Source organism: Diprion similis, chromosome 1, assembly GCF_021155765.1.
Source record: "Diprion similis isolate iyDipSimi1 chromosome 1, iyDipSimi1.1, whole genome shotgun sequence".
Classification (NCBI taxonomy): Eukaryota; Metazoa; Arthropoda; class Insecta; order Hymenoptera; family Diprionidae; genus Diprion; species Diprion similis.
The window spans coordinates 8,881,132-9,125,666 of record NC_060105.1 but is presented as its reverse complement, the minus strand read 5'-3'; the positions used below and the strand labels follow the sequence as shown (position 1 = coordinate 9,125,666).

The following is a 244,535-nucleotide window of genomic DNA, read 5'->3' as shown; positions in this document are numbered from 1 at the left end:
GAAAACCATAATTGACAAAAAGCGAAGTTGTAATGGACGGTTTGTCGGACGGTGGGCACAGCTGATTACCAGCCGCCGTAAGACTTTAGTGGCGAATTGCACGAGCCGCAGGTAAGAAACGCTCGTTTCGAACTACCTGCTTTCAGATCTTCTCGTGCCGGTGCAGCACTTAAACTTAAGGGTAAACGGACAGCCGTAAGAAACGGAGACTAATTGTAAGTGCGGATGTAGTCGCGAGGCATAGACGAGCGCCAATTATGCCAGTCTACGCTGAGTAAACGTTATTACTAATCACCTGAAGCAAACAACTTAATTAATTTCCTTGCGTTGAAAATTAATTCCTCCGCAAGTATAGTGCCGGCTTCTTGCAGATGCAAATTTCCCACCGTCGGCAGATGGTGATGAACTTCAATTTCAGGTACGCAGCTATGATAGTGACGTTTAACGTTCGACTCTAGATGTTGACGTATCATTAGGCATTATAATAAATAAACAGCGCGATGTATTTTTATTCAATACAATATTTCGGATCAATTAGTACAGATTTTTCTGCAGAGTTGCAGAATTTTTACCCTACGCAAGAATTTTCTTAAGAAAAACGTTTGACGACGAAGGTTTTAACTTGATTAAAGTCTTTGGACAGGATGACAAGTATATTCTTGCAATTTTTAAATCTCAACCGTTGCGCGTTTTCCAGATGGGCAAAATTTCGATAAATCCATACGGTTTTTTTTTTCGTTAGAAGTGACAAAACGTTAAGATATATCACATTTGCACAAGCCATATTTTACCAAAATCTATACACCGTTGTTAACACTAAAGTGACGGAAAGCAAAAATGGTAAAATACTGATTGAATGGTTGTTACGGAAGAATATTGAAATACGTGAATTTTAAATTGATAAAAAAATTCAGTGTGTAGTTACTAGAGAATTCTAGTAAAATGTTTATTGTTACAACAATGGTAATATTCCTGTAATTATGTCAACAAGTCACAATCCAAGTAACTATTTACCTACTGTCACCATAATCTGCGATCCTAAATTTTCTAGTGATCGTGACTCACCATCTATTTTACTAGTCAACTAACAATCAGAAAACTCATTTTTATTTCTCAGTCAAAAACTGTATTTTTTTCGGTTATAATAAAACATGAAAATACATTCGAAAATTGTATACCAATCAAAACCAGAAATTTCTCTCAACGTAAGATATTATTCTACAGTTTTTATCGTAATACCAAGAACGTACAAACTATCCGTTGAATATGGAGGAATCACAGCTTCTTTTACCGGTGAATGAATTCCCTAGAAATTGGCTGAAATTAATTTTTTTCCCCCCAAGCTTCATAGTATCTTCAATTTTCGTTCAACCCGAGTCAGTGGCACAAAAAAAGGGGGAAAAAAAAGGAAAAAAAAAAAAAATAATCAAGGCGATCTCCCGGCGAACCGATTCGGATAAAATTCAAGTCACGCCGTACGGCACGCAACTGAGCATTCTCTCGCGTGCTTGGATTCGTGTTTTGTATGCGGATGACGGCGTGGCTCTAGCGCGCTTTGACTGAACTGATGAAGCTAGTTTTTGAATGAGGTTCGATCACCCGACGCGGTTGCAGATCGAATCGAATCAGTATTTCGAGCCGAAGGGTGGACACCGCGGCAATTCGAGGGAATAATTGCAATCAGGCTTTGCAAAACGAGGGTAAACACTTCCTGTGAATCCTGATTACTTCATTGTTTACACGCTGAAAGCTAAGCTTGCGAATCCATCTCCGATTTCGTATCACTTGAGGCGGTTTGGTCACCGATTTTCTACCGTGAAAACTATCCGAGTTTGCTTCTCGACTTGCGGAAAATTTGCAACATTGCACCGACGGTCTTGTTATTGCATTGAAATAAGCGACGAGCCGTTACCACCTCGAAAACTTTGTTTGTGAAAATTGAGCTTTTGGCAGCACGATAACGGAAGTAAAATTACACTCTGATGAGGAGGGAAGCAGATAAATTGTGAATCGTTCTGTGCGCAAATTTCATTCCCTTCATATTGCGACCACCCGATGGCAAGCTCGATTAATTTCAACCTATTAAAGAAATATGAATTATAGGGTCTCCTGTGCTTAAGAGAAAGCAACGACATGGCAGACGGAAATAAATCTGAATTCTCGACATCTGTTTATCAGTCAATCATTTTCAAAGTAGGTTTAAAGTCATTTGTAACGTTTAGTCACAGTGATAAGGGGTTTATCTAATATCCAGCTCACCGAATTATGCGGCTCCAAATTTGTTAATTCAATATTTGCGAATGATTATATTGCCTCGAGCGAATTCCTGTACGAAAATTAACCGCAGCAATGATGAGGTAAGTTTTCTACATTCCTTTGCCCAATTACAATAAACTTAGTTTATTAAAATTAGTTTAATGTTGGGTTATCAGATATTCTGGCAAGAAAATTAGGTGAATAAATACTTCGTATAAAATTTGTGTTCAAATATCTTCGCCTCTTCTCTGATACGGCGAAGCCACATTTTTTTCCGCGTGAAACGAGAGCACATTTTTCAGGCAAGTCACAGTAGCTCCGGCTTAGCAGTGAGCTTAGAACTCGTGGATAACGAGATTTGTCGAGCGTTAGAGTCTGTTGAACTTCAGAGACAATTGGAAGTCGAAATTTGTTCAACCCAAATCTCCATAAGTACTTCTGCAAAGAGAAGCCATATTATCATTGTGCAGCCTGAAACAATAAACGAAGCGTCTCGAAGTAATTATAACACCGTAATTAACCGAAGGCAATTAACAACTCGGTTCATGTTCGGTAGATAATGCCGTTGCAGCTTCTCAAAGCATATTCAAACCGGATCTTTCGCTTCGTCTCGACTTCTCTGGCATACGCGTTACACCCTCGAAAAGTAACGCCGCGATGTCACGATATTCGTAGTAATTAGCTTGTAATTAAAATTGTCTTCATGACCTGGAAACGTGGCCCGGAATAAATGAACGCCAACTTTCCCCGGCCGTAATGTGACCCCTAATTTCCTCGACATATTTTTTACCTCTCAGCAACCATTTCAGGAGACTTAATTGTTCGACAAAAATCGATACTGTTTAATGATTTTTATTTTTGCGATAAAGCAACACATTCAGGATTTATCAAATTTTTATAATAGGAAAATATGAAATACTGGAACTAGGAATACAAGCTTGGATGACGATGTTTCGATTCAGAACGTTTCAAAATGGTTGCAAATTTAACGGATACGTTCGATTTCCATGATTGCTCATTTTCTAATCCAATTATGGACGGTATTGAGCTTGCAGTTTATTGCGATGCGAACAAAGTACGAGAAGAAAAGTCTCCGTAAAATAGCTCACGGGATTTAGTTCTACCCTCTTTCGAAACTAATCTTCCCGCTGGTTGGGAGAATTTCCTTCCTCCTTAATTCTTGGCACCCTGCAGGACACTCCGGGTTCCCCAACGCCTTTGACTCTCATCTATTTTCACCCCTTGGTTCGGCACGAAGCACTAAAATTGCGAGGCTGCAGTCAAGTTAAATTGCAATAAGAGGGTGGGATAAAGAATCGTTCTTTCTTCTCCAGGATTCCGGAATCGCTGCAAGTCGATTCCGACGCTCACGTGGTGACAATTATCGAATATCGGTGCCTCGGGCTGTCCGGGGCTCGCCGAGATTTTTCATCGATCATCTCTGCAGCCCTTGATTTTCCAAAATTGATAAATTAATACCCACTTGATACATTATACCTGCCTTGGCGTAACGATTTTTCTCAGCCAAGCCAGCTCAGATGTTCTGGTAATTAATCGTTAGTTACGCGTAATTAGTACCGACACCTAATCTCGCGCGCAACGTATTATAGTTAAAAATTATTTTTGCTTACTTCTTAATTCAGAGATGAAAATATCAGGATCCTATATCTCCGTTCTTAAATCCAAGTTCAGAAAAGTTTCAAACTCTCAAGACCTTTCTTTCGTCAAGTGAGAACTTTGCTCAGATGTGCGGCGCGGATGAAATTCCTAACAACGATCGTTCGAGTGTTATTTCACAACCGCCATTCGGTACTTGACTACTATTTTTCTCAGGATTTTACGCGTCAAATTATTTATTTGACGATCCGAAGAATGATAGGTTTTGGGATTTTTCAATGGCGAAACTAAGCGTAGGCATTAATATGTTCCATAGGAAAATTTATAAGTCATTTTTTCAATATCGTATGACAAACTGTAGACAAAATATCACGATTACCTTGAGAAATTCTTTCAATTTTTTCACAGAAATTTTGGGGACTAAATACCGAGTATAATGTTAAAAAATTGAACGAAACACAAAATCCATCTAAATAAAAAAAAATAAAAGATTTTTAAACACTTTCCTGAAATTATTTTGTACAAAGTCTCAGATCACAGGCTTGTACAAATATATTTCAGGAAGCAATATACGTATAAAAAAATTTTCAGGCAAAACATTTTAGCAGACAAATTTGTCTTAGGACATAAATCATTCAGCATTTATTCGTAACGTCATTTTTCCACACTGTGACAGTTCGAGTATCCAAACGTGGCTGTCAAAGTGAGCCAAGATTTACTTCTGACTGCGATATATTACGTACTTTTTACACGTACGATGCAGATGTATTTTTTTCTTCCCTCATTCCGGGGGAAAAAATTCACCGCGTAAGATATAACGTTGATGTAGTGCGTACATTTATCTCGTATTTCCACGCCATTACCTGACACGATTGATTGCTCTGCTATACTACCGAAAATAAGCATCGATAAGATTCGGAAGAAGATGCGGGGCAGTAAACCAGAACTTAAAACCGACACGTGCATGCGGGAGGCCTGAGATAAACGGAAATATATCGATTTCGATAAAAATTTTCGAGAACACATTCCATTTCTCGCATATTGATCATGTTCTTTTCTGGCGCAGATCAATCACGTATCGAATAAATTGAAGAATTGTACGAAACTGAAACAAAGAATAAACCACGCTGTGAAACTGAATATTCTACAAACGTATAATATTGTTGGTATGATAAATTATTCAGGATGTTTTGTTGAATCGACAATATTTTTCAAACTTGATAAGAATAAAAGATCCAACTACAAGTGATACCCCAACGAAGCTGAAAATAAATGTTAGTTTTTCTTTTGCTCTTTTTTTTTGGTAGTTTTTGTGAGGCTTGTTTCCTGTATTTCTGATACTGACGGTAAAAAGTCTTTGCATGTGTATTTGCATCGGTTAAAAAAATTCTTGTTTTTTATGCAATCTTATTTCGCTTTCCTTATCACAGTGACGGAATGATTCTGAATTAATTTTAAGTAGTACTTGGAAACCAATAATTAACCTCTTTTCAAGTCTGATCCTATTCTTCATTTCTTTTTCTTCGACCTCTTTTCGTGGGTTTTTCCTTGGAGCACTTCGGCTTGTTTTACATCCCTTCATCGAAGCTACGGTTCAGAGAACGTATAACTTGAATTCTTGGCCTTTAGCAGCCTTACAGCTCCTTCTACAACCGAGAAAGAAGTACCCGCTTGGATTTCTCAAGCCAATTAAATATTTAGACCTTTCGACTTCAACTTGGAGCTGAAAGGGAGAAAGGAGGGGTAAAGAGGGAAAAGAATACGAAGGGAAAGAATAACAGACAGTGAAAACAGTTGGTTGAAAAAAATATTGTACCTTCAAGAAGACGTATAATTTGCGAAGAAACATTGCTATTCGTATTCAATTCTTTTCGTATTCTGACGAAAATATCATCACGTTGAGGGAACTTTCTCTGATTCTCATTCACGACGCAAGATAAAACAATTCTTCACAAAGACGAACGAAAGGCGAGACATGCTGCAAGCTTCAAGCTATATCAAAGGGAGTCGCAACTCAGTTTTTTTCATTGTGCTCTCATTTTTTTGTTCCAAGAGACGTTATTTGGAGCTCTGTCGACACGTGTTCACTCAGTTTTCATACCATGAAAATTCAAACCTGAACGTACGTAAGAAATTTCGAATAGTGATAGAGGATATTTGCACAAAAGTCTGTTCTCTACTCTAGTTTTGATGTTTGATTTCGGAAGCAAAGTCTGTAACTAGCTCTTCGAATTGAAAGTTGTGGAAACGATATTTGAGAGATGATCGAGTCCAGTTCTGAGGTGCGATGATAAAATATGAGTAAATTCTCAAAACTATCTATCGGTAAAGCAAGATAATAACAAATTGATATGTACAACAATAACGCAACGCTTATTTTTAATATTAAAAAAAAAGTAATGAAAGCAAGATAAAGTTAAAGAAAGGAATAAACTTAAACGATGCTAGAAAATCCGTGTTCTTTCTTTTCACAATCTATCCATATAAAAACGCAAATCATCGTCTACGACGGGGTAACATTGAATCAATATAAAGAAAATCTGTGTAGTATAGATAAGCATAATGTGTCAAGCGTCTTGAGTGCCAACGCAGGTAGATTATCAATGAAAAATCCGAAGCACGTAGGCAATATCCATAGAGACGATACGCGTCGTTGATCTCGGTGTCTCTTTAGGCTAATACCAGCCGTTGTATCGTTTATAATAATTATGCCGAGTACGAGATAGGCAGCGAGCTAGAGCCGGTCTCTCCGAGTGCAGCAGTAAAGCATAAGTGTGTAACGTGAATTACGAACGTCATGCAGGGACGCGACAAGATTTGAACCCAGGGTGACCCCGCATTCCTAATTTCTGTCCCGGCTACGAGTGTGAGGCGCACAAACTCCACGACGTTATTCCTACTGGTCCATAGAAGCGGACACGTAGCCGTGTAATTCCCTCCGGCTCTTCGGTCGGATCACATGCCTTGGAGTCTATAGGCGCCACCATTACGTGGCCTGGGCTTGGTGCCTGGGCCGCAGGACCCACGACTGTAATGCACCTTCGTACAGACTCGGCACATTAGTGTCGAGGATCGAAATCGGGACGAAAATTGGTCCGCATTAACGGCAGGACGTGACAGGACTTACCACTCGTAGGTACGTACCCTGGTTGATGCTTGCTTTATGCCTGTCAAACCAACCTTCCACGCGTCGATTCGACAAGCCCATTTCTTGGACCTTCGACCCTACCAGCGGCGTGTCGATCAACCTTCGATTTACGAGATCTGTGAGTGAACGATTCTTGAAGGATGAATGAAAGAATTGCGCTCGTGCTTTTGATGTGGTTGGTCAATGATCGGTGGTCAACAGGCGAACCCGATTATCAATTTTCGATGGATTTTGGGGCGCGAGGTTTATAAGCGGAAATTGTGAGAGGTTGAAATATGTCATTTTTGGAACTAGAAGCGAAGTATGGATTTTTGTTTGTTTTTTACCCAACTTTTTGTGCGAATCGGTGAAAATCATTCGTTTCGCTATTCAAGATACACCGATTTTCCCACTCGTGTAGAAATACCCTCGGAACTTGATGAAAAATTATGATTTTCACTGATGATATGAGATTAGAATTAGCAAAGGAGAAATTTGTGTTTTCAGTTCGATGGTTTTTGCCACGACAAGTCCGTAACGAAAATGTGAAACTCAGTAAAAATTCAACGATCGAGTGTATGAGGAGACACGTCGTTAACGGGTCTAAGCCAATGGCAAATATTATTCTAACATGAACAACTATGTTTGTGAATATATAATGAAAACGAATAAAATTTAATTCTAGTATAAATATAGTGAAAAAAAATGATCATTCACCGTTACGGAAGTTGTATAATATGTTAAATGCACGTTTTAAATTCATGTGCTTGTACAGCTGCTTGAAACTTGTACACTCAAAGTATAACGTCTGGTCGTAAATTCGGGAGAACATAGAGCACGTGGTTATAATAAGGTATAATGTTATAAAATATCTTTGATGAAATTTGTGAAATTATTACTGTTTTCAGAAAGTATCCATTTGCTTCGAATGTTACGGTACAACATATCGTGCACTGGGAAGAGTTTCATCTTCCATGTTTCTATTCTTCTCACCTTTTCTAGTCTCTTCGCCATTTCCAGGAAAACCTTTCACGCTCTGAATAAGATCTGCACGTTTGATTCCAACCGCATATATTCTCTGAGGTTTTCAACTCCTCCGACCATTTCCCGGAAAGAAATATTACAGACTTTGTCAGCCGCATTCGACATGAGACAGTGTGCTTCTAAGCCCGACCTCACCTCATTCGTGAGAGATCTCGAAGTAGACCGCGAGCCCTGAGCTCAAGGGTGGAGTAAACTTGATAGAGTACGAAGCCGCTTGCAGTTCGCACACCCTTTGACTCGCGAAGCTTTAGAAAATTACCTGCAATTGCTTCTAGCCCCACACCATGTCTGACCGAGTTTTGCTAGTGCGAGTTTCTAGTTATCAGCTTACAACCTGGAAACGACCGTTGTTGTCATGGCGATTCAGGAGATGGAGAGCCCTCCTGTCCTGCCACGAAAACGCTTCACGATCGAACTTCACGTTGGTGTATATCAACCCCGTTAGCAAACTATAACCGTCTTGGTATACCGACTTATGATTCAATTGATTGAAGGCGGTTTATGAAGGGTATCATTGTGGAGAGTGATTATTATTGGAATCTCAAATATGAGTTTGAGTTGTTTTGGAAGACTCCAAATCAGATGGCGGACGACGACTGCCACGTGGCATTCCTCGTCAGTCATATTTTGACGATAAAGCAGAAATCATGAAAAATTTTTCAATCTTCTTAGCACTTGGCGGTGCAGACATGTGCTTGTAATAAATAATCCGATACACCCCGAGCTTTGCTATTCGTTCTTGGTTCATCGACGTGGCTGTGGTACCTGCACTGGGTTGTGGGCGGCACTCAACTACACATGCGCTAGGACCCAGGGGGAAACGTTACACATAATCTCTTGGATGAGTTAGAGGCGGTGGAAAGGTGAGAAACTTGGCGAGGGACTGAGTTATGGCCTTGGCTCGTGGCTTTTACGTGTGGCCCGCGTCTTCCGTCCTCGGTCCATGCCTACGAGACGATTAGCTTGGCTAAGGAAAACGTGTTCGTTCGTTAGAGTTCGTTAGAATACTGCATCTATGGCCTCTGTGGAGTTCTCTCATATTAGATTGCATCTTGGCTTATCTTCCATTTTCATTTCCCAAACTTCCTCTTGCTCGGTAGCATAGTGCAGTTCGCTTTCTTCGAGATGCAGTGGCTGGAACGATTCCTCGGAACTCGCTTGATAGTTTCCAGCTGGATCCTCAGCTCTTCATAAAAGAAGCCTCTATCGTTCCGCAAGAGAGAATTTTCACCAACAAAGTATATTGAGCATTGATATTTCAACCTCAGGAAACGGCAGAAGCTTTCATTCTGACGGGGTATGGAATCCCCAACAATCAACACTAGAGGAACGATCAACAGAGTCCGTCATTTTTATGAAAAATGGTCGTTTATTTATTTTTGGGGAACAACTGAAAATTCCTTCGCTGTGAAATTAACAATTTCGTTGAACACTATAATAGCGATCGTTTTCTTTCAAGCTTCTTGAAATATTTTCGATACTGTTACTGAACTATGAACAACAATTTCCGATTCTAGAACCGCTGCGCAAATTGAATTATTTTCCTCTAAATTGCATGAGCGGTGGAACTGTGGCTCAATTGGTATCCAACGGAAGACATATAAGCTTGACGGTGAACGTATAAGATCGAATATTGAAGGTGAATATTTCATCCAGGAAAATGGCCATGTGTGGACGTAATGCAATGAGGGACGTTCACTGCAGGCGGAAAGTTGGAGCGAAGGCTAAAGGCAGGAACGCGTCGACGGTCGTCTAGTTCGCTGCTCTCGGTGTATCTAAATCCTTCGACGTTGCTGTTCTGAGGGGAGCCGTCGATTGGCTTGTTGATGAAGTTATTCCGTCCTCCCCCAGGAAGTGACGTCATATCTATCCACTCGTAATACATACAAATAGAACTAGCCAGTTACGCTTCTCCCAGCGTCATTCCGTGTGCGTCGACGTCAATGCTAACCAATCAAAATTGCCACTCCTTTAATTCAGTCGTCGAGTTTCATTCACGTTCAGAAAAAAGTTTGTAGTCTTTATTGGCAAAAATTTCCTGATAAATAGTTATTGCTTTTCAAGATGCTGATTAATGGTCCGTAATTCAGAGAAACGACGGAGGTGTTCAGAAAATCGTCAGTCCTTGTTACTGCCGAGTTCAGGAACTCTTCATAGAATGTTAATAAACTGTAATACTATATTCTACAGAGTTCAGAGCTGCCGGGTACCAGGAATCATTAAATTATGTAGATATAACGTGACTATCTATCAGATATGAAAGTAAACGCAAAATGTCAGTTGAACGACTCAGCTAGTATCGTATTTCGTACTTTGCATACTGCCAGGGATTGTATTAAACAGACAGTAGGGATTGATTTACTGGCGTGAGAATACTTTTCAGCAATATTTTCCTAGAACTAAGGCTATTTGTACTTGATAAATTATTTCTAGCATTGTGCAAGATGGTTTAAAATAGATTTCAATTCCAGGCGTTTCCTACGAGTAACATACTGTATCAAAACGTGTATCTGTTCGACTAAGTTATTCATGAATGCAAAGAATTTTTGCGGTCTTGAATCATCATTGTTTAATCAGCTAGACAAACTCAGGAGATGAGCAAGCATGAAAATATCTAGAACCATATAGAGATTATTGACCTTTCAAGACTGAAGATCAGTTCAAAATCAAGAATAAGAAATAAGATTAAAAAAATTTCGTTACACATCTGAATCACTGACAAAAAGTTTGGCATTTTCAAGTCTACTGCACATTTACATAAGTCCATCAAAAGTTAAAGGAAAGCACCTAAGAAACTGCTTATCAGAAAAGACTTTCTATTGAAAATGCACAGCTAGTATTTATTCGCCATAGCCAGATACTGCATCTGTTCAGCGAGTGAATTATTGTGACTGCATTCATTACCAGCCAGCATGAAGTGTGAGAGATCACAGTTGAGTAACGCGAAAGGTCGGCGATAGTGCAGTACCGCACACTTGCATCCAGAAAGTGCATTTTAATTAAACCGAAAGAGCCGTTGTATATCTATTGTCATTTTACAAGAGGGCGCAGATGAGGAGCAGCGTGACAAGGGGATGCTGGGGGGAGGAGGGGCTGCTTCTTCTGCCTCTGCCTCGGGCGCAACCCATTAGGTACGAAAGCTGAAACGTGCTTTCACAGAAATTCGCGTCATTTCGTTTCGTTGCCAGACACTGGAATCCACGCTATCTCAAGAGGACCGTTCGAGCTGAGTAAGTGCGAATAAAACAGAAATCAGCGAAGAAAGTCAACGCGATTTATGTCGGTTTTCGTGTGTCATAATTGCTTTGTTACCTCGTCGGGAAAACAATGATTATTGAATTTTGGAGTCGACATTGACGTTTATCGGGGAAAATGAAGAATGAATGGTCCTCCCGTTTCATCAACAACGTGTGCTTGTGTAACAGACACCAGCGGGGTATGAAGGGGCCGCTGTGGTAGATGGAAGATCTGCAATTAGCTTGAGAGCAGCTTTCATTTCACCCAGTGAGCCTGGAGAACCTTTGACGAGGCGGATTTACCCTGGGAGGTTTTGGTCGAGGTCCAGGCCACCCATGATCCTCCGGATTAGCATATAAGATCCGAGCGTCCAGCACTGCCGAGTTTCCGTTTAGGTTAACAAGAGCACTTGATGATCCCACTCGATTCTGATCTCGGTTGAAAACCGTGTTCCGCGCGATCTTCGGATCCGTTAGTTGTTCCTTTTTTATTGACACATGGACAAATTGATGATACAGAGATCGTTGAATCAGATCGATAAATCAATACCGATGCTGTAAAATGGAGTTCAGGAAGAATCGATGAAGGTTTGGAGAGGCACTCGTCACTGTGCCTGCAGCGCCGCGACCAATGGAACGTTTTTTCCGATAGATCGATGGGCTATGTATTTATGAGGCTGAATTTGTCAGAGCAATTTACTCCTTGTACTACCTTAGGAGAACTCACAGGTAGAAGGTGCCTCCCAGCTATCTATAAGCTAGGTTGAACAGAAATGCAGACATAACTCAACGCTACGAAATCGACGTAGGAATTGAATCAAGCTCGTAAATCACATAATTCTCGTCGTGTGCCCGGCAATTCCCACAAATTCGAACACTGTACCAATTACTTTATAACCAGACGGTGAGAAAAGGGCACCTATAATTTCAATTAAAACTAGTTTAACCGAAAAATACAACTTTGGTGCAACGAGTACTAAAACAATTTTTGGACCTCACAGTTCTAGCTCGTAAAGCGTTAAATTGTATCAATTGAAAATAAATTGCTGGAGGTGAATCCACAGGCTTAACTTAAAACGGTACTCAACGAAACGACTAATTAGATTAGGATTATAAGGAGAAATTCGGGGGCTCGAAGCATAACCGATTCGCCAGTGAAATCCGCAAACGTTTAATGCAGAATTCAGCCCACCCGACGCGCGACGTGTCGCGTCGCGACGGGCGTACCGGTTTCAATTCTGTCCGAGTCGACGGAAGGAGGCGTCATCTCAGTCATCTTTACACCTCGGGGAATCCGCGTGGGCCGATAATACACGGCCCCATAGCACGGACAAAGTAGAATCGTATCGCCCTCGGCCAAGACACGGCCGAACCCGACGGTATAAAACCTTTTTTACAAGCCCCTTTAATATCTTATCTGGTATCGTACCTCCGCCCAACAATGGTATCTCGTCGAGCTTGCGTACGTATACGCGTATCCCACGTACGTACCCGGAGGCTGCTGTTATTTACTGAGGCAGCTTCTGCTGTCGTCAACTTCAAACCCGGAAGTCTTTATGGCCAGGATACGACCTACGACTTCTAGGTTTGTTTAACAGTTTTAGGTTGGCAAGTCTTAGGATGAACCTCAAAATTATAGATAATTTGTCGTCAGGGTAAGATAAGTCTACCAATTACTGACTCGCTCTCAAGCATTGAGTTTTTTGGTTGTATCGATTTGATCCTTGTTTTTGTTTTACACATAATATGGAGCTTCTGATAGGATAGTTTCCCATAAGTAAAAAGTTGAGGGTTTTTTCGTGAGGGTAGATCTATCTGATAATCAGACGCGATATTTTCAACTGATCTACAGTAAAACTCGACTATGATTCTGCTACGGTTTAAAGAGTTGACACCGTGATGTCGGCATCAAATTTTCTTTCAATTATAAGTGTCGACTGATCAAGTTCACCAGAATATCGTTTATATTACTACATCATTGAAATCAAAATCACAACTTCAACCACTCTCTCCTATTATCTCCTAGCAGGCCAACTCTTCATCATCAGGGATAAAAGTTCCAGGATCCTTATGATCAAGTCGTTCCATTTTCTTGATCGTGAGAGTCCTTGAAACAATATCGAACTTTCTAACCGTTTCTGTAACTTTACACACATGTCACGCTATTTCTCATAACATTCCCTTTCTCCGGTTTTCCATTCAGATTCTCTTCTCACGTATGTGCCTGGTTAAATTACATGTGAATCTTGAAGGCCCTCGTCGTCACGACGAGCCAAGCCCTGGTGCCTCCTGTCTCTTTGACCTTAGTCTTAGCCAGGACGAGGATCTTCCATTGTGTTCAGTGATAGCGGTACCTTGGTCCTCGGTCCGGAGCAGCGTGAAAGTGAATTAAGCCAAGCCGGTGATAAAACACAAAGCGAGAGGGCGACCGATGCAACTCTCGCGATTGAATATGTAAATTGGTTTCTTGTATTAAGACTCCACTCCCTGGACGGTAGGATGCGTACGTGCAGCATACCTGCGCCATGTATATAGCCGCGTTTACACACACGGTTAGAGCACATATGCACCCACCTTCAAAAGTACACGAGCCACTGCAAGCCACGATGTATCGGCAGACAGGAACCACACTGCAGAGCACGAAGCTGTCTCTGCATCCTCCGTATAAAACGGGGATACTATTCTCGTATTATATATGTCTGGACCAAAGTAACCACGTTGCACCGAGATACCGACGGTAGTTGCTGGGGGGGTTGCGCACACCAAGTCACCGAGTGAGACATCAGCTCGTCGACTCTTTGGAAGCGATACTTTCCAGAGCTGCGAGAGCGTCTTCACCGAAATCACAGTTTTTGACGCAAGAAAAAGAAAAAAAAAAACACACGGTAATTGAATCATTGATGAGACCAGCATGAAGAAAATCGAGAAAATTTTAGGATGTGATGAAGTGAATCGAACTGTACCAACTGTTTTAGCATATTCGAGGACTTCATCTGGAATGAATGTGTGACAGAAATTTGCGACCTCATAAAGCGTTGGAACTTTTTCACATTAAAGACAAGAATTGGTGAGAGATTCATTTTTACTGCATGAGAACCCACACGCGAGAAATACACAATGGATTTTAACTCGCGTATCCTTGGCACAGAAAAAATATTTGCACAGGAACAAGGGGGAGTAACGAGTAGGTGTGCCGCGAGCGAATTGTCAGTGTACTCGTAACCTCACGGATCCTACCTCTGTTCTTCCGACACCGGACGGGAATTTTTGGTTTTTTAAAACCATGGCGTGAACTCGCCGAAGCATCAGCCCAAGGCACGGAACGTGCAAAGACTTGCAAAGCTCTCGCCAACTTAACGATACGAACCCTGCAGGCTCACAGCTAAGGGAATTCATCCTGCAGCGTCTACTTTGAAACCTTATCATCCCGTTGTCAGGATATCGCTGAGCTACGATCTCTGCGGTAACAGCAGCGTGAGATTGAAACTATTTTCTCACTTTATGGGCTACCACATGTCAGGAGTCTTGAGGAGCTGTCAAAGTGGGTGGAAATGTCACTAAATCAAATGGCGCACTTTTATATACAGTGTGCGAAGATTTTAATCAATTTACAATGCTTGTAGCCTGTGAATATTCAGTATTCTAAAAATGGTTTTATCATTGCGAACTGCTTCAGATGAGGAGAGATCACGAGTGTTCAGCTTGCTATGGTTATGAGAATCACGACTTCGTTTAGAGCTCCATGTTTCGATTATATACGAAAATTGGATTTTTCAACATTTCAAAATAATGGTCATCATGCCTATTCTGGCTTGGTAATGGTCATAGCAGACGAAGCATCCCCACCGCTTCTCCAGTTTGATATCTGAGAACTGCGAACACAGCAAGCCGAGTGTGCTAGTGTGGCATTAAGAATAAAGAAACAAGAGTATACAAGACGCACATTATACGAAGAGATTAAAGTCTCGGTGGGATAGCCTAGCCGAAAATCGCGGTTAGGCTCGGCTGAATTAATGTTGGCAAACAATTTTCGTATTTGCATACAAACAAGGAGAGTTCGGGTTGGCACGGATGGGGTTGATCAATCAAGCGCCAGGGCAATGGGGTGAAAAAGGGAGGCAGTTTTACAATGGCCAATCACAGTGACGTTTAGGTATGCAAATATCGGAACGTGAATGAAAATGCTAATGGAAGTTAAACCTCGTAAAAGAAACTCTTTCGTCCTTCACTCAGTTCCCCATCTCGCGCTTTCTTTCACTCTCTTCGTGTCTTCTTGGCTTTCTCTGTACACGAGAATCTCCACGGAATTGAGACGAAGTCAAGGTATGACGAAGAGATTTCTAAATTCCTTGATTCTTAAATTCCTACCATAACCCTGGATTCCTTAATACTCGATAAGACCTTTGAAGCTTAAGAGCGCTGCTCGTCTAGCACGAACAGAGTAAATACCTCATGCAGTTACACGGTGAACGGCCATATCAAAGCCACAGTTTAATAATGTATTATTCGCGACAAATGAATATTTTATTCGCTGGATCCACATACCCGAAAAATAGCTAGGATAGTAAAAAGATTTGGCCAGCCTAACGTCAATATTTTACTATCTTCGGGGAATGAACTGACCCGGATTAGGCACTATCCGTCAAAAACGGATGACGGTGATCCTTTGAGTGCAGGGTCTGAAACTTTACACTCGTCGCTACCTCAGTTATCGAGTTATGAAGAAAGAAAACAGGGAACGAGAAGTCCATTGGTTTTTTTCACCTCTTCCCTGAAATGAGCTTACTTAGCATTTACGTATTAGGGCCACCTATCGTATTCAAACACCGGCTACTGCGTCCTTCTTGTTAAATAAAACTCTTGGCATCTCGGTACCTACGCTTACCAATTACCGAAGACAGCGGGTTCGGATTTTTCTTCTCATCGAGAATTAGATGCATCCTTTGAAATAAACCCCGTTGAAGTTGTCGACAATCTCGGTGAGATCATGTTTACGGCGATCGTTAGAGCCGCGATAACACGCGCGTATAACGTTGCTTCATGAAGATCCAGGAGGCGGATGGCTTCCTTCGGGAACCGCTTACGCTGCCGCCGTTCGGCAGATGCTCACAAACGAAATTCTCTTTTATCATTCATCACAAAAACGTAGGTATAGGCCAGCTGCGAAAAGAGGATATCGGGTGACGTGACATTAATCGGGGTAAATTCGAGTCGCTGTACGAAAGCCCGTCTTATAACGATCGATATCCGTTGAGTGGTGATAAATGTTGCGACGAAAAAATATCCGCCGTGATTCTTGCGAGCTTGTGTCATTCAAATCAATGAACATTTTCACTGATTCCTATTTACAACTAGCAAAATAACACTCGATTATGCGTAAGTTATTGGTTAACGCAAATGTGTTCAGCAACAAGGTCTAATTTTAGCCACTGTGTGTATAGATGAGGTGATCGATTATCGTCAGAGCCTTATATTGTGGATGAGACAAATAACCATCGATCTTACTTATTCTCGAAGGATAATAATGCGAAACAGAAAAAAGATATCTGGATAGATCAATCATCTAGTCCACAATCTATGCTCAATACTTCTATCGCGAATAATCGAGACGCTTTTTCACTCCTACTTTTAAAATGATTCCACATCAGGTAAGAGCTCAAAGTGCCGGAACTTTTCTTTCGCAGACATAATTTTGGAGCGGTACCGAGTCACGATGAACCCAATTATAAGACACCTCTCAATTCTCGGCCATGAGAAGAAGTCAGAGAAAAGGACCCTTCCAACATGCGACGTGGATTAAAGACTTGATAAAACGGTGCTTGCGGTATTGAATCGGCGGCCTTATCTTGGACGATAATAAACCACACGAAAGGCACATTGCTTGCTACAGGTCACCAACCCGAAGACGTGTGCGTGGCCCGAGGCGTCGGCAACAAGACCCATTCTTCATCGTTTGGATTAAATTTCATGTGCAATACATACACGTGACAGTAATCACGGACGGGACTTTATACCACCTCCCCGTTCTCGTTTGTCTCGGATAGATCCAGTGCCCCATTCCTCTGCGTCTACGTTGCTTCATGCCGCTACGAGGAGATTAAATTTACGCTGCAACTACACCTCGTACTATACGGATGCATGCAAGTACGTCGAAGCTTACCGTGAAGTTGAATTAATTCTAGTACCCATCAAAGGATGATTAGCCGTCTCCAGTGCTTATCACGTCTTCTATCCGCTACGGGATTATGGCTACGTTCGATGCATTCCACGTCGAATCGTCTCAAATTGCGCACATTCACATAGACTTTAGATGGATGCAAGAAAGATTTACTCGAAACTAGGTTCGACATCTTGGTTCAGACTCATCGGCACCAAAATCTACGGTCTCCTAAATTGAAACGAATTCAAATCCACCCCTTTGAGTTTGAGGAGAGGATTTCTATCCACTGTAATCAAAGACCATTGTTCGTTGCTGTCTCTGAAACGAGAATGATATCTGATCCCCAGATTTGAATGGTATGAAATGTATCCTCATCGGTAACAGATACAAATGAATAGACAATCGTCATCGTCGTCGGTTTAGAACGAGCAAATAAACAGACCACAGATGGGACTCAACGACGGTTGAATCGTTCAAACGCGATGGGTTAGTGCCGATAATCCGAACCACTTGATCGCATTGACGAGTGCTCGTGAGCCTGCAGTGAGCCTGCAGTGAGCTCGTGATCTCGCGAGCTCTTGGCTCTGGGGACGCGGCCGCCGATCGGAACAGCAAACCAATCCCCGTATCTCTCCTCGACCGGTTCACACGCACGTGGATGCGGTCTCTCCTTGGTCCTTCCTGGCCGTAGCTGACTCCTCTCCTCTCTTCTCCCCCATTCAGTTCAATCGGAGAGACGAGCTTCGCACCGATACCAAGTGAGTGAGTGTCGGTCACCGTTCGACCGCGTACCTCTATCTACTGTCACGTCAATTCAACCAACGAGCAATTCGGCCATTGCCGGATGTGAGTTGTGACACCATTTACTCCATCCACCTACCCTCTCCCTCGTTTGTAACACGCATCGCACCTCTTTTCGTTCCGTCGAAGCGTTGAGGTGCCTCGATTACAGTTTTGCTCGGTTTTACCACACACATGCATCCAACCGATCTGATCGGTCAAAAGCAAACTCCTCTGGGACGCTTGAAGAATTGACAATTGATTGCACGCTCTGAGGATCGATCGGTATACTTGATATATCAGTTTCACGATACTGCTACTGTCGTGCTGAATTGACAGTTGTGAATGGAAGGAAAACTAACAGAGTGACGACGTTTCAACATTTTCAACTACTCTCATTCTGGGTGAGTGTATAAAATGACTTTCAACGATGTATGGGAGTTATTACACTGTCTGTTCAGGAAACGGATGTGACGATCTAGATAATCTTGGAGTATGCATTAAACTTCCTCGTCCCGAACGTGTTCCTCTAATTTCTCACTTTACACAATTGCACTCTGTAGAAGTTTCTATAATATAGAGAATAGAGTATACGTGATTACGAGTCACTTTATGGTTATGAACAACTACTCTCTATTTACAAAACTGCTTCTAAAATTCTCTACGACACGTCAACATCCCATTCTCTCCATCTTCTCTACCTACCTTTCACATCGAGGTTTCAAGACATTCTACAGAATAAAAAGTTCCTCACTATTTTTCACCAGACTTGTCACAAGGCTTGACGTTGTTGAGAGGAATTTCAAGCCGGCTGCGAGGCCGGACGTTGTAGGCTCCCGGAGGTGGCTATATAGCACTTGGGGGAACCGGAATGAAGGGAATAGGAGGCGGAGGGACGGCGAAGCGAGAGGAGACCGGAGGGTCTGGATGACCAGAGGACAGTAGCGGAAAGAGAAGGAACCTTAACCAATCTAATTCAGATCGATTCAGTCGAGCTGGAGAGTCAGATGAGGAGGAGGAAGAGGAGCGGCTGGGGGGGGGGGGGGGGGGGGAGTGAGAGAGTAAGGAGGAGACTTGGTTTCGATTCAATTATTCTGTTCATTGCCACCAGGAGTCGCACTGAGGACGTTTATCGGGAGTAATTGTCGAACGAGGGGGAACCGGGTGCTTTCGAAAGCGACTGAATCCTCCGGCGACATCCACGCTCTGCTATCGATCCATCGCGTCGAGGGCTTTTCCTCGATTTCCAAACACCAGACGCCGGTCCATGATTAAATCTTCCTCATTTTTCCGGGCACTTGAAAAGCGCGTTGGCCTATCGACCGCTCAGTGGTGACTCGTTGGTTGTTATTTGGAGCTCACAGCTTCGATCTGGCGGGACGTGTGCTCGGAATATTGAGCCGCAAATGCCATTTGCTCGATTCTCGGTTTCCCGAACTCTATACTCTGAGCTTTTCCCACCCAACCTTCTTTATCCTCGGTCTCGCGGCTTTTCTCCACCCCCTATGTAACACGTGTACAACTTTCCTTCGAATAGACTCAGCTTCAAGGTATGTACGATTGTGCACATAGAGATCAGCGGATACGAATATCCTTACTGCTTTATCGGAATTCAACAATTCTTACCGATTTTTTGATCCAATCATCTGACTTGGAAACCCACTTGAGGGATAATTCCAGGAATTAAATCGAGAAGAATCATTACGTTGAATCGAGTGGATTGGGTGAACAGGTTTGAAAGATGAAAAATGATAAGTGATACGGTATGAAGTGACAGATAACTCAAATGAGAATTCAGATATCTTGCATCCTTAATTCATCCTCGAACATTCAACTCAAGTGTATTGGAATTTTCTGGCGAACAACTTGATGCTGCAAAGGAAAAGCGTCGAAATTAATGGCGATGTATGGTCAAAGGAAATTGCGAATTACATGTCCTTATCATTGACGGTATAATTAAATTGTTCGAAATTTCAAATTCCGATTCCTACAGTCGCAAATTGAAGCTTGAATGAAGTTGAAATGTACCGGCATTTTTCTGCGAATCTCTTTGCGAAGTATTTTCAGTACTGCGAACGAAAGTTCCTGATCCTCATAAATGACAAGCCAGAGTCGAAATAAGAAGAGAAGCAAACTCTCCGGTCGAGAAACTCGTTTATTTTCATCCAACATTCAATCTCTTACGGAAGTTGTAATCCAGCGGGCAGCAGGAGGGCCGACATAAGAGAATTACCAGGCACACATCTGTATCACGAGAAAATCTGTGTCAGATGCGACATTGTCCGCGGGGATAGATAGATTGACGGTGGGCGAAGAATGCGTCCATGAACGTATAATGCGACGTGTCGGGTATATACATGCACAAGATACTTGGCAAAAGAGACGAAGAGAGGATGAAAGACAGAGAGGCTTCGGAGAAGGGGGAGGGGGAGGAGGGATGGGATCGTGTGTACCAGGAGGCAGAAGATTGTGTCGGATTGCGGCGCCCGCAGTTAGGCTGGAGCAACCGTCACGTGGGCTGGCAGATCACATCGCACGTACGAGATAATTGGCGCTAATGTTTGTCGAGAGCCGCAGCATGCAGCTAAGATATTCGCCGGGGGAATCCGGCCGGGAATCTCAGTTGGCATTCCAGCAAACCCACGGCGTGGATCTACCTACCTCGGTGCTTACCTATTTTTCACAAATCACGCCGCACCTGCGAAGCGCATTTCCATTCACACTAAACTCCGCAGTCTGTGCGGATATGCGAATTGCACCGGTATTTGCATGCATATTATTATCTTGCCGAGAGGATACTTGATGCCTTGCGAAATCGAGGGATTTCGGTGAATCCATGTATGGACGATTATCAAATATCGAGATCAATGATTTTGGATTGAAAGAGTTTTAGTGGCATTGATTTTCTTGTTATCGTTTACCTATATCTTGGAATGCAAACCCAAAGTTATACACAATATAAAAAATTTTATTTCTCGATTTATCGACGATCCAGTTTTACACTTTGCAGATATCATTTTTTCAACCCGATTATTTCACGATCAAACGAAATTCGGGGCGAGATTTGACGGTGTGAAATATATATACGAGAGAAGCTTTTACGACACATAAAACCTACGGACTTGTTTACCTTCCTGGGCAGACATTGATTGTAACGATTTTCACTGTTATGCTTGTATAATTTATTCGCCTTGTTTAAGTTAATGATAACGTTGTGATTATCTCTATGGACGGGGTGAAAGCTATCGGCATTGTTCTCGTGATGCCGAAAAACACGCTGAGCTGGGATTTTGAGGGTATGAGGAGCCAGCGTTTCATCAATGTTTCGAAAAGCAGCTCAAGTGCTTTTCTATAACCAACACTCGACCCAAATATGACCTCATCGAACCTTCCACCATGTATGCGTGGGCCCTGAATCACTCTGAAATTCACCCGGATTTCGTGTTCGTAACAATTCACTTCGTGTATAACTGCCATCGATTTACTTGACGATCTGACCTATTTAGTACACACTTGATGCAATTTTATTAGGTAATCAGTACAACGTCTCGTTTTCACGATCCATGGTATAATTTTAGGCATGATTATGTTGCAAAAGAAGAAACGATCGTGGATTTGTTTGTAAAGATTTTGAAGTAACTACAAATAAATTTCAGACTGAATGAGAGAGAGATTTGGAGATGAATGAATCGATTAGTAGTAGATATATTCTCTTAAAAAATCGTTGAGAATTTTTCATGTGGTATTTTGTTGAATTTGAGACTGAAACTTTCTACCTCAAGAAACGTTCAAGCCACTTCAATGACTATGACGTCAATATTGCATGTCCGGATTGACTTCGAGTAATAAGAAGTCATTACAAAATCCTACAGAATTTTCAGAAAATCACTTTCAAATATTCGCCTGCTTAAGTCGGTAAACGAATAAAGAGGATCATGGAAACACAGTACACACTGAGAGAAAATTGAAGGCTTTGCAAAAATTTGCGGTCCGTTTATCGTAAACATCGCGGTAGGGGGGGTCGTTTTTGGGACGACAAAAGGTACGGTTGGATGGAAAGGAGAGGCGGTGATTGTCCGGGTTAACCTAAACAGTCCTGAGCAAACAAGCACGTCAGGTATCAAGTGTGTTACGTTATACCGAAGCCAGTGTACAGATACGGGGATTCGTGAAACGACCGAACGAGAGAACCTGGTAGGGCGCGACCATCGGGTGCAGGTCAAAACCACGAGACCATTAGACCATTAGACCATTAGACCATTAGACCAGCCGCCAATTAGAGAGGGAAGTACCCACTTGTATACCCTCATTCCAACGTTCATTCATTTGTTACTGCGGCGATTTCGCCGCCGCTGCACCGACGCTACAGCCTCACTTTATATAAATATTCTATCGCAGACGAGCTGGCTGGCTATGCAAGGGATCACGAGATCTATTTATTCCCTACAGATGAAGAGCACCGCGGAGACAAGCTCGTCGAAGAAAAATCCATTATGCAATATTATCACTACGTCCGAAGCTTGCACAGCCCGACGTGCTGACGATGCGGTATTTTGCAAACAAGATATTTTATTTTAACATTCTTCCTCTTCGCTTCGGTGTGTCAATTTTCAGAAAATTCTAAAGGTTTTTTCGATGAAATCAAACTTAGACGTATACTTATGGTGGGGCGGATTTTTATTTTGTTCAAATTACGTTTCTCATTACGTTCTCAAATTCAACTTTGCTCATTTTCGATCGAATGATAAGAATAACGCAAGAATAAACGTCACGATCTAGAACGGTAAAATTTTCACAGTATTTCAAGTTTGTTGAGAGTTGTTTTCTGCGGTTCAAAACCCCGCCGATAACTCGGCGGTACTCGGTTAATTAGTTGTTCAGAAAACACGGTACTTTCTCACGTGCTATCTCTTTCGTTTTGCTTTTTTCTTTTCTTTTCTTTTCACATCCTACCTTCTTAATTTTCTTGGAGCAAACTAATTTGTCGATGAATCTAGCCGGTGCAGAGGCGTAGCTAACGACAGGATCGAAGACAGATTACTTTCAGACATACGAGTGTAAGCCATGTATATACGAGGTGTCTATGTACATGGTGTAGGTACATACGTACATATATTAGTACAGCTCTGCCGCATGCCGTGAGAGAAGCGTAGCTCGTAACGTAGGTGTGCAAAGTTGACAGCTGAACGACGCGAGAGCTTTTCAATCCCAGACGTCCTGCAGTCGGTTGAAATCTTCAAGAAATACTCCGCGACGCACCGAACGTGGGAAATCACCGTCACGGACTTATTCAAGTTTGCTTTCTAGACCGAACACTCGGGCCTACCTCACGTCAGACGTGAATTCCACCATGCTCGAGGTGAGTGAGAGAAGGAGAGACTCTCTGTTTAAGAGTATCGTCGTCCTTTTATTCCTTCAAAGGAAAAGGAAGAGACACTGAACAGCATCAGCTTTTTTATATTCAGAAATCATATCCCAAGACGAGGGATCATATTATCCGATAAACGGTAACCAAGATAATGAAAAAATTTAATCAACTTTTTATCTCAACCACCCAGTCACTCTCGCGAGATTCGAAGAACTCGTTTTCTTATGTACGGTTAACCATTACGCTGCATACCGGGTTCCTACAAATTCCACATGACAAACACTCAAAATAGTCTGATTTTTATCCAAAATAAGTAACGAAATATCGTAAAAATCGTTAATTTATTCTTCTTACGGAAATTCAACTTCACTCACTCAAATTAACGACTTTTTTCATCGCGCAGTATCTCCGTATATATATTTTTTTTTTTTCAAAAATATCTAGATCTTTAGAGTTACTCGGTCAATTTTCAGCTAAAAATATTTAATAATTAGTGATTTAGGATTTTTTTTGAGTGAAATGAATCCATTTTCCGGTATTTTGTTGTCTCATAACTTTTTTTTTCATATTCAAAATTTCAGTCTCCTGTTTTTCAATAATGTTTGATACGGTGTCTCCGGCGACCCCGCTTTTCAGCTTTTTTTTAGTTCAACACGGAAAGTTCAAGAATTTGCATAACATGTAAAAAACAATTATCTATAAAAAAAAATAACAAGTAAAAAAAGGGGCCGCTACAGTAGCTTCTGTGACTGAAAGGGCTAAACATCCGAAGTGCTGACGGATATTTTCACAACATTTGTGAAACAACTGGTCCAAAGTTTCCACGAGAATTTTCGCATCGATTTAATCATCGAACCCAATTCGCCTCGCCAAAGAAACTGGACGAATCGCTATCCCGAGGGATTTGCGGTAAAACATCGGTCCCGTTTGCGTCAACATCGGAGATTGAAAAATGCAAAGTGCCCGGTAGGAAATCAACCTATACAGTGTATCACCACCGAGCCCTCTGGCAATGTCTGCCAATGGCACTTGCGTCTGCACAGATATTACGTATGTACCTACATTATAAGCCAGGTTCGGGTAGACTAGACGCTCTCTCAGGTACGTTACATCAGCGTGAGTTATACCTATATGTAGAATTTGGCAGGTGTTGGTGCGTGCATGTAGAACCTGCCCATGTAGCCGTAGAGCAGACTGTTCTCCGTGTCTTGCCGGCGGAGAAATATAGTCGGAAATTCTTCTACCTCTTGGAAAAGTCTCCGAGATTTACGTAAATGTTTTCACTCTCCCCGGTTGTATAGCTATAACAAACGACCCTGCAGTCTGCTCTCAAAATATAACAATATCTTCTCGACTCCTTCGACTGCAACGGTACGCGTATATATACGTTTTGCTATAATTGCACCGAACAACCGCTTCAAAACATCATCAGCCAGCATTTTCTTGTCCAAGAGGATGTCTGATGGTCCTCAGATCAGTTCTCGTGGTTTTATAGTCCGTAGGAGCTTTCACTCTGAAACATATCGCCGTTAAAATTCACTAAAATTGGTGGACTATCATAGAATACATTTTTGTGGTCCATTAGGATATACAAAATCAGATGTCTTGTCTTAGACTGGCGTTAAATTACAGTGTTCATTTCGAAGAGCCAAGTTGGGGTGGGATTCTGGCGAACGACAAACATCGCCACTGAATTCGGAGAACCTGATCACCGATCTCTAAAGCGATGCTATTCCGCCAAAGACACGGGCGCACCTTTCCGTTGGTAGAACACGTGATTCCCATCAAGTGAAATGACACCGTCCGATCCCTCGGGCGCGTTTCAGACATAACAATTTGTACGACGATAACTCCATTACCTCGGTAGGATAATGATAATGAGCCTGGATTATACCGTTAATTAATATCTTCCCTAATGACTGGGGGGCCCGCTGGGCGATGATTATACGCCTCATCATCGAGCTCTCGTAATCAGATTCTACGGCCGCGTGCTGGGACACAAAAACGAGATGAAATGAATGTTAAATTAAAAACTCAGCGCTGGAGCCGATGGACCCGATGACATTTTCATTTTCTGGTCAATACTAGCCGCCGCCACACACCTTTGAAATTTTTCCAATCAGTCCCAGTTCACTCGAAGAAAGCCATGGTGCCTTTTTTCTATCATGCTAAAAGATGCCATTTACTTTCGTAACTTGAAGTATCGTGCATGGTATCAGTTATTCAATTGTGTGGCAGTTTTTTTTTTCAGAATTTGCATTCAACTTTTCCCAGAGTCACTGAAGTTGCCAATCTTTCCCCAAAATTTCGCCATTCGACAAATCCAACGGCTTTCATAATTTCGTCACTGATGGTGATGATCGTTGGTACAATTGATCCGAATTTACTGGATCAAATCACCGTCGTTTACATCGTCGTCTACAAGGGAATATCGCCTATCGTCCCCCGTTTCTCCGCCACCCCTCAACCCCCAGACGAGCTAATTGCTTCCTTTGGTTTTCACGCCGTCTCCACCTACTCGAAATGGGCAGGTTTAACTTCTGTGAAGCTGTTCCAAACTCGTGCTGTTATCTCCGGGCTACCTTCGCCCGTTAAATTAAAGAGCCACGCATTTGCATGTCGCGGTTGGTGGGCGGACGCGTAAGAACGTATATGCCGACGGACAGCGAGACGGACGATTCCGTAAGACCGTAAGACCCCGGAGAAGACGTCGGCCTGACGCATCACTCGGGGCCTCGCAAGGCGCGTAGGTCTTACATCAGTACCTACTCGGTGCAACAACTAAAAGCTCGTCATAGTTTAAACAGGCTGTTAATTACGTTTTTACATTCCTTTTAAATTCCTTCATTTTTTAAACGATACACGAGCATCTCCCCTTTTTATAACTCGTACAATAGCTAGATTGTAATGTCGAGATGTCGTGCGAATGAAACTCGGTTCTACGGTACTTCGTAGCTTAGGAATATAAGTATTTGACGAACGCTTGTAATGCGTGACAATCACAAGTACTGATTTTTGGCAAACTAATATTGTTTTTGATTTTTGGCAAAGTAATATTAGCATAGTTTTCATATTAAAACACCAGACCATCGAGGAAGAGAGAGTTGAAGCTGATAAACCCTTCTTTCCCATCATTTCCACGCGGAATTCCTTACGGTTAAAACAATTTTTTAAAACAAAAACACGAGGCAGTGTTTCCTGTTGTCGGATTCGATTTGGTTACTAAAAAACGTAAAGAAAACAGTTTCTTTCCTGTTTCGCAATTAACGGAGGATGATGATGATGATGATGTCAGAACACGTGAAGAGAGAGCCGATTTGGCAACGGTTGCAGGTATTTAAACACTCACTCGGCGAGGCGTGGGCGTACAATAATATACGAAGACTGATGAATAATTCAAGGGTCGGCGTAGATACAGAGCAGAGTCGAGGGCGCGTCGATGGGGGTCGTCAGCATTTGAGGCTGAAGGTTGATGGCCAGGTTACAGGCCAGATACACCGGTTAAACTTGGGCATTCGGGAGAACCGGTGGCAGCTAGGCAGCTACGCAGCTACTTGGAACTTGGAACTTGGAACTTGGAGGAGAAAAGGGTGCGACGCAACGCAACGCGACGCGAAGCGACGTTCGACGGCTCCAAAAACTTTGAATATTCCGGTCGCGTTCCCCCAGGAATTTCGATTCGAACAATTTACATTAGCCACGTGTCGACGTTCGCCCGAAGCCGCAGGCGTGGGCGGCGATGCCCATGACCATCTCATCCTCGTCTACCACCAGGTATGTAACTGATCCCGCCACCGATGTACCGCCCTGGTTGGCCAATCGATAAAAACCATTTGACCGAGCCCCGGGGTCGATACTGCTCTTTAATACCTTATAACTATATTACCTCCAGCGTATTTTGCACGGGAATATGGAGTTACGGGTTATAAATAGAAAGTCACCTGTGTGTTCGCCCGACCGTTCGAGCTACGTTGCCGAGCATCTACTATCGTTCTCCTTGTTTAAGCTCCGCAAGCTTCTACCTTGGCTATGTTCCTCACTGTCATGAGAACTAGACTCCTGGTCATGATTCAACCCTTACGGATTCGTCCAATTTTTCTCTGGTTATACTTGATCAAATTCGAATTTGAAGTTAGTGAACATTTTTTTATTGGAACTTGTGTCATGCAACGTTTCAATAGGGTCCAGCGATCATTATGAGGCCAAATTATTGACTAGCCTACAAACGTGGTGTTGTTGGTTCGCCACATCAGGAGAAAGTCAACGTTACACTTGATCGGTATTTCCAAAGTGGAGATTAACATCTCGATTTGCATGTTAATCTTGAAGGAAAAGAAAGGAGAATAAAAAAAACATTTGCAACTCCACAAAGATTAGTTTACGACGACCTTTCACAATTCTGTGATGAGGGTTAATGTCATACCTGATACACGGTATTTAGAGTTGGCGTTAATTTTGTATACATCTATTCCCTGAATTGTCTTGAATTCTTTTTCATAAAGTATAAGGGTTGATATCCAAAAATCAAACTGACATAAGTAATGTGAAACGAACGAACGAGTAACGGAAAATCCGTACGTGACAACCCAATGCTGCAGAATTTACCATCCAAAAACGGTAAAGCGTGTGCGACGGATCTTTGCGAAGGGTGTAAAGAAAGGACTCGAATGGAGCATGAAATCGAAACGAACGCCGGGTACCAGCCCGAAGTTTCCATTAATGGTAAATTAATATATCACGTTCTCATATCTTTCCCAAAGTCTGGTCATGAATATAAAGTCGATTCAACATCGCGTCGCACTAGCTGCCATCGGGAGCTTCTGCAGAAGCGCCCGAGCTTGAAGTATAACGTGGTTGCTTTTCCACCGCCGCTTTGGGAAAAAGAGATATGTATATAATATATAACTGTATATATACATATAACTCGTGATAGAGGAGAGGAGAGAAAGGCTTTGGTCTCGTGCGGCATACAAACGGCGCATTCACTTCCCACTGTATCCGAAAGCCCGAATATTCCCACATAGTAATGGTGGATACCTACGTGTTAGTGTAACGAAACACTGACGTGCAGTTCGGATCCCAGAGGTAATGGAGTCTGGTTGGTAAAAGGCGCCAACCTGAGCGATGCCAGTCTCGAGTTTCTCCTTAATCATTCGCCGTGTACACTTTTCCGCGGATATCCTTCACCCCGTTTCGCAGCTTGCAAGATGGTCCCTCCTTCCCAGCAGTGCTCTTCGACTTTATTGCAACCGAAGCCTCACCCACCCCTCCGGTTTTAGATCCTCGAGCTTTCCACCCTCGGTCGATTTTTAGTCCTAAAAAACCGTTTCGAATTAGATCATTTGCAATATGGAGCAATTTCAACGTGGAAGAAAAATAATTGATCACGTCGTGGTTATTGATTATTATTGATAGGCTGGGCGAGCAGCAAATTCAATTTCGAATAGGCGCTGCAGTGGGGCGATATCTACTCAATGAACCCAAAAGTTGCGCAGCCCCTGCAGTGCAGTGCAGTTGGTGTCCGGTATCGAGCTTCGTTTATTTTGAGCTTGATGCTCATTCGTCAAGCTTTCAAAGATAAAAAAAACCGCGTAAATATTGCACCTAAATGTTTACATCAACGAATGACTTGAGCTTTTTATCGCTCCATAGTCCGAGATGGGTTAAGTTATCCAGGAAAGAAAGTTTTGTCATTGGAATGATTTTCCCTATATTATTCTCGGGTTCATTCGCGTTTAAATCGTTGAAACTTTTTTTTTTTTGCAGAAACTAATACCGTAAATTGAGTCGATTTCGAGGCTGTTCGGTAGAAAAAAAACTATCGATTTATACTCTTTACACTGAGATTGGACCGATTGATCTCTTTCCGATGTCTTCGCGTATCCCGGGTGTATGGGGAATTCCATCGTGAAACGCTAAAGGTGCATTATTATCGGGGAAAAGGACCCTTCAAGATAGGCTTTCGCTCAGCTTACCGGGGTTTTATTTTTCGTGTGTTTGAATATAGGGCATCTCCAAAAACCCTAATAATCGATAAGTCCCATTTGATGAAAAGTGTGTGTGCAACATTTTCTTGGCTGATTCATATCGGAAAAAATGAAAAGAAAATCTATATTTCAACTTGAATATCACCCCAGGCAATACCCAACGGTAATATTCCATCAATTTCGGAAATTTCTTAAGTTCTCGTAGTCACGTTCACCACGTTAATTTTGAAACAGTCTTTTTGACTTACCCCCCTCGATTATTTCTGACTTTGACCGAAGCAGCCGGAACAATTCTTTACTCCATTCCTTCTTCCTTCGTAATTCGTGCATACGAATTCTGAAGCAGAACAGTTTCTAATCCACGGTGCAAATATTGCTTGCGAAATTGAAAACGCGGACGGTCGATGCCGCCTGAAAACGGTACGAGTTTCTCATATCCAGAAAATAAACTCTGAAAGGTGGTCATCGAGGCTCAACCCGATACCGTAAATCAACTAAACCGCCATTGACCGTTCGGCAGATAGTGGGTTGGGTCAGGCTATTCAATCTATAAAACCAGTTTCGTTCCATTACGATCACTGTAAAGGGTCACATCTGCGCCACAACTGCAGAGTACAACCCAATAGCGATACGGTCACGTAGCTTACAGGCGTCTCTACATCCATTCCGAAATTGCCGCGGGGGTAAATTCACTCTAAATTTTCCAGAATCGAACTTCCCGCCCATCTGCGAGTGTATCGACGACTACTTCTTTTCACTCTACGAAACGACACGAAGGCTTTCTCTATTGCCAATCTCCGACAAACGAGCCAAGTGCGAGGTATCCATTTTAATGTCGATCCGATATATTTCCAGACACTTGTTACAGCAAAGAAATCTGCTTAGAAATTGGAAAATCTTCATCCAAATATAAAACACTTTTCATCGCTCACACATTCGAATTCTGTCATTTAACTTAAGTGCACTTAACTTGACTTCCTTTCGAGAAGCCTCGTACCAAAAAGCATTGATGCTTTCTTCGTTTTCGTTGTCTATGGGTACTCAGACTTCGAGTGGGTCTTTGCTCTGTGGGTGTTTGGTCTGGTCCATGAACCATCAAAAATACATGACAGTTTGCTCAGTTATCAAAAATCGACTATAGCATCCTCTCAATGTCCGTCTTCTTGTATATTGAGACGGGAATTAGCCACACGATACGACTCTGACCATCCGTAATCTCCTCGAGCACCAAGAACATCCGATCGAGTTATACTCATCTCGGGACTCACGGACTCCTGCGCTGAGTCTAATATGTATAACACACGAGAACTCGATACCATAATCTCGGATTAAAAAGATTAAAAATTCATCCGCAAATCTCAGGATTACGAGGCCAAGAGGCAGCTGCCGTTCGCCCTCCTTAAACCAGAACTTTAAAGTATCCTGCGAAAAGTTGCCTGCTCAGAATGAAAACTCGAGGCTACATACAGACTTCAAATTGTCTGTAAAATGGGAGGACGGATGCAGAGATTTTGTATTGATCTTTAATACAGCGAGGATCTATTGCGATCAGGTGATAATTGCAGCGATTCTTTGAGTGAAATTTCCGGGGATGGTTGTGAAAGAGAAAGAAAAAGTTACGTAATTTCGAGTTTCTTACTTTTGATAACGACGCTGTGGCTTCGGTCGCATTGCGGTGGGCGAAACTTTTAATTGGTCACTTTTTGCCGAGGAGAACTCGGCATGTTCGCACGCTAAAGATCCCGAAACAACGTGACTCGCACATAAAAAGCTTTTTAAAGCTCCGTTTGCCCCAAAGTGTCTTCGGTCCGGAGCCCGTCGGTAACTAACCAACTTCTTACGCAAAATTAAGCTTCCCATCTTTGCTGCTTCTCTTGTCTATCCCTTCTTACCTCACCGTTCGACCTCCATCCAGCAACTTTCCATTCCCTGCACCAACAATGGCTCAGGCCATTAGCGCTTTTTTGATGCGCCAGCTTTCAGCTTGCGCGCTTCGAAGCTCTTACTACCAGCCTTTGCACTATAATATCGAGCTTTGAAAACCCCTCCGACAAACCGAGGACTTCTTACCTGTATTTCATCACTGGTTAAAGCCAACTGACGCCGATGAGTCGAATCCCATCAACGCGTCGTATGCTTTCAGGGAAACACAACGAATCTGGAACCGAAATACAGTCACACAAGTTTCCCAGACATTCATTCCATTTATTTAACAAGCTGTTTCCTAGTCTAGTGTAATCGAGTGTCAATTTCAACGGTCTTTAGTTCAATTCAGAAATTTTTTGCGTAATTATAGTTACGATTATATGATGGAATTGGTGAAAGTTAGAAAGAAAAATTGTTTTTCACGAAGTTTGACTAGAATATTGCCCCAGAAATTGTAATGACTTGAAATTTTATGTACTTTTATTCACTGTTTCAGTATATTTGATTAGTTAGAACTAATTTCAAGGAATTTGAACGATTTCGAACTGATGTCAAGCGGTTCAAACTGACTTCAGGCGATATGTACGTGATTTTAAAGAAATCACACGATTTGATAGCGATTGTAATTTAAATTACTTTGCAATTTCAATAAGTAAATACCTCTCAAGTTTTTCATTACCACAATACAGATCCTGTTTATTTCATTACATAAAAAAAGATTGAATGTATAAGTAGCGAAGATATCATCTATAAATTCGTATTTCTGAGTCAATTATTTTTCCGGATATATACAGCACACGATTCAAACAAATGATCGAGATCCATTTGGAAATTTCGAAATTTCGAAAGAGATCATCGCCAGCCTACAAATGCACCCACCCGACTGCGGATGGTACTCGGTATATAGATTCGATTGGAAATGTAATACGGACGATAGCTGCAGGATGTAGTCTATATAGTCTGTAACAACTTCCTCCGGTAGTTGCGCGAGCGATCCGAGGGGCCGAGAGTCCCGTCGTCGCTATATAATGTCACGACGACGATGAGTCTGTCTGTCCCCCAGCTGTCCCTTATATCGGGCCGAACCCCGGCATCGATCCGCTGATCGATAATTATCGACGTATGTACCCGGTGTCGAGAAATTTTTACAACCTACCCCCAACAGCGGACTGCAATTCCTGCCGCTCCGGGTTGTAAAATCGTTTATTACCCTCGATGGTTCAGAGTTTACCACCCGCGAAACCATGGATCGAAAATCATCGTCGTTGATCGATCGAGAAAATAATTCAACGTCTCGTGTTGTTCGGTTTACTGTTCCTTCAGAACTTTTATGTATTCTACGTTCCTTATAAAATGGAAGCAAAGTGCGGCTTCCGGGAGAACAAAATAGAACAGCTTGCAAATAAATGGATCTACTCTGTATATATGTACACACATATGTGTATAATGTGTATTCGGTAAAGTTCTGCAGTTATCTAGGTTGTAAAAAACACTATGTTCGTTTACCTACCCGGAAACTTTTCAAACGACACGATTTATCCGGTAAAATACAATGAAACACGACATTTTCCTGGCGTTTTCATATAAAGACAAAGTTAATTAAATAAAGACAGGTTTGTGTTACAGCGTGAATATTTAAATTTGTGAGTTATTTAAATTGATCTATGCAGATACTTGCTACAAGCAGTTATATTAATGCTACGTAAAGTTTTTATCGTTCGTTTCTTCCGAATACTTTAATCACGCCTGTACCCACGTGACATTGACAAGGAACTGCGTTATAGTTTTTGCAGTTTCCTTGAATCCGGTTGTCATGCAGGAATCTCATAAGTATTTTGCACCCGTATCCGTATCCGTATCCACAGTATATATTATTTTCGTACTTGTTGTTCGGAATTGAATTGACTTCCAATCGCGATGAAGTCGTACGCAAAGTACACAGAGCGCGGAACGAATAACGTTGGCAATTGTGAGAAGGCAGTTTTGTTGATTCAACGCGAGTCGTGGAAGGAAGAAAATCCTGAAATTCTTGCAAACGTGAATGGTTAAGAAAAAATATTACTTCATCTTTATGGAATTATACTAATAGCTTTCTAATTTTCTCAAATACTTGATGCCAAAAATTTGTCTGTATTATTATTTGAGATATTCTTTTGTGGAAATCAATTTTTCTTCTTTTATTTTCTGTTTCTCAATTAGTTTCAAGGGGCTTCGGAACTGGTTGCGTATTTCCGAGCAAAGTTTCCTATCATCATTTGAGTTTCGTTTTATTCTACCTCATTTGCATTTGTCCGACTGCTTGTTTTCGGATTTAGATACCTCGTTGGTCTGTCCGATCACTTCGCTATAACGAAGCAGGTGATTCACTCGCAGATCTGCCAAGTCGGATAAACATCTTCGCAGCCTTTTTCGAATCTCCATAATCGCCCCCGATTTACCGTAGTAAGAATACATGTTAAATGGTAACGAAAGAACAGACTCGAATGTCGAAGGTTCTTTTTTTTCTCGTGATTAGTCACTCGTCAGATTGGTGAATAAATTATTCAACTTGCAAACCGGGAAGAACGCAAAGCCATGACGCAGCTTTTTTTCGAACCTTAACACTGCGAGGGAAAAACTGAGCTTTGCTGATAACGTCGATGGGAATTCATGTATTTAAAATTTGGTCAATTATATCGTAAATCAAAGAAACTTGAACGAATGTAATATTCACTGAAGGCTTGGAATTACACGTTGCCGCAGAATAAATTGCGTGTAAAACGTTGGAAACCACGCAAATTCATTAACATTGTATTGAGTTTAACTTTATTCAGTTTGACCAAATGCCGAAGGAGCGTAATTCCTTCGATTCACAGTTCCGAAAGTGTGAAAATGAGAAAATTTAAAAATCTCAAACATCGAAATTCTGAATGATTGAAAATTTTCAGTTATATTAAATTTCACCACTTTGATCTTTGTTTGAAATTTTCGATTCATTCTGATTGTCAGTTTTTCTGATTTCTTACACTCACTCGTCGAATAAACAGCGCTGAGCGAGTATACTTTAATTTTCGGAATTTTGCTCAATCGAAACCCTACTTTTCGTAACTTTGCTCTACCGTAACTCAAATTTCCGGAATATTGCATTTCGTAATCTTGAGCCATCTAGTTTCCAACCATTCAAAACTTTCTGGTTTCGCAAAAGTTTGTATCCCTTTTCAAGTTTCGTTTTCAGAACCTTTCAAATTCGGAATTTCAACCTCACCCCGGCGTATCACCATTAAATACATCAACAAAAATCGAATCACAAACTAAAAATCAATATCAATCACTCGATCGAGCCAGACCAATCCCTTCGACTTCGAAACTCGAAACAAACAGCCCCTCGTTCGCGAAGACTGCAAAAAGCGGGCTAAAAAGCAGCAACGTTTAAAGAGAATTCTGGGAGTAAGAGGTTGCGCCCCTCGAGGCACGAGAAGGGGGCATTAATTCCGTGTTCTATTCTCGTTAATTGGCGGAATTGGGTGTAATTTTAGCCGAGAGAGGAAGCTAGGCACAGGCGGTCGTCAGCGAGGGTGTTGATTGCGCTGATATTACAATATTTACGACGAAGCGTCGAGCCTTCCGAGCCTTCTTCTCCATCCCGACGTGCCTTCTTCTTTTATGCAACCTAATTGGAGTAGATTGGCGGCCGCATGCCGCATGCCGCATGCCGCACGCCGCATGGTGCATGGCCGCATCGCGTCTGCACGAAGAGGCCTTCGTTCCGTGTGTTCGGTGAAGCCCCGGCTCACCGTAAGCTCCGAAGACGTCCGAAGGGGGCCGGAAAGTCCCGAATCCCGCTCACCCTCGGCTGCCGCGAGCTTGTCGCCCCTCCACATCCAGTCGTGCTGCGAGCGCCGCGCAGCGAACTTCGCCGAGGCTTTCCGGGGGTCAGTATCGCGCCCATTCTCAACACCGTATTCTCGCTACTGTCAGTACCCACTCGCGTCGAGTTTCCACGTGCAGCGTCGCGGAAAAAAGTGCCCGCGACGAAATAAATAAATTTAACAAACAAGAGAAAAAAATAAAAACTAATACAAGTTTTAACCTCCCAACAATAAAATTTCTAAATTCAGTGTCGTCGGAAGCTGCGAAAAATGAATACCGTATATTCGTCGAAGGGTTCGACTCGTCGCGTCAAATTGGCGCCCTGTTAACCCCGTATTTATTAATCGATCGATTAATTGTATATAATTATAACGTTGTGTTGTTGATTTTATTTTTCATTTCAATTTGTTCGGTTCGTTGGAATTTTTTTTTTTGTTCTTTCTCTCTGTGGTTTAACTTTTCTGATTATTTTTGTAGACCGTCGTTTTTTTTTTTTTTTTTTTGCCCAGGGACAAGTGTGAACGGTTATTGTATAAATCGGGTTGTTTCGCCGTGGATACCGCTGCAAAACAGGGATAATTGATTATTTAATTATTGTGACGATCGGTTATCGAGTGTGAAATACAGTGATGAACGAGTATGAATATTAATAAACGCAATTCCGTCATCCAGACAATTAATTGAAACAGCTAATAAGGATAAATTAATAATAAATAAAAAGCTTCGTACGGGTAAAATACAACAATCGTTACAGTATACGTATAATGCGGTGATTCTTCTCCGTTTTCGAGCACGTTTGAATTCAAAGAGGCTGAGAGTTTAGGGGTCGTATTTAACCGCGAGAATTAGCGGGAGGTTTAAATAAATCGAGCAGAAAGCCGAGGATTCCGAGTTTAAAAAACTCCGCATCACGCCTAAAGTATATCGACAAAAAACACCGCTTTTCATGACAAGTTTCGGTGAGTAGCATTCGTAGCTCAGGTGTCGGTAAAATGGAGTCGGATATAAACTGGTCGCGGAAATTGCTGGAGCAGCAGGAAGCTGCCGCGGTGCCGATGAAGTTCCGGAAGGGTATGATGACCGGAAACGGGACTCAGAGCAATGGATTTACGTGGGCTATGTGCGCGCTGTGTCTCGTGAGTATCGCCATTTCCGGCGTTTTGGCCTACCGCGAGTTCCGGCTTGAAGCGAGGATCGCCAGTTTGGAGGCGCGCTGCGTTCAGATTCTGACCCCAGTTGCATCTCATCGGGAACAACCGGAGCCACCCGTCTTCAGGGTGAAACGAGACGTCGCTGAGAACTGCAATTGTCCGGCAGGTAAGGTTCAAATTTGCAATTCGAAAATACTCTGTTTATTCTCGTTATATTTGAAAATTTGTGTCTCATTTTGGCGGAAATGTTTGGATGTAATATCGAGGGCCTGAAGAGCGAATGAAACTTGGTGTTAGGAAAAATCATCGTTTTTTAGCATTGGATTATTCAACTTTGAAGGAGTTGATTCCGACAAAATGGTTTTTTCAATTGCGCATCCCCATTCACTGAGTCTCAGACTTTTTAATCACCAAAAAGCTTAACACGTTTGGCTGCTTCAGCTTTATGATTTTGAATAAACGTCGGCGAAGGCACGAAATAGTAAACTTGGGGCTAGAATAAATGAGAACTTGAGTTTTTGATTAGGCCTAATTGATCGAAACATCAGATAAATGATTATTGCATCATATCGTATGCATGATGGTGCTGTAGAAAAGAACATCGACACTTGAGTGTTGAAATTATTCTCATTAGGCTCTGAGAATACGATTAACTTAAACATGGACCTATTACGTGATACATTTTCTTACTTATCCCGGTTAGAGGGTACTTGAAATTTGAAATGATGATAAGCTACGAGGTTGAAGTTTGTAAAGTTATCGTAACGAAACATTGGGGAACAAATCACTATTTTTTTAAATCTAGAATGATTTTCAAGGAACTGAAATTTCGAAATATGAGTTTGTTTTGTTTTATTACGGCTTACTGAATTTCAGACAATTCTAAAATCGCGAAACAACGGTTTTTTCTCAGCATTAATCGTTACGACAACGTTACTAACTTCTAAACTTCTAACTATAAACGTATGATGATAAGGTTGCGGTTGGTAACGTTATTCTAACGATCACGCGTGTTTAGGAAAAATCCTTAACTCGCGACTTTGGAAATTTAGTAAATTTCTAGAAATAAAGCGGATCGTACTCGTATATTTTCAAAACATGACGCATTTCAGTTGCAAAATAGTGACATTTTTTTCAACACCGTAAAAAAGATAATTGAAAACCTCATTGATTCAAATAGATATTCATGTAGTTTCTACAAGTAAATTTTTTACTAGTTAATTCTAAGATTTATCTGCTATTAGCACTTCATTTTTTTTACTGTGATTTCAACGAAATCTGTTTCATTCAAATACCGCGGTTTACTTCTTCGATTTCTTATAATTATGTAACCGATTACTTCGAACTATAACATTAAAAAATGTGAAGAAAACAGTGAATCACTATTCTGATGACGAAGTTTGTATTCTCATTTTTTTTCTACCATCCCATAAGGCTGAAATAATCTAAGTAACTAAAAATGTTTATCTTATAAACATTTACATACATTTCACAGCGTAATGTGATAATGCTCAGAATATAAGTCCGTACGTAAAATTCCCATTTTATTTTCGATTATGATTCATCTTTTTTTCCATTTCCCTTTCCACCTGACCAATCGTGGCTTTGCGTTGTTATCAGCGCTGTTGGCGAAAGGTTTTAATTCTTCTCATTGCCTTGCATTGGCCAAGGAATGATGCATAGAATGAGCCCAAACACGGTAATTCCCACCTGCGTTTGTCTGCAGCGTGGCTGTTTGCTTTCGCATGGGGTGCGAGGGTTGTTTACCCCTGCGTTCTACCGTTGATCAAACGTCAGAGCGAGGCATCGGCCTCGCGGCTCGATGGACATCGCGTAAACGGTGAAATTGGACCTTTGAGTGGTGTAATTTTTCATTAGCATTCGAGAGACAGTGAGTGAAAGAGAGAGAAAAAAAACGCTCCCGCCTTTAAACCTGTTCGAACAAAATGTTAATTCAATCGTTTGTTATTCGGTTCACGATCATGCCAGTTTTACATCCAGTGCTTAAAATAACTGACATATAACGCGAATAGTAAACACAAGTTTTTGTTACCTTCTGCAAGAAATGGTCACTTGAGTCACTTTTTCGGTCGTAACTAATTGAATTTCATGCATAAAAAATTTTGGTTGCAGAATTTTTATTTTATTTTTTTATTTTGAGTACAAGAATCTCGGGGAAGAACGAAATCTAAAAAAAGGCCCTTTTCTGAACCGCCTCAATGGTCACTCATGAAAAAAGGTGACCCGTCATCGAGTCATGAATATACTTCACAGAAAAAGATTGTCGACCTTTCAACGAAGGTTGACACAACCATAAAACATTCGTAGGTATCGACTAGACTCGGCGACTCAATAAATCCTTACAAGTGTATAAGCGCAAATAAACCGGTAAGCTAATTTAGGGTCAGAAATAGCCTGGCTGAATGAGTTTATTTCCATTTGGTTGAAAAAGCAAATGGTGTAGAAGGAGTGCTGCGTAATGGAGTAGGAATTGGGCGGCACGGCGGCTGCCTCAGAGGTTAAAACCTCGCGATAAGAATGCTTGCATTTATTATTATTTGAGGGGGGAAATTTCGGTGTTAATGTGATTCTCCCGAGGCGAAACGGTGGGAAAATAAAGCGAAAAATGTCGTGAAAAAATAAAGCGAAATTAAGGAGGAACCAGCGAGTGGAAACAGAGGTCGTCCTTATTCTGACGATCCAAACTTTTAAGCGGACAGGTGACGCCAGGTGACGTCACCTAATGGTGTTTATGGCTTGGGTAGATTATCATTCATCTGTCACATACTCACGACGAAGCCATACTGCGTAGGGTGTGTCACACACCGAAAGAAGCTCAACTTTATCGCAGGCGAGTACAATATACCGGGAAATGACAATTTAGTGAATCAGGTATGAGTTATAGTGAGATAGTCATGTGACGAATGGTCGTGCTTTGCAAGTAAATATTTTTCTTGGATAATCGTGAACAGTGAGAATTAAACAAGTGTGCAACAGCTTTTTACCTGAGTTTGGCGAGAAAAGCCCGGAAATCACTCACGTGACTTGAGGAAATTACTTCGGACTTGGTGATGGGATTAAATGCTTGGCAAAGCGAATAAGGGGGAAAGAGAGGGAGGAAAACCTACGTCGAAGAAATTTCCTGAGGATCTGAAGAATTTATTTTTCACATTCATCCGACCATCCGCGACCAATTTAGGCGTCGTTCGCTACGGTTGATCGTGAGCCTTTCTGGCAGCTTGCGTCCGACTGCTTCTGGAGGACTCGCGTCTCTCGGCGTTATTTTCAATCCATTAATGGATCCCGTTCCTCTTTTAACCCCCGGCCCCGACGAGAATCGAGGTGGAAATCCCCTGCCTTTTATGCTCTCTCGGTTTTCAGTATATTTCCTTCTCCTGTATTCGGGATCGAGCTTTTTAACCACCGTCTGTATCGTGCCTAGGTGCTAATTTTCATCGCGGAAAGGGTTCGAGGGTGGATAGGAACAACGGCGATGAGTTTCAACGCGTCTTCCCCGCATTAATATCCACGAGCACCACTCGATGCTTAAGGAAGAGGAAGAGGAAGAGGAAGAGGGGAGAGCTTTTAATCAAATTCTGAAGTGTAGGGCGTACCGCGTAACTCTGCAGTCGGATAAAGAAACACTCGACTCGATTATGCGCCCGATCATTCGAACGATTTGACTCCACTTCTTTTTTTCAGGAGGGGGGGAGGTATTAGTTATGAACAAAAATAACCAACACGCTTCGCCCACCATGTCGCCCATCCTGCGGCGTGCAACACCCTCGACCCACCGACGAGATAAGATTAAATTAATTGAATGGTGCTCTTCATTATTCTTATTTTTATTTATTCCTTTTTTCTCTCTCCCTTTTCATGATTTCTTTTTACTTTTTTTCCAAACGAGAACACGTATACTCGGAATAAGATTCGTTTCGGACGAAAAAAATTCCGTTCGGAAATACGAACACAGGAGTAAATTATTATAGAATATATATTCACCGGCATCGAACAAATCAGACACATTTTTTAATCTGTGTTTATAATCGAAGCTTCTTTAAAACTTGTCTCAAATTTTTAGAGAAATTCATTGAAATAAGAAAATCAGAGATGAAGAAAAATTTGAGACCGAACAGTTTCTTATTCTCGGTTAATATTTAACCTCTTTTCACCCCCCCCCCCCCCCTCCCCCCCGAATCTCAGCATCGAGATATGATCTTGATTAAGTTTATTTATAATATCCTATGGTTGGGAAGATTTACCGTATCCTAATGTGGAGAATTTGAGATGATCGTGATAGCAGCGTGGCTCGAAGGAGCGCGGCCTGTAATCACTAGTCGTTAGGCTCTTAGTTAGAGTAATATATATTATGAGCATGATACGTTTCACGGCGTGGCTACCCATGCATATTTTTGTGCCTGTGTGTACGCGCCTCTCTGCGGCATCATCTGGATTTCATAGATTTGAACGAACCTAAATTAAACATCATTTCGATATTTACTGGCATAACTCAACTTGCTTGTATGCCTTTCAATTCCTAGGCGTGCTGTGTAGTATGCCAATTAAAATTATGAGAGTGGTGAAAACGCACGCTTGTCTCAAGTGTTATAACCAAAATGGTACTCATTCGTGCCTCGAATCCGTAAAGTGACCAAATACTCAAGCGTGTCGTATTTTTACATTCAAGTGATATTTGGACGATCCGGTTTTTCATTTTTTTTTTCTCTTCTTTTCTTCTCTCACAGAAAATATCTCTCACTCGTGTGATTTCCATTCGGTCTCTTATCCATAAAACTATAATATTTATATAAATATTTTCAGGCTTAACTGACGCTTGTCTTCTTTATTTTACTCTGCGGTGTATTTATTACGCGCTTCACTGATTTTATCGCCTTATTTATCGCACGAAATTCTCTTTTTCCTTATTTCGTCAGATACGTGTAAGGCGGCTGAAAAAAGAGACGAGTTTCAAAATTATTTCACTCTTTGGCCAGTGCCCAACTTCGTGTGGCTTTATTATATTATATATCCATCCGGTTTTGGTTTGATCAAGTACTGACGATTTTTCACAAAAGTTTTCACGATTCATAAACGGCACTGGAAAGTTGAAGTTTGACAAAATCGACTGACAAAGCGTCATCAGTTTGTCATGACACAAAACGTTCACCGCGCACGCGTAAAAAATTTTGAAACAAAATTGTCCACTTTTTTCACCCGACCAAAATCACAGATTTTTTTTTCTCCTCTCGGTTAGTAGGTCTTATTCTGAATAACAAAACGAAAGAAAAATCGAGAAACAACGTATGATAGATGCCAAGATCAAGACAGCCAGAAATCTTTTTCGTTTATCTTATATCTTTTCTTTTATTCCACACAGATTTTTTCACCCGAAAATACTTGTTCTATTGACAAAAATTTTCAAAATCTAAACTGCAGTTTAGAAAGTGATATAAAATTGATAAAAATGCAAATTAAAAAATTTCAACTTCTGCAAATTTATTTCCCGACGGTGAAAGCTTGCACTATATAATCCCTACAACCGTTTCCCCTTGGAAATACGCCGAGTATTTACTCGGGGAAAATTATAAGGGGACACCTGACAAATTGTGTCCGCCACTAAGAAAAGCGAGGACAGTTTCCCAGGAGAGGGTAGGGTATCAAAACGCAGGCAGGTTTGTGCGAGGCCTTCGTATCTCTTCGGCGCTCCTTTGCATGGCGCTCCTGGCCTGGTGCTTCACCGCTTCACTCTGTTGGTGCCTTAAGTGGTACCCCGCTATGTGTAATGCATATAAACTAGGCAAAGTGTGGGTACATAAGGCACTTACCTATCCACCTAACCTAACACTCGCGCACTTGGGGCCACCTCAACGTAAACGCCAAAGCTTTGAGTATGGTTTGCCTGTTTGGCGTACGAATTTCAACTTGAGATTCCACCTCCACCCAGTCCGCCCCAGTTGTTTAGGGGCTCATTTCTGATGCCGTTTTAGTTGCTTCGTGCCATTTTCAAAGGGTGCGAGTGCACTACGCATAACACGATGAATTTTTTTACCCGGGTTGGAGTTACGATTTTTAAAAGTAATTCTGGAAAATCTTATTTACGATTTAATTGGTCGGGAAATGTGAAGTAAATGAATCAAACTTTTTAAAATTAATCTACTTCAAAATTGACTGATTCTTTTCCATTCAAACTTCAATTTACATTATAAAGAATTCGAAAAAAAAAATTGTATTACAAAGATTTGTTCATACCGATGGCCTAATTCATTCTTTCATTGCCTCGTATCCTTCGGTGAATCATTCCTTACTTTATGAACACAAGATTGAGTTTTTCTAAACTCTTCAGAAATCTTAGTACTCGGGGAAAAGAATTGATTTTTGTATCTTGTAGCGCTAATCTTGATCTACTTTCAACATTGATCTACTTTGGATTCGTACTTGAATATAATCGTGACAAATCCCGTGTTGATTGCTAGTCGAAGAAAATATTGGAAAAAGGTTTATGTTTATACTAAAGTATAAAATATTATGGGAACCCGGAAATTTGATTCGGGTCCGAAAGAGGTGATCGTGAAGGTTGATTTGTGGGTTTCGGTTCATCCGAGACGCGTACGTTCGTCTCTCCATTTCTCTACTACGCGGGTATCGTGAGCCAGGGTTTCACATAAATCACCCACTGGAATCTATATAAGATTATTCAAACGAGCTCGATTAGAGCCAAAGACTACTTAACACCCATTCAGCCAAACGAACGAGTAAACGACTCGCATGCCAAGGTTATACCGAAAAGCTGCATGCGGAATAACGTGTAATAAGCTTTGGTAAGCGGCTGCCTCAGTGGCGTAACAAGGTTAATTAATGGTCGACGATAATGAAAGCTTATTAGGCTCTTTTTACCGCCGTCTAGTTTCGATCTTTCTCGACGGTTAGATTTTGGACAACGAATTCGATAGCCGAAAAACCGCTGAAGATGAGAGTCTGTGGTTCAAGTATATTATACATTTACATGTTTAATACAGTTATGAGGTAACTTTATTTCTTGGATAAAGTAGGGGAGGGTGGGGCAAAGTAGGCCCCTTAAGAAATTAATGTCTAAAATCAGAATAAAATGTTTAGTTTTCATGTGAACAATTATGTTAAATTATTATCCAGCTTTCTCGAGAAAAAGTAATCGTAAATTCAAGTTCAGAAAATTATTTGACTTTAACGTGTTGAGAGTAAAGCACAATTTGAAAACTTTCGCGTTATGAACTGTGCAATTACTCGAGTAAATAATTTCCGAATAAACCATATTTAATACAAAGTTCAGGTGGTTAATTTTATCCTTTGTTATTTAGAAAATTTCAGGCGGCTCACTTTGCCCTCAAATTTTTTGAGGTATCAAAAATTTTAAGGTGCCCACTTTGCCCCAATAAAAAATCAAAACTGTTTCTAGTGTTTATTTGAAGTGTAGGTATGTCCATTTCATCGCGGTTTTTGACTGTTAAATTTCTTGACTCATTCTCGTTGATGAACAAGATTTTATTGCTAGTGCTTGGTAAATATAATTAACGCTGTGTGCCACTCGCGTCTTTGGTATATTGATTCAGCGTGTTCGGCATATTTTCGTACGCCATGAAAGTGTCTATGCATAGAGAAAGGCAAACACGCGTTAGTTACCTACGTGGTTGAAAATTTACGAAAAAACGGAAACGGTGCCCGAAAAAAGGGCGGCAGAAACGTTTCATTTTTCAATGTGTTATAAAAAAAAATTGCACCCCTACCGCAGGTGGCAACGAGCACTTTTAAGCACTTTCAGTTTTTTCTTCCACCATTCCGCCTAATTTTTTTTTTTTTTTTAATCGCTTTTACCTATTCCTCACCCGCGAACGCGGATCGCTGACGGATCGATGGATGAACTCAAAAATTCATCAGCTTCAAACCCCTCGCGAGTATCACCGCTCCTGGAGGATCTAATTGTGCTAATGCATCCCACCAAAACCCAGATGGGATGATACTTAACGATTACGTCATAGCCATCTGCAATGTGCTTCCTACGGAGCAGTTTCTCCTCGAACTCGGGGCTTGATCGACGACGTTCATTCCGTCTTGGAATTAACAATAAGCTTAACGAACCGACGAACGATTTGTAGCCAGTGTTATTTTTTGCTACTCCGCATGTTTTCAACGTCGCGATCGTTTGTTCAATATCTTCTTTTGCTTACCGAGCAGCGGGTGACGAATTTTTTTTTAAATTCTGTTGCCACAAAATCGATTGTTGCTACGTTGCCAGAAACCGTAAAAACTGATTTTCTACTGAACCGGAAAATTTTTATAGTATCGCTGTTGATTTGAAATAGCAGTTAAGTTTTTTTTTTTTTTTTTTTTGACCTTACAAAACTTTGTAAAATTTTTGCCGTCTTTTTTATACTCGTAATTGAAGTCTCAGGGGAGAATAAAAGTATATGACGTGTATAATTCTACTTCTTCTTCTATTGCTGTAGTTAATTTTGTTTCGCTGAATGGCCGTACACTTCATAGGAAAAATTTGATTGATCAAACCAACATCGTTGATTGTCTTGTGACCCACAAAACCATTCGTTAGAATTAAAGTGAAGAAGCGTTATAGTTGGTTAGACTAATTGTAAATATCAACTGAAATGAACCTTATAACTCACAATAAAATTCCCCCTGAAGCGTTATTGAGAAAATTTTGTCCCTCGGTGTAGCTTTTGAATGATTATTTCGGAGAGACAGTGAACTTTAAAAATATTGTAAAAGTTAAGAAAAATTCGGATTTTCAAAAAGGGCAAAAGACGATAGCCGATAAAACCGCCCTGACTCGACAATCCGCAACATTGACGAAGCCATCGAATTAGAAGGATATCGCAGGTGCACCGATGCATGGATACGCGATAAGGGGAAACGGTCACGTATCGGAATTCGGTAACCGTCAGGGTGAGTCTGCCGATGGCCGACTAGGGAATAAGAAACGACATAAAAGCGGAGGAATGAATGCCGATGAAGTAGCGGAGGATACGAGGATGAGGAAATCGGGGTAGGAAAGAGGGGCGGGAAAATACGGGGTGATTTCCGCCCTCCACCCTCCACCCTCCAGATGCGTGCATGTAAAACAAGGGCACGTAGCTTTTCGCCTTGCGAAATCGGGCCAGGCTGACCGCGCATATATCTCAACCTGAGAGGGAGTTTCGAGAGGGGATGAAATGGGCGGCCGACTTCCGCCCTTCGCCCTTCTCCTAGACCTCGTCCTCGTCTCTCGACGCGCGCTTACCGCGAAAATAATGTATGTGCTGTCAGGCGCATCGTTATATCGTTCCGGGGATTATTAAGGGTAAGAAGTTTGCCACACACAGGGTCCTGCAAAGAGAGGAGAGGACGGCCCCTTTTCCGAGGCTGCGACTGACGTTCACCCTTCTCGCAATCACCCGCTGCGTGGATTTCCACACGGCCTATGGGGTCGAAATTTTGTTATTTTCTACCGAGAACGAATAGAGGATGGAAGAATATTTAGCCTCAATTTTTTATTAGGAAGATTCAATATTTCTAAATCGTGCACAGATATGAGGAAAGAAATTTATTGACGTAATTATTTTGTTTCAATCTGATTTTCATGGTGGATAAATATTGACGTTGGATTTAATTCCTATCAGTTTGCAGTTGAAGTTAACACAAAAATTTTCAGAATTACTAGAACGACGGTCCAATTTATTACAGAAGAAAGATTTCACCAAAGTGATAAACATTTTTTTTTTTTTTTTTTTTTTTTTTTTTTTGCAAAAACAAAAGGAAAATTAATTTCAACGAATGATGTTGAGAAGAAAAAATAAATAAGTTGTTTGAAAGTGATGATGAAATTGTTTTGAAAAAAAAAAAAAAAAACGAACAGATGAAGTCAATATTATAAAGTAGCTACAAAAAAGGTAATAGAAAAAATATAAATTTTGATTCATCCATAAATATGACTTAAGAAATTTATCAAATCGTAAGGATATATTCTGTTGGTCTAAATCGATGGGTATGAAATTTTTTTTAGGTAAGCAGAGTAGAAATTGAGGTACTGAAAGGAAAATGGGGACTGAATTGACTTATAAACCTTTCTTGGAACATTGGTTGAACAAAAATTCTCTCATCGATCGTTTTACATAGTGCATGAATACCTGTGTGGGAAGTTTTATCGTAAAGCGTTCAAGGGGAAACACGAATTGGGTTGGTGAAGAAAACAACCCAACGCACTCTTGTTTCTTCGTTTTAAGGGCTCGTTGAAGTGGAAATTTGGATAGCTTGCTACACCGCGAATATATAACACCATGCCATATTTGGTGCTTGAGAACGCAGGATATATTCGAAGAATAAAGTAACCAGAATATTTTATATGCTTTATTTTTTTTTACTAGATTTTACTAATTTATTTTTACGTTATTCCTTGAAAATTCTGATTTAAGATAAACGTTTGAAATCCATAATCCGAAGGAAAAAAAGAATTGAGATTATTTAATTTTCTACTTTAAATTTTTCAGTGGAAAAGATACACCAACTTTAATACTATACATCTATATCGCCCTAAAAAATCTATCCCATTCTCTCCCCTATCTCGGGTGTAATTATTATATGAAAAGGCTTTTTCTATCCCAGGCCTTTAAGATTAGGGAGGGAAGAAACAACTTAAAAATTATCTCCTACTCGACGGATCGGGGTAGAAGGGTGTCTTTCCAGCTCGAGGGCGAAAGGCCGAGACTCTTTTCGTCTAAATGGTTGTATTATCTGAACCCTTTTTCAAGCCTGGATTACACCTCAATAGAGTTCTCAGTCTCGAATAACCCTGAAATTCGTCTCGCGAGATATGGAAGAGGTCCTTGAAAGAGGATTTTTTTTTATCATATTGAAGTTAGTAACGTCATCGGAACGATTCGTGCTGAGAAAAAATCGTTGTTTCGCGATTTTGGAAGGGTTTGCAATTCAGTTAACCGTAATAAACCAAAATACACTTATATTTCGAAATTTCAGTTCCTTCAGAATGATTGTAGAATCAAAAAAAATAGTAATTTTTTATCCAATATTCCGTTACCATAACGTCACTAATTACTTCAATCTCGTAATTTTGTCTATTAAAAAAAAAAAAACACCTGTTTTTCGATTTTTACTGATTTTTTTGTTCAGCATTTCTTGCATCGTTCATATTATAGTAAAAAAAATTTCAAAATATTTCCTTTGAATTGAAATACTCGCGAAAGCTAACGACATTTACCGATTTTTGATTCACTCAGCTTACAATTGTTCAGCTTTAATATTTTCTCCCGCAAGATTCTAATCGATCACCTTTACTGGTGCATAAATCTGATCGAATTGATTTTACTCACGATCTTGATCGATGACGGAGAATCCAAATCGTAAGTGAAAGTGGCAACACTGATTTCACACACTCGCGGCTTGTTAAACTCCGAACAAATTGCAACTAAATTCCCGACCATCGTCGTCCATCAATTCTCTTATGGTATAGACTCTTACAAGAGTTTGTCTGTGGCGGGCACATAAATAACGCGAAAAATCACTTAGCTAGGAAGGATCTTATCGGTGTTGCTTCACCGCTGCTGCAGCTATAAATCTTGCAATCACTTGGTAGGCGTCGAGACGCCAGAAACGCCGCCGCCTTGTTGTTACACCCATGGTGAACGGGCTCCCTGCATTTCCCCCCGTCTTTTGTGCCACAGCTAAACCATTTTATCATATTTAATGTAACGTGCATAGCCGACCATGCGGTATAGACAAGAACAGGATTAACCCGTCAGATCTCAATAATATGAAAATTGGAAGAAATTATTGGCTGAGGTTTTTCTGCATTTTGTAAAATTAATCAATTCATAACGTGCATTGATTTTTAGAGCATATCAGTTTAATTGATTGCTCGCCGTTCAAGTGCATCCCTTAAACTGCGTAATGATCACATTCAATATAATTGCAGCGCTTTACCTGCACTTAGCTCTTAGCGATTTTATTCCTTCGTTATTTTCAACACGCTTCGTTTGAAAAATCACTCCTGCGATATCAGATTTTTCTCATTTTATTCTCGTTTTGCCAGCCGCGCTACGTGCAGTTCTTTCAATTCAATGGTACGATTTCTTCTTTCTCTCTCTCCCGTTTAGTTTTATCTACAATTTTTATTCTACCTTATTGTTTTTCATCTTTTCATTTATTTTATATTTCTATTATTTTTATGTTATTTTGGTCAGCCTCTTTGTACTTTCATTTTCTCTCTTTTCTCTCTCTCTCTCTCTCTCTCCCTTACTCTCAGTATGTTTATCTATTATAAGATCTCCAAAAATGGTACAGAATTAGGATTATCGGTTTATTCACTTCACTAAGCTGCTTGATATTTAAAATTCGTTAAGAAAACAAACATTCATTTTGCAGCCGAAGAGTTTTCTCAATTTCTATAGCTGGGAATAAATTATGTGTAAGATGAAACGATGCGATGATTAGAAAGAAAAAATTGCTGACTTCAATTCGACGAATCTTGATTTATTTTCAATTATTGATTCTCCTTCGAGATATTCAATTTTAGAATTTAAGTGATTATTCGTCGGAATTCCAAATTACTTAAGAAACTTAAGAAACACTCTGAATGCACGTAATTCAAACTGATAAGCAAAAGTAGCGGTCCACTGAATTTATGCGGCTTTCCCCCATGAAGGAACCGTATAAAGGGCGTATGAATTTTTCAATACCTTAGTAAGTAACGTACCTCACGTTGAGCACGGAAATGCTACGGGAGTTTGAAAAAGCTTCTGTACGTGATCTTGGATCTGAATTTTGTCTGAATTAAAAACGAGTCTTCCATAAGAAATTTCGAACCTGATATAACGCGGGGTAAAAAGACTTTCTCCTCATTTCTCATTCCGTTTTCGTTACTTGAAATTGCGCGCATTCATTATTAATTGGATGAAAAGAGAAAAAGAAAAAAAAAAAAAAAAAAAAAAAAGAAATTGGTCATATAAGAATATTTCAATTTTCAATTTATCACAAACGTCTTAGAAACAGTTTTCAAAATTGTTAAAGCATCAAAACTGTGTTCTGAAATATATTTTTAAGTACAATACATATGAAATTCTTCCAACGATCTTTACGAGGAAGAGAAAAAAAAAAAATTTATTTGTAAGGAATTTTAAACTTCTGTAACGCAGATACGGATTTTGCGGTTCGTTGGAATTTAAATGGGTATCGATAAAGTTGAAGAGACTTAAGCTGACGAAGTCGTGAGTGACAAGTGGAGGCGCCACGGCTGATTTCTGGGCGACCCTTGTTAATTGTCAAAGCTGGATTTCTGGCGTTAAAACCGCGCCGATTCTCCCGTTTCAACAAATCCCATTCAATCTTTTTTCCACTTCGCTTTTGACCCCCGCTATTTTCTTTTCACACCATCGACTCTTACTTTAAGGTTTTCGAGGCTTACGAGGATTTTGTCTTAGGGAATAAGTCGCTGGACTTTTTTTTTAAAGATGGAAGATGTATTTTTATCAGATCATTTCTGTCATCTTTACTCCATTTTTCATACATTTTTTTTTTCTTTTGCCCAAGTGTTGCACTTCCTTTAAAATGTTCACTAAATATTCTTTTTTCTTTTCACGTATTAGATAATTCGAATGATTCGAGAATAATTTAGAGAAAGTGCAGTAAGAATTTGATGGTTTTTTCCTAAATCCAATTGACTAGAATGTTGAAGAATAAAAATTCATCGATTCAGAGTTATTCGCATATTTCCCTAACCTGGAGGGTCAAACTGACAAATTGAATTACTCGTTAGTGAGCGACAAGCTCTCTTCCGGCAATAATAAAAAGGTGAAGCACCACGAGGGCTCGAATACGGCTTCGCAGTCTGTTAGTCCGAAAACTTGGCGCCACCCGAGTCTCGGAAATTAGAGGCAAGAAACTGGAACTGCAACAAGAACTGGAACCCACCTACCCATAGAACTCCTCGAAGGTGTTAGAGACCCTTGACAGACCTGAGTTGTCAAGTGGATATTAGAGGCAGGCGTGAATGCCGGAAACGCCTGCGTTTAGAACCTGAACAACGAAATGACAAAACCACAGCTGGGTACAGTTTCACTTTGCCAAATTGAGCCGAGCGAGTGCTGTATCGCAACAGGTTCGCGTAACTTCCTTCTTTTCCTCCAATATAGAAATGTCCAAGTTCTTCCTCATCTGCTTTTACTATTCTCAGAATTAACTTTTGCTGTTCGATCACTCAGGAGCCATTCATTAATTACGTAACGACGATTTTAGCCATTTTTAAACCACCTCCGCTATCCTCATGTAAGAACACAAGATTTCTTGGACTCTCCTTCCCACTTCTAACCTAAAATTTTACCTGTAGTTTTCATTTATAAGCTTCAAAGTGTGTAAATATGAAAATGAAAATTTTTACAATAACAATATATAAATGAAATAGTATATTGAAAATAAAAAAATAGATTTTATAGTTTGTAGAACGTCTAAATAGAAATTTTTTCTTATTTCTGAAACTGCCCTTTAATTTTCTATGCGATTTTTGTTTCCTTAGACATGTCGAGACCCTTACGTAATTAATGAATGGCCACTAATCTCATTCAATTATACATACGTTTTACTTGACTAAAACAAATTTTTATATTTAATAATTTTACAACTATCTCTTCATAAAATTAACACAGGGTACCGTTGTGTCATCGGACAGTCTCGTCAATATTTATTTTCTCCAAACAAGCGTTTTCGACTTGAAATTGGCGAGTAGTTTGTACTCGAATAAGTTGCCTTAGGCAGCGGCTGAGCGTGCGTCGGGACGCCGGGCGTCGCCCAGGCTGTTTTTAAGCCTCAGGAATGCGAGTCGAGCATTCTTGGTTCTGACTCTCTTCTCTCGATCGTGCAATGCGTCTGCTGCTCAAGTATATTCATGAAAAAACGACACGAAGATGGACTCGTTGCCGATAGTCTGCGCCTCGTGAAAAACGAGTTTCGACCACCTCGATTGCGTGTCGAATTTTATTATTTTCGACGAGTATCTTCCGTGGAAGATTTTTCATGTAATGTCGATTTGTGATCGATGGATTTTTTAACTCACGGAGAAATATTCGTTCCATTATCATATTATGATATTGCAATTGAGACAAGTTAATAATCTCTTCCTCTTAAATTGGTCAAATTTTATTCATTTTTCTTTTTTCGGGCTAAATTGTTCAATTCTCGAAATTGTAAATATTTTTATACTTTTATCTTGTGAGATCTCCACTTTTTCTAACCGTTTATGCGATTTATTGTATTTCCAATCAGACTTTTCAGGCTGTTTTCATCTCGTTCAATCCGCGTCATTGTTATTTTAAAAATTATTCCCTTTTTTCAAGTTATGCAAATCTTTCAGACACAACTTGATCGTATAATAATAAACACTTGAAGTCAAACAGCGGAAGTATCGCAGTTTTCATTTTCCGTGAATAAATAGTCTAATTGACAACATCTTTCGTAAATCAGTGAACATAATTTTATAGACGAAAAAACGTTTCATTTCACAATAAATTCAGTGTCAAATCCTTACGATATGCTTCGTCCTAACTGTTTTAAATTATCAGCAAATGAATAATGCTTATATTATTGACAAAATCCATTTTACCCCGTCATTTCGTAAAGTCAACGCAGTTGTACAATTAAGATACTAGACAAGTGACAGAACTTGGCATATTGTAACAAGCGAGGTGTGAAAGTGTAACAAGACTCCTGAGTACAGTGCGCATGTTTATAGATAAACAAGTATATTACACATCACTTAAACCTCCATCAATAACCCTTGTTTCGTAAGATTTTGAATTGTCCATGGAATATGTACCTTGTACATTATACGTATATATATAAAATACAAGGCGTTACTGTTCCGTACGGCGGTTACTATGCGAGCGTGTACAAAACCTATGAGTGGGATACCGGTTTTTAAAACAGGTTACGCAACGTCGTAACAAAAAGAAAGAAAACGAAAAAAAAAACGAAAAGGATCAAAAGTATTGAGGAATAAAAATAAGGAGGGACCTGAAGGAGGAGAGGGAAGACAGGATCACCGATACCCATCACCCGGTAACCCAATGTTGAAAGTCGGATTTACTCACCTGGAAGTTGTTGTATTATAGACAAACCATAAGGATTATTATCTATCCGTCTCGGATAGATTCTAGTAAATAATTTCCACGGTGTTTTATTATTCTTGTTTAATTTTTCGAAACGTTTTCGTTTGTACGAAAGTTATTTACATACGTTGAAACTGGAAAAGGTAAAGAGAGATGGAAGCGGCAGGATTCACTGGAATTTCACCTCCCCTTGTATATAATTCCTGAATTATAGGGAATTATTTGCCTGGCAATTTGTTCGTGAGATTACCACTGTAATCCTTGGATTTTCGGGATTAAAGCAACGAGGTATTTCTACGAAGTTTCACGAGGTACGTTTAACGTACGTGCGTATATATATATATATATATGATATGCATACCCACATATATATCGCGTAGAGAAGTTGAACGCGCAGCATCCGGTCCAATCGATCATTTATGTCGCGGATGATTTTTTCCGCGTATATCTCGCTGTTTGTTATTCGAAGTGGTTGGAAACGGTAGCAACGATATTGTTCTTTCTGCTTCTTGACTCTACTTAGCAAGTTTCTTACGGTATGAATGCAGAAAATAAAAGAAACAGATTTATAACCCGGCCAGCCTGCTGCAGGAAGAGAGAAGGCACACAACAGTCTGTATCCACAATCGAAGATGATAAAGTTGAATGCTTATTCTTGTTATTGAATCGACGCTACGAAACTTTTCCCTCGCAACAACGCTCACATTTACCAAAGAAACTTCTGAGATATTGCTCGAGGAATTGTAGAATACAATAAAGCTACTCTCAACCTTTCTTCTCTGATATCGAAACTTCCTCTCGAGTCTCTCAACCTTTCTCTTCTCATCGTCCTTTTAATTAATAGATCATAATTTTAATCCTCGTGTTGGAAACCGGTTTCGATTTGACATCCAAAGCTTCTCTTGACACGATCTAAAGAAATTCATCCACTTTAGTCCACGTCCCGGACGAAAAATTATAACGGAACTAACAATCGGTGACGAAATACTTTATTTTATTTTTTTGGTTTTGGTTTTTTATCCAGGTGGATTTTTTCCCGTGTTTTACTATACAGCTTGGGGAACGTGCACGCTAATTTCGTGCCTGCTGTATGGTCAGCGTAACCAGCGACATGTGAACGAAATACGACCCAAATCCGCGGAGCAAGGAAGGAGCTTTTCTAATTAAACCACGCGCCACTCGCGAGTTTTTAAAGAACCAACCTGAGCTTACTCTGACAAATGGGGAAAATACAGATTCACTTTAAATTTTGCTCTAATTCGTTTTCGAGGATTTTACTTTATAGGATTAATGAAAATAATCTGCTGTGTGAGCCATTCATCGTTTTTAATAACGGTATTTCCATTTTAGATTTGAAAATTTAGAGCTTTGGTAATTCGGTGTTGATAATTTTGAAATCTAAAATCAATTTATTAATTTTCCTGTAATTTTAATGAAATGATAAATAAATTTAGCAAAACCTCAATCTTTATTGATATGATAGAATTTTTGTTACTTTGATGGTACAAAGAATTACATTTATTATAAGATAATGAAAACAATATAGAACGACAAATCTGCATAATTTTTTCCATTTTCTTTTTTTTACGAACTGTTTTTATTCTTCACTCTTTTTCTATCGGTCTTAATTGATACGTACAACGTATTTAATTATTGAGATATTATAAAAAATATCGCGTCCCTACTTTTCTTTAATCTCTAATAAATAAATCCTGCATTTTCTTCGATCGATGTTACGATGAACTTGAACCTGAAAAATACTCCGCACGGTGAAATAATTAGCGAAGACGGACACGGGAATGAAAATTTCCGTCCTCCGTTTGGCTAATAATTAATTTTCCAGAACGTTGAAATTTCGCGAAGGCTTTGTTGGCTCCACTTCAACGTCGTTTCACGTGCCTGTCCTCGTTCTCGGTAACAATAAACTCCCAGAGGCATTTTCCGCTTCAAAACTAAACCCCATATGTGTGCGTATGGCGGAGCTTTGGCGGCGACGCCTCAGTGTTTGCTCATTAATATTCTCATACAGCTAATTGCAGAAGGTCCTGGTGCAGGAAGCCCTGATCTAACCTCGTAACGAAATTCCTTGAAGACGTTGTAACTCGACTCGTTTCATCCCGTGTATAATAAGTGCTGCAGCGAAAATGAGAGATAATAAAGTGCGTGAATGAGAGAGAGAAAAGAAGAAAAGGAGGAAAACAGTTACAGGACGAAAGAGGATGCGGATCCTTTGCTGCTTTCGGACCGCTCTGGGTAATTTTTTACAATTTTATGTACACGCCTCGTATAATCTTGTGAACTAATCCGCGGCAGTGATCGTCGTTGTCGTCGCGGTGATTCAACCACCGACAAAACTTTAACGAGATCTTTTTTCACCTCCTTCTTTGCGTGTAAATATATTATACGTAATAGGTTTGAAACGTACCTTCTATATACCCGAAGAAGAGTAAAAAAAAGGAAACGAATTTCAGCTAAACGTTTTTTATTAAGACGCAATGACACGTTATTTACGGGTAGAATAATTAATATCTGAGGCGTTTTTCGAACTTGTAACGAAAATGTAAAAAAAGAAGAAAAATTAAGGACGAAAATTCAGGACCAATACTACTGTTTCCCTGTGTAATAATTGAATGATGAATAATCCGATACGAAAATTCCGAACGAAGAAGAAAAGTCGTAATTCGATACTATACGCCGAGCGAGTTCTCGAAGCAATTTTCTTCTTTACTCACTTTTTTCTTTTACCATTTTTATTCCTATCTTCTTTCCAGCCTTATTCAATCCTCATTGGCTCGGTGTGTTTCTGGATATTTTATTACTGCGGCACACGGTGGCGAAGTTGATTAGTACTTGTGTCTGTTTCAGTACGACAAGACTTATAAGGGAGAAGAGAGAGGAATACACGCGTAGAAAAATACCCGAGAAATACCCGGTCGTGCACCTGTACCTACACCTACCTACCTACCTACCTACATACATACACCTACATGTACCTACCCAACCTCTACACGTCATTTTATTTGGCTCCGGGACGTGATGGGGAAAGAGAGATAATTGGATCGCGAGTAGAACAGGCCTAATGGGGGAATGTCTGTTTGCATCGAGCTGTTTGAAGTTACCTTATTACCAGCTCACCTTTTAACGAGTTCATTCGAAAATCAAAATCTTGCGAAATACCTTGAACCCCGTTTGATGTTATAAATATCAGATAGAGAAGTACTAAGAACAGTTGATACTCTCCTCTCTAATCCTTATCTTTCGTTATAGTTATTTGAAATTTGAGTGTTGACTTTGTTGATAAATTCGGCAATTGAACATCTATAAGCGAAATCGCATTGGAAGAAAAAATTGTACTATTTTAAGTTACCATGGAAACATATGTGACGTCCAATTTTCAATCAATTCGCATGAAAAAATTGAGTTTCTCGATAAATTTAGGTTGAAATGAGTCATGGAAAAATGTCTATTTTCGTCCGGAAAACCGGGAAATGACGTCGTTAATACATATCGTAGAAAGGCGGGTGGTCGTGTGAGTACGAAAGGTAAACGGAAAATCCATTTACGAAGTAGGCGAGAGCGATGGATGAAGGACGGAAAGGCTTGCTGGTTCGAATACTCGAAGAGCTTTTCGTAATTACACAGCACTTCGAGATTCGGAACGAATTTTCTTCTCGAATAGCTTACTCTCGGTGCTGCGCCACTCGACGAATCGCGAAAGAAGGAAATCGAACAGTGCACAAATCGAGGAAAGAAATATCTGACGCCCTTTCAGTTATAACGAACTGAACTTGTAAGCCCCATCTCTCAGGATCTTCTCTACTTTCTTCAGTAAATCGAACCTAATCGATTTCGGCGACACAATTGACCAAAAAAAAATCGTTTTTTTACCTCTGAGTGCGCAAAATATCACCTTCCCGTACTAGTGCAAGAATGAAATGGAAATATATATACTTACGCTATAAGAAAACATGTTTCTATTTTATTACCGCACTAGTGTGGGAATGTGTTACTTTACGCACTCACTTGGGTACGGAAAATCTGATTTTCCGCACTCCGTTAAGAAAAATAGCACACGCAATTGCGCAATCTACTATATCGCAACTCCAGTTATTTATCTCGCGTTAATCACCTGTTGCGCATCGATACGACTTATCCTTGTCCAACACAGTTATGGCCAGTTAGTTTGGCTGTGTATGATTTTGGCCCCTTGATAAGCAAAACTGTGTACAGTCGGTGGTCCTCTCATTCTGGTTTTCGTATTCATTACACGTATTGTAAATGAGGCGTCCGTCTCTCTGCCTGTTCCTAAACGGTTGTCGACCACGCTGCGGGTATTATTACACCCTGAAGGCATGCGGGACCGAGTCTAACAGCATCGGATCAAAAATCGAGATACACGATATATGTATACGAAAGCTGCAATCGATATCTGTATAATACGACCATCAAATATGTGCTGCGCTACCTTCGTCGACAGTGAATATCCATTCGATACCTTGATTCCTTTTCTGATTCTTATCTAATCGTAAGGTACTTATCGACAAACATCCTCCTGCATTTCTATACATTCTTATTATTCGTTCTGTGTTTATTCCTCGGATGAAAAGAGATATCCCACCACATATTTTCACAACGTTTAATCGTAATCCTACATCTTTATTTTAACATTTTATTTTACTCGTCATTCTTCAATATTTTAATATTTCAATATTTACTGTTTTTTAGAAAATGTATTTGAAATACTTACTTGAAGTTTGATCGTGTCAAAAATAAAAAAAATAAAATTATCACAACTCTGACAATAATAAACGAAACACTTGTTTCAAACACGAGTAAATTATCTGCTGAAAATTATATTGGATTATTAAAATGCACGGCGATTAACATCGGCGATGTGATTATTTTATTGTCGTAATGTAACTTCGCCTCTTCTTTTGAATGAAAGATTGCTACGTTGAAAATTGAATTTCGGAAAACCTCGAGAGGGAATGAAATTCAACGGTATTTGAGACACGCGTGGGTACGATAACGTGACACTTCCTACACCAATGTTGCTGCTTTTTTCTTATCCGCCTGGCTGTCTGGGACACGCGGCTGACCCTCTGACGGTGCTGATATACCAGAATTTTCCATTTCAGGTTTTGTGACGCGAGAGTTTTTAAGACATTTTTTTTTTATATAAACCGGCTCTATTAATTCCTTTTGCATTGTTTTCAACAACAAAAAAATTCATACGAGATTTGTATTTTTAATTGGCGAGTTTTTTTTTTTTTTTTTTTTTTTTTTTTGTGATTCAAATTTCATCGGCATGCTTTTTGAGTCTTGGGAAAACATCCGAATTCCTTTATGGAGAATATATCTCGATCAATGTTAAATTTCGAGTAACTTTTACTCGGAGGAAAATTTATGTAACATCTTACAGAGGAAAAGGGCAATGATTCTCCAAGAAAGTTACTCACTCCGTTAAACTTCGTATTGGATTAAGCTCAAATGTCGCGAACAAAGAAACAAACAGGCGATCATATTATTTCGGAACGTAATTGGATTTCGCGGATTATCTCCGCCGGTTAGCTTCGTCGCTTCCTTAAATTTGTCACGGAAATGTTTTGAGGATCAGCTGGATGTTTTTGTTGAGCAAGCCTGAAACTGACAAAAAATTATACAGTAACACAAAGATTAAAATTCATTCGTTTTCTATGTAGATTACTGTTTTTCTATTGCATTTTACGTTGTTTTTTTTTTTCTTTTTTTGTTTTGTTGTTGCCTGCTATTCGTCTGGAATATGAGACTGATTAATCGCCAGAGATTAGGTAGGTGTAATCCCCATTGTTTGTAAAAATTGGTATTTTCCCCATCGTCGATTCGGCGATGCGACAAAAATAAGCAGACGAGAGAAAGTAGAAAAACAGTGACGATAAAAAGAAGGAAAAGAAATAAAAACCAGGGTGTGGTATTGGAATGCGTAATATTGCGCAGTTGGGGGGCGAAAGAAAACGAGCACTACCAACCCTTGCCGGCAGCTATAAATATTTCGCTTTAAAAACCGCGAACCGTCCCTCGCACGAAGAATTCCAAATCCGCTAACGACTTTGAAAAACGATTTTATTTTCCTCCTTCTTTGTGTATAATTATTTCCTGTTTTGTTTGTTTTTTCTTTTTTTCTTTCGTGATTTTTCCGTTACTTTCACTCCATTAACCGTCACCGGAGAAAAAGAGGAAAATTTTTGAGTAATTTTCCTGAGAATTCGAGAGCGATTATTGGGTGAACATCTCAGTGGAGAGGGAAAAGGGAAATTGCTGAATGTAGGGTGGAAAGGGTGAAACAAGCTTTTGCCAATTCGCGATCAGGGTCTGCGATTCTAATGGCGGAAAGACACTGCACTTGCGAAATAGTTTTCAAACTGCGGGAAACCACGACTCGCACCTTTCATTCGGAAGTGACGTGCTGCTCCAGGTCCTGCAGGAATTGCATTCAGCACTTTGCTACAGTCGAATCGAGTCGGTTGGCTCGGTGCCCGTTTCGATTAGGAGCCGAGAGAGAGAAAAAGAGAAAGAGAAAGAGAGGGAGAGAGAGAGAGAGAGAGAGACGGTTTATCTGTGATCAAAGTGTCTCTACTGCTACTGCTGCTGCTGCTGCTGCTGCTGCTGCTGCAGTGCCTCGAATCCACCCCTGACAAATCGTCTTTGCCCAGCTTAACACCCCTGCAGTGAACACTCTTCGCCAACTTGGAACGTCTATGGGATTTCGCGTTGCGCTGGAGGATCGTTTAACCTATTGCTTTTTGAAAATTCAATGCTAGGAAATTAGTTGAGGAATTGTGGAGTTCGTCCCGGTAATCAAAAGTCACTTAATATCTAATATTTTTTAGTCGTACGTTTTGAAGCTTTTTTTAACACAAATATCTAGTTTGAGCTACATTTTATAGGTCGGGGGAAAACTAGAAGGACTGATTTATGGAAGATCCGAAATATCGAATTTAAAAAAATGTGAATATCTAATTCGTGGAACTATTGGAATGTAGAAAGTTGAAATTGTAGAGAAAGACAAAATTATAGAAATGTCAAAATATAGGACGGACAAATCTAGAATTAATACGATTCTATGTTATCGAGACGAATTTTGACGATTCCACATATTGATATTCTATTTTTTGATCTTTCCATTTTTTCAATAGAATAAAATATGAATAAAATTTTCGCCATTTTGAAAATTCGATATTGTGGCCATTCCATATTTCAGGATCTTTCGAATGGATATTTTAGACGGAAAAGTATACATTCAAAAAAAAAAAGAAAATAATGCACAAAATTGAACGCTATACGCGGTACAATTACTCGTTCGATGGAACTTTTTTGCACCTGAATAAATCTGTTCGATACATGAATCTTCAAATACTAAAATAATAGACAAATTCCGTTTCAAAATTAGCGACACAAAGATGCGGCGAAAATTGAATATAAAATGAAATTTTATTATTTGTTAGTCTAATTGGCTTGAATTTTCAATTCACCTACATTTTCAAAATATTCGTAGTGTAACTTTTTATTTCTATTTATTACTGCGAGTTAGAAAACAAATATCTCCGAGAACGTAATAAAAAAAATACCTCTTGATTAAACTAAATAACATTAAATGGAAATCGAAAATCCTTGCGTGAACTCTTAAGAAAAAATATCTCGAAAAATTCATCTTTGTTACTACGATCATCGTCATATCAACGGGATTTTCCGATCAGTCTGTTAACTCGAAAGCCTCGTTTTTTCCTCCAGTAAAGCACGAAACATCGTCGAAGACGATTCAAATTCTTCTCTCCATACATTCCGTGTCAGAGATGCTGTTGTTTGGCAGGATGAAGGGATCCGGTGACTCTGGAGTTAAAAGCGAGGCGCTGCTGCCGCGATGGTGGTGTGATGAAATTACACGGTGGAGGCCCTCGATCCGGCTTGGTAATACCATGTTATTATGTTAAAATTATTGTTATACACCGTCTATTAGTAGTTTAATCTGATCGAATGCCTTGTAATGGCTCGAGGTTCGTCCGCAGCGGCGACGCAACGCGACGCGACGCCTCGCACCCTTTCTTATATGTTATTCTCTTGTGCAACTCGGCCGTGTCCCTTATCCCATTCGTGTAGGTGAACGGGACTCGGGATCTTCCTCGAGACGGTTTTTATATCACGGTTACACGCCCCGGGAAATCGGATACAAACTAACATCCACACTTTCGTATTTCATTGTACGCCACGCCAGGCATGGATGCGTCTTTTTGTGGACCTACGTATAACGGCAGAACGCCACGGAGAATTGAAAACTCTTGGGAACTTGGGTGTTTGAAAGTGGTAAAAAAAATGCGGTGGAGGAATTCAATGCGACGAGGATCTTGGATGTTGTTGCAGAGTTCGTTGTTGTTTTTTTTTTTTTTTTTTTTGGTTTTCTTGTTTTTGAAAAATGAGTGGTCACCGATTCTTGATCACCTATAACCTGACAAAAATAATATTAAGGCGAAAAACTGGTTTTGAAATGAAAAGTGAAAGTAAAATTGATCGTGTTGAATTTTATTAACGTTTATTTTAATCGTTTGTTAAGTAACAAGTATTAGCACCCTTGTTATTCTTGCGAAGATTGATGGGCAAAAAAAAAAAAAACTCGTGCGAATCATCGACGTCGAATGATGCAGGGATACGAGAACTCGAATTTCATCGATAACGAGCACAACGATTTTTCGAATTCTCTACTTCTTCTCCACTTTCAATGAGCATCCCCAGAGCTCAGAGTTCTGTGATCCTTTGCCCCCTCGTTAGAAAATAGATTTTGAAATCTGAACTCAATGGGTGGCCAATTTCCCCTAAGGGTGTTGTACACGCTGTTGCCTCGGATTCTTAGGGTTGAAAAAAAGAGTTAGGAATAGGTACAAAAAAAAAAAAAAAGAAGAAGAAAAAAAATAACGAAAGAAAGAAAACTAACCAGTCAAAGAAACAAAAAAAAGCCAGGAAAGATCTGTTTATCAGAGGTCAGCTCTCGCCGGATGTTTTTGAGGGTAAACCTGCAGGCTTAATGCCTGCCTCGCTACACAGGGACGAAGGAAAAGGAGAATGGGGTGAAGGAGGGAGGCTCCGTGACGGTAACCACAATCTGATATCGCAGCATCGTGTGACACGTCACGCAAGGACAACCTTCGCTTGTCTTTCGTCTCATCTTTCTGCCCGCGTTCACACAGGAAACTATAAGAATTTCGTTCGTGGGTGGCAAACGTTTCCTTTTCTACCACAGCTCCACCATACCTGCACCTTATGCCTTATTACCTTCACCTTCTATTTATACCTCTTCCACCCTCCGGGTATTTTCTTCCCACGAATTCTTCCAGCAGCCGCTCCTCTTGTCACGAGATTTTTCTGTTTTGCGAATTGAAAAGGTTTTTCTTCTTTCACTTATTTTTGACGTCGTTGAAGTTTGCCAGACATTTGGTGTAGCGAATTATTTTCTTTGTGTTTCTTTTTTATAGGGAAAATATTTATTTCCCAATTTCAAGAAAGTGAACAAGATTAGTTCAAAGTCATTTTAAACTTGGGAAATAGTCGTTTTTGAAGTTTTTTAATTAACAGATTCGAATATAGGATCCAGAGTTTTGCGAAATCATTGAAGATCGCAATATTTGTTATTGAAAAATTCGAAAATTACAGTTTTGTGCAAAGTCACTGTTTGCATTAAATTCATTGAAATTTCGTATGATTCTGAATAAATATTTTAATGTTAGATATCGATTGGGCACTAAAAATTTATACAATCGTCTAAATTATAAATCAATAATCTGGAAAAATACGCAAAGAATTATTATATACCAAAATTTCGGATATCGACAACACTTTTGGCTGTCTCAGTGGCACAAATAATTTCACGCAAAATATTCATGTTTTCGACAATTATTTGTGAAAAAGAAATTTATTATTCTAATATTATAATATAGATTTTTTATAGATGATAGAATATCTTTCCAAGAATTGTGTTTTCTAAATATTCCCGATTGTGAAGGAAAAATCCTTTTAGAACCACGTGAATTTTATTAATAACTTTTTCAATTTGTTAATGGAGCACCTTCGCATTCCTGTCGCGAACAGAGACGACAAAAACTTGTGCAATTAGCGAATATCTGAAAAATCAGTTAACTGTATAATTTTCTACCGAAACATCAAACTCATTGCCGATAAGTTGTATTTTTTTTTTTTTTTTTTTTTTTTTTTTCTTTGTTTTTACATCCAGTTTTCACGTCAGACTCTCAGTAATCACTCGATCCACGATGAAAATTAAATTCAACTAGAATGCTCCTGAGAGAGGGTTGAAGAATAAAAACGAGAAATTATCAACGTGCAAATCGTGGCGTTAGGAAAAAAATGTAGGAAGAAGGAAAATTTCCCGAATCTCTGTTTATTCGGGAGCGACTGCACGCCGAGAGAAATTTACAAGAGCTGAGAAGGAAGAATTCGCTCTCGCGTTCACTCCGCTCAGTTGCACGTGGATCTTCTGGCTGTGAGGATACGGTAACAGGCTTGTTTACCGTAATAAAGGCTTAGTGTCACCCATGGGGCGAATATATGGCCTCGCTATAAACAATCGAGCGGCGGGGGCGGCGAGGCTGGGCCCCCGGGCCCTGAGACAAGGCCCAGCACCCGAGGGCCCAATAAAACCCACCCAGGTGGTCGGGCCTCGTCGTCTGACGTCGCGCCTCCTCTTCTTTACCGGACGAAAACCCACAAACGAGATTGTAAACCTCCGAGGCTCCTCGCTTCTACCCAAATTATGTCCCTTCACCTACGGATAAATAAATAAACATATAAATATAAAACTCGTACTCAGTATATCCTTCGGCGCGATATATCTGTTGTAGATACTACGTATACCGATCGTTCACGTCTCGGATTACCGGACTTGTCGAAGACGGTATAAAAAAGCAATTCGCTGAAAATCTTGCGAATTAACAACCTCGTTAAATATGCCACGAATTTTTTATTTTTACCAGACGTTGAGACGTTTTGTTCCATACTCTTCGGATTAAATGAGATATCTTCGTCGCACGATTAATTGGTTCATTAACTTCTTGTTGAACTTTCTTTCGACGGACAGGATAAAAGGAAAGAAATTCTTCGATCCAGTGATTAGAAAGAAATTGAAATGATACAGTTGAAAACTTTGCCACGTCGTTACTTATACATGTGAAATAGAATTGAACTGTGAAATCCTTGACTTTGATTGTCAAAATTGTAAATCTCTTATTCTACCGTCGTCATTTTTGCACCGAAGGGTTCAACTTTTTCAAAAGATAAGAAAGTTTGCGCCATCGCACAAAAACATCCATCGCGGCAAAATGACGATAAAAACCGTTGGAGAGATTTCCATGAAGAATCCTGATCCCTTACCAAAATGTTCCAACTTTCTCCAATGCAAGTAGTTTGAGTGTCCGAGAATTTTCGTTTTTATCCCTGGAGAAATTCACCCTTGAAAGAAGAATTTAGTAGAGAGAGAGAGGAAAAAGCCGGCTCGATATTCGTCGAAGAAGCAAATAGGCATCCTCCCATTTTCCAGAAAAGCTTTAACGACGTTATTTTCATCTGATTCTGCAGTGCGAATAGCGGAAATCTGGAAATGCTTTGCAAATCTTTGGCATCCTTTGATCCCCGGAAATATATATGAAATACTTCGATGCCGAGATCGAGTCTTTATAATTTTTTCTTTTCCCTCTATTTTCCCCAACTGCGTGGTTCTCTGAAATATTTTGCCATACCGCCATATTCAACGCTTCTTATGTAGCGCCAATATATCTGTAGAAGATTCTTCAATTTCCTCAAATTCGCGAAAGAACTTTCCTGCCACGAGTCCCTGCTGCTTATTAGACCGTTCAATTGGAAAATTGGGGTGAAATATACGGCGGACGGCATCTGCCGGGAATTATCACACGGCAAGCTTGAATCCGGTATTTATGTTCCATAAAACTAATCGCAGCTGTGATTTACGATTTTAAGTCAAGTTATAAATTGGGTGAAAAAATTTTCGTTAAATTTATTCAAACCCGTAACAAAATCTGGGGAAATTGACAATGAATGAAATTTTGTTTCATCGTGTCTGTGACAGTTTTTTTTTCTGGTTTATTTGGATTTTTTTTTATCGCAAATGTTTGCACACTTTTTTTTTTATCATACATATATTGTTTCACTGATTTTTGTATAAATTGTACAATTCATTTAAATCAATTTTCTATCATTAACAATGAATAAGATTGAAAGGTACTTTTTTTTTTAAATCGTTTTGCAATCTTTCGAATGTTGAAAATTTTTGTAACAAATACTCTTTCACTGCGTGAAAACGTTCCAAATAGTTTGAATTTCACGTACTTTTTTTTCCTAGTTTTTTTTAGTTTTTGGTTCGTTTTCTTTTTTCTTTCAGTCAAATTATAGATGGCTGAAGATGAAGGTCTTAATCAATTCGCCTTGACCTTAACCTATCCAAAACTGGTTCGATCGTAACAGGCGAGCGAACGATGAAACTCGTTCTCGATAAATTGTAATCTGTCTTAGAATCGGAGTAGAGAAATTTGTTACCTGAAATGTTGGAGGGATTCTCCCTTTATTCGGACGGTGGTCACGTGTCTATTCGGTTCTTGTCACGGCTCAATAAAACGCCGAACCTTTTTTTCCAGAACGACTTTTAGAACCTGATAAGCATGCGCGAGTTCCACACTCGAAATCCTGAGGTTTAAAGATAAATTGAAAAATCTCCCGAGTCTCGCCATAAAAAAAAAAGGTGTCGCCATAACTGCCCTTTCCCAAATCTCTCGATTATGCCACCCACGTTTTACTTTCCATTCCAACTGTTCTCCAAGCATCAAATGTCTCAGGATCCAAAGGCCAAACCTGAATTTTGATACTTTTATTTTATTTTATTTTATCGCTCTTCGGAGACACATTTTACCTCCACTTTTCATATTATATGTCTTCTTCTATTTTCTCAGACTATCTATTTATTATTTTTTTACGAAGAAAACTCTGTTTAGATGCGAATAATCAGTCTCGCTAGTTCACAGTTTGAATTTTGGTTTTTCGGGATGTCTTTGAGGTGTTCGAGCAATTTCCACCCCCCACCCCCCCAAGGTTAAAACTGCTGTCCTGTTCCTGACAGATCCATTCTGTTATTCCTTGATAGATATCCTCGCGCGTCTATCCTCTGCGTGTGGGTAGCGGTTTGCTAGTTTTTTTTTTTCTTTTTTTTTTCTTTACTTATTCTTTTTTTTTTTTCTCTCTTTGAACAGAGTTCCGTTGGTACGGAAAGATGTCCGCCGGACTCAAAGACGGCGCGGCGGTTTCAAGCGTTAAGACGGATTCTTTTGAGTGAAGCGATATTTGAAGAAGCTTTTATCGTTTCTTAACTTCGGGCGCGTTTTCTTTCATCCTTATACATAATTCGTTTTATGACGAAAAAAAAGATACCCGAAGACTGAAACAAATTCTTATTTGATGATTATAAAACAGCTTCGAGCAGTGATAATCAAGAAGTAGAACGGCGATAGGATAAAATTATCGGGTGTCACCTACGTGTTTTTAATAAAGACGCGAATAAAATTTAATACTTAGAATTTAGAAATGTGAAAAAGCGAAGTATAGGTATTAATCTAATCACGTAGAAGCGTTGAAATATAGAATCTTCAGAATTAATAAAAACATATAGCAAGCAAAAAACATAGACGCGTCAAAATTTCATTGATTCTGTATTTTGTCCTTCGATACTTTACTTTCGTACATTTTCACTTTCGTATTCTTAAACTTCTTGTGTATCGAAAAATCGATATTTCCACACCCCATGCGGTGTTGCCATTCTGCTTTCCAACCCCCATTCAAACGTCTATAATCACCCGTGAGTTCGGTCCAGTTCCGAAGCGGCGCCATCAGCACCTGACAACGTCGGGTTCGAAACTTTTGGAAATGTTGTATGTATATGTACAGCGAAATCTTGTTTCGCAGGAGAGTTAAACAGGCGGCAAAGGGAAGTTGCGAGAGCTCGAACCTTCCCGGCAAACAGATGAGGGTATAAGGTTGAAAGCACTGCGGGAAGTCCCGTAGGAACAATAGAAAGTCCTGGAGCAAGTATATGCATATAGTAGCCCTCGGGGAGCGAGAGAGAGAGAAAGTGGCAAGGAGAGAAGGAGAGAAAGAGAGAAAGAGAGAAAGAGAAGGAGAGAGAGTCTGTCTTCCGTCCGTCCGTCTGTCTGTCTATCTGTCTGTCCGTCTGCCAGTCCGATTGTCTGTCCTCGGGCAACGAGAATTATGCGAGGTATAAGGTACACGGTTACACACGAGTACCTACTACCTACCAACCAACCAACCAACCAACCTTATACCTACTCGAGGCATCGGATACTGCAGGGTGTTCCATTTCAATGTGCAGAACGCCGGTTATCGTTGAACAACCTCGAGTTTGTTACATTATAGGCGAAATTAGCCCCCGGCTTAAATTTCCCCTTACAATGCCTGGCTATAAACTCCATGTCTCCTTTCGTATTACACGCGTGTCTCCCGTTACCTCCGGATACGTCGACGGCCTGACGACGAAGTTGAATACCTTTTATCACTTTGCAATAAGCCTCGGAATAGAGGAATAATCATTTTTTCAACGGCTTGGAAAAATTAAACATGATTTCCGAATTTTCCAGAGATTTTGAAAGACCTCGTTAAACGCGTGCACGTTTATTTTAACAAATTACGAGAGAAGGGGGGTGGGGGAGAAGGAGGGCACGGATTTGGGAACCTTATCATTATAATATAAAAAGTTTTTAATTTTTCCAAACTTTTAACGAGTCTAAGCTATAACGTGCAGGATACTTTATGGAACTCGTTTTAGTTACTTTTGGGAATTTATTCTTTATTGATGATGGATTCATGTGAAAATAATGAAGTTCCATCATTTTTTATCCCTATTAAACGATTGTCGGGTGATTTAAAATTGAAAAATTGCGATGGTTTTAATTTTTAAGCGTTCTTTCAACTCCGGCTATCGTAAATATTGGAATTTTCACGGAGAGTGTTTTTTTTTTCTCACAATAACCTGTTTTCATTCGACAGAAGATTTTTTTTTTTAACCAAAAAATTGATAGGCCGCGCTATTGAAGATCAGATCGAGTCTTTGAAAATAAGTAAATCATTTTAGTAAAAAAATAATGATGATGATCAATGAATTTCTCTCACAGATTTGGAATAAATTGCAACGAGGAGCTTCTTAAAAGTTTAAAATTCATTGAATTTATTGAATTTATACGGACTTACGAAACTTACATTATAATATAAACAAGTAGAACGAAATAAAATAGTTAATTGTGTAAGATGTCGTTATTGCCATTTCAGAGCCAATTTCCGATGGATTATCCAACTCGAACTTATATACCGCCTTTCCGAATTCATTAGATCTCTCTGTTTATCGACGCGAGAAACTCGCGCGACTATCGACGCGTCTTTTAATTACTTTAGCGATAATTGTAATCTTAAGGAAGGACCAAGTTTAACCCGTCCCGAGGATTATCGCTACACCCTCTCGTAAATATATTCACTAAAATTATGCTGCGCTCATTATAAGTCTATGAGTGTCTTTAATTAAAAAGTTCTCAGCTCTCTCTCTCTCTCTCTCTCTCTCCATCTCTCTCTTGTAACCACTGCGGGAAAATCGAATTAGCTCTTCGTTATTCCGCTAAATCCTTCACCTTTTCAACCATTTTTCAAATCACAAGATTAAAAGACCGTGAAAGAAAATTTTCCAAGAGGCGAAAAAATTGAGAGAAATGTCTTCCCGAATTTATGCTCCGGGAATCGAAGTCTTGCCGAGGGTTTCTCCGATATATCGCCTCATATCTACCGCGTTTCCGTTGCGATCCCTTGTCCTGTTTGTTCCTTGATAAATTCCGCGGGATGAACCGGACTGCCCGCTGTATCGGAGAAAAGAGATTCGACGACCTCAATTTCGTGGCTTGTCAGACACGCTAACCTTAAACCGAGCGTTGACACGCTAGAGCAGCCCGGGACACAGCCTCTTGCTACAGGTTTCATCAGATTCTCGATTTTCCAGTGCAGCCAGCTGAGAAAACTCCGAAAATCACCCGCCGCTGCCCGTCCAGGACACTGATATATACGGGAAACCCCTCAATATCGATATAACACTTTTATTATACCGCTGCTTCCCCCTTCGATCCCTTCGGGTTAACCCTGACGTCTCAGATCTCGGAATCCATCATCAGGATCAAAGATCGAGAAGCCTTGGCGCAGCTTGATCATCTTGTTTTATACTCGGTAGTAACAACCCTTATTATTAGAACAATGCAATTGATCTTTTTTCGATCAATCGATCGTTCCGAATCTGACACAAGAAATACGTTTCAATGATAATTTATTTTTCAAACATACGTAATTAATGTTGAATTAAAATCGTTTCAAAAATTTATTTTGCAAAGTTAATAACGAACGGTTTAATTACACGAAACAATTAGACCTGTGAATAAACATACTTGGATAAATAATTGTTTGCTTGAGTATATCGGTGGGCAGTTTTTTCCCACACTTATATTCCTGTATTTAATTTTTAACCATTGAAATTTCATTATGACGAAAGTAGATTTTGTACAGAAAGGAATTTTTGCATCGTGGACTAGAAGGATATTGAAAACAGTGACTCACTTTTGAGGGTTAACATTTCGGGGGAAGTTTTCAGGGGATTTTAGACAAGCCTAGAGTATGGCCTCGATCTTACGGCAACTGGAAGGAGAAACGAAGCGAGTTAGCTTTGGGGAAAAGCGATTTTCCAATATCGCGAGACGAGAGAGGCAGACGCCACTCACACAATACGGTTTACCAAATACCCTAATAATACAGCTTTGAAGGAGATATGATATGCAGGTGTATGCCAAATGGACCGACGTATTGAAATCTGGGCATATTATAGCGGAAGGGGAATACAATCTGATAATATCAAAGTCGAAAAATACAAAGTTACCCATTTTTTTTCACTCTTTTCGTGAAAATATATTTTACGCGTGATTTTTTTTTCTTGCAAAATTATTGGCAGCGAATTTAGCAACGTTTCGTTGACCTTTTTCTGGACTGGACTGATTCAAAAGTTTTTGCAATTCTTTCATTCTCATCCTCGCAGAGTTTATGGCGACTTATTTCTATGGTTTTGTTTTCTTCTTGATTATCATCCTTCCAGAAATTAGTGTCGAAAATTTGTTTGTACATTTCGAAATGATAAAATGACTTTATCGCGTTTAGACATTTTTTACTACTCAACTACGCGGTTTACTTTTGTAGCTTTTTGTCTTCGTTATCTCGGGTCACACATGACTACTGCTTTGGCGGTGAGTAAGAAGCCGAAACTCGACTAGTTTAATGCACTCTGCGGCAATTCGGGTCGGTGGGTTTGAAATAAATTCAACGATTCGAGGTGATCTGGATTTGTATAAACACTCGCATGAATTCGATTTTCAAAAACTCCGGAATGCGAGTTAATATTAAAACTTTTCAAAACTAATTTCCGATTGATTTTATGCAGCAGCAGTAGTTTTGTAATTCAAATAGAATAACTCATCGCGTCGAGGAAAATTGAACGAACCACTGCAGGTTTAGAAAATTTTTAAAGACATTTGAAACGACTCATCGTTTTTAAGCTTTTGTTAGTAATTCCTGTATACTTTATTTTTGCATATTTTAAAGAGATCTAATATTACACGTAATGAAAATCATTGATTTTTGGCCAACCTCTCAGCTTAATTCCACGGTTTTCTGCTGCTCTATGGATACAAATATTTCACCGGCAGGATGAATCCGGGTGGCAGTATCCCCGGAACTTCCTGAGCCACGATCAGCTCCCGAAGGTTTCTTGCGAAGAAAGAGGACCCCTTCGTCTCTAGGGAGAGGATAAATTCCGGTTGGAAAGCAGGGATCGCGATTCAAGGATCTAGCTCAGGATCTTATACTCCGCCTCGACTCTCGCCACTTCCGTGATCAATCACTTCGACGAGACACCGGATCAGTTGCAATGATCTGCAGGGCAAGCCGCGAGTCGGATGCATTTTTACGAAGGAAAAACCGTGTGCGAGGACGATGTCCTGCTTCGCACGACGTTACCCGATAGGCTCAGTCCTTTACGATTCAAACCGACGTTATCCTCGCCCTCCGGCTGCTCGAAACCGTAACACGATTCCCCGGGATGATAAAGTTCTACTAATTTTGCGAACACAAGTGGATTTCGGACTCGGATCGCTTCGCCTACCTCGGTCAATTCGCAAATTCGGGTATTTCGCATCCCGGACTCTGGACTCATATCCTTCTACACCGTTATCCACTTTAATCACTCTAGGGGATTAATATCTGCTGAAGTGCCGGAGAGGTAGAGAAAGGGAAGAGAGAGGGAAGGACCCTTTCGTCCTAGTCAAAATCGCTGTGTTTCAATTTTTAATTATCAACAAATTATCATCAATCTTTAGGAACCTGAACGTACATTAAATTTATTTACATAGATCATTATTTTCACTGTTCTGAGAGGAATAAGTCTTCCAAAAATTAATTATACCGTCTCTTGATTTATGCAATTGTTTTCGGATCATTAACGGTCCTCATGCATCCCTCGAATAAATTCAGAAAAAATTCACCAGGATTCTGAAGACTATTCTAACGAATACTATAATTTAAAACGACTTACCAAAAACTCTTGGGTTCTATAAAATTTTATGGTTAAGATTATGACACCGAATAGTTGCGATTATGAAATATGCATGATATTGATCGATGATTTTGAAATTTCCATCTTATGTTTATGTCGAAAAGTAAAATTGGCCCACTTTAATAAAAATGAGGGATTTTGTTAGAACCGCAAACCATAAAGTTTCTCTACCGTAAAAACTGCGAAGCTTTGCAAAAGCCTGCAGGTTGCGGCTTTCATATAAGTTTAAAAAGTCACATCTTTGTTGCTTCTCGGAATGCAGTTGAGCAAGGCGAATAAGTTTTCAACGTGCGCCAACCGGCGACAGACGCTCTTAAACTGATTCAAAGTTTCAACGATACTTCGTTCTTTGCTAACAACCGCGTGACAGCGGTGGAACAAGTACCGTAACGGCAAAATTGAGGAAAAGAAACCCGCAATTTCGTCGGGATATTTGAAACGACAAGCAAATTTCTGCTCTTTACACAAAAACGAAGAAACTAAATATACTTTTTCCCCCCTTCTATTTGCTTTTCATCCCTATCACATTTCGACCATAATTACCGTCTTCGCAACTTGAAACTCATCCAATCTTGTCCAAATATATGCAAAAGCAAAAATCGAGGATAATTTCGTCGCTAATATTATCATCGTGCAATTCGAGTTTCTCGAACAAAGCCAGAAGTTATTTTCCAACTTTGATAATACAGATTTATTATCGCAATTGTTTACAATTTAAATAATAAAGGCCGGAATTTACAATATCTGTCAAAATAATAAATCTTTACGCAATTTAAATGAAGTTTGTTAAAAAAATTGCACAATTTTTTTTATTTTTCATCGCCTAATGTTAGATAAATTTGCAAACACGCAAGATTCTGGCTATATCGAGAAATCTCAGGCGACGTTATATTCGAGAAAATATTTGTCAGCTTGGAGCGTAAATAGAGACAATAATGTCCGAAAAATGGCCACCGCGTCGTTCGGAGTGAATTTTTGCGAACGCGTAGATTTTCGCCGATACAGAAACACTTCGGAGGCCATAAACGGGTCGGGAACTCGACCGGACATTCATTCCTGACGAGTGAAAATCGCCCAGAACATCGTTATTAGGTAGTAAACCTTTCTTCGGAAGGGTCGTCCGAGTCCTTGCGATTGATCACTTTTACCGCTTTCCTAAGGACCGCATTTGTCGAGTCAATACATAGAGTTAAGCTATATTCTGGACTCTGACACAAGGAAATCAGATAACCTCGGCTAGGAAACAGATAGACAAATAAAATGTCTTCAAATTATAGATCAAACAAATATTGGACGCCTTTTAAGCTACGGTAAATATTTTTTCATACTGAATTGATGATATATCGGTAATAATTCACCCTCGTGTAATATGAAACGTTTTTTGAGATAAAAACTGAAAAGGGCTGAATTCAAAAATTAAGCTCAAATTTTTAAATAAAATCGAATCAACCTCCGATACCTTAAAATTGAATGAACCGAATATTTCTGTATAGTTTTGAAACGTGGAAAGTTGATTAAATAGCTGGAAAAAAATTCAATGATTGGACTATTTTAATCCCACTTCTTTAAAGTAGAGTATTTCGATTTTCATGCCTAGATAAATAGTTTTTAAAATGAAATTATTTCGTCAAAACTTTCTCTAGAGTGCGTTACTATTTTGCAAATTATTACAGAACTTTCAGATTGAAATTGGAGAAGATATTTTAAAAAATAACTGTCTTGCCCATACGTAGATAATATGCTGAAACGGTAGCTAAGGGGTCAAATCATGATCCCTTGGGTTTCAATATCAGCCAAATTCAACTTGTTCGAGTAACACTTAAAGTCTGCCTTCGAACTTTTGTTCTCTTATATTTCTATTTCGACCTTAAACTCTGCAGAGTGTTTTTTTTAAAGCTTGTTAATTTACAAATCGTTTCATTACATGTGAATCGTGTAATAACAATGAGAATGACGAAATGCTCGACGTTTCTATGCGTACAAAAACGAAGGGATGTTTAGCCGCGTCTGAAACGCGAGGCTCTATACCTTCTCGCAATTAAGTTATTTCCACCGTTTTGTGTTATAGTGCTGGGTAATTTGATTGCAGGAGGAAGCGTGTAAGCCGAACGTCGAATTAATGGAGAAAAGTGTGCGTAGAATATCGGGATGCAGGGAGTCTCACACAGGCAGGCAGGGATAACCGAACCGTCGTGTTTCCGCAGCTCTCCATACCAAATTATTCCCCATATAACGCATAATTGCAGGGAGATTAACCCATTAAACCAATTAGTCTTCGTGTTCGAAATTACTTTGGGCAATTTAATCTATCGCGGAGCTTGTTTCTAATCCACGAGTCACTCTCTCTCTCTCTCTCTCTCTCTCTTTCTCATCGGCCCTCGATTCCTCAAGATGAGATGCTGGCAACCCGTTTTTTCCGCGCTCCGTTCTTTCATTCTCTCCTTCCTAGTCTGTTTCAGGCCGAAAAACTAACCGAGAGAAATTCGCCTCTCGAAGGAAAAGAATTTTCTAAAAACACACCGAAGCACTCAGTCGCCTGTCTGTTCTTTGAGTGAGAAATAAAAGCAAAGAAAGATGACGGAAAAAGGAAAAAGGAGAGAGAAAAAAAAAAAAAAAAAGAAAAACTACATTATAACACCATATTGAATTTCGCGTGAGAAATCATTTTCAAACATACCCTAAATGGAATGTTTGCCGAGCCGAGACGGCGCTCTGTTTCTACCCTGCAGGGCTATCCACCCTCGTCAACTAGACATTTCTATAGATGATGGGGTGAAATCTCGATACGTTGCGTACATAGTTGCACAAAAAGTTTGCAAAGGCGTGAGATATTAGGCGGAAAATTTTATCAGCTATACACTTGGTCATTCAATAAATTCGGTAGGATTGCAAAAATTAAGTAACGGAGAAATAAGGGATACTAGGAATTTCCAGATTCGTGTATATTTAAAGGTAAAAAATTTTGTAGAAATCAGTAATTTTTACTTACTTCATTAGTCAAAAAATAGAATAGAAATTATCGGTGAATCCGCATTTTTTTTTTTTCTCTTGTTTTTTTTCCTATCTTTCAGAACTTGTATCTTCGATGTCATGCATTGTAAAAAAAAGTTGTTATCATTTTTTCACATCACAGTATAGTACGTGTCGAAAATCTGAGAGGATAAATCGTTGGAAATGTTTGTTTTTTTTTCTTTCTTTTTTTTTGGCATGCTATAAAAATGCTAAATTCTTAACATAAATAAATAATGTGCATGATAAATATTTTTTTACGATTTCTCAGATCGAGATCCTATTATTTATCGCCGATGATTCTTGAAAAATTTCAACAATATCTTCTCATTTGAAATTTTCTGTACGATTTTTTTATGCAGCAAGTCGAAACTAAGCGTCTATATTATTCCATCCTCGATCTACGCCTCTTCTTTCAAGTTCGTTTTACTTTTATTCACGACTCTGTAAAAGGTTTATGAATTCATCGTACATCGCAGTTTTATACAATATAATATATTATATACGCATATATGTGTACAGAAGGACGGGGACAAGTAGACGAGCGTGAAATCGAAAAACTTTTACGGGTTACGCAAAAGCTTAAACGAATTTCGAAGCACGCCAGTTGAGAGTATAAGATTGAGTCAGGAATGAAATTAGATTCGATCCATACCATTATGTGTACATTGATGTACATGCATAGGCGTTGTGTATATATATATTATATATTATATATATATATATATATATATATATATATAGACATATCTTGAATATATATACCCAGAGCCTCCATCATCTGTTAGCTTAGGCTCTACGCAAAGTTGTTCAAATAACGATTGTCAGTCTTCGGGGGTTTTGTCTGGCATTGTGTACATTTGTTGCTGCTCCCCCGTAAAATTTGCTGACAGATATATACTGAAAATCGTTATTATTGTCGTAAGTGTTAATCAGTTTACATACGAAACTAAAAATAATCTACCCCCGTGACAATTCTATAACCGACTATCTCGCTCAAGATTAGATAAATTCGTTTGTATGTTTTAAACAAGATTTGTAATTAATTTGTAATATTTTCTATGCACGCTTAGCTTAGACGTCGAAAATGCACCGAATCAGTGATTAGGAAAATTAAATTCCATCGTTAAATGCGGTGCGGCGTTATAAAAGCGATTTATCGGGACTGATGTGAAACCTTTTCGCTTTTCTCTTTTTTCTTCTTTTTCTCTTCGTTCAGACAGAAGAAAAAAAAAAATTTGAATCTGACGTAAGAATGGCCCATAGTGTCGAGGCGAATATATTTTGTATTTCGTATCTCCCTTGTCGCCCTCCGTCGATTTCAGAGTCGTTTTTTCTCATGGGACGCGATATAACTAAGCTTTCCTTCGGGACGAGGGGCGGGAAAAATCTTTCATGATTTTTTCATCTTCCTCCTCTTTCTCAACCTTGCATAAACTCTGCGGGCAGGATTTTAGCCTGGTATCGTTATTCTTCGCCTTTCTATATATATATACAATGCATGTATATATATATACGGATACGTGGATAAGCAAATAAACTTGTTTGCACGCTTCGACCGAGAAGAGGAAGACGGAAAGGTGGAGAGAATGGAAGGGGACGGACTTTCAAATATCGAGAAACCGACACCCTCTCAGTTTTCTCGGGGGGTTGAAACTTTGCAGAGGAAAAACTTTTCGCTTATTTACATGTCAAACGAGCAACTCGCACTATCGGCCTGCACTGTTGGCCTCTTGTTTCGCGACGCTGTACGGTCATCGTAATATATAGTATAATACCTATCGTATAGCCTTGTTCTTTGAGAACAAAGTCTGTTGTACTTGAAATAGACGAAGTTTTTGTTCACGTTGGTACCCTCGCTTAAAATCATTTATATATATATACAACAGCTGTCAAATAATTGGTTCAGTTTTTGCTTGACAGAAATTTATTAAAACAACGATTTTAGCACCAACTTTTCAACAATTTTGCCACAACTTTTACAGCTTAGAAATTATTACAATTTTTTACACGTAATTAGACATACTAATTCACAGATTTATGTGTACTATTAAATTATAGTGAAATGATTATCGGTAAGATTGCCAAAAAAAATGTGGTAATAATAGTAGGAATTCATTGTTATTACAGTTGTCAGTGTTAAGTTTTCTGGCGAATGTAGAAGTAATTCGTATTATTTAATTGACTAGATTCCTGTCTATAATTGGTAACAAGATCTTGCAGCTTCATAAAAATAGTTGAAGACTATTTAAAGGATCGAATTTCAAAGTGAAGTATAACGGCCAACGAAATTCTTCATCAATCGCTTATCGCCGATGATTGAGCCCGAGAAAAAATACCGACTGCAGTAGTTAAGTGCACACGTTCATTGTTCCAGACTGTGCAGTAGGTATAGCTCTGGATATAATTAGTGAGTTGGAGGTGGACGCTGTGATCACACGCTTGGGTTAAACTTGTTTATTTCTTACCGCGCATACGCAGACGAGGATATCCTTTATGGAAAGTTTCTTTGAGGCGGTATGGTTTTAACTCATCAAGACAAGCTATTAGGAGCCTTAATTAATAGTTCGATATTCCTGGGACGTCTTTAATAATGAGTTTCTGTCCGTCCTGCTTCACGGTCTCTTTTTATTTCACCTCCTGTCATCCGGTACAGACCTTATGGGCTACCCTGAATACCGGTCAGCCATACTCGTCGAACCACCTTCAACATTGTTATCTCACCAGCTGTCATCCTGCAGGTTTGTTTAATGAGATCAATGGCGACTGTGCCACGAGGAGGCTCCTCCAGGCGTAAAACAGTATCAAGTTTTCATCCCTCTCTCTCTTTCTTTCTTCTCTCGACAGCAGATCTTTTAGGTACTCACCTCGTTCCGTTGTTAAACAAGTTACTGTACACCGTTCGTTGCAGAGGAGAGGTTGGCTCTCTTCTCTTCTCTTCTCTTCTCTTCTCTTCTCGTAAGACTCGAGTCTTACGATACTCCAACAATTATTTCAACAACCGAGTTACAGTCTTACTAATATATCTAACCTGTTCACAGTCTCCGCACTCTTAGTCAAACACGAGATACCAGATCTTATCGCATGAATAAGAGGCCACCATCCAGGCTCACCGATGTCGTGTGCTGCAGGTACCGATTCTCTACACCTACACACACGTGCCTCGAGGAGCTGCTACGGAACGTTTCTTTTCAATGATCAAATAACACTACACCTCGTTCATTTTATTTGCTGTTTTATTTTTTCTCTTTTCACTCGCCTATCGAACAATTTAAATTTAGATTTCTTCGTACCATGGATGTAGTTGTTTATTTTAGCGAGACTCAATCGTCAGCGTGAAATGTTTTTATTGTATATTTTTTGACTCAGTTGTCGTTTTCAGAATTTCTATACGTTTTAGCGTTCCTAATAAGGTAGTTTATGTGCTACGTTTTGATTTTTTTTTTCTATTTTCGTTTTCCGAGAGAAGAAACTTAATCATATCGTATACCTACTGGTCAAGGAAATTCTTATCGACAACAGAAACGTTTTATCAGTGTTCAAAATATCGCTAGTTTTCTTGAATAGACAGATTTTTACATTTCTTGATTTATTCTGCGGAAAGTATCGTCAGAGTAACATGATAAAAAAGTGTCGAAAAATAATCTCCAAGGTACTCTGCTTTCGCTTTTTCAGTTAAATAAAATGTAGCACTCGATAAATTTAGCGTTTAATCAACAATTTTTTTTTTTTTTTTTCTTAATTCCATTTCCAATTTATGTAGGTAATTGATCGTTCCTCCATTCTGGCAACTTTGTTACGCAACAAAGCTTAATTAATCGACTATCCAATGGATATCGGCGTTTTATTGACTAGATATTTTGGTTTCGTGGTCCATTGTCGTTCATTGCAAGGCCGTAAACTTGCCAGCTGTAGCAGAGTTGTATAGCCGGACCGACAATCGGCCACAACGGGCTATTTACATCTAACCTTATAGTAGTCTCGGAGGCTTAATTAAGCCCTATAATAGCCACCAGGCTCACCCAATAATTAGGGATCGCCGTACGGTTCGAGCCTAAGGCTACAATCGCGGGTTCAGCACCAAGATTTTTGCATACACGAGTTTCTATCCCGCTGCCTTCGACGGACGTGCCTATAAGCGCGGAACATTGGACGAATCGAAAACACAAGGTGTGCGTATGTTATAATTAGCCTTTTTGTCAGAAGCGAAATGATTCGATCGAGCAACGCGTTCGAACCGACTGGTTGGATATAAATCCAGCCATAAATTCTCATTATTGCAAATCTTAGTGATCAAAGGTAGGAGGTACCGGACTTTTCGTGCGCTCAGATTGCATAAATCAGTCGGACAGAATTAAGGCACAAGAGATATCTTCAAAAGCTTACGCATTGTGTGTTCTCTTTGTTCTCAACACGACTGACTGAGAGAAACAATTTCAGTGCAAAAATGATTTTCATCATTTTTCCCATATTTAGTAACGTTTCCTCACATATCTAGGTTAACAATAAATCAAACAACTTCAAATTTGGACAGGAACTTTACTTTGACACGAGAAACACGCACGCAATAGCTCGATAAAATCCGTTTGTAAATACAGTTAGTTTCGATTTTTTTTAATATCCTAACCTCAATCAGCATTTAGCATGGCTGACGAGCAAGGCGAGATATATGGACATCCGTAGTTTCCTGGAATAACAGAATCGGGTGTATGCAAGTTGGAGAGTCTGGCTCCATTATCGACGCTACACAGTATCGGAAGATACTGTACAATGAACCTGATTATAAGTTTGATCTGTAGAGTTGAAAACAACTAACCTTAATAATGCATGTATTATAGTACTTTGGAGAACACGCTCGGGCATTATATGTACAACCAAACGAGCGTGCGACGTGCTCTGAATAAAGTTCATCGCTGCAGGCCGCGATGCGGAAAATTCTCTTGCAGAAAATAAAGAAGAATAATAATATTCCATGGCACCAAATGTAACTTATAAAGTCATAAACCAGCTCTGATTTTTATTTAATGATTGCTATCTGTACTAGGACTAGGTATCCCATTAAATTCTAACCGTTCTAAGTTCTCCTTTTTAAACTCTAACATGCATGCCTTGAGTGTGGGAAAAAGTGGGTTATGCGTAGTTTCTAAAAAATGAACCCGAAATCATACCTTAAAACCATACAATTTACTGCTTTATGATGGGTAATAATAATGTTGCGGACCTGTTACACGTTTCAAAACTTTTCTGAAAGAAGAAAGTAGTCAATAAACATTTTACTAAAATCACAATTGTAGGATTTGATTTGATTTTCTATTTTCAAATTTACTCAAAAATTATATACATTTTTACAGCGTCAGTTTTCCAAAGTTTCTCCGTAAAAAAAAAAGCAAAGAAAAGAATTCTTCATGACCTACCGTTACACAGAATTGATAAAATCTCACACACTTGATTATTGTAAGAAAAAAAAAAAACAAATATTAAATTCTTTGAAGTAATTTTGGTGCCTGAAGTTATCGGCTCCGCCATTCGCATCCCGATCTTTTTCGGCCCTTCCTGAGAGCGAGTTCAAAGTAGTTTGAAGTTAGATTAGAGTAATTATTGTAATTAATTCGAAACGGTATCAACGCTAAGCATCGTTTGGCGGCTATTCGGCAGTCGCATAATCCTGCTTTAATTAACTTGGATCCCTAAGTACACGGGCACTGTATTTATAGATGATCAATTTTCATCCCACCGCCAAACGTACCTCCAGCTTCCAGAGAACCGCAAAGTTATTTACAGGTCAATCCGAGTGGATTTCAATTCTCGAGAATAGCTTGAAGTGCAATCGCGTTAAAATAAACGTAGGCAATCGTTACTACGCTTGACGATCTCTGTTTGCATATATATATATTTACTATTCTTCGATCTGTATGAGGATTAAGAACGTGATTCAAAACTTATTTCCCTCCTCGAAGAAATAATTTCTGTTTACTTTACTGACGGCCAATCCAACAATTAGCAACAGCTGCGCACGCTTCGTATTATACGAGATACCCATATAGCTTCATTCGAAGTGGAAATTTTTTTTCGCTGGGGTGAAACATGACGTCGTTTTCATTTTTGTCCGCAGGAAAAGTGCCGGCAAGAAACGTTATTTACCCATTAACCATTTGTAAACGTCACTAATTGCCGTTTCAGATAAGCATGGTTTTCAAGACGCGATGATTGATCTGTAGAAAAGAGGAAGAACGGATAATATCTATTATCTTTTGCCCCCCCCTCTCTCTCTCTCTCTCTCTCTCTCTCTCCTGACCACCTCGAGGCTAGGCTTCTCTTATCTCGGAGAAAATTAATCGTCTTTTCCGGCAATAAGCCCCCCTCATAGCTCCGCTTCTAACATATAACGAGCGGCTATGGTGCCATACAACTTTTCTCCCCTCGGCCAACTTCAAGGGACCCCCCCATGGTATTTACCCCCCACCTCTGCTAACTTGCACGACGATCATAGCGATGGCAATTTTCTTCTCCCCCAAAAACAGCCTCGGAAAATTCATTTCATGATAGTGAATTTCCATTTAATTTGCATATGTATAACAATATATATTCATTTAGTATTCTTTCCTTTTCTAATTCAGTTTCAATTTGCTCCTTATCTTTTCCCATTCAAATTCATCCTCGATTAAATTTTTTACTTATCAGCTGGCACTGAATGCATAGAGAGACGAAATTTAAACGCAATTCGACGCAATTTTTCCACCAACGATTCGATCCAAATTATCAAAATTTTTAGTCACGTCCTGATATCGCCAATAATAAGAATCAGCAATATCCCCGGGGTCTATCCCAAACTATTGCTGAATGTTCAATGGTCAACGGTCAACGTTTATTTCCGGTAATTTTAGACCGCAACATGTATTCCCCATGGTGCAGGTTCATGGATAGCCGCAGGGGTTCGTTTTATCGTGTGATTTTCCACTAACGTTTCAACTCACTTCCGATACTCGAGCAGCTGATAAAATTTTTTGTTTGGATGATTAAATTTTTTTCCTTTGTTTTGTTTTTGCTTTTTCCTTACTTTTTTCACGTTTTAGTTTCAGTTTCAACTTGACTTCGTAATTGTTAGTTCACTCAACTTCAAGCTTCTCTTGCACTGTCTTCGTTCGATTGATTGCACGCCATTGTTTCTTCGTAATTGTTATCGACTTTGTTTCTCGTCGAACGACTGTAGGAGGAAGCGAAAAACTAGAGGAATGGTTTTTTTTGTCTTTTACTTCGAATTGCACTTTTTACTGCAGGAATAATTGCAGAATATTTTATCTGCTATCGCGTCGCAATTTTAATCCTGGATACATTGAGGGGTTGTATTCTATGAGAAAGAGAAATACTTTCGACTTGAATCAAACCGAAACTCAAATCAATATATTCAGATTGTAAAATCCCGAAGAAACTAACCGATGTAAAATTTACGCGCATAATATCAAGAAAAGTAACAGAATTCACAGCATTGATTAAATAGAATGAATCTGAATCAATGAGTTTTTCTACTCACAATTAGTCAAAGTTTTCGAACATTTACAATTTCAGAATGTAAAATAAAACTGTATACATCTCAGTGTTACTTTTACTCTGTAAAATAACAGCTGAGATCGTATTCATAAAATATGTGACAGTAATAAATGGTACTCTTGAGAGTAAAATTACTTGCTTCACCTGCTGTCTATAAAGACCATGATCAAGTACCACCAACTGTAGATATACATATATAGATACCAACCTGACGATGACCCGGTAAAAGTTTACAGAATAAAAGTTTTTCTATACTTAGAACATGCGTGTGAATCTGTGTGTGTGTGTGTGTCTCTCTCTCTCTGCAATGCAGCTTAAAGTTTTCTCTCGCAAAACTGCTATCTGTTGTCCGGGATTCAATTTAGTAGAACAAAGCGAAACTGGGCCGCGCGGTTAAGTTACCGTAGCAAAAATAATCCCCTATCTTGTCAATAATTTATGGCAAAGTATAACGGCACAGCACGTTTCTCTCCTAGTTTTTCAAATTCGAATTAAATAGATACTTGATCATGCTTGATAGTGTTGAAGTAGCTGATTTTAAGTTCATTTTTATTAAATGTCTGAAGAGAAAATTTTTTCATTCACGTGTTATATTCTATCAACATTCGACATTGCATTAATCTGTATCCTTGTGTTTCTGTGTTTCAGGTAAGTGCAGCATATTGGACGGAGACTTTTTTAAACCGCGGGGTGAATCTTCATCCGCATGATTAAAGGTTACGAAAATATGAGGTATAGTAAAAAAGTAATTCCGAATCGCTTAAGGGGGCAGATAAGCGCAGACCCCGGTGATAAAAACAGGGAAAAGGCCAAAGGCGGAGAAAGCAGACCCGGGAGGATGGAAGGGGTTGAAAAACGGATTCCATATTCTACTGGTTCATCATCCCTTCACCGGTGTAAATCTAGTCAGAGAGCATACAGAATTTCGTGGTGTAAAAATTTGTTGAGGAAATTGGTTTACCAAGTATCGATAATACTTTTTCATAATTTTATTATGAAGCGGTTGTAGATTGAGTATTTATTGACAAATCATTACGTTCGCTAGTAAAAAACGAATGAATTAAAAAAATACTGGAATTGCAAACGAAAGCTGACGATGTGATTTGAAACCGAGCATGGATGTCTGATCTCTTAAGGGATCTACTCAACTGATGACCAAAAAAAAGGGTTTTTTCAAGAATTTTTTTTAATATGTTTTAACTGTAAATATTGATACAGACTTTGTTGGGCTTGATAAATACACTCTCGAATTGCGTGAAAAAAAAATTCTTATTGATTTTAATCATTTTTTATACACGAAAAAAGGTAGATCTGCGGTGTTCGATTTTTTGGCTACAGATTAACTATCTCCAAGAAATCATTAACACCGCAGACCTACTTTTTTTTAGACTGATTTTCAACGACGATTTTTGTGTATAAAAAGTGATTAAAATCAATAAGCAATTTTTTTTTACGTAATTCGAAAGTGTACTTATTAAGCCTGACAAAGCCTATATCGATACTTACAGTCAAAACGTATTAAATAAATTCTTGAAAAAAACCCTTTTTTTTTTGCTCATCAGTTGGGTAGACCCCTTAATTGTTTATTAGCCTAGTATTTTCTATTTTTGCACATCAAAACAGATCCAAGTAATTAACGATCGTAATAATTGAATTAATATACGATGCGTGACTCTCTCGTGACATAACATTGATAAGTACCTACTAAAAAAGTTATCTCGATCGCATTCTTCCTCCCTTCTACCCTCGATCATTCTCCAAACAGAGACGCAGACCTCCGGAATACTCGAATCCCCGAGACTCGCCGAGGCGTAAAAATGCAGGAAAACTAGTCGGGTTATGAATGCGAAATAAGTGGAAAAGCGAACTCTGGCATGGGTCAGATGGCTTGAATCACGCCGGCGGGGTAGAAAGGAAAGAGACGCTGGGAACAGCCGGGCTTTACGAGTCTCCTAAAAGCTCTTTCTCTCTCTTTCCTCTTTCCATTTTCCTTTTCCCTCTTTCCTCTTTCCTCCGACGCTGGTTCAACCCGTAGTAAATGCAGTTCCCTGTCGTGTTCTCAAAAATATATATTATGCACCGCACGTTTCTATTGTCCACTCATCAATCCTCTCCCAGCTAGGGGGTGGAGGGAACTGGAGTAGCTGCCTCGTATATATTTCCAATCGCTGCTTGCTCCTGGAAATCCGAGTCTGGAATTTACGTCGCTTGAATTCAAGATCTTAAGCCTCTTCTATATCACACTGAATTAACTCGTCTTAAATTATTTAGCGCTGAAACTCAGGATGAAACTGTGCAACATTTTTGCAGGACGATTTTCAATCCTTGGAAAAACTTGCTGAACGATCTCTTCGCAAAACTTTGAAATTTCGAAGACTTTGATCAGAATCGGGAAATAGATAGAAAATTTTGAATTTTTGATTTTGACGGAGTACGGGAATCAATTTTTTTAATCTCGGTTCCAAAAACATTTCATCATTTTTTATAAAGTACGTTTTCAAGCTAGACGTATAATTTTTCAAATTTCTTGTTTCTAAAAAAAATCTAGAAAATACGAAAATTATTACGGTGGCCCCAAAAAACTTTTACCCCCCTCGTCGTTTTTTCACGTTTTACTTTATTCGTCGAATTTTTGTCTGCAAATATAAACGACGAGGCGACTAAGCGATGGATTTGTGGACGATCTGGACGGAGAGCAAAGGTTTGGCCCCTTGGGCGATCACGAGGAGATAACCAAGCGTGCAATTATATGGGTATGAGGTACATGTAGGTTGTTTTGCATCATTAGGCACACGGGGCTCTTTCGTACGAGTCATCGAGCGGCCATTTGAACGTCGAGTCGTTGTTTCCTCGCGGTAAATCGGCTCGTTGTTTGTACGTACAATATAAGTTTAATGCAGCGCAGCTTTATGTCATTCGACGACTCGGCAATAATCGAATCTGACAACAATTATCATAAACTTATCGTTAACAGTCACTGCACACGAAGCTGATTGTCGGAATGCAGAAGAGAAATATTCTACAAACTTCGTGAGTTTTCAAAAAGTATAATGATTCGGAATCACTGTTCGAGTTGCGACTGAACTTGAATTATTTTAAGTGTTGAAAATTGAGGATTTATGAAAGCAGAGTGAGAGAAAAATGGAATATTAGCTAAATAACGAAGTTCCAAAATCAAGAATCGAGAACCTAACCGAAATTTATTATTGTAAATTTTCTTAGAATCATTTATTTTCCTTACAGATAATGATAAAACTTTACAATCTTTGCACTAGTTTAACTAAACTCGACTGTGAATTCTTCCTGGCTTCTGATCTTCCTTTCGCAATTGAGTTAAAATCATGCAGTAACGCTTTATTACCATTTTTCAATAATATCAATATTGAAATTACAATTTGAGATTTATCCGTTATACTGTAGTCATAAGTTCATCAAATAATACTGATTATTCTTCTTTATTTATTTTTTTCTTTTTTGTCTTTCTATTTTCAGTAATTGCAATGGAATTCAATTTTTTTGATGATAAAAAGAACTTTGCACTCACTGAAAAATTTCACGGTACGAGCATCAGGATGGTTTGTAATTTTAGTAACCGAATTGGAAGTTTTCGTATCTAACGCTGTTCTCTCTCTGTTTCTCTCTTTCTGAGTTCGTTTTTCTTTTTTTCGTTTGCGAAACGAAGCGAAATTCTGTCCAACTGTTCTTTCGAACGTAACTGCGGAAAGCCTGTGAATAGAACAGGTGAACAAATACAGGAATTGCCTTCGAAGTTTATAAATTATCGTCCAGCAATCCAAAGAGTTGGTTCTGTTCAAACATCGAATCGACGTTGTACCGAAGTAATCGTTATCACGTGATGGGTACGGGCTTTCTAATCGATTTTGCGACGTTCCATAAACCCGGGATTCCTTTCAGTTTCTGAATTATACAAATGCGAAGACCTGGACGAAAGGGAATGAAGAAATTTCGTTAATTTTCTAACTGAGTAAACCCAAGGATGCATTTCTCATGATTTTATTTTATATTCACTTATTAATTACCTCTTTATTAATTCAGTTTTCAAAAATCTAAGCACGAATGTTTATTGGTGGAGAGAAGATGTTTCTCCTTTGACACCGAATCCCCTCCCCCCAGAGGCTTCCAGGCTTAAAATTCGTCAAAGGGAATATCCGGCAAAGGATTTCTCAGGAATTATACACCGGCGTTGTTTGCTTGTCGGCTAATTAGATGATTCATTCTTCGCGTTCGGTCTCGTAATTAATCATTCCAACAATACGTACTCGTCAATTTTAATGCTCAACAAAAAAACACATGAAAAACTTCAGCACAAATACCTAATCCTCACGCATATTCTACCCTGCAGAGTTTTTTTCACGTATTTTGTACGATATACAAAATTCAACGATTCAGCATTACACGCATTTCACGGAATAAACGTTTTTGCAAAAACTTTATTAACAAACTAGCAATTTCCAGCGCTCTATGTGCAGAAAAAAATCGTCAAAAATTTAACACTTGAATAAATGAATTTTAAATCTTAGTATAAAAAAAGAATTTAATTTCAATTACAAAACTTTCACCGATTTTCTATTCTAACAATTTAATAAGTAGACAAAATTTTTGCCCTCAACTCAAAGTAGAAAATGTAAATTTCTGCCTCTCGAAGGAGTCCGGTGTAATAAATATCTCGGTAAAAAAATGGCGGAAATTGCAAATGCGAGCATGTAATTAGCGGATAAACAAGCAGTCTGCATCCGATCACGTTGTGTAACCCTCGGGACTAATGGAGTTAATTCCCGATATCGAATTAGGAATGAGTAATTAAAAGCTCGAGAGTAAACGAGTTGAAAGTGTGAGCGATTCTCGGAAATTTAACGAACACAAGGATGTTGTACGGGATAAAAAGAAAAATAAGAAGCGCAGGGGCAGGTATTTAAATGCAAATAATCACGTTCGTTATGGCTAATCTACGCGTTGTTAACACGCAGGCTCCCGGTGCACGCACTCCGTATAAATATTATTGCACACGCAGTGTGTAAATTTATATCGGTTCTGTAATGCTCGCATAAATTCGCATTGCGCGACGCATTCGTTTATAACGATTTCAGCTAGCGATCTGCACTTTTGTTTCTAAAAACAAGTTATACAAGCAGGTAACTGATTAATTTTAACCAACCTACCTTTTATACAACCGATACCATCACCTTGTATAATTCGCGAGTTAAATATTGCAAACGAATTTCATTGCGTATTTTTTTTTTTTATTTCCGTAGGTAGATATAGATAAATGTCGAAGCTCAGAAATCGCAAAACAAGTCTTGCGCTTACGGCTTTCGTTCTATTTTTGCGATCGAAACAATAAACGTAAAACCTCGAGACTTGAAGCTTGAACCGTAAAATGGCCAACGCAATTTTCTTTTTTCTTCTTCTTTATTCTTTTCTTTTTTGCCTCAAGTGGAAACGGACTTGTCGCCGGTGGAAACAATCGCGTCAGCATCAGGCTGCGGGCCATTGTCGGAGCCATCTCGATGCCAGAAAACCGTTCTAACACTTTTATATCGAGGGTGAGAGCACGGCTCTAGATTATACCCTCAGTTTCCACCGGCGATTATCAACGTCCGTGAATATCTCCCATTGGGATTCCCTTTTTTTTGCGCTGGGGAAAAAATTAAGAAATATTTGTCTATGCTCAAAAAAAAATAACAAACAAAACGAAGGATTCAAAACCTTAAAACTTCGGCTTTCCGAACACTCGAAATTTTGTTGTTTCGTAAAAGATTAACTTCTTTACTTCAAGTTTCGCGAACTATCGTCACGCATTATTCGTGAAATAGGGGAGTGTGGGGCAAAGTGGGCACCTTAAAATTTATGATACCTGAAAAAATTTGGGGGCAAAGTGGACCCCAAGAAAATTTTTGAATAACCAGATATAAAATTATCCACCCGAACTTTGTATCAAATATGAATCATTCGGAAATCATTTACTCGAGTAATTGCACAGCTCATAACGCGAAAGGTTTCAAATTGTGCTTTACTCTCAACTCGTCAAAGTCAAATAATTTTCTGAACTTGAATTTACGATTACTTTTTCTCGAGAAAACTAGATAATAATTTAACGTAACTGTTCATATTAAAACTAAACATTTTATTCTGATCCTAGACATTATTTTCTTAAGGGGCTCACTTTGCCCCACCCTCCCCTCAAACTCGTTCGAAACGTCTCGTCTCACTTTTTAACGAGGAACCGATCGCGATGGGACCCGACTTATATTTCACGCCCTGTTCAAATTGTTCAACGATCGTGGAAGAGAATAACCTGCCGGTCATTACAAGATCCAAGCATAAATTCGCGGGACATTTACGAGAGCCGTCTTGCAGAGTGCCAGCTGTTTACTCACGCCGATTTAATTGGTATCCTCGGATACGTATCTACCCGAGGTCAAAAATTGACGGGCCTAAGCCGTAGAGAAACTGTTTCGCTTATACGCTGGCACGCATAATCCTGGGAGGGCCTCGCCTGCAAGCTCAAGAATTAAACCGGTGTTCAAGCCTGCAGCACGAGTCGAGTGATGTCGCAGATATTTATTACACCTCCGTATTTATTAACTGTTACGAATGAAACGTGTGGGCTGGAGGCTGGAATCTGTGGGCGATCAGACGAGACAGCTTCTTTTTTATTCTGCAAACACCCCCGGGACTCGAGAACGATGACTACGAATGCGTTCGCTCGACGACGTCCGAGGAGTCAGATAACTTCGGGGAATAAAATCGACCGATAATTTACCGTACCGTATTACATACGTATATCTCAACCCGTTTCACTATCAATTATAGTATATAACACGACCGAGCTGATGAACAAATCAGTTTTACGAACGAACGGATCAATCGATCCACGAGAAATGCGTAATTATGCTTTTACGAATTTAAGCTAAATGAGAAAAAAAGGTTTAATCTGCGAACAGAATTAAAAAAAAATTTACGATATTTATAAAGCTCGAAATTTGCGTTTTGACTCTGTCAAGTTCGATTGCGAAAAAATATTTATACTTACAAATTTCAATAAAAATAGCCAGAATTTTCGTTTTACATTATTTTGTATTACACAGAAGAAGTTTAACGCGAGAAAAGTGGAATAATTGTATCCTGATCTTTTTGGAAGTTATTAACCCGGTCATTGACCTGCCAACACTTGACTTTAATTTGTGATCCGATGTTCTGGACTTTAGATCACTTTTCTATAAATAAAAAGATTTTTCGAAATGCTTCAGACGCCGGTCCTCTAATTGTAAGGGTTAACAACTGGACTTCTTTCTATTCGATCAAAAACTGTGATAAAACTTTTTTCACCTCGAGTAAAAATATTCTACAAATGAAATTCAACTCATTATTCGTTAGCAGCATCTTCTTTAGTTACTTCCCTTAAACTCAGGACAAATCCTTCTTGTTATTAGTACAAGCAATTTTTGTGTCTTCCGTGGTGTGTTAAGAGGCTCGTTTTTTTTTTCTCGTCGCTTGAAAAGAGGATGAGAAAGATTGTTGAAAAAAGAAGGACATTTGGGCTCGTTTGCGTAGTTGGAAGTTGAGGAGGATAAGAAGGTAAGCCGGATTGCATATTTGCCGGATCTTCTTCCCTTCGGCTTGAATATTTAGTCAATTAGCTGGGTGTGTTCGTGGCAGGCTTGCCGAGCAGCATCAGCAGCCCGAAGGGAGAAAAGAAAACGAACTTCCTCCCGGCCCTTGGCCAGAGAGATCGTATTTCATTAACTGAAAAGTAGGCACGGCTATAAACACGGTCTTTTATCGCCACGGGCGAAACTCAAACTCTCATCGCGAATGCTTCAAGGATCAATAAACCAGAAGAGACGACAATTTGCCACGGAAGACACTTTGGTAATGATATATTATGTCGCTCGCTTTCAGGGGACTTGGTCTCCAGACTTCCTCTTGCAAAGGACAACCACACACCACTGTCTTTAATTGGTCCCTCCCCCTCCTCCTCCTCCCTCTCCTTGATCATCCCATCAATTTATTCATTCATTCGTTCCGGACGATCAAGGAACTTTTCCAAATAATGGTGAACTGGTGACTCGGTACAATTATTTTCTCAAGAACCCAATAAACCTCCGACTATCTGATACCGTGGTTGGTTTATGGTGTGGTTTAAATGTTAAGTTTATCCATGAGCATCGAATCAATCTGTTTTTGCAAAGTGTACGAAAGGATGTTCGGTGAAATACGCTACCAGCGCTACCGTTGTCAGATGATATTGCGAAAACATTCTCAGGCAGTTAGTCATACACGTTTGTGTATACCTATAACGTGCTTCGCGTTTGCAAGTAGACACACACGATCTATTCTTGTAAAGGAATGAGAATAAATGGTGTAGCCGCTACGGGCCGTAGGATAAGGTACATGATGACTATACGTGTATCCAGTCTCTTCTTAGGTCTTTGAATTGCAAACACGTGGCGATGGTATTACACACGCCAATGTCTTCCTCGACTGTATGTGTATATAGAGTAGAATAAGAGAAATAAGAATGAGGAGAAAAACGTCTGCGAAAACGATGAGCTGCAAGGGTGAAAATAAGGGGGCATAGAAAGAGGAGAGGAATAATGTAAAAAGAACGGAATGAAAAACGCTGAAACACAAGCATTCAGCTGCCATGACTAACAAAGACGACACGACACGTCGTGTTTGTTTAATAGCCATTAGCCGAGGAGAAGAAAAAATGTCTATATTTGCCATAAGAATTCTCTCTTCAGCTTCTTTTTCTTATTCTTCAACTTCTCGTTCGCCACAAGTTCTCACAAGTCTGTATAATCTGAATTCTTCACCCCTTTGAAGCTACGCGCGCGTGTGTGTGTGTGTGTGTATATATAGGGGAGTGTCCACCATGCATCTACTCCCTGCTCACGATTTTAATTAACCCTAGAAACTTGCCATACTCACTCTCTCTCTCACTCTCACTCTCTCTCTCACTTCGGTGCCCACAGTTTGTTTAATTAAGTACACAGCCACTCAAGCCGCAACATCGTCTCATATAAGGGGCACACGGCTTGTGTTTTGTCAGGTGCTTGTAACGCACCGGGATTTAGGGATCGAAAATTATGGTGTGTACGAAAATTGTGTAGAACTAAAGTCGCGACGATCCTTGAAACTGTGACAACTCAGCTTTCTCGTCATCCTGCAGCTTTGAATTCAATCACATTCAAGAATTTCCTTTCAATTATTAACCTTTTCATTTCAAGGGGGGGAAACCAGTTTAGGAGGCTGAAATTTTGGTGTTTTTCCGGAATTTTTTTTTCCTTTAATTATTAGGGTCAGCATCGGTGGTGGAATCGTTTGGTTTTGCAATTTTGTTTTCTTCTTTTTCTTTTTACTCGCATTTCACCGACCGCGGTAAAGTGCGCGAAAATTATTCTCATCGGATATCCGGTCGACTGTGGAGCTCGATAGCCACGAACGAAGTGTAACTGCGATAAAAATTTCAGGTCGATTGGATTAACGAGATTGCGGAGGAACCGACATCGCTGTTTTTTCGCAACGGTCAATTTTGCAACCGTTTACAGTTGGGAAACGACCGAAACAGCCCGGAATTTTCACTGGAGGGTAAATCTTTCGCGGGCATATTGAAACTGGAAATGTTTATACTTTTGCAAACACATCCGCTTTCAGGGGTGAATTTCCAACTCGAAAAATACACGGAAAAGGTTTTTTTTTAAACTTACCAATTACGACGATAAAAAAAAAAAAAAAAATTTTGTTTCACCATAATTCGTTACACAAATTATTGTTCTAACCATATTTGTTTTTCGTTAAATCAAACAACATTCCTTTGGTGAATTTCTAAAAAATTTCTTTTTAGCATCTTTTTCTTATATGTAACAGGAGACGACGAGAATTTTTGTTAACGAAGTCAGCATCGAACGAAGAAATCGGTCTCTATGAACTGACGGCAAATTTAAAGTTCGTCGCGATAAAAAGAGCCGCAGAGTTGAACCCTGATTGAGACGACTCGTCGGTGAAACTTGACTGGCTTAAATTAGCTCTTCCGTGACATTAGTCTCAACCACGGGGCGCTGCGCGATGAAAATTAATTGTTTTATAAATAGCCAGTTTCTCTCTGTGCGCGAGCACACTTGCCGACACGCAGGCGAACGAGTCAAACTAATTCCTTTGGTTTTTACTCACTTTGCAGAGCTTTTGAGTGGTCATGCTACCCTTCCAGTTAACCCTGGAACGGCGCAACCCTCTGCTTGACGTCGTGTCACAATACCTCCCCTGAAAAAGCTCCTTACATTTTTCTGCTCTCCGTAATCGCTGTGAAAAGAGGCTTTTCTCTCCTGAATCACGTTACTGGTGGTACTTGAAGAAAAAAAGGCAACGGGGTTGTGACGTACATGAAACACAACGACCTTTATATCCACGCCATCCATTTTCTCAGTCGTAAACAAATTGCTCAACGATCAGAGATTAAATCTTTCGTGGTAATTTTACTCTTTAAACTGCCACATGTACATATATATGTGTATATTAGGGTGATCGTTAAAAAACAAGCTCATATTTCAACTTGAAAAATTTTGAGTTCACCTTGAAAAAAAAAGATTTATAACAGGTTTATATAATTATTAAGGGGTGCCGGCAGATTTTTATATGTATATACATATATAAATCGTCATCTACATTTATTGTTCGTTTCATTTTTTTATCTTTGTAATAAGTATTATGATTTAACCGTGAGGAAATATTCCGTTTCGTAATGAATTTTTTTCTTTTCTTTTCTTTTCTCTTCTTGTTTCATACACCCCAAAGTTATTTTGTCTCATGATTTTATAAGCTCTGAAATTTGGCCGGCAATGCTGTTTCTGGTTCCATGTATGTGTATACGCGAGTTATACTTTGTCAGGTTTATTCTCCACTGCTGGTACCTGCACAGCCATGTTTACGCTACTCTGCAAATTACCGCAATTCCCGGTGTATTACCGAACGTAATTTCTCCCTGTCGTCGTAAACTTGCCCCTCCGTCTGTCCCTTTCTCTCTCTCTCTCTGTTTCTTTTTCTCTCTTTCACTTCCCTCTCCTCTCCTTCCCCATTCCAACCCTCTCGGCTCTCTTCCCCTTCTCAATATCCTTACATCTTATTTTGCAGAATCCCTTATAATCCGAAAAACTGTGTAACAGCTGCAGCAGCTCATAAACCTCTACTTTTGCTTCGCTTATTGCCTTCCAAATACGTTTAAATTTTCGCGGTCCACAGACGCGCGGAGTTTCCATAAACACCTGCTTTGGATTTTCGGTGTAGAAAAGTCAAAATTTAGACAAGGTTAAAAGTGTGCAAAAATTCTAGAAACACAGAAATATTAGACAAAAATTCTGTCCATTGGATATATACTTTCTAAACACAGAAACACAAAACATCCAAGGGATGTTAAGAATCTTTAGGACAAATGTAGATATGTACGAAAATATCAGGAAAATTCTAGATTTTATAGCTGAAGGTAAAAATATGGAAAGCCAAGATAAGTAGAATTGGCCGAAGAAGCGCAGAAAGATGGAGAGAGAAAATTTGAAATTACGACGATTCTGTACTTTCACCTTTTTAAATTTCGAAATCTCTGTTCCTCGATATCATGAATTTTGAAACTTCACCGCGAGCAACTAAATTATAGCGTGATCAAAAAAATTGGACACAATTATCCCGGTATTCCGTAAAGAAATTCTATATTTCGACCCGAAACTGCGGGTTGAATCTCGATTCCAGCTGCAGGAGAACGGATTCATCGAACTCTAAGGATTTCGAGGTCTTTCTTACTTTATGAGAATATTCCCCTTTAGCGATCAAGAGGCGAGGGTGAACCTGCTAGCAGTTCTATCATCTCTTGAACGCGTCCGTCCCGACGCTTCAGATACTAACATCTTTTATTGGGTGCTATACAACGACGCGAAGCAAATTAATCCGTTAACGCCTTCGTTGCACTTTTTCCTTCAATCTTTTCTCTCTTCTTCTTTTCTCCTCGGTCAGAATTACCCGGCCTTTCTGAGTCACTCTCTCTCATAGAACTTGTAGTAAGTACCCTCGTCTTATTTTACTTCCACACGTAGGTACATATATCGTCGTTATACATACGCACGTGATAGAAGAACGTCATTCCGCGTCGTGGCAGATTATTTTTACACCCGATCCATATAACGTCCCTATACCTACCCACCCCTATACATATACGTGTATATATATATATATAGTTTTATTATTATTCGAATTTTACTTTATGTTTATCGACTTTTTTCTACATGCCATTAAATTTAACCACCGCCACAATCTTCGCTCGGACGTTATTCCAGCTGATTAGTCTCTTTCGAATTATTTCACACACACTGAGTTATTGTTCAACTGTGTTTTACTACCTTCGTTACTCAAGGGTCGATAATAAGTCTCGGTGAAAATCTTTGAACAATATATTTTCCATGTGCCTCGTACGATTGATTTATTAATTTTTTTTTTTTTTATTTTTATTTTTTTTATTTTACATCTACATACGCACGTATAAATAACGCACGAGACTACAGGGTAAATACATAAATTCTCCATTCTGTTTCACCTTGATACTCTCCACGCGCGTTGACAATTCATTGATTGATATTCACCCGGATGATTGACGATCCGTGTGACAAACCTCGCGGAAATACCACCTATGACTTCTCACGGTATACGTCGTGTATTTTGGGAAAATATGTATCTCATATATACTGGGTGGCCAAAAATTATATTTTCACCAGTTTTACCACCTGTGGTTATATTTTTTGTATACGATGAGAACATTCGAAAAAATTTGGTAATGAAGTGTACCACAAATGCTTTTTAAACACCGTGTTCGCAATTTTAACGATTTATCGATTCATTCCTGCAAAATTCTGTCAAAATTTATGCAACATCGATTTTTTAATTCGGGAATTTGTTCGATTCATTTGCGTTAAATGTGGATATAAACGTAAAACGAGAGAAATTTTGCCGTTCGGAAATAGGCAAGAGTAGAAAAGATACACTTAATTCTTCGATTCGATATTAAATCGAACCATTATTACAAATTATATAATTAAATCGATTTTGGTTTTTATAGCACATTTTTCCAGACAAAATCGATGGCTTAAATTTCTATGTGTCTCTCCGTTGTTTCGCAGCGATTCTCCACCGCGGATTTTCGGCCAAAATCAATGTTGCCGCACTTCGACGGGTTGTGCACGAGCAGGTTCAAAGGTCGGCGAGCTGTGCGTTAACAAACTTCATTCGATGTAGTGAAGTTAAGCGAGCGTGGAACCTACATCAAAGAGGGCCTATTAAACCACCGTCCTATACATATATATATATACATACACACACGTGTGTATACCTATACTTTTACTCTGCGCCAGCCCTTTTTCCTCTCGTTTCACCTTCCCCCCCCCCCCCCCCCCCCCCGCCACTCCTTTTTTTCTTTCCGTTTCCTCCTTATTATTCCCTCCGCTATTCCACTCGGAAGCGGGACGCGCTATACGCTCTGTTGACGTTCCTCTCCGTCTCTTGGACGGTGAGGTTCGACCTTCTCCTCCTTTTCCTCCTCCACATTTCTTCTTGGCCTCTTGAATGAATTATGCGTGACCGACACGAGGCCCTCTTCTCTCGTGCAGAGCCGAATCGCTCTTCGCGCCTGCACTCAGGAGTGTAGAATGAATACGTCCTCTGTGTAAACACTCGCTGAACGCGAAGCTAATTCTCCAATCTTATTTTGTGACAGTCACACGACAATTTCGAGGGCCCATCGCACCCCCTCCCTCCCCCAAAGCGAAGAAACTAACGGAGTAAAAAAAAAAAAGAAAAAAGAAAGATGAGGGGAAAAAAAAAACGGAACCAAACACCGGGTAGAGAATAAATTTACATCCATATCCGACCGGCTATACGGGATGTCAATACATTCATGCAATATGAGCAAAGTGGATATGGCGCAGGTGGATACTACCGCAGAATATTTTTCTTCCGCAGTATGTATTTTACCAAGTAGATACCATGTGCAAGATGATGAGAAGAAAAGAAACTTTTCTCGGATATGGCTTTTATTCTCAACGATGTACACCGTAAGCCGAGCAACGACTTCTTCCACTACGCTTATAACCGCGAGGTTTTGCGTCTCTTCTTATCGTTCACAGACATGAATTTTCTATGCTTTCTTTCTATTTTTCATACTCGTTGTGTTTATCGCGGGGGAAAAATCCTGCATATGCTAACGCAGGTGTTTCGGAAATACTCTCAATAAGGAATGTTCCTTCGGTTTCCTCCGGCGTTTGCGGCTAGACTATTACGTAGCCGTTCCAATTTCTGACCCAACGACAGACAGACCATTAATTGTGACCATAGAAACTACCCCGAAGTGATCGGGTGAAGTCGAACGTCGTTTTATATAGTCTCCAAAGAGGAAGTCGAAGAATGATTTTTTTGTGACTGTAAAAGATGAACGTCTCCATGATTGCACTCTGTCCAAGTCAAATCGGACAGGTAATTTTTGTCTGACTCTTTTTTGTCGAGGAGTTTAACGGAGGATACGTGGGCAGTCGAGCAAGCTGCATCCTTGGGTCTGTGGATCAAACTTGAAACGAAATTTTTTGCTCACGTATGGTCCTGTTTAAACGTACAAAATTTTTTGTGCATGGTGGATTGTCCGGTTGGTTGATGTCGCAACGTGTCGCGTTTCTCACAGAGTCGATTAATGCCACACAACCAACCTAACCCGCCAACCCCTGGATTCTGACAGTCATCGACGTAACGCTGTAATTAGGTTTCATGTCCACCTACACGTGTTGGGTACCAGCTGAGAGAAATCACACAGAAAAGAGAGTGAGAGAGAGTGACAGAGACACGCACAGAATTCCATTTGTCATTATACGCTGTGTCGTTGCTGTTATTATTGGTATTGTTTAGTCCCCGAGGCAATTCCAAATTGCGTAGTCATCGATTGATGCCTCTGATACTGTTCATTTAGTGGTCGTCAATTGTACATTAAAATTAGTGACTGTCCATTGTTAATACAAAGTTTAAAAAAAATCATGAATACTTTGGTGTTTTCAGTACACTTTCGGTGTATCGTCAAAGCGATCGTCAAGGTGTATTTCGTTTTTGGCTATTCAGAACGACTTCCTTGGACCATTCGAAGCACGTCATTAACAACGCTGAAACTGGTCTGCGGTTGAATAGTAACAGATGACGAGAGTAGCGGGTAGATAAAAGGCGTGTAATCATATTCATTATTGTATATACTTATGGAGGTTCGTCATTTATTTGCACAACTTCACCGTTCACCACCTCTCTAAACATTAAGTGTTCATTCGACTCAACGTCTTTAACCCTAATCGCATGACGATCACACTGGAGTTCAGCCCAAACATGATATTTTGCTTAAAAAATGAGTTTTTAGGTATTGTTTAAGGATCTTAAGGATCGCAAAAATATCTCTCTCAGTTTTCCTAACCAAAATCTCCAACCAAGTCTCAAAGACGTTGGAAAAAGGGCTTTATTTCGCATGAAGAATGACGCCAAGAGGCCCATTTCCATGACTAAAGGACTCTACAAGGAGTTTAAATAATTTTGTGGGGTCAAATTCACCCAGAGTAATCGATTAGGGTTAACAGCCACCCACGTGATGACGATCTTCCAGTTGTTGAAAGAGAGTCGAAACCAAGTTGACGATTTCAGCAAACTCTGCTGTACATGACACTTCGCAAATGGTATCGTGGATGTGCAGGATAAATCTTTTACGTGTAAAATATCATTCGCTGTTTGCAGAGCTGTGTGGAAGTCGATGTAGCTGAGGATGCAGGTATGCACGCGTGTATTCGAAGAAGGTGGCCGAGCAAAGTGAGTCCACATGCCTTCGCCTACCTATACCGGCTAACCAACCAACTGCAACCCTCGGCTCTTCTCGGGCAGCTCCGACGAGCCACGTGCTGCATCAATATTTGATCTGAAAAAATACCAGCTGTTTGCGTAGGATGAATAAAAATGTTTGCTCTTCTGAGTTTCGTGAATTGGAATGGGTTGTCCCTGTTAGCAGTATGTGAAAGCCTTCCATCGCATCGGCGTGTATTTGGAAGGGCTTCAGAGCCGGGAAAACCAGAAAAGCCTGCGATGTGCCTGATGAAATAAGAAGCCAACTTCGCGCTTTCTTATTCTCAAATAACATGACAATCAACACTTTCAGGTCCCAATCGTCTTTCACCGCACGAGCCGACCTAGAATCGATGTGTAACAAATACGTTTGAAAGATACCTTTTCATTGACAATTTTCGACTCATTTTATTCTTCTTTTTCTTTCATTCTTTATCTCTCAAGACCAACTCAGCGCCACTATTTTCTAAAGTAGGGATATGACTCTTCGTACGATTACACAACAGGCCAACAGATGTTCAGAAAATTTCTGCCACCACACTTCATTCACGTATCTTCTTTCCCTGCCGACATCTGCCCTGTTTGTTCAACCCTCCTAGATCCCGAATCTCTGAGGGCGTTTTAATCTCGCGTACATATATCGTTGATCATGCTATCATGTTGAGCGCAGTTCAATTCGCTGGCGGATTGTACCTTAAGTATGGATAGTAAGTGGTAACTCGTTAATGTAATTATGCCTCTCGCTCAAGTGAACCGCAACACCGCGTAGCGTGGTCTCAAAATCATTTCCAGCCTCTGGATTCACGTTGGAAATTCACGTTGGACTCTCCATATCAGGAGGAAAAAGAGAAGAAGATTAACTGCAAGCTTTTTGCAGCAACGAACATAACAGCGACGAGTGTCGAGCTTGTAGCTTGTAAACGCCTAATAGCGGGTGATCGAACAATCGAATTCATTCGAGTGCACGCGTGTAGAGGAGGCAGATCTAGGCTTGTTTGCGGTACGGCAAAGGGCTATTACGAAGGGTCGATGGGGTGGCGTAAATCCTCCAGCCCCCAAATTGAACACATTATACAAAGCGTTTAGGCAGACAGGCAGGCGGGGCAACAGCTGTTGCACCCTGAGGAAAACCTGCGAATACCAAACGATTGTTCCTGGAATCAGAACATTTATTTGCGGGAAAAAAAACGATGATTACTTTTCTCGCGTCGTTACGAAGTATTTTCATGAAGATGGTTGAAAAATAAATAATTATGCGAGGAAAAATGAGGAGCTTTTAAAGATGTTTTTCCAATTTACTCTTTTACTCATTTTTTCACCTTCGCACGCGTGTTACTTCCGAGATGGTGAATCTAGTCCGATTTCGACATGGACGTGCCTATTTACTTTACCCACGTATAATATGCATCGTTACAACGAATTCGAGGGGATGAAATATGGGCGGGATGGGACGGCGAGTGACACGATGAAAGAAGCCGAGGGTCGCTGCTGGTCTTTCTACCCATCGTATAATGCCTCTATTCGACGTTTGTTTCGTGTTTGGCAATGAGCAGTCCTCTGCCACGCCCCGCCACTCTTTTTTAACCCCTTTTTCAAAGCTGTTCTCTCAGCCTTTTGTCTATCACCCTTCTCCTCAGGGAAAGGCCGTATACCTACCCGCCACATGCGCCTGTGGTGGGCACGTTTTGGCATCGAGATAGTTATAAGCTATTGATGAATGGGTACAACAGAACCCTCGGAAACTATATTGATATACTATTGGAGTAAGTTATTTCGCTCTCCCCTGCATCCACTTCAAGGTTCACTTACTACCAATTATGAATTGATCTACTCGATCGAACGAGCAAAGTATTATCTCCGTAATGTCGCCCTTTTCACACCATGCATTGCTTTGTTACTTTGTGCTTTATGCTTGTTCTTATTGTCTATATACGTATACTCATTTTCACGAAGTTTCCGGGAAATATCATTTCAGAATCTACACTCAGAAATCAACTCATTTTCGAAACATTGCTCATGATAGATTTCTCGTATTCTATTTTTAGAGGATACAATAATTTGACTTATAAAGTTAATCAATAAAATGTTTTTTTTCTCTTTGTTACGAATATATCCGATTATTGAAAACGACGAGTTTTGGAAATCGTTTCCGCTGAATAATTCGGTGTCTCCGTCAGAATTGTACCCGACTCAATTAATTGGCGGTTCTAGATAATTGGGGAAAAACGAATCGAGGTTAAAAAAGAGCGTTAAAAAACAAATTCTGAACATTACAAAGAAGATAAAATTATACACCGTCGTACATAGTACATTTTGATTTTATTTTTTCCTCTCGGAAATGGGCGCCGTGCCCATCATCAAGGTCTGTGAGTGACAGAGCGATTTCAAATGTCAAGGGGAGGAAATGGGAAACGATGCCTCATTGTCAGTTGACACGAAATTAAGCTTGATATGAAATTATTCGTAATATTTAGTCGACGAGTGGATGTTGAAGACGGGATGAAGAGCTTGCGATGCTGGCGGATCAGCAATAAATAAGCTCCTCACTTTCAGAAAAGCTAAGTCATGTACGGCGGACTATCTGGCTACTTCACATTAGGATTCTAGATAGGCGCAAAAGTTATGCGGCTGCAACCACACGGCAAACCATTCGCCATTGTGCCAACGTGCCAACCCAGTTTGCCAATCGGCCAACTCCAGCATCCCCGCGAATCGCACATATCTACGTACATCTGTAACTGCGATCTCATTCCCTCCAAATCGCTCGTTGGTATGCACTGGCCATTAATTAACGCCAGACTGTATCGAATCAACGAATTCCTGCGTGCTTCATTCAATGCTGGATCAATTTGCGAAGCTTTTATGCCACAACGAAAATATCATGAATGACGATTGATTCGGGGCGGGGTTGGACTTCCGGACTTGAGGTGTTACGAAAGCACTTGATTATGGATCATTTGGTCGCGAAAGTTGAAGTAAGGACGTCAAACTTTGACGAAATAATAGAGTTTCGAATGGTCCGGAGTCGAGACGAGCAAAATTCCGAAAAATGAAGTTTTGATAGAGTGAAATTTTGAAAATTAAAATATACTCTCACGGCGAGAAATTCAAGGAACTGAAAATCTTCGATCATTCGGAATTTCGATGTTTCAGATTTTTTAATATTCTCATTTTCGCACTTTCGGAATTTTGATTTGTCGGAGTTACGTCCTTTCAGCATTTTTTCCGTACAGAACTTTGATGTTTCGTCAAAGTTTGATTTCATTCCTTCGACTTTCGGCACTAAAAAATCCAGAATTCAGCGTTTCCAAAATTTTTAAATTCCGGATTTCAACCCCCACCACCAAAAAAAATCCCGCGACGAAGTAAATTCCTCTTGTATCCTGGATAATTTTTTCGCATCATCCATGGCACTCTAATCGCGAAACTGAGGGCGCTACATTCGTATGAAAGACATACGAAGATCTTGAAAGAAAGCCTCGGGTTAAAATTAGCCAAGTGAAATAAAGAGGGCTTAGCCGTTACCGGGCAGCAAAATCCCTCTTAATAAAGCGGCAGACCCAGCAGAAGGATTCCCTTGGGCCTAAGGCTCTAATCCTCTGCGATCAAGCCGTGGATAGAGAGCATCGCGTACAGTGTAACAGTATACATATAGCGAGCAGATCAGTCGCATCTTTTCGACGAATATAAGCTGCCAGACAAAAGCCGTCTCTCCTCTCTTTTTTCGCCGTCTTCTTCGGAGAGATTCGAGATTGTCAAACGACTCGGAATGTCGTTTAGTTTTTTTACAAATTTCCCAACAGTGTGAGCAGAAAATCCACCCCTCAGTAACTCCACCAGCAATGCAACAAATCCCAAAAAACGCGAAGCGGTAAATCGAACCACCTAAACATCCATCATTCCTTCGGCGTAAATTCGCACTTTGCATCCCTCAAAGCTCATTCGCTCCTTGAGCCAAGGCTTAAAGCCGCATCAACTGCTATTTCTTCACCCTCCACTACGCCACGACCCTTTAACCGAATTCGAAGCTCAAGAAGATTAAAAAAAAAAAGGCATGGAATTGAGAATTTACGCACTTTTACCCCAAAAGGTACTCGTAACATGTATTTGGCAAGATACTAAATATAAGCTCGAAAATTCAATATAACTGTCGCAAAAATATAACTTATTTGCCTGCATATGATGCATTCCACGTCAATTCGACTAGGGTCTGACCCTCACTGTCTGGGAATTTGTCCGCGAGTTTTTATATCGTTGTTCCAGCTCTGAAAAATCATTCGAGTTTTTTTCAGTTTTTTTTTTTTCACTTCACAAAGTATTATTAAAAAATTACTGTTTTGCCTGACCACTTCAATATTGATTGAAATATTATTGGTTTTTGTCAGAGAATACCCCATGTACAGAATACTATAGAAATCATTGTTTACGATAAATTATTTACTGACAACGCGCGTTATGACATTACAGTATGAAACTCCGACCGTAGACAAAAGCGTTCATCGAAAATTTTGTAATTAACAATCGAAATTGGTTTTGAAATTTCATCGTTCAGATTCCACGCAGGCTATAAACCGTGAATTAACCACACAAGCGTAACACCATTGTGCTCAAATGTATTACCAACTTCAAAGATGAATGTTTACGAGCAGAAACTCAGATTTTCGCAACAATTTTTAGTTGTTACAAAAATTTTCCAACAATTGGTTATACGAAGCTTCACTGCGAACAGCCTAAGGAAATTGCAGGTACGTGTCGGCACGCTTGTTAGAGATGCAGATGCATGATTCGGCGGTCCGGAAATTGTTAAGAATCACTTTTAAGACCTGTAAATTAACGCCCACGTTACGAGGTAACGTGAAACACTTGTTAAAAGGAACGGTGTCGAATAAAACACGACGACGCACGCGACACTCTCCTCTCTTTCTCTCCCAGGTACTTTTGCCTTCATCTCTGTTTGTCCTGCCTCCCTATGGGAGATGCGAGCAAAAAACTTAACGTTCGTACCATATGTAAAACGGTTCGATAGCTCTCAGTACCTGCCGGTACGACTTCAGTGTTAGTTACCTGCTGAATGCACACAAATTTCATCTTCGTGTAACTTAATCTGTGATTTGATTATTTAAGGACACGGCAATTTACCACGATAAATAATAAACAGTTTTATGAATTTTTCTACGTATTAAACTTGAAAATTATAGAGTTATGAAGACATTGTAGAGCTTGTAGACGATCTCGTTAAAATGCTTGGCTCAAAATCGTACGAAAGGTGGATTTTATCGAGGATTGAAATCCAATTTTTCTTATTCATTTTTAACAATTCTCAAATTTTCTTACTCTGTATATAGAATGTAGATATATCTCAATGTCAGGTTTTAAATTGAAGCTTGAATTATCGATTGCTGTTCAACCGCTACTTCGTTTTAACCCCTCTGAAGTATTGATCGAATTTCCTTACTTTAATCGACGACCAGCGTATCTGTGTTCCTGAATTCGACAACCAATGAGACTTTCAATATGGTTTGCTACCTTTTTCCGCCAATTTGATTACAGTTAAGTTTGCTTAAACGTACTCTAATCAATCACTCATTTCAAAAATTGAATAAACATTACAATAATTCGGAGAGTCAGTTATCTTAATTATACTGTTTCTTTTTTTTAAATGACTACGAAAATCCGTGGATTCAGGAACAACAATTTAACTCGATTCAAGTTTTGGACAATAAATTAGTAAAAATTTTAATCTTACGGGGGTTATTGTCATAAGAAAGGTCAGGAAATTTTTGTAAAAACAAAATACGATTGATTTTCTCATTAAAACCGATTTCATTGTCCAAATCGTAACTTGAGTTGATTTGTCGTTGCTAGCAGGGGCTCAATTGTGGTTTCGAAAGAGATTTTCCAGTCCTTGTAAACTCCATTAACCATTGGGTCAGGAAAACCTTGGAAACTGATAAGAAGAACCGACGCTTTATCAAATGTTACGACATCAAAACATCCTTCGCATCGTACAAGTAAACAGTCCAAAAAAAAAAAAACAAAAAAAATCTGAAAAAACCAAAAATATGGGAGAGCATTAGTGCGTGGAAGTGAAAAGCTTAGAGTCCCATGATGAATATAACAGTCAGATGAGAGCCGGAGCAAAAAAATTGTACAAACAAACCGAAAAGAGTGTTGCCAAGATGCCGAGTCGTCCTGGACACGACCGAATCGATCGAGAGTTTGCTTTTCTGTTCGGTCATCTCTTCGACTAACGGTGAAGCTGCTTGGCACAACGGTATCGCAGTTTCCACCCTGCCGCCCATTTCACATGGCACCCGTAAAGTAGTAGAACCAAGCATAGCCGAGACCCAACAGCTTGGCCTGTATGGATTCAGGGGTCGGTTAAGTGTAAACAAGCACACGGCATCGTGTCGAGCTTTTCACACGTGCAGTGTCTATGTGTTTGTGTTTTTGGTTGTATTAGGGTCACGGATAGACGTTTGTAAAATATTTCAGGCGATTCAGCAGGCATGAAATATCTCGGATAAATTTTTTAACTAAAAATAAATGAATTACTCTACGTATGTATGGGCGACCCAAGATGACCTCGATTTTAGGTGAACTCTTTGCTTTCATTTCGCGATGAAATTTTCGAAAAGAACTTTTTATTGAATGAAAAAGTCTGTGACTTCGAGTATCGTGAATTCGAAAGCTTCGAAATGTGTTGAAGCAACGTTATTTAGTGAAACAATATTATTGAAAATTGGCCAAAAGCAGAGCTCTGTACAGAGCATCACTTTGAGAGTGAAAAAAAAAAAAAAAAAAAAAAATGGTGGCGATAGTGATGAACCGTAACTATAGTGGTAGATAGATACTGTACACCAATGTGAATACGTTATACACACGTAGGTACTTATACCTGAGAGATTCTGGAACTATAAGGTACATACAAAAGGCTCTCAATGGACTATTGATTGCGCCATTGTTGGCGAAATGAAAAAAACACAAAGAAAAGGTATATAAAAAGGCAAAAAGATAAAAGAAAGAAAAAAAAAAAGGATAAAGTAAAAGCTGTGCAGCGTAGATCAGATACATCACGGGAACGCTCGCGCTTTGAAAGGGAAAGTGAGATAAAATTCAAACAGACGATTCTGTAGCGCTGATGTGATGTGTGACGCGAATATGCAGGCTTGACAAAGTGACGGATGACCCAAGCGATCAATTGCAATATGTAATTCATTCGTAGATTGGAACGAATAGTGGATCGGCAATCATCTTTTATTTGTATTCCCGGCACGCTTCTGCCAATTCCAAGCCCCCCCCCCCCCCTTTCGCTCTCCACCCTCTTCCTCTTTTGCTCTCTTGATTTCTACCCTCTGCGATGGTATTATATATATATATATATATATATATGCCAGTTGTATATTTATGCGTTTTTTGTCCGAACCTGCCATCGATATTCTTTGTTATTCACTGATTTATTTATTTATTTCTTTTTTTTTGTTTTGTCGGAAATGAGTGAGAAAATCTTTTCACATAGATCGTAAATTTTTTTATCGTAGAATTTTTTTTTCAAAGTTTAGTCTGTCGGGAATGAAATTGGACGACGACACTAACAATGCGGATTGAGTTACCGCGCGTTGAATACGTTCTATAAATACACTCAGCATCACGACTGGGCTACTCGTCAATTTCACGAATCATTAACACTGCGGTAGAGTTGATGATGATGATACAGCTCAACGTTCTTGACTGTAATAATGTTTCCGCGGCTATCGGTCATCCTGTAATTCCTTTAGCGAACTAAACGATTAGACAAAAAGTTTTTTACAAGGAAGAATGAAGTAAGGGATGAACTCGAAAAATAATTGACCATTTGAAACCTAAACTCGTCCAAATGTGGCAGATGGAAACTAATCGACGCCCGAAGAAGAATAACGTTTATAATAACGCAGCGAAATTTCAACCCCTAAACCCCTATAGCTATAAAATTATGTCTTACAATTCTGCCAATAATACCTGTTAACGATGGACAAAGGGTGCGGTCTTTGCTTGTACCTATACGCAGAGGGAAAAGGGATCTGCTTAGCTCTTCATCCGTCATCCCCACGATTTACTCTGGCCTTCGTGGTTAGAACGAGATTCGAGATTTTCACCCCGCGTTATTCGGGGTAGAAGAGAAAGAAGGTGTGTGTTCGTGATAAATAGAAGCTGATTTATTCTCGTTTGAAACGCTTCGCTGAACTTTTTTCAACCGGAGTTTTTTTTTCGCGAAACCAACCGGCCTGGCCTACTTTTCTCTGAACTACCCAACTCCGAGGAGACCATCTAGCCTGAATATTAAACCGGGAAGAACGAACCGAGAATCGTCACGTTAAGAAAACCCGATTCAAAGCTTGTGCATGAAGAAAGTTCAAAGGGAGGCTTGGAAAGTCCGTTTTATTTCTCTGCAAATGGTTATGCGCAGCCTTGATGTATTCGACTGAATCGATTTAAGGGGGTTGACGAATGCAGAGAAAATACGAATGCTCGATCACGTTCTTATTTCATTTATTTTTCCCGAATAATTCAATCTCACACGAAGTGAGCAAGAAAGTTTTACCTGCATGCTGTGAATTCATATCCAGGCCCTCGACCCTCGTTTTCACCCTTAAATGGAAGGGTCGATAATTTTTTAAATTCTTTTTCCGTTAATTTGAAACAGTTGGAATAAGAAATCCAACGCCAAAATCCGAGAATACAAATCAAGTTGTACAACGAGTGTTTGAAAAATTGAGGAAAAAATATTAATAATAAATGGAACAAAGGCTTCCGTCGCAGCAATCAACGAGCTGGTCAAATTTAGGAAAATTTTTCTTTTCTGCCTGCGCTTTGAGCCTGAAAAAAATTAAAATAGGAGAAGGAAAAAAAAAACTTCCCGTGGTTTTGCCCGCGTGAATATCGAACCCTAATTTCCCACCCCCTACGCTTTACATCCGCCGCTTTGCTTAAAGGATCGCAAAGTTCGCCATCGCGATGGGTTTCGGTATCTCGGCCGGCGCGTCTCTTTCGCTATAGATAGAAGAATCGTGAGTTCACTTGAAGAAGAAGAGCTTTCTCTCTCTCTCTCTCTCTCTCTCTTTGCTCCTTCGGCTGTAAATATGTCACCGTCACTTTTTGAGCGACTTGGCTTAAAACTTATTTCGGCTCGCGTACGACACCTACACCACATTTTTACTACGGATATAATAAATCAATCTGGTATACCGTGCGACGGTCTGTATCTTGGAGGTTTGTTTTTACCCGACTAAACCGAGGGAAGAACAAACTGCAGTTTGTCCGCTTCCTTTCGATTTATTATACCGCGAACAAGGAACACCGCTTGGATTAATTATCCCAATTAATAATCTTGTGTTTCTATCCACTATCGACCGTGTTGTTGTGAGACGAGTTTTCGATTCCAACAACCTCCTGAAACGAATTATTGCCACAATAAATATTCTACCTCAAGTGTCATTGCAGAGGGATAATAATTAGATTTCAAGTCAGGTTAAAACGGATGGGATTGGAGAAAAAAGAACGCGGGACTGGAAATCAGGGGTCGATGAATCCTGGAGATAAAATTCAGGTAGATCACCGAGAAGCTTGCAGAGTTCGGTGGTGGTAGAGCATCCCGTGTTTTATTCCTTTATTTAACTCCGAGGTTCAGCACTTTTTTTTACCCCGCTGATTTATCTCGGTGTTGTTTCTCGTTTCGTGTACCTCTCGCTACTTCTTGCGCCTTCGCAAGACAGTTTACGTCGCTGAATAAATATCGCCTGTGTGTAAGCACTGCATTCAAGCAGGTTTGTACGGACATCCGTCGTTTCTCTTCGATTTACTTTACTTTCTTTTTTTTTTTTTCTCTCTCTTTTTTATTCCCTCCCCCCTACTTTTGTACTAGAGAAAAATTATTAAAACATTTACGAAATACGACGTGATACGAAAATTAGTCGTCCTCACTTTTATCCCGAAAAGTAACCCCAGAGAGGGGTGGATACTTTGGATTTTGCTTGTCAAAGGATTACGGAGAATGCGAGGGTATTAGATACTAATGAGAGAAGCTAGGCTGGGAGACGAAGTTAAACCGTACCTGGCTATTATCGATTTACGTGACGTAGCAGAGCGTGTCGTGTCACACAGGGTAGGATCAGCCTTTCTTGACTACCCTTCGTCAGCCGGATCGCTGGAGCTATTACCACTAATCTATCGCGTAATGGAACATTGCCTCGATTTTAGCTAACGAGAAGAATTACGTCACAGGTATTATGTCAGCATCAGGATGAAACCTAAAGATCGTTAAAGAGAGAACCTGGTGTTGGATCCTCGTTGCTTGTTTTTACCTCCCTCTTCGAAAGGGTGGGAAATTTTGTGCAGCCCGATGAGTTGAAGAACTGTTCTGATTCTTCAAAGGGAAAATATATCATTTGTACGGTGGACTTTATCGAATTCGTTTTGTCTCCAGAGTAGGTATTGTTGATTTGATATCCCATGAATATTTCATCTCGCTAGGCAACGAAAAGACATCCCAAAGGAATTGGAATAGTCGCGTCAATACCAATTGCCTTTCATCCCGTAACTCATCTTGACTTACATGAACGAGAAGGGTTTTTCCCCCATTTAGTCCTGCCGAAAAACTTCTATTATTTTCGTTGAAATTCGATTACAATATGTCGATTAAAAAATTTCCAAGGTACCCAAGATCAGGCCTGTGACAGGCATAGTTTTTACTTGCAATGAAAAAACCGTTACCGAGAAAAACCGGCGAGTAAATTTAAAAATACCAATTTTCGCCTTTGGAGACGTATAATGGAATGTAAACAGCCTTACTTTGAGTGCTTTCGGTGATCGACAGCTTTCACGCAATCATTGAACCGAGGTGAAACCGGGTAACTGATACACCCACGTTTAATTTTCACAACGGTCTCACCTTACATGGAGAAAAAAAAAAAAAAGGGCTGAAAATACCTGCGATGCTTGGCACAGTGACAAAACAGTTTCAACACAAGATTCGCACCCTGTGACACCGTGTGAACTAAAACGAGTAAGCTTATCACGAAATTCGGTGAAACGGTCTCGATCGAATTGTGAATCACTTCAATAGTCGGTAGATTTTAGAATGGTGATAGGTGTGTGTGTGTGTGTGTGTGTGTGTGTGTGACTGCTGAAGGGGTAGTATGCAAATTGGTTTAATACTCCAGCGGGTGGTTGTCACTCTCTCCTCTCCTCCCCTCTTCACCCCTCTCCTCTCTCGTTCAATTCCTGACTCCCGCAACTCCCTCTTGTCGTGTCACTAGTCGGTTTTCCCGACAACCCAGAACCATCGGCACTATTTTCGGAACAGGAGCTGTCTCCGTTAAGTGGATTTGGACACGCATGAATCGACCCCTCGGGGCAGCGCCCAGCCCTTTTATCTTCTGATTCAGTGAAGCTCTTTATCAGTGAATATTTTCCAAATGGAACTCATTAACAATTGTTACCCTCAAACTCCGCGCCGTTTCCTCTGTTACCCTCTTTTCTCTCTCTCTCCCTCTCTCCACTTCTGAAGGTGAATGAGGAGGGTTGAGCTCGCGTGACGTTTCCTCCACCTGTTATGTTCTTGTTCTCTCCTCCTTCTCTCTCTCTCTCCCTGTATTCACTCTAGATCGTTCATCCGACCACAACTCGACGTGACACTATCTTTACTACCCAAACAACCTCGAATTATCCCAGGATGACTCATTAGAGTTTGAAACCTATCCACGCCTCGTGTAGGTACATACAAGTGTGAAAAACTGAAATATATCAAATTACACTAAATGTACACTTTACCCCCCCATTGCGTTAAAGTAAAATATAAAACAGTTATAATGACGCTGACGTTATATAGACTTTATTTTTTTTTTTTTTTTGTAAGTAGACCCCAAGGGACGAGGTCCACTTCTTCGTCATAATCATCGAAATTCAGTCTTGCTTGAAAATCTTACACGGAAGTTATTCCGGTTGTGCTTTGAGGACACGATTTGAATTAATCTACTTTATCCGTTCTCTTCTTCTTTAATCCTTCAACTTTTTATACAACACGAAGGTCTTCCGAATCGTCAAGGTTACGCGTGCGGGTGGTCATCGCCACGGAAGAACCTTACGACCAGTATCACACGGGGCAAATCGGGTTGCCGAATTCCATGTTTTACGAGCCATTGTCATGTTGAGCCACCAAATGTACCGGCCTTACCTAACGTCCTTTTTCTCCTTTTACCAGCGGTGCGAAACCGCGTGTGTCCGTTGAACGGTTTCAATTTTTCCAAAACCCACAAGGAGACAAAATTCAAAATTGACTTCAGCTGAATTTATCAACGGCTAAAAACAATTGTCTGAAGAAGTGAAATAAAATAATGGAAAGAGTATGGATGAGGTATTATTTATCGTTTTTTAAACGTAAAATTATGCACGATTTCTGTTTCTTTTCTCCAGCGCGTCGCCTCGTTTGACCGAAAATTTAATCTCTCATTACATGGGTGAAAAGGCGGCGATCCTGAAAGACGTTGGGGGGCTAATATCAGCGTAAAAACATTCTCGAAGGGGAGAGGAAAGAGGCGTAGCTTTATATCCAGAAAGCTTCTGAGCTTACCGAGGCTAAGCTGCTCGAGGCTTTTTAATAGACGCGCGTATACCTATATACCCACACACACACACGCGCACACACCGTAATAGAACCTATATACCCGTCTCAGGGTGAGTTGCTTATAACTTTTTATGATCTCGAGCGTATTACGGACTGAATTTGCGGCGTAGACGCACCGGAACGACAGGCGGACGCATAACGCGAGGCGAATAACCGCGGACCACAAACGATGCTCGGTGTGGAGGCAACATTAACTTGAATGAACGACTTTCAAAGTATAACGCAGCTGTAGTCCAAAGGTATTGTGAAGCTTCTTGGTACCCGATCTTGGCTTCAGTTGCATTTCAGGTATAAACGCGGGTAATGAAGAAGCTACGTTTGTTGCATTCAGTTTGTTGTATAATATCCTTCACGTGCACAAAGAGAGAAGGAAAAGACTCAACCTGATGGAGTTCTGCACAGTGAACCGTGCAAGAGCTACCAGATGAGGGAAGATCCTTGCACAAACATCTGCTCACTCCTATATATATATATATATATATACATACAACCACTGTGCAGAGAAATCCTGCAACAGAACGAATATCCGCGGCTCTGATCTTCCAACGATACAACAAAACCGACTTAGGAATATATTCTACTCGCCTCCAGGCATATTTGTGGCGGATGGAGGATTCCCGCCACGGGACGTCGCAGGAATACCACCAATTCCTTGGAGGTCCTGCTGTGACGGTGCATAACTGCACCGTCCGTTACCGAGGATGCCTCTGCGCACTCCGCGCGGATTTACCACAAATTCATCCTGGACACGGCTCCTCGGTTTCGTGCCAACTGTGCCTGGCTGTCCAACCGGAAAATCCATCTGCCTCCCTTACTGGAGAGTCGCAGTCTCGACGATCGTGCTCCGCTTTCTTCTTTTTCAAATCTTATAGAATGGGTCCAGTGAATTCGAGAGGCTTTTTACTACGTGCCGGGTTTAGTGCTCGACAAATTTTACGTGATCCTAAATGATTTCGTCAGATTTTTTACACAATTTTAAAGAATGAGATGTTTGAACTATTTCAGGGTTTCAAGGGTTTCATGTTAGTTGGAATTGTTTGATAACATTGCAAGCGAGTTCTTACACTTGAATAGAAAATTTATGAACCATTGATGGGTTCATCGTGACTATCGTTAGTCAAAGCTAGCATGTTTTGGATAAGTATAACCATAAATTAGGATTGCAGCTCTACGCAAGCTGAATGCACCATATTTTTTTCTCAGTGTGGGATTTGGAGAAATTTCAAACAGTGTCAGATCATTTCAAAACATTACAGAACATTTCACGTTGTACAGAATATTTATAAACTTCAAAGAGTTTTATTTCACAAGCGTTCAAAATATCAGTATATACATATAAACCGACATTTTCCGAAGATTTAACGAGACTTTAACTCATCCCTGAGAGACTTGAGTATTCAAGGTTGGCTCAAGCTCAACGATCTTTTTTTCGATTTCCTCGAAAAAGCCGGGAGACGACTTTATTCATCCCCCTGTAAGCTCTAACCGAACTGTCAAAATATCTCCACATTCCAGAAGCAGTCAATTACCATTGTTTGCCAAGTCTTTCAGGACATTACGAAAAAGCTGAATCGACTGGACCATTGAACGACTACCGGAGGCCGGCGCCTTTTCTGGTCACGAGAATGACCGAGTCCGTGTGGCTAATTCTCTCTGGTTTTTGTCGACCTCTCGTCGTCGCCAATGACGAGGCTCTTGACCGGTGACAGTGCGTCGAGTCCGACGGAGAGATGAAAGCGGGCGATTCTTCCAACGGGCAAAAGCTCGTCTCTCACTGTTTTCACCCCGGAAAACAGGCCATGGCAGACCGAATAACACTTTCGCCTGTCGACGTGTGGGTTGGAGGATTTTTTTTCTCTCAGAGATTTTTTTATTCTTCTCGGGTAAGGATCACGCCGTGAGAGATCAGCCTTAAGTGCCGCGCACGTGGAGTTGCACAGGAAAGTTTCGATTTACCCAACACTTGACCGAGACTGAAAAACTTGTTGATAAGCACCAGACGCAGTCTTATACGTTGCAGCAAACTATCGCTGAACACGTCAACGCCTACTGTGCGAACAAGCCTTCCGTATCCTGGGACCAGATCATGACTAGAAACTCGCAAATGTGGATCAATCCTCGGGTAGAAAGTTTTCTATGCGAGCATTCTGACGACGATCGTTGAACCTTTTTTCAGTCTCTTCAACATCTTTCGAATCAAAAATACTCCGATCAATCGCGTCGTTCGTTCGTCTTTCTTTGTGTTCTTTTTCTTTTTTGAACCCAGTCAGAGATCAATCCATATTCCAGTTCAAGTCCTGGATTCAACGGACGGTCGCAACGTCGTGAACCAGACGCGAAATAATTGTGCAGCAAGAATGAAGGAGTGGCTCTGCACTTTCAGTGGGTGTATAATGGTGGGATAATTGAATGATGAGAGGAGAATGAATGGAGGCTGAAACCTCGAAGATCTCTCATCGGGATTTCAATAAATTCTTACAGTTACGCAATCTTTTCATGCCCGGTTGGCCAGCGTCCTTTTATGTCGTCCAGAAGGATAATCACCTCTGCAATAAAACTCATGGTACGAGGGTGTGTTGATGTATCGATGAAATGATTTCAGATCAAAATGCTTTTTGAATTATATTTTGATGTATCAATATTCGACTCAGTTTTAGAAAAGCGAGAGAATCAAGTGACGTCTTAAGTAAGGTTTACACGCCAATTTTGGCTACCTTTACAAAGTTCTGTATTACTTATTTTAACTTTTAATCTCTTCGATTGCCTAATTCACATCTAAAAATCCGACATTGAGCAGGTTTTGAACATAAAGTTATTAACACTTGGTACATTTTGTTGTTTAAAAATTATTATTCACGCAGATCAAAGCACCTTTTAATCCTTTCAGTCGAACGTGTTTCTGGGGTCGCGCTGATCACGAATCTGAAGTTCGATTTCGATCATTTCTAAATCCAAGATGGCAGAACCCATATGCTGGCTGTAAAATCGAAAATACTGTCAGAATTCGATTATTTTGGCCAAAACTTGTTACTTCCATATTTTAATAATCATACGGAGTAACAAAGATCATTTAAAGTTGTAAATATTTAAAGTTCTGATCAAGCTATATCACATGAAAACTTTTGAGGTGGGACACTGAGCATCCCATACTGTGACTAAAAGCATTTACCCACAGTTGCGGACACAAGCTTGGACCCCAAGTAATATAATAAACATAGCCACACTAGGTTACCGATAAAAGGACAATTCCTGTTTCACGGTATTACGAATAACCAACCCAGAGTTCAACATCCAAAGAATGCAATTTCGGGATTGTCCTGGAAGGAAAAAGTGCAATTTCGCGCGGAGTTTTATGCTCGTAATACGTATAATAATTCCGGGAAGATTGAAGAAAAGAATTGGGGGGAGAACCGAGTAGGAGGGAAGGTTGATGCGAGGTAGGAAGGGTGGCGGCCCTCGAGGGAAACCAGGAGGGCTTCTCATTGTACCTCGCCATGTGAGGTCTCGGGGGTCGCGACCCCCCGTCGCCTCAGCCACCGACGGCAGGTCCTCTCTTCCAGCAGGACGAAGGCATCAAGGTATTCGCTTCTCCAAGCGTTGGACCGGGAATCGTTGGGCGGACAGGCAGGCTTCTCCTGGTTTATACCGACGCGAATACACAACAACCGGTGATCTGCTGCTCTGCTGCTGCGTCCCTCCGAACCAAGATCGGAATTAATCGTCGAGGGTAATGAGATTAATCATACCGTGGCAGCGATTCGGATCCCAATCTTATCTCACGACACAATCTCGCCGTCCTCGGTTCGCTTCAGCCTTAAATCTTATCGTCGCCACTCGGGATTGCGCTCTTTGCTTTTATCCACCCTCTGGAGAATGAAGACGTGATCTCTTACACTTTTTGCCACTGAAATGTCTTGTAGATATTTATCATGGCGAAAACATGGCTTTGAAAAAATTATTTTTCTCAGGGGTAATCGTATAATAGTAGAGATAATCGGTGGCAGAAATGATTTTTGCGAAATATGAGTATCACTTGGAAATGTACAAACAATTTCTCGATCTTCTTCGGACTCTTCTTGCACCGTGTGAATTTTTTTTTTTTTTTTTTCAATATTCATCCCTCACGTATTTTTCTTCGATTCGATGCACACGTTTTTTCTTTCAATCTGAATCCTTTTGAATTTTTTTTTCTTCCCAGCGTCTTTCATCACTCGCAATCAAAATGACGAAGATTTTCGTTTGATTTTTACAGAAATTTCTGACGAGAAACCACGCGGCATAATTACGAGTGCTGAAAATCTTTTGAACCCTTGTTCATTTCCGGTTTAAAATTTCTCGCGGATCTCATGTGATTTCTGGGGTTCTGGTTTTTTTACTTAAGATTCTGTGTCTTTCAGTCCGTAAGTAGTTAAAAAGCGATCGATAGTACTACAGCATTCAATTCTCGACCGATGATTAGTCCGAGTTTGAAACTCGTTGATTCTATTGCGACGTGGGTTTATCGTTGAATAAAAAAAGAAAATGAAGAAAAACAGGAAATGGGAAATCCTGAAAGAGCCGACCGAGGCACGGGCTGGCAACTCCCGACGGGAGCAGCGGAAAGCGGGAATTCAGTTTGTCAGAGGATGAACATTTTGGTAAATGATATTACGTGAAAGCTTGAGAGAGGTCGAACAAATCGCGTTACTCGACGTCGCGTCGCTCAAAATGTACGTGCGCGAGCCCCGTGCTTGAAGAAAGGATATCTCATCATCCGATAGATCGATACTAGCGAATTTACGATCTGAATTAATTTCACCGCTCCATCGCCATTAATTTTCCTCCTGATTTCCCGAGACGAAAGTCGAAGACGGATTAATTTTAATATTTTACCCGAATTTAATCTCGAGTATAACAAACACCTAGATTTCACCTCGACTTCTCCCGCAGGACTCGCTACGGCTATTGTTCAACTTTCGTTTCAGGTTACAAATCCCCGGATCGCGTGTTACCGATTTTATCTCCGCGACCGCCGGAGTAATTGAAACGAAAATCAGAAAAAGACACGCCAGCATAACCCGGCTGCTGCTGCTGCTGCTGCTGCTGCTGGTTTCGACCAGCATGCGAACGGCTGATCGATTATCACGAATCAGGCCACCGACTGCAAGGCGCCATAAGGTGATCACCCGCTGGTCTAATCTTCGGACAATTTTTCTTTTCTATCAGAATTATAATTCGATAATTTTTTGCTGTCCACTTCCAGGAATTAAAATTAATCTCAGATTTCACGGTATTACGCAAGTTCAGTTTCTCCGATCATTCACCTCTTCCGGGAAGCGATCGAGAGATCGTTCCATTATCCTACCCGCAGATCAAAGCTCTTGGATAGAAGACACGGGAGCAACGTTCATCGGCCCAAGCCTGCAGGATACGACTTAATTTATTCATCCGCGTTCGCTTGTCGCGCGATATTATAATGCCGCGGCTTGATTTATGGCCTGACAAATTGAACGTGTTGGCTATTGGCGAGTTAATGCCACTTGATAATCCCCGATTCACACCTACGGGAGCGCGTGTCATCGGGACGGAAACATCGGAGGCAGGACACCTGAAGAACGATGTTAATCTCGGGGGAACGGAACCAGTTCAGAAACTGAGAACGAGAGAACGAGAGAACGAGAGAACTCGCTAAGCTCGATAATCTATGCGGCAGTCCTGCATAGCTGGTCCTCGAAGATCCTCCAAGGACTCGACTTCACTCGCCTTGTAACGAGTTTCAGCTTTTTAGCACCGCGTCGAATTCGTCTATCCTATTATATTCGTCCTACCTGCGGCTTTTTATCAGGATAAAAAGGATCACCAAGTTAAAGTTAGTAGCGTTAACGTAAAACGAAACATCAGGGTTTCAAAAGTTAATTTTGTACAATTTGTACAAATGACTTTCAAAGCGTTGACTTTTAAAAATATCAGAACGTTTCGTTTATCATGATTTATCAAATTTTAGATGATCCTAAAGGTGCGAAGTAACGAGTTCTCTCAATCATGTATCGTTGGAGTAACGTTACTCACTTGATCCTCATAAAAAAATGACCATTTTGTGACTTTGAAGTGTCCAATTTTTGAACATATGAATTAATTTAGCCTCAAATAATTCACTGCGGTTCATAGATTCCTATAAAATTACGAAATAACAACGCGAGCTTTCCGAGACACGAAACATTACAACAACGGTACTAACTTCGAATTCGTTCCTTTCTTTGGAGTTTTCTCGAGGATGCGCGGATCTTCGTCTGCAGTGTAAGCTTTTCTCTCCGACTGAGTGTCGTCCTCTTATTTCTCATCTCTTTCTTCTCTCAGTTGCTTTTCTCCACCTTTCGCCGACTCTTCAGGCGATAAGAGAGATCGAACCTGCACCGAAGTATCCTTTGTCAAATAGTATTAGCTCCCGGAACACTTCTCGATACACTTTCCACCCCCCTTGCGCCAAAGGGATGCCAGTTCGATTTTTCGACCACTCTCTGACTTTCTTTGCGGACGGCGATAACTGCAGGCAGCTTAAAAAAGCTGCAGTATAAGGAAATGGACAAATTAACTCGATAACGGATTAATTTGATATCTAATTTTTTTTTTTTTTTTTTATTATTTTTGATTGCACAAAAAAAATTTTACAACATATTAAAAGCATGCTTTATTACCTATTACTTTGTTTCAATTTATATCATAGAAATCACTGGACCGATACGGCTTATATTCCGACAACTTTTCACATTCGATTACAAACTTGTAGAAAATTCGTGGCTTTTGAAATCTTGAAGATAATTCGTTGACCATGGAAGTAGGATTTCATTCTAACCGCTGAACCAATTTTTTTTTTATTTCTTACTGCTCTTTTTGGGAGAGAATTAAAGTTGTTGACTTAATAAAGCATCGAAGCAAAACTCGGTGATTTACTATTTTGGAAAAATTTTGCTTCAACTATAGTTTACTGGATTTCGGAAAATCGTGAAGCTGCGAAGCAACGATTTTTTTTTTTTTTTTTCTAATATGCATCGTTGTTTTTTGGGACCGATTACTAGAGGCGTAAAATCCTCAAAGTGCATCGAGGGTGTAATATCTCAACAAAATCAGCGCGCCTCAATCCAGAAGCCGTAAAAAAGCAGTTTGATAGTTGGCAGAAGTGGACACGAATCAGATGTCCAAGCTGCCAGTTGAGTAGCTACGGAAGTGAGATGGTTGCGGAAAGAGGGTGCAGGGCCTGAAGCCACGAGACCAATAAACCCGAGATCACTGCCCACTGCTGACGTATATATACCGACCTCAGACCGTTGCTACCTTCCTCGACAATGTCACGTATGCCATATAACGGGTGTCCGAATCCGGGAATTCAGAGCCAGCATCCGAAGAAGACTCTGCGACAAAAAGACGGGGGACCAACGTTATTTGGATTAAATTCCATTCCTTGGAATTCGGCAATATATATTGAACAAGAATTTTTAATTTCACTTCTCCATTTATTCACACAGAATAAAAGAAGAATATTTCCAATACAGTCAGGATTTTCGATTCGGAATGAGATTCTTTTTCTCTCTTTCTCTCGGTCTTCTCTTTTTATTTACCTTCTTTTATACTCACTGAAACTTTTTGCCGTCAAAATTGATCCACATTCGTAGATTTATATTTAAGAAGTACATTTTTCTTCATAGTCTTATTTTTCGACATTAATCCATAATTGCGAGTGACATTTTGTTTCCAATATCGATCGATCTTCCTATCAAAATTCAGATAACGCGCCCAATTTAACAATAAGAACACTTTAAATTCCATCAATTTTTCAACCGAAGGTATAATTCCCACCCGCCACCGAGTATAGAATCTAACTTTGAGCGAATTTCTTCATTTCCTCAACCGAAATCCCAAAGCGGAATATTTGCCCTGGGTTCAAAGAAGATTCGGTGAAAGATCCCGCGTGTATCCGAGGAGAAGGTCCCCGGGGATCGCCTCACTCTTTACGTACCCCATAGAATCGCAGTTTCAATTTCTAGGATGTGCATAGGGGCGCTTCGTCGGGGAGAGAAAGAGGACACGCGGAGCTCGGACGATAAGATCGAACGCTGTTTTAAGTTAATTTAGACCGTTTCTAGCCATTAAGTACCGCAGGTGGTTTTTATTCCCCATAGATAAAGACGACTGAGTACTGCGGGTCGTATAGCGATTTATGAAAGTGGATCTAAAACGGGGTTGGCTGGTGCCTTAAGTGCACTCGGTGCTTATCTCTGTACCGATAGGCGACAAATGTAAAGGAATTCAATTACGCGGACCACACCGATTGCTCCTCCCAGCCTCCGCGTTACAACATCTGGAATTGTAAATCTCTTCGCTGTCACGGTTTTATCATAACCCTTAAAACGTAAGAAAAAATCCATCAATCCTCCTCGCCTTTTCCCTACGGGATTTGAACACGATCTTTTGCCCATCCGTTTCCTACGTCTAATTGGCTATGAGAAGGTATCGATTTTCCCCAATCGTTAATCCTCACGTATCACTTAAAATCCGACCTGAGAAAATTTTCAAGTTTTTAGATTAAATCAAGTGAAACCTTTTTTTTTATCCACTCTATGTATCTATAATTTTTTCGCATGATACGTTTTTAAATTTCTCTTTAGTTAGTTGAAAACCAAACTTTTCTTTTGATAATCCGATTTCCGGATGTTGGGTGATAAAAATTAATTATCATCAAAATTGAATTACATTTACTGGTACACAACTACAAAGGTGAAGCATGAAAAATTGTTTTTTCTTTCCTCTTTCCCCACTTCCTTTCTCTCTCTCTCTCTCTCTCTCTCTCTCACCTCTTTGCTCTTGAAGCGTAATTCTCAACTAGTTTTAAGTTATCGATTAAGAATATTTTTACTTTCTACTCCGTCTACTTACTGCTTGTCTTACTGCTGTTCATGTAATATTATTTTAAGAAACACTATGTACAATTTATTTTAATACTCGCTCTGTATCTACATTTGCCTCAAGGATCTATCCAAGGCATAAATAAACTAATCAATTCAATTCAATTCAATTCTCTCTTTCTGTTTTGTTATAAATCTATTTTTTCTCCAAGCTCCGAGGGAAATACGCGATCCTCTGAATATTCAAATTTCTTTATCTCAATTCAGTTGACTAAATACTTGAATATACGGTAAATATGACTACGCCGAGCACTTTCGCAGCTTTGAATAATCAAGGTGCTGCAGAATTTTTCAGCTCATCTTATCATCGAAATTTCATCCAACTCTCTGAATATTACATTGTTTAATTTTCTTCGTTTATTAATTGACGTAAAAATTTTTTTCTTTCATCGACCATTCGTTACAAATTCTTCAACAGCGTCGAATAATTCATTCGCGTCGCTTCAGCTCGAACCCCGTCACTGGGATGGAAATATTTTCGATTAAATCCAAAAACTTTTACATGTACCTGTGACATCTACTACAACGAATAAATCAAATACCAGCGAGTTCCGTGTATCAGCGATTGAAATCACGCTGGATATATTATTTGTCCAAACTTGTTCACCGTCACTTCATCATTACATGAACATTTATTTCTGCCTGTCGTGAATTATCATTCAATAAATTTTCATTCGTCTCTTTCGTTCGTTTATAACGAAAAATGAATGTAATTTATTTTTCTGCAAAATTCATTGAAAAAATCCTCATTCCTTTTATGGACATTCTCGTCTCCATGGTGAAACTCGGTCATCCCTTTTTACTAGTTTTTCGCTAATATCTTCCTCTCATCTTTTCACTATTTTATTCAACATTCGTTTCCCACGTTTCTGTAGCGTACATTTTTTTATATTTTATTTTTATTCATTTATTTATTTATTTTTTTTTTTTCTCATCAGATGAAAGTTTGCAAGCGAGAAAAACGAGAATTGTGTATCATGTTTCCACTGCGCGGTAACGCGGATAATACACAGACTCGACCGCAACTTCCGGTAGAAATTTACTCATTCATTCTATACGTGCCGAGCCATACGGATGAAATAATTAACTTACTAGGACCGCAGACTGACTGTCGGCCACTCATCGTCACTATGACTTCGTGCCAGATGTCATTGCAGAAAATATAGCACCGAAGAAGCGTGACATGGGTTGATTCTAAAAATAATATGGCGCGTGCCGAGCATTCGACCAGCTTTCCCCGATGCAAGGAACTTCAACGGTGTCTTGAAGATCTCAATGAGACGTAAAGTTGGTGAGAAAAATTTGTTGAAACAATCTAAAAACCTGATTATATCCTCATTAATGGTGAAATATTATTATTCTAATATTTTCTATTCGAAATCCTTGATTTTATTCGTACATGGATTTTGGGTATGAATATTGCTAAATTAGAAGATCATCACCTGCAAATTATCTATAAAAATTGTATATAGATATCGAATTTTTTTTTCGCCAATTTGTTCGCTTCAGAAAAAGTCTACGTTAGACTACAGAATTCGTTGATGAAACGAAATTTATTTATTCTTCATAAAAAATTGGTGAAAATTCATGGATGTTATGTTAGAAAATATATTATAGAATAACGTTAATGAGTATGAAGTTCTTGAAAAGAGGAAAGTTTTTTTCCTCAATCAGGTGAACTTTCTTCATTCATTTTTAACACAATGAATATTCCATGATTATCGGGTGAACTGCTATGTGTTGTTGGTCGGTGAACTTGGCGCGGGTCATAAATCAGCGGTGAGCTTTTTTCCTCGATTTTTCAACGAAACGCAAGCTGCAGAGATCGAGCAGGCGACATCGCATTCTCGGTGAGAAAGCGTGAAGATCATTTTGTAGTATTAATTAGGAGCTCGACTGAATGGATATTCATGTCGGCCTTCTTGCCGCAGACAAACGTAAACGATGACAGTAGGGTGTCGTATTTTATTTTCACCCCAACGGAGCCGCGCTCCTCATTAATTACGCCTCTAAAAGTTACTGCTGCCACCCCCTCCACCCCCCCCCCCCCCCCTCTGGCTCTTCGTGTTCTGTACGAAAATCTGTTCTTCGAGTTATTTTCGGCAAGAGGAGGGATAATGTATTAGCTATGCTATTGGTCTCGGCAAAATGTAGATGTTACCTAGACCAGCGTTGCCGTCTCGTTTTTATGGGGTAAGAACACCATCCTCGATCCAGGTTATATATGAGGCATTCCAAGCTAAACCGAGCTGGAGATAACCCTTGGCATTGCAGATTTTATTTATATTCAAGCATAAGTTTTTTCATCGGGTATACTAGATTTTTTTAACCACGGAATCGAATTTTATTACTCCCAAAAACACGAAAAGGAATTTTTTAATGAATAGTTTCAATCGATTTTAACTTCAAGATTTTGGAATGAATTTTTTGTTAAAGAATAGAAATTTTTAAACCCAGATGGAAGTTGGCAAGGTTTTTGTTCAGGAGCTACAAGGTGAAACAAGTAATTGAAAAGTGAGAAAAATGTATAAAATATTAATTTGTTGTTTTTAAATTTAATTCGATTTTTCTCACTTTTTAATTACGTTTTTAGCCTCTAGTTTCTGAATCAAAAGCTTGGGTATTTTCAAGTAGATCTGAAAATTTTTTTTCTTCAACAAATAAGTCATTCGAGAAATTTAAAGCCAATCGATTAAAAATCTAAATGACGTTGATTTTTGACGTAGTACGGTTTGAAGTGGAATGCCTTATATATATAATCTTACTTGCCACAGTCTCCCGAAAAGATTCACAGCTCTGCAAACCGTTTCGCAAATTTTTATACAAGTTCTCTCTCTCTCTCTCTCTCTCGAAGTCTTTACATTTTCGCATCTTTTTCACATCATTCTTCGAACTCAAAACTTGATGCATCGTCTTGATTTTCAAATTACACGGTCGTGATTTGTTACACTGATATTTTCATCAGTATATCGTGTACTTTTTTCATACAGTGAATTAATTAACTCTTAAGTAAAGTGCAAACACTTTAATTTGCTTTTCGGGTTTCTCCTATTCCCAGACTGGAAGTCAATTATAACAACGTAATGACGATTATTGCGGCAAATTGGCATATAAATTGCGGTAATTGCGAGATTGTGAGGAAATCGAGTTGCACAGACAAGTTGGACTATATCTGGAGAACGGCTTTGGCGTCAACATTCCTGCATATCGAGGCAATTTGTAAAGCGATTCGTACAGATGTGTAAGGCGCACGTGATGTAGGTACATACCTGCATGTGTTATACGGTGGAAGTTTAAGCGCTGCGATGTTCAACCGAGCAAATAATTCAACTGATTGCACAAAGTCAGCCGGATCAAATAGGAACGGTGTACAACGCACTGTACACGAGTATACCTACGTATGTATAAACAACTTGTTGGCTGCTCCATGCACTTCCGATTAATTCTTGTTGAAGCGTTTCGTACGCCTCGGGCTTCCGTTTTTTCAAATCCGCTCGAGTTCAAAGATCCCTCAGATCTCTGAATGTTTCGAGTGGAATTTTTTCCAACCATTAAATCTTTCATCTATTCACAAAATTACGTTCAACTTTGTTCGACGGATTATGAGCCGTTTTATTTGCAACGATCAAACTGGAATAACTGTCCAGTTATAAAGGTATGAATAAGGTGAAAGAAATAAAAAATCAAGTCGAAGTTCATGAACTTGACGTTGGTACAGAAGTTTAATGAAATATCGGGTTCATCGAATTTTTGTGTTGGAATTCTTGTTGCCAAAATACCGTTTCGATTGGATAAATTTTCCTGAATAATTCCGGTGAAAACGTGATGTAGAATAATTGTAAATATCCTGACGATAGAGATGAGACAATTATCACTTCCTGCCGATCATTTGTGCAGGCTCTAAAAGATACAGCTCTTGAAAAAGCCATTAGAAAATTACTGAAATTATCTACTTGTCAAAAGGAACCCACACTCGTTCCCCTAATTTAATCTTCGGAAGATATAATAATTGCGAAGAACAATCATTTGTTCAGGACCGTATAAATTAGAGTTCGTGCGAGATAATATTCGCTCCTGATTATGCACAGGAGGTGAATACCTAACGTGGGAGATAATTTAGGCGGATTTCCGAAATTTTTGATCCCGTTTTTAACCTCTTCAGCCGGTATTTGCTCCGCCGTTTTATGTTATATTATAATTGGTAGGGCTTAATGGGGATTTTGAGTTACTTGGAGGAGGTTTGTCCGCAAACTTGGACCCCGGAATTTGGTCGGCTCGGTTTATCGTTAGCTCTGGTTAAATTGCGGGAAGCCCAGCACTCGAAAACGGTACGCGACTGTGTCGCCACTGTGTGTCTTACGCAAATAAAGAGTCAAGCATGCATGCGGAGTCGAGTAGGCCGTAGGCAATTACCGGAAGGACTGTTCTCCGCAGCTTCTTCTTTTCTTTCCCTCTTGAAGAAAACGCCTCGCTCCGAGACTCTTCTTCGGCTCACTCAGACGCCTGGAATAACACAAAAGGAATTAAAAGGAGCGAAATCCAGGCAGTTCTTGGGGTGAGAAGGTACTTCTAGGAGGAGGAGGAGGACGAAAAAACTACGAGCTTTTACACGAGTGCGTGTCGGTTGTCACCTCGACCCGCTCTACTCGAGAGCCTTCCAACGTCAGTCGGAAGCAGGGCTGATGCCATCTTGCATTTCTACCCTTCTTCCATTCTTCCATTATTATTAAATGACGACTGCTTCTCGAAGCACGAAAATTTCGAAAAACGAATCAAAGTTTAACGTGATTTTGGGTTTTTTTTTTTAATTGTGGCGAGATTTTGCACCCAGTTTTAACATGTGAACAGATATGTCTGTGGAAGAGATTGTTGTAGGCCGTTCTCATCTGATTTAATCAAAAACTGGAATCTTGGGTATTTAATAATAAAATAAATTTTAAAAATAAAATAAATTAAAAACACAACATTATTTTGGCGTCGAAAAATGTAACAAGAAGTTCGATCTCTTTGAAATCACAGCCAACCACGATCGATCAGGTTATTAAAATTTATTTCTTTCGGTAAAATTCAATTCCATTTTGTATTTCGAACGTTTTTTTTAAACAACAATGAATATATCTACACCCAATAATTCTTCAAGAATCGAAAATCTCGGCTCGAAACTTTGTCAGATGATTGACGATATTGATGATGAATTTTTGGGCGAAGAAGGTATACAAACACGAGTCTATAATATACATATGTATGTGTGTGCGTGTGTATGCGTGCGTGTGTGTGTGAATAATTTACAACACGACGGGTAAAAGCTATTGAGAAACTTTCTGCCATTAGCCACGGCAAAGGACGAGAAGGGGCTAAGGTTTAAGGTACAACGCGAGGTTCGAGGAACAGACTGAGTTTCCGAGAGAGCATAGTTCGTTCGGTCCTGGCGCTCCCATCCTGACCCAAGAGGAGACAAATGACTACGTAATTAATAATGTCGCCCTAATTAACCCGGTTCTCTCGCGCATAAGCCGCACCAAAAGATAATGCTCAAACTAGTAAAGACGACAAAGTTTTCACCGACTGAAACAATTCAATGGTAATAATTCCCTGCGCTAATCTCGCAGGATCAATCCAAATCCTTGTCGTAGAAATTTTGTTGAAAAATAAAAAATAGTAAAAATAAAATCTGAATAATTTACTTTATTTTATTTTTTTTTTTCTAATAGTAATAGACACTTTTTGGAAGGTTTTCAATAAAATTTCCTTCTCCCTTTCTTAACTACTCTTGGCCGACTATCGCCGGGCGTGATGGAAAATCTGTGTAATGGTCCAGCAGCAGGTTTATGTAGAAACGGCGTCGCCGCGTCTCTTCCCATCGCATCTGCATATCCAATACATTAGTTCCGCCAAATTACGTTTCGTATTACATATTAAATGTATGTCGACGGTCCTTCTTCACGCTTTTTGGCATCGCCGCAACGCCCGAGTCTCTTTCCTTTTTCCCATCCACCTCAATTTGCATTTGTTGGCCGCATCTCTTCCTCTTGCCTCTTGCATTTCTCTTCCTTTTATTCGATATTTATTATCATCGTCAGTGTATAGCGTGTATTCTACTGTTAGGAGACACAAAATATAAAAGATAATTACAAGTAAACTCGTTCAGGGGCTTGAAATTTTTCACTACAATATCGTATCTCACTTTTCGTAAATTTCGGAGTAAAAACGTGTAAACTTTTAATTTTAAAATACTTGACGAATTGAAGTAGTTACATAGAAGGGAAGGCAGATGTTCACTATCGTATGAATTTTTTCTTAGTCAGATAGGTTCAATTTCGAGATTGATACTCTCCTGATGATCGGATTACGTACACAAGGGAAAATCGGGGTCGCCGATTCATTACCTGTCTCGTGAGATTCGCCGATACATCCGTTGATCTAGCGACAGTTCAAACGCGACGTTTCAGCTCAGTTACCTAATCACCCGATAAAGAAAACGAAGCACCGCGAAGTATCGGAAATATCGACTCCCAGAGGATCGTGGACGGACGGGCAAAGCCGAGGTATAAAGAAAAGCCAATGAGATTTTCCCGGGATCGCTCTGCAGATTAAAGTCTGCACGATTCGAATTTCATCCAATTTCCACCAATTCGCTGTATGGAATTGGTTCTCCAACAGACACCAAGCACTCGAAGAATGCACTCCGTCATCCGCTGGCCGCAGGCTCGCCATATTTATTGGTTAATTTGTCAGTCACTTGCCTCCATCTCTGTCCTTCGCACACTCCGAGTCGTCCCTCTTTAATTCTCCTCCTCATCCCTCTTCTTCTTCTTTCCTGGAATTCAACTAATTACCTGACTACAGTTCGCCGCTTTTCAGTCAGCCAAACATTCCAGACTTAAACATCTCCAGTCACCTCATGCCTCAGGGCAATATGCCTATAGCTACACATCTCATGATAAATCTCTGTTGATGGTGACGTTCTTTGCTTTGTAATTATCGAAATTTAATGACCTCTTTACGTTACACGGTGTAATGCTTATGCCAATATTTTGGACTAAAGTCTCAATGGGTTGGTATAATTGGATGTAGACTGAGTTTCATTCGGTTAGATCACAAGATTCATTCCCTTTAACACACCATCAAATAATAGAATTCACGTGAATTTTGTCGACACAGTTCAACCTCTGATAAAATAAAAAATTAGATACTTTCACCAATTTAGGTCTTCGTGAATCCGAATTGAACGTATGAATTTCATTAACTCTCGTCTAATCAACAACCTGCTATAGCGACATGCATATAATTGCGTTATGATTTTCATTAATTCATCCGCACGTATCCGCACGACGGATGCAAAGAGAGTCCATCATGGGTATAAACTTGTCGTCAGTTTGCTCGAGGTTTGTTGTAATATACCGTGCACACAACGAATATTGAATATTGATAAGGCGTCCTAACAACTTAATTCCCATCGATTTATTACGCCATGATTTGCCCCGCCCTTATAAGCGAAGGAGCTCCGTGAATTCCTTACCATATATTTTGCTCCCTGGTTTTCCTCACGGAGAGACAAAGGAGAGAAAATAAAATCGAAACAAACAAGAATAAAAAATGTACAGAGTATCACCGCGTTCAGGTTAGGCTGTAAGGGTAAAAAGTTTCTAAATTGATTTCCTACGCGGATATCTCTTCTCTTCCACCTCCTCCTCCTCGGCATACTGTCAAGATGGAATCGCGCCAATGGAAAGACGAGGAAGGCTACCGGCTATCCGCAACCCATCATTACATCCCGGCTTCGCTCACCGCGAACACACAGACTCGTCGTGATTTAGGTGAGCCTGACTTGGCTTCGGTACCAGCTTTCATACCTGAACATCATCCACATGGATACGCGTGTATCCAGCAACACTTTTGCACCGTTGCTTCGCCGTCGAGTGGTGGTCAGGTTCTGATCTTCCAGTCCTGGACTGATTGCATATCTCAATCACTGGAAACTACCGGGACCAACTTCCCCCTCGTCTCCCTACGGCTGCGACATGTGAGGTCCTTGCGTAGGCGCTTTTGCCCATCTCTGGTCACGCTCGTCATAAGGTATGGTCGATGGATTGGTCCACTTTGAGCACGGAAGTCCCACAGTTATTTTACAAGGAGCAGGAAACGCGTTTGCCGAAAGTTTGCAGGACGAATGGGACCAAGGTTTTGAGTTTCAAAATAAGAAACGAGAACAAAAAACGAAAGGTTGAACTAGTCTCGAAGGAACGAAGGTATTCGAAAGTTACTGTATTGCTTTTGATACACGTGTTTACTGTCAGTGACGGAGATAACGTTTGTGCAGAATTTTTTTTCAACTGTTATTAAACAAAGTTTAAAACCCAGGAATATCAATGGCGAAGAAACAGACCAAGATGAAGTAAAAAATTTTCTAATGTCAGAAGTGGGATGGATTCAGCGCAATAATAACATTTACGCAGGGTTGTTGATCGGTTTTTTCTACACTCTTAAGTTTTTATTCATCAACCAGAGCGTCGCAATTAAGAGGGGAGAATTCCGACTGTTCATTTTACTTTGTACCCGCAACAACAATTATTACTCAGGGGTCAGAGGTCGGACGAAGCGACTTATACAAGCAGACGAAAACTGCACCCCAGGGAGTTATACTGTAGAAATAACTGTTAAAGTAGGTAACTTTCGTTACGACACCCCAAAGTGTTTTTGATGGTCCTGCGGACATTCCGGCGGGTAAACTGTTTAGATTGGCGTCCCGAGGTCGGATTGTTTCCTACACCCTGAAATCCCTTATCTAGCCTCACGGAACTTCTACTTGTGTTACAATTTACAGAGTTCGACTAAGATTTTCGTCACGGGGAGGGTTGAAATTATAACCAGGAATTAAGCCGCCGAAACATTTCGCGTTCCAATCAATTCACTCGCTGTACTTCTGCAGGGTGAAATTCGGGAAACTGGACGGTCAAATGTGATGATCGTTATTTCCAATCTGCCGTCAACTCTGAAGCGGGTGACTCCAAGGGGAGCAGAAATACCGGATAGTGTTATTTCCTGAATCTAATGAAAAACCGAGCGTGAAAACAGATTCGGATGTTCCGTCCTCTGGGGTGTGAAAAAGAAACAAGGGAGCAATTTTTTTGACTCACCTTTTTGCGCAGCCTTGACTGTCGAGTTGCTGTTGATGCCATAACGATTCAGCCGATTTTGCTAAGTCTTGGGAAATTTGTTAAGGAAATTAGTTCAATAATGTAAAAGAATAAGTTTGGAGCTGCAGCAGTGACGAGGGGCGGGGGGGAAATACTGGGGGAAAAGTATACGTCGACGAGCAGAAAGAAAGAGAGTGAGAGAGAGAGAGAGAGAAGCAGCGTGGGCCTCGGAAACAGCTTAAAGTTGGTACGTCGTAAATATGCCAGCCGGTCGTAAATTCATTCGCGAATCAATTTCCCCCCGTAAGCCTGGGAGGCCGATGGTGCGATTCGTTGTCGCTATTCCCGAGTCGTGCCATTTCCATCACCCTCATTCGTCCTTCCGCACATCCGTCATTCCTGCCAATAACGGACTCGTATTGACTGACGTTCGGTAAAAGCAAAAATTCACACCTAGGACAAGGTCGCATTTTAACTTGGCGCTTGAAATATGCAACTTGCTGTGTCCAAGTGTAAATATTCCTGGTTATACTCCAGAAAATGAAATAGTTCGTTCAGAGAGTAGCGTGAAACTTATTTTAGATTTCAAGCATTCGAGACTGACGTAAAAATTCTTCAATCCGATGAAACGGTCTTCATGAAAATTATTTTCATCATAGATTATGATCAATGAACTGCAGTATTGAATTGACTATTTTGAAATAGTCATCGGAATGGAATGAGCCATCGTAGAGAAAATTTTAACCATTTTGAATCGATTCGAATCGAACCATCAATGTCTGAACTTTTTTTCATATTTCGACTATTTTCTATTTTGGTACTGTCAAAAAATCGCCAAAATGTTTCACATGTAATAATCTTGCAAATTTCGCATTACTTCGAGACTATCTGTAACAAAGTTAATTAAAAGTAACAATTCATGGCCCAGCCAATTTCCCAAGTATAAAACAACCGATTTGATCAACGGACAATGATTTCATTCCCGACCCGAGAAACACTCAGTAAAACTAGCCCAAAATTCCTTCTTTCTCAACAAGGCTGAAGTTAGCAACGTTAACGTAACGAAACGTCGTTTAATAAATCGTTATAAAATTTTAGAAGAACTTTCAAGAAGTTCGCGTTTTCGAAATGTTAAAATGTTTGCATTCTTATATAATTATCCTAAACATGCATCGTTAAAGTAACGGTAATGCTAACTTCCAACCTCATCTTTCTCGACGCTTGGAGTATACACGATACAACTCGGGATCCAACGGGGTGTTTCTACGTTACAAAAGGAGGATCGTTCGCCGACAGAAACGAGAGCGAAATCCACTGCAGCATACCGACGCCCCATACTAATCAATATTTAGTCAGGGTGGCGGCGTCCTCCGCACCCTGCTTGCAGCAATTGGACGTCCACCCCTGGTCCCTTCAGCGATTCGCTAACCAATCAACAAAAAACATCAACATCCATCCATCGCCGCGCCAAGAGAGCGAGCCGGACACCCTCGAGGGTTTGACCACTGGAATAATGATCGATGCACTGCGAAGCTCAAAATTTTTTCCCCCCTTTTTTTTACCCTCGTAGACTTTTTCCCCGGGAAACGACGCTATTTTTGTTTCAGTTCCCTTCCTTTCCCTTCCTTTCTCGCTTTCCCTCAAGCACCGGTGGCGATTTTTCAGATTGACAGAGTGAGAGAGAAATTTTCTTTTTTCACCCTTCCTTTTTCTTCCCTTGCTCGAGGCGAGGCGCGCCGCAACTTCGTGGCAAAGTGAGAAAATACTTCGGGGGCTCACCTCTGCTTCTTCTACCCACGCGCTTATTCGTTTACTTAGGAAAGTCGATTGGTATCCGAGAACGGGAACCGCTTTATTTACTTAGTTCTCTATTTCTCTCCGACTCGGACTAATTGCGTCAAATTGAAAAACCGCCCCAACGTTTTCCGTTTTCTCATCCTCTCTCTCTCTCTCTCTCTCTCCCTCTTTCTCTCTCTCAACATCGCAAATTGCCCAATTTCAATTAAACTCCAATAATTATATATCCATTTTTGATGAAAATAAAACTCTCGCACTATAATTTATGGGAAAATCTAGTTGAACGATATCACCGGCGTTGTTGAGCTTGCAAAGTTTCACTGTAAAATCGAGCTTTCGTTACGTTGTGTATATAACACACGCGGCAAATTACCGCCGAAAGTTATCGCCGCGAACCTGGAAAACTATTAATGTTACATTTATTTCACTATAGATATACTCGCCCATAACGTTCGTCGATAATGAACGACGGGTGCTTAGTTTACGAGAGCAATTAATATAACATTTCAATTCCAGACTCACGTGAATTATTACGAAAATTATGTTTCCACGATATTCAATTTACCGAGTACAATGCCATTTTTAAACGGGATAATAACGCGATCTAGTATCTGCGAAATCGTCATCAAATTCGTTATAATTGACTCGTATCTTTGACGTGAGTGTTGATTGTGTGATCTTTTATAACAAATCAAGAAGTCAAATTTTCTCTCGTACTGAGATTAGGTATTGTGTACTATGAATAAATCAGTCCCGACATGCCAAAACGCCGGTAATAAATTGTTAATTGCTCAGTATTCTGAAACCTGCAACGACTGACATTATCGAGCATGGAATAAGCAATTAAGGATAATCAGCTGCAATCTAAGAAACTACTTGCGGACGTTGATGAGTGGGCTGTATTAACTGCATAAATGGCCCTTCAGTGGCTGCCGCGGTTCAACCACGTTGAAGAAGAACCAATTTACCGTCGTATAATTTATTCAAACCGGCTGAAAACTTCGAATACCTACGTGCATTATCTTACAACTTCAGAACTGCATGTTCCCTACATATCCAACACTTATAACACTTTCTAACGATGTATATTAATATTATGTAACATGGTAATGCACCAACGAAAAGTGGGAAGAAAAAAGTTAGCCCAGATAAAGAGAGAAAAAGCTTTCTTCTCGCAAAATTTCTTTATTATACTTCAATCCTATAAAAACACCAAAATACAATTTTAATTGTTCACTTGTATTGTGCTGACCTCATGTTCGATGAAATTTATAGGCAGAATACTTTCTTCAATTTTTTTTTATCTCTTAGTTATATCAACACATCCAGGATCGATTTTTCTGGGCCAAAAGTCTAATCAAATTTTTTCTACCTTCTGTTTCAGGTAAGGAAATAACCTGAGAACTGAATGATCCAAATCTACTTTGTTTCCCCTGATCAGAAACTCGTCTACGGTGAGTTTGCACAATAATTGTTGTGAACCATAAGGGGTTTTTTTTTTTAATTCTTGAATATCTTAAGAACAATGATTACGAATCGATGAATTCTTACGGTGGAACACAGCGTCAAAATTTTTATCGATACACTTGAGTGGAAAATATTATCTTTATGTATTTGTTAGTTTGTGGATTTCGGTACTCAGGATGGAAACGAGTCTAATAAGGGTAAACTTTGAGGGCGGTAGTTTGATCGCTTTTGCGATCAACAATCGCGATCACCACTCTAGGATCCAAGATGACGCGGGGTGAGGGAGCATTGTGCCTCCAACAATGCTTCGAGCTCCCAGTATCATTTTCCCTGCTTTTCACAAAGAAGCTTAGGTCGGCAAGCGTCATCGGTGGACAATATCTTCCTAATGCCACTCGCGAAACTCCGGCACAACGTCGAGAAAAGCCACTTTAATCACGCCAGGATCCCCGCGAGAGAAACCAAGGGGAAGGAGAAAGTCGAGAGAAGGAAGCTTGACGTAGATGCATTTTTTAACACCCCGCATCGAGGATAAAACCGGAATTTCTTGGCTTCCGCCCGCACTAGTCGCGACCCGAAGAGCAAAAGTTTAGAAAGTTATTAAAAAAAGAAACAAAAAAAAAAATTCATCAAACACGTTAACCGTGAAGAAGAGAAAAAGATTATAAAGAGACGAAAATCTCCCACGAGGAATTGAATTTTTAAACCCACTCGCCGAAAGGCATGTACGTACTTCCTCTTCTTTCCCTCGGGGCTTGACATAGTTTGTTGGAAATTTGGCGACAGCTCGGTGGGACGGATGGAATGAAGACAAACATGATCTGTCAACTTTTTAAAATAGTATTATTATACCGATCGCATTATGCCAAGGTGAAAATACGCGCAATCATTTCGGTGAAAACTTATTGCCTGAGCTTATTCATAATTGCTTATTAACAAAAAGTCAAATTTCTATATGTATTGCTGAAATTAGAGAGTCCGCGTCGTTGGAACTCCATATTCTGAGCCTTCTTTTATTCGATTCATCTGGAGGAATGGCGAAAGCGACGAGTTGGCGATTTTTTCTTATAAAAGGTCTTCTCTTCCATCTTCTCCTCCCTCTAATACTCGAGGTTGAGGTTTTCCTCTCCTTTGTTTTCCGGGAAAACCGCAGAGAATGCGCGTCAGGTACGTACTCGACGTCGACCAGCCGCCCCAGAAGCCCCAACGTCACTCACAGCTTTGTTCCGGAATCTTGATGAGTCCTGACACATACATCTGTTGCTGCTATTTGTCATGTAGAAAGGGAAAGCCTGCCTTCTCGTCCCTCCCTCCATCCCTTTCGTGCCACCCTCTCTTCCCGCCTGTATCTGTCGAGGAGGGTTCAAAGGTCACTTCCAACTATGCCAAGCATTCGCCGAGGATCGAGTATAACAAGCCTCGTTCACACGTCCGAAGCACGAACCGAACGAATTCGTTGGTGGAGGAAAAAAACGGTGATTACTTTTTTCCTTTTTTTGATTTTATTTTCTTTCTATATATTTTAAAGATAGTTCAAAAACCTTTGATAATTTTCAATTTTCACAGTTTTGTGATATTAGGAAAATTTTTAAAGCGAATGAAATACACGTGAAGACATTTCTCTGACATGTTTAATCTCGCTATTATTTCTACACAAATTTTGATAATACGCAGTTAATTTTTTTCTTCTCATATTACAATTACCTCCTCGTGAAATCCTTGAATTATTGAGTGGGCCAAAAATTTGTTACGCGGTACCGAAAAGGACAATCTTTCAGCCACTCGTATATATCCTTGTATGTATGTATATATATATCTACCGGTTGTGTTTGATCTTAACGCGGAGCTGCGCGTATATCTCCTCTTTATTCCTTCATATTTCTTTTTCTGAAGTTCGTTAGAGGCGGCCGAACGAACCGTGGGTGGTTCAAGCATCAACTCCGCGTTGTACGTATGTCTTGAGATATTTTCATAACCAGCTACTTATTAGGTTGCTTCTTCTTCACTCCACATAGATATATTATACTCCCAAGTTTTTATTCCGCGTGACTTTTTGTCCCGTCTTTCTCTCTCTCTCTCTCTCTTTTCAATTTTTTATTTTTTTATTTTATTAGTCTTCTCTGTATTCATTGTATTCCCATTATATTGTTGTAATACTTATTAAGTTATTATATTCAGTACGCTGTACGGTGATTCTTTGGTTTACTTAAGAACTTTGACAACTAAAGAACTCGTTCAAATCTTGTAAAATATTTGCGCCATAGTCAAACTAGGACATCGTCAATAAATTCCAATTTCCCAGTCGGTCAATAAAAAATAATAGTAAACAATCAATTTCCTTAGTCGGCTGCAAAGACTCTAATTTGATTGTGCTTTAATAATAATTACCTGTTGTTTGAAAAATCAGACAAATTTAGCCAACAAGCTCGACTATTATTCATTCTCATTTCATCGTAATTCAATCATGGAAAAGTGAATTGTCTTAATCCATCGGTCTCACGCTACCGCAATCCTGAATTTTTTTCTTTCCTCGCATAAAAAGTGAAAATAGGATTTCTGCCTTACGAAGGGCCGGATGTATAACCCGTGGTATTAAATTATGCAAGAGAAATTCAAATTGCAGTCAACCTTTTGGACGGCTTGGTTTATTCTCTGCACGTTGTCCGCAAACTCGAAACGAGCAAAACGTGTATTAGATATATATGTAGTAGACATAAAAGTGTGCCATACATCATGCAACATATGAATGTGTCATCTGCTCGTCTCAGTTTTCGTATATTTTTCTTTAACCTTTTTCGCTGTTTTATCATTCAACGATTTGTTCGGTTTTTTTTTTTTTTTTTCTTTTTATTTCATTTTTCTCTTCTCTTCCTCAACTTCGCATTTCTTCTTTTTCGCTGCCGCGTAGTTCTTACGGTGTCAGATCCCGAAGAAGCATCTTCTCAGATAAAGATTCCGGCTCGAGTATACTGCCTTGTATAAGTAAGGACCAGCTTGGGTTTCAAAGCATCCTTGACACCCACGCCTTTACCAACTTTTCATACACTAATTTTACTCCCTTACGAGAAGCCGTCAAGCCCTTGACGTCATTTCATATTATTAGCGTGTTTCTCAAATCATTCGGATCGGGGAAATTCGTCTGTAATAAGACGTCAAGACGTCTTAACGCACCTACCCTTGGAATAATTTCATGCTGCTGACTAAAAAGGAATTTTTGATTCGAATACCGGGAATAACGGGCACCTTACAAATGTGTATGTACATATATATATATATATAATGTATAAATGCAAATTTCTTAGTTGTCTCAGGTACCTGTATAATTCTGTAGAGAAGAGAATCTCACGATTCGTTCAATTAATTCGCGTTCTTGAAATTTTCAAAGGAACAAAGGATCGCGAAAACATCTTCCTTCCTCTCTCTCTCTCTCTCTCTCTCTCTCTCGCTCTTTTGCACAGATTCTGCAGACTAAGTTCAATCCTTTCATCTTATAATACCCTAATCAGGTATCACTTAATTAGAAGTAGTAAGTACCACAGAATTTCGGTGCTAATCGTTTCACGAAAGACGTTATTTTTTTCTCTCTTTGTAACATGGTGATAACACGATCACATTCCAAGTAATTTCAATCACGAAACTTCATAAAAGTATTTTCTAACTCGTAATAATACCTTACAGATTCGTGAAAATTAAGTAAAGTGATGAAAATTGCTGTATTAAAACTTTCTATTTGACGATGAAAGAAAGAAACGTCAAAGACGGTAAAGAAAAGTGGCATAAAATGGTGTAAAAAAGAGGTAGAAAAAGAATATTTAAGAAAGGTTATATTATGTCATTTGTGAGGTACTCAGAACTCATTTCCTGCCCACCCATGAACCGGTCGTTTAGCGTCGCGACGTCTGGCGTCGCCGGCTAGTCTAGTTTCCACCTTTCACGCGTCAACTAAAACCCCCTTCTGCATGCAACGTCAAGCCGACAGTCGCCCTGCCAACCACCTTCCGCCTACTTAACCCTTCACCGCTTTCTACTTGCCACTTATTCTACTTACCACGTGTTACCTTTCTTATTTTCCACTCTTTCGGTCCACCCTTGTCTTCATAATAATTTAAAGAAATTGTCACCTTTTGACAAGCGTTCAAATTCTTGTTGATTCAAACTTACAAGTTTGAAACCATTAAAATATCAATACTGAAAGCTATTTTATTTTGATTTGTAGAAGACCATGAATCGTATTTTTCACGGTCCAAAGACAGATTTTTCTGGTTAATGCCTAAAAATAACGATCTCAATTTACTTAAATTAATCACAAAAATTTCAGATCATCTGACAAAGACTTTTAAATTCGACACTACAAAACTGATTAGAAATCATTAATAATTAGGAAACTAATATTTGCAAAATTCTTTATAAGGAAATATCTTCATTCTTTAAATGACGTTTTTTTCCAAAGTCCGTCTTAAACTTCTGCTATTTTATCCAGAAAAATTTTCAAAATTCTGCAAATGTACAGAAATTTTTCGAACTCAAATTATTCGAACTGTCAAATCTAAAATCTGTTGAGAGTTTATTTCTGCGTAACATGATCAAAGAATAGGAGATCAGTTATTGGCGGGGTGAAAATTTTGAAAATACAGTATTCAAGAATGCGTTTGAAGTGCAAGAAAAAAAAAAAACCGTGAAAAGAAATTGAAAAAAATCGTGCAATTCAATCGTAAATTTTTAATCGCTGTTTCGGGGCTCGTGATTGCCTAAAAAAAATTGACGTTCCTCGACGGTTTTACCACCCCAAGTAAGACCTAATAATAAGGTTGAAGTGGCGGGTGAATTTGGGGAACATATGCGAGCCAGAGTTATAATAGCTGTAGCACTCGAGTGTTTCTGGGTGCGCCGGGAGTTCCTCCCGCCTTCCTGGGTGCGCCTGCAGGACTCCGGAGTGAAAAAGGGGACGTCGTTGTTACAAACTGCGCGGCATGGAACGGCGGCAACGGCAGTCTGCCCATATAGTTTCCACCACGAAACCAGCCGAGTATGAGTTACCGTTCCGAATATAGCTGCCATATCCCGTACTCACCACAGGATACACGTAGGTACCCGTAACGCGTTGGCTACTCACCAATACAGGCCACTCCGTTTATACAGGGTGCTCAGAAAGTGGCGACTTCGTTTTGAACTTCGCATTTTTTAAAGGGATTGTGCAATTTCACAAAAAGTTCGAGAGGAGAAGGATTATAGTACACCTTGTGTTTTTTTAACTCTTCGTCAATTTTTACTCGATTGTTAGAGGTTTTTGGAATTGAAAATTATAATATATGAAGAAATAGAGTCAAGATTGACTTGAAGTGATTTCCTTTTTTTCTGAAATTTAGCAATGTTAATTTTGAATTTCTACATTTTTTATCAACTTTGAAGTTAAGTGAATTTAAACAGATCGTATTAACTTGAAAACGAATTTTCGTTATCGCCGGAATTATTAAAGAATTATTACACATGATATATCTGGTATTTTTTTCAATTATCATTGTTTTTGACGAGAAAATTTTATGACGCAGACTCTATTTTTCGATTTTTTTTTAACAAATTTCAGTTCAATAAATGCAATCATAGATTGATGAATAGTTTTTAATACCTTGAATTGAAAGGAGTAATATTATAGAAGAAACAAAACTCACGATTTTGTTCTCAACTTTTTTTTATTCTTGAGCTTGTCCGGTTCTTGTAATTTTTTTTTTTTTTTTATGGTTACCCATGAATTACTTTACAACCACCCCGTAAGTGTCCGTACATGCGGTGCATCGATACCTTTATGCATAACGGGGCAACGTGCAACGCTGGATGAACCGAGTCGGAAGGTACACTAAAATCGGTGAATGTAATACGTGAACATCATACAACCTTGCGCACGGGGTTTAAATTTATGTTGGGGGTTATATAGCTAAGGGAAGATTTAGTGTATCCTCTTTCCTTCCTATAATTAAGTAGCCATATTGTATTAATTTATGGATCGAGGACCGAGACGAGAGAGAGAAGAAGAGAAATCGGGAGAGCGACAGAGAGAAAGTAGAGGGGATGTGAAGGGAAATGGTCTCCGGGTCTGATAGCTCGCTCATCTTGATTTTCATCCACTAGCTCTGCGGATAGACGTTAGACAGCAGGTAGATGATTTATCAAGAATTTCTCTACGCGCTAATAGCTGTATAACTTCCCGCTGTACCTAATGAAAGATTCTATTGCTTAAGTCAGGCAGATCCAATTACTCATTACTTCACAGTTTTTACGGTACTTTTATTAATTTGTATGAAGTAAACAGTTTATCGAAGCACTGATTTTCTCAAAGAATCGTTACTACATATACGTATATTAATCTAACTATATGATTTTCCCTGAAGTCATTACGCTAAAAATTTTACAGACATATAACAGTAATAAAATTTTTTAATCATAACGAAACTGAGCTTAATGCTGATGTATATTTAATCGTAAGTCTGGCATCTTGAAAAGCAACGTTCAAAATACATCGTTTTTCATCGATCAAAATTCATATTTGCAACGTAAATGGGATAGACGGGTTCTGAACACAGCTAAGTGTCGGTAAATGTCGGTATAGGAATCTGTATCTAGAACTGGCCTCTCCTATATACTTTGCAAAGTGTTTTATCGCGCATCGTGATTCCAGCTGGTTGAAAATTTGGATAACTACCCTATAGACGTTCTCTTCGACGCTGATAAATCCCCGTCGAGATTCACGCGTAGAAACCCTGGGGGAGTAAGAAGGTGCATGGAAACGTGTCAAGCTCGACACTGTAGAGACACTGAGTTTACTCAGGCTGCTACCTACTTGACGGGAAGCTCAGACTAGATGTATCGATAATAGACGTCTCTGGTGACGTTGTGGTACTCGGATGTATTCTCGGTAAGAGTTTTCTTTCGTTCTCCTGTTTTTATTTTAGATTCTTATTTGTATTTCCGTCTCTCTTGTTTTGGCACGTCGACATCCAATTTCTCACGTACCTACTGGAAGAGGGGAAAAAGCAAGGCGACAACTGATGCAGTCCTTCTTGGATATGTTCGAAGCTAACGATTTTGGAAACGAGTCTTGTTCATTGATTTGACAGTAAATAAAATGTCATTTTATAATTTTTACCCTTTAGTTTGGAGCTTTGAATAACGTTTAAATATTCTTTGCTTAGAATTATTTTCGTTCAGAAAATTTGTATATTAAATTTGAAAGTTCTTGATTTTTCCTAATTCACAAAATTTTCAAAATCGCGTCGAAGAAAAAAAATCCACCCATCTAGGCGAAGACGGATTCGGCAAATGTGTCAACTGAAGTTATAGGACGCTATAAAGGAGGCTTGGCAGGAAGGTGTGATAAGATTTGATAGTATCCTGGATACGGTAATACGAGGTAATCTCGGGAAGGTTGGGGGAGATCCCGAAGACCTGGGCTTGGGGAACAAATGCGGGTTCAAGAGCGTCGACAGGACGCGATATCACCTCGTCACCTCACCGTCAGGGAAATTCGTCTTCTGTCCTTCCTGACACCCGTCGCTAGCTTTCCCCCAGGATTAGATTGCAGCCCGCAATTTCTGTTCAAATTCTCACCGAGTCCAATTATAGTAGAGATTCCGCACTCAGACTATCGCGAGTTTTCTTCCTGCACCGAGTTTCAAAATCTCGTGAGAACGGCATTTTGTATGAAAATTGATTTTCTGCTCAGAGTAAAGTTGAAACTGTTTATTTATTATGCTAATTTTTTTTTTGCTTAAATAAAACGAATTATCGTAATAGCTGCAAAAAATGTAAAATGAATGGCCATATTCTTAAAGAATATTTAATTATTAGATTTATTATTATAAGAACAATATTATTTTGATCATAGTCAAAAATGGAAATAATCAAGGTCTGTAAAGTAACTGTTATTGCTTAGAAAAAAAATTTTCTTGCGGTGAAAAAGGAAAAACGATTCCGCTACAGCGTTAATTTATCTCGTTTTTTTATCAATTCAAAAATTCTCTCAGTTGGCACGAAGAAACTGTTTAATTACCTTTTTTCCCTCAGAGTGTATTCATCCACGCCTAAACTCGAACACGGCGCGAGGAAAAAAGATTTTTGAAAAATTAATCGGTATTCGTCGGGCTTAAGGAAACAAAGAATGTCTTTCGTGGGGCGGCAATTCTCGTCGAGTCGTTGACGAATTTAAAGCGATTAATAGACGACGAAGCGCAGCGAGTGTCTGGAAAGAGAGGAAAAACGTACCGACTATACCAGCAGTAGTAAAAGAGGATATAAAAAACAATTCGACGTAGTGTTTTATTTTACTTCTTTTATCTTTTTTTCTTCACTTCTTGTTCCTTCCTCATTTTTCCTCCCATCTTATTCTCTTCGTTTTATCTTCATTTCTTTTTCGCTTCCTTGTTTTTTTCTCCCATAGCTATTTCTATTTCGATTTATTTTCAACAATCCTTTAATGTATCGAGCCTTGTACGAAGAGGACAGGTAACAAAGAACGATGCAAAGAAAAGAATTTAAAAAAAAAAGTATAAAAATTGTCTGAGGGTCCATTTGGGCCCCAAATTGAGTCTGATAATTACACGTAATGAGATTTGTCTGAAATATCGGTGTACTTCTATTGCTTTTAGTGTATTAAAAACCTCGCGCTTTTCCTCTCGGCTGGTCTCAACAGTTTTTTTTTACTCTCTTAGTAGCAGTGATAATCATCAATTCTGTTTCCTTTTCCTTTTTTTTTCTCTTTCTTTCTTCCGTTCTCTTCTCCGAACAAACGGCGTATAGATTTGACAAATTCTGCAAAATTTAGATCTTGTAATTGTACGAAATACAAGCGGGTACATCCAATTTCGTTATTTCTTTTTTATTTTTACTAATTAAAGAAAAAACATAATTTACCCAGTCTTATACAATAAATTCACATGAACGAAACGGAGAAAGGAAGGGTACATGAATTAAAATGTACGTTGAGGCTAGAGATTAATGCGGTTATAATGCGACAGGTTGAATTAAACGGTGGCTAAACACGGGTGTTTTACAAGCGGTAATTTGGCCTGATGGATCAAATCCCTATCAATATTCATGGCTCTGAGTCTTCATTAGCATAAAATATATTCCGACGAGAATCGACGGCCGCCCTTGAGATCCACCATTCTCTTTCTTCTTAAGCCGCGAGTAAATTGATCAAACCTTATGCAGCCCGCTACTCTCTCCGTGAAGAGGATAATCTTCTTCTGACACAGAGCAGGTCTCGATGCATAAAGAAATCGATGCGTAACCGAAGAGTTCGTCGGCCGATTTCTCGTCTCGGTTAAAAAAGGGGAGAAGAAGAAGAAGAAGAAGAAGGCGAATAAGATACTAATGACAAATATTGAAAAATTTTCTACTTTTTTTTTTTTCTTCTAGTAGTCAATTCAAGATTCTAATTTTTTTTATCCTAATCAACATCTGTACAATGTTGTAAATTGAAATATTGCTTGACGATACCAGTATGATAAAAAGAGGACAAAGTATCCCAGTTAAATCGTAGAAAATAGTATTTCAAATAAAATTTATTATCGTATAGTAAAGTCAAACGAATCTGACAGATTTTTCATAATTTTAATACGATCTCGAGATAATCATCGATATTTAATCTTCTATCTTCATAATTCCAGTACTTATTATTTTTATTTTTTGTAAAAAAAATTGTCCTCCCTCACGAATAAAATTATTCTACAAACAATTGATACGCAACGATCCCGTGATTAAATTAATAAAAAGTATCGACTTTTATCCCACCCAGTTCCCTCAATTCGCGAAGCTGAAGGCAATGGTTGACATAATAAACAAAATTACCGCCGTTTACTCTTAATTCTCTCTCTCTCTCTCTTTAGGTGCACAGAGTACCACGACGATCTAATCTAGCCAATTTCCGGAGCTTTTGGATTATTGATGGTACGATTAAACCCATAATGAACATGAATCGTTCCCTCAGTTTTTACTCAGGTGTTCAGGACCCGTCGTTTAGTATCTTGTTTCATGGAAATATCTCACCCAACTTATATATTGTCGGTCGGATGTAACAGCCACTTTGGGCGGGAAGGGGCGGTGAGGGGGTGGGGGGGGGGGGGGGGGGGAGGGTGCCCCGGTCTTTGTACTAATACATTCTCTATATAATGCAAAATCTTGAACGCCCCGTTTCCCTCCGAGTCTCAGCTTTCAGTGGTTGATGAATATGCATGCCAACCCGAAAGTTATACTCTTGACTTCGCTGTAACACAACTGATTTCGAAGCGGATGAATACAGGGGAATAATAAATCGGAACTTAAAACGGTTTTGATTGGCGATTCCTCTTTCTTTCTAATATTATATTTAATTATAATTTAGGTATAATTATTTAACGAAACGCGAAACGAGAAAAATTGAACAAAAAATTCAATCTTTTGAACATCGATTTATGAAGGTTTTTTTTTTCTTTTGTTGCTGTTAATACTTTAATTTCACGTTTATACAAACTTTGAATATATTTTGATCATGTGTAGGTGTACAACACAGTACACATATCAGTTCTGTTTTTTTCTTTGATATTTTTTCTAAATATATCAAAACTACAAGATATTGGATTCCTACTCAGTTATTTGTACAATTACTTTGTTCTATAAAAAAAACTTCACCTGTGTACCAAGTTTTAATTAACTTTCAAAATTTAAATCCGTTCGCATTGATGCAAATATGAAAGCTACATTGTAACGATTAATTTTTCAAAAAAAATGAAAGTTTCAAAACAATTATTATTGATCTAAAATCAAGTATAATATATGACAAATTAAAACGTGCTCACATTTTTAAAACTAAGTTTCTTAAAATTCAGTTCAGTCTTCCTTTACGTTAACGTTACTGCAGCGATATGTGCACCAGAATAAAACGATCAGTTCACGTATATAAAAACGGTAAGTAATTGATGGCTGAAAATACGTTTCGATAGCTGAATTCGGATCAAATGAACCGATTACTCTCGCGGCGCGAGAGTTTTTTCTTTTTTTTTCTCTTTCTTGAAACAGATAGATATATTGTATATGCTTGGTCCGGATATCATGCCGCCGGTATCTTCAGCCATACATCACCCTAGAGTTTCTCCCTCCCCGCCATCCCCTTTCCTCGTCGTTGGGGGCACTTGGGCCCCGGGCCCAGGGCTCACCCTCTACCCCATAATCCCCCATCCCAAACTCCCATAATGCCTCAACACAGGCACAGAATGCGTGTACGATGCTGTTCTTGCCGAACCTCAAGCTGCGCTGCGGCCTCCTTTGATCAGTAATTTAAGGTAATTACAAAACCGAGGGTTCTCTTGACCCTCGATGACAACTCTATTTCTTTTCTTACTGGCGTCGGTTGTTCTTCTTCTTCTTCTTTCTGGTTTATATATCACTCATAATCAGCTGTGCCATCAGAAGAATCGGAATTAATTCATCATCGATAACCGATGATGGTTGGACTTAAGGATGTAGAGGCGTGTGGGTTAAAAATTATGCCAGATTGATAAGAATTACACAAATTTTATTGACTCTGATTCCAAGGATGGAGGGTGTAAAGTGACTATAAGACGTACTGTGGGAAAGGAATCTGAAGTCTGGAGAACGTAACATCTTAACCATGCCGAGATATTTTAGCGTTAATTTTCCGTGATCTTAAATTGATTCTTATGAGAAACTTTCGGGATCAATGTAAAATCACAAAAAATTAAGTTAGTTTGAGAAAAAGTTAGGAAAAGGAAAAAAAAAGACGTTTCACAATCTCCGGCAATTTTTTTCGCGCAGATGATATGGAACATTGATCCAACGATATAGTTTCCATTAAATGAAAATCAAACTGAAAATAAAACAAGCTAAGATATAACCACGATCTTCAGAACGTACCAATCCTTACCTTTCCCATGCCCGCGCGTACTTTCTACCCCATCTGATAGCCGCGGTAAGTTTAGGCGCGATCGCGGGGGTGCGATAGGGTGGATCGACGTTAACCCCAAAGATGACGCTGATCGTTGGAAGAATAAATAACTGACCGGGTATCGACGCTCGGTTAGTCAGTCTGATTCGAGTCTCCGGCCATTCCAGTCGCGCTCGGAACTCTCTTGTTCTCTTCCTCTCATCTCCAATTTAAACAGCAGATTCTCGCCATCCGATCGAACCTCCGTAGATTCACGTCTTCGGCCTCTGAATCTCACGGCAGCTCTCCACTTGCGAGACACAACCATTGATCGTACACTAACACCTCGTACACTCTTGACACGACTTTACTACTGTAATAATAAGGGGTTTTTATGCCTCAGCGGCTTTTCCCCTGTGAGCCAATAAATTGCAACAATTTCTCTTGGCGCAATTGAGTATTTAGAAAAAATTATTTCGTTGCATGTTTCATCCTGCAATCCTTATTTCTTTTCATATAGAATCACGGAAGCCTTTTCATGTTGGAAAGTTTTCCGACGCTGCAAACGATATGGGACAAGGTTTTGTGTTAATTAGAATTTTCAACATCATTGAACTGTCACATCGGTTGTGGATTATTGATTTTGTCAAGGGATCTTTCTGCGCTTGAATTCATTACATCTAAAGGCTTAATAATCTTTTTATTGACGTTTCTTAAGAAAGTTATAGAATCGGGGAGAATAGTAACGAGATGTTGGCGGATTGATGGTGTATGACATGTAATCTGATTTATTTAGGAAACTGGAAAAACGATAGAACGAATGTTTGCCGAAAATTATATTTCATATTATAACTACGCTGTAATTTACAAATCTTTAAACATTTTCTACACAATTTTTGGGGGTGTTTAGTATGCGAGAAAAATTAATCTAAACACATTAGAATCGGATTCAACTTACCAGAGTATAATAATTTTGATCTTTGTAATTATAAAACATTTTCTCGAATTGATGATATCCTTGCTAGTGTTATTCGAAATTTCACAGATTTTCACTATCATTATCGCGAATAAGATTGCTGGAGCTTTTTCAGACTGTTCTTTCCACTTTCCTAACATCTTTTTCTATTCCATTAGACTCAAGTTTAACTGAAAAACGTTTCGAACTTTTCATTTCGCAATCGTAACGTTTAATCATTTTGTGAATACTGTCATTCCAATTAAATTCATTTCTGACTTATACACGCAGGAAATTGTTTCGGTGAAATCATTCTTCTATAGTATGAGGTAAGATTTTCATTGAAATTTTTCATTTCCTCTTCATCTCATATTACTTTGAAATATTTAGCCTGAGGTAGAAGTCGGTGACGAGAACATATTTTTGACAAAACAAGCTAATATCGCTTTCCCATCCAGTGAAAGCCCCTGGAGGAAGGAACTCGGCTTTAATTTTCCTGGGCGGGGGAGAAGGGACGGGAAAGAAGGAATAAAGGAATACGGGAGAAAAAAGAGAGAGAGAGAGAGAGAGAAGAAAAGAATAGGCACAAGGAACTCCGAAAAGTTACGACACCTCGCGTGCTACGCGGAAAACTCCATGAACCCAAGAAAGCCGAGGTATTTTGGCCGTAAATCACGGCGAAGTATCGCAACTTTTACCACCAGTTTATGGATATTCTATGCAGATCCTAAACGAAAGTGTGAAAGTGATCCGAATCAAGCCCTAAATCTTTAAAGTGAAAGATCGAAAATGTTTCTCGGTCCGTATAAATCCACTCTTTCCAGAGGATCTATACCGCGTTCCTGCCGCCCAGAATTTCCCACTTTCTACCAAATTTTTCGCTCCGCTGAAACGCGTGACGGCGTGAATGGACGCGTGTGTGTATTCGCGATGTTTCGCGTCGTTCTAGATCAAAGAAAACCTGCGCAAATTTCGACGTGATCTCGTAATCTCGTAATCTCGTAATCTCGTAATCTAATCAACTTCATTCCCCGCCTTCGCAACGACTCGAGAACGCGTCACTTGTCAAAACCCCAAGTTACCTTCACTCGGGAGAAAATGCGTGAAATTCCGACGACTGACACACCGGGGATACGTTTGTAATCAGATTAACAAAATTCGCGGAATGTGTCGTTGAAATTTATCAGCTGAGAAATAAAATTCAAATAAGTACCTACTTTCTCTCTGTGTGTTGCGACTATTTTGATTTTTCTTCTTCAAATTTGATTATTTATTTATTTATTTATTTTTTTTTACCCTCTTTCTTCTTGATTTTACCGTGATTCGAATGTTCTTGATTAATTTAGTCAAAATCTTGCGGCTTATATTCTCTTCGCGATACTTTTATTAAATACATTGTGTGAGTGTGTGAAATAAATTCACGTCATATAAATAAATCGATATTCAAAATCTTCTAACTTCGTTAAAAAATTTACGAATTGAATGTAAAATGAAATTTGCAAAATTCTCGGTATCAAACCAAATTATCAAGTCCATAAAAAAAAAAAAATCAGACCTCTTAAAACTCGTTTTAATTTACCAATATCTGTAACCACTTGTTAAAGTTACACAAAAATGACTATAAATTACATTTCGTATCTATACATGTAAGTAAATATAGTCGACTTGTAAAGTGTACAACTGAAAGCGGTGAAAGAAATTTCACCCGATATGAAAGCTTACTTCCCATTTTATCGCGTGAAAAATCGCGAGCGTTATGGCTATTTTCGGGAAACCCTTTTCCCACAAGCGTAGTAAAAATCAGTGTACCGATAAGAAATCGATTCCGGATTCGGGGCGGATCCGACAAGTGCGAAAAGGAGCGACGGGAAAGAATCCGGAGTTATCGAAGCCCGAAGGGTAGATCAAAAGGATAAACGAGGAAGCGTGAGATTCCGGAAAATATTTACAGAATAGTTACTAAAAGAGTAAAAGCACTTCGGGCAGTTTCCAGCCGAGCTGCGATGCATCGGCGATAAACCCTTTCAACCTGCCTTGAATACCAGCCACTTTCGCTCTGCACTCATGCAGTCGGATTCTGCACCGAGGCTCGGATTTATGCATGCATTTAGCGTTCGCGCAAAAACCATCTCGAGAATTCGTAATGAAGCGGCGTTTATTGCATCCGATGGTTTGCGATGAGCGCCTTGATTTCACCCCAACTTCCCTGACAAAGTGCCGGTTTGACCTTGGGCCTAATAATCTCCTCGCGATTATCTAGGCCTTTTGTAAAGCGGACGAAATCTCAAAATTTCTCCTGAATGAACAACTAATTCTGCGAGAGGTGAAAGTCAACCAGAATTTCATTCACGCGTTTATCATTTTCCTTTTCATCGGCGCACTTCAGAAAGCTGTTGAGGAAACTCTAACAATAAGGACAGAAATTCTTCTGTCAAACTTTGTTGATTATTAAAACTTTCAGCGGATAATTTTCTTAACAATTAGTGGAGAAGGGGGGGGAGGGGGGGGGGGGGAGGCAGAACGGGATGCTTAAGGAAATACTTAGTTTTCGAGGACTCAGGTACGTTAAATCTTTTTTCTTTTTTTTTCCTTTCAATTGTAACCAAAGAAAATAAAAATGATTTTTAGATGTCGAGGGAAGAAAAAAAATTCTTGAAAATTTTCAAAAATTCAAAATAATCCTCAATAATGTTTATAGAAGTGATTTTTGACTATTCAAAAAATATTTTAAAGGTTAACTGGAGAAAGATTGTAAATTTTAACGGTTACATACAGTATAATGTCAGTGTAGAAATGTTATTCGAGTTTTCCGGAAACGATATTACACGTAAAGACTTGAGAAAAAAACATTTTCTTTTTTTTATTATACGGTTGACATGAATTTTTTTTTTTTTTTTTATACAAACAAACTTTGAACCGGGCTTAAACTTTAATAATATAGGCATTTTTTGAGGGATCGTGTGCCCGATGTATCATAATTTGGAGAAAGTGAAGGGGTGAAAAAAGGGTGTGAAAAAATCTAGGTGCGGTTTATAAGGGTGAAGGTTTTTTTTATGTACGAAACACGTGTATCCCTATAAATGAAAAGAGAAGATAAAAAAAAAAATACAAAAACACACACGCCTAGGTCAAATATTTACGAAAAATCTTGTACCCGTGGAATATTTGTCAGCTGGATTCTCACAACCATCTAGACTAGAAAATCGACTGCCTACCTTCGGTGCAAATATTCTCGTATCTACCGTATAGCTACCCTTGTGACCCCGATATTTCATCGGCTGCTCACTCAAAACTCACACATATATAGGTATATCTATTCTACATACACGTGGCTTGCATGTATTCGCGAAAAAAGAAAATAAAACGGATATGATCCCTAGGTGCGAATTGTTTCCTGGATCACCTTTTCACCTCGTTTTTCGATGCTGTTCGTACTCGTATTTCATTTTCTCCTATGATGCGAATGAGTTGCACGAAAACTTTCATTTCACCGTTAAATCTCGGCTTCCTAGATTTTTGGCATTGTTCAATTTTATTTTATACAAGTATTTCTTAAACGGGGTCGTAATTCGTATTGGATACGTAAAATTTGTCTATTTTTTTTCTAGTAAATTAGTCTGCAGTAACGATAATATGGGAAAATTTCCATGGAAATTCAAGAAAGATATACACGATTTCTCAAGGCGGTAAATAGATGAATAGAAGATCAGAAATCCTGGAAATAATGGAAATACCGAGAGTCTAGAAGGATTGAAAGAATTAACAGGCTGAGAATCTTGGTGTGTTAAAAGTATTAATATAAGTTTGAGGTGAAATTTCATCGAATAAGATGATGAAAGGAAGAATTAAAATGTAGAAAGTTTCTAATCTGAGTATGAAAGGGAAGATGATTAGTCGCTGCTCCGAATCTCATGATCGATCAATTAGAGACGAGCTAATTAAGATCCGGCTTTGGATAAATAGCCAACGATTAAATGATACCGCTTCTACAAATTGTCTGGCAGTTAATATACTCGATACGTGAGATAAATGAAAGTGTAAGACAAAGAAGAAAGGAGAAAAGAACGCTTCGTTAGATTAGAAACGCTCGTTAAATTCGGTCTAATTCCGTGCGATGAACCGATCGACGATCTAACAACGCGATCTTGAATTGTATCCATAATCCGTGAACGATTCCAGAGTTTTTGCTTCGCCGGACGAGGGTGATCATTCATTAATAAGAGAAGCTGGCTTGGTTTCGGGCTGTTGGATAGAGGAGGATGATGGTAATAAGTAATGAGCCCAGGATGGGCATTGATGCACCAGAAACGACACGGGCTGCGGCTTCGCCCTTCGGCAAAGCCACATCGACGTCCATTAATCACGCCGCGTTTTACTATAACTCAATCAGATGTTGCCGTGAAGGGACTTCTGGTATCGGAACGGAAAAGGTCCGAGTCAGAGAGAGAAAGAAGAAGAAGAAGAAGAAGAACAAGAAGAAGAAAAAAATAGAAAACGTCGACTCGACTCGGTCACTGGACCACTTTGAGTATCTAGGAACCGATGAGTAATGATCTCTGGCGAACGACAAGGAGATCCGTCTTATTTTCTTTATCCTTATTTACCAGACTCTCCTTTTTTCCTATACTACATCGATAAATGTTCATATTAGTTGCGAATCCATTGGAAAATTTTTAATAAGACTAAGAAAAAATTTCGTTTTTCAAACAGTTGCTAGAGAAATTTCAGCTAATGGATATCGTCATGATTAATCCTTCGAATATCGTTGAAGTTACAAGAAAATCTAACTTAGTTATTGTCAAATTCTCAACGCCGAGTTATCGTAATAGTTCTAAAAAAAAAGTTTAATAAGTAATTGTAGTCTAATAACATATTTTAGACTTTCATCTTGTACTTAAAACTGTAAAATTTTTCGCTTACGGTAAAAAATGTGAATAGATGAGGACTGCGTTGTTAGTAACAACAACTGTAAATTTCTCTCTTCTATTGGAATCGATGTTCAGTTTCCAGCGCAAAAAAAAAAAAAAAACGCAAAACGCAACGCTAAAACGTTCTAATTCCTTAGATTTGTTCGGTTGAATTTATGGGATTATCGATTTGTTTAACGTCAGAATTCGAAGAGTGCAGTAGTCAAGTTTTATCATTCGAATTTCCAGCCCTAGATTGTCACCAGTTTTAATCTGAATCCGTTGAAATGGAATTCAAGGTAATTACTCGTAGACATCTTATTTGAATATAGACGCAACTCGGGAGTAAAAAGTTTTCTGATTATTCTCAGCAGGTGATCATTCACTCTTCAGACTTCATAATTTATCCCGAATCGCGATCGAAGATCTCTCGTCGTTTTTACAGTGCGGCGAATTTTATTCGTACAGTAAAAAAAGTTCGTCAGGCTGTGGAAATAAAATTGGTGGCAAACTTTTCGAGGCTTCGAAGAGAATTTTTTCACGTGTTTCCATATCTGGTCGATGCCTCTGAACAACGATTTTCCCCCCGATTTTCCGGATGCCAAAATTAAGGTTCTCGGCACGATTTCACGTCGAAACAATTGGCAACGTTTTTTTCCGCAGATGTATTAAACCGCACGAATCGATCTCCGGCAACTACTTACATTTTTGCCTCCAAGGATATTATTCCCTCTATCGACGTTGGCTGCGAGACACAAGATAAAGTGTTAATATCGTGCCAGCAATTTCCTCGAGTCGATTTAATTTCGTACACTTATCATCCGAAGTGAGCAATTTATATTGTGGCGTCTTTGACGTATCGTTTAATACGGTTTTATTATTATACTCAGAGAGTAAAATGGATCCTATCAAACGGCTTCATTAGCGCGTGTGACGTTTGGAGATCGAAATCCTCATCGAAATATATCGTTCAACGTATTGAAAAGAAAAGAAAAAAAATTTATCTCCGTAGTTTGGTGAACAATAATTTGCTACTTAATTTTATTCACACGCATTTCAACTAAAGTCGAAGCGTATTCAACAGGTTGAAAAAGTTTGCGATGTGAAAATAAGTGAAAATAAGTGAAAAACAATTATTTGAAAATATTCAAATACTTATCACACACACATAAAAAGCTGGATTTTTTTCGCCTGTACAAAAATTTTCATACGAATATTTTTATCCTATACTTTGTATAAATTTTTACTCCAAAAGGCCTGTAAATAAATTTTTCAGACTTTGAGGACACTTTGAGCTCACAATTAATCCTAGGTTAATGATCGTTATTAGTCGTTGCACGTTGCTGCATTAATCGTCAGCCAATGACATACGTCGCTTTGTGTTTCCGTTTCGGCTGCCTTGCATAACTCGCCCTCGCTTCTATTCATCGGATGATAATTTATTCGAGACCTGGATGATCCGCGCGATACGAATCACGAATTGACCGTCAATTATGTATCAGAGTGGATACGCATTCTGTTATACGTCGACGATTCCAATTTGCAATTACAGGATGTAGAATGCCCGTGGCAATCGATGCAAATGCCTGTCTAACGATCATCGATTATATCGATGATCTAGTCGATCGTGGAAAAATCTGGACGCGTAAAATGTGTTGTGGAATTTGATTTGCAGGTGGATCAATTATTATCTTAAATTTAGCTATCGACAGCTCGCTTCCTATTTCTCGGGATATATATTTTTTTTTTTCGCTTTCTTCTCTTTCTTTTTTGGATTCAATAACAAGACAGAGCATGATCGTTAGGCATAACTATTTATCTTCAATCTGTTCTTATCTGTTCACAAATCGTTCGAAATCTTATTTATTCTCGAGGAATTTGTTTACTATGTATAAAATACATTGAAATTTGTTGAAATATTTTTAAATCGTACTAAATCTTTTGAAATATTCGAGAATTTGATAGATTTCAATCGAAATTCAAATCCAGTAATATCCTTTCGAGTCGGATGAAATCTTTCGAATTTCCATAAAATCTTTTTAAACGAGATAAAAAAAAATTCGATGTCACTGACCGAGATGACATCGTCTGATGAAACCCGTCAACGAATCATAGCGAAATTATATATAAAATTTGAAAAGTTTATGGGAATTGATATTAGCCTTTAAAATGTGAGATTTCAAGTCAAGAAGGACTTTCATAAAATCCCGCAAAGGAGGGTGAAAAATGTCGTGAAAGATGATTTCCGAATTTCATTCAACGCAGATTCGACTCTCACCGTATAACTTCAGAATTCGAGAATCATATTCGATTCGATCGCACGAACAGAAGCTTAAATTCTTCTTATTTTCTACATTAAAGGAGGCGGCAGAAAACGAGGATAAAATGAGAGGGGGAGAAAGGAGCGGAAAAAAGTGGTGTGTTAAAAGTGGTAACGAAGGAAAGAGCAGCCCCAGCAGCTACTACTGGAAAGTGAGATTTACGACACGGGAGTTTAATCAGCACACGGAACCCTGCCCATTCGTAATAATTAAGGATGGAGCATAGAGCAACGGAACGAAACGAGACGTTTACTTACCTGTTCCTCTATGCGTGTGTCGGTGTTGCGTGTCTGGTGTGCATCCAGAAATCTCTCTCTTTCTCTCTCTCTCTCACACCAACCGGAAAATATTTACCCTGTTGGGATCTGTTGGAAGATGCTGCGGGCTTATGCACTTTGGAGTTTGGACTTCGTTACTTTACCAACCTACCTCTGTTTATTACGACCCCCCTGGTGCTCGAAGTGCAGCTTTGCAGCTCGCCCAGGAACGAATTAAAATCGAAACTCAAACGCGAGCTCATTTAAGGAGACTGGTTGCCTAGAAATCGATACTTGGTGTATTTATTTCTCAGACTCGTGACCAGTATTTATCAAATTATTATAATCGTACACCTACGTTAATCGCTTTTGGAAAATGGAAATAGAAATACTGGGATTATGAAGAAAAGCTTGGATTTCGATGCTTAAGTCTTTCCAAATTGATTTAATGTTGTGACAAGTTTAGTGGATTTAATCGATTACTTTTTATAGTCAGAAGACTGTTTTCTGTAAATTTACCGAAATAATTATCGAATTGATCTAAAAAAATTATCTATTTCCGTAAATTCGTAAAAATAGGCTTCTGTATGTATAATGATATGTCGTACAGTGAAATAGAATTAATCTACCATGTTTTAACAATTTTTATACGATTTAAAACAAATGAGGCATCGGTATCAAAGCTTTTCTTCAAAGCTCCTATATATTCTATTTTTGCATTTTTAAACATATCTTACCTAGATTACGTCCATAATAATACTCTAAATGCTCAATGTATTTCGTGATATAAAGTTAGTAGAAAGTTTGATTTTATGGCTAGTCAACCTCTTTAACCGAGAGCATATTTTCTGCCAAGCCACAAGTGTCGGAAGACAAGCAAAGTAAAGCCGAGTTTCTAACGCTGGATATCCTGCAGCGCCATCTGCTTTAAATCGTAAAGATTTGCCTAATTGGATTATTCGCGACTCTTTTTATCTCCAATTAAGACGGCCGGCCATTTTTAATCCACGATCCTCTTATGATCAAGCGGATTTTCGTTCACGCCGATGCGATGACAAAGTGGTGCGTCTGCGCGCGATTCTTAAGGTTAATCCTTATTTTTTCACGTTCTACGTATTTACGGAACTCGAGTCACAAGTCTCGCAAACGTGCGGAAAAAAATCCTCGAGATAAAAGAGGAGAGAATAAAACGAAAAACAGATGCTTCGAGTGAACCGGCTCTCCTTAAGATCTCGCCGCGTCCTGCATCGTGTGAAACAGTCTGCAGAACGTTCTGGAAATCATTTATACTATTCACGTCAGTGCAGTTTTACGACTAAACAAGAGTAACCCGCAAATTCCTTCGCTTTTACGATTCCTTGGACCTGATTCACTCTCCTTTCTTTGGGATTGGTTACATCAGTTTTTAAAAGCTAAACAACCACTTTCTTCGTGACATCTGATAGGTAGACGAAAAGGACGAAATTGATTTGGTAAAAAGGAAGGAGAAGTGGCTGAGAGAAAAAGGGGCCAAAAGTATCAAGGATCTTTCCAGTTTTCTATGGACCACGATTATCACGATACATTAAACATTCATTGCTCGTGAAGCGACGCGGTGCGTGGCTGCGAATTTTTTAATCCAGAGAATAAAAGGGACGCCGGTATCCCCGATCTCGGCACTTCCTTCCCGGTCTTGTTCCCGTTGAAACAGCCACTTCAAAGCCACCGCCACCGCGAAACTCCGCAACGCACTTGTTGTATTCGCATCTCTTTGCACCGGAACGCGGTGAATTCTACCAGAAAAGGACTTCGCCTCGAGCAACGCGCCTCTGTGTTCCTTATTTCCGTCTCTGGCTACGCCCTGAGGGGCTGAAAACTGATCTTACGGAACGCTGAACCGTTCCCCGATATCTTGAAGAAGAAAAATAAGACTGCTTTTAATTGGACTGACGAGTAAAAAAAAAAACAGACAAAAAAACAATTCGGTTAGGGACTTGGAATATAAATTATATGTTTTGTGGTAATTGCAAGAGTTTAAACGATTCGATCGCGGTTACATGCTACACGTGTACAACTTCAAGTTGGTCCAACGACTTGAGAAGTTCGTAGACTCAATAACTTGGGAGTCGTAAGTACAACGAGCTTGAATTGACGCATGTCTTGACTTTACATGAAACAATTCATCCCACTGAGCATAATATGTTGATTATTTCAAATCGTTTGAAACAATTTCAATTCGTGTAGAACCTGTGAGTTGAAATAATTGTTAATAATTACTTGACTGGAGTTTCAATGATTTTTATTTGACTTCAGGTAACTCGAGTTGACTTAAAATTACTGTTAATCATAACTTGACGTAAACTTCGTTGAGTTTACTCTAAATTCAAATCATAAGTGAAGTTGGTCAAGTTTTGAATCAACTTAAATAATTTTAATAACTCAAATTCATTGATTTCTGGTTGAATTGAGTTGATAATTTTGGAAGAATCAATGCCAAGTGTCTCGTAGGGCGCCATATTTTATTTTTTCACCCTCTCTCTCTCTCTCTCTCTCTCTCTCTCTTCGCTTCTCTGTTTTTCACTTTTATTTTCCTTTTCACCGCATATACTTTATCGAACGGTATACTTCACTAGCAATATAAAAGTTTCTCCCCTGTGCCCCTCGGCGTGGTTACCTTAGTGGAAAAGTTTTGGTAAGAAATTAAGATGGCCCGTAACACGTTGCTTCGTTCATTTCCTCCTCTTTCACTCCTACTTCTACGCACGGCCAGCCGTTCTTTGCTTCAGTGGTGATACCCACCAATGCGTGAAGGACGATGAAAGTTTTCCCACGTTAAAGTTCACCCCTGAAGACCTTTGAGGGTGGTGAAAAATCCCTGTAACTTAAACTATAAAAATCACCACCCCTAAAATTGTAAATATTCAGGCAACTGGTTCTGGATACAACTAAATGTCGATAAGTGTCGGTAAGGGAATCTGTATCCAGACTTTGCCTTTCCTATCCACTGAAAAGTGTTGTGATTTTTAACCTGTTTTATTAATGCTTTCTGAGCTTTAAATTGATTTTGGTTCGACTAGTGCTTGAGCTTGTTTTCGACGGCAATTATTTTCATAACTTCATCCGGGCTATATGAGTATTCCATTATATCAGACATTAGCATCATCATTTGCATTTGCATCAGCGTCAAAATTCTCCTTTTCAACTTCAGTAATAAATGCGAAAGAACAAGTGTAGGGGAAAATTAATAAGTAGTCACAATTTGGCTCGACAGCAGCCAGAGTTCCTTTTTAACGAACCGTGCATAATGCGTGCTTGAAATACACACGCAACACACACACACACACACACACACGCCACTCGTCGAGAAGGCGGAGCTACTAAAGTCCTTCTCTTCGCCCTTCTGCAAAGCGCTGGAGTTACTCTGAAACCCTCTTTGACACTCCGCGGGTGTCTGATGCAGCGGTCCAGACGGAGAGTAAATACATACCACTAGAGATAACCAATTCTCACGATCAGTAGGTGTTATTCAACGATTTATACCATTTTCAATCCTCCTTCGCTTCCCTTCGACCCGATTACGTTTTTAGAAAAAATCGTTATTTTACCTCATTTCAGCATTCATTCATTCATTTTAAAAGTAGAGTACAGTATACAAATTAAAAAAAAATTTATCATATAAGATACTATCTTATCATACATTTCAACCAGACAGTATATCTCTGAGATCAAAGTATCAACACAAAAAACTGTCGAATTTACTTGAAAAATAAAAACGAAAAATTGTCAATAATTATTATTTTCAATTATAATATAAAATTTTTATATACCAGATCTGGATACCTAATATAAATCATTTCAAAGCACGCAAAGGCGTCGAACGACTTTGACGGTTGACATAGCTTGCGTCTGGCTTGAGTAAACAGCATAGGAATTGGATGTGCAGCATGAGCTACAAACGGGGTATTATGCTCGTCTGCTATCGGGCAAAACAGCCTCTTAACGACTCAGCCAGCCTGAAACGAGACTGAAGGTTGAAGTTAAGCCCCAGCAGGCCACGTGCCTTCCTTAAACGCGTCCCGAATCAAGGCAATTAAGTCTCGGTGGACATCAAAGAGATCTTACATGTATATCCTCGACTGAAGCGGTATGCCGAGCTCAAATTTCAACTTGAGTGTAGCGCTCCAGGCACTCGGTTAACAGTTTAATCTCAATCCTCAACATCGCTCAACCTGTACAAAGCTCGCGTATAGATCTTCACCGAGAAAATTCTCGCAGGTATATGCATCGACACCCTTTTCTTATTCGCTCGCCTTGACTTTACCTCGAGCTTGACACTTGTTGCGCCCATATTTCCACCAGAAGGATGTTATTTCACAAGGGCTATAGATGATGTGAGGAAATATGTAGAGTACCTATTCGGTTTGATGTTTAAAAAAATTTTCGCCCATTTTTCACGTCCGAATAAATTGCACTGAGAATTTCCCGGTAAAAATGAACTTATTTTCCATCAATATCTGGGAAAGGTATAAGTATTTCTTATTTTATTAAACTACGTCGATCAATACGTACGTTTTTAAAAATTCTGTACAATTCAAACCGATACGAAAAATTTTCCAAAAAAAAAACAGCGAGGTCCCTAGAGAGTTAAAACAATCATGTAAAAAATTGCCAGCCAAATTAGAGAGGTCATGGGTCAGGCCCAGGTTCAGTTGGCATGGAATGCCCTATATACATACACGCAGCGCTTCATAGAAGGAGGACACGCCGTCCTCCAGCCGTGCTTCCATGACCTCGAAATATGACCATTCATTGCTCCTCATTTATTACACCTGGAAATCTTTCGCCGTTTCTTATCCTTCCCATTGTATCTTTCCATTCTTCTCGGACGAGAGACGGGCGGCTGCTGCTTTTCGGTCCAGACAGACAAACGAGTCTCCGTTGTCGACAAATGGCAGGCGTACGGAATACCATTTCAATCCGTATATAACACGTCGAGAGGGTCGTCGAGTTCTGCTACATCGGAAATGGAGGTTCGATATTGTCTCTTGTGCTCTCGAATTCACCGAGAATCGACCACTAGAGAGGCTCTATTGCAACGTCGCCTTTTTATCGTTTCACATTTTCACGCGTTTTTCATTCTTCGACGAAAATTCCATGGGATGTACTGAAAAACTATTATATTGGATAACTGAGAATCCACATCCGGGTCACGTGACAAGTCGTATTCAAACTTGAAGAGATCGTGTGTAATCAGATAAGAGAACTTATGAAATAATAACAGTTGTTAGTATAATAGAGCTTGCGAAGGTGAAGTTTCTCGTCCAAAATGAGAAGCGATACGAATCTCGTTCCATTTGCATTGAAGATTGTGAGTTGATTTGATAACGAGGCGTTGACAGCTTGATTGTAGGAAGAAATTCTTTCAAAGCTTCCCGAACACATTTTCACTGTCAATCGTTCGATCATCTCTTGATAATCAATCACCTTTTCAATGAAAAGCTCTTCGATGAATAAGAGAGAAATCGAACTTTCAATGACAAAAGTACATGAATAAGTGAACGTGAAAAATACGCCGAGTGTCGATTATCGAGAAAATCTTAGATCTATATCGATGGTTCGTTTCAAATCCCTTCAGAATTGTGTGTTCTTTTTTTTTAAGTTTTATTTTCATATTTATTTTTTCAATCAATTTGTTTCTAACAATAATAATGTAATCGCTATTATTGAAAACTTATTAATATACTTTCGGAAATAGCAAAAACCGTAAAGAAATATGTTGAAAAGTTGATTGAATATACAAAAAAAAATTAAATAGGTGATAAGAATATTTATCGCTGTAATTCGAAGGTTTGAAAAGATCTTCGTAGACGTCTTTATTATTGTCAATGATAATTTTGGACAAAACAGAATTGTCCGCTAAAATAATCTGTACAATGCATAAAACATAAGATAAAAAAAATTAGAGAGAAATGAAAACCATCAAGATTAATGAAAATAATAACAAAAAAAAAAAAAACAATAAATCATAAATAAAATGAAATGAATTGAAAATGCAGAGTAGCAAGTAAAAACATAGACAAGCGTGTCAAATTACGTGAAATAAAATAAAATAAAATTGAAAATAAGTAGAAAACTAAAATGTACAATTAAATAAAAAAAAAAAAAAAAAAACTCAATGACACACGCGGTTGTAAAAATTATCGATTTCGAAGAAGCGAATCTCCTCAACGTGAATGATTTTCATTCTCTCGGTGGTTTTTCAAATCATGAATTTGAGCCTATTTTGTGTATACGCATGCGAAACGAAACTCTGTACGTATCCACGGACTAACGAAGTCACGAAGTGAATCAGTGAGGCGAGAAGGTGCAGGGTAACAGGTAAATGTGCCGTGGCGCGGTGAAAACGAGGGAAAATTTAATTTATTCAGGGGTGTGTGGGAGCCGAGAGTGCAGCCGAATGGGTGGCCACGTTTCGCCGTTTCATCCCTCTCGGAGAACTCACGCCACGATCTCTCTCTTTCTCTCTCCCTTTCTCTCTATTCTGCGTTACTTTTGCTCTCCTGCCGTTAATCGATTTCGACACCAATTCGATTCCGCAGTTTGAAAAACGATTGAATTACATCTATCCGATTTAAGGCTCGAACGCAATGCACTTTTTTTTGCCCCCTCCACCCCCACCGCCGGTATGGTATAAAACTCAATTAAACGCAGCTACGCGAGAACTCAATCGTACGGACTGAATGAATCAGTTTTGCCTGTTGATTTGCCGACGCGACGCGACGCTCGAATTCTCTATTCATGAATATCTCTACAAGTTCTCGCCAATCGACGCCACCACCACCGCTGCTACATCCTTGCGGTCTAAATTAAATCAGAATTTCAAATTACGGGAAATTTGCGGAAATCAGACACTATAAACACACTTGAGAGAAATTTTTCGTGAGAAATCGTCAGAAATTGTCAAAAATGGATATTTTTTTTTTCTTTTTAATTTTTTTTTTTTTCTTGTTACGGTATAATTTTATAGACAAAAAAAATAAGTTTCCGAAAGTTTCAGTTCAAAATTTGAATTTTGAAAGGTCGTCCATAATTTTTTTTCAATTTTTTGGTGCATTTTTTTAGATCTTTTCAAGCGACTTTTTAATATTCATATTAAAATTTCATAAATTTTTTTTCTTCAATTTAGTAAGAAAGAATCGATAACAATACACCACGACATGAATTAAAAATCAAACAAAATACTGAAAATATAATTTTTCAATTTAATTTCTTGACGATTTTTGACATTTTTTTAAATTTGGAGCGACCTCTTAAATTTTTTTTTTTTTTCGAACTGTCCTTTGAAGTGGGCTCTTAAAACATCAAAAACTAACATTTTGTCACACGAGACTAAAAAAAAAAAAAAAATAGTCGGTTTTTTCACCACCCTAGTATACATCGTATACATACATTAATTCGTTTCCGAGTAAACCGAAAATTGTAGAACCACAGCGTTATAAAAAAAAAGGTAATAAATTTTTTCTCACGAAGTAAATATTATCCCTATATACGTATGAAAGTTTTAGCTCGACAAATATGGGCGCGGTATAATATTCTTCTTTCGTATCGTTTTCTTTAGAGCGATAAATTACAAAAGCTATTACATTTTGGGGGAGGATTCTTCCATGCTGGCTTTTCAACCTAAGTGGTATTAACAGGGATGCCAGACGGGGTCATGGGGGAAAAAAAAAAGTCACGGATGAAAAGGCGTGCATAACTCTTACGGGGTTCGTTTTATCCCAGGAAACTTATCAAACTCTCGTAAAATTGTAAAAAACGTTAATACGCGAATGAACGTATGAAGTATATATCGGCTCGTGGAAAAGAAACGGAGCTTCCGGTTCGACGGGGCGAAACCGGAAGCCAGCTGCCACCGGCGAGCTGCTCCCACAGCGATAAATCCTGCCTGTCTTTTTCACTTCTTCTTCACCCAAAGGACAAATTTCCTTTTTTCTGTCTTTTTTTTTTTTTTTTTGTTTGGTGATTAACGGACTCCGTTTAAGCCCGGAAAACTGGGTCGCGCAATTCGAGGACTGCAATTTTCGCCAGTCGGATGCATTTTTTGTAATACCTTTGTCACTTCCGGTGATAACCTCGAACTCAGGACTCGACCGTTGTTTGTCGGCTTGTTAAAATCGTGAGTCTTTCGGCTCGTGCACCTTGCAAATTGCAACGGCTGCGAAAGGATCAGAAGGACGAGTCTGCAGTGAAACGTTGATTGCGAGGCCGCTGATTAGAGGAATTACGAGTAACTTCCACGTTAGCTATATATATATTCACGCTCTCGGAAATAATTTTCTCCCTACTTTCGTAGTCTCTCTTCACGCGACAAGGACTCATCAAGGATAATCTTATCTCCTTGGACGAAATTTTACCCCCCACCACCACCACCACCCACCCCTAATTAACGCCAATGAGAATCAACCCCGTTTGCAAATATGTACTGCAGAACGTACGCGTCAAGTGCAATTTGGAAATTCAGGAAATTAGGATTTGGTAGATCATTGAGCTAAAAACCTTGAACTTTGAATTTGTATGGTTAAATTAATTATGATTTTCGGATTGAAATTTTTTTTCATTATTGAGAAAACGTTGAAATATCGTTTCGCTAAGTGTATTATAATTTCTCTGTTTGTTTGTTTGTTTATTTATTCTTGTCTTTCAAACAACGACCATTTTTACAAAGATATTAGCGATTTCAGACGCGATTCCTGCAGCCCACAAAAATGATTGCATCATTTCATTTTATCATTCCAGGTCCACCGGGTCCTCCGGGACCCCCGGGAAAGCGAGGGAAAAAGGGAAAGAAAGGTGACTCAGGGGATGCAGGTGCGCCGGTAAGTCATTTGCTTCTCAATTCACTTTAGATTCAGAATAGAATATACGGCCATAGTCGTAGAATCTAACAGTTTAATAATTAGTTTTCAACTGCTAGAAGATACTTTTCACCTTCGCTTTAATTATAAATATTCTTATGTTATTCAAAACAATGAATAAACAAAAAATAAGTCAATATTTGATTTCCCGAATTTCACAAAGTCACAATAAAATTATATAAATATTAGAGAACAGACGTTTCAAAATAATGAATTTATTTCACTCAAGAGTTACTAAGGTTTCTTTATTTACAAGTAATTTTTATACAACTAAAGCCTTTTATCCATACATTTTATTGTTTCTTTGTTGAATTTCTTTTTCTGATTTTTTTTTCCCTCGCATTTCGTTAGTAATGTAAATTTAATTAAATTTTAAGCCCCATGTAAAGATGACTGTTTTTAATTGATCCCCCATTCTTACAGGGAGTGACCGGACCGCCGGGCAAGAATGGTTTTCCGGTATATTATTTTTCTTTAATTTTCATTCATTTTTATCATTGATTTCCAGTCATTCACTTTTCGTATGCAATTTCTTTTATATTGTTTTTTTTTTTTTCTTAATTTCTCTCATTTACTCTATTTTCTTATCCGCAATCTCACGCATGAAACACTACAATTTTAATCACGCAATATATATCACTTTTGTTCAATTACACAAACCAAATCTGAGACATGGGATATTAAGAAGAGAATTAAAATTGCAAAAAAACAAACAACCACAAAAATTTGCTTCCAAATATAGAAGTACGGTTTGATAATCGAAATTGGCAGTGCAAGGGCACGGATATAATCGAGGCGAATCTTTACGATCTAATTCGACCCTGTGATATTAATAATGGTGGAATTTCAGGGGAGCAAAGGCGACAAAGGAAACCATGGCGATATGGTAAGAAACTATACACGAATAGTCGTTTAACATTTAACGGGTAAATTACTCCCGACAGTTTGAAAGCAAGTCCGACTAATCAGTTTTAGTGTCAGCTACAATAATAATTACACGAGTTTTATAGTGTGCAGCTATCACATTATTGCCTACATTATTATTATTATTATTATTATACATGTAGCGTAATAATCTATATTTAATCGTATTGCAATTGCATGGAATTCTAATATGTCTGGTGGAGGGCAGATCTTCTCGTTTTTATAGAAAATATCATTATAGAAGAAAAAAAAGGTTCCCGATTTTTTCAAATAATAAAAAATTGCAATATCTTTCCTCCGAAAAAACAATCCTCTGCCTTTTCCTATAAGTTGACCAAAAGGTAAGTTGGCATAAGTTGATGAGATGAAAAAGCTTTCTTTAATTCTCGGTTCCTTGCCTTGGTTTGTTCCAGGGTCTGAGCGGGCGCGCCGGTTATCCCGGTTTTCCGGTTTGTTTATTGGATAATTCCTTTATGTATTTATCCTTCACGTTCGTTTCGTCATCACCGTATTTTGTTCTTTTTTTTTTTTTTTTTTTTTTTTTTTTTATCCCTCCTCGTTCCACTTCTCTTCCTTCCTATTTGTGAAGCGTAGTTCCTACTATCGTTTCCGGTCTTTGTCATGATAAGGCCGCTGAATCTTTGGGTTAATCTACTGATAATAATGATATAAGATCTTACTTGTTACTAATGTTGGTATCGTTTATGGGAATCAGCATCGGTTTTTTTTTTTTTTTTTTTTTTTTTTTGGATTATAGAGATTAAAACACATGTCCAGTCACGTTGCAATTAGTTTGAATGTAATTTTTCTCAGACTAAATGTGGTGAAAACAAATTTTAAACCATGATACAAAAACAGGTTCAGAGATCATTTCTGGATCTCTTTTTCCTTCTCTGATTATCGGAATTTCACGATATTTACACACAAAAATAAAAACAAATAATCAAAACTGTCTTAACTAGACTTTCAAACATCTCACTAAGTTGAGAAAATTCGTTCATTTTTCACAAAGCTTGATCGCTTTTTTCAAATCCGAAATTTTTCGACTAAAATTGACAAATTCTCTCGTTCAAAAAATAATTCCAACGTGACGGAGTTGTTGAGTTTGTCTCGATATTTCATATCAACTCAGACAATATTATTATAATCCTTAAGCGCATTTAATCTTGAAACTTTCGTCGACGTTCAGAAGTTATGTACATAATACTCGTAATACGTTGTCTGAAATCTGTACAGTCTGAACTTTACCGAAAGCTTTATCTGCCAGATTGATATAATGTGAACATTTTCGATGGAAATGCAATAACTTTGGTCATAAAATATTTAAAAGCTTTATTTTTCTTTTCAATATTTTCAAACATTCTCAACATTTTCCTTCGCCCAGCAAAAAACACTTATTGTTAGAAGTAGAAGAAAGATTCGAAATTGATTGCCTGGAAGTAAAGTTTCGATTTGAGTTTACAGGAATTATGGATATGAGTAATCTGGGTCTGGATGCTGCTAGAAGATCTTGACGAAGCTACTCTTTCTTCGGTGGAAGTGTCTTGCATTGCCAAAACTAACAGCGAACGATTTGTTTTCCGTATATTGTTTGTTTGAGACATTAACCCTAAACAATAGAATATTATACAAAAAATCGATATTTTTTTTCTTTTTTTATCACTCTCCGCTCAAAATATCACAGAATATGGAGCCCATAATTTTAATTTTTAGAGAGATTCTCCATCGAACCTAAAATTTTCATATGACATAGGATTTTTCAACATTATTTTCTCCTGTAAGCCATGAAGAAATTTTTTCTCATAAAATCAATAAACGGACCGTATCGAGCATTAAATTTCGGACAAAAAATATTATTGAACCGAATTTTTATAATCAAAAATGCGCTTTAAAATTTTTATTTCTGAAAATTTTGGGTTTTTGGTATTTTTCAACTAAACTATTGAAGATAAAACAAAAAGCTAAATGGCAATTTTGTATTCCATCTGACGCTTTACAAAAAAATCTTGTACAAATTCTTCATATTATCAATATTTACAAAATTACAAATCCTCAAATTTTTAATTTATTTTTTTTTTTTTATTATTTAATTATAATTATTTGATCATCTTCTATGATATTTTGAGCGAAGAATGATAAAAAAATATCGATATTTTTTGGCTCAGCCTAAATGTACGCACTGAAATTTTTACAGCTGCGTATAATTAATTAACATGTGAACGTGCAAGTTCGTGCGAATATATGAAACTGTAATTGTGGTGTCTCGTGACTTACAAATTTTCGTAGAATTTTAACACGATTTTTGAAATGTATTTGGAAGCATCTTGATCTTTTTTCGGGAGGAATCATCTTACTACACTTTTTTCTACCTACAATTTCTCTTTATCTTCAGTTGTTGTTACCATTTCTTTTCGTATTTTAGTTATTCTACTTCTATACGCATTTAGGGTAAGAAAAAAAGGAAATCATTGATCAAACCGTGTGGCAAAGTGATGGTTTTTATTCGCAAGAAAAACTTGAAATATTCCTAAATTGGCTTCTTTCTGTGCCGCACGATTTGACCCAAATTTCCGGGAAAGTAATCATTGATCTTATAACTCACTCAATTTTCACCTTTTCTAAATCGCTTACTTAAACTTTACCATGTTCTTCCAGTACCCTGCGGCCAATTTTGACTAACCGGATGTCGTTCTTACAGGGTCCCATCGGACTGGACGGGCCGAAAGGAGATCCGGTAAGACAGTCGTGGATTTAAATAGACAACGCATTTCTCCTTGTTTGCGAATAAATTTCATTAGAGACGTTGCGATCTGGTTTCAGGGCAGACCTGGTGACAAGGGGCAGAAAGGAGACCTGGGCAATCCTGGTTTCGACGTCTTCTCGGCTGTAAAGGTATCTATCAACCCCGAGGCAGCCCCTCCTTATTCTCTCCGGGGTGACACAAATTTCTTTCCCTTCCATTTCCTTGCTTCAGTACTCTGATGGCATTCTATTACCACAGTAAGAAAAATAAATGTTGCCAAGGAACAACAACAAACAATTTAAATTCGTTTGCTTTTTTCATTTCGAGAATCTTTGTCACGAAAAAACGTCGAGAGAAATTCAAAAGTTATCTCATCGACCAGCTTGATTCAAGTGGTAATGCTTTGCGATCCGGTGTCGAGTAAGAGTCCTATATTATCCTAAAACATTGATTGTCACTCCAGATGAAAAGTCGAAAACGTGATTCCAGCCAGACGAATAATAACGAGGGAAACGAAATTGTCCCTATTTCTCGGAGGGCGTTGTGATATCTTTATACGAATGTATCCTCGCGTATTTCGCTTTCGCGTATCGCAGTTTGCTACGCGATATTACCACTTAAGGATGTATTGAGCGTACAGTCCGAGCAAAGTAGTGCCGAAACAAAGCGAGATGATAACAACGAGGGTTAGAAATATGGAAGTGAGCCGAATTCGAGGCGTGAAAGGATACCTTCTAAACGCAGGATAAATTGATCGGGAATCAATCATCAATTTCAATGAACAATTTTGGATTTTTCGAGGACCTTACAAGCTGTCACGTCATCCGATGAATTTTTTTTTTTATACCGAAAACGCATCTTTCGATCAGTTTCCATTTACTACAGCTAATTTCCTTAAATCTTGTTTTTTCTAAATCAATTCGCTTAATCGAGATGAATTTCTTCATCAATTCATCAATTAATCGTAAAAATATTACGAACAAATGGAAGAAATACATGAATATTCATCTCACTCTTCAATGCACAGAAAATCACGTGTAAAGTAATAAAAAATTCGTTATAATTAATTTCTGAAAAATATGTTCGCAAACCTAATACTTTTTAAATAAATAAAAAATGCTTTTCAATTTCTTTTCAATTCAATCTCGACATTAGTTTCACTTCTATCGTCACTTTTCTAATTCTACACATTTCTCACTGGACTGTACCCCGATACATCCTGAAACTCGAATAGAACGATACACTCGCGTGTATATATATATATATATAATATACACATGCAAAGGTAACAATATCGGATGTACGATCATATTCGCTGCGGCATTATACGTGTCCTCTTGTATATAGTTACGAGACTTTATACGCCGAGACACGCGACGTGAGTCAATATTCTACTTGTTATTCAAAGAGTATTGGATACGCATGTAACCAACTTCAGGCTTCGTGCGATAAACTCGGTTTTCATTCTTTTCGCAAAATATTCTTCCGCGCGATTTTCACACCCGATCCATCCGTAACACGTATGCCCAAAGACTTGTGTGATTCACTCCGAATACGAACGTCGCGTGAAAAAGGCGGTGTTATAACCACTTTTTTCGTTTTTTCATATTCTCCGCTGCTTTCTAGGCGAAATTTGTTTTTCACAAGACATTTTTCCACTCATATTTTCACATATTTGGATCGACCTTTTATCACTTCTTATCCAAATCTCCGTCGCTTCAATAAAATTGGTCTTTTTCTACGTCGGTGGTCGAAGGATACTTACACGTTTTTGCAAATATCTCTAATATCGTTCTGTGCGATTCTCGATGTTCAAATATATTGAACCTTTTTTACCGACACCCTCTGAGAATTTTTTTGTTCATATTCGTCTCATTTTTCTCTAAAAGAAATTTTTTTGTTTCTCGTCGTCAATTTTATAAAATTTTTGCCGATAATAATGGTGAAAAATTTACGCAGAATAATTTCACCCAGATTCTTGTATCCCGAAAATTTTTCGCTGCTCTAACGAGTTTTGATCAAAGCGTATCAGTGAACTGATAACAACCCGGTACGGAGATATTTTTATTTTTCATTTTGAAAGCGTATTTTCACACATCGTTAAAACAGTACCTGCAATACCTCCTCTTGGTGAAAATTTCTCTCTAAACCTTTAGGCAATCTCTGAAAAAAATTTATTGCAAAATTTCTCTAAAGTCTGCGGAAAATGTTGTGAAATGAAAATTTTATCAAAGTTAAAGTTATTCAAAGTTTTTCACAGATATTATAAAAAAGAAAAAGATGCGAAAAGAAATTTTTTTAATACAATACCTGATTTTTATTAATTATTTCAACCGCAGAAAATTGTATTACTTTACGAAAGTGTAAATTATGTGGCAATCAAGAGAGTTTCGCGAAATTAGAGCACCATCATTAGTAAAATTAGGTGAGAAAATAGGCCAGACTAAGTTGTAATTGAGGAAAATACCGACTGATGGATGACGTATGAGACAAATAAGAAAATAAATACTCTTCCTGCCTACGGGTGAATGCACAGGGATTGGGGTTAAAGAGATCGGTGACGACGCTGCGCGGAGGAACTCTTGGCTATGCAGAAATCGTCGCCCTGAAGGTAACCCCGGGCCATCAAACCCCTGCAACTAGAAAAACCTAAATTTTCATTCTAAAGTTGACATGCATTATAGACGTATCGATAGTGTATCTACATTTCGTTCTTTGTTCAAGCAGAAAAAAAAGGGAAGAAGGAAAATCTCTGTGCTTTACTTCTGAATATACTTCGTACTGTTTTCCTTTAGTCCAGTCAAAGTAGACCCGAATTAAAAGACCTCAGGACATGGTTACGTTTTTGTGTAAAGGGGTATTCGACCCTGGGGAACTCGAATCTAAAGTAATTTTCCAAATTACACGTTTTTGCATTTTTCTCAAAAACCGCTATCGATGGTTGAAAAATAACTTGAACATCGTGTAGAGGAAACGGAGACGGATTAACAAATTGAGAATAAAGAAATTATTTGACCAAAACTCCTGAGATGCCGTGGATAAGTAAAATTTCTGTTTTCTTAATTTATTCCCAACTCAGTTTTCGACATATAAGAACATAATTCGATGTAGAATTTTCCGCTCTACAGGGTGGCCAAGTCGTTTTTCATTATCGAAAGCAGTTTTTGAGAATTATTCGCGCTCGAATCTCGCGGATCCGTTGGTACCTTGTGCTCTTGAGGGCACCCAGCCGCATGGTGGCGCGCTGTGCGCAAACGGGGTCTAACGGGCGCACGCGCGCGCGCGATTCACTTAGAATCGAGCGCTCGAGTAGGTAGGACGTACTGCTAAATCTCCCTATTAGATTAATTTTTTTAATAAGGAACGCGCCAGTCAATTTATTACTTTGTGGCCTGCTGGATTTTATTTATTCACCCTCTCACTCACTCGTCCCCTACCGATTAGCTTTGGAAGCGAACTCTAGACAAATAACCAAGTAAGAATAATGCAAAAAACGTGAAATTTTGGAGCTAAAAAATGACTTTAGATTTGAGTTCCTAAAGGAGGAAAACCAATTCACACCAAAACTTAGCCGCGCCCCGAATATATTTAATTCAGACCTACTTTAACCGGACTTTTATTAATGTATAACAATAATAGAGATCGAGTTGCCCGCATTCTTCTTCTTCTTCTTCTTCTGGTTCTTGTATTAATGCATTTATTGACAAATTTTTTTCTCGGTAATACTCATCCATTATACGTGATTACGTTGCGTTGTTCGGTGCTTTCGGTGTAGTGCTCTGCCACCTTCGTGTAAATGTTCTCCTGTATCGTGTATTGAACATTTTATACCCTCTCTGTGTACATACAACGATCGCGAAAATGTCACGTTGCCATTTCTTTGCGGATCCGACGATTCGACTTGGCAAGAAAGACCGAAATACGAAAGCTAATATGACAATCGAGTCAAAGTTGAAATTCCAAGCGTGACATTTTCGCTCCCTTAATTCTTACAATTTATTTTATCTCGATTGCATTTCAGTTGGTAATGGTTTTTACTACGAGTTTTACAGTCTCTAGGTATACGTATATATATTATATTATATATATAATTCTGGGCATGCCGGAGTTGGATCTACCAATAATTTACTACACCCCTGTTATTTCCCCGTTGATTAATAAGCAATTCCTGCAAACAATTATCCCGTTATGCGTTATTGTACATTCTCGTTTAATCCCACATCCCGATTTGGTTATTTGGTTATTACTTGTAGTTCACCTACTTCTAGGGACTTCAAGATCGAGGGATTAATATCTCGGCGGAGACCGTCATTCACCTCAAAGTAAGTCACACTTACTTGCCTCTTCAGTCACGTCGTAATTATCAAGATTTTTCACTGCCGAATTTACAAACATCGAAGCAAAATCGTTGATGGAACCTAAAACTCAAAAATTCATACTCAACAAAAAAAAAAAAAAACAATAATTCAACTCCACATCTTCTTCAATCTTGTAATTATCGCGTCCATAGCTTGTACCTGCTTTGATAATAAACATTCAAAATTGCAGCCCGCAAATATTCCGAAGAATGTTCGTCTGTATTGCAAACAGGAAAATCGATGCTGACGGGCAAAGACCGCTAGATTCTTTTTTCTACCCCATTTTCTGTACATATCACGTGTATAATAACACTCTTCTATGTTTTGTTCCTCTTCTATTTTACGGCCACAATTCTTCCTCCCAATTCCATTCCCCGCATGATAAATGTCTGAATTTATCTGCGTACCTACCTCTTTTTGTATGATATGTGTACGCTTTAAAAAAAAATGACTGCGCATGAATATGTGGTAATATATGTTGCTCTGAAATTCTGAACTTAATTAATGGAACGGTAAAATATTTGAGCTTATATTTATTGTTCATTTTATTTGTCTTCCTTTCATTTTCATTTTCATTCCTAATTTACATGATTTTTCTTATTCTCTCTAGAAATGAAATGTAGCTAACATAAAATAACCAGTTTTATATCCGCATGCGGGAGTACAATAGAAAAATTCTCGGTTTCTGGTTACGATGATAAACAGGTGTGTTTTACGATCTTCTTTAATTTCCCTTCTCTCTGCTACGTTTACGTATACCAGCTTACGTTTATTCCATTCTATTCGAAACATCCTTTATTCTCACGAATGCTGTTCAAACTTTAACACATATTATTACTGAATACGTATGATACTTTCAAATAGAAGCTTTAACAAACGTACAAAAAACGTGTAACTTCTTTACGCCAAGATATTTTATTAACGCAGCTATCTCCTTTGGCATTCTACGTTCACTAATTCTCACAACGCTTCACAAAATAATTTATAAATACACGGTGAGCGATAAATTCGGTTCATCAAAATTGACCTTCGAATTTCGAAATGTTCTCAAATTCTATATATACCTAACAAATGTTCTCTCTCTCTCTCTCTCTCTCTCTCTCTCCCTTTAAAGGTCTGTGAATATCATTCTAACCAATAAAATGATAAAAAGGGGATCCATGATCTTGGCGCTGAAAATCCCGACGCGTAATTCATTTTAACTCGAAAATAACGGTTCATGATAATCCATTTTTCGAAAAATACAAGATCTTGAATCCCCGATTAACACTCGATGATAAAATACTGACAAATTAATAACGAAACAGGGTGAACCGGGAGAACCAGGACCACCAGGACCTCCGGGTCCTCCAGGATCCGAAGGAGTTCCGGGACACGATGGACGGCAAGGAATACCGGGCGAGGTTGGTCCTCCGGGTGAAAGGGGTGCGCCAGGACCCATAGGTCCCATCGGACCCACAGGACCACCAGGCCTTTCAGGACCAAAGGTGAGTTCGCGAAAACTGCACGATCTTATACCCTCAACGTAATTTCAATTATCGAAAGAAGCTTTCGTATCCCGTGAACAACAGAAATTTTTCAGTTTCAAACAGAAATCGTTAGAAACGATTTTTCTATTTAGATTAAGAAATTTCGATATATTGATAAAAAAAAAAATCCCATCTATTCAGAGTAAACATATTAAAGAAATGAATGAAAATATATTCCTTTGAGAAATTAACGAGATGAGACTTCTTTTCTGATGAATAAAAAGCTTCATTAATTGCAACCAAATCAAAAGACAGTCAAAAAATAAATCAAACGAGTTCGAGAATGCTTTAAAAGCTTTCGTTAATCTCACTGCCTCGTTTCTTTCTGCTAATTTGCAAAAAAAACTCCGTACTGCATAAAATAATTATAATTCAACAGAGAAATAATTTCTACTATATCCTTAAATTCAGTTCAGTTTAGACGCTGCAGATTAACGTTATTTCGATTAAAAGAAATCGTCCGCTATTTCGTGGGAAAGTTTTTTCCGGGATGCTCTGCCCCCCCCCCCCCCCCCCCTCCCCCCTAACCGACTAAGCAATTAGCGTAAGAAGATTGGTTTAAAAATTCTTTATTTAAAAAAGCACTCGTCTCTTCTTGAGAAGCCTGGGTAGAATTAACCAAGTGCTGGTCAGCTCAGCTGCCTCTTTTTTACTCCTCATTTGGCCTCATCCACTCCACTTTGTTCATCCTCTCGCTTTTTCTCTCTACTTATCCCCTTCTCTTTCTCTCTCTCTCGTTGTTGATGCAGTATATAGTATTATTATGCAGAACTGCGCCCGGGGATTCGCTGCTAATGGCCAAACACGCTCACTAATTCAAGGCTCATAAATTTTTACCGTTATTATATGTAAGAGCTGAAATAATCTCGCTCAAGTCCTACACTGGGAGAAATGTCTGATTGTGGTTACTCTAAGGTCCTTTATTATTTTCATTTTCTTACCGTAAGCAAAAAACATAGTTCTGGGTACCAAATAAAAATAATTCATTTTTTAACTGTAACGAGAAAATCTCGTATGCATTATTATTCTGTTTCATTATGCTTGAATCATAAGAATCATAAAATAGAAGGATTAGAATGAAGAATTTTTAAAGACAGAACCATCTATTTTATAGAATTTTTAAATGTGGATGGTCGAACTATAGAAAGGTCATAACGTAGAAATATCAAAGTATAGAAATCCAAAACGTACAATTGTCAGAAAAAATAAGATCACAACTATTAACGATTCTGTACTTCGTTTGTTCACACTTATCTCACCGTTTTGAATGAATTCAGATTTTTCCACATTTCTCCTTGCCGAATTTCGAAATTCTATAAAACAGATTTTCACCTCAGTCCAATCTCTCTGCATTTCTATTCCCCTGATTGTTCTTCATCGCAATACCGACAAAGAAGTAAACGATCAAATAAAAACAAATAAGAATATAAATCGAACCAGCAAGAGGAAAAACTAATTACGGTTCCAATTAAAATTCATTCTCACGGGCCTCTTGATACCCGCCTAACCTTTCATTACTTCCCAATTCTCGTTCGCAGGGTGACAGAGGCGACAAGGGCGATCGGGGATTAACGACGAAGCTAAACGGCGACGAGTTCCCAACGGGCATCATCGAGGGTCCACCTGGACCTCCTGGACCTCCCGGTGAGTAAATTTTCCGCCTTTTCATCACGCCGTAACGAAATTGAAGCGGTTGTTTTCGGTTTGAGGATAAAGACCGAGAAACAAGGAGGGTCGATTTTATCATTTTTTTTTTCTACTTCCTTGAAGAAACTTCCTTTTCGTCAAACATCTCCAAATTTCTTATCTAAAACTATTCAAAATTTGATAATTTACTTAGTTTCATTCGGATAAATGAGGTTTCATTAGACTCAATCAAGTGTTTTTCACTCGCTAACAAAGATTAGCAAAGATTTCAAAGTTGTTGAATTTTTTTCATTCTCGATATTACGTAAGACAATGAAGGGAAAAAAAATCAGTAGTAGAATGAAAACAAAAATCATCATTTTCATTAGAAAAATTTCAATTCAAAGACTTGTAATAAAAAAATTTTGCAACAATTTCACCCACGTCCAGAATTTTCTATTTGTTTGTTGGAATTTTGAATAAAAAAATTCCAAAGACTTGTCTATACTTATATTCGTGCACCTAGAAATATATATTCTCGATTTATCTAGGGTGGTTATATCCGTTGATGTTTGAGAGAAATTTCACTCTTGACATAGCTTGATAAATGCAGGAAGAAACAGAATACCTCAACTGATATACGTATATTGTATACCTCATACATACTGCAACACACGTGTATGTATGAATATAAGAGACGAAAACGTAGAGACAGATGATAGATTATAAGGCATAAATAACTTGGCCTTAAGTCAGTCCATACACAGAGGAAGCTTCACGGTTCGCGTATAAAAGATGATAAACAAAGGTAGACCTCAGCTTGGTAACCGTCGAGCTACTCGTAGATCCTCCAGTCCACAGGACTTGAGAGAAATCCGAGCATTTACGTGGTGTCCAGTGGTCCTGGAAATGTCCTTGAATTTTACTTGTCTTTCAAAAGTCCCGGAAACTATCCATAAATTTTCTTTGGGGTCCTGGAAGTATTCTATTTTTAAGCCAATTAGAACTTTGGCCAATTGTCTAAGTTCCAGATTGCATTTGTCTAAGTATAAGTAAGACTAGATCTAACTCTGTAGGTAATAACTATGATAGTAATACACGAAACGTGGTAAAGTCTATTAATACGATCTTTTTATGCCTCCTTTTTTTTTTATTCCCTCCTGATTTTTATTCAGTTAACGTTTTTATCAATTTTCTTTATCGACAAATTTCATCGAGAAATCACCAAATCGCGGTAAGATGAGAGAGATTGTTTATACGAGTGCAGTCGTTTCTCGTTATAAGATCGATTCCGTCGTGAAAAGTTTTCCGGATCAGTTGTGAAAACGTGTCGAAATCTCGCTCGGTAAGAGGGAATCGATTTCCCCTACAGCCCCGTAATCGCCTTATAACGAGGAACCACTTCACCTAGGAAATTTATCATAAGTCCGGGATTCTTGTTGCCGAAAAGGAAGCAATTGGCGTTTGGTAAACAGGTAACGTCGCAAAAATATGATCTATTATATGATATAGTGTAATTCTGTAGTGATATGTATTATTGTTAGCTTTGCTGTTGTTGTTATTCGTTCGTTGCTCGCTGTTAAATATTATTTAAACACAACTCACTGCAAAGCAATAAATTCCCGGTGGGAAAATAACGGGGATAAATTCTGGTGGAAGATAACCTAATAATAATAATAATAATAATCGTTTAATAATAAAAAAAAAACTACCTGCAGGGCAATATCTCGAAGATTTCCGATTAAGCTGATATCGATCGATGCGTACAGCAACGCGTGTGTCTAATATATCTTATATTCTATGAAAAATATTAAAAATCGTTCTACCGAACCGTGAAGAGAGAGAATAAACGCTCTTTTTTACGCCCACAATGATTGTACGTGTTTCGACTATCGCGTCAGACTCGTACCAATTTTCGTTGAAGAAAAACCCGTCGACTTTCTTTTGCAAGAAATTTTTCTTATTCCAGCTTAAAAAAGTTCTTTCAAATTGAAAATTCACAGAGAATAGATTGCATGAAAACTTTATAAATAAGTATACACTTGCAATCTCAAGAGTTTTAACGAGATAAATTTCCATACGTTTCATTGGATATGCATATTTATAATACACAATATATATTTGAAATTCAATATTGTATATATATATATATCAGTGAAATATTAATCACGATATTTTTTTTTTTTTTTTTTTCCACTTTTTTTCACTTTGAAGATCGATGGTATATAAGATAGGGTTGAGAAAATGAGGGAGAAAAATAACAAGCTCATGTTACGCGGGTAATAATATAGCCGTAACGAATAGCTGAGCGAACCTGACCGATGATAATGAATAATAGTAAAATTGTTGCACCCTTAGCTTAACGGTAGTTTGTGGTATGATTAATGGGAGGCGATGAACCGAGAGAGGATCAAATAGTGATGTTTTTGATGTCCGTGGTACGCAGGGGCCCAAGGCGAGAAGGGAGAATTGGGCCCGACCGGGCCCCCCGGTCTACCCGGCGAGAAAGGCCCCCGTGGGAAACGCGGCAAGCGGGTAAGCTCCTCCAGGTCCTCCTGAAGGTCCTCCACGCCCTCCTCGAAGAGTATCTCGCTTCTCCCCTTCCGTCTCCTTTTTACATCCCCGGTGCTTCGGGCACCCTTACACCATCATCCTCGAGCAGTTTTTATCACCTCCGAAACCCCGGCTGACTGAGAACATCCCTTCATCTCTCCATCCCTTTCTCTCCTTTCACCCCCTCCTTGCCACCGAGTAGTTTAAACCCTCTTGGTAAATACCACTCGAGAAAAATGCTGCATGGAAATAAAAACTGGAGCATGAAACGCACGTGGATTTATTATGCCTGTTCTGGATGAATTTTATCCATATAGATCCTAATGCTGCATGACACTTTGAGCAGGTTGGTTCGAAGGAAATTTTTGATTTTGTTACGAGAAAGTCGAGCGTTGAGTTGATTTCGTGAAGTTATTTTATTTTTTAGATACTGAGATCTCTTCAGAAAATACTGGAAATATTATAAATACTAAAAGATAAATAGCTTGAAAGTTGGTAAAAATCTGATAGGTTCGTTCGATTTCAAGATTCTACGATTGATTATTTTATTCGGAAGTATATTTTTAATGCTAATTTTGTAACTGAAAGACTTTTTTCCCATTTGGGCGTTGTTGAATATTTAAATTTTCATTTTGATCATGATCTACAAATTGCGATATCAAATTGAATGCTCAGAAAAAAGTAAATCTGTTTCAGTTATAACTTTGTAGAAAATCTAGTTTCCTGAATTAAGTGAATCATATTTTAGAGTGAAATCGGAGGAATGCTACTAGATTATCGACCGTTTTTAAGCGGCTTGAAATTAAGCATCGATAACTAAAGTTTTGTTTATAATCCTAGTATTTTCCAGGCTGGTATTTGCAACGAGATGTTCACGGCTTCCGAATATAATAATTTCAAAAATACTCAATGTTCGACTGTCTCATGCTGACTCTGACAAAAAGAATTGATTTTAGGCGAACCAAACTCTTTAATAAGCTGTAATTGAACGATCGGAGCACGGATTTCGAGAATTTTCTAATTCGAGGGAAAATTTCCGTGTTTGAGATTTTTTAATTTGTTTATACCAACCAATGTCTTTTCACTTGTGAATCGTTCCACTCGTGGTCTTCCACTTCTCACCATTCGAAGAAACTGGTTTTTGGCAACGATGGCAGAAGCCGGGGGATTTCATTTCCGAAAAAGAATCAAATTTGCAAATTAATTTCATGTACTGCTTTCAATCCATTCGCAGGTATATTATTAACTCGTTTAACAGTAATTTCAGAAGTATATCCACTATAAACTTCAACATTTATACAGTCCGATACAACGAATCATTTTTTCTTTTCATCAATTTTTCATAACTCGTGTCGACTTTACACAGGAATTTGAAATTCCGCGAGAAAGAAAACTGCGGTAAATCGAAACAGCAATCGTAACCGGAACCTTTTCTTCGGGTGTAGTTAAATTCATTCATTCATTCATTCATAAGTGATTCGTGATATCCTCGAAATTCCTGATTATCTCGAATGGCTCTGTCGGTGCAAATTACAGTTTATTTTAACAATAAAAAAAAAAAAAGAGATGCATGATGCTTTGAGTTATGCGACAACCTCACGTATCATCTAAAACCCAATTTGAACTTGTTCAGTAATATCGAAAAGTGATGAAAATAAATTCAATATAAATAAAAAAAAGAAAGAAAGAAAGGAAATTAAATCGGAATCTATTTACATTGAGATTCCAAATTTTATTTAAAAAAATGTATGTAAAACGTACTTATACTTGCTCTAAAAATAACGTTGCGACTAGTTAAAGAAAATTTCAAAATGTTGGTGGCAGCAAATGGCACGTTTTCAAAAGGAAAGAAAAAAAGAAATCAAAGACAAAAAAAAAGCAATACGTATCTACGAATATAATTAATTTATTATTAACAGAAAAGAGAAACACGGTATAAGACACACAAATCTCGGCTCAGGCTCACCGTTTTCACCTTCACACCTTCATTTAAATTTAGGATTAGGACATCCGTACTAAATCCTTTCAGAATAACATTTTCTAATATTCGTGTACATACGGCGTAGGTACGAACTAATATTGTGTAATATACCTATAACCAAAGCAAAACGTAAGTATAATTGGTGTTGGTGGTAGAATAGCAAAAACAAAAAAAAAAAAACGTAGATGTAAATTTACTTCGAGGCAAGCCGGACGAACCGCAAACGCAGCTTTGGTGAATATAAGAATTAATAAATAGATGATGAAAAAGATGACGAAAGTGAAGTTTGTTTTAAAAAAAACGATGAAAGTCAGCTCTTTTGCGGATTCACGGCGAGCCTTCTATTATATTAGTTAATTAATTTATTTATTAACACGTTAATAGCTTGGCGATACTTACAACGTGTACGTATAACACGTATATCATGTATCACATTATGTTTATCGTAACAAGTATTGAATAGCTCGTATCCTAGGTAGCTTGTAACTAATTTGTGTTTACGTAGCCAGTAACACCCACTACCTCCTTCTGCGTGTTCACTGTTGGTTCAATCTACTAATCAGTAATCACTAATACCCACTACGGCTTGAGGCTCACAAAACATGGCGACGATACACGCATCTCTGCAACCCTCGTAAGTATCAACTTCCATCTATGTAGCTTTTCTCTCTCTCTCTCTCTCTCTCTCTCTCTCTCTCTCTTTCACTCTTTCGCTCATTTTTCAATTTTTTATTTCACCCTCTTCACTTTACACTTCCTTTTTTTATAAATATAAAAATTGACGTGGATGTGGATTTTCTTTTTTTTTTTGTTTATTGCTTTTCTTCTTACAACCCCTCTTTTCTTTCACGTTCATCGATGCTACGATATACGAACGAGAAGTTGATAAGAATCTCTGAACTTCGATTCTGAACTATATTCTTTTGATTCTACTATTTCAATTTACTCTCATCCACTCTTGAAATCAATGATTAGTCGGGAGAGTTGGAAAGTTTTATTCTCCGTTGAATCATATGAAATTTCAAAATGTCTGATTAACGGACGCTTGTGTGTCGGGTTTTTGAGATTTTATAACCTCATATCGTACAACTTTAACCCCAAAGATCCTCGCAAAACATTCGCTAGTTTTGAGGGGAAAATATTTTCATCGTGTCAAATTGAAATGTGTTATAAACAAATTTATACAGAGAATTTCTAACTCAAAGGTTCATTTAGTTGTTGATATTTTCAAACTTTTCGTGCTTCAACTAAAGAAGTGCCGATTAGATCAGAAATCGGATTTCTTTTCTCACTAGTAACACAATTCTCAGACGTAGACGAAGAAGAAGAGGAATGAAAAATTTCGATCTTACAATTCCGAATGATGATTCAAACCCCAGAAACCTGACACAGCAGCGTTATTAATCTGAGCTTTCTAGTCTTCATTTTTCAAGCTTTAGTTTCAGTGCCCAATAATCCTTAATACATGTAACGCAGTACTGCGAAATCGACGAATGAATTATTATTTAGAGTGAATATGAATACTTTTGACCAATTATTATTTTGTGTTTTTACTGTAGTCTCTCGGTAGTTTATCCATGTTTTTTAAGAACGTAGTTAAAAATTATCGTAACGATCCTATCCTGACAATACTTTGAATACTCTTCCTGAGTCTGAGGCGTTACTCTGAATTATTTTTGCCGCAAACTCACAAGTGCGGGCCGGGATTGAAATTCCAAATTTGAAAAGTTCGAATTTTTTTCTGGCAAAACTTAGAGTAAAGAAATCAAACGTTGACGAAATACCAAAGTTTGGAATGGTCGTAAACCCGAAGCTCTAAAGTTCCGAAAGTGCAAAAATGAGAAAATTTAAAAATCTGAAACATCAAAATTCCGATTTATACTTTTTTTTGCTTTTGATTTTCGATATTTTTCCGCGTCCGCAAGCCTGGTCATTCTGACTATCGGTTTTTTTTATTTCTTACAGCGACTAGTGGAGTAAACTACACCGTGAAAGCATATTTCAAATTTTCGGAATTTTATTCTATCGGAACTTGAATTTTGGAACGTTGAGCCGTCGGCTTTCCGACCATTCGAAACTTCGTTGTTTCATAAAAGTTCAAAATCTTCGCTTCAAGTTTCCGGATAATTTCAAATTCGGAACTTCAACCCCAGCCCACGAGTGCTCAGCACAACGGCAACTCTGAACCCCGTATAAACGAAGGGCCTGGACGGATCTGACCTTGCAGTGTCGTTGTAGGGTTTCAAGGGCGGTAAACCGGAGGTGATTGAACGGGGTTTGCCCGGCGAACCGGGACTTCCGGGACCGAAGGGCGAGAAGGGAGAACGCGGATACCGCGGCGAGAAGGGTGTCAAGGGCGAGACTGCCGCGCCAGGTAGATTGAAGAAAAGCGGGAATTTTAATGAGGAGGGGAAAAGAGGGGAATTTCACAAAGTATCATCACTGCAGTTTTTTCTTGCCGTTAATACCCAAGTCACTCGATTTTTTTTACCCCCTCGTTTCAATACCTTATAAAACCTTATATTATACCCTCGTTATTATTATGCACTATGAGTTTCATCTGAAAACAGGTTCTCCACACTTACTGCAGGCCCGAGGATCAAGCTGCAATGTGCTCTCAGTTTTTCAATTCATTAATATATAAATAAATAAATAAATATATATATATATATATGAACAGATGTAATTTGTCAATTCACTGCAGGGCGAACAAGCTTTGTCACTTATAGTCTAATCCCCGTACGAATATCGAATTTTAATACATTTTCTTCGTTCGTTTCTAGGCTCCAAAGGCGATCTTGGACCTCAAGGTCCTCCGGGAGCTGACGGACTTAACGGCGAGGCTGGAATCCAAGGACCTCCAGGAATGCCGGTTTGTACTTGGGAAATTATTTATTTAATAAATAGTGATGGAAAGAAATTCGTAAATTTTCTTACAACGATTTTATTTCCCATTATTTGTTTCTCTTTATTATTCAGTAATACTGTTAAAATGAATTTTTAGCTATAAGTAGAGAGTCAAGAAGATTGAAGTAATTTCTGGTAGCACAATTCTAATATTCATTTTGGTTTTTTAAACGCGAGAGAATAAACGATGCGTCGTTTCATGGTTTTCAGGGACTCTCTGGGCCGAAGGGTGAAAAGGGTGAATACGGTGACATCGGGCCACCGGGTCTTATGGGTCCCCCTGGATTGCCTGGCCCACCGGTACGAAATTTTCTTTTTGATTTGTTTCTAGTATTATTGAGACCGAAATTGTGAACAATTAACGTGATATGATTTTCGAAAACAGGGCTACCCAGGTCAGAAGGGTGAGAAGGGAGAGAAGGGAGAATCGGTAAGTTTCGGTATCCAAACGCCTTCGTCATTCTTTGTCTAATTCTTTGTGAAATAATTTTTCTTTCTCTTTTCATGTCGCCCTGATTCCCCTCAACAGAAGTACAAAAAATTGAGAAGAAGACAGGTGCGTATATAAAATACAAACACCTTAATGACGAGTAAAAAAACCTGCACACTGTTTAGTTTATCGAAAAATAATCACTTGATAGTCAACTAATTTTCTTCCTTTCTTCTTCTCTTATTTATTACAGGGTGACGGTACCTTCGAAGTTAATGCTGGCGAAGTGGTAAGTCAAAATCAAAATCAATTTTTTTACTTTGAAACAAAAACCATGTAAAACCGATTATTATTATACTAACAAGTGTCACTGAAGCTTATCTAGTTACATGTAACTTAAACAGTCTCTGTAATACAGGAAAAAATTTTAACCAAAAAATCTTCAGTACTTGTCTGATTCTCATTATCAACGGATAATTTTTTTTTTTTTTTTTTTTTTTATGTAAATAGGCTCTCCGTAGACAGTCTGAGTTAGAATTTGGACAACAATAATGCATTTATTACAAAATCGCAATCTTATCGTCTGTATATCACAAGTATTGAACACAAGAGATTTATTTTAATCTCAATAAAAAATCAATTTGACAGACAATTTACAGCGAATTTAATAACTATAATAAATTGAAGTATTATTACTTGGTATTGGACGAACTCCACAAATTTTTTTGTATAAAATATTAAAACACAACTCGATTTTTCTTAAAGTTAAATTGGAACTAAAATTCAGCGTTTGAAATTATTTTCTCAGGCCACAGAGACTTCATTTTAATTACATTTAACTTGACAATGTATAATAACACTTTAAAAAATGTTGTTTTTTAAATCTGGTTTTTATTTCGACACATTTCGTTCGCTACGTCAAACTTCTCGTCAATCAGATTGCAATCTGTTTTCAGATAATGGGCCCACCTGGGCCTCCTGGGCCAGCTGGAGTTCCCGGACTTCAGGGTCCACCTGGAATAAAAGGAGACCGAGGCCACGACGGCGCAAAGGGTGACCCCGTCAGTATTTCTCTCATAACTTCAAACCGTTTCACATATTTCAGAGTTTCGAGCTTTTTTTTACTCGTTTTTGAACTCGCTTGAAGAAATCAATTCGTCTTTTATTTTTTACATGAAACGTGCAACTATATGTATATGGCGTGTATAAGAATTTTCTACGATAGCGGAAAAGTTTCATTCACAATTTTCTTGCTTTTCAGGGCGAAAAAGGAACGAAGGGTGATCCTGGTCCAATGGGACTACCTGTACGTATATAAAACAGTTTGAAATTCCCTGGCAAAAAACGCTTTGCTTCGAAAATAAATATGCACAGGTTTCTTGAGAAGCTAATAAGTTAATAAAATGAATAAATTTTCTATTTCGTCAGAATTGGAGAGAAACAATTTTAACGACGAATTTCTAAAATGTAATATTACAGACTTACGAATAATCGAAATTCTGATTATCTTTTTTCTACAAGCTCATTCGGATTCAATCAAATATTTACATTTCAGTAAAAAAAAGTACGTTACAACTTGTTTGCAAGAAAATTAACAACCTCAGAATTCAAAGTGTATGTAAAATACTTACTTAATCAATTCAAGATTCAACAAAAACTTTTCCATCGGAAAATTCGAAGGAATTTTCGCCAGGGTTTATGAAGTATGTTTTTTCCGTCACTTCTCTTGTTTTACTCCAACGGTTTTATTCTGGATTTGCTCACAGGGTCCCATGGGATTGAGAGGAGAGTCTGGAAGACCAGGAGACACCGGTAAACCTGGAAACATGGTAAGAACCTGGGCCAGCCGCTCCTAAAATCGCCTTAACATTCCTCCGTGAGAATATTTCCTCTCTGTTTACTCGGTTTTTGTCACTATCATTGTCCCTTTGGTTTATTGTTATCCCCGTGTTGTTTTTTTTGCATCTTTTCCACGCAATAACGACACATTTCCGCCGGCTGTAAGCTGAAATCAATACATTAGGGGAGGATGGGGCAAAGTGGGCAACTTGAAATTTATGATACCTCAAAAAATTTCGGGGCAAAGTGGTCCCCCTGAAATTTTTTAAACAACAAGAGATAAAATTAACCACCTAAACTTTTTATTAAATATGAATTATTCGGAAATCATTTATTAGAGTAATTGCACAGCTAATAACGCAAAACCTTTCAAGTTGTGCTTTACTCTCAACTCGTCAAAGTCAAATAATTTTCTGAACTTGAATTTACGATTACTTTTTCTAGAAAAAGCTAGATAATAATTTAACATAATAGTTCATATGAAAACTAAAGATTTTATTCTGATTTTAGGCATTATTTTCTTAAGGGGTCCACTTTGCCCCACCCTTCTCTACATACTTCGAGCATTGACGAAATGAAATTTGACGAAAACTCATAATTATCTTCCGTTTGATAAATAATACAAAACTTTTTGCGGACTTTTTGATACACGGGATTAAAAAAAAACGTTTAAAATCGATCTTCGCGAAATTTTTTCCATTTCTTTTTTTCTCTAAACTGTTATTTATTATCTTTTTCTCCCAAGAATATCTGTCAATTGAATATAAAGCTACATTTCTTTTCAAGATCGACCCGCAATAAATTCATTGAATTCTTACGTAGAATTATTGAGCGGTTGAAGCGAGAAAAAAAAACTGTATAAAAGAAAATATAATTTTATACACAATATACGAGACGAAAATCTCTCAGACTTGTAATCTGACAATTTAATTAGTGGGTGGTACTGGCAGATGTTTTATTAGAGGAAAAAAAATATCAAAGGATACGAGCGAAGAAGGGCCGTGAAAGATGGAATCGACGAACTTACTGTGATCAATGCGTTACAGATTTAATTCGGTCTTACGATTTCCGATCATTTTAATCATTATTACGCATCGAAATTCGGGGACACAATATTAATAACAAAAAAAAACAAAACGAACTCAAAACGGGTATAGTCAATGGGATTGACTAAATTTTATAGTTCGAAATGGGTCGAAAATCCAAAGTTTAAGTCCTTTTTTCGAAAATCGAAACTGAAACGCTGAAAAATACTCGGTATATTTCACTTTTTTTCGATCGTGAAATGATAATCAAACTTTTGGTTTAAATATTAGATATATGTCGAAACTTGATAATTTTTATACAATGCAATGATTTATCGTTTGACTGTAAACAAAAAAAAAAAAAAAAAACCGATGACTAATTCACAATTGCATTGTATCAAACGATTTAATATCACAGCAATTGTTTACAAAAGAGAAAATGTCAATTGACACTAAAAAATTATTAGAAAAAAAAAAAAAAAAAAGTAATCCTCGCATAAAATTGCGAGTGACTAAAAAAATTGTTTTAATCAGTCGAATTGAACAAAAAACGCAGGTTGGCGCGTGGGGATCGAACTAGTTGAACTAACAACTAACACAATACCTTCCACCCATCACCCACCCATCTACCCGTCAAAAGGTTAAAGGCCGACAATATTAACCCAGCGGTTACTACAGACCGTGTAACATGGAGAACTCCCAGCAGAAAACGCACACACCCTCCTCGGAATCGAGACGAATATATAGTTAGAAAATAGTCAAATAACAAAAGGGAAAGTAGAAATAGTTCGTTGTCTTGTTTTTTTTTTTTTTTTTTTTTTTTTTTTAATTTTTTTCCTTTTCATTTTTCAATCCAATTATCGATATGGATAAAATATAATACATAACAATTTACGGCTTACGTGTAATTGGGTGGCACACGTTCTCAGATTTATGTATCCAATTAACTCGGCGGGTTTTAGCTGTATAAATAATTGTACATCTGTTTTTGTTCAAGTATAATATTATAAGGGTGGTAGAACAGTTGGGTAACATTTTACGGGGATTTGATGGATTTATTTTCAATCGTTCCCAGCGTTTTTTTTTTTTTTTTTTTGTGGGGGAAAAATCTTCTCTTCGTTATGTTATATCTGTTCTCCACCCTTCAATAGGATTAAATAATTTTTATCAAAAGGCCGAAGCGATTTAAATGATATTGTTTCGATTTTTATTGTTATCGTACAGATTCGAGAAATAGATATTTCAGAACCACAGTTATCATTTGAAAATCTTGTAAAAACTCCGATAATGATTAGATCCTCTGATTAAATATTTCTGAGTCACGGCTTGGCTTCAAAATTTGCCTCGAATTTTAATATAAATGACTCTTAATTTTTATCGATTGATTTCGACTAAAGAGTGGAATAAAATAATCGTTTTTCAAGACTATTTTCAGCGCCTTTTTTTCCTCATTCTGACAAGAAAGAACTATTGAAAATCGAATCTGAATGAAAACAGACAGCTAATTTTAACGCGTCCATATGCAGGTAGCTGTAATATCGTATTATTAAATTTATCATACATGTATAATTGAATATCGCAAGTGTATAATTTTTGCACATTTTGTATCATTATTTAACGGCGTAATGTGTACGATAAAATATCGTAGTTATAGATTAGATAGCTAAACCGATTAAGACTGTTGATTTTTACTTTTATTGAAAGAACTTCGATTTCCATCACAAAGAACGTGCGTCTTCGAAAAAGGAGAAAAGAAATTTTTCGTCGTTTAATGAAATTGGCAAAATTGTAGTTTCGTAATTTGGAACGGTGGGGCTTCCAAACAAACGCATTCCCAACATTTTTGGATGGTAAAAAAATTACGAAAAACTGAATTCTCTGGTAAAAACAACCGAGAAATCGGTTCTCGTCGGTTTTTCTCCGGACTCGTGACCTCCGTAAAGTTTTCAATGTGTCTTTGAAAATTGAAACTCGAGACATTGAAAAGGTCTTTTAAAATGAGTCTGATATATATATATTTTTTTTTTTTTAAGTTAAAAAACCCTGAACATAAAACTTGAGGAAAATTTGATATTTCGATCAGAGGAATAAAACGCATTGATGCGCAAATTCCGTTAGAAAATCGCTACATTTTTCGACAATATGCTCACGTTTTAAACGATATTCAATCCCTTAAAAGAAAAAAAAAAAAAAAAAAACACAATTGGAAGAAAGTGAGGAAAGGGTGAAAAAAAAATACGAGTGACTGTTATGGGCCTGTAATTATGGTTCAGCATCACAGTGGCTTCAATAAATAAAACTGTACTTATATACATGCATACGTACTCGAAATATGGTGAAATCTCTTATTCGTACATGAATTTTGGTGATAAAATTTACACAGCGTCCAAATGCATCATATAATATAATATAATATAATAATATTACGATAATATTATGATAAAAAATTTAAACTTATTTTCCTCATTCAAATATTCTTAATAACAATGATAATAATAATAATAATTGTAATAATAATAACAATAGTAATATTAATTACGGTAGTAACAACAATAAAAATAATAATAATAATCACGGTAATAACATTAATATTAACATTAATATATCGATGTAAATAATATTGATCTACGTAATATAGGTATATACATAATAAAATAAAAACGCCACGGTATGTTTAATATTTGAATAATCGTGAAAAAAGGAAAAGGGACATATAAAAAATTATTCATACGTAAATTTATATATGAATATATATATATATATATATGCATACCGCCAATCAGCGAGTGTAGCTTATGACACGTGTTCATTTTCCACACTTCGGATGTGTCCGCAATTTCATAATGTTTTTGAAAATTTTGTTTGTTCAATTACACGATCCGATGTTCGAGTGTTAAAACGCTGAAACGTTGTTCATCGTAGACGAACTTAACAATAATATCCTGAAATTCGTGTCAAGTCACGGTTCAAGTTTTTTTTTTTTTTTTTTTTGATCTCCGTTTGGAGTCAGGTTTTTTTTATTAACATTTTCGAATGGTCGGATATTCCGTAAACACAAGATATTGTCTGAGTGATTATTTGTTCATCGCATTATCACGATAATGTGTGTCACACGTCATATCACGTATTGCATAACATTACACACGTCATATCACATCGCATCATATCATCTCATATCATTCAAAAATATATTACACAAATTCTTACTCACGTACAACGAGTGTCACTCCGGTCATTGATCGATTATCGCGATTCATATTTTCATCGTTTTTAAATAAATAAATGCGGACGGTGTCGAGCTGCACGATCAGCGGTTGGCTATTCATTTGTTTTTTTTTTTTTTTTTTTATTGTTTAGTTGCAATTTATTTCAGGACAATTTATCCTCGAGATGAAATTGAGATGAAAATTCAAATATATTTAAAAAATATATTTTTTTTTTTTTTTAAATATATAGTAATTGACGCACATTCAACGATACATCAATATCTCTGCATTTAGTCATCGTCTCACTTAATCGATACAAATGCCCACGTAATTGAAAAATCATTATTCGATCCACCGAATGTAGTTTTTTTTTTTTTTTTTTTTTTTTTAAATTATTTATACTTATTTATTATATACATTTATAATTTATCGAGCCAAGTGGAGAAAAATAGTTCTTCTAACACTATATAAATTATGTAATTAACCCCTGGATGAATATATTAATTATGTACAACGATATAAATATATACATAAGCGCGTATAAATAAATACATGTAATAAATATTAATCATATTGATCGGTGAGCCGCGAGATTTTCGCATGAATATTTTAGAAATGCGGTCCCTCGTAAAAAAAGTTATTTATAATAATAACAACAACAACAAGAACAATAATTTTCGATCGCATTTAAATCGCTATGTGTCATATATCTACATCTCATATTATACCAACGCGTAGAAATCATTGGGCATAAAAAAAAAACCAGGGGCGGGGGGGGGGGGGGGGAAATATTTTCCGGAGATTCTCTTGTAAACGTTGTAAACGCATTATTGCCGATAATAGACGAATAGGCTATGATGGTACTTATACGTATAGCTAATCTCGACTCTATCCTGCATACGACGTACGTCTTTGATCGGAAAGAGTAATTATTTTCTTAAACGTAAATTTAAATAAATAATAATGGATTTTCATCAATTCCCTTTTACATACGTACGTACGTACGTACGTATTATTCTATAATATGCATAAATAATACGTGTATGCGATTTCACTTGTATGTATACGGTGTATGTACGTATAATATGTATTATGCATAATGCGGCGTGTATAATTATTAACCAAAGTGTTCTTATTCTTAGCAGCTGCCGATGCAATATCCTTATAATATTATATACTTGTACATAATATATAAAAAAAAAAAAAAAAACAAGAACAACAACAAGAAAAAAATTTTGAAATTAAAAAATTAAAAATACACACACGCACATTACTTGCAAAAATAATACGTGCATATATTTAGAATGGCTAATTAAAAATAAATCGGCGTATCATAGAAAATATAGACACCTAGTATTAATAGGCTTACATTATAAATGTAATTTTGGTCAAGTAATATCTCGTGAATTATATATTACATTATGTAAACACGCGATAAGGTGGCTCGAAGATCATCGATATTGTTATTCATACACGGGATTCGAAATATTTTAGTTCTTAAACCCGGAACAAAAATTTTTAAATTTAGGCTTGCTGTTAATAATTGATTAGAATTTATTTCTGTTTTTTTTTTTTTTTTCTTGCTTTTCTTTTCAATTTCAAGGCAGGATGTCACGATCTTAGACATTGTTTTTTGATTTTAGTTACAGCCAAAGTAGACGAAAAATTATTTTCATATTAATCGAACAGTTTTCTGAAATCTGAGAATTTCTATGGAATAACTGAAATTTCAATATATGGATGAAATTCACAGAAATATTCCGTCGGTAAAGCTGTAAGAATAAAACCAAAAATTCAAGTCTGAAGTTGGAATAAAACGAAATTTGTGAAATGAGACTGTTATAAATTTCCGAAAAATTGGCTAAAATTTTTTAATTGCACGTCACAGCGCCACACTGAAAAAAAAAAAACAATACGACACGGCTTGCGAAATTTGATTATACATAAAAAGAAAAAGATGAGTAAATGGTACAATACGTAATTGTAATAGCATAAATAGAAATTAACAACTTTGCGAGAGAATCTCTGAAACAACATCGGCACTACAGATTGGCAAGAAATCGTGAAATCGAGAAGTTGAATGCCGATTGTGTTCCAATAAAATAACGCCGATTGGAAATACAATATACATTGTATAAATATATAGTGATAACAGAGTGATGTAATTAATTATGTTAGCCACTTTTTTATATATTATATATTATAATCGGTAATATATATGTTTATCCTGAGTTAATTACTTAAGTACTTAAAGAGGTAATTTAAGGTAACGTAATAACATAACAATTGCGATTGTAATAATAATAATAATAATTGGCGTTGATCATTATTGTTATTTTTACTATTATTGTTATTATCATTATTATTATTATTATTATTATTATTATTAATACTGTAGTTCGGTGAAACTGCGTGGATCGATTTCTAGCAGTTAAAACTTGACCGTGTATAATTAATATTATTGTTATTATTACTATACATATATGAGAATACGTGAAATCTAATGATAATCTTATTAAAGAATCGTATATGTAATAAGAACTTGTAAGATATTTAAAACACGACTTAATTAATGTATTGTAATCAGATTACTGTAAACGCACTAAGATTATTCGAGGATAAGTTGATGACGATGATGATGATGATGACGATGACGATGACGACGATGGTGACGATGGTGATGATAAAATGTTATAAACGCAACTGCTAGTAGTCTGCTACGGCTAAACTAGAAACGGAGCGTTATGATATACATTATACATACACGATATATATATATATATATTATATTATATATTATATATTTGTTAATAATTAAGGCAGCGTTCCGTAACCATCTGCAGAAATGTCCTTGGAAAATTAATTAAAATCACTAACAAACTTTTGTTTTACGATATCCTGATTAATAAACAGAATGTGCATGTGCCTGTGTCCTTTGCTTTCATTATCTATAAACGCCCTTTGTCAAAGCTTCGTATCCCGATGACGCGGTGGATATTTATATTATGTGCATGTAAATATGTGTATACGTATATAGACACATATATTTACATACTATATGTAGAACGCTTTTGCATTTTGTTCTAGATAATCGAGAGACCTTGATTTTTCATAATTTTTCTAAATATATATTTTTTATTTTCGTTATCACTTTCTTTCCCACCATTTTTTAAATTCTAATTATACGTATTGTGTTGAATTAAATTTATAAATTAACACGTGTTAATTTGCTGCGACCACATGAATTGTTGAAATTATTTTTCTTTTTTCATTCACATCCACCGGTTTATTTTATTACATACATTGTCAGACATTTTCAAGCAACTTTTATAGCATGTGACTTCAGCCTCGTGATTTAATAATCTTAAAAATATGTCAACGAAATTTCTCAACCAATCATTCGTCACGGAATGAATTTCGAAACGATTTGTATACAATTTTTTTAATTGTCTAATTTTTTTTTTTCCTTTTCCACTGAAAAACATTTTTTTTCTCTATGATACAATATACCTATATATGTCACATGCGTATGTATACATACTCGTATGTATAATATATGGGTATTATATCTGCGTATAATAATACACGCAATAAACATGTTTATTTACTATATATTACGGTAAAAAAAAGAAAAAACAAAATCCAAATAATTATAAACATGTTTATTCAATTTTTTATTTAAAGATTCAATTCTTGTTATATGATACATACTTTTTCCCCTACTGTTTTCCCATTTTACTTTTGGTGTATGTATTCCTTTTGTTTCTCTCGTTTTTGCCACTCTTTAATTTTCATCAAATTTGATTTCATTTCATCTCCCTTTCAGGGGCCGGCAGGATTAGACGGCATGAAGGTGAGCGGGAACATTTTTATATACATCGATTTATCACGCGCCAGTAATTATTTGGCGAGAAAGAAATTCCTAGTTTACTCTTATTTATTTTCTTATATCTTCATTTTCGTAAGCGTGTGTGCGTGTGTCCTGTCTTCTATACACATTTTTTTTCAATTTCCTTTTTACTTCAAATCAATTAACATTCTCATAGAAAATAATTCACCAGCTGCGCACCGTGATGAGTAATTTTTTTTTTTTTTTTTTTATGATTGTTTATTTATTTATTTATTTTGTTCATGTCTAATCATAAAATCCAAACATTACAGCTAACAATATTAACGATTAACGCAAAAATTAATTCTGACTAACTCGAATATCACATTTATCGCAATATATATACATATATATATATATATATATATATATATATATATATATATATATATATATATATATGTGTATAGTATAAAATATCAGTCAAATCATGCAGGACGAATAGAAGGGAAATTTTTTCTCGAACATTATATACGAAGGAAATTTCATTTCACTATTTACGATTTTACCATTTGAACACAGCTACTATTCACACTTTTTATATTATTACAGGGTGCACAAGGCGAGCCTGGCACGAAGGGAGAACGTGGAGACCCAGGACTGCCTGTGAGTATTAAAATAACTTTTTATTCCAAAACTTTGCTGAACTTATATTAAATCGACGATTTTTCTAAAAAAGTTTGCCGGCTTGAACCGAATTTCTTCGTTTTTTTTTTACCATGTTTTTACCGTTTTTTACAATCAAATGAATCAGAAACCACCCATCCATGCATATATATGTCAATATAAAATTAATATCAATTTTTTTTTCTCTACTTTTCCCCAGGGAACAGATGGGATTCCAGGTACTGAGGTATGGTGACGAAACATTGCACAAGTACATGTATACAACTACTTTAGTGCATTAATTGGAGAATTTCGAACACTTAGTTAAAAAAAAAAAAAAAACAAAGAAAGAAGTCAAAAATTAGTAGTTAAACATTTACCACATCATCGAAGCATCTAAATTCTCTGCCTTTGTCATGCATGCCGAAGGACACAGGCTTTAAAATATTTATACAGTTGGTTAAAATTTCTCCTGCAGAAATGTGCCTTTTGTTTAATTAATTAACACTGCTCCAATATCCACGATTATTATAACTAAAATGTTCAAATTTTTGTTTTATCGTATATATTTTTATTTGTAAGTATACTTATATGTTTGTATGTTTTTTTTTGTTTGTTTTTACGCTGCGTGAAAATTACAGGGACCAAAAGGTGAAAAAGGCACCACCGGCCAGGCTGTGAGTATTCAACTGACTATAAATATTGATTGTTTTTTATTAATTTTATCATTTATCAACCTAATTTGTAATGTAAAAAAAAAGAAATAGATACCGCAATTAACGGTATGGTGATAATTAATTATTGATCACAATTGTTCGCTCTGCGAACGTGATAGAAGCGTTTATCCTATCCTTGCGAGATTAATCGATGAATCTTTTTCATGATGTATTTAAAAGTTAACAATAAAATACTTTACTTACTTTAATCTCTATAAAAACAAAAACAAAAAACAACAACAAAAAAAAACGGAATCTCAGTATTTTAGCGCCTATACAATTTCACAGTATAACAAATCGATTTTCACCTATCTGCAGAGTCAAATTAGTAAAATTCAGTCTAAAGGAAACTGACATTATTTTTCCGTTTCTATAATTGACTCTGTGCAAACGGAATTTATCTAAAGAATCGAAAAAATTTTATGTAAGAAAATATTTCACGCTGCCACCAACGATTTGAAAAAGAAAAAGAGAAAAAAAAGAACAACTAAAAGAAAGTTTCAAAGTACGTGATACGGCGACGTCAGAATCATGACTAATATATATGTATATAAAAATTTTGAGATTTTTTGAACGACAAGAGAATTATAAAGTTGATTGATAAAAATCAAAACTATGAACGAAAAATCCTTCTGCATTTCGTTATCATAAAATTGACAAAAGTTTCGAATCCTTTTTTTCGATAATATATATATATATATATATTATATATATATATATATATATCCATCTCCGAAAGTATAAAAACAATTTTCTGCACATCTTAAATTCCCGAAATCCATTAATTTATAATTTATGACGATATTACACACCTAGATAAAAATGCACAAACTTTTGTTACAATGCCTGGCCTACTTGCACGCCGCAACTGCAGTACGTGTCTTAACTTTAATCTTTCCCAAAAACTAACTCAAACTCAACTTATGCTTCTCGCGCTGTGTCCTCAGGGTCCACCAGGTAAGCGAGGAAGGAAAGGCGACAAAGGTGACAAAGGAGATCAGGGTGTTCCTGGACTCGATGCTCCGTGTCCTTTGGGAGCCGATGGACTTCCGCTTCCTGGATGCGGCTGGAGACCATCCAAGGTACGAATTCCCACATTTTTTGATTTTTGATCTCTTATGCTTTCCGTTTATTACTCGTCGATCGAGATTTGTTGCGTAAATAACATATCCGGTGTATGCTACTAATTATTTAGGTTCTCCAACTTCACCCAGTTTATCACGATCTACGAAAAATTGCATGGCTTTGTTAATTCTATCCTAGTATTTTCTTTTCAGCTACAGATCGGTGGTATAAAAATATATTCCGATAACAGGATTTCAATCCGACTCCTTAGATTCGAATCATTAATTTGTGGGAAAAAAAAACAAATTTCCCAGAAAACATTTCAACATTTGTTATATACAAGTTCTCTGATTATTTTTTTTTTTTTACTTGAAATAAAAAATCCACTATTTCTCAGTAAAGTCCAAGTTTCGTAAAAAAAATTTCTACAAATTGCATGCAAGATTTGATTAATTATTATCGCAGCTTGAATGCGATCAAACTGATTTCAAGGAATGATTTCTATCGCCTTCCACCCTCAGCAGCCTGCGTGAGGTAGTTTCTATCAGTCAGGGGATTTGATCCTTGTGTTTTGGAATTATTCCCTCCTGTGATTAGGAAATGATGAGCACGCCAGGACCCGCGCCTGACGGTCCTGAACCAGCGGAAACGGATTACGAGGAACCGGAAGAAGAGTACGACGATTACCCAGACCAAAACGGGAATATGGCAGAGAAATAAATGCTCATCACGTGACTCACATTCCTCCCAAACTAACGTGACCTGGTAAAGTTGAACCCCCCGCACTTCCGGTGCCGCGATATTTGTCGTGTTTTTCTCTGTTTCCGTTTTGTCATCCTCCTCTCACGTTCGCAACTTATTTTGCGATTTTCACTAACAATCTTGGGTGCATGCGGTTTGTATAGATAATATTATAGAGAAGAAGAAAAAGGAAAAAACGGTATCGATTCCCAGAGAGGTTGAAACGCGGGTTTTTTGGTTTTTTTTTGTTCTCTCTTTCATCTTTCGTTTCAGTCGAGGCACAACAGCTTGTGGAAATGGCGGGAATAGTAATCATTTCGGATTGCAGAGATGGAGATCCCGAAGGCTTCACGCGATCCTGGATTCTTCTTCGAGGATATGAGCCAGGCGAGGAAGAGACCGCCAGGATTTGATCATTGCTACGAATAAGAACAAATTTTTTTTTTCCTCTTCAATAAACACGCATCATAATTCAACAATGATGAATACGTATCCTATAATAATTATTATTCCATTTCTTTAACTTCTCCTATTAAATTTCTTTTCTTTTTTTTTCACAACGTAAATATATACATATTAAAAGAATAATCAAGTCAATATTTAATTATTAAGAACATCCTATTCATAAGTCTTGTAAATAAATGTACTTACAGTGTCTAATAGCAGCGCCAACTATGCGTGTACATAATGATAATAATAGTTATTGTAACATAACAATCGTAATGACGATGAGAATAGCAACATTGAATTATGATGGTAATTATAATAGCAATATCTAAAGTTATTCATTCAAGTTTCGCTAAATTTGAATGAATATTAAATCGAAGAGGCTTTAACCAGCTTATGGCCACATTTAAAAACTCCTATGCATAGGTGATGCTGATTTGACAATGAAAATAATTTATTACAATAATTATTAATTTTTTGCAACTGATCATTGTACTCATGTACAGTTTATCAAGGAACATTGTTACGTACATAGTTAAAATATTATATTATAACTTGTATAATTAGCAAGTAGGAAAAATTAATCATATATTGAAAAAAAAAATATATATATACATATATATATATATATATATATATATATATATATATATATATATATATTTATATTACGTATCTAATTTATAAACGACGGAATTTTCAATTGTCATTGTATCGTGTATAGGTGAAACTGTTATTAGTATATAACAACATACAGTTATTCCGATCAATTAACAATGCTAAGAAAAAATTAGTATAATTATTTACTTTCATAGAGCACAAAAAGAGAAAATTACACAACGTCGGATGAACTTTCGGGAATAAACATAATCACGCACAATAATCCTACACAAGCGCAAGCGAATTTCATCGGTTATTTTATCATTGTGGCAAGTAACATTCTTTACAGGATTAAATTGGTATAAAGTTATGTAATGATAATCTTTAACTTTGCCATTTATCACCGCAAAATGCAGATAACGATAGCTTTAAGACTATTAGGGAAAATATTCCTTGTACACATGTCAATATTATATATATATATATATATATATATATATATATAAACATACTACTTATATTAATACATGTAATTTATATGTTATTATAACATATACTCTGTACACAAATAACCGATTTTCCACGTAAGGTACATACCTGTATACGCTTACGCAGTTTTAACAATTTCCACTGCGTTATTATTCTATAAATAAAAAGTTTATCTCACAATGTGCAGCAATCCTCTCTGGTTAACAGGGCACTGAATATACGGTCAGAGTATCTCGTCGTATGATGCGGTCATATTTTACAAAGCTAGATATTTTTTAACATATGATTTTGAACGAAAAAGCGACTTGTTATTTATTTACGTAATCCTCGTTCAACGCATGCACATTGGAGATGGCTTATAATCTCGAACATATGGAACAACGTCAATTTCATCTTGATTTTTGGAATATTTATTCGAAAGAACTGAACTTATGTACATATAAATCAAATTTGTTATAAAAATACTCTCGATGGCATGCGTGTTGCGTACAATGCGTAGAATATATCTGAAAAAAGGAGACGAGACAGAAGCTGAAAAGAACTAATTTACGTTTGTAAAATTCCATAATCTAGATTCTAGCTCATTCCCAATTCTCGATATCTGAAACGCGCGTCATTGATCTCTGCCTTAACTCAGCGAACCATCAACCAGGTCATTTCCATCGGGAAAGATTATCACTCTTTGACCGAAGTGTCCGCGATATATTTGGATCGGAATAACTGAATTATAATATTGGCGAACCGAGTTACCCGGACCTTCAATAAAATTATTAATAATCAATTCTACGCTCTGCAAAGGTCCACAAATACCGATCTGTCGCATATATAATTCTATTATAATTTTAAACAAAAATTTTTACAGAGAAAAACAAATTTAAAATAATATTAAATTATAGAAATGCGAATACTATAGAAAAATCGTAGACAATAAATAATTTTAATTTATACTGTATACTATACACATATTATTATATACTATTATATATGTCTAGTTCTGAAAGATTCGAAACGGGAAAAAATTTGTCCAATATTTATTGGCACAAATTCTACACCAAACGATCAGTATTTTCCAATTTATAAAATCATGATTTATAATATTTTGCTAATATTTTATATTTCGACGAGTCATACCATTAGCACATATTAATAAATACGATTATTAAATTGATTGATAAATTGAATTGATTTTAGATTATTCCCCGGACAAAACACAAATACCAAGAAGTATTTTCTAATTGTGAGAAAAGGTAATAAAATGTGCCTTTGCTGTGAGTGAAAAGAAATTATTTTATTGCATCAAGCTACTTAAACAATTTAAATTTCTTAAAATAAATTTGAATTTCATCTTTTGGATACGGCTTTACAACTAGACAAGTAGGGATGTTTTCCGGCTGTTCTATCCAAAGCTTGTGCTTGATGTCGTTTTCGTCCAAAGATTTTTTCAAATCCATTAAACTGGAATCGTCTGGAGCCTGGAACAAAAATATGTTTACAACAGTTGATCAACCGTTATCATCGTAAGATTGTTAAGAGAGTTGTGCAAGTAAACAATCATTTAATAAATGTGTACATTAGTATTATTATTAAATTTTTCATTTTTTCAAACGAAATGTTCGAATCAACACTTTACGCCTACGACCATAAGAGACAAAATGGGACAGAACTGCTGCGTCATCGTGCAGTGGTGTGGACATTTATACGAATGTCTCACTAACTCAGGAGATATTTGAATAAGTCGTCTTCCTATTATGCAATTTCGTGATATGATGCGCGCAATTATATTTCCGTCATGAGAAATTTCAAATGTCCACCGCAAATGCATTGCGGTATTAAATTATAATGAATCAAATTAACTTCCCACGATACCCGGCATGCACTCGCTAAATATGGCGAAATATCTGCAACTCGCAATTCAGGCTCTGAAGGCCGTGTGACACACGGTAATTCGTTTCGATTTGAAATTAACCCCACGCGATACCAGAAGTTAAGTTTCTTTTTGAAAAAATTCAGCCTGAGCGATTTGAACGAGACATCCCTTCGACAAGTTCCAATTTTGGCCACTGAGCAGCGCCAAGTGCAGTTCAGAATGTTACAACTTGGAAAACTGGGTGGGGGTCAAAACTTGGGAGGGTGAATATTGCAAATGATCGATATATCGAAGTTTCAAACATGCGAAAATGAAATAACGGAAGTTGAAATCTCGATTTTCGAAAGTGTCACTGATTAGAATGACTACCAAACAGTAACACTTTAAAAAATCAAGATTTCGAAGAACTTAACTTTCGTTAATTTATTTTCACAAGTTTGAAATTTCGATATATCCGCCATTTGCAATATTGACCCTTCGAACTTTTGATCCCTACCCAGAAAACTTCCGTAGATTTTAAAACCTGCAACTGTTTGTTGCGAAATGAAAAAAATGAATGTATACATATTGTATTAACTACATTAGAGTTGCAGAGGAGTTTATAGGCCGGTTATTTCAATTTACCTGTAAAACCACCTTGTGCATGTTGTCTAAATCGGCGAGATAAGCTCGCGTATGAATATCATCGTGAAACAAATGCGTAACGGCCGAACACGCGTGACAAGCTTGCGCAATCACAGCACCGACCGGCCAACTCATAGTTTTTATCAAATCTTGACGAACCACGACATACTGTATAAGTTGAGACATTATTATCTGTAAATGAGAGATTATCTAATTCCGTATGTGCAGCAGCCAAACACACGATACGCAAGCAACGAAATGTTCACGAAATTAAAAAGATAAATATTTTTACGGCGCTTAAGATTATTCTTTAACCTCGGTCGATAAGTATGGGTTTTCAGTTAAACTACCCACTATTCCTCGGAATTTTCGCGCTGAGAATCATCATTTTATCTCCTAAGAAATAATGACAAACTCTAAAATGATTCTACATGTTACGTTCAGGGATATGAAAAAACTAATATAGATGAGTTGGCAATTTTCAACACCAGCCGCTGCTGAAAACAGTAAAAAACTGTCAAACTATGCTAAGGTAGAAAAGCGGCCAGTATCGTAAACCGATGCGAAATAATTTTCACCAATCATGTAAACAATATACGATTACATAAAGTGAATAAAATTTGAAAATTACTACTGACATTTAGGTTATGTTACGGATCAAAGGCATGCAAGGCAAACGATCCTGCAACGACACAGTCAGAAAACTTGGAAAACTAGTCAAACGTTTTGTCGATCTGACAACAGATGGAGTTCAGGAGGCAATTCGGAAGCTGGTGGTTGAACGTAGCCGGAAGTCGATACGCGCAGACTCGTCGCCGCTCTCTAGCCTCTCCGTTACCCAACCCCCCCCCCCCCCCCCCCCCCCCCCCCCTCTTAGGGCAACAACTTATCAGCATCTGCCGGTAAGCCGGCAACATTGCCTAAGTATTTGCTTCATTCGTGCCGAATAGCTCGAGGGATCAGTTTGTGGAACTTCAGCTCTAAACAAGGTAAGTAAAAATGAACGAACCATTACTGAACGATTAACTTTGAACCTGTTGGCACGTACGTAAGACAAATACGTGCGTAATGATATTAACTGAGTGCTATCGTCTAAGCGGATTTTTTTTATTGAGTTTTTTTCTCTCCGCATGTGCTTGAGAGAAGATTATTGCGAAGGATTGAGATGAATCTGGCTCCTTTCACCGTCCGTTACGTGGACAGCCTAACGGTCGCTAATCATTCCAGACTATGTCGGTGTATCGCATGAATTCTCTGGAATCTTGCGTTATTTCTACACAACGTCATATCTTCCATCGACGCGCGCGTATCTCTTGCTCTGTTACATCACGTAGTTACGCGATTTGCCTTGCTTGTTGTACGTAGCGAATATTCCCGCCTTTGTCCGACTACGATTATTGTTTTTTTCCTATCATTTCGCGATAGTTTCAAGGTCCGTGTTTGTTACGATACGTATTCTCCTCGGTCCAATTGTTTCTGTTTCTTGCGTACGTATCCTTGTGCTGCCAATCGATGGTTACACAACTTTGTGTAAACCGGTCGCTACACGCGGTACTTATTTCAAGTTTTATTGCATCGATTATTCTTTCCCATTGGCGTGGATTATTAAGTATTCACCTAGGTCTTATTTGTCGTTTTTGCCAGATACACTCTGTGAAATATTTATTAATGAATTCGATTATGCCACGTTCACAGAAGACTCTTGATTGATGGGTCATGATAATTCAACCGGCATCAAATTTCTTGATAGAAAGTACTAGAAGCATTACATCAGCCACATCTATCATAATATGAGTTGATAAAATTGAACCTAGGCATTTGATCCTGAACTATTTATGGTTTATAAATTTTTGTATAACTGGTTTTCTATGTTTGCATGCAATGTTCGTCGATTATTCATTGTTCTTGAATTAATTGAATTATTCAAAAATTCTAACTTAATAATAAGGTTTTTTCAGTAATTCTTGTTCCTATTTTCAGTAATCCATTATTCTTAATTTCTTCTTATCTGTCACGTATACTTGCACTCGTGCAAATATTTTACAATCGTATTGACAAACGGATTTTATATAATTTTGCCTTAACTGTACATAAGTGGTCATTATTTCTACAGACTGCTCTAAGTAATCAATCTTGTATAGTTTCTTGCTTTTAGCATTTACTTTTATTCCATTGCCATTACCTTGTTCTAATGACTATGTAATTTTTTTTTTATCTATCAGTCACAGTGACTAAGCTATAGATAATATTTTAATCTCTCAAGTCACTTGGAATTTAGTGTAGTCTTACCAGTATCATAGTCAATGACTGAAATCGATTCATCTATGATAATTATCTGTTGCCATGTTTTTTTTATTCCTTAATACATGTAACTTTTATTTTTTTCCAAATGGAGTATTAAATTCAGAACTTCATTTGTACATTTGTTTGTTCATTGTTAGTATACAAACGCCAAAATGCCTGCTCTCCAAAAACCAGCACCTGCATTCAAAGGGACTGCCGTCGTTGATGGTCAGTTCAAGGATATCTCGTTAGATGACTACAAAGGAAAATATCTGATCCTATTTTTCTACCCATTGGACTTGTGAGTATATAATCAATTGAGTCGTTAATGAGCAAAGAAGGGATGGTGTTTGCTTATTTCAAAAACATGCAAAATATCAAAACATCATCCACTAACAGCACTTTTACTGTCATTCTTTGTTCAAAATATTGTTCGATGAAGCCTAAACAATGCTACCATCTTTTCCAGGAGCAAAATCTACTAATAGTATATTTGTTGAACAAAAATACTTTTAATGAATTTAAGAAGTTATTAAGTAGAAAATATAATCATGCTTATGTTCTGTTTTGTGTTACATTGCGGCCATCTTAATCTATTCATGTTACTACATGACTTGCACATTTCCATTAACTCATGGAGCCCATACACTAAATGTTCCTTGTTTAAACGAAAACTTTCTATGCATTTTGCTACATCTAAGTGTGTAACATGATTCAACTTCATGTAAAATATATTTAATTTTTTGTTTTTTTTTTTCACCTGCCAATCTACCAATAATTCTACATTTCTTTTTTCAATTATCGTCTTGGATATTCATTTAAACCTATATTTTCCACAGCACTTTTGTCTGTCCAACGGAGATCATTGCCTTCTCTGATCGTGTCGCTGAATTCCGAGCTATTGGATGCGAAGTTGTTGCTGCATCTACTGACTCACACTTCAGCCACCTTGCCTGGATCAACACCCCACGCAAGCAGGGAGGTCTTGGAGAAATGAAAATACCTCTGCTCGCTGACAAGAGCTTGAAAATTTCTAGGGATTACGGTGTCCTTGACGAAGAATCTGGCATTCCATTCCGTGGACTTTTCATCATTGATGACAAGCAGGTTCTACGACAAATAACCATCAACGATCTCCCCGTTGGGCGGTGAGTATCATCCTAATTTTTAAGAATTTTTCCTATCGTAATTAAAATAGCATTACAGTGCCATTGCTCAATGTAAACTCTAATCTTGATGGTCAAACTGCATACAAGCTGGAAAATTTTACTGTATTTTTCTGTTTAGATCTGTTGACGAAACACTCCGTCTTGTACAAGCATTCCAGTACACTGACAAATACGGTGAGGTCTGCCCTGCTGGCTGGAAACCAGGACAGAAGACTATGGTGCCTGACGTCAAAGAATCCAAGCAATACTTCAAGGACTCGTAAATCTCTGAAGATGACGGGGATTTGTCACACGGTGTTACTCTCATGGCATACACAAATATAAAATATTTTTCTCTCTCTCTCTCTCTCTAAACCATGGGAGTATACTTGGATGACTTATTGACTATTTTGATTACAAACAACTTATTATTCCTATTTTGTGTATTCCAGTCTTAAGTTGATGAAAAACTTGTTTTTAAGTAATATTTTTCAACTTGAGAAAAAAAATTGTACTTTCACCGATGAAAACAAATAACCACGCACCCGCAAAACTATTCGTCATAATTGCCTTTTTGTCCTATAATTAGCGTAAAGCCTGTAAAAGGCATTTTTGTAGTTCAATATTTATGTATTTTGGCAATATATTACGATTATAGTGTGCAACTGATGCTGAGTCATAGCAGCCTTTTTTTTTAAATAAACTATCATTTTGTAAGCAATTGTTTTTATGCGTTGTCACTAAGATTTAACCTTTACTTTTACTTCGTTTAACTAATTATTGTATATTCATCCTTAAATTTTATTACACAACATTGTTCGTCGTGCCTTGTCATAAACACTTTGTAAATCTTATTAAGAATATCAGGTTTTTTTAACGCAAAATGAATAGAAGTCACGAAATTTTACGAATGGAATGTAAACTCAATATACATGAGTGAATGGTGCAATCGTGCCATGGCACTATCAATCCAATAGTGCACTAAAATTATTTTCGCTCATTTCGTATTTTACTACTCGTATTGTTGCTAGAAAACTGCAAATATATTCATTGTTCTGTTTCAATCTTAATCGACGGTTTACAAATGTCTGATATTTTCGCATTCGAAAGCAACCTCATGCTAAACGTTTGAGCGCTTCTGACGATTCGCTCCTAAACTATAGTTGTCGACATCAGTGGTGAAATACTCGACCCGTTAGAAATATTTCGAATGTTTGGGGAAGGTGATAGCCTCTGTGTAAATATTCAATATTTCTGAAAATGCTTCAGTCACTGCCAAAATTCTGCACATGATTTCTGCAATTCACACAAAACATATCAAAGCCGCAGAAAACAATATATCTTTCCAGAATAATAGATTGCAATGTAGTACTTACACGTGGAAATGAGTCACGTCAACGCCTACACATAGGAAACTGGGTGTTACAATTTCATTTCTTAGCTGGCAAATTGTAACTTCGGTTGCCTATCTGTAGGCGTCAAATATTCATGCTTCAACAGATAGACGGTACGTCCGAAATATTCGTTTAATTGTTGTTTAGAATAAATGTTTGTGAAAATAGGTAATTTTTGATAAAATCTGAAATTTCGTTCTGGTTTCCACAAAAGAAAACTTTATCTGATAAAAGTAATTTTTATTTAGTTAGTTACGTGGAAGAAATAAAAATTTAACAACTAGAACCCAACTCACCGTGAAAAATACAAAACCAAACTTTATAAGTAATAATTAAAGATCTTGGTTATTATTCAATGTATAGAATCAAAATTTATTTAAACGCGAACTCGATAAAAAAATGTTTGATGAACTGTGTTATCAGTAGATAGATTGTTATTACAACTAGATAGATTGTGAAAGTAATTATCATAAACAGCACTTATACTTTTGATAACAGCTATCATCGTTCACAGTTTATATTATTGCTGGTTACCGCTACGACTGGCCAAAATTTTCATTCCCAAGACACTTACTTGATAGGAATCATCATCGTAGTTAATTGCTCATCCATAATATTTAAACAGACAAGTATTAATTACTACATCGATCATCGATGACTTCGAGTGCATATTCAAACAATCAGTAACACTGTTTCAGACTAATGGTTTTGCTACTGAGCCGGGATCTCCATTCTACAATTTTAACTGTTATTCAACCAACGTGCGCTTAACAACGGTAACGGCAAGATCCATATCAATGTATCGGGATCAAAAGAAGTCAGGCTGAAATCTTTTTGTCTGATATCGTACTTTAAAATACGAATTTTAGTCATGCTTATAGAAACGATTGCTTCGCTTTCGTCTTGTAATGCAACCGCGTACCTATTGGAGGCACTTTTACTAAGTACGTCTCTTGTGATCTGTGGTATTAGTCAAATAATGTCGTAGCCCACACTTCTGCTCTTAAATCTTTCTATAACTTGAATGATCTAACTGTTGATAGAAAATTGGTAGGTACTGAAACGCTAACGTATATACAATGTTCAAGTTTATCAAATTGGTATTTTCTTTGTTTTGCTTTCAGCTATTGACAAACTTAATGCAACTCCTAACTGACGGTTTTTTTTACATATCCCGTGTACAAAGAACTTCAATCGCATCTAGCATCCAATATGCGGAATAATCCGGTGTACCTTTGCACGTTTGACTATAGGGGCACTTTCAGTTACAGCTATAAGTTTAGTGGAGGTAACACAGAGGATTGGGATGCACCACATGGTGACGAAATGATTTACCTTCTCCCTGGACCAAAGACAGATTTCGGGCCACCAGGCCATGAATACAGCCAAACTGACTTGAGAATGGTAGATACAATGGTAGAATTATGGACATCGTTTGCTACCAATGGGTGAATATCAAGTCACGAGCAGCTGAAGTAAACTGCACATCGGCTCGGCTTTTTTATTGGCTACATTTAACGATATATGTTTACAGAATTCCTGCTAGTGCAACTCTGAATGGCAGCGTAATTTGGGAACCATACTCATCTCTTGAAAATTATCTTCAAATTGTAAATGGACCTGATATCAGACTTGAGGCTAAAAAAGGTTTTCATACAAAGCGAATGCAGTTTTGGGAAAGGTTCTATTCTGCTACACTGTAAATGTAGCTTTTACAGCTGCTAATCTGAACCGTTCAACTTTATTTAACTCTAAATTCATCCGTTTCGCCCGTAAGATAACGCATTGAATTTGATGTCAAATTTCAACCAGTATCATGCGAGGTCAAAAAACATTCCAGAACATAAGCATTGCACTTTTCAAAGAGACTATAAAATGACAGAATCTTTCTTGGGAATGTCGGAGCAGTGGCCTCATCAGGCCCTCATGTAAGCTGCTTTCACAAACCTAATAAGAGTTTATCACATCTATACGTAGTGTATTTCAGTTTCAATCATTTCGATCCATCAGTAAAAAAAAACGGCGAGAAGCGGGAGAACGTAGATATCACGTGGTAACGAAAATTCCCGAACATTGCCGAAGCGGCGGCCATCTTGAAAATGGTTCGCTCGAAGGCACGAGCGCGTACGACGAGTAGAAGTCGGCCGAACTGTAACCAGTTCAAACGTGCGCGTCGCCGAGTGTTCTTCTCGCGTTTAATTATTTAACAATTTCCGGAATACTCAGTGAATATGATCAGTTTAGCCCTTGCGAATAGTATATTTATTCTGGAATGTATACATACATATATATGTACCAAAACTTTTTACTGAACGTTATTGAAGAAACTGCAGCTGATGACGCGATTTGTCCGAACCAACCAGTTCTTTACTCACATACTTGGAAATAGTGAACGACGCTGAGTGTAGTCTGAGCAACTCTTTTTAATTCATACCAGTAACCTATATTACATTCAAATTTTATCGTTACTTCGATAAGAAATTAATCAGCCTTATTATCCGTGTCATTGAAATGAGTGTTACTATAAAATAACTTGTTGCTGGTTACATAAAATCATGGCATAAAATGTATTACTGACAGTGAGCTACTCTTAACGTTTAGTGACAGTGCGAAAACATGTGTGAGGAACCAAATTCAACAATGTGTTCACTTCAGAAGAGCGAATTATTATCCTTCAGGTATTTGGCCAGTGTGGTAAGTAAATATAGTATCAGATATATTTCTCAATGGTCTGCTAGCTGACGTTAGAAAATAAGCTTCAAATTTGTAACGTTTGTAACTCTTTTCAACGCTTTAGAAGTCGATTTTTTCGAGAAATGTTTAAATTTGGTGTTAGTAATGATCATATGATTTTTTGGTCTCTATTGTAAATCACCTTATCGACGTTCTCCAATTTTAATCTTGAAAATTGAATTTATTGTTAGGTGAGAAAGGACCGAAAATTTCTTAAGGCTTTATAACTATACCAAAAAACAAGCATAGGCAGGTATGAAGCTCTCTTATAAGTTAGTCATAGGTTAGACAATGTCTAACTATATAGATAGACGACGTAAAAAATCTAGTACGCACAGTTCACGTAATAAATGTAAAACGCTTTCGAACGTAGATCGAAATACGTAGTTAATGGTATGACTGGCGACCCCCCCTCCTCCACTTCTGCAAGAGAAGTTGGCAAAACTAGCATACCCTTGGATTGAGTTACGGAAATACTGTGCTAAGTACGATTGTGCTCGGGTGTGAATTTTAACGCCAATAAATCTCTGTGCAAAATGGCTCCCAATATGCAAGGGTTGACAATTGCAAGTTTGAAGAAACATCCCGCCGTGAGTTAATACTCGACGTTCGAAATCAGCCGGATTTTATATCCCGTATAACCCTTTGCACGATTATTATATCTCCCACAGCTCATTCCCTTGTACGCGTTTACACTCCTTGGATGCGGTGGAGCGGTCTTCTACACCCTACGTTTAGCCATCCGCAGTCCCGAAGTCTCATGGTCCAAAACCAAGAACCCTGAGCCTTGGAACGAGTACGCTGACAAGCAGCACAAGGTATGCAGCAGAAGATTTAACTAGCCCAGCAGGCAGCAGCTGCAATTTATCTTATTTCTCATTTGTTTTTTTACAGTTTTATTCGCCTGTGGATACAAGCGGAAAAATCGAGTGCCCTGCACCGAAATACTGAGTGATAAAACTGTCGTAGATCGTTGTTAGAGTTCGAAGAATGAAATAAATAATGTTTACGTAATTCGACTGATCTCCAACGAAATCTAACCTAACCCTGTTATGCAAGATTCGACGTTTCTTTTCCTTCCGTGCGAATTTAGTCTTTAGACTTTTCAGATTACGGATTTGTCCGGTCATTTGTATTTAGACATATTATTTATGAGAATACAACCAACTTGTATAATGTATAAAGTTTAATATACTCCTTATAACTTAATACATACATAAATGTCTCGAATTTATCCATTACCCTGTAACGAAGTTATTAGATATCGGCAATTATCCTACAAGAGATTTCTTAGAGTTTTACCAACCAATTTTGAGTTGGGTAGTTTTAATTAGAGGTTAGATGCGTTCCTTGACTAGTTTTAATGTCGAATCTCAACTCGCTCGGTGTGATTCGACCTTCGACATTCTGGATCATAATTTTGAAAATTTTACTCCTCTCATACACAGCCTGCAAATTTGAACAAAAACGAAATCTTATTGAGAGATTTTTGTGCGCATCATTTGAACGGGGATACAAGAGTCGTTCTCGTTACGATAAAAAATTTAGTTTAATTCTTAAGACTCAAACGCTATGAAAAATGTATTTAAGTTGCTTATGAAATTGATTGATTCGTTCACGTGTGCCATATTTTTGATGAGATATTTTGACTAAAATCCCCGTTTTATGGTATTTATTTCTTCTCTTTCCAGTTAGTCATTGCTAATATGCTTCAAAATTATAGACAAAAGGTAACGCTGGTTACTCAGCGAAGCAGTTATGTAATTGAACTTACAACAGAACAGTCGAATGTTGGAGAGGAAATAGAAATGCATATATTGAAAAATATTGTTGATAAACATGACGAATTTATTGCTGATCGCAGTGGGAAGAGTTAATGGCCTTAAAGTAGCATGTGGCTATAAAATAATAGTTGTCGATTTTTATACTGCATAAAGAAATTGTGGCATCATGACACCTTTTTTATAATCGATACCATTTTTAATATCGATTACCATTTATTTTCCGTTTCAAAGACTGGCTTTCATGCCATTAATTTTTTCTGCTACTTGTTTATCTGCAGGCCCACATTGAGCCGCTACAAATTCCAAAGCTGATTGGTCCTTCTGTTCTAATGCTATCTGGGCCGCTTCCAAAAGCATGCTATATAGAACCAAAGAGGAGTTGTATTCGTAAATACAGGTATTATTTCGCACTTAGATAAATAATGATTATAACGAATAAATGAAAACGGTACTTACCCAACTTTGGCAAAGTATTTTACTTTCAACTCCTCTCTTACTCTGGGCAAATATTTTTTTGCCTCATCATTTTTTTTGTATTTCAAACATTCTTCTATGAACGGCTGTAAATGAGAATAAAGTTGGAAAATCGCATAAGAATTCGTACAGTTTTATGATAATCTCACCTCGTAACCAATAGGTGATTTTTTACTTTTCGAAAATTTTTCTAATTCCATCCATAGACCGTTTTCCGCTAGACATTGAATTCTCAACCACCAATATCTGCAAATAATCGAAAGAATGTTAATTGCATTATTGTTTTTTTGTTGGGAGACAAGTGACTTAACTAATTTTGATCTCTCTAAATGCAAGAAAAAAGTAATTTTGCCGCAAATGATCGATAATTACCTTCTGTCAGGTAATTTGTATTCGGAACGAAGTTTGTCTGCAAGTTTAATTTCATTTTGCAAAAGTAGAAGCTTGACAGTATCGTGTAAAGGTTTTCCCACTACTGACTGATGCAATGTATCTGCTAAGGACCTTTGATAACGTAACAGCTTTACTTGTTCCTCTGTGAGTGCTGCATTCGAGTCATTTCGAGCTAGTTTAAAGTTTTCGTGAGCAGACTGCAAGTACGTATCTCTTGACAAAGAATTCTGCAAAATAATACATAATTTCGTTATTTATTACAGTTTTGAACTTCAGTTTCTACGTCAGTTTGTAATTCGATTTCTTCTTACGATCACAAACCTTTTGCTGATAGCCCTCTCTGATAAACCATAATGCTTGAGAGTGAAAATCATCGTCCTGACTGTAAATATCACGTAATGTTTCTCTGTTGTGACCCTGACAATAGTTTATGTACAATGCCATCGCCAATGGAGAGCGCATGATGAACCTCTGAAGTTAAAATCAATAGGTCCATTATTAATTATCCAAAAATCAACGACAATTATTCTCAACTTTGTGTCCTGGATCTCAGAGTTTTTGTTATATATCTTACCTGGAAGTCAGCTAGCGGCATGTTCTCTCGTAAATGAAAAATTACTGTATAAACTAAATCTGTATTTCCGCTTTCTACCGCTTTGTAAAGAGCTGCACGTTCTTCGCCTAATCTCAGTAAGAGAGGTACTTGCAATTGCGCTCTAGGTTCATAGTCGATTAGCTACATCGTGTGGAAACAAACCTCAATTAATACTAGTATGTAAAGGATGAGACCACATCGACGCATTTTCTATCTAAAAATGAAATATCTCACTTTTATAGCTAACTGTTTTCTGCCACAATTTGCTGCCTCGATAGCTATCTCACTGTAGGAAACACCTGGAGCGTAACCCAATTTATCAGCTATATCTTCTGCAATCTGTTCCTTGTCAAGTTGCGTTTGTTTCACCTGATACAGATATTTTAACCAATGAATTCCTGAACCGCATAAGAACGTTAAGAACTCAGTACAAAAGAATAATCATCTTAGATTTGTTTTACGAATTATTCACCTTGTAGCATGCCCAGTGAGCTAATATTCTACTCTCCCCATCCACTTCCGGTAATTGAAGGTGACGAGCGATTTGTATACTCAGATAATAATGCCTCCTGGCAACCAGCCGATCGAGTAATACTAGACTAGAGAGAACCTGTAATCTGACTATGTCAAGGTCACATTATAATGTACATTATTTTTCGTGTGAGAACAAGATGAAACTCTACATCAGCTGCAAAAAGGATACTGTGTGTATGTCAATGGAATTCCTATGTTGTAGTGGCGAACAGCATTCAAAACCCTTAGCTGACGACACATAGTGACATAAGCATCAGGATTAGTATTTCTGCTGAATCCTTTACCGAATTTTGCAGCCTAAAAAGATAAGTTTCATGTTAAGAATGAATGTAATTAGTTTTCTTAAAAGTAAAACAATTTCAGATGAAACCAAAAGCCCTTATTACCCGCATAAGAAGCTTCTGTGTCTCAAAATCAAACTCATAGCTGGCCGCTTCGATACAATCTTGAATAGCTGTGTCTAGTTTTTCTTTGACAAGGTCAATATAGCTGTCGGCTTTGTGAGACCGTTTTTGAAACTGCTTAGAAGCCTCAAGTAAGTAAGACGCGGGATCGGTTGAATTTATGCGGAATATTTTTTGCACAACATTTGGAACCTTCTGTATCATTTCATGGGATGAACTTGACAGAACGCGAACGCCGTCAATTTCGGTAATAAGATGAACTGGTCCGTCGTATGTGTACATAATTGTTTCTCCTGTTCTTCCCACTACCATGAGGACACTGTTCCAACAACAAACTACTGCCTCTGTACCACACCTACAGAAATAATGAAAAATTCAACGAGTACATTTATTTCCAACTCTTTCTTTTAACCAAATGATTAATGAAGTTGTAAATACCAAGCGATGTCAGAAAGCGGATCGGTGATATTGGTGAAGCATTCGCAGTACTTTTTCTTCAGATCCACTGAGCCAAGGTACAGACAGCCAGTGTCCGAGTAGAGTGCAATGTGCTTATTATTTCCCGATACAGCCATCCTTATAACATTGTTGACTTTGTTAGTAAAATACGTACTCTGAAATAAAATATGCATCATTATTTCAACGTCATCAGAAACGCATGACTGGCCCTTTTCTCTTCAGATTTCTTGGTATTGATGTGCATTTGTGCGCTGAATATTTGTGGAAATTATGCTTCCCTTCCAAGTCACGTAGAAACCGCTTTGCCAATACATGTACAATTTTTATCTGAGCTAAGCGTTACGGTCAAATGCTGCCGACCAGAAGTAACTCTGACCGAATTGTTTGGACGGATCTGTTTCAACAGATATTCACAGCATACACGAATAATTAAGACTGAAAGATTTTACATTGTTTACAGGGTGGCCTTTCACCTGGCAAATCTAAAATACTGAAAATGTCAGGATATTTGAAAAGGATCATGGAAAACCTAGAATTGTCAAGCAATTTGAATCGTAGTCATGGGCAAAATAAAAATATCCGTTTTATATTCGAAGTTCTTGTATATCTTTGATATGACAAATTGATTCGTTTTTAAAAAAACCTAGAGTCAAAGAGAAAAATATGGAATTTTAATGAAAAGTAAGGGTAATACGATATCTGAATGAATTAGGGCACTTACTAACTAGAACAGGAAACATGTCATGGGAAAACTGCGTTTTGGATCCTGGTAAGCGTGGAAATACGTAGAATTTATCTTGCACAAATTAGTGGCCACCCTGGTTTCACACGACTTTTGTACACTTGAAAATTGCAACATAATAAAAATATATACGGGAGTTAATCTATGGAGTGAGATCAGCTGATTTCATAGATGCAAAGATATATACTCACAAAGGGAATCGGAGATGGTTTTTGGTACATATGTTGAATCTGATAAATCCCCTCTTGGTTAGCAGCGACTATATGGCTATCTCTTTCAGTCGGAACAATACACCAGCAATCAATTGGGCCCCCAGTTTCTACGAATAACACAACAGAATTAAGACATAGATTTGAATATCAACTTCTATAAAACTTCTATAAAACAAACTTGTACGATATATAATATTTCAATGAATATTTTAATTTGAAAGAATGTACGAAAAATGTAACAGTAGTTAAGTAATTGCTTCATCAATATCTATTTTCACATGAGTTGTCGGATAAGATATTCTCAATATTTTTTATCAAGATTTCACACATATTATAACAGAAGAAAAGCATACTAACTTGGAATTTCAGCAACCTGTCTAACCTTAGGCTCGGACACATTGTTAGCCAAGAAAATTCTATTTGTAGATGTTAGCACAGCGACTCCTGTGCCGTTTACAGTTGGAAAAAATTTGGCTGCGACAACTTTAGTTTCCTTGGCTTCCTGAAATGACAATGATGGTACAAAATAGTTCGTACGTGGCACAGTATTTATGAATACTAATATCGCTACCCATCAGCAATTACATACATTTCCCATGCCAAAAGCATGCTGATAGGTGCCGAACATGTCGTAGATTAAAACCATTCCATCGTCTTGCACACAGAGCAGTTCTTCTTGATGGGACCAGCCAAGCAAAACAAGTTGACCACTGTTCCACTGGAAAAAATGAAGTGAGTTGACCAAACAATCGATGAATATTGTATACAGGATTATATCGAATTAAGACGACGATAATTTATCTTTGGTGAAGTAGGATTAAAACAAAACCGCATCAATCTTACCGAGTTAACGAAGCACATTATGAATTAATTTATTTGCATTTGGTACGCATTCTTTACTCGTATTACAAACGAAGAAAAAATAGCTTGCAACAGATAATCAAAGGTTTCAGATTCAATTCCAGATGTAAAATTTTTTAGTTATTCTCACAGCTTTTCGTTGAATTAGGTGTATCACATAACGCAATGCAAAGTAAGAACTAATAACTGTTTTTTCACTTACTTGCAACGGTGCCATTAATTTCCCAGATGACGAGTAGATAGAAATGATTGGCTTGCTCGCGCCTTGTACCTTGACAAGTTTGTTCGGGTCTCGTGTGACTGCGATAGGACCGCCGTAAGGTGCAGCAGCGATAAAATTCTGATTACTCACTTCTTGGTGAAATGATACAGGGTACAATTCAAATTTCCTGAAATTAATATATGCTATCGAGTTATAAAGTATAAAATAGCGGAGTAAAATTAAGGAGTTAAACGAGCATACCTAAAGTACTTGTCCCTTCCGAGGGGAAACCAATCCGCAGTCAACATGACAGACATTTTGATATCGGTTCTTGATTTCCGCACGAATTAGGAATGCCTGTAGCTTTTTGTGAATAAGCTTCTTCAGTAATAACTTATACGAGTAATGACCGAAAGCGATAGATAAAGAATTGTTTGTCTGCTAATGTTCATTGCGACATTAGGTACTGAAAAACGGATCACAGTATAACCAAAATAGAATTTTACTTCTTTACAAATTGATCCATATCTATACTCTGGAATAAATAAATTTTTCAGTAACCCGATACGCGGTAATAACAGTCAATACATTTTACAACTAAAATTCTTATTAATCATCATTTGACAGCTCACTGACAGCAGATTAAACTAATTATAACCTCCCATTCAATGTTGGTGGGGGATGAGTATGCTAGGTAAAGAATACGAAGTAATAGCCGGTTAGTCTGTGTTCTGTAATACCGACGGAGAATTCATTCCCTTATATTGTAACTTTCGAATTTTATTTATCAGTAAGCGCGAACAATAAAACAAAGTCAAGGAAATCTCTGAATATAATAACCATTAAGTTAACCGATTGAAAGTCGTGCTAACTCTGTTAAATTTTGTAATTTTTGTTAAATTTCTTGGTTTTGCATCAATCCATAGTACAGCGCCACTTTCGATCGCCTCAACGAAAAGCGCAAGCGGACCAAATCTTCGCTTCGGAACGGCGCGCATGGAATTCAAATTCTCTCGTCGTAAAATATCGACTTTCAATTTATCACTCTGCATTTCCGCGATACGTAGAATCTTCGTCACTTTTATATTTGGAACTTCACTTTCAATCATTCACGACGATTCTGCTATTAACGTGGTGTAATACATATATTACGTCCGAAAGTCAAAGACCCTATATACACGTGTGTCAAGCTTAAGTTTACTGAAATCTTTCAATCAAAGACACTAAAAAGAAAAACGAGAATTTATAATTGAACAAAAGTTCGGCTTGCTCGTAATATTTTTTTAGCATCTGCTCTGCACCTCGTATGAAATATATTATTATTATTAAAATGATAATTCACTTTCAAAAGTGTACAGACAAGTCAAGGTTTTCTTAACGAACGTTGACGGTTTTCATCTCATTCGTCACCTCTTTTTTTAATTTTTCTCCTACACCTATATACACAAAAATAAGTGTGGAATGCTGGATTTCACGTTTTAACTTAATCTAGTCACTTGAGCAGGAGCAGGGTTTTTAGTGGCACGAAAACTAGGTTTTAACATAAAAACAATTCCAACAAACGCGTAATATGATTCAAACTCTATAGCGATCGTGTCTAGATTTCGACTCAACAGCAACAAGATCGGACGAAAGTATCGCATGTAAGTTCGTGAGAAATTTTTTGCTCTCAAATGAATTTTCAGATCTCGGTATACATAACCCAAGGCAAATTAACTGACTGAGACCCAGTTATTTTGACCTGTGTTATATACCGCAGGACGAATCTGTGCATTCCTATATTTGGACGAAGATATAGAAATACCGGTTACCGGTCATGTATGCGTTGTTGAGCTTATAAATTTATACGGCAAAAACCAATACGAAAGCACCGAGAACTCAAAATAGGGGGGAAAAAAAATCCGGCGGATCAAGAAACCGTTCGAAGGACAATTTCTCCAGGTTATCAATACCGATCAATGGAGAGGCCTAGTACCTGCAGGAACCTGCACCGCGAGTATCGCGAGGACATTGTTATACACGGTGAAAGGCAATCGCAGGCTCACAAGTTTCCCACTTGCCAGCTCAAGACTTGACTCAAGTACGGCGGATAATACTTGGTTGGTTAGTTTCGCGTCCCGTTCTCTCGCGTTCTCACCGATCCTCCTCCTCCTCCTCCTCCTCCATCTCCCTGTACCGTAATCTCCGCGAGCAGCCTTCCTTCGATACCAGATTCCCCGTTACGAGGAGGCAACATCGTGAAAGAGGCGAGGAGAGGAGAGAGATAGACCGAAAAACACTCTTCTACAATCCAACCGATCACTCTCCCGGTGGTCAATCGTCGCTGCAGCCAGCCTCCGCCCTCGATCATCGTCATCGTTATCGTCATTCGTTTTAATTTTCGCTGCCGATCGTTCTCGCCTGCATAAAACCATCGCGAAAATCGGCTTACCGGTTCTTCGGCAAATAACAAGTGCGGCGACTTTGCAGTGTTTACTTCGTGAGATCAATCTCTGTGCATTGTTCGGATGAAAAAGTTTCCGCCGATCTCGGAGCTGAAGACTGGACCAAGTGGGCCGAGAGTCTAAGTTGGATTCCTTTATTCGGACGAATGCTGTGGAGATCAACGATTGACCTCGAAACCTTCTGAGATTAGTTTGTCTCGGCTTCAACAGCCATGGCGTGAGTATACTTGTGTACGTCTGTGATCGTTAGGCACACGTGTACATTAACCATTTCATTTGCTTTTTGAATATTCATTGATTCTGAAAAGGCGGCGACCTGTTTTCGATCACTGCAGAAGGTATTCGTGTACCCCGGTGTTCGTACTCATCTTTCAATATTTGTTCTCAGTATTAAGGCCATCCATTTATCACGTTATATACGGAAATACAAAATTTCCTCAGTTTCGGTGACACTTTCTTTCATTTTTGATTACACAAGGATTTCACTGACCCTCGAATAACAAATAATATATTATAATATTATACCAACCGCAGATTGAGTGCGGGAATCGTGTTTTTAGGTCGATCAATTTCGTAACTGACCCATCAACAAATTCAAAATGCGTCTTCCATGGCCATGGGCCTTTTTCCGAAGTAGGTCTACGATGTTATAAACTGATTAACAGTCTTATTGGAATGACTACAACCTATCTTTTTTGTCATATAAAGAATAGTTGACTGAATACTTGTTTCATTCTATTACGTACTATATTTATACTAAAGACTTGTATGTTTTTTTAACCAGAAACAGATCTGAACAATTACACGAATCACATAACAGAGTCATTTTGCAATGCTGAATAAAACAAGACATACTATTATCTCTATCTTGAATTTCATGTAAAAACAATTGTTTCCGAACACTTGGAGTTTGCGCTCGTAATTATTGTAACAATGTGCGATTTTACGTTCATTATACATAAACGTGAACAAGCTGGCTCGTTTTTATATACCGTCATAATTATTTTTGTACGCAGACCAGAAATGAGCTGAATTTTTTCCTCATGCGTCACACCTTGAGACCAGGTATACAGCGATGTCCAAGCTCTGAGAAATATCTTCATTTCTGAAATTTGTATAAACCTGAACGACAAAATAAATTGTCAGTATTTTGCCACAACGTGACAATCGTAACAGTGCAGAAACTCGGCTCTGTGTATGATTCATCGATCATTTTAACTTTTACATCGAGATGACGATAAAGAATAACGCAGGTATTTTGCAGTGACCGCGTGTTGCGTCTATCTCGTCACTGGTAAAAGGTCATTGGGTTTTGCCCAAGAGCCCAGCGAGTATCGCAGGCCTCACAGATATGGAGAGAATTAAAATTCCTCAGTGTCTTCAAGTGCGTGTACATGGTTTCTGATTCTTAATGCCTGCAGCGGTCGCGGTCAGGTGTGAAAGAATTTCAACCCACGGAGCTTTTTTTTTACAACTATATATTACACACAGAGTATAAACAATCATACAAAATGCGGCAACGACAACAATAAGTGATAAAAAGACACCAAGATTCTTGGTTTAAAGATGTTTCGTAACGTTCGTTTGTTCTCACGCAGAAATAATCTGTATCATCGTCGAACTTTCACAGTGACATGAAAGATTATTTTTCATTCAAAGGATTGCATGTATACAAAACAATGTGGCATAGTATAGGTGTAAGTACGGAATAAAGACGTTTCAATTATGCACAGCACTCACAAATGGAAAGCGGTGAAAATTTTAATGCGTGACACGCCTGTAATATTCCGGATAACCCTTTTTTGTGTATTCTCTTTTTCTTTACTTTTCACTTTCCTCTAGTATTTTTTAAACTAGCACTTGTAGAAACAGTCTGGAGAATTATAATTGTAATAGAATTTAATGAAATCGGATACGATATTTTTCTAAATAATTAATATGGGAATGGGATGTCATAGGAAAGCAAATCTGCAAATTTTTGTAACTCCTTCGTTTTATCACCTTCTCATAGAATTCAATTTCCATCGAGGCTGCAATAAATATTGCATGTAACGCGAGCAATGCAACCGATAATCATGAGGGTTTTGAGTTTCTTTTTCAAAAGTCTTTTACTACAACAGATTGAAATATTGTTATATACCTAAGGACGCACGTGGTTTCGCTGAGAGAATCTGTGTAACACACCTGATGCGAGTCGAGATCGAGGCGCGTAACATTAAGACGTGAACTTTCACGCAGGCCATTTCGCGTAACTAAGATAACTGCCGCTGGTAAACGACCATGTTACAATATTAAATAATTGTTAATTACTCGTACCAAAGATGCGTGTAATTGTCCATAACTAGTTGAATACGCGACAGCATTGACAAGGAGAAAGTAAAATAACTGATAAAATAATCTGTAATCTCGATGAATCGCGTAACTCGGAAAAAAAAAAAATTATTAACGAATAAAAATTATGCGTCTATATTATATGCATTTATGTAACAGCGTGAAAATTAAACGATGTACTTAAAAGCTTGCAAATTTTGCACGAATCATTCTGGATACCTTATTTAGGCTTCCGTGATACGATTATTGCATAAGAGAGACTTGCCGATTAATCGATGATTTAGAATCGTGATAAAATTTGTATACAAGGCTCGTATAGTTTCATCATCTCTTTTCTTTCATGAAAATCAGTATTACTAACTACTTACGCTTTACCTGAGTTATTCAGTGCCTCTGTGAACGCGTGGATTAGCAGCTGCACTACGAGTTAAGCAATTAAGGAAAAAGATTTCTAAATTATTGTTAGTCCCGATGAGCATGTTTCACGCTTTGCATTCACGCCACGTACACTGTGCACGCGTCTACATTTATATATGTATATATTAGGCGTATAACTGATCATTGCTTCGACCTTACACGCACTTTTATTCGTCTCTTTTTCGCAATATACGTAATGAACGTCCGCTAATTAATTCAAGAAACATACTGCTTCGTTTTACATTTTAAACAGTTTTATTTGTGCCAATTATTATTCAAGGGAACCGATGCGACTTGACTCTCTTTTATAGTAGGCCATACGACTGAATGTTCGGGCTCTGATTACGGAACTTATTGCAGTTCATCGCGGTCATTGGTAATTCATGATAGTTACAGCAGAATGGCTGGATTCCTGTAAAATTCAATGTCAAACGTTACACAATTTTTAACAAAATTTTTTACTAGGAATAAAAAATATTTCGACAAAAATTTTCTCAACTGATTTATCGCTGAAATAAAGTGCGATTATTTTTTACCCGATCTACACGATAATAATAATACGCAACGGCCGTTGTATTTAAATTGAATTGTGGCGTAAGATGCGTAAAAATCAAGACATAAATTATGCTAAATAGTAATAATAATAGTAAGGTCATTTTATTTTTAACCTCTTGCTTCGTGTTAATATTGTTCCGAAATTGTTACACCGGAAAAACAGCGTATGGATCAAATCAGCACCTATATATAACGTATACATTATATATACATAGGTATGAATGGTATTATACCTTCTTTAGAAAGGCAGGATGCTGAACCTGGTGTTTATGCTGTGGTATTCAGTTCATTTCCTCGATAGTCTATGCGATATGAATGTACGCACACACGGTTTATTGTACGATAGTTTCTCGTATATCATTTTACTCGTTGTGCGTACTTACGGACGTCAATGTCCCCTTGACATTAACAGTAATCATACATATTCATGTTCCTCTATATATGCCAGAATTATAGTTCCGATATCTAGTAGTGGTTTCTCTTTCTACAGTTTAGATTCCGGATCAATTAAACATTTGTGAAACTTATAGGATCTGTTCTCATAGCTCTACGCAATCGTATCTACAGACAATTAGTTTTTTTATCATTTCAAAGTGTGCGAAGGATAAGAATTTTCATTGATCTTTATAACACAAATGCTAAAATTTTTAATAACGAAAAGAACTTTACAAAGTATTTTTTGACTGATGAGAATCCATCTAAATTTTATTTTTCACTAAAAAATATCCTCAGCTGTCTGAAATACGCTCTTACAAAATCGTACTTACCTCTTGCAAATGCTCAATCTTGTCTTTTCGCTATTTACAGGCACCGGGCGACGCGGAGTGAATCGCTGATCGTAATCGCGGTTTTCTTGCAAATTTTGTCACCTATCTACACTCAGGAATGGCGGCCTTGCGTGGAATTAAAAAGAGACCTTTCGGTGCCTTGCAAATGTTCCTGGTCGCCGACTCACCAGCGGGCGATTACGATGAATTGCGACGGTGTGATATTCACCCGGGACGTGATCGAGGGGTTGAAACAACAGCCTGTAGTATCGTTTAGCCAAAAAACCGTCGGTTACAAAACTCTGCCAGAGGATCTTCTAAGCGTTGGATTGCCGGTGGAAAAATTGGACTTGTCCAAAAATTCGATAACCAAACTTATGGACCGGCTTTTGCAGTCTCAAAGCCGTCTCCAGGAGCTTAGGTTGGCCGGGAATTTACTCGGAGACAATTTGAACCCGATATTTTCGAGCAACGAGTTTCACGAAATGAGGGAACTCAGAGTTCTCGATCTTGGTCAAAACGGGCTGCGCAGCATCGAGGAGGGCATTTTTAAGGGATGCTGGAAACTCGAAGAGCTCTACTTGGATGGAAATAATTTGACTTCTGTGCCTGCCGCTTCGCTGAAAGGACCGGAAGCCATCAAACTACTGTCTCTGTCTCGCAATAACATCGGTAAATTAATTGACGCTCAAGAAAACTAATTGGCTAATTAGCAACGTCAGCCTTTTCGAAGATATACATCAATTATTTAATTCTTTTTGCATCCAGGATCCGTGATGCGTGACACCTTCATTGGCATCAGCAAATCTCTAGAAGTGTTGAACCTCAGTTGGAACAGCATTTCGCATATGGATGACGAAGCTTTTGTTGCTCTAGAAAATCTCGTTTCTCTCAACGTTTCCCACAACGATTTAACGCGTTTCAACAGCGACGTTTTCAAAGGTAATAGTAACAGTATTTCACGGGTCATAATGCATGGTTATTATTATGATAATATACAATGATTCTTGAATTTCTGCTTAAATTTAGGTGTTTAGAAAGTTTCGGAACGTGTTTTGTATATTATTCGTAAAATAATCAGGACTCTAATGACAAGTGTAACTCGCTCTGCCGCAAAATTAATCCGCGTCCTAAATTCGCATGTATACCAACAACTATACATATTATTCAAACCTTGGAGTAGAACGTAAAGAATTACCAAACGCTGGAGCGAAATCTGTTGCCAATTAAACCGTTGCATAATTAGGCTGCAATTATTTTTTCAATGTACCACTTGAATCATAGCTTCAGAATCATTTATACATATATATATATATATATGTATGTATGTATGTATATGTATATTTGTTTCATGAAAAGAAGACTACTTTAATTACTTTGATGCGCTGAAGCAGCTTCATTGCTGCAATATTATTATAAATCAATTGTCGAGTTCAGAAACATTTTGGCCAAGTTCCCAAATTGAGTAACCATGTTTAAAGCCTAATTTGAGCAAATTTTAACTACACCCTTACGCGAAATATCGTGGAAATAAATTTTCTTTTCACACCGTAGAAATGTGAAAATACGTGGCTATGAATAGGCTCTTCGACAGAGTAGAAAAATGGGCTAAAAACTTGTCAGTGACGATGTCCTTTACTGTTTGGGAGAAAACTCTATGAAACCTGTTATGTAGCGCATGCCCCGCCCGAAGTGTGCCTACGTTGAATCAAGGAAAATGATTACCTACATAGGTTGAATGAAAATAGTGCGATGACTCGGTTACGATGACCTCGATGAGAATAGTTAACCCTGAGAGTTTTCTTCCCCATTGTATAGTATAGTTTATATCGTCGTAGTTTCAAGTGCAGATTATTGTACTATACCAGATTGTGGTTTACCTGACCTCACCCAAGCATCCGCGAGGAATTCTCACCGTTACAGTAGAAGATTTTCCCACGTTTATTTTCACAATTGTATATATTCATCATTACACTTGACTTACATCGTTGTGATGAACCGTTGTATACCTATTGGAGTGGTAGACTTGGTCTCATTGTCTCACATTTGCATTTCTTTAAATTACAGTTCAGTTATTATATCGTAAGCAGTATCTGTTGAAAGAATTATTTCTCTACGTGATGAATAACGCTTTCAGGAGCCTCCAATTTGGCACAGCTTGACCTGTCCATAAATTACTTCAAGGAATTTCCGACCGTTGCTTTGAGGCATTTGTATGCGTTGACTTTCCTAAACCTGTCCAACAATTTGATCAGTGTAAGTTTTTTGCTTTAATGTATATAACTCATTTACTTTAGTGTATTATGTATAATACTTTGATTGTAATGTGTTTCGTAATAGATCGTGTTGCAAACGTTAGATTTTTGATATAAAACGTTTTACCATAGTTCAAAAATACACCTGAACACATTATACATGGTATTAATAACAAGGAAGAGGCATTTAATCAAATTCAATACGATTTTCAGGAAATTGAACAAACACATTTATCTGGATTAACGGAGCTAGAAGTTCTGGATCTGAGCAGGAACAACATAGCTCGTCTAGGAGTGAACGCATTCTCAAGTCTTTCTAGTCTCATTCGTCTTGATTTGAGCCTAAATGCACTGCGCACGGTAACCAGCCACTCAATCATATAGAAAGCAGTGTCAAACGATTATTTCTAAATTCACCAAAATCAACACTGACTTATTTTCAGATCGAAGAATCCGCGTTCGAGGGCTTGACAAATCTGAAGTGGATATCCCTGCAGGATAACAATATCCTGCTGGTACCTGGATCGGCATTGTCTCGGCTTCCTGCTCTCACACATCTGCATATCGAGTACAATCGAATAGCAGCCCTTTCGATCGATCTTCTGCGTACATCATCTGCGACCCTTCGGACATTGGGATTGTCCCGTAATTTAGTTCGAGAAATACCCGCTCGCTTGTTTGAAAATTTTGAAGTTTTAAATAGTATCGAACTGAACGGTAACGTGATATCATCTCTGTCTCCGAATACGTTTATCGGGATAGAAGACAGCTTGGAGAACCTGGATCTCTCTAATAACCGTTTAACGGTAATTGGAGAACTTCCTTTAACGAATTTGGTTTCCTTGAACCTGGCTGGAAATTTACTGAAACGCGTTTCCGCGGAAACTTTTACTATAATGACAAACTTACGGTATTTGAATTTAAGCAGTAATCCGCTTTACGGTGGATTTCCACCAATTTTTCCGCCCATGCTAAGAACACTTGACATTTCTTATACCGGGCTCAAAGTTTTACCTTCGATTCTGTTCCTCAATTTGGAATCACTTGAGAAGGTTTCGCTGACCGGTAATTATTTGCAAGAAATTGGAGAAGGTACCTTCCAATATCTTTACAATCTTTCATCGATCGATCTCTCGTTCAATGCTATTGAGAGCATTCAAAAAGGTGCTTTTGTCAGTTTGATTAATTTGTACGAGCTAAATCTACGGGGGAATAAATTAGTCTCATTTGGCGGCGAGTTTTTTAACACGGGAACTGGTCTGGAAGTATTGAATTTATCCGATAATCTACTCAGCTACCTGTCCCCCACGGCATTCGTTATCCATCCAAGACTGAGAGAAATCGATCTCTCAAACAATCGTTTCACTTACTTCCCTAGTGATTTTATCAAGCCGTTGCAATTCTTAGAAGATGTCGACCTATCCAACAATATGTTGATCGGCATAAACGAGTTCGCGTTCTCTCAAGTGGCCCGGCTCAAGACGTTGGATTTATCGGGTAATAAATTAGAGTCCGTAGACGAGCTAGCTTTCCACAACTCAACGCAGCTCCAAACTATACGTTTGGCAAACAACAATTTGGAACTGCTCAGCGAACGAACCATGGAAGGCATACTTCGATTAAAATACCTCGATCTTTCAAACAACAAGCTTACTTCCTTGCCTGAAACGATGTTCGACTCATCAAGACTTCGAGCTTTGGAGAACATAAATTTATCCGGAAATAAATTTGTTCAAATACCGGTTAAAGCGTTGCAGAAACAGTCTCAGTCACTCTACAGTTTGAACATGGCCAACAACAAATTGGTAGAAGTATTCAATCAAGACACCGTCAGCAATGTCAAGGAGCTGGACTTGTCGGGGAATCCATTGAGCGAAAATGCTGTACGCGGAATTCTAGGAGAGGCAAAGATACTGCGATTGCTCAATCTCGCGAATACGGGGATCAGAGCCATAGCAAGGTTGGAAACACCGTTCTTACGACACTTGAATGTATCGGGAAACAACATAAGCGACATTGGACCAGTCGCTCTGGAGCGCACTACCATGCTGGAGAGCCTGGACATATCTAGAAATAATATAACAGACTTCACAAACTTGATTGAAACTTTCAAAACTCTTTCAGTGCTCCGCACCTTGGACATTTCGCATAACGCAATCAAGGCTGTAAACGAGAGTAGTTTTGGCGGTCTTAACGCCCTTCAGGAATTGAAAATGGTCGATCTACCAGACTGCAACAGGATCGAAAGGAACGCCTTCAAGACACTGGGAAAGCTCAAGTCTTTGCACGCCTACGATTATCCGCGACTTGGATACTTCGACGTTCAAGGTATCCTGAAGTACATGAACGGCATCGAAGTTGTGGATATTGAAATCAAGGACTCCACAGTCGGCAACGAGCAGCTGTCCATTAGATCTCACCCCCGTTTACGTTCGCTAACTTTGCGAGGAGAGAGGCTGCGAAATGTCCTCTCGAGTTCCCTGGTAGGAGTCAGGAACCCCGAATTAACCATTGGGCTGAAGGGTACATCGATTGACACGATTCCAAACGCGTTGTTCTTCCCAGTACCCCGGTCCACGAAGGTCATCTTGGACGTAGCCGGGAGCCGATTCTCCAGGTTGCCACAGCAGTTTATCGCCGCTTTGGAAGACAGGAGTGACACCATCGTTCTTAAGGGCCTGGATTCGAACCCCATAAAATGCGACTGCGAGGCGATACCGCTTTGGCGTTGGCTGACGATGTCGAAGCATAAGACAGGCGGTCCAGCAATAAAATGCGCGAGCCCTGAGCACGTGGCTGGAAGGTACATCACGGATCTGAAGGAAAATCATCTGAGCTGTGACAGTACATCATCCACGAAATTTGACTCGACCGATCCCACGGCGGCTATGCGATCCACGACATCCGAACCGGAAATAATTTGGACCGCGGCTCCAACGACGCAGGATAATAATAAGAAGTATCACAACGGCGACGCGACGTCGCCAACTGGCAGCAATGCCACAACCACCGACGACACTTTGGTCATCGGTATTGTTGGAGGAGTTTTTGCGATCGTTGCAATCGTGGTCATACTCATATGCATTTGCCGGTTGAGATGGAGCAATCAGGTAAACGAGGCTCGCATGGCAGCTATGGCTTCCAGCATTCACGAAGCCTCGGTTATCAGGCCGGGCAGCACTTACTCGGGAAAAGCTAATCAAGACCTTTACATGGGGTCGTATAACGGTTCTGTGCTGGGTCACGGTAACAACATGTCCGGGATATCAGGATCCCCCGTTCACACTCCTTTACCTATGATGCCCATGGTACAACCGATGCACATGCTGCAGCCGATGCACAGGCCAATGTCGCAACCGATTTATGGCTACTACGAAAATCCTAATCTACCGGTTTACATGACTTACTCGTCTGATCGTGAGAACAAATTTGACAGATAATCGAACGTGATATGCTGTACCAAAGCCTCCCTTTTTTGCCCAGCAGTTTTCAACGTTGAAACATGATTTTTTTCTTCTTCCTTTTCTTTCTCAGCGTTGAGCAAAAAAATGTACCGGTTACGCTATAAATACGTCATGTTACCAAAAATTCATATCTTCTTTTTTCAAATTAGGTACTCTTCTAACACTGCCAAGCTTTCAGTACCATTTCGTGCTCAAAAAATTTATATACATGTATGAAAGCAAGCGTGCTATTCTGTTGGCAACATTAAAATGGTAATAAGATTTTCACGGGTTCATGGCATCATGTTCATTTAACCATAATTTCTGAAAGCAACTTTAATAACAAAAATTAAATAACAGTATAGTATAAATGATCTTTATCCGTGCTGTATAATATTACACAAAATGTATGTAAAACTTATGCTATTCAATTCTTTTCGTATGACATGATTAGAATTGGAACTATCATTTAGAATAAAATCAATGCTAGATACTAGTGTATTTTCTACAACCACATGGTATTTTGACATGTTGGATACGAATTTTAATTAAAATGTTTTAGTAGATAAATGTCATCAGAAAAGTTATCGCCGGAAGCACATGAAATCGATTGAAAGAAATACTTGCACGATTATCCCGTCACTACTCAAGTTACATATTTTATTTTTGTGTGACTGCTCGATATTGAAAAAAAAAATACCAGTATGTTTTTTACCCATAACAACGTTACCGTTGACGCAGTTTGCTGTAGCTTGTATGCACTCTAGGAGACGAATAGCAATTAGAATTCTAGCCCCGTCAGATAGATTCGAATCCAGTGTCGAATACATTGGATTTTGTAATTAATTTCGGTCATTCTCTTATACACTAAAATAGGTACATAATTGTAAATATATATTTTATTAATAATACGTTATTATCATTATTTAATTTATGTAACATAAAATGTGTCTTTGCGTTTTGAGCTTATAACGAAGTTGTAATAACTTCTATAAGTTTTGTTGTTTTATTGCTACATACACATATATATTCGCAAATAGTATATTTTAAATCAAATCGAATGTAAATAAAGGAAACCGATGTTTCTTATCTCAGTTTAGTTGACGTAGTAAATTATGATAGTTTCCGCCATTTAGAATTTCGAGTATTACGATGAAACACAGATTTTTTGAGATATACAATTGAGATGTTTATACCTACCAAATACAGTAATATGTAACAAAGCCATCTCGACTTTTCTACCACACGGTGAATCTTTATAATTATGATTAACCCTTCGTCATAGTTTTATAATGAATACCCCCTCCGCCGAATAGAGACATTACCGGGACGAAATATTACTATAAAATGTCACAATATGCAGCACGCAATTTTTTGTACCTACTATGTGGGACCGCAGTGAAAAGATAACGAGTTGACAATCTGTCTAGTTTGTAAGAATTTACATTTATGGTGCATGAAATAAGCGTCTTTGCAAAAATACAGTATTTTCCTCTGGCAAAAATTTCCAAGTAGAATCCCACGTGGTTCTTATCATGATGTCAATAATTTATTAGAGCTTAGAAAATCGAATAGTCTGATAAGGAGAGCGGAAGACATGGCTAAGGGAAATGTTAATAACACGAAATGTAAGTTTTTCAAGTTTATGTGTATTCATCATTTCAATTGTTTGTCCTTTTTGCATCGATATTATTATATTACATGTATACGTCACATATTGTACAATATCCTCGAAGCAACTGTACATCAGGTAAAATATCTTAAGTAAAAAAATTAATGTCCCGATTTTCTTAAATGCTGTAAACTGCGCTTAAATTTCAAATACTTCGGTGAACAATAGGGTCATCGTTCATTATAAGAGATGTTAAGGTGCTACCTTAAATTATTTAAATCAAATATCAAAGATCGAAATATTAAGTAAATATTTGTGAAGGCAGTAATTATATTATTATGGAGTAATAAAATAGATTAAATACAAATCAACAATATTCATCCAGCAACATGAATGCAATGGACAATTATGTGTGGGCAAACTCTCAAATCATTCAGCAAGATTTTTTTTTTTTTTAATAGAGAGGTAAAACAAATTATTTAATAATATGCATTATGTATACGAATCATGATACATGTGGCACAATTCAATTGCGAGAGTATAAATTATTGTGATCAGAACTAATCGTCGATAATGTCTTGATCCACGTCATCAGGGAGTATGGAATACTTATTGGAAGCTGCAAAGTTCTGAAAAACAATGTATAAACAATAGTTACATCAAAAATTTGATCAATTCGTCAACTTTAAATTTCCATCGAACAGCTAACTGATTCTTACCGGAATTTGCTCCTCTTTAGCCTTGGGCATCCTGTTGATGTCGTCATCTCTATCCTTTTCTCTCCTCTCTCTGAAAATGATTGACGCGTGTTATTTATTTATTTTGGGAAGCAATAAAAATTATTAACAATTATTGAACTGCAGCAGGTTTTCAGTTTTCAAGAAAATGATACTCCGAACCAAAGTCACCGGTGCTCAGTTTTTTACAGCATATCTACTCATAGCGAGATCGATTCTTTCACATGACAAATAGTTGTTGAAAAATGGCTAAAAGAATTTATAGACGGGATAGCAAAATAATAAAAAGTAATAATGTAATTTACCTATCAGGAAATGCACGAGTTTCAGTAGATTTTGGTGGTCCACGAACTGGTCCACCTCGGGAAGGCAGTGGCCCTTTAGAATCTCCTCGTTGACCTGTTTTCAATCAATCAAAGTAGTTTTGTGGCTTAAGAACATGTCAACAAATAACTACTAGATCATTCCTATTATGACCAGATACTTGTAACTGTCCCCAAGTAAAGTACATAAACAGTGAATATGCAAGTGTTGAAGAATATATTGTATCGATAAAAAGAATGAAGAAAACTGTGTACATTTTGTAACATACGTTTAAAAAGATATACCTGAACGTGCAGAAGCTGCTTGACTGCGAGGCCCAGACCGATCGGTTTGCCTTCCTCGATCTTGTTCAGATCGCCAGCCCTGCCGTTCCTTATCTTTTTCTTCGCGCCCTTCCTATAAACCCAAAGCAAAAAAAGAAACATGAATACGTAGGACGGGAAGTGCAAGAAATGTATCCCTTTCAATTGAAAACCAACTACTCTTCTAACACTTACACCATTGCGTCGGCCCCATACACCATCCTTGGCAGGACGCTTATCTTGCTCGCTGAAACAAAGGTATTACAGATATAAGTGAACCTCTGGATATATCACATTGCAATTAAGCGATCTTAGGCATGATAACTATATCATTATAATTGAATAAACAATTAAAAAAAAATACCCTTCTTCCTTCGGTTTAGCTTCAGCATTAGAACGGGCAAGGCGTTCCTCGATCTCTCTTTCTTTAGCAGCTGTATCAACGGGTTTAGCTGCTCCAAAGATGTTCACTGCTGGAACAGGAGCAGGAGGCGCCACGACTGGCTCTTCGGCAACAGATTCTTCAGCAACAGGTTCATCTTGCACAACGATTGCCTCTACAGGTTTTGTGCGTGGCTGCAACTGTAGCTTCGGTCTTGTTTTCAATTCCGCTGTAACACATTATTATGCATAATTGATTGATTTTTCGACAAAATGAAACATGCAAACAAGTTTTTTCATCTTACTGACTGTTCATAGGAAAGTGACCCAACTAGCACATGATCAACACTCACATCTCGGTTCCTCCCGACGAGATGGTCCATCTCTTCCCCAATCAGAATCTCCATAAGTGCGGCGAGGACCAAAACTACCTCCACGATCACGGTCCCTATCTCCATCCCTGTCTCTGTTATCTCTGTCGCTGCCGTACCGTGGGCGATCTCTCTCTCTATCTCCCTCATCACGGAATCCACCTCTGTCCCTAAATGCCCCACCTCGATCACCTCCTCTGTCTCCACCTTCGCGCCAACCACCAGGCTTATTGTCATCAGAACCTGTAAAATATTAGAATATAGAAAGGTAGGTCGTAGTATTGTAATGTTTATTTCGTAGTATTAACAATGTGCTAGAAATTTGACACTTTTATGTACCTGTTACTTCTTGTTCCACTATTGTATTGAATAGTACTTGATTAAATTATTACCACAAATAACATGTGATATGTTTGTAAAAATATTCGAAAATGTTGTATAGGACATAACTGTTGGAATAGAATAAAAATTATATCAATCGGCCTGTGCGCGATGAGAAAATTGCACTGTTTTCAAAATTTCGTAGAAAAGGAATATAGCCTTTACTTTTGGAATATTAGTACTTATTCCGTTCATGTATCCAATACATAAGCGGATAAATGAGCACTTTCGTACTTCATGATTTTTATTGTCAACTATTATGTAAATAACGTTAATTGTATACAGATCGAAGTTTAACTGATCATAAAGCTAAAAGTATTGTACTTGCAGGAAAAAAGCTGAAATATTAGATCGTTAATAAATTCAATTTGCTCACCTTCCCGATCGTCTCTTCTGTCTTTATTATCAAATCCACCGCGACTACGGTAGCGATCTGACTCACCAGGAGCAGAATCATCTCGCGGCCCACTTCTCCAATCGCCTGCAGTTCGTTCAGGATCATCATAGTTATCTCTACGATTATCTCGCCCCATTCGACCACCACCCCGTCTGTCGTCGCTACTGCTGTTGGAAACTTCAATTCTGACACGTCTAGTTTTGATAGTCTGTAAAAATAATACACACAGACACATGAACATATATATATATATATAGAGAGATTTCTGATCATTGAGGAAACCGCTTTGATTTGGATGCAACTATATACTGACAAATTTTTACTTACCATGTTTGCAATTGAAAGTGCATCAATCAAACTCTGACGATCTTCAAATTCTACATAACCGTATCCCCTCATCTTGTTGGAATCTTTTGGAAGGCGCATGTTGGACACCTGTGAGAAGTGTGTATTGCATCATTAATTATTGGTATGTATTACATATTATACAATATACTTATAAAAAAATATTTGATCAAGTTTCTGAGCACAAAAATAAGAAGATAGCTTGACATATACCTTCATATCAGCAAAATATTCTGCTAGGTCTTCTTCATCTATTTCGTACGGCAGATTGGATATATATGCTACGTAAGGAGGATTCGTGGGGATATTCTCTTCATTGACCCCTGTACCTCGTGCAGCTCTGGGTGCCGTCGGAAGATACACTGGCTCTTTATTACGATTCGATGAAAATCCTTCTGAAATATAAGATTCTCAACAACTTGTAAAGGGAATTCAATACTGAGACAGCTTTACATGAATTTGATGTGCGAGTCGGCTGCCACATGATTATACGATCAAATATTAAAGTACACATAACCAAAATAAAAGTAAGCATGCGATGCAAGAATAGTGCAGTGAGAATCCATGAGTTGAGATAGCAGTAAGTCGCTCGGATGTGCAATGTGAAAAAATGTTAACATGTAGATGAATATGAATACTACAACTATTTTGTTGCACTAAGAAGATGATGAAATGTTCTCACCATGATCATCTTCGACGTCATCAGCCCAATTGGAGGTTTTGAGCGGAGCAGTTGGTATACCGCCAGGTGTGTCGGCCAGAAAATCTGTCAGGGCTAGAGTCTTCCCCTTACTCTTCTTGGTCTTTTTACCTAGGATTGCGGAAAATCTTTTAGAACAATGACTAGTAAGAATTCACCCATGACGCAAGGGTGTACGAATTCAATATTGCGAGCATGTGGTTCTTAGGACTTTGCTCAGTTTGGTTAGGTAGAAAGATTGAAGCGTGGCATGCTAACGACAGTGTAGAAGTCCAGTAATCGGTATCCGTGATTTATAATACTGATCAAAGAGAATCTGTAATGCGGAAACAAACTTACCCGAAGACATTATAGTTGCTTTAATTTGACAAAAGCAAACCAGTCTCGTAGTTTTAATGGTGCACACGACCAACTTCGAGGTCCATGAGGCATGAACTACGTCATTACAGAGTAGAAACTCTTCCCCCCATTTGGTTACCGATGAGGCTGCCGCGGAATCGCGCCACCTTCAAATGATAATCTAGAACGATGAAGAAACTGTACAATAGAATGTTGGAGCATATACTACTGGAGCAATATTGCGAGATGGTTGTTGCACGAATCTCCTAGGGTAGTTTTGGAATCCTCATAGATTCTCCTAACCCACAAAGAAAATCCTCCTAAATTTCCACTTAAGATTACCAACAAAACGACCTTGAATGAATTTTGCACTACCAGCAATTTCTAGCAATTCTAGCATTTGCTTTACCGATAGAATCTCATATCCCCTCAAGTGATTTCCTTTCACTCGCCGAACTTATCGCACAGAAAAATAACAAAGCCAGTAAAAACTGCAAAGTTGACGAATACAGCGTAAATTTGACAATTCCTCAAATTCCTCCTGAATAACTCCTAGATATTTTTTTTTGCCTAGTCTTTATCTAGAAGCTTCCAATTTCTCATAAATTTAGAAAAAATTCTCCGAATCCAGCAACACTGTTCCTTGGCTCTCCGCGTTGACAGAAAATGTAGCGGAGGAGTTAGAGAGAGCGGTACATATTGGTTATAATTTATCTCTCTCGCTCAAAGCCCGATTGGCTAATGCGTTTCCTCTCAGCCAATCAAATACAGAATGAGAGAGACGAAGTGACTGATAAGTATCTCTCCTTCTCATCACTTCGGCTGTATTTTTGGCGAGGTCAATGAATAGGTAGCTCCTTGGGTAGCTCTCTCCAGTAGTAATGCTCTAACAATAAGCATATAATGCACTGGAAGCAAGCCGTCTAATGACAACGGGATAAACTGCAAAATATTAAAAGATTAGATGTTCTAGGACAGGGTTTGTTTAATATCTTGATATCGATTTCACATTAGTTTGATAAAAGAAAATAAAAGTCTGAATACTTATACACAGATTTCTGTATCATATATTCCTAATTCTATTCCGCTGATTATGATCGCATTACATGTCAATCTGCCTGACAATTTTTTGTTTTTCAATATATTCTTTTTAATTCATATTTGGTCATGCCTGCTATTATTTATTCTAGTTGTATTTATGTCTATTATTCACTTTGTATGTCTCCTCACAGTTAAGGCCTAGTCATTCTAATTCTAAATTTTATTTCTCATCAGATCATAATTATAAGAAGGGATTGTTAGCGTATAACGTGATTAGTTAGCTCAATCCAAGTAAAATGAAGGATAAGCACTACAAATATACGTATAATCAGGTTCTGCCAGGGACTATATATACTGCACATATTTTTCCTGGCATAATAATTCGATGTCTAATGTTATGTTTGTTCAAATTTTGATTGTTCACTTCATCTTTTACTTTAAGTCTGTTTGTCAATTTCTGAACTTACTACACGCTGTCACACGAACACTTGTAATACAGTTAAGGCATATTGAATAAACTGAGACTTTCAGCTGTGCATTTGTGTTTTTATGTTCAAACCTTTTCATCAACCTGTCAAAAATTACATGTAGTTCTAGGGTCGCTTTTGATCCATAATTCGTAAGGAAGTTCTTGCTCGTGTTGCGATATTTCGGGACTAATCGGACCCTGAGGGATGCACACTAAGTATGAACAATAGCTAGAAACCAGGAGCTTGTAGCTTACCACAAAAATTCTTCGTTTCATGGTGTGATTTTGATTCGTTCCTCAGAGCATATTTATAATGCATTTAATCGATTTTTCTGACATATTTACGTCATAAAAGTGCCCTAAAGAATGAGGTGGAACACTTTTCAAAGTCGTCAAAATTTTCGCCAAAAATACAACGGGGTTAGCCTAACTTTTTTTTCGGTCGAAAAATTTTTCGTCTAGGAATCGATTTGTTTGACCTTTTCTAGACTAAATGGACCCCCAGGAAATCAGAAAACCCATTGAAAAGAGCGTCTGAACAACAGCAGAGAAATAGCGATGAAAATCGTCAGTTTTTTGGCTGTCACTGTTGATCCGTTGGTCGCAGCCTATTGGGACTGCGCTTAATCGATTTCCCTCGCAAAATTATGTCGGAATACCGTCCTAGGAAATTAATTGCAGCACTTTTCAAAGTCGTCGAAATTTTCGCAAAAAATACTAAGGGGTTAGCGTGACTTTTTTTTTGGTCAAAAAATTTTTCGTCCAGGAATCGATTTGTTTGACCTTTCCCAGACTAAATTGACCCCCAGGAACTCAAATAACCCATCAAAAAAAGCGTCAGAACAACAGCAGAGAAATGGCGATGAAAATCGTCAGTTTTTTGGCTGTAACTTTTGATCCGTTGGTCGCAGCCTATTGGGACTGCGCTCAATCGATTTCTCTCGCAAAATTACGTCGGAATAGTGTCCTAGAAGATTAATTGCAGCACTTTTCAAAGTCGTCGAAATTTTCGCAAAAAATACAAAGGGGTTAGCCGTACTTTTTTTTCAGTCGAAAAATTTTCCGTCTAGGAATCGATTTGTTTGACCTTTTCTAGACTAAATGGACCCCCAGGAACTCAGAAAACCCATTAAAAAGAGCGTCGGAACAACAGCAGAGAAATGGCGATGAAAATCGTCAGTTTTTTGGCTGTAACTTGTGATCCGTTGGTCGCAGCCTATTGGAACTGCGCTCAATCGATTTCTCTCGCAAAATTACGTCGAAATAGTGTCCTAGGAAATTAGTTGCAGCACTTTTCAAAGTAGACGAAATTTTCGCAAAAAATACAAAGGGGTTAGCCTTACTTTTTTTTTGGTCGAAAAATTTTTCGTCTGGGAATCGATTTGTTTGACCTTTTCTAGACTAAATGGACCCCCAGGTACTTAGAAAACCCATCAAAAAGAGCGTCGGAACAACAGCAGAGAAATGGCGATGAAAATCGTCAGTTTTTTGGCTGTAACTTGTGATCCGTTGGTCGCAGCCTATTGGAACTGCGCTCAATCGATTTCTCTCGCAAAATTACGTCGGAATAGTGTCCTAGGAAATTAGTTGCAGCACTTTTCAAAGTCGTCGAAATTTTCGCAAAAAATACAAAGGGGTTAGCCTTACTTTTTTTTTGGTCGAAAAATTTTTCGTCTGGGAATCGATTTGTTTGACCTTTTCTAGACTAAATGGACCCCCAGGTACTTGGAAAACCCATCAAAAAGAGCGTCGGAACAACAGCAGAGAAATGGCGATGAAAATCGTCAGTTTTTTGGCTGTAACTTTTGATCCGTTGGTCGCAGCCTATTGGGACTGCGCTCAATCGATTTCTCTCGCAAAATTACGTTGGAATAGTGTCCTAGGAAATTAATTGCAGCACTTTTCGAAGTCGTCGAAATTTTCGCAAAAAATACAAAGGGGTTAGCCTTACTTTTTTTTTGGTCGAAAAATTTTTCGTCTAGGAATCGATTTGTTTGACCTTTTCTAGACTAAATGGACGCCCAGGAACTCAGAAAACCCATTAAAAAGAGCGTCGGAACAACAGCAGAGAAATGGCGATGAAAATCGTCAGTTTTTTGGCTGTAACTTTTGATCCGTTGGTCGCAGCCTATTGGGACTGCGCTCAATCGATTTCTCTCGCAAAATTACGTCGGAATAGTGTCCTAGGAAATTAATTGCAGCACTTTTCAAAGTCGTCGAAATTTTCGCAAAAAATACAAAGGGGTTAGCCTTACTTTTTTTTTGGTCGAAAAATTTTTCGTCTGGGAATCGATTCGTTTGACCTTTTCGAGACTAAATGGACCCCCAGGTACTTAGAAAACCCATCAAAAAGAGCGTCGGAACAACAGCAGAGAAATGGCGATGAAAATCGTCAGTTTTTTGGCTGTAACTTTTGATCCGTTGGTCGCAGCCTATTGGGACTGCGCTCAATCGATTTCTCTCGCAAAATTACGTTGGAATAGTGTCCTAGGAAATTAATTGCAGCACTTTTCAAAGTCGTCGAAATTTTCGCAAAAAATACAAAGGGGTTAGCCTTACTTTTTTTTTGGTCGAAAAATTTTTCGTCTGGGAATCGATTCGTTTGACCTTTTCGAGACTAAATGGACCCCCAGGTACTTAGAAAACCCATCAAAAAGAGCGTCGGAACAACAGCAGAGAAATGGCGATGAAAATCGTCAGTTTTTTGGCTGTAACTTTTGATCCGTTGGTCGCAGCCTATTGGGACTGCGCTCAATCGATTTCTCTCGCAAAATTACGTTGGAATAGTGTCCTAGGAAATTAATTGCGGCACTTTTCAAAGTCGTCGAAATTTTCGCAAAAAATACAAAGGGGTTAGCCTTACTTTTTTTTTGGTCGAAAAATTTTTCGTCTAGGAATCGATTTGTTTGACCTTTTCTAGACTAAATGGACCCCCAGGAACTCAGAAAACCCATTAAAAAGAGCGTCGGAACAACAGCAGAGAAATGGCGATGAAAATCGTCAGTTTTTTGGCTGTAACTTTTGATCCGTTGGTCGCAGCCTATTGGGACTGCGCTCAATCGATTTCTCTCGCAAAATTACGTCGGAATAGTGTCCTAGGAAATTAATTGCAGCACTTTTCAAAGTCGTCGAAATTTTCGCAAAAAATACAAAGGGGTTAGCCTTACTTTTTTTTTGGTCGAAAAATTTTTCGTCTGGGAATCGATTCGTTTGACCTTTTCGAGACTAAATGGACCCCCAGGAACTTAGAAAACCCATCAAAAAAAGCGTCGGAACAACAGCAGATAAATGGCGATAAAAATCGTCAGTTTTTTGGCTGTAACTTTTGATCCGTTGGTCGCAGCCTATTGGGACTGCGCTCAATCAATTTCTCTCGCAAAATTACGTCGGAATAGTGTCCTAGGAAATTAATTGCAGCACTTTTCAAAGTCGTGGAAATTTTCGCAAAAAATACCAAGGGGTTAGCCTTACTATTTTTTTGGTCGAAAAAATTTTCGTCTGGGAATCGATTTGGTTGACCTTTTCTAGACTAAATGAACCCCCAGGAACTTAGAAAACCCATCAAAAAGAGCGTCGGAACAACAGCAGAGAAATGGCGATGAAAATCGTCAGTTTTTTGGCTGTAACTTTTGATCCGTTGGTCGCAGCCTATTAGGACTGCGCTCGATCGATTTCTCTCGCAAAATTACGTCGGAATAGTGTCCTAGGAAATTAATTGCAGCACTTTTCAAAGTCGTCGAAATTTTCGCAAAAAATACAAAGGGGTTAGCCTTACTTTTTTTTTGGTCGAAAAATTTTTCGTCTGGGAATCGATTTGTTTGACCTTTTCTAGACTAAATGGACCCCCAGGTACTTAGAAAACCCATCAAAAAGAGCGTCGGAACAACAGCAGAGAAATGGCGATGAAAATCGTCAGTTTTTTGGCTGTAACTTTTGATCCGTTGGTCGCAGCCTATTGGGACTGCGCTCAATCGATTTCTCTCGCAAAATTACGTTGGAATAGTGTCCTAGGAAATTAATTGCAGCACTTTTCGAAGTCGTCGAAATTTTCGCAAAAAATACAAAGGGGTTAGCCTTACTTTTTTTTTGGTCGAAAAATTTTTCGTCTAGGAATCGATTTGTTTGACCTTTTCTAGACTAAATGGACGCCCAGGAACTCAGAAAACCCATTAAAAAGAGCGTCGGAACAACAGCAGAGAAATGGCGATGAAAATCGTCAGTTTTTTAGCTGTAACTTTTGATCCGTTGGTCGCAGCCTATTGGGACTGCGCTCAATCGATTTCTCTCGCAAAATTACGTCGGAATAGTGTCCTAGGAAATTAATTGCAGCACTTTTCAAAGTCGTCGAAATTTTCGCAAAAAATACAAAGGGGTTAGCCTTACTTTTTTTTTGGTCGAAAAATTTTTCGTCTGGGAATCGATTCGTTTGACCTTTTCGAGACTAAATGGACCCCCAGGTACTTAGAAAACCCATCAAAAAGAGCGTCGGAACAACAGCAGAGAAATGGCGATGAAAATCGTCAGTTTTTTGGCTGTAACTTTTGATCCGTTGGTCGCAGCCTATTGGGACTGCGCTCAATCGATTTCTCTCGCAAAATTACGTTGGAATAGTGTCCTAGGAAATTAATTGCAGCACTTTTCAAAGTCGTCGAAATTTTCGCAAAAAATACAAAGGGGTTAGCCTTACTTTTTTTTTGGTCGAAAAATTTTTCGTCTGGGAATCGATTCGTTTGACCTTTTCGAGACTAAATGGACCCCCAGGTACTTAGAAAACCCATCAAAAAGAGCGTCGGAACAACAGCAGAGAAATGGCGATGAAAATCGTCAGTTTTTTGGCTGTAACTTTTGATCCGTTGGTCGCAGCCTATTGGGACTGCGCTCAATCGATTTCTCTCGCAAAATTACGTTGGAATAGTGTCCTAGGAAATTAATTGCGGCACTTTTCAAAGTCGTCGAAATTTTCGCAAAAAATACAAAGGGGTTAGCCTTACTTTTTTTTTGGTCGAAAAATTTTTCGTCTAGGAATCGATTTGTTTGACCTTTTCTAGACTAAATGGACCCCCAGGAACTCAGAAAACCCATTAAAAAGAGCGTCGGAACAACAGCAGAGAAATGGCGATGAAAATCGTCAGTTTTTTGGCTGTAACTTTTGATCCGTTGGTCGCAGCCTATTGGGACTGCGCTCAATCGATTTCTCTCGCAAAATTACGTCGGAATAGTGTCCTAGGAAATTAATTGCAGCACTTTTCAAAGTCGTCGAAATTTTCGCAAAAAATACAAAGGGGTTAGCCTTACTTTTTTTTTGGTCGAAAAATTTTTCGTCTGGGAATCGATTCGTTTGACCTTTTCGAGACTAAATGGACCCCCAGGAACTTAGAAAACCCATCAAAAAAAGCGTCGGAACAACAGCAGATAAATGGCGATAAAAATCGTCAGTTTTTTGGCTGTAACTTTTGATCCGTTGGTCGCAGCCTATTGGGACTGCGCTCAATCAATTTCTCTCGCAAAATTACGTCGGAATAGTGTCCTAGGAAATTAATTGCAGCACTTTTCAAAGTCGTGGAAATTTTCGCAAAAAATACCAAGGGGTTAGCCTTACTATTTTTTTGGTCGAAAAAATTTTCGTCTGGGAATCGATTTGGTTGACCTTTTCTAGACTAAATGAACCCCCAGGAACTTAGAAAACCCATCAAAAAGAGCGTCGGAACAACAGCAGAGAAATGGCGATGAAAATCGTCAGTTTTTTGGCTGTAACTTTTGATCCGTTGGTCGCAGCCTATTAGGACTGCGCTCGATCGATTTCTCTCGCAAAATTACGTCGGAATAGTGTCCTAGGAAATTAATTGCAGCACTTTTCAAAGTCGTCGAAATTTTCGCAAAAAATACAAAGGGGTTAGCCTTACTTTTTTTTTGGTCGAAAAATTTTTCGTCTGGGAATCGATTCGTTTGACCTTTTCGAGACTAAATGGACCCCCAGGTACTTAGAAAACCCATCAAAAAGAGCGTCGGAACAACAGCAGAGAAATGGCGATGAAAATCGTCAGTTTTTTGGCTGTAACTTTTGATCCGTTGGTCGCAGCCTATTGGGACTGCGCTCAATCGATTTCTCTCGCAAAATTACGTTGGAATAGTGTCCTAGGAAATTAATTGCAGCACTTTTCAAAGTCGTCGAAATTTTCGCAAAAAATACAAAGGGGTTAGCCTTACTTTTTTTTTGGTCGAAAAATTTTTCGTCTAGGAATCGATTTGTTTGACCTTTTCTAGACTAAATGGACCCCCAGGAACTCAGAAAACCCATTAAAAAGAGCGTCGGAACAACAGCAAAGAAATGGCGATGAAAATCGTCAGTTTTTTGGCTGTAACTTTTGATCCGTTGGTCGCAGCCTATTGGGACTGCGCTCAATCGATTTCTCTCGCAAAATTACGTCGGAATAGTGTCCTAGGAAATTAATTGCAGCACTTTTCAAAGTCGTCGAAATTTTCGCAAAAAATACAAAGGGGTTAGCCTTACTTTTTTTTTGGTCGAAAAATTTTTCGTCTGGGAATCGATTCGTTTGACCTTTTCGAGACTAAATGGACCCCCAGGAACTTAGAAAACCCATCAAAAAAAGCGTCGGAACAACAGCAGATGAATAGCGATGAAAATCGTCAGTTTTTTGGCTGTAACTTTTGATCCGTTGGTCGCAGCCTATTGGGACTGCGCTCAATCAATTTCTCTCGCAAAATTACGTCGGAATAGTGTCCTAGGAAATTAATTGCAGCACTTTTCAAAGTCGTGGAAATTTTCGCAAAAAATACCAAGGGGTTAGCCTTACTATTTTTTTGGTCGAAAAAATTTTCGTCTGGGAATCGATTTGGTTGACCTTTTCTAGACTAAATGGACCCCCAGGAACTTAGAAAACCCATCAAAAAGAGCGTCGGAACAACAGCAGAGAAATGGCGATGAAAATCGTCAGTTTTTTGGCTGTAACTTTTGATCCGTTGGTCGCAGCCTATTGGGACTGCGCTCAATCGATTTCTCCCGCAAAATTACGTCGGAATAGTGTCCTAGGAAATCAATTGCAGCACTTTTCAAAGTCATCGAAATTTTCGCAAAAAATACAAAGGGGTTAGCCTTACTTTTTTTTTGGTGGAAAAATTTTTCGTCTGGGAATCGATTTGTTTGACCTTTTCTAGACTAAATGGACCCCCAGGAACTCAGAAAACCCATTAAAAAGAGCGTCGGAACAACAGCAGAGAAATGGCGATGAAAATCGTCAGTTTTTTGGCTGTAACTTTTGATCCGTTGGTCGCAGCCTATTGGGACTGCGCTCAATCGATTTCTCTCGCAAAATTACGTCGGAATAGTGTCCTAGGAAATTAATTGCAGCACTTTTCAAAGTCGTGGAAATTTTCGCAAAAAATACCAAGGGGTTAGCCTTACTATTTTTTTGGTCGAAAAAATTTTCGTCTGGGAATCGATTTGGTTGACCTTTTCTAGACTAAATGAACCCCCAGGAACTTAGAAAACCCATCAAAAAGAGCGTCGGAACAACAGCAGAGAAATGGCGATGAAAATCGTCAGTTTTTTGGCTGTAACTTTTGATCCGTTGGTCGCAGCCTATTAGGACTGCGCTCGATCGATTTCTCTCGCAAAATTACGTCGGAATAGTGTCCTAGGAAATTAATTGCAGCACTTTTCAAAGTCGTCGAAATTTTCGCAAAAAATACAAAGGGGTTAGCCTTACTTTTTTTTTGGTCGAAAAATTTTTCGTCTGGGAATCGATTTGTTTGACCTTTTCTAGACTAAATGGACCCCCAGGTACTTAGAAAACCCATCAAAAAGAGCGTCGGAACAACAGCAGAGAAATGGCGATGAAAATCGTCAGTTTTTTGGCTGTAACTTTTGATCCGTTGGTCGCAGCCTATTGGGACTGCGCTCAATCGATTTCTCTCGCAAAATTACGTTGGAATAGTGTCCTAGGAAATTAATTGCAGCACTTTTCGAAGTCGTCGAAATTTTCGCAAAAAATACAAAGGGGTTAGCCTTACTTTTTTTTTGGTCGAAAAATTTTTCGTCTAGGAATCGATTTGTTTGACCTTTTCTAGACTAAATGGACGCCCAGGAACTCAGAAAACCCATTGAAAAGAGCGTCGGAACAACAGCAGAGAAATGGCGATGAAAATCGTCAGTTTTTTAGCTGTAACTTTTGATCCGTTGGTCGCAGCCTATTGGGACTGCGCTCAATCGATTTCTCTCGCAAAATTACGTCGGAATAGTGTCCTAGGAAATTAATTGCAGCACTTTTCAAAGTCGTCGAAATTTTCGCAAAAAATACAAAGGGGTTAGCCTTACTTTTTTTTTGGTCGAAAAATTTTTCGTCTGGGAATCGATTCGTTTGACCTTTTCGAGACTAAATGGACCCCCAGGTACTTAGAAAACCCATCAAAAAGAGCGTCGGAACAACAGCAGAGAAATGGCGATGAAAATCGTCAGTTTTTTGGCTGTAACTTTTGATCCGTTGGTCGCAGCCTATTGGGACTGCGCTCAATCGATTTCTCTCGCAAAATTACGTTGGAATAGTGTCCTAGGAAATTAATTGCGGCACTTTTCAAAGTCGTCGAAATTTTCGCAAAAAATACAAAGGGGTTAGCCTTACTTTTTTTTTGGTCGAAAAATTTTTCGTCTAGGAATCGATTTGTTTGACCTTTTCTAGACTAAATGGACCCCCAGGAACTCAGAAAACCCATTAAAAAGAGCGTCGGAACAACAGCAGAGAAATGGCGATGAAAATCGTCAGTTTTTTGGCTGTAACTTTTGATCCGTTGGTCGCAGCCTATTGGGACTGCGCTCAATCGATTTCTCTCGCAAAATTACGTCGGAATAGTGTCCTAGGAAATTAATTGCAGCACTTTTCAAAGTCGTCGAAATTTTCGCAAAAAATACAAAGGGGTTAGCCTTACTTTTTTTTTGGTCGAAAAATTTTTCGTCTGGGAATCGATTCGTTTGACCTTTTCGAGACTAAATGGACCCCCAGGAACTTAGAAAACCCATCAAAAAAAGCGTCGGAACAACAGCAGATAAATGGCGATAAAAATCGTCAGTTTTTTGGCTGTAACTTTTGATCCGTTGGTCGCAGCCTATTGGGACTGCGCTCAATCAATTTCTCTCGCAAAATTACGTCGGAATAGTGTCCTAGGAAATTAATTGCAGCACTTTTCAAAGTCGTGGAAATTTTCGCAAAAAATACCAAGGGGTTAGCCTTACTATTTTTTTGGTCGAAAAAATTTTCGTCTGGGAATCGATTTGGTTGACCTTTTCTAGACTAAATGAACCCCCAGGAACTTAGAAAACCCATCAAAAAGAGCGTCGGAACAACAGCAGAGAAATGGCGATGAAAATCGTCAGTTTTTTGGCTGTAACTTTTGATCCGTTGGTCGCAGCCTATTAGGACTGCGCTCGATCGATTTCTCTCGCAAAATTACGTCGGAATAGTGTCCTAGGAAATTAATTGCAGCACTTTTCAAAGTCGTCGAAATTTTCGCAAAAAATACAAAGGGGTTAGCCTTACTTTTTTTTTGGTCGAAAAATTTTTCGTCTGGGAATCGATTCGTTTGACCTTTTCGAGACTAAATGGACCCCCAGGTACTTAGAAAACCCATCAAAAAGAGCGTCGGAACAACAGCAGAGAAATGGCGATGAAAATCGTCAGTTTTTTGGCTGTAACTTTTGATCCGTTGGTCGCAGCCTATTGGGACTGCGCTCAATCGATTTCTCTCGCAAAATTACGTTGGAATAGTGTCCTAGGAAATTAATTGCAGCACTTTTCAAAGTCGTCGAAATTTTCGCAAAAAATACAAAGGGGTTAGCCTTACTTTTTTTTTGGTCGAAAAATTTTTCGTCTAGGAATCGATTTGTTTGACCTTTTCTAGACTAAATGGACCCCCAGGAACTCAGAAAACCCATTAAAAAGAGCGTCGGAACAACAGCAAAGAAATGGCGATGAAAATCGTCAGTTTTTTGGCTGTAACTTTTGATCCGTTGGTCGCAGCCTATTGGGACTGCGCTCAATCGATTTCTCTCGCAAAATTACGTCGGAATAGTGTCCTAGGAAATTAATTGCAGCACTTTTCAAAGTCGTCGAAATTTTCGCAAAAAATACAAAGGGGTTAGCCTTACTTTTTTTTTGGTCGAAAAATTTTTCGTCTGGGAATCGATTCGTTTGACCTTTTCGAGACTAAATGGACCCCCAGGAACTTAGAAAACCCATCAAAAAAAGCGTCGGAACAACAGCAGATGAATAGCGATGAAAATCGTCAGTTTTTTGGCTGTAACTTTTGATCCGTTGGTCGCAGCCTATTGGGACTGCGCTCAATCAATTTCTCTCGCAAAATTACGTCGGAATAGTGTCCTAGGAAATTAATTGCAGCACTTTTCAAAGTCGTGGAAATTTTCGCAAAAAATACCAAGGGGTTAGCCTTACTATTTTTTTGGTCGAAAAAATTTTCGTCTGGGAATCGATTTGGTTGACCTTTTCTAGACTAAATGGACCCCCAGGAACTTAGAAAACCCATCAAAAAGAGCGTCGGAACAACAGCAGAGAAATGGCGATGAAAATCGTCAGTTTTTTGGCTGTAACTTTTGATCCGTTGGTCGCAGCCTATTGGGACTGCGCTCAATCGATTTCTCCCGCAAAATTACGTCGGAATAGTGTCCTAGGAAATTAATTGCGGCACTTTTCAAAGTCATCGAAATTTTCGCAAAAAATACAAAGGGGTTAGCCTTACTTTTTTTTTGGTGGAAAAATTTTTCGTCTGGGAATCGATTTGTTTGACCTTTTCTAGACTAAATGGACCCCCAGGAACTCAGAAAACCCATTAAAAAGAGCGTCGGAACAACAGCAGAGAAATGGCGATGAAAATCGTCAGTTTTTTGGCTGTAACTTTTGATCCGTTGGTCGCAGCCTATTGGGACTGCGCTCAATCGATTTCTCTCGCAAAATTACGTCGGAATAGTGTCCTAGGAAATTAATTGCAGCACATTTCAAAGTCGTCGAAATTTTCGCAAAAAATACAAAGGGGTTAGCCTTACTTTTTTTTTGGTCGAAAAATTTTTCGTCTGGGAATCGATTCGTTTGACCTTTTCGAGACTAAATGGACCCCCAGGTACTTAGAAAACCCATCAAAAAGAGCGTCGGAACAACAGCAGAGAAATGGCGATGAAAATCGTCAGTTTTTTGGCTGTAACTTTTGATCCGTTGGTCGCAGCCTATTGGGACTGCGCTCAATCGATTTCTCTCGCAAAATTACGTTGGAATAGTGTCCTAGGAAATTAATTGCGGCACTTTTCAAAGTCGTCGAAATTTTCGCAAAAAATACAAAGGGGTTAGCCTTACTTTTTTTTTGGTCGAAAAATTTTTCGTCTAGGAATCGATTTGTTTGACCTTTTCTAGACTAAATGGACCCCCAGGAACTCAGAAAACCCATTAAAAAGAGCGTCGGAACAACAGCAGAGAAATGGCGATGAAAATCGTCAGTTTTTTGGCTGTAACTTTTGATCCGTTGGTCGCAGCCTATTGGGACTGCGCTCAATCGATTTCTCTCGCAAAATTACGTCGGAATAGTGTCCTAGGAAATTAATTGCAGCACTTTTCAAAGTCGTCGAAATTTTCGCAAAAAATACAAAGGGGTTAGCCTTACTTTTTTTTTGGTCGAAAAATTTTTCGTCTGGGAATCGATTCGTTTGACCTTTTCGAGACTAAATGGACCCCCAGGAACTTAGAAAACCCATCAAAAAAAGCGTCGGAACAACAGCAGATAAATGGCGATAAAAATCGTCAGTTTTTTGGCTGTAACTTTTGATCCGTTGGTCGCAGCCTATTGGGACTGCGCTCAATCAATTTCTCTCGCAAAATTACGTCGGAATAGTGTCCTAGGTAATTAATTGCAGCACTTTTCGAAGTCGTCGAAATTTTCGCAAAAAATACAAAGGGGTTAGCCTTACTTTTTTTTTGGTCGAAAAATTTTTCGTCTAGGAATCGATTTGTTTGACCTTTTCTAGACTAAATGGACGCCCAGGAACTCAGAAAACCCATTAAAAAGAGCGTCGGAACAACAGCAGAGAAATGGCGATGAAAATCGTCAGTTTTTTAGCTGTAACTTTTGATCCGTTGGTCGCAGCCTATTGGGACTGCGCTCAATCGATTTCTCTCGCAAAATTACGTCGGAATAGTGTCCTAGGAAATTAATTGCAGCACTTTTCAAAGTCGTCGAAATTTTCGCAAAAAATACAAAGGGGTTAGCCTTACTTTTTTTTTGGTCGAAAAATTTTTCGTCTGGGAATCGATTCGTTTGACCTTTTCGAGACTAAATGGACCCCCAGGTACTTAGAAAACCCATCAAAAAGAGCGTCGGAACAACAGCAGAGAAATGGCGATGAAAATCGTCAGTTTTTTGGCTGTAACTTTTGATCCGTTGGTCGCAGCCTATTGGGACTGCGCTCAATCGATTTCTCTCGCAAAATTACGTTGGAATAGTGTCCTAGGAAATTAATTGCAGCACTTTTCAAAGTCGTCGAAATTTTCGCAAAAAATACAAAGGGGTTAGCCTTACTTTTTTTTTGGTCGAAAAATTTTTCGTCTGGGAATCGATTCGTTTGACCTTTTCGAGACTAAATGGACCCCCAGGTACTTAGAAAACCCATCAAAAAGAGCGTCGGAACAACAGCAGAGAAATGGCGATGAAAATCGTCAGTTTTTTGGCTGTAACTTTTGATCCGTTGGTCGCAGCCTATTGGGACTGCGCTCAATCGATTTCTCTCGCAAAATTACGTTGGAATAGTGTCCTAGGAAATTAATTGCGGCACTTTTCAAAGTCGTCGAAATTTTCGCAAAAAATACAAAGGGGTTAGCCTTACTTTTTTTTTGGTCGAAAAATTTTTCGTCTAGGAATCGATTTGTTTGACCTTTTCTAGACTAAATGGACCCCCAGGAACTCAGAAAACCCATTAAAAAGAGCGTCGGAACAACAGCAGAGAAATGGCGATGAAAATCGTCAGTTTTTTGGCTGTAACTTTTGATCCGTTGGTCGCAGCCTATTGGGACTGCGCTCAATCGATTTCTCTCGCAAAATTACGTCGGAATAGTGTCCTAGGAAATTAATTGCAGCACTTTTCAAAGTCGTCGAAATTTTCGCAAAAAATACAAAGGGGTTAGCCTTACTTTTTTTTTGGTCGAAAAATTTTTCGTCTGGGAATCGATTCGTTTGACCTTTTCGAGACTAAATGGACCCCCAGGAACTTAGAAAACCCATCAAAAAAAGCGTCGGAACAACAGCAGATAAATGGCGATAAAAATCGTCAGTTTTTTGGCTGTAACTTTTGATCCGTTGGTCGCAGCCTATTGGGACTGCGCTCAATCAATTTCTCTCGCAAAATTACGTCGGAATAGTGTCC

The 244,535-nt window shown here is 38.4% G+C and overlaps 8 protein-coding genes across 13 annotated transcripts; 5 read left to right on the top strand and 3 right to left on the bottom strand.

Annotated features, from left to right (window-relative positions):
• Positions 1-36,283: 36,283 nt before the first annotated feature.
• LOC124407712 (collagen alpha chain CG42342) lies at positions 36,284-194,219 on the top strand. Its single transcript, XM_046884136.1, has 27 exons — positions 36,284-36,667; positions 160,991-161,070; positions 161,533-161,568; positions 161,960-161,995; positions 164,732-164,767; positions 164,854-164,925; positions 167,313-167,387; positions 169,045-169,098; positions 170,442-170,621; positions 172,202-172,307; positions 174,736-174,824; positions 179,062-179,197; positions 179,607-179,695; positions 179,941-180,030; positions 180,116-180,160; positions 180,260-180,286; positions 180,414-180,449; positions 181,117-181,221; positions 181,422-181,466; positions 181,927-181,989; positions 190,057-190,083; positions 190,672-190,725; positions 190,946-190,972; positions 191,367-191,402; positions 192,389-192,523; positions 193,104-193,271; positions 193,576-194,219. Exons 1-26 carry the CDS (start codon positions 36,343-36,345, stop codon positions 193,224-193,226), a joined length of 2,127 nt encoding a protein of 708 aa, XP_046740092.1. The 5' UTR covers positions 36,284-36,342; the 3' UTR covers positions 193,227-193,271; positions 193,576-194,219.
• A 1,831-nt stretch (positions 194,220-196,050) lies between these two features.
• LOC124407691 (putative peptidyl-tRNA hydrolase PTRHD1) lies at positions 196,051-198,024 on the bottom strand. 2 transcript variants are annotated; one of them, XM_046884113.1, is made up of 3 exons: positions 197,913-198,024; positions 197,275-197,466; positions 196,051-196,255 (listed from the first exon to the last, which is right to left on the bottom strand). In XM_046884113.1, the coding sequence occupies exons 2-3, from the start codon at positions 197,458-197,460 to the stop codon at positions 196,085-196,087; spliced, it is 357 nt and encodes a 118-aa protein (XP_046740069.1). In that variant the 5' UTR covers positions 197,461-197,466; positions 197,913-198,024; the 3' UTR covers positions 196,051-196,084. The 2 variants fall into 2 exon arrangements, with proteins under 2 accessions (XP_046740069.1, XP_046740061.1); XM_046884105.1 differs by lacking the exon at positions 197,913-198,024 and having other exon boundaries at positions 197,275-197,606.
• Positions 198,025-198,135: 111 nt separating this feature from the next.
• Positions 198,136-201,422, top strand: LOC124407679 (peroxiredoxin 1). The gene is made up of 4 exons (XM_046884080.1): positions 198,136-198,263; positions 199,716-199,858; positions 200,397-200,705; positions 200,845-201,422. Exons 2-4 carry the CDS (start codon positions 199,731-199,733, stop codon positions 200,987-200,989), a joined length of 582 nt encoding a protein of 193 aa, XP_046740036.1. The 5' UTR covers positions 198,136-198,263; positions 199,716-199,730; the 3' UTR covers positions 200,990-201,422.
• A 1,820-nt stretch (positions 201,423-203,242) lies between these two features.
• Positions 203,243-203,816, top strand: LOC124407687 (venom carboxylesterase-6-like). Its single transcript, XM_046884093.1, has 2 exons — positions 203,243-203,547; positions 203,634-203,816. Exons 1-2 carry the CDS (start codon positions 203,312-203,314, stop codon positions 203,800-203,802), a joined length of 405 nt encoding a protein of 134 aa, XP_046740049.1. The 5' UTR covers positions 203,243-203,311; the 3' UTR covers positions 203,803-203,816.
• A 1,423-nt stretch (positions 203,817-205,239) lies between these two features.
• LOC124407703 (cytochrome c oxidase subunit NDUFA4) lies at positions 205,240-206,033 on the top strand. Its single transcript, XM_046884125.1, has 3 exons — positions 205,240-205,422; positions 205,504-205,650; positions 205,727-206,033. Exons 1-3 carry the CDS (start codon positions 205,369-205,371, stop codon positions 205,781-205,783), a joined length of 258 nt encoding a protein of 85 aa, XP_046740081.1. The 5' UTR covers positions 205,240-205,368; the 3' UTR covers positions 205,784-206,033.
• Positions 206,034-206,814: 781 nt separating this feature from the next.
• LOC124407657 (vacuolar protein sorting-associated protein 16 homolog) lies at positions 206,815-224,248 on the bottom strand. 4 transcript variants are annotated; one of them, XM_046884045.1, is made up of 18 exons: positions 224,244-224,248; positions 221,797-221,798; positions 211,754-211,822; positions 211,493-211,679; positions 211,019-211,147; positions 210,787-210,931; positions 210,409-210,536; positions 209,455-209,630; positions 208,999-209,371; positions 208,782-208,909; positions 208,551-208,695; positions 208,313-208,447; positions 208,058-208,219; positions 207,805-207,954; positions 207,463-207,710; positions 207,240-207,336; positions 207,073-207,176; positions 206,815-206,974 (listed from the first exon to the last, which is right to left on the bottom strand). In XM_046884045.1, exons 3-18 carry the CDS (start codon positions 211,807-211,809, stop codon positions 206,842-206,844), a joined length of 2,496 nt encoding a protein of 831 aa, XP_046740001.1. In that variant the 5' UTR covers positions 211,810-211,822; positions 221,797-221,798; positions 224,244-224,248; the 3' UTR covers positions 206,815-206,841. The 4 variants fall into 4 exon arrangements, with proteins under 4 accessions (XP_046740001.1, XP_046739991.1, XP_046739981.1 ...); XM_046884035.1 differs by lacking the exons at positions 221,797-221,798; positions 224,244-224,248 and adding an exon at positions 213,589-213,640 and having other exon boundaries at positions 211,754-211,958; XM_046884025.1 differs by lacking the exons at positions 221,797-221,798; positions 224,244-224,248 and adding an exon at positions 212,081-212,170 and having other exon boundaries at positions 211,754-211,958.
• On the top strand, positions 214,032-224,084 carry LOC124407653 (protein artichoke). Its single transcript, XM_046884000.1, has 6 exons — positions 214,032-214,153; positions 218,047-218,678; positions 218,775-218,948; positions 220,144-220,262; positions 220,475-220,621; positions 220,705-224,084. Exons 1-6 carry the CDS (start codon positions 214,149-214,151, stop codon positions 223,699-223,701), a joined length of 4,074 nt encoding a protein of 1,357 aa, XP_046739956.1. The 5' UTR covers positions 214,032-214,148; the 3' UTR covers positions 223,702-224,084.
• Positions 224,249-225,333: 1,085 nt separating the features above from the next.
• LOC124407670 (eukaryotic translation initiation factor 4B) lies at positions 225,334-229,751 on the bottom strand. Of its 2 annotated transcripts, none has more exons than XM_046884058.1 (12): positions 229,594-229,751; positions 229,237-229,365; positions 228,768-228,949; positions 228,537-228,644; positions 228,189-228,417; positions 227,414-227,674; positions 227,044-227,290; positions 226,875-226,926; positions 226,662-226,773; positions 226,359-226,452; positions 226,036-226,105; positions 225,334-225,945 (listed from the first exon to the last, which is right to left on the bottom strand). In XM_046884058.1, exons 1-12 carry the CDS (start codon positions 229,601-229,603, stop codon positions 225,877-225,879), a joined length of 1,563 nt encoding a protein of 520 aa, XP_046740014.1. In that variant the 5' UTR covers positions 229,604-229,751; the 3' UTR covers positions 225,334-225,876. The 2 variants fall into 2 exon arrangements, with proteins under 2 accessions (XP_046740014.1, XP_046740023.1); XM_046884067.1 differs by having other exon boundaries at positions 228,768-228,946.
• Between the last annotated feature and the right edge of the window lie 14,784 nt (positions 229,752-244,535).

What these genes read in the sequence shown, in the direction of transcription:
- LOC124407712 (XM_046884136.1), top strand. Translation starts at nt 36,343, where the DNA reads ATGGAGTCGGATATAAACTGGTCGCGGAAATTGCTGGAGCAGCAGGAA. An exon ending in AGACCGTCATTCACCTCAAA is followed by an intron (nt 169,099 to 170,441) that starts GTAAGTCACACT and finishes ATAACGAAACAG; the next exon opens with GGTGAACCGGGAGAACCAGG. An exon ending in CAGGATTAGACGGCATGAAG is followed by an intron (nt 190,084 to 190,671) that starts GTGAGCGGGAAC and finishes ATATTATTACAG; the next exon opens with GGTGCACAAGGCGAGCCTGG.
- LOC124407691 (XM_046884113.1), bottom strand. Translation starts at nt 197,460, where the DNA reads ATGTCTCAACTTATACAGTATGTCGTGGTTCGTCAAGATTTGATAAAA. An exon ending in TGCACAAGGTGGTTTTACAG is followed by an intron (nt 196,256 to 197,274) that starts GTAAATTGAAAT and finishes TTTTTGTTCCAG; the next exon opens with GCTCCAGACGATTCCAGTTT.
- LOC124407679 (XM_046884080.1), top strand. Translation starts at nt 199,731, where the DNA reads ATGCCTGCTCTCCAAAAACCAGCACCTGCATTCAAAGGGACTGCCGTC. An exon ending in TTTTTCTACCCATTGGACTT is followed by an intron (nt 199,859 to 200,396) that starts GTGAGTATATAA and finishes TATTTTCCACAG; the next exon opens with CACTTTTGTCTGTCCAACGG. An exon ending in AACGATCTCCCCGTTGGGCG is followed by an intron (nt 200,706 to 200,844) that starts GTGAGTATCATC and finishes TTTTCTGTTTAG; the next exon opens with ATCTGTTGACGAAACACTCC.
- LOC124407687 (XM_046884093.1), top strand. Translation starts at nt 203,312, where the DNA reads ATGCGGAATAATCCGGTGTACCTTTGCACGTTTGACTATAGGGGCACT. An exon ending in ACATCGTTTGCTACCAATGG is followed by an intron (nt 203,548 to 203,633) that starts GTGAATATCAAG and finishes ATATGTTTACAG; the next exon opens with AATTCCTGCTAGTGCAACTC.
- LOC124407703 (XM_046884125.1), top strand. Translation starts at nt 205,369, where the DNA reads ATGGCTCCCAATATGCAAGGGTTGACAATTGCAAGTTTGAAGAAACAT. An exon ending in GTTTGAAGAAACATCCCGCC is followed by an intron (nt 205,423 to 205,503) that starts GTGAGTTAATAC and finishes TATCTCCCACAG; the next exon opens with CTCATTCCCTTGTACGCGTT. An exon ending in ACGCTGACAAGCAGCACAAG is followed by an intron (nt 205,651 to 205,726) that starts GTATGCAGCAGA and finishes GTTTTTTTACAG; the next exon opens with TTTTATTCGCCTGTGGATAC.
- LOC124407657 (XM_046884045.1), bottom strand. Translation starts at nt 211,809, where the DNA reads ATGTCTGTCATGTTGACTGCGGATTGGTTTCCCCTCGGAAGGGACAAG. An exon ending in CACAGAAGCTTCTTATGCGG is followed by an intron (nt 208,910 to 208,998) that starts GTAATAAGGGCT and finishes TTATCTTTTTAG; the next exon opens with GCTGCAAAATTCGGTAAAGG. An exon ending in TACAAATTACCTGACAGAAG is followed by an intron (nt 207,337 to 207,462) that starts GTAATTATCGAT and finishes GATTATTTGCAG; the next exon opens with ATATTGGTGGTTGAGAATTC.
- LOC124407653 (XM_046884000.1), top strand. An exon ending in TGTCCAACAATTTGATCAGT is followed by an intron (nt 220,263 to 220,474) that starts GTAAGTTTTTTG and finishes TACGATTTTCAG; the next exon opens with GAAATTGAACAAACACATTT. An exon ending in GCCTAAATGCACTGCGCACG is followed by an intron (nt 220,622 to 220,704) that starts GTAACCAGCCAC and finishes ACTTATTTTCAG; the next exon opens with ATCGAAGAATCCGCGTTCGA.
- LOC124407670 (XM_046884058.1), bottom strand. An exon ending in CAGAAGAGACGATCGGGAAG is followed by an intron (nt 227,675 to 228,188) that starts GTGAGCAAATTG and finishes AATATTTTACAG; the next exon opens with GTTCTGATGACAATAAGCCT. An exon ending in CTAAAGAGGAGCAAATTCCG is followed by an intron (nt 225,946 to 226,035) that starts GTAAGAATCAGT and finishes ATTGTTTTTCAG; the next exon opens with AACTTTGCAGCTTCCAATAA.